This window comes from Pleurodeles waltl, chromosome 6 (genome assembly GCF_031143425.1).
Source record: "Pleurodeles waltl isolate 20211129_DDA chromosome 6, aPleWal1.hap1.20221129, whole genome shotgun sequence".
Lineage (NCBI taxonomy): Eukaryota > Metazoa > Chordata > Amphibia > Caudata > Salamandridae > Pleurodeles > Pleurodeles waltl.
In genome coordinates, this window is record NC_090445.1 from 1,571,614,188 (window position 1) to 1,571,902,545 (window position 288,358).

Sequence of the window (288,358 nt, forward strand, 5' to 3'; positions counted from 1 at the left end):
CACTCACAACATTATATATAGCACTTGTGTGCTTAAGAGCACTGTGGTGTGTGTGTGTGCACGCGTATGTCTATGAAAAAACAGTGATACTGCCATGTGAGAGATATTGTGTGTTTGCCATCAGTAATAAAAAAAACACAACTGTTGGCTTTGCTAAAGTTACTTGTCCATTCTTTTGGGCACCCCCCTAAACAAACGAGCTCTTGTAGTAAACATAGTATTTCCATATTACTCTGATTCTACTGCCTTGACAAGTACAGTAGGACCTGTGAATCGTGGTTGTACCCTCCAGGCAAGCAGAGCATGTCTCACCCCCCATCTAACCATTTCTATGTATACAAGATTTCATGGCAGTATACAGAGGCCAGTACTATGTATTTAATATAGTTTTATTTGTACAATATCAATATCTAAAAATGTACATAATTTCAAAAATATTTAATGGAAAAGTTGTTTAAAACTCCATATGTTGTAACGTTGCAAAAAGACTTCACATGCTGGTCTAACTCAAGTGTTATGCTGAATGTACAGTAAGGCACACAATTAGGTGTACAATAAATAGCCTAGTAAGAATAAAAATAAAGTAACAAGAAAGCAAAGTCAAAAACATTTTCCCTTAACCTGCAACAATTTGGTAAATTTGCCTAAGTTGAACCATTTCACATGATAATATTTAGAAACACTAATTTCAAGGAAGCTAATAAATAGTCTGATTTGATGTTAAAATTGTCCATTCACTAACCAATAAAATTAAATAGGCCATCAAGGCTGATGATTACACATTTTTGTATACATTTGTTTCCTCTCCAATACCCGACAATGTATTTAGAAAGGAGAATGTCAAAAACTGAATCACCGATATAGATTGGCATATGTTGGGCATCATCTTACAGGGGGCATCCTTACTAGGAGGAGGATCAGCAAGGACGCATATTTAAAGCATAACACCGACTATATATAGAAAAATAAATCTGCAGGCAAAACGAGCATTTAAAAATGTACATTACTGGACAATACAATACACATACATTGGTGAATAACAGTTTATGGGTTCATTTTAAATTACATGGCACTTCAACAATGTATTGGGCATTATAATAGACTTAAATGGGTAAAATAAAACCCAATATCTTGCATTCCCCAAGACACACAGCGGTCAATAATTACATTCTTATGAACGGATTCACAATCTTTACATCAGTAACAGGTATTTATTTCCAGCTATAACGAGCTCTATCTACGGTAGGAGTAACAGCTAAAATAGAGAAGCACCAGACCATACGTTCTGATAGGCAACGATATGGTTAATTAGAATTAGTAAACCAGGTGGCACCAAACCAATATATTAAGGGAAAACGAGGAATTGATATCAATGCTAAAACCTTGCTATCTCTTGAGAGAACATCTGAAAAAGTAGGCACTGCCATTTTTGGAAGAACAAAAACATAAACGTATGTACTTAAGGTAGGTAAAGCTGAGATTTGCATCTGGCAAAGAGCTTATGTAGTTGGTGCCAAGGTAGGGATAGCTTTACAGCTAGAGATATTAAGTAGGAAGTAATTTCCCATGCTCCTTAAATGATGAACACCTGTGTTGCTTTTGACTGAGTTCTTTAAATCGGCAGTTCCATTTCTTAGGTCAAGGGGCACGTAAATCTAAATCAACCAATAGCAACAGAAATTCACATTTAGTAACTTGTTTTTCCCAATGCCAAGAGGGAAAAGCCAAACACGCCTCTACATTCCATTGCCCTTTGTCAACATCCCACTTGATAATACAGAGCAAGTCTGGAGCTTAAAGACAAACATGTAAACCCACGAGTTCTGACGTCCAGAAATAAGACGAAAAAACTGATGCTGAAATAGCGATTGTGTGAAACACAAATACATAATGCACTTACTTGCAACACAAAGATATATGTCGTCAAAGCAAGGGCACAGAGAAGTAATCCTCCAAGGAAACTGTGAATGTAAAAGCCTGAACTGCTACAGGAGTAGTAGCGCTGTCTTAGTTTGGAGATATTTTGTGTCTTGATGGCCCAGATCAGTCAACACAATATGTTTTCCAGAATACTGAAGCCAACCAAAAGAGAACAGGCAACTCAAAAAGGAAATTGAAAAAAGGCTACGCGGGGACATCAGGTGACAACCTCTCACATTCTTCATAGTTACTTTATGATCTACATTACTACATAGCAACGACACTGATCCATAGTGCATCAAATTGAGCTCCCATCTGATAGTAATTAGGGCACTAATCACAGGAGAAAAGCATCAACAAAAAAGATTCCTAGAAATGGATCGATGGAGCCCGATGTCCCTGGTCATGTAAGATCACTTACACTAGCAATCATTCTAGGAGATTCTTCAGTGACCAAACTGGACTTAAACAGAAAAGGTATCCATTACGCTCTCAAGTGCAATAAAAATATTGTAATACATCTTTAAGAAGAAAAATGTATGCACGCAGTTTGGTACTATATTTACTGTATGCAGCACCACACACACACACATCTAGCAGATTTCCCCCCATCCGATGTGTTCGGTTGAAGTGAAATACATATTAAATGATTCATAAAACATACGTAATTCTCAGTAGGCTATAAAATGGCTCACTATTAAACAGGTTGGTGTTTAGTGTTTTAACCTCGTGCTGTAAATATAGTTAAGACTATGTTTAACGCTAAAGGGCCTTGGAAACAAATCAAAGCCTCTTTTGTACATAAACAGCTTTGAGGACGGATGTTCTCGGTAAACACCAGGACGTTCAATGTTTGTGTAGAAAGCAGTTTGTTGCTGCCAAAGTTGTCAATCTGTCGACTTTTCGCTCTGAGGACCAAGAACCCCATCTGTGAGAATAACCATACTTAGTTCTCCGGAAGAAGCAGTCCAGTCACGCACTTTGGCTTTTAATTTTTGAAGAAAAGTACTTCCATATTCCTTCACCACTCCATCCCTTCATGCTGAAAGTAAAGTTTTGGACTATTCTCGCTATAAAATTGAGAAAACCAGCGCCTGTGTCTCTGGATAGCAGAATCTTCTTTTACCAACAAAGGTTTTGAGACATACTTCTTATTATTCCAAATCATTACATCACGTTCAAACTGCAAGAAAGAGAAAAAAAGTTCAATTCATGTACAAATTTGAGAACATCTGCATTAACTTTGGTCTCAATTTTCACTTTTTATTTCTCAATTTTCTAGCGACCATAAGCATGTTTGACTGCAGTACGCTTTTAACAATGGCAGGCCAGAACGAGAAAAAAAAAATACTTTAATGCCCTAAACATCAACATGCAAGTAGATTAATCATGGAGTATTCTAAAGGTGCTGTCTTCTAGAAAATACAAATAAACTTCGAATTATTTTCTTTCGATAGCGTATAACATTTTAGTTTGTAGGGGCGCTGGAAAATCTGATTCCCTGTTTAAAGCGATGAAGCAATTTGCCTTTTAGAAAGGTTAGATTTGTTTTTATAGGTTTTAACTGAAAATTGGAAAAACCTAACTATATATCAGTTAGTGACAATAGTGCATTTGATAATGTCAGTTACACTCATTTTCTCTTGACCACTGCATTCATGTGTATGAACCATTCTGCCTCTTGAAATACCGATGAATCCACTGGCGTTAGTTATTTTTCTAGATCGATTTCTTCTTGAATGGCTTCCCTTGCCTGGTCCATCTACGTCTGAAAGGCATATAAGAGGGATGAATCTCCTAGACACATCCTGTAAAACTGCCCTGCACTATAGACCTCCTTAACCCCTCCCCCCCCCACCATAATCAATGGAAAGAGGCGGTGTAATGCAGATTAGTAATGTAATTTAGACAACCCCCCACTTCCCTTCATGTATCAATTGTGGATCTACACAAGATGTAACCAGACCATCAACCTGAAAAAGACAAGAAAGATAAATAATGAGCAGATGCAGACACCATGCAGCAGAGGCTAACAAGGTACATCAGACTCAAAACGGAGAAGCACCATACAAAGACTACCCATTACCAGCTCAGCCCGACCAGTGATGAAAGGAGAACCCTAAACCAGTGGTTCCCAACCTGTGGTCCGCGGACCCCAAGGGGTCCGTGACACATTTCCAGGGGGTCTGCAGGCCTGGGTTTGGGCCTCTGTTAGGAATTCGTGTGTGCTTTTATATTTAAGACTTAATTTGTGTAACAGTTTTAAAAGCACGGCACAGTTCCCTGTACAACCGTCAGCTTTCAGGCAATAATAAAAGCATCAAGATAACTGATGATTAATGTATCTGCTGGAGAGAGATAGTTTTGTATAGTAGCATTTTTGACTCATCTAAGGTAGCACAGATGGTTAATATGGTAGCTGCAATGAAGTGTATAATGCAAAGAACAGTATTTGATATGCATATTGCAGTGGGCTACTGCTTTTGTCACAGATTCTTTGGTTACTGTGCAGCTCATAAGTTAGAACTCTAATTTAGCACAGTGCTATGAACTGTCAAAGAGCTGCATGCAAACTGCATGGCAGAAATTGGAAAGACCAGCCCCCCCCCCCCCCCCCTCAACCCCCCCAGCCCCACCCCCTGCCCCCCAGCCCCCCCCAGCCCCCAGATCTTATGTATCTAAAAAATCAAAACAGAAATTGCTTAAATAATTATATCTTTAGTAATTTGAGTATTTGTTTTGTGCGTACTTATTGGTGTATTTTTTGTGAATTACTGTTTTAATGTGTGAAATTTTCAATTATACAAATTGCTTGGGGGTCCCCGGCTTCCAGTAGTGTTTCAGTGGGGGTCCTCAGAAATTAAAAGGTTAGGAACCACTGCCCCCAACGTTAGTTCAAAGAAGTTCAATTGATGAATCCAAGGTATCTAGGAACACCAGCTTTAAACTAATACATTTTTACATAATGCACGGAGCATACCTTACACCTGGATGTATGAATACATTTTTTCATGCGGCAGACCCAAAATGTCCACATCCTGGGGAAGTAGAGGCTGAGTTCTTTCATATGAGGCGGTCCTGCCTGGACCGGTTTACTTTTTGGACAGACGTCATAAGGACGCTTAAAGACATTGTAGACAAAGCAGCCCCCCACCCCCGCTTGAACCTGGCTATTACTTATTGAGCAACTTTCTTCACAGAATGAAAACGAAAATCACTAGTAGGTTCCAAGACCTAGGGCTCATACTAGTGCAGAGGAAAATCACTAGGAACTGGAAAATCAGTGGGAGGGCCCAGACCAACATGGAAGTGTGAATTTGAAAGATGGACAGACTATGAGGGAGGAGTGCTTTTTCGCAAGGCCTGCATGGCCAAGGTTTCCTTGAAATGGCTAGAGCATTGGTATAGCTAGTAGAAGAACTCAAACATCTGGAAACCCCCTGTTAGAAGTGGGGTTTCTGGTTGGCTAGGGTATGCACCTCAGCCAGGCAGAACTTACCCACTCTAGTCAGGGCAAGGGAGTTACACGTCCAAGATAACCCCTGCTCACCCCCCTGGAAGCTTGGCACGAGCAGTCAGGCTTAACCCGGAGGCAATGTGTAAAGCGTTTGCACAACACACACAACATATGTGACGCAGTATCCCCACCACAAAGGAAACACAACACCAGATTATATGAAAATATACTGTATTGTACACAACGCAATTATCAGACCAAACATCACATATTAGTACTATCCTGCTACCTTACCAGTTGTCAAAACGTTACACATTAGTTACTCTGCAGACTAGCAGTAGTCACACATAACACACAGGTTACTCAGTATTCTGCAACATAAGCAGTAGTCAGGAAACACGTTATCACATTAGAACACTTGTCATAAGAATATCATAAAACGCCCATAGTAGGAACATTAGAAAACCTATGGCAAGTTAGGGAAACATTAGCAAGTCATATCCATAAAAGGAACATTTGCACACATGTATAAAAACATCATAGAACAGGTAGCAATATATAATGCAATAAAGTCTCTAGTAAGAACTTGTGGTATATATATTGTCACTTAGAAGTACCTGACTTGATGAAGGCACCTCCAGTGCCTATTGAATGAAAAGAAATGGGGCCCCCTGCGCTCCTCTGCGCAAAGCGGGGGCCTCCTGGCAATTCTGGGTGAGAGGGGGGGTGGCATACCCCCTCTGTACTCTTAACGGGCCCCTCTTGGGGCCCACGATCCCTCGGGCCCCACCGACCTCCACCGGCCCTACTGAGGCAGGGGAGGGGGGGTCACCATCCAGGGAGAATGCCAAAAGGAGGGGGGTGCCATGCACCCCCTCAGTGTCAGGGGCGGGTCCCTCCTGGGCCACGCGACCGTTGTAGGCCCCCTGGGCCTTAACTGGCCCTCCACGATGGGGGGGGGGGGGGGGGACCCAAAGAAATCAATACTGGCCCACACAGGGCCAAGCCAGGGACTGGCGTCGCAGGGGGCCTCCGGCGAGGCTTCCGCCCTACTCGCGATCACCAAAGAGCAGGACGGCCTCGTTGGGGCCGGAGGGAACCTCCGATGAGGTTTCCTTCCCTCCGCCTGGCCTTCAATTGAATGCGGAGGCAGGCACCAAAGTCGGTGCCTGCCAGTGCCCCGGGGGCGCTCCACGGAGCGTGCTTCTCCCCGGGGGCACGCCAGGTGCACTCGTGCTCCACATTTGTTTTTAGATGCCCCAGGGGCACGGGGAGGGGTGCGCCAGCTCCTCCCTACTCGGCAACAGTCCCCAGAGGCTAAAATGTAGAACGATCCAACGCGCTTCAGGATTGCACGGGACCCGGCTGCGGCGGTGATTTGTAGCGTTGGGGAAAGCGCTCCCAAAGCGCTAAGTAAATAACTTCACAGCACTCCAAGCGCTACCCCATTCAAGGGAAGCGTTTGAAAACAGGTGGTTGCAGGGGTCAGGGGCACAGCACCCTGCCCCTGGGGGACTAAGTCAAAAGAAAAGGTCCACAGGTGGAGGGCTCAAACAGGCCAGCACAAGGGGCATGCAGTAAGAGAAAAGTCCCCTTCAGTGACCAAGCAGGTCACAGGTCAGCACAGCAGCAGCAGTCCATGGCAGTTCCTGGTGAGTCCTTTCAGCCTTTGGTGTCCAGTTCCAAGATGATTCCAAGAGTCTCCAAATTGTGGGGAAAATTCCCCTGTACTTATAGTCAGTTTTTACAGTGTTTCACAATGATAGGGAGAGGAGGTTCCAGCCAGTTACAACTGGTTCTGGGAGTGCCCCCTCTCTCCTTTCAGCACAGGCTCCAAACATCAGTGGGGGGTTAACGACCCCATTGTGTGAGGCCAGGGCACAGCCTTTACAAATGTAGGTGTGCCCCGCCTCTCCCTTCTCTCAGCCCAGGAAGAATATTCAGTATGCAGATGCACCTCTGTGACACCTCCACCCTCCCTGTGTACAGGCTGTCTGAAAAGTATGCACAAAGCCCCAACTGTCACTCTGCCCAGACGTGGATTGGAGTCAAGCTGCAAAACACCAGAGTCATAAGTACAGATAAATGCGCACTTTCTAGAAGTGGCATTTCTGTGATAGTAATAAAAAATACGCCCACACCAGTAAGCAGTATTTATTATCACCATCACAACCATACCAAACACGCCTACGCTACCCCTCATAAATCAGACAATACCCTTTACACATAAGGCATGGCATTTCTAATGCAATCCTATGAGAAGGCAGCACTCACAGCAGTGAGACACCAAGTTAGGCTGTTTGTCACTACCAGGTCAGGCCATGCAATATGGCACATGTCCTGCCTTTCTACATACATGGCACCCTGCCCATAGGGCTAGCTAGGGCGTACCTTAGGGGTAACTTACATGTAGTAAAAGGGGAGTTCTCTGCCTGGCAAGTAAGTTTAGATGCCAGGTCGCTGTGGCAGAAAACTGCGTACACAGGCCCTGCGCTAGCAGGCCTGCGACAGGTTTTGAAAGTCTACTTCAGTGGGTGGCGCAAGCAGCGCTGCAGGCCCACTAGTAGTATTTAATTTACAGGCCCTGGGTATAGAGATACCACTGTACAAGGGACTTATAGGTAAATTAAATATGCCAATTAGGTATAAGTGAATCATACCAACTTTAGATGGGAGAGCACCTGCACTTTAGCACTGGTCAGCAGTGATAAAGTGCTCAGAGTCCTAGAGCCAACAGCGAGAGGTCAGAAAAACCAGGAGGAAGGAGGCAAAAAGACTGGGGATGACCCTGCGTAAGGCAAAAAGTCCAACACCCCCCCTTGCCGATTCCCTATCCAATACTTCTTAATCACATAGAACTGAGGGAAGGCTCCTTTCAGGACAGAGACGATGAGAACCTGATGATCAAACAACCCTGCAATGGCACTGAGGGAAGAATTGCACAGTAACAGGCAGACGTTCACCCAATCCTAGAAAACTATGACACACTTGGTGCGCAATAGGGGGTGGTTAGCACGATCAGCATTGCTATGAGGGCACCCAAGGCTGGCATTCGTAGACTGGCCAACATGCAGGCAGCACAATGAGAAGCAACTGTCCCAACCGCACCATGGGTTGTTCCCCTGAAGTGGAGGCCCCAGTGGTCATTATGCAGTAAGGAAATCTATCTCCCTGTGCCCCTCCTTTCCAATTTGGACATTTTCAGGAGGCCACAACGTGGGACCAGATAAGTGGCAGACCATGTGGTGCAGCACTGTGGGTCTTTTAGACCCTTTAGGTCCCCAGAACAATGGCAGGCCCTGAGCTCACAAACACTGCTGCTGTGTGACAAAGACTTTTGGCCTAATAAAAAATAAACTGTGTTGGGACATAACCTCTCTGGATGCCTCAATCGTCCCCAAGCCCACTGGCATGTGTGTGATTGTTGGGGGGAGTGGTGGTGGTGGGGTAGGAGTTGTCACTGCCCGGTAAAGAGATTGCTGCTATTGGTCTGCACTCTGACTTGCAGAGACTTCCTTTTCTCTGGCTCAACCTGGGAGCTTGGGAGGGCAGCCAGGACTGCACATGCTGCATCAGGTAGTTAGAGAAGGCAAGCGGGTCCAGCCACTGCAAACCTGGACAACACAAAAATCACTGGGCTTAACATAATGGCTTTGGCAATGATGGACTGAGCGACCCCCTTCCCCCACCACCTTTCCCCCAAACTGTCGCCCTCCATCTCCCATCCGACTTCCGGTGGCCTGCCTTAGGATAGAGCACCTTGTGCCACAGGTGCTCATGTTGCCTCCCTTGGGTCCACTCCCTCCTCAAACTGTAGTTAGTAAGAGGGACTACTTCCCTAAACCGTTTTACTTCTCCTGCAACCCCCAACAAGGTAATCACAGCCCTTCTTGGACCGACGGTTTGGAGCAACATGGGGAAACAAACGAAAATAGGAACTATGTCGTTGCAGAATACATTTGATGTGGAACCAATGGGCTCTACAGTTACAGAGCCAGGCAACTGCCATGACTATAGAAGTTAAACTGCTAGGATATGACCACAGAAAATGAACAGACAGTGTCACATTCCGAGAAAGCACTTCTTGAATTGAAACCCCAAACCTTGGAACTTCACCAGCAAATGCCTGACCTAACGGAGCAGGGCCGCTTCTTCGACGGCAGGGCACAGGATGCTGAAGGGCATTCTAGAGGCAACAACATACGAGTGGTCGGAGTGCGGCTGGAGCAGAGGGTTATGATATGGTGGATTTCCTAGAAAATTGGATTGGAGTCTTCGCCCTGCCCCATTGTATCATCTTTCTTCTCAATTTAGAGGAGCCAGGGTGTCCCTGGCCCTTATCCCCCTCCGTGCACTTCATCATGGCCAACAATCACAAGGATTCTCCATTACCAAGACCACCATGACATCTGGAGGGCAGATCAGCTTGCACAACACCTTGGAAATGACAATCACTGACTACCTGACTTCCTAGACAACACTCCGGCAGTTCGGAACAAATAGGCAGCTTTTGGAAGTTACAAAAAGAAAGACAATATGCTTCAACCCATCTAGAAAAAGAAACTTAGGGAAATAGGTCTACAATACTCCTCACTGCAAGCCAAACTCAAGATAATGTCAAAACAGAACACCTGCTTCTTCACCAATGCCTGAGACTGGGCTAGAAAAAAATGGGTCTTTTCCCCAGACTGAAGACTGAACTAGATGGGATGATAAGAAGCAAAAAGGAAGCACTGATGACCCAGACAGAAACATGGGTGTCTGGTAACACCATTGCAGAACATGCATTAGAATGTCCGAGTTTTGCACTGATGGAGATCTCCTTCTGGGGTCTGGTCCAGGAAGTTGCAAACTCTTCCACAGAAAGTACAGAGGATTGTGATGATGCCATCCATACCATCAACCCTATTGCAGAGCCTAAAACCACCCTCCTCCCCTTACTAGTTGACTCCCCTGACAGCAGACAAACTTCTATAGGTTCGGTGGGGCGCCGATTTTCAGATACTGAGATTTGGTCACACTGTCAAGGTAAGACCAATAGACCTGGAACACTAAACCGCCCACGACTCTTCCAGTTATCCCTCGAGGGGAGGAGGAGAAACCCTCCCCACTGTATGCGAGTTAAGGACCACTTGCTCGACAGAATGCTGTAGCCCAGTACGTCATTTTACAATGCCACCCATCAAGCATTGTAAGCCCTTCAATAGCTAATGAACTAACTTCCCAGACAGTTTGCTGAACTCTGGACACTCAGTTTCTAGCTGAGGAAGCCTGGCATACATCTGCACTCACAGCTCTAGTCCTCTCTGTGTTCACACCGCAAAGACAGTTCTTTGATTACCCAATGCAATTTGGGCAGTCAGACATTTGCGGTGTGCCCCTTACAGTTTGCTGGTCAGTTTTTACCTTTTCATTCTATCACTCCCTGTACAGTAAGGGTTGGGGACCTAGGCCAACAGTTACTTCACTTGTAGAGATGTGAATTTGTAGGAAGAGGGAGAACACAGAGGGTCCAGTCATGATGCACTTTAACCCAAAGATAAATAAGATCCCCATTGCCCAATCACACAATTTTACAGTTTCAATGCAGAACATTAAGGTAATGGGTAACCCAGCAAAACGTTACATGTTTGTTTGCTGCTTCAACGCAGAGGCATCCAGGTAGCCTTAATATAAGAATCCCACACAACTTCACAGGAAGGGGTGAGGTTCCAGAAACGTTGGTGAGGCCAAATCTTCAACGCTTATTTGTTAGCATATGCCAGGGGTGCCTTAATCTGACTTCAAGCTGTAGTCCCTTTTGTGGCGAATATAGCAATAAAGGACAGAGGGCAGATTTATTCTTCTTTAGGGTAGGCAAGATGGAGACCCATTGCTTGAGCATACCATCTATAAATCACACAGCGCAACAGACCTTTTTAAATCAATTATATACTTACTTGGACACACATCCCTTGGAGACTGGGTGGTGACGTTAATAGCACCCTTGATATGATGCTGAATATCTCACCCCCTGCTCCCAGGGGGTCAAGAATGAAGACTCCAGCGCAGCTTCTCAGACTCTAGACAATGACATGTTTGGACGCTCCAAATCCCTACTCTCCGACTGTAATCATTCTACTTTCTGTGCATGACATAGGTTTGATTGGAAAGAATAGACTGCACTACAACGCTCTGCCTGCAAGTCTTATCCTTAGACTACTTAGGAAAGGACATTTCTGGACACAACCCACTGTTAAAAGACCACGACCTGGGAAAGACACTTTCAAATCAGATACTAGACTATTTCCCCGCCAAGGACTGAACGGTTTACTCATTTGCAATAGAATGGGAAGCTTCAAGGCGATACTCTGTTGTACAAAAGCAGTCAGCTGCAATTCCTCCGCTATAGCGGAACACTGTCGCCACCCCTCCAACCCCCTCTCCCCCTCTCCTGCCAGCAGTTGCAAACCTTTTACAATAAAACTATAATAAATTATGTTTATTATTGTTTCAGTTTCATTGTAAAAGGGGTGGGCCATGGGGCGTAACAGGGACAGAGGGGGAATGCACAGCACTCCCCTCAGTGCCCATGTATGTTTGACCGGCCAAACACACATGCACACTTGGTTGGAGACAGCAGGTAGAGGCTCCCATTTTGCCTCTGAGCGCCAAGGAAGAGCACTCTGGCCAATCCCAACGCTGCTTTCATGCTGCCAGCACCATGAAAGCAGCATTAGGATTGGCTGCAGGGCAGGCTGGGAGCCTGTGCCTGCTGCGAGGACCAAGGAGCAGTGCGGCGGAGGTGGTGAGGAAGGTGCAACACCCCTCTCACCCCAACAACACCACCACCACGAGCTGCAGCTGCAAAGTGGGTGGATAATCTGAAAACCGTGGAAATCAATCTAGTTAACTGGAAGGGGCATACATTCAAACAGAGTGCTAGAGACGCAGCGGTCCAAGAATTTCCATGCACGCTTACTAAAGAGGAAAGAGTCCTTGTTTAGACCTTCAGACCATGCAGCATACACAGCCCACTCCCACTCGGAAGGCAACAATCTAGTCACATCGTAGCCTGGATCCTAAACACAAACTATTCAGACAAAGCACGGACAGCAATGAGGTACTCTTCGGTATTGGGTAATTAAATAGTTGATGGAAAATAGATGGGAAGTTCTCCCAACAGCTCAATGACTAAACTGAATCCTTTTTCAGTTGAAATTTGATACTACCCACACCACTGACATGCCCTTGGAAGACTAAGACAGACATTCAGGGAGAGAGCATATTGCTGGAAGCAGAAGAGGCAGATGGAAGATGTGGTCACTAGTCTTGACAAAGCACCACTGACACTATAAAAAGGTTGAGTATCCACGTGAGAAGACTCCTGGATTCTTCAGCTTGAGATTGTAAGCTTGCAGTAAATGAGCTGGCAGAGGCACTGACATCCATTAAAAGTCAAAGGACACAGGTACCAAATCACCTCCTAGCAAAGTTAAGAGCTTATTTCCAGCCATACTACTGCACATACGTCCAGGCACCAGACTTGGGCAACAGCAAGGACAACCGTGCTTCTACATAAACTAATGGCCTACTGTTTAAAGGGCAGGCCAGAGCCTCACGAAGAGTCTTGGAATGTCAGGAGAGGCTTCCGATTTGGTGGTAAACTGGGATGAATCAATATTCTACCTGGTCCAGCATGGCAACTAAGCTACGAAACGGCAAACCAAGATCACTGTAGTTATGGACAGTTGAAGCATCTAGGGGTGTATGTCACTGCGGATCAGCTGAGGCTTTAGAGACTACTCTGACGTCTGTAATGGTCTCTCTCAGTGAGTAACTCCTTTGGAATTTACTGCTATGTTCTCTGGTGGATATGATGTCCCTTTTGAAGAGAGTCACCCTTCAAAGTCTATTATCCATCTTGCAAATTCCCATTTAAAATAAGTCTGAAGTTTTTTCCAAACCATTTGCAAATACTCCAGAGCATTCCACTGGGCACATACGCTGCCCAGAGTGGCAGATTAAATGTATGTTCCAAACATGGTAAACCAAAGGGCTTGTTATGGCGTATATACAGCTTTACTTGTGGGTGGTTAAATTGCCTGTTCCCAGAGACGGTTCGAGCAAGCAGGATGATCCAGTCAATTGAGTCAACCTGGCTAGCTTGGTAGGGACATACCTGCTCCACATGTTGTATGGCAGGCCAATACCCTCTACTACAACTCCATCACCCCACACCGCACCATGCCTCCCAGTCAGGCCTACTCCTTACTATTTGGTTTTCAATTGCTGATGTGACGGTCTTTGCTCAACAGGCTGAGATTGCAGAGTCAACCTAGAAACTCCACTCTAGTGTAAAAATTGGCTACTTCAGGCAAACATTCTCCATGCTTTTAAGCAATGGGGTGCCATCAGTATATCAAAGTTTGGTGGGGGTGTGTGTGGGATCATGGTTACAGGAAATATTTGAGTTTGGAATAAGAAGTATGAAATACACAAGTCTCAATTCTTTAAGTGTCTTCCATTGAGACATACTCTACAGATGCACAAGCTGAAGTTGGTTGACAGGGGTGTGGAATTAAAAAAAATATCTACCTGTCCATGGGACAGGTTGCTTCTTGAATCTAGTTGTCCTGTAAAAAAACAAATCTACTTGTCCCTTTGGCGCCATGTAGTGCGACAACAAATTATGGCAGCAATCGCATTATGTAAGAGCTCTGGTACTAGCCTCTCTGATTATGCCAGGGCTATTACTATGGTAGGACTTGAACACTAGAAATTTCAAGCCCTGCTACAGCAATTTTCTTATTTTGCTAACTTTCCTCATATCTACCTACTGGGGTTGAAGGAAGCAGTGAGCAATAGTTCCGGGGCTGGAATGCCCCAGTCTGCAAACCTACTAGCTTGCACGTTTTAAGGATTTTTACTAGCTCTCCTTTATTCTTTTCCCATAATGAGAAAGGTTGGAAATGTTCCTGACAATGGCAGAAGTTCTTCCAGGGTTGAGAAAAGTGGTTGGAGGGAAAGCGAACTTGTAAACGCTCAACAGATTTTCACATGAGCATATTTGCTTGTGCTAAAATCCACTTCACAAATACTTTTTAGGAGTACAATTTCATGGTCTACTCTTTGAATTAGTGGCTTTCATGAATTCACAAAAACTAAGTCATAAACCATGGGTGCACTTTTGTGACTTTCTTTTAGAATTGGGCACCTAATTAGGTCTGGTGTTAAAGACACTTTGTTATTATTAAACTTCTATTCCTCCATCTATCGGCTGGCTTTACTGTGAGTGATCGCATTCTGCTCTTCCACAAGGAACATACTAACATACAAAGTAGTTTTGTACAGTGTCAGGAACTACTGTGGCAATCAGCGGTGTAATGAAAGTGGATGCCCCCCCCTGCAAAGAACATGTGCTCAGTGCAGGTGAGGTGCCAAGGGGGTCCCCTGGAGGGGGACTGCAGGGCCTTTGTTATGCCACTGGTGGCAATGTGTGTGTTTTGAGACCCAAAACTTTTTTCTTTTCTTTTTGCCAGTGTTTGTTACAATGGTGAGGGCCTTGCAGCTCCCACAACAATAAAGTTTTATGAATGCCATGTCAATACAAGACATGCATTGATGAAACCAAAAAAACTCAAAAAAAATGTTAGTTTTGCCAGTGCTGTTTTTTTTTCTTGCTTCCCATGATCTTGTTGAAAATGGTTACAATGATTTTCCATTAGGAATATTTTTTGGAAATACTAGCATGCATCAACACATTTTACTAAGTGACTCTTCAAAGTCAAAGAAATAGCACCTTAAGTTTCAGTGGCTAAACGTTTTTTTTCCTAATTGCATTTTTGTCTGAACATTTTGAAAGCAAAGAATCATCACTCTTGTTTACAAACTTCTGTAAACATTTTCATCTAATCAGGGAGCATTCTGGGAGCAATATACTTAGCCTCATATTGTTAGAGTTTTCAAAAGTGTACTTTATTTTTTTTTACTGGAACCACTGTCAGTAGTGCAGTGTGATCTTAACATGTTTATTTACAACGCTCACCCTAATAATGAAGGTTTTCATTAATGAACCATAAATATAAGTTCGAACAGCTTTAACATACGGACACACGTTATCTCAACTGCAGACAGTTTCCTTCTCTGTAAACTGGTAGTCAAAGAGTTTGTGCTGCAGGGGGCTGGCCTACCTGACCCAAGGCCAAAATAATCAGGAAAACTTGTTGCCCTTGACCCCAAACAATATGGCCCGGGCGTTGGGCGCTATCCCTGGTTGATCTCATGCAGTACAGCCCTCTAAGAAAGATTTGGACTCAGCCTGACCGGGAGGATGAAAAATTCAAAGTTTTTTTTTCTTTAGTCTGTAATGTCCCTGATAAATGCAGTACATTTTGGTCAGTTGCCAAAGAGGTAAATTTGGGTCCGTTAGAAGAGATTCACTAGTGTGAGGCAAACACAGCAGCCAGGGAACTTGGCATGCCTGCCAAACCTAACCAGATTTCATTCAAAAACAGTGTACTTAAAGCAAGAACACCTTTGGAAAAAGGACAACATGCCTTACCTTAACTCTACTGGATGCCAGACGTAGATCAGGTAACTTTTTGTGAGATGGGGTTGACGGGTGATTAAAGCCTACTCAAAATCAATTATCTGTACATTACCTGAAGCACCTCTTTTGCCCATTGAATAGTCTCTCAGACTGCTCCAGCTGGAACTCATGAGTGAGGTGGTATTTAAACACAGCACCCATATACTTATTGATCTAGTGTTTCCCCTTACCAAGAGGTGCACTGCTGAGTATGGTACATTGAACTCTGCCTATTCTTTTGTAAATAGATGTGTGCAATGCTGAGGAAATATTTTTATTGGCATCCTGCTGCCCGATAAATGTAGGTCTAGATGATGGAGGGGGTGTGGGGTCATGAATGGATCACTTAATGATTTTCATGATATGATAATCCATGAGGCTTTATTGATGCATCTCATAATGTTGTTACACTTATCAGCCTCTAATGTGGTGTCAGATTAAGTGTTATTGTGAGCCTGTATAATTAAACTAATATGAATAAAAATGTACTTTAAAAAAAAAATCTGCAAAACCTAGAGAACAACCAAGTAAGATTACTTGGGAAGAATTCAGGTCTATTGGAGTGCACTTTTACTTGTAGTTTTGGGTTCCATGGCAGACCAGAAGAAAGCATCTTAGAAGCCAACATATGCCACCCAATCCCTAGTTCCATTGACTCCAGATCCTGAAAGGGAGTGAACATGTACACAATTAGAAAGTGGCTCAAACGTAAAAGTCTAAAATGGTTCTTGTGATCTCAGATTCAGTATGAGGCATAAAACCCTAGGTGCTGTCAGGGTTCAAATCCATACCCTTGCTGAATAAATATGCCCATCTCTGGAGTAATTTTGGAAATGTCAGGACATGTAGCATAGTAAGAGGAAATTCAGGACATGATTTTTCTCTGGTATATTTTTTAATCCACTGATCAAGAGTGATTGAGGATCACTAGGAAAGAAAAAAATAAATGTTTCTTCTGACTGGGGATGCATGCTCATTGATGACTAGGGATGAATTGTATAAATGGATTTTGGAAGGATCATAAATGGAAGGCAGCTGTGAAGACTTCTATTTTGGTTGAAACCCAGACTGTTTTACCGGCAGAAAATAACTTTACTTACCTTTAGATGCTTCAGACACCTTATGAGCTTTCAAAGCTTGCAAAGACTGCAATGGTGAGCACAGCGCTAAGAGATGTTACTGTTAACACGCCACACATACATTTTTCACCCCCTCACCTGTTAAGGTGTGAAAATAATATTGTACTGTCAAGACAAATTCATAACTTTATCCTAGATATCACTGTTTAAGATGTCGTCCATCCAGGTACGTCTGCAAATAAGTCTCTGAGTAGCTCTTCCTGCAAATAAATACCTGAGTAGCTCTTCCTGTGTCTACCAAGGGTTCTGTAACATGAAGCTGTAGAATAGCAACTCTTCGCTTTTAAAGGCCACACTGTAAAATGTTTGCCAGTATTTCGTGAAAAAGTACTTAAACCTTATCTAGGTTGCACCAGGAATGGTAGCAGGAAAGAACTGTGGAACTGTTAAGCTACTTGAGGGAAGGCATTGCATTATGCCTTTTAGATTTGACATTCTCAGGCACTGGCGTTGTCCCTTCTAAAAGGTGACCTAGGAGCTGAACCTTAACCTGCCAGGAGCTGTAGTACCACCTAGAGAGATGGGACAGAAAGACTACCTCATTAACACCACAGTTTTTTCCTTTGAGGCTGGATATAGATTTCATAAGATGGTAGAGGTTGTAGCCTCTGAATAAGGCCTTGTTCTGTCAGAAAGAGGAGCCTGACAATTACGGCAGCTCCTTCTGACCAACGTGGGTCATGAGGCACAAAAACCTATTAAAAAAAACATCAGCGTCTGAAGGTCTAAATGGAGGAATGAAAGCTAAAGCCTGCACAAAACATGTAGAATGGTATGAATCGGTTTCTCGCCAACACATGGTTATGAAGTGGCTTACCTGCATGCATTCCGCCCTCAGAATAAATTTGGGTACAAGTGTTGGCATAGTCTTCTGGTAATAAATACTATGAGAAACTTTCTGCAAAAGAGGTTCCACTGGTGTAACACAATGAAGAATGACACCACCTCCTAAGAAGGCATGTTTGAAGGTCAGAAAAACAATGCCAGGTCCCACCTTCAAAGAAAAGAACAAAAGTGTTTTCCGTCAATACACTGTTGAGTCATTTTAACCTTTACAAACAACGGGTAAAGTGCTTATGATTTACAATAAGTTTTCAAATTCATTGCTAGTCTTTACTCTAGCCCCTCCTTGTTTACCATCCATAAATTTACTTACAAGGTAATGCCTGTAGGAAGTTGGCTCTGTATGTGCTATTTCAAAGTAAGGAATAGCATGCACAGAGTCCAAGGGTTCCCCTTAGAGGTAAAATAGTGGTAAAAATAGATAATACTAATGCTCTATTTTGTGGTAGTGTGGTCGAGCAGTAGGCTTATCCAAGGAGTAGTGTTAAGCATTTGTTGTACATACACATAGACAATAAATGAGGTACACACACTCAGAGACAAATCCAGCCAATAGGTTTTTATATAGAAAAATATCTTTTCTTAGTTTATTTTAAGAACCACAGGTTCAAATTTAACATGTAATATCTTGTTCGAAAGGTATTGCAGGTAAGTACTTTAGGAACTTCAAATCATCAAAATTGCATGTATACTTTTCAAGTTACTGTCAAATAGCTGTTTCAAAAGTGGACACTTAGTGCAATTTTCACAGTTCCTGGGGGAGGTAAGTTTTTGTTAGTTTTACCAGGTAAGTAAGACACTTACAGGGTTCAGTTCTTGGTCCAAGGTAGCCCACCGTTGGGGGTTCAGAGCAACCCCAAAGTCACCACACCAGCAGCTCAGGGCCGGTCAGGTGCAGAGTTCAAAGTGGTGCCCAAAACACATAGGCTAGAATGGAGAGAAGGGGGTGCCCCGGTTCCGGTCTGCTTGCAGGTAAGTACCCGCGTCTTCGGATGGCAGACCAGGGGGGTTTTGTAGGGCACCGGGGGGGACACAAGTCCACACAGAAATTTCACCCTCAGCAGCGCGGGGGCGGCCGGGTGCAGTGTAGGAACAGGCGTCGGGTTCGCAATGTTAGTCTATGAGAGATCTCGGGATCTCTTCAGCGCTGCAGGCAGGCAAGGGGGGGATTCCTCGGGGAAACCTCCACTTGGGCAAGGGAGAGGGACTCCTGGGGGTCACTTCTCCAGTGAAAGTCCGGTCCTTCAGGTCCTGGGGGCTGCGGGTGCAGGGTCTCTCCCAGGCGTCGGGACTTTAGGTTCAAAGAGTCGCGGTCAGGGGAAGCCTCGGGATTCCCTCTGCAGGCGGCGCTGTGGGGGCTCAGGGGGGACAGGTTTTGGTACTCACAGTATCAGAGTAGTCCTGGGGTCCCTCCTGAGGCGTCGGATCTCCACCAGTCGAGTCGGGGTCGCCGGGTGCAGTGTTGCAAGTCTCACGCTTCTTGCGGGGAGCTTGCAGGGTTCTTTAAAGCTGCTGGAAACAAAGTTGCAGCTTTTCGTGGAGCAGGTCCGCTGTCCTCGGGAGTTTCTTGTCTTTTCGAAGCAGGGGCAGTCCTCAGAGGATGTCGAGGTCGCTGGTCCCTTCGGAAGGCGTCGCTGGAGCAGGATCTTTGGAAGGCAGGAGACAGGCCGGTGAGTTTCTGGAGCCAAGGCAGTTGTCGTCTTCTGGTCTTCCGCTGCAGGGGTTTTCAGCTGGGCAGTCCTTCTTCTTGTTGCAGGAATCTAATTTTCTAGGGTTCAGGGTAGCCCTTAAATACTAAATTTAAGGGCGTGTTTAGGTCTGGGGGGTTAGTAGCCAATGGCTACTAGCCCTGAGGGTGGGTACACCCTCTTTGTGCCTCCTCCCAAGGGGAGGGGGTCACAATCCTAACCCTATTGGGGGAATCCTCCATCTGCAAGATGGAGGATTTCTAAAAGTTAGAGTCACCTCAGCTCAGGACACCTTAGGGGCTGTCCTGACTGGCCAGTGACTCCTCCTTGTTATTCTCATTATTTTCTCCGGCCTTGCCGCCAAAAGTGGGGCCTGGCCGGAGGGGGCGGGCAACTCCACTAGCTGGAGTGTCCTGCTGGGTTGGCACAAAGGAGGTGAGCCTTTGAGGCTCACCGCCAGGTGTGACAATTCCTGCCTGGGGGAGGTGTTAGCATCTCCACCCAGTGCAGGCTTTGTTACTGGCCTCAGAGTGACAAAGGCACTCTCCCCATGGGGCCAGCAACATGTCTCGGTTTGTGGCAGGCTGCTAAAACTAGTCAGCCTACACAGATAGTCGGTTAAGTTTCAGGGGGCACCTCTAAGGTGCCCTCTGTGGTGTATTTTACAATAAAATGTACACTGGCATCAGTGTGCATTTATTGTGCTGAGAAGTTTGATACCAAACTCCCCAGTTTTCAGTGTAGCCATTATGGTGCTGTGGAGTTCGTGTTTGACAGACTCCCAGACCATATACTCTTATGGCTACCCTGCACTTACAATGTCTAAGGTTTTGTTTAGACACTGTAGGGGTACCATGCTCATGCACTGGTACCCTCACCTATGGTATAGTGCACCCTGCCTTAGGGCTGTAAGGCCTGCTAGAGGGGTGTCTTACCTATACTGCATAGGCAGTGAGAGGCTGGCATGGCACCCTGAGGGGAGTGCCATGTCGACTTACTCATTTTGTTCTCACTAGCACACACAAGCTGGCAAGCAGGGTGTCTGTGCTGAGTGAGAGGTCTCCAGGGTGGCATAAGACATGCTGCAGCCCTTAGAGACCTTCCTTGGCATCAGGGCCCTTGGTACTAGAAGTACCAGTTACAAGGGACTTATCTGAATGCCAGGGTGTGCCAATTGTGGATACAATGGTACATTTTAGGTGAAGGAACACTGGTGCTGGGGCCTGGTTAGCAGGGTCCCAGCACACTTCTCAGTCAAGTCAGCATCAGTATCAGGCAAAAAGTGGGGGGTAACTGCAACAGGGAGCCATTTCTTTACACAAGCCCCCCCCAGCCCACAGGCCAGGAGACTCAGCCAACGCTGGAAGAGTCTTCCTAGTCTGTCAGGCGAGGAAGAGTAGAGGAAATGGCTGGTTTGTTGCAGGGCCTACTCTGCCTTACATCCTCCTGTTCAGGTCATTCCCTCTGGGGAACTGACCCACTTCCACAGTGATAGGACCTAGTCTGAACTGCCTCTTGTCTGTGCTTTTTATGTCTTCACCCATTCTCTCTATTTTGAGGTCAGAGGTATCCACCTCTGCTAATCTTATCTTAGCCAGGGTCACCCCTAGCTTACCCAAAGAGGTTACCCAGAGCTGGAGTAACCCCACCATGACCAACAGGGTCAGGGGGCCTAACTTGTTATTTGGCATGGGGTCAGACCACCATGCCAAGGATAGTGCAGCCATAAAGGCTAACACCCAGCAGAGGCCACTGACAGCTGTCAGTGCCCAGAACCACACCTTTAGCTCTTCGCCTAAAAGGGAAGGGGCTAAGTTACAGGCTTCTTTGGGTTCAGGTTGCCTGTCTGCTGTATTAGAGTGGGGGGTTACCACATCTTGTAGTAAACACCCTTCTTCCACTCTTTCTTCTGTTAGCTGAGGAGCCACCCACTCAGGTTTAACAGTTGCCTGACTAGCCAGGACTTCTTGTGGGTCAGGTTGGACTTTATCAGGGCCATTTTTGGAGTTCTCCCCTACTGGAGCAGAATCTCCTTGGCTTGCTGTAACCTTGGCTAAAGGTTGTCCACCCTTCCTACTCTGTTTTCTTTTCTTCTTCTTCTGGGGTCTGCTTGCATTTACTGCAGAGGCAGGACTTCCAGAATACTTGGGAGAGGACTGGCACTGGACCAGTTCCTCTCTTGGGCTCTGACTAACCTCTGGGTAGTCATTTCCAAGGAGACAATCAAGGGGGAGGTCTGTACTGACTACTACCCTTCTCCAGTTAAGAGTGCCACCCACTTCTATGGGCACTAAAGCCACAGGCCTCTTAGTGACCCTGTCTAGGCTAACTCTTACCCTGGCAGTCTCACCTGGGATGTACTGGTTTGAGAGCACCAGCCTGTCATGCACAATAGTGTGACTGGCACAAGTGTCTCTCAGGGCAGTGGTTGGGATTCCATTCACCAGTAGGTGGTGGAAGTGTCTACTTCCCTCTGGGATCTCCAACTCACCTGTTGGGCCCTGTTTCCAGTTGAAGGCTATGAAGACCTCCTCATCTGAGGAGTCATCTCCCATGGCTACACTGGTTACCCCTGGAATCTTGTTCTGGGGTTTGTTTTTGGGACAAGAAGTGTCCTTGGTGTGGTGCCCAGACTGTTTACAGTTGTGGCACCATGCCTTAGTGGCATCCCAGTTCTTACCCTGGTACCCACCTTTGTTTTGGGTTGTGTCTTGGGGCCCACCCACCTGTTCTGGTTTTTGGGGGCCTACAGAGGACTCTTTTTCTTTGTTTCTAGTGTCACCCACTTTCTCCTGGGGAGTTTTTGTAACCCCTTTCTTTTGGTCACCCCCAGTGGAAGTTTTGGTTACCCTAGTCTTGACCCAGTGGTCTGCCTTCTTTCCCAATTCTTGGGGAGAAATTGGACCTAGGTCTACCAGATACTGATGCAACTTTTCATTGAAGCAGTTACTTAAAATGTGTTCTTTCATAAACAAATTATAAAGCCCAACATAGTCACACACTTCATTTCCAGTTAACCAACCATCTAGTGTTTTTACTGAGTAGTCTACAAAATCAACCCAGGTCTGGCTCGAGGATTTTTGAGCCCCCCTGAACCTAATTCTATACTCCTCAGTGGAGAATCCAAAGCCCTCAATCAGGGTACCCTTCATGAGGTCATAAGATTCTGCATCTTTTCCAGAGAGTGTGAGGAGTCTATCCCTACACTTTCCAGTGAACATTTCCCAAAGGAGAGCACCCCAGTGAGATCTGTTTACTTTTCTGGTTACACAAGCCCTCTCAAAAGCTGTGAACCATTTGGTGATGTCATCACCATCTTCATATTTTGTTACAATCCCTTTGGGGATTTTTAGGATGTCAGGAGAATCTCTGACCCTATTTAAGTTGCTGCCACCATTGATGGGACCTAGGCCCATCTCTTTTCTTTCCCTTTCTATGGCTAGGAGCTGCTTTTCCAAAGCCAATCTTTTGGCCATCCTGGCTAACTGGATGTCCTCTTCACTGGGGTTATCCTCAGTGATTTCAGAGGTGTTGGTCTCTCCTGTGAGGGAACCAGCATCTCTGACTATTATTTTTGGAGTCAGGGTTTGAGGGACCCTGTTCTCCCTAGATAGGACTGGTAGGGGGGAATTGTCCTCCAAGTCACTATCCTCTTCCTCTGAGTTGCCACCCTCAGAGGGGTTGGCCTTTTCAAACTCTGCCAAAAGCTCCTGGAGCTGTATTTTGGTAGGTTTGGGGCCCATTGTTATTTTCTTTAGTTTACAGAGTGACCTTAGCTCTCTCATCTGTAGATGGAGGTAAGGTGTGGTGTCGAGTTCCACCACATTCACATCTGTGCTAGACATTTTGCTTCTAAAAGTTGGAATACTTTTTAAGAATCTATAACTGGTTCTAGAATCTAATTCAAACTTTTACAAACTTTTAAACTCTAAAAGAAATGCTAAACAGGATCTAACACAAGGCCCTAGCAGGTCTTTTAAGAATTTAGAAAACTTTTCAAATTGCAAAAATCAATTTCTAATGACAATTTTGGAATTTGTCGTGTGATCAGGTATTGGCTGAGTAGTCCAGCAAATGCAAAGTCTTGTACCCCACCGCTGATCCACCAATGTAGGAAGTTGGCTCTGTATGTGCTATTTCAAAGTAAGGAATAGCATGCACAGAGTCCAAGGGTTCCCCTTAGAGGTAAAATAGTGGTAAAAATAGATAATACTAATGCTCTATTTTGTGGTAGTGTGGTCGAGCAGTAGGCTTATCCAAGGAGTAGTGTTAAGCATTTGTTGTACATACACATAGACAATAAATGAGGTACACACACTCAGAGACAAATCCAGCCAATAGGTTTTTATATAGAAAAATATCTTTTCTTAGTTTATTTTAAGAACCACAGGTTCAAATTTAACATGTAATATCTTGTTCGAAAGGTATTGCAGGTAAGTACTTTAGGAACTTCAAATCATCAAAATTGCATGTATACTTTTCAAGTTACTGTCAAATAGCTGTTTCAAAAGTGGACACTTAGTGCAATTTTCACAGTTCCTGGGGGAGGTAAGTTTTTGTTAGTTTTACCAGGTAAGTAAGACACTTACAGGGTTCAGTTCTTGGTCCAAGGTAGCCCACCGTTGGGGGTTCAGAGCAACCCCAAAGTCACCACACCAGCAGCTCAGGGCCGGTCAGGTGCAGAGTTCAAAGTGGTGCCCAAAACACATAGGCTAGAATGGAGAGAAGGGGGTGCCCCGGTTCCGGTCTGCTTGCAGGTAAGTACCCGCGTCTTCGGATGGCAGACCAGGGGGGTTTTGTAGGGCACCGGGGGGGACACAAGTCCACACAGAAATTTCACCCTCAGCAGCGCGGGGGCGGCCGGGTGCAGTGTAGGAACAGGCGTCGGGTTCGCAATGTTAGTCTATGAGAGATCTCGGGATCTCTTCAGCGCTGCAGGCAGGCAAGGGGGGGATTCCTCGGGGAAACCTCCACTTGGGCAAGGGAGAGGGACTCCTGGGGGTCACTTCTCCAGTGAAAGTCCGGTCCTTCAGGTCCTGGGGGCTGCGGGTGCAGGGTCTCTCCCAGGCGTCGGGACTTTAGGTTCAAAGAGTCGCGGTCAGGGGAAGCCTCGGGATTCCCTCTGCAGGCGGCGCTGTGGGGGCTCAGGGGGGACAGGTTTTGGTACTCACAGTATCAGAGTAGTCCTGGGGTCCCTCCTGAGGCGTCGGATCTCCACCAGTCGAGTCGGGGTCGCCGGGTGCAGTGTTGCAAGTCTCACGCTTCTTGCGGGGAGCTTGCAGGGTTCTTTAAAGCTGCTGGAAACAAAGTTGCAGCTTTTCGTGGAGCAGGTCCGCTGTCCTCGGGAGTTTCTTGTCTTTTCGAAGCAGGGGCAGTCCTCAGAGGATGTCGAGGTCGCTGGTCCCTTCGGAAGGCGTCGCTGGAGCAGGATCTTTGGAAGGCAGGAGACAGGCCGGTGAGTTTCTGGAGCCAAGGCAGTTGTCGTCTTCTGGTCTTCCGCTGCAGGGGTTTTCAGCTGGGCAGTCCTTCTTCTTGTTGCAGGAATCTAATTTTCTAGGGTTCAGGGTAGCCCTTAAATACTAAATTTAAGGGCGTGTTTAGGTCTGGGGGGTTAGTAGCCAATGGCTACTAGCCCTGAGGGTGGGTACACCCTCTTTGTGCCTCCTCCCAAGGGGAGGGGGTCACAATCCTAACCCTATTGGGGGAATCCTCCATCTGCAAGATGGAGGATTTCTAAAAGTTAGAGTCACCTCAGCTCAGGACACCTTAGGGGCTGTCCTGACTGGCCAGTGACTCCTCCTTGTTATTCTCATTATTTTCTCCGGCCTTGCCGCCAAAAGTGGGGCCTGGCCGGAGGGGGCGGGCAACTCCACTAGCTGGAGTGTCCTGCTGGGTTGGCACAAAGGAGGTGAGCCTTTGAGGCTCACCGCCAGGTGTGACAATTCCTGCCTGGGGGAGGTGTTAGCATCTCCACCCAGTGCAGGCTTTGTTACTGGCCTCAGAGTGACAAAGGCACTCTCCCCATGGGGCCAGCAACATGTCTCGGTTTGTGGCAGGCTGCTAAAACTAGTCAGCCTACACAGATAGTCGGTTAAGTTTCAGGGGGCACCTCTAAGGTGCCCTCTGTGGTGTATTTTACAATAAAATGTACACTGGCATCAGTGTGCATTTATTGTGCTGAGAAGTTTGATACCAAACTCCCCAGTTTTCAGTGTAGCCATTATGGTGCTGTGGAGTTCGTGTTTGACAGACTCCCAGACCATATACTCTTATGGCTACCCTGCACTTACAATGTCTAAGGTTTTGTTTAGACACTGTAGGGGTACCATGCTCATGCACTGGTACCCTCACCTATGGTATAGTGCACCCTGCCTTAGGGCTGTAAGGCCTGCTAGAGGGGTGTCTTACCTATACTGCATAGGCAGTGAGAGGCTGGCATGGCACCCTGAGGGGAGTGCCATGTCGACTTACTCATTTTGTTCTCACTAGCACACACAAGCTGGCAAGCAGGGTGTCTGTGCTGAGTGAGAGGTCTCCAGGGTGGCATAAGACATGCTGCAGCCCTTAGAGACCTTCCTTGGCATCAGGGCCCTTGGTACTAGAAGTACCAGTTACAAGGGACTTATCTGAATGCCAGGGTGTGCCAATTGTGGATACAATGGTACATTTTAGGTGAAGGAACACTGGTGCTGGGGCCTGGTTAGCAGGGTCCCAGCACACTTCTCAGTCAAGTCAGCATCAGTATCAGGCAAAAAGTGGGGGGTAACTGCAACAGGGAGCCATTTCTTTACAATGCCCAAACATGCAATCCAGGGTAAAACTAATATTTGAGAGGTCTTTATTTAGGTATCAACATGATTCCACTCTTACACATCATGTTATGATTTTAAAATGCAATTCAATCTTTTGGGGTTGCTGTTTTCCTTCAGTATTGTATCTCCATATCATTGTGACATTTATCTGATATGTAATATGTCTGGTTTGAGTCTTGGTACTCTAGTGAGATACCCACAGAACCAATGAAACAAATCCAAGAGTTTCTTACAGTTTGGGAGAAACACTTTTATAGAACACCTGCTGGCTTCCTGCCTTAAAAAGGCCAATTTTACAAACATGCTTTAATCTTTCGCATCTAAATTCAGTCTCTAAATTAAGTCACCAGAATTCGGTCTTCCTGATTTTTCAGAAAAATCTTTCCTCTTAAGATTCAGATCCACTGGTTGAAAACATTTCCACATTTGCATTCTATACTAATTTTTATTTGTTTTGCGTTTTGGGTAACTACTGCGAGACTCTTATTTGAAACAACCAGATAAAGGGAAACTGAGAAAATACTAGTCTCTCCTCCGGTAACGCTTCCTTCTTATGTACAAGTCATTTTAGAGCTAGAAAGGGAGTCAAGTATTTGCCAAAGTTTACAAACCTGGAAGCTGTTATAAGATACCTTGTTACATATACAGAAACTCAATGCTGGAGTGGAAATGATAGCAGAAGGTTGGGTCACAAACTTGGAGGTAGTGGACTACTAAAGAGAGTATAGGCTACAGGATGCAATAGTGGTAGTGGTACTTCTCTGCACAACTTAAACTCGTCATACTGTTGTCATTAATGTTTTAAGTCTTCAAAAGCGCCCATTATTCAGGAGCATAGGAGTGCTGTAAATCTGAATAAGCTCACAAGTAAGAGAATAATCATTATGTATTAATATTAAACAAGGCTGTGCTATGCTTAGTGTTCCACATATTAGGGAGAAATAACCTTCTAGACGAGTCTTTAATTGCCCACAGAAAGACAGAAGTTTTTTTTTTCCATTAGAAGAGAGCTGCGTTATGTGGTGGCTTCATTGACAGGATTGGTGGTGTGCATAGGATATTCTAAAAATGGGGCGTGCCACTGGAAATTCTGTGAGGTGTAAAGGTGTATTAAGATGTAGAGCCTTGTGTGTGAGACAACCCTGTTGGAACACTGAACGTGCCTAATAGGAAGGTAGGTGTAAAGCAGTTATTGAGGTATATGGTGATACTTTTTTTTTTTTTTTTTTTTTTAGACTGGTCTTGAGGTGGCGCAGATGGTGGACTCAGTGTGGATTGTGGTAAACAGCCAGAGTTGTCGCTCCAAAGTTTTGAACTGATGTCAAAAAAGGTTTAATTTTCTTTAGAGCCTATAGACAGACGTGTGCTGCTTCTGTGATTATTCGTGCGCGGTATCATGAATTAGGGCATCTAAATTATAGCACTCAGTGAGAACCTGTGGAGAAGAGAACAGGTAATACGTCTGTAGATGAGAGTTCCTTAAGCAGTGTTGGGTCAAAGACGTTTTTGTGATTTAGATGAGAACATTATAAATTTAGCCTTTTTTGGGGCTGAGGTTAAGATATTTTTCATTCACGTTTGAAGCTTGATGGGCACTGATCGCAGAGACACGATATTCAAGATTGAAAAGGTTTTATGAGAACAATACTGGTTTAAGGATAACTCTGTTCCGTATCTGCAATGTTCAATTTCAGCACCAGTGACGAAATATCAAGTGGGAGCAATGCCAAAGAGAATGGCCAGCGTTTAGCATCACCTCTGTGCTTTTCTTCTGGTGGCTATCCCAGCCACGACTACTGAAAAACAACATGAAATGACTGTTACCCCTTTCCTATATTAAGTTGCACATAGTCTGCTCTTTAAGGCTATATTGTGTACCCAAGCCTCCAACAAAGGGCAGTGTGAAAAGTGGTACAGATGTACCCAAATTATACGGCATAGCTCCTTATTATATATCTGCAAGCTCACACATAACTGCAGGTTTTATTTTTTATGTTAAGTGATACAAATCTACAGAACTGGTGAAGTGTGCCATTTTCAGGTCTCTCCTGAAGACTGATATAGCAGTTTGTCGAAAAAGGGATATCTTGACTGTACTCTAGACAGAGAAGGCTTTTTTTCCAACCATGCTCGCGATTGAAAGGCTTTCGAGTCCATTTCAGTTCCTGTCTCCTGGTTAGACGGCTTTCCTCCCTATTCTGGTTTGCCCCGCCCCTACAGCAAACTATGTTTTCATTGAATACGTGGTATCGCTCTCCACTGACCCGAGTGCACTATTTGTCTTTCAGTACTCCACAGGAGTGGATTGCTTTCTCACTTTCCTCCTGTGCTTTACTTGTAATTTTTTCACTTTTCGATGGCCTGGAAGCAGCACACTGATACTGGGCTGCTGATTTGCTCCCTGTGGAATGACCACTCCAACCGCACTTTTTGAAATTCTATTTGCAAGGACCAGCCACTATGGGGCAAAGATAGAGCGTCATATACGTTAACACGGTGGCTGTAGTTCAGTAATGTTTCTTTTGGTTAAAAAAAAAAAATAATAATAATAATCAAAGATTGCCATTACACTTGCACATGCACAGTGGGGGTGTGTACAAAAACATTCACAAAGTCAATACATTTCACAGTTCAGAGCTTCTAGCTTCGACTGTGCTTGTTTCGTTAAACTGAGGGGGAAGTGCAAGTTTCTACAGCTGATGCAAGTCCCTTCTATACTGCTCTCATGCAGCATCCGCCAATAAGCAGTGACCGAAGTGGGCAGGATCGGAGGGGCACGATGTGCCCCCAACTTTTTTTTTTTTTTTACATTTATGAAAAAAACTTTCCCCTACTTCTTATTAAAAGACCAACCTCCCTGCGTGGTAAACTCAGATGGTGCAAATGCTTCAGCTTAAGTTTCATTCATGGAGTCTCCTGTGCTGTGAGATCGAGGGAGGGGCAGGCAGCTAAACAATAAACAGGCCTTTATGCCAGGGTGCCTCCTCGCCTAAAGAAACGAAAATGTGCAAAACTAGCTAATCTGCGAATGTAAGGGGGCTTGGGAGCAGCTACTGATTTAATTGCTGGAATCACATTCTTTTTGACTGCTAGTGCAAGGGAGTAACCCACTGAGCTGTGCAGTGTGCGCTTTTCAGGGCAGTTAAATAAAAATAAATCATTACCCGAAGTCTGGGTATTACTAAAACCTATATCTTAGAAGCACCATTTTATCTGAAACCTTTTTTGCACATTTGGTAGCAGTCTGTCTTATGCTGTGTGTAATGCAAGTTTAACACAATGACATTTTCTCAGAGCTTCCTGTCACAGGCTGGGCCCTCGTAGCACTGTTAACACAAAAGCCAAAATTCTCCATTGTCTCAACCAATATTTTTCTTTGGCTTTCTGGTTACATACAGACCTCTCAGTGCATTAACTAACAGAGGTTTCATAATACACACTAGTGCACATACCACCGATCAACCTAACTTTATTTTTTTCATTTAATCCGTGAGTTATTATACATGTAGCTACCTTAAGGGGAATATTTTGTTTTTCTTAGCCACACCTTTGACCCCACCCCCGTTGCAGGCAGCATCACAGTCCCAATACTTTTTTATGCACTTCATACGATGCCAATAAGTATCCGAATGCAGTACATCACAGGTTACATATATGCAGCAGGAGGAGGAACAGAGTAGCATTCACCTGACACTTGTGCGAGAGAAACACTCAGTGAGTAGGGATGGGGAGAAAAGCAATGCTGAAGCATAAGGGGGGCTTAAGTTCCACGTGTCCGGCTGAAGCACCAACGTAGATATATGTGCATTTCACTTCCTCCCGATGGATAGCAGTAGCCTGCAGGATATGGTGACAAACTGCGCGGCGGATGCACTCGTTTAAACGATCTGGTGAGAGATGAGGCCGTGGAGACAGGCTCCACCAGTATTTAAAATGCAGAGCCGCCTTTATCTTACTGTTCTCCAGAATAAGCGTTGTCACGTCAAGCGTTGTCAAAAGGCGCATCATCCGTGTATTTTAACTTGATTGTGCTAAGCTTTTCTATTTGCTTCTTTTGTCAACCTGTCCTCTGTTGGGCTGGGTGTGGACGAACTTGGAACTGCAACCCCCGATATTCATTCATTTCCTTCTCAAAGTAATTTCCTTCTCAAAGTAGCCAGTAGCAGTTGACGTTTGAAACGTTCTTAGAGGTGATGGGTGAATGTTTTTTGAATGAACAAAACAAGCGGTTCGGTTCCACAACTTGGGAGTGGAAAGGGTGGAGCTTAAGAAAAAGATGGCGGATGGTGAATCAGGAAATGTGTTACATATACCACAGAGAACCCGAGAAGAACGTGTGGCCCAATATACATGTAGTTCAACATAGAAGATGGTGCCGGCTCAGAATCCCCATCTATTGGAAGTACTTCCAATCACTCAAGAGGCCGATCACGGGATTGCGTTAAAGAGATGAAAGTGGAACTTCACTGAAAAGTGTGCGTGTATGAGTGTGTATGCATATGTATTCACCTATGCTGCTGAGGACTGGTGGAAAAGGGGTGGAGTGACGTGAATGCTGTCAAACCAATTTGTACGAAATTAAATAACACAATAAGGTAAATGGGTCGTTTAATGTAAAAATGAAGTGTAGAAAACGTAATAAACAGCGCTGCATGAGATCTGGCCGAATTATCAGCAGAGAGGATAATACGTAGGGGTGTGTAGGTAGAAAGTGACGGAACGTGTGCAAGAGCTAGCAAAGTGTTGATTTTTCCCAACGAAGAGACTGAATACTGAAGATAGGGTTTAGAGTGGTATTGATACCATATTTTGATGTGATCATGGACAACCAGATGTTAGTGCTGGTGGATTTAAAGGGATATTACATTTTTTTTTGGGGGTGGGGTGGAGGAATTAGAGTCAGAATATTTTACTAAGCACTGCACTGCTGTACATGAACCTAGGTGAACCCAGGAGCTTAATGTAAAATTCTGAATTGGTCAGGATGGTTTCCAATGAACTGCTTTAATCCATATGACGTAAATACAGCATGTCTTACGAAGTATGGTTATCAATGTTAGATTGGAGACCTCAAAAGTACTTGGGTTTCACACTGGCTTCTTAACCAGTTCTAGAAGTTAACAATTTCACAGATGGAGGCTATATTTTTAACAGCTTGCCTAAGATTTTTGCTAAAAGGTGGGTTGCAAAATGGGAGGTGTTAGAAATGGGGTCTTTGGTTCGCAGTCAGGTTACCCCTCTGTCCAAGCAGGGACCCTCACTCTAGTCAGGGTAAGTCACAAACAATCCAAATTATTCTGTTCCCACCCTCTGGTAGCTTGGCACTGAGTAGTTAGGCTTAACTTAGAAGGCAATGTGTGAAGTATTTGTGCAATAAATCATACAATAACACAATATAGCACCACAAAGTGTTTAGAAAAATATATAATATTTATCTGGTTAAATGCAGGTCAAAATGATCAAAGATGCAATAAGTAAATGTAGAGATCACTGAAAAGTGATATAAAGTGTCTTAAGTCTTTTAAAAGCAAACACAGTCTCTTTCAAGCACAAAGTACCTGGTTTGCGTGAAAATCTCCGCAAAGGTCCGCAGAGGAGGAGAAACGTGGAAACAAAGGGGTGTGCGTCGATCCAGTGGGCCGTGTGCATCGAATTCCCGGTTGCTACACTGGCGCTGCGTCAATCCTCTCGTAGCGAAGTCGGACTGAGTCGTTCCGGTTCGGCGTGCAGTGAAATTTTCACTGCGGTGCAGGCTGTGCGTCAAATTTCCCCACACAAGGAGTCCTTCTTGAAGAGATGAAGTCTTTTTGGTCTTGAGACTTCAAAGAACAGGAGGCAAGCTCTATCCAAGCCCTTGGAGAGCACTTCTTCACCTTAGCCAGAGAGCAGCAAGGCAGCAGTCCTTCACAGAAAGCAGTCAGGTGAGTCCTTTGGGCAGCCAGGCAGTTCTTGGCAGGATGCAAGTTCTGGTTACAAGTTTCTTCTCCAAGAAGTGTCTGAGATGGAAGGGACAGAGGCCCTGTTTATATACCCAAATGTGCCTTTGAAGTGGGGGAGACTTCAGAGAGTGGCTTAGAAGGGCACCAGGTCCCCTTTAAGTTCAATCCTCTCTGCCAGGGTCCAAGTAGGGGGTGTGGCAGTCCTTTGTGTGAGAGCAGGCCATCCACACTCCCAGCCCAGGAAGTCCCATTCAAAATGCAGATATATGCAAGTGAGGCTAAGTATCCTGTGTTTGGGGTGTGTGAGTGAATGCACAAAGAGCTGTCAACTAAACCCAGCCAGATGTGGATTGTAAGGCCAGTGGCGTAGCGTGGGTTGTCAGCACCCGGGGCAAGGCAAGTAATTTGCACCCCCTAACCCGTGGATTTTAGCACTCGAGTCTCTTCCAAGATGTTGCGCCCGGTGCAGCCGCCCCCCCCTGTGCCCCCCCCGTGCTACGCCACTGTGTAAGGCACAGAAAGATTTAAGTGCAGAGAAATGCTCACTTTCTAAAAGTGGCATTTCTAAAATAGTAATATTAAATACAAACTTCACCAGTCAGCAGGATTTTGTATCACCATTCTGGCCATACTAAATATGACCTTCGTACTCCTTTCAGATCAGCAGCTACCACTCAAACAATGTAAGAGGGCAGCCCCAATGTTAGCCTATGAAGGGAGCAGGCCTCACAGCAGTGTAAAAACGAATTTAGGAGTTTTACACTACCAGGACATGTAAACTACATAGGTACATGTCCTGCCTCTTGCCTACATAGCACCCTGCCCTATGGGTGACATAGGGCATACTTTAGGGGTGTCTTATATGTCGAAAAAGGGGAGTTTTATGCTTGGCAAGTACTTTCAAATGCCAAGTCGAATTGGCAGTGAAACTGCACACACAGGCCTGGCAATGACAGGCCCGAGACAAGGGTAAGGAGCTACTTAAGTGGGTGGCACAATCAGTGCTGCAGGCCCACTAGTATCATTTAATCTACAGGCCCTGTGCACATATAGTGCACTCTACTATGGACTTATAAGTAAATTAAATAGCCCAATTAGGTAGGATCCAATGTTACCATGTTTAAAGTGAGAGAGCATATGCACTTTAGCACTCGTTAGCAGTGGTAAAGAGCGCAGAGTCTAAAAACCAGCACAAACAGTGTCCAAAAAGTGGAGGGAGGCAGGCAAAGATAGGGATGACCACCCTAAGGCTGTCAGGTCTAACAGGAGGTATGAGGTCAACTGTTTCTTTGGGTGGAAATGAAGGCCATGGCGTGTTGTCTTTGGTGTATGGAATTCTTGGCCATTATTGACAACTCTCAGTGCATGTGTTTACATGGCAAGCACATAGGAATGCCAGAGGACAGCAAGGCGCTTACTGGGGATGAGCAAATACAACTCTGATATTCACTACTTATCAGTGTTGCATTACGTACCAGTTGATTGTCCATGTGAAGTGAAAAAGAGAGAATTTGTTATTTCTGATATGGGCTCAGTGACAGCAAGTGACATTAAAAGCACAGAGTAATGTCGGGCTGGCCAGGTGAGGCTATGCTAGGCTTTTGGATTGTGAGGCAAGAACTTAGCTTAGAAGAACACAGAGTCCTGATATGGCTAGGCAAGGCTAGTTCATACAGAAGCCAAAAAGGAACACAAACTATAACCACTGACATGTTAAATGGCGGGCTGCAAGAACAAATATCTTAATTTGTACGGACAAGGAGGCAATACACATGCCTGATAAAACATTTCCAGCTTTATAATCAAAGTTCAGCTTGCATTAGTGAACACAAGGCGACAGATTTGTAACTGTGCTTAGTTCAGAACTGGAAACAGAGCACAGGTACAGATCTTTCACAATACTGTGTTTGTCATTCACAAACAATACTGGGACAGCTGTAAACTGTGTGGCATTTTCTTCTGTGGTAACATTTTGCAGGCCACACAGGAGTAGGGCAGGACAGCTATATATCTGGGTAATAGATAGACTATGTTTAAATAGGAAATTCGTTTCTGGTTTGTCAAATCTCCACAAAACCTTCCATAAAAGTCGCATCCACCTTCGCTCCTTCCTGGAAAAATTTGAGGTGGTACATCAAATAGGGGCAGGGATGAGGAGCAGGGGAGAGTGGGCTGGACTGGGCAAAATCTGCTTTCCCTACGTAATTTCAGATGAGAACTTTAGGCACAGCTACGGCTAAAACGGCTTAACGGAATGACACCAAATTTGGCGGAAAGCTAGATCTTTACCTAGTTATGTGTGCTTTTGTTATTTGGTGTAAATCTGCTGAGTACTTTTTGAGACATTTAGGGTCAAAATGTAAGCATATGTCAGGCCATGGAGGTTCACGGGCACAGCAGATCAAAAGCTTACATCTGGTGGGTTGCCATCAACAAAGAGGTAGCAGCATCTATCGTAAAAGCAGATTGGTTAAGGAAGAAGGCTTGCACTACCTCATTACCCCCAATTATGCAAGACAGGGTTTGGTTTAAAAACAAAAAGAAATAAAAAAGTACTCTCAGCCCATGGGCAAGGTGGGGAGGAAGCGGTCTACTATTCCTCTACTTAATTTGCCAAGATGGGGTGGGGTTGTGGCATTTAACGTTTTTCCTATGTCCACATAGCCACTGTTAAACTCTCGCATCATAATTCCACACAAAGGTAAAGAAATAATTAATTCCCTAAAAACTATAGTTGATGTGAAGGCTTACTAATAGTTTTTGAGGCAAAGCCTCTTTAAACCTAAGGAAACATGACATTGAGAAGATAAGGAAGGATACTCAAGATATTTGTGGGTTGTTAAAAGCTATGACAAAAATACACTCACCATGGAACACAATTCTAGCATAACACAGTAAAACGCATTCCCAAAATCGAACAGATTCAAGGAGGAATTTAACATTACAGAACAATTAAAAAAATGATAAAGCTAAACAGCTGGAACAGAGTACAGAAACTAAAGTAATAATTTAATATCGCAGCACCTGGAACAGTAAAGTACAACTATTAGATCAATGTAATTAAAATTGACATTTAATTAAAAGATACCGAGGTCAGCACATCTACCACAGGATCCTCGAGTACAGAGGGTAGAATGTTTGTGAAATTAGTACTAACCATTTGATAAAAATTCCTCGTCTGTTGACGTGTAATTTACATTTTCCATCTGCCGACTACAGCACTCAGCAGGAGGCTGTGGGTCAGTCTTCTCCAGCCAATGGCTAACTTCACTTTGAGAACATGCATTTGGCTCTTTCACAAGAGCACATCCACGCACAAAGTAGTTCTCTTGAGTGCCAGTCTGTTTTTACCTTATGCCTTTGTGTTTAGAGCATGATATGGTAGCATGACGCTTTTCTAACAGCACTTTTTTAGTGTGAGCACAGGGCACACTCCAGCTACATCAGTTCCTGTCTCTTGCTAATGCGGTTGTAAATTCCTTTTGTAGTGGCATTTGTTCATCTTGCTGATGCTTTTTCAAAGGATGCCCGGTTGTGGCCATTTGAAACTGCTCTTTTTAAAGTCATTTTTTTGTATGCACACAATGAAGTGCAAGAAATGCATGAAGCTGTTGTGAAAGGTGGAGGGCCCTGAAACCAAGGTAATGGCTTTTCTGTCTTTAGCAAGGAGTTTATACCATATCTGTCACTGTCCTCAAGCTTAGGGGAATCTCAGCAATATATTCTCGAAGTGCAGCAAGTGGGGACAATTCTAAATGATTTGTTGCGATACCAGACAGTATTTCGGAAATTGATTTCAAGCGATCAGGAATAAAGGGCCATTCCCAGGCCAGATCGAAAATGGTTGTAGGGTGTAAACATCAATAGCATGCCTGGTGAATGTTTGGGTCAGTTCTGTGTAGCCATGGAGGAGGGTAACATTATTATCTTAAAATGTATATGTATGCCTGTAACTCATAGATTAATTTATTTTGTCTGTAGCTATATGCTCAAGTCACATCGTTTATACTAAAGCCAAAATCCAATTCTTTACAGTTCTAGATCCAGGTGATGCTTTTACGAAGGCATCCATCTGTAGTCAGAACAGCTTACACTTGATCCCCTTGTGTTTGCGGAATCCATCAAATGTTGTATGCGTGAAGATTGGGGGCTAGTTGGGGGAATATGGCAGTCTATAAATGCAGTCTGCTGTTGTCTGTACTAAGCAAGCAAATGCACTGTGGAGCAGAGAGGTGTTAAACTGATCCAGTAATATAAACTCACAATTTATAAAGAGATCTCCCAGGAGCCATATATTCTTTTTCCAATCAGGATCCCTAGGGTGGTCTTATCTTAGAGACAGCGTGGGATTATTTAACAGCTCTATGTTGGTCGCGCAAGGCTGAGCTAGGCCCGATCTTCTGCTAGACTGCCAAATATCCAAAACATTACAGCAAAGTGTGTGGATCTGTAGAGTAGGTCTAGAAAGACATATGGAAAGGAAGGAAAATAGTGAAGCACTGTCTGTCGCCTACGTTCTCATTATGGTAACGAGGCTACTGGATTTGGGAGGGATAGAATTGCCTGCATTATGGGTACTGAGTACGATTCCTGTCGGCCTAATCCAGGTTTTTCGGCTAACTAGCAGCGCCACATCTCTAACCGAGATGTTTGTGGCAACTGGGCACATGGCAAGATGGACTCCTCAGGGAATTATGGTACACCAGATCTCATCCCTTTCTCTCAGTTACCAAGATCTCACTCAGGCAAAGACTACAAAGGCAGGATATATTTCAATAAGCATTTATTAAAATATCTGCATCTTAGATAGGAGCATGAGCATAGAAATAACGAGGATGATAAAGCACAAGCGGAGAAGGCAGTCTTACTATACTGTAAACAGAGGAGTGGATATATAACACCCGCTAAGTATGAGCCAAGCATACTAACCCTAATCTGCCCTTCTGGTCTCTCCCTGGGAGGACATCATCCCTCATACCTGGAGAAGAGGCCTGAAGTATAGAAGGACACCGTCCCCATCTGGATCAGGGGTCCGGCCGTCTAAGCATACAGCTGTAGCGAAGCATGCAGCAGTCAGCATACAGTCATGGTCATCTGGCTGGACTCTCCCTCTAACGTGTCTTGGACAAAGAGGTGTTCATATAATAAGATCACTAACATTCTAAGAAACGGTCCCCTCTTTTCGTGAATGTTAAAGACACAGCATACCACGTTTGTAGTCAATCCTATCTGCCTGTAGCCTTGGAGGGGGCACAGAGTTTCTGCTAGGAACGAAGTATTGTCCTAGGCAAAAGGACAATGTGATAGAAATAATAAAAACAGCACCGGTAAAGTAGCGATTGTTAGTAAAATAAAACCGTGCCGATGAAAATGTATCTGGGAGAAAAGCGCACACCAACAGGCCTAGTTAGCTAAAATAACGTGTATAAAATATGGCTAAAATAGCTATACAACAGTCCACTGGTCTCTCTAAACCAATAGGCGTGAGGCATGCCAGTCGGGCTGCTGCATATAAACAATGAAATTAAACTCAGCAGCATAATAGCATTCCACCACCAGAACTGTGAAGGCTTCTCTTCTTTTTGTGGTTTATTTCTTAGTTGAATTTTCAACAATGTAACACATTGGGTGCTCTCATTGAGATAAAAATGCAGTTTCAAACATGTTACATTTCAGAAAAGTTAAATTACAAGTTAGTGCAGTCAAGTTTCCATCTCTGCATTTCATCATGCACAAAGTTTGCAGTGCAGTACATCAGCCTACTGCCCCCCAATGGCACCTATATTAGAGTGTATGTATCAACCTTAAACAAATATAGCACGCTAATGAAACTAGGGGCCTGAAGGAGTCCTCATAAAGGAGGAAGGAATAGACACAAAATGAAGTAAAATAAGATTCAATTTTGATATAGCATCATTTAATCGAGCTATCCTGGTTTCCCCAACCCAACACACCTCCCAAGGAGCAACGGCCAGTCCCCAACTTTGGTGTATGATCTCCATCCTTCCTTGCCCTCCTACGTTTCTGGCAAGTAGTCCTTCATGCAGTACCACTGTGGTCCCCTATGGACCCGTGCTAGTACCCGCTCCCCAGTATCCTGCATGTTCGACTGTGTGAGCCTGTTCCCTTACCACGTAATGGCTAATGGCCAAATCATCATGTTTCAAAGAGGCGCATGAAGGGGCCCAAAACACTTTCAAACATAGGTAGGTGGTCTTGAATTTTATATATGCACCTCTTATACATGGCCTTTCAGAAAAGTTTAGTCATCCATTCTACATGCCTGGATGTGAGCAGAGTACACTAATTGTAGTAGTGTGCATGTTTTCACCACCATAAATGCTGCTCTTCCAGGAGGATGGGGAATTTTTCACTCCTAGTGCATCATGTAGTATTGAGAGTTGTGCTGATTCCTTAAATGATTAAGCTAGTGTTCTCCACATATCCCTCGCAATAGCCGTGAAGCGGGTGCATGACCACAAAATATGAAACAGGTCACTTGTTCAGCACACTTCCAGCAGCGATCGTTGTGCGCAAATCTGGCCTTTATAAGTTTATATGGAAAATAGTACCAGAAGTGGAACACTGAGGGAGATAAATTAAGGTACTACTATTTCAAAGTTTGATCATGATGCTCTAGGATGGTGGATCAGTTCTCATAAGTGTACTGCACCTCAAGTCTCACCTGGCTGTATTCTTTGGACTTCATTCTCAAGGAGACAGAGTAACAAGTGTCTATAAGTATCTGACAGACGTTGATTTCATGCCTCTAGATTTACCCTAGGTCTTTAAATATGTCTGTATCAAAGAATCTGGCAAAGGGGTTGTTCTGGGTCCTACCTTGCTCTTAAAACAATGTTGTAATTGGCAATATGCGCCCAAAGCTGGGAGTTCAGTAAAGAATGGTGAGCAAAGTGTCTCAAATGACCTAAAAGCTGTCACTGCTTCATAGGGGTCACTAATGTCCGAATACTGCGATTGTGCAATTTAACAGTCTTCGGCCCTATTTTCAGGGCTAAAGGAATTATGAGGCAGAATAGGGCCAAATTATGCACAAATTGAGTAAATTAATCGGCAAGAAAAGGCAAATTATGTGGCACAATGCGGCACATTTTAGTATAGTTTACCTCATTATTTGGTCATTTTAAATCTTGCTAACACTGTCTGGGCCTTGGTTGCATTTCATTAGCACTAATTTATTGCCCAAATGTACAATAAGCAACAGGAAGTTGACCAGTTCAGCTTTGCAAAGGGCCTTCCACCAATCAACAAGTGTCACTGAATATTTGGTAACTTTTAAATGGTTTGAGCTAGAAACAAATTGTTTGTTAAACTCTGCATATTACGCAGCAGATGAAGGATTGTGTGGCAAATGCGGCAAATCTTCAAGTATCCGAAAATCGCTGCAGCCGCACAATCACAGGCCCTGCTGCCTGCATTGGACCAGAAGGGGGTCCCTTTGTGCATATTCTCATCCACATCCAAAAAGTTTAGGGTGTCTCTCCTTGGTACCTTGGCACAGAGCAGGCAGGGTTAACTTAGAAGGCAATGTGTAAAGTATTTGTTCAATAACTCCTACAGTAACAGTGAAAACACCACAAAGAGTACTCTACACTACTTTAGGTAAATAGATAATATTAATCTGAATAAAATAAGACCCAAACGACAATTCAATATGCACAGGTCTCAAACCTTAAGTATCAGTAGTTGCATCCTTGTAACGAAGTACCTGGGATACGTCCAAAATAACGATGCACTGGGTCACAGAGGAAATGCGTTTAAAAAGAAGGGGCTGCGTCAGATTTTCTGACGCAGCACAGATGATGCATTGATTCTTTCCACGCTGCAAGGGGATGTGCCGATTTTCAGGAGTTGTCACTGTCAAGAGCCAGGCCCCAGTCCATCCTATCCAAAGTTGAGGCCCTAGGCGGGGTCTTTGGGTAAGCTTCTCCTCCAGCCTTGGGGCTGGCAGGGAGTTCCCTATGGGCTCCTGAGGTTTTTCTGAACTCTGTTGTGCCAGTTAAGATGTGGTATCCCAACACTGGTCAATCAACCCAGGGTCTGTACCCTGAGGGTGAACAGGGGCAAAGGATCGTCCTCCCCCTCCCCCCAACTTTGCCTCTGTATCTGGGTACAACTGAACTGCCATGATCTGTTTGGGCAGCAGAGTTGATATAAAGACAGCAGACTTTTTCTACGAAGTCCAGACTGATCCCTGCCCATTACAGAGTGCAAAAAAGGTAACCCACTTCACCCTGTCAAACTCCTTCTCTGCTTCTAGGGACAGTAAGATCTGGTCATCAATGCCCACTCCTACCTGCCAAAGGACACTGATTAGCATTAACAAGTTTGTGAGTCATGAACTAGACTCAGTAGGACATTCTTGAGCTGGGTTGCTAACACCTTAGCCAGTGTTTTCATAACAGTATTTAGTAATGATATGGGCAAGTAACTTCCTTCCTTCAGAATGAGCCTACTCATCACCCTATTATATTCTACACTTGAGGCAGCTTAGTCTTCCACTTCAAGAAGTTATACAGTAGGGGTGCAACCATATGCTTGTTGACTTTATAGAATTCCGTTGGGAATCCATCATCCTCTAATGCCTCGATGAACACTCCTCTTTCAAACAGGAGAGTTAGTATGTCATATTTGACTCCAGGCTATTTCACAGTCCAGACCAGTCTAGGAAGAAAATAATGCAGAGAAGAAAACAGTGCTTAACTATAATGGGGATCTTAGTAAATAAGTATAGTAGTTTGGGGAGGGAGCATAACCAATCAACTAACTGATTTTATGTCCACCTAAGGGGGTACGCAGAGTTTACACGCTTAGTCACTGTCATGTGGGAACATTTTGGTTTGTCCAAGATAACTTTTACTCATGAAACGGCACCAAATTATGTTATCTCCCTGTTTAGTTGGAGTCTGGATACTTAGGATGCTGTCTGCATAAAGGATCAGTATTATTTGCCTGGTGGGCAGTGAGATCCCTCTATTAGGATGGTGCAGTTAATGGGTTTTAAACCATGGTGAATAAAAGAGGGCAAGAATCTTGTCTCATGCCGATGTTTATCAGAAAAGGATCTGAAAGGCAGCCATTGCTATAGACTCTACCCATTGGCTTGGTGTATAATAGCTTAATTATAGTAGCTGGTTATCTGTAAATTCTCCACCATTCTAGTACCACTAGAAAGAATGAAAATTCCAGTGAATGAAAAGCCTTTTGGCATCAAGTAATTCCAGAATGGCTTGAATATCTGTAAATGTCAGAGGCATGAGGGGAAAAAAGCATTCTGAGGTCATGAGATGTGCACCTGCCAGGTATAATGTCTGACTGGTCTGACATAACAAGTTTGTTCATTAAGACTGCAAGTCGATTAGCTACCGTCTGGCAGGAACCTTGTTGTCCAAGTTAAGGTGTAAATGGACGAGAATAGTGAGAGTTAATCTTTGCGAGGCTACAACACTGCAGTGATGACTTCCCAGGTTCTGTGTGGCTGGGAATTAGCTTTTCATTATGGCTTCATTATACATTTATTATTGTTGCGGAGCAACTAGATCTTTGAATTTAACTGTCAGGAAATTGGATCTGTGGGCTGTAGACCCCGAGAGGTTGTCTACAGTCATTGTAACTTCTGTGACTGAAATCTCTTCTATTAGAGAGAACCAGCTATCGTTTATCCAAGTCAGTGCAATGTTGTCAAGATAAGATTTAGGTTGTTACAGTGATACTAACCATCTAGATGAATACAACAAGGTGTAGAAGTAGGCAAAGTTGGCCAGGATTTCTTCCTGTGGATGTTGGCAGGTATTCGGAGTAGAACAGATGGAGGTTATGTGTGGTTTTCTCTTGGAAACATAGTTATAACCAGCTGAAGGTCCTATTAGCTCTTTTGCCCTCCTCATATTTTCCAGTGAACTAAAAAATTGACAGTTCTCACTGCTCCCCTACCCAGCCAAAGTATTCAAGAAGGCCATCAACAAACAGCTTGCTGGAACAAAATCACATACTTTAAGCTTCCCAATTAGGATTCTAAGCCAACCACAGCCCTGAAACCTCCCTGATCGCTGCCACAGACGACATCAGAACCCTCCTCAACCGCAGCGAGACAGTGGCCAGATCGTGCTCGACCCATCTTCTGCTTTCAACATCCTTTCCCACCACACCCTCAACAGATTATGCAACATCGACATTCAGCAATCAAGTGGATCGCCTCCAGAGAGCATCCAGTTGCCTCCCTTCACCTCCGAACCCAAGGACATCGTATGCGGCGCACCCCAAGGATCTTTCCTCAGCCCCCTCCTTGTTCAACACATACATGTCCCCCTCACAGACATCATCAGATACCACAGACTCACCATAATTTCTTACGCAGACAACTCATCCTCTCGCTCACTGAAGACCCCTCCACCACCAGAATCAACTTCTGCAACGCCATGACCAACGTAGACAACTGGATGAGAGAACTGCCTTAAATTCAACCGCAACAAGCCAGAAGTTCTGATCTACAGGAAGAACACCTCCATATAAGACCACAGTTGGTGGTCAGCAGAAATCAGGCAAACACCCACAGGCCACGCACGCACGCAATCTAGACATCATCCTCAACAGTGAACGACCATGAAATGACAAAATTAACACAGTCGCCTTCTCCTGCTTCCATACCCTTCGCATGCTACGTAGAACTTTTGGACGGACCCCAGTCAACTCCAGAAAGACCATCACTCAGGCCCTTGTCTCCAGCCGCCTTGACTATGGCAATGTTCTCTAAGCTGGCATCCAGCTCCTCATAGGACTCTAGACCATAGAGAATGCCTCAGCCAGACACATACTGGACCTCCCCAAATGAACCCACACCACCGCCCCCCTCTACACACCTTAGAAACCTCTACTAGCTCCCCATCTGGAAAAGATGCCAACTCAAGATCCTCACACACGCCTACAAAGCTCTGCATGATCAAGGACCGGCCTACATCAATCACAAACTGAACTTCCACCTTTCTGCAAGACACCGGCATTCCGCCTCACTAGCCCATGCACCCCTGCCCCCAAACACATCCTTTGCACCTGTGTGGGGGGTGGGGTAGTCGGGCGAGGGGGAGGTGTCACTCCTCATCCTACATCACTGCCAGCACCTGAACGACCTACCCCTCTATCTGCATACAGCACCCTCCCTGGCAGATTTCAGGAAAAAACTCAAGACATGGCTTTTCGACAGACGTCGCACCCACAGTGCCCAGATACTCCTAGGGGTGACAGTGCTGCAAATTACCATAGTTTTAACTGAATTGAATAGTTTCAAAGGGGTTTGGCTTCTCAATCCACAGATCCTTATAGCTGGTTACATTTTTGTTGATCTCTGTAAGAGTTATGATCAGGGGATGATGCATGCAATTTCGAAAAGTTTCAAGAGTCTGACATCCAACTGCTGCAGTTGCATCCTGATGCAATCGAGTACTCATTGCATGTTTAAAGATAGTCTTTTCCTAATACAAACTGTGTATTGACTGGAGATAGCCATTTCTTGTGACAAAGACCTCTTCAAGTTTAGTATGGAGCTCTTCTATAAAGACTTAACATTAGTGCATTTGCGGGAAATCTCAGGTCATGTTATTGTGGTGTTTTAATGGGGGTGGGTTTTGGAAGAATGGTTGTGGAATGATCAAAGAGGGATTTCTGCGTATAATAGATGGAGGTCCAATAAGATCAGTGTCTAGAGAAGACACTAAAGTTAATGAGAGTATGAATTATACAGGGAGTGCAGAATTATTAGGCAAGTTGTATTTTTGAGGATTAATTTTATTATTGAACAACAACCATGTTCTCAATGAACCCAAAAAACTCATTAATATCAAAGCTGAATATTTTTGGAAGTAGTTTTTAGTTTGTTTTTAGTTTTAGGTATGTTAGGGGGATATCTGTGTGTGCAGGTGACTATTACTGTGCATAATTATTAGGCAACTTAACAAAAAAAAATATATACCCATTTCAATTATTTATTATTACCAGTGAAACCAATATAACATCTCAACATTCACAAATATACATTTCTGACATTCAAAAACAAAACAAAAACAAATCAGTGACCAATATAGCCACCTTTCTTTGCAAGGACACTCAAAAGCCTGCCATCCATGGATTCTGTCAGTGTTTTGATCTGTTCACCATCAACATTGCGTGCAGCAGCAACCACAGCCTCCCAGACACTGTTCAGAGAGGTGTACTGTTTTCCCTCCTTGTAAATCTCACATTTGATGATGGACCACAGGTTCTCAATGGGGTTCAGATCAGGTGAACAAGGAGGCCATGTCATTAGATTTCCTTCTTTTATACCCTTTCTTGCCAGCCACGCTGTGGAGTACTTGGACGCGTGTGATGGAGCATTGTCCTGCATGAAAACCATGTTTTTCTTGAAGGATGCAGACTTCTTCCTGTACCACTGCTTGAAGAAGGTGTCTTCCAGGAACTGGCAGTAGGACTGGGAGTTGAGCTTGACTCCATCCTCAACCCGAAAAGGCCCCACAAGCTCATCTTTGATGATACCAGCCCAAACCAGTACTCCACCTCCACCTTGCTGGCGTCTGAGTCGGACTGGAGCTCTCTGCCCTTTACCAATCCAGCCACGGGCCCATCCATCTGGCCCATCAAGACTCACTCTCATTTCATCAGTCCATAAAACCTTAGAAAAATCAGTCTTGAGATATTTCTTGGCCCAGTCTTGACGTTTCAGCTTGTGTGTCTTGTTCAGTGGTGGTCGTCTTTCAGCCTTTCTTACCTTGGCCATGTCTCTGAGTATTGCACACCTTGTGCTTTTGGGCACTCCAGTGATGTTGCAGCTCTGAAATATGGCCAAACTGGTGGCAAGTGGCATCGTGGCAGCTGCACGCTTGACTTTTCTCAGTTCATGGGCAGTTATTTTGCGCCTTGGTTTTTCCACACGCTTCTTGCGACCCTGTTGACTATTTTGAATGAAACGCTTGATTGTTCGATGATCACGCTTCAGAAGCTTTGCAATTTAAAGAGTGCTGCATCCCTCTGCAAGATATCTCACTATTTTTGACTTTTCTGAGCCTGTCAAGTCCTTCTTTTGACCCATTTTGCCAAAGGAAAGGAAGTTGCCTAATAATTATGCACACCTGATATAGGGTGTTGATGTCATTAGACCACACCCCTTCTCATTACAGAGATGCACATCACCTAATATGCTTAATTGGTAGTAGGCTTTCGAGCCTATACAGCTTGGAGTAAGACAACATGCATAAAGAGGATGATGTGGTCAAAATACTCCTTTGCCTAATAATTCTGCACTCCCTGTATGCAGAAGAGTAAAACAAGCAGGCGCTCTTGTGCTGTGTGGGTCCTCTGTACATCTACTAAGGCCATTCATTCAATCTAGAGAAGAGCGCCAATTGCTTTAGGGGGTTGTGTGGAGCTTAATTCAAGTCTGTCAATTTGGGGACTTAGAACCAAGTTGAAATCTCCACTCAGATCACATTTCTGGAGCAGTGTTTGCTGTCTGGTGACAGGATGTCAAAGAATTAGAGAATCTAAATAAGCGTCATAAATATTGTTGTAAATAGTAGTCTACCTCAGGATCAGTATGGATTAAAGCATGCCGTTTTACATATGACTGTTGTAACATCTCGGATGTACAAGCTTTAAAAGAAGCATTGTGAAGATGTGGACCCCATGCGATGGTGATTTGCAGTTATAGGCCTGGGGTTATGTGGGTTCTTGCAGAATGCTGCTGGGCCAGAAAAGTCCCCAGCATGGCAAGACACATCCAACCCTGCCCTGAATGCCCCAGCTGCAGTGATATCTGGATCCTTGGTACCAATTTTGTCATCATGGGTGACCACGATTATGCATGTGTGAAATTACTTAGGCCTGTGGTTTTGTTAGATCTGGAGGGGCGCACAAAGCCTTAACCTGGTGGTGGTTAAGGACTACTGCCCTTGCCCAGAGGAAAGTAGCACAATCATGGTGGTGGCTGCATACACTTTCAGTGGAAATCATCAGTAGTGGCAACTCTTTTTTGTTTTTTTTAAACGTATCTCACTAAATTTAGGCCTTTTGGCCAACTCAAGTAAACTTCTGCTGCTGTGTACCCAACTCGCAGTGGGTCTACATCATGTTAGTATGTAGTCCTCTGAGGCGCATACCTCACTGTGTGCGTGGAGATTGATCTGTGACTGTATATGATACAGTGTATAGAGGTCTGGAGGTTCCATATTGAAAGCTCAAAGCCTTAAAGAGGCATGTGAAGGGGCCATCCCAGACAGATGTGTCAATTGCCTGCATATCTGAGAGCTGGGTGGGACACACACAATAGAGGAAGAACAGAAAGACTCTTGTGCACTTCGAAAACGTTCTTTAATTCTGGAAACGTCAGTATGGTCTGGGCACATCTCCAGACGGAGATGGGGCTAATAAGGGAATTAAAGACTAGGGCTAGGTGCCTGGGTAACCTTAAGATAGGCATATATATAAGTGAGGATGAGAGCCAGGTGTGATCCTCCAGTCAGTCTCTAGGGCTGTGTGTGGATTATCAAGTTTGTGGATTATCAAGATGCTCCTCAGTTGACAGATTGTTTCCAGGATAAAGGACAGAGCCCTTCAAAGAGATCAGCTGCCACATCACAACGTCCAAAGACTTGCACAAAAAATAATTTCTGTGTCTGAAAATGGATTTTAAAAAGGGGAGACTCCCAAAATTGCCAAATTGGAGCTGTACATCAGTGTGGAGAAGCTCAGCCCAACTTCTATCTGATGTGCCATGACTGGAGACCGAGGCCTGGCAGTCTCCCAGCTGGGCGAGGGTCATCCCCCAGGGGAAATCAAGACCACTCGCTCTGGAGGATCAGCATCAGCCAAGACTAGGAGACACTGAGGAGAAGGAGGAGGAGAAGGAAGAAGAAGAGAGGCCCCGGAGAGAGCGACATTTAGCATGAATCCTGTTGTGTGAGTCACTGAAAAACAGTGCAAGATTCTGGGTACAAGTTGAAGACAGTTTCACCATTTGGGCCATCCGACCAGAGTACTGTGGTTTGTCACTTCCATTGCCAGGTTGGGGCTGTGGTGAAGATAAGAGTTGCTGCCCTGGTATAGCGCTGTGGCAAGAAGCAGGCAGTCAACCATAGTTATGTGGCCCAAAAGGCCCACCATCTTGTGTTTGCGCTGTGTGAAGATAAGGGCTGTAGCAAGAAATGGCTATGACAATGACTGTGGCACTGTTGGTGATGGTTAAATATGGTGCCAGGGTGTTGTGTGGCATTGGAAGTACAGTTTAGTAAATGGTTAGTGTTGTGCAGAGTAGTTAGAGGTGGTGGTAGGATATGATGTTAAACAAATGTGTAAGTTGAAAGAATATCAAGTTAAACATACTGGCCCTATTTAAATGGATAAAGTACCCCCTGCCAAATACTATAAGGGTAGTGCAAGTCACCAAGGAAGTGAGATCGAAGGCAGAGTTTGTACTTTTCGTTCTTGGAAAAAGAAAACCTAGTGATATAAGAAATAAACAGTCAGTTCACTGAACCAATATTGAATTGCTAGTCTTACAATGTTTTCAGATCACATGCAAACAATTTGCACATTATAACATAGTCAGAGTCCGAGTCATAATTCTTTTGAGCTTTTTGGATGTTCAGACCTTTGATTTAATCTACGCTTTGAACAGAGGTTGTTCTTTAAGGGAAAGTATGGCTTACGTGGAGCAGAAAACACCGCACCATGATTTGCAGTGAATAAGTATTTCAGTTAAAAAAATACAGAAGAGCCCTCTTCAGGTATTTTTGACTGTGAGCTGGTTAACATCGGCTCATAAGGCGGGTCTGAGTGAGGCCCCGCCTGTCACGGCGGCACAATACTGAAGAGCCTTTTCACAAGGCATGTTCTCAAGTCAGCCCCGTGGGATGTGGCTCTCTGATTCTGATGCGTCTGTGTTCCTTTGATATTCCGAGAGATCCGGAGGTTAGTTTTTTAAAATTTTATAAAGCCACGTTCGCTTTTACAGCCCCATTCTATTTTCTCCAGGTCAAGCCAAATCATATGGACGGCACCGTGTGTGAAAAATAACGTCATAAGTCGCCTGCAGAAAAAGTTACTTTGGGAATGACCATTCTGGTCAATACTCTGTCTACCAGCAGATTCCTCCCCTATGAATATCCTAAACTTCAGATTAAATCCAAAAACTTTTGACACATCTCTCCAACGCCGTTAAGGAGTGCTGGCTCCATCTCTACGCTGGAAGTACAAAATTGTGTGACTTTGTTGGACCAGTGAAGTGCCCACCCCAGCGCCCAGATGTCAGTTCTCATGTCTTAACAGTGCCCCTTGAGACGGGGACAGGAATAACACCTAGAACAAAACTGATGCAGTGCAGTAAACTAAACTGGCATCTTCTTATATGCCCTATGAAGTTCCATCACAGCTAGGAATCCCAGGAAGAGAGTTTGATAGAAATACCAATGAGGAAATCCTGTAGTACCGAGCAAGCAAAGTGTGCATCCCTCATAACCCCAGAATCCCAAAAGGTTTTTGCAAAGGTGTGGAGGGAAGCCTACATACCTCTATTACTGGCATTCTTCTAGCCAAAGCCTCAGCAAGACTGCCATGACACAGCAGGCTTTGATCCCCCTTCAGGCAGTTCCTTATTTGCTAATTCATAACAGTTCTGAATGAATAACATCTAATGAAAAGCATTCTCTTTTGAACCAGTTAGCCTTTTTTATTGCCTTTGTATCCAATTGTAAATCAATAATTGGTTGTCAGTTTTTAGCTCATTCATGTAGCTAGTCCAATAACTAACCGTACACATGGGTTCAGTCTATGCAAATGCTTTTCCTTCATGGTAGGGAGGGGCAACGCATAGAAGGTGGGGGATGATGGATTGTCCCAGATGGAATGTGGACACCACTTTTGGGAGGAAAGCCACCGTAGTTCACAGAACGATCTTATCTGGGAAGACGCACGTCTAACACTCGAGGCCTGCAGCTTGCTAACGTGATAAGCAGACTTCACCAAAACCCAAAATAAGTTTTAAAAGTGAATGATTGTAACTGACAACTGCGTAAGGGAAAAATGGAGCACCAGTCAACAACATCAAAACTAAATTCAAGCCCCATTATGGTATGACAAATGGAACTGCTGAAAAAAATGCTTTAAAATTCTGGCACCCACGGGTTGTAAACAAGGCTGGGATGGATGACATGAAAAGGCTGACAAAGCCACTATATATCCTTTAACTCTACCAATTTGTAAGAAATTGGGTTATTGATTGAAGGGGATGTAAATCCCACTCAAGCAACAACCATAAGCCTAGTCAAGGTGAACCACAAAAGTCACTATATTAACCTATGTTTAACCCTTTAGTAGCTTGGTACAAAAATGCCAAACCAATTTAGAAACACGATACATTTTAATAAATCAAATGATACCAGAATTTCAAAAATCCAATCAGTAGGACTGGAAATTTAAAGTCTTAGGTAAGTATAGCGTCTCAAAGCACGAAGCACCACGCGGTCATCTGGTCATGCTAGGCGTGGTGTGGGTTCAGTGGAGGGGGCGGTGGGGCGGGTTACAAGTTCAGGGGGGGGTGGTGGGGAGGGGAGATCGCAAGTTCAGGCAGACTAATGGAGCGTGGGCCCAGTACAGGGACTACATTGGACTAGCTGAAAAAAGTCACCTTCCCAAAGTATGGCATGAATAGTTTTGTTCTCGGTGGAGATAGCTGTGAAGGCATGTTGTTGTAGCGTGAGGAGCATTCCAAGCAGCGCAGGCTGTCTTCACTATGGCGTGAAGAGGCAATCGGGTGAAATGGACGGTCACTGTTGGTGCTTCTTGTTGGTTGTCACTGGGAGCTGTAGAGTCTCAGTGTGAATGGGCCTGTTCGCGGTTGCAAAGACCCCAAAACTTCAGGATTTCTCCCTTTCTTTAAGAGGAGTGCACTCTGATGCTATCGAGGAAACAGGAACTGTGGAGGCAACTCTTTGGGATCAGGCACTCAGTCTAGCAGAGGCCAAATGGGCTCAGGCAGGTCCAGTGATGGGTCAAGGCAGGCCCAGTTGCAGTAGGTCAGCGGGGCAGTTGCAGGGAGGCCACTGAAGCATGTTGTGTCCCTGTAGCGCAAAACAGGTCAGACACTTCAAGTCCCTCAGGTTTGCCTAGGATTAAGGATCACGTCCATTCTCCAGTCTCAGCAGGCTGCAAAAGCAGCAAGGAAGTCCTCTGAGGAACAAGTCTGTCTGTAGTGTTCACAGGCTTAGGAGTGAACATAACAGTTCTGGTGGTCCAATATTTATACCCGGTGCCAGCCTTTGAAGTGGTGTAATCTTCTTGGCTCTCCTCACATCTGGTTCTGAAAATTTCTTCCCTTCCCCTGTGAAAGCTCCAAGACATCTGGGGGGGACAAATACTAGTGTCAAGCTCTTTGGTGTGTGCTGGAGGCAAGCCTTTGAAGTGTAAGAGGAACAAGGAACAGCTTCTCCCCCAGCCATCCTGCCCACATCTGACCCCCTATTTTTTTCTGTCTGGGCCCGATAAACATTCTTAATAGGGGAGCCATTAACAGCCCCAGGCAGCTTGAAACTTCTAGAAGGCCTTAAACTTTTGGGCAGGAAAATACCAACTTTCTAAATGATGAATTTCCAAAATTGTTTTCTAAAAAACAACAATGGCATTAAAGAGGATTTAAAATTACAACTCATTTGATTCCAATCGGTATACCTCTACCTGCTCCCAATCCAAATTTAGCAATTATTAAATGTAATACGGTAATCCGTGTTAGCCAAAGGGAGAAATAGGCCTTACAGTAGTGAAAAATGACTTTATGAGTTTTTCACTACCAGGACTTGTAAAACGTAGTAACACATGTCCTACCTTTTAAATATAATATAGCCTGCCTTGTGGGCCTTTAGGGTGTACCATTGAGGTGTTGTATATGTATTCAAAAGGGAAGTTTAGGCCTGCAATAGATTTTGCTAGATAGAATTGCTAGTTTGTTTTAAAACTGCACTACAGGTTGCATTATCAGGCCTGAGACAAATTTTAAAGTGCTACTTTAGAGGGTTGCACAATGAGTGCTGCACGCCCACTAGTAGCATTTAATTTACAGGCCCTGTGTACAGGTAGTACCATATACTAGGGACTTGAAAGTAAATTAAATATGCCAATCAGTCATAGGCAGTTTTACCATGTTTTAGGGAGCGAGCACAAGCACATTAGCATTGGTTGGCAGTAGTAAAATGAACAGTGTTCGAACGCCAACAAAAACAAGTTCTAAAAACTGCAGCGATGAAGCAATAAAGTTTCAGGGTGACGCTACAGAGAGGGCCAACTCCAACCCAGCTCCACAGACTTGGAAGTCTGAGGACAACCGAACCAAAGAATGTTGGCTAAAGTTGCTTTTCAAGGATCAATTTGTCTGCCTGAACACCATGTCACACATATATTTATTCTACCCTGACCTCCCCAAACTGACCAACTTAGTCGAGGAGAGACAAGATGACAAGATCAAGTTGATTAATTACAGTGGCAACTGAAAAGCAATCTGAGTACCCATTTCAATCTACATGTATGAAGGTGTAATCCCTAGAGATTAGAGTGCAGGACCCGACCCCAGGATTGAAAGAGAACCCACTCTGAGAGGGAGGCAAAGTGAAGCACACAGAGAATAATCTAGAAGTTCTATGTACAAACACACTTCTCGGAGGCGATGAGAATGGCTCGGCCATGTCCTACTAAATAATCAACTGACCAGAGGAATCAAGTGTATAGGTGAAAACACAGAGAAACAAACTTCAACTAAACACATCCTTTAAGTCTCCCTGAGATGGATGCTAGAGAGCACAGAATGTCAGTGCTGGACCTGGCCCTTTCTACATGGTCACCCCAAACTGTTTGCCTTCCGCCTCTTTTTCTGACGTCGTTTTTGTTTCCTTTAGGATTCTGAGCACTTTACCACTCCTAACCAGTGCTAAAGTGCATATGCTCTGTACTCTAAACATGGTAACATTGGCGTATTCACAATTAGCTTATTTAATTTACTTGCAAGTAGTAAAATATGCACTATATGTGTCCAGGGTCTGTAAATTAAATGCTACTAGTGGGCTTGCAGCACTGATTGTGCCACTCACTACAGTAGCCCTTTAAACATGTCTCAGGCCTGCCACTGCAGAGCCTGTGTGTGCAGTTATTCACTGCCATTTTGACCTGGCCCAATATTTCCTCTTTATTACATAGAAGTCACCTCTAAGGTAGGCCTCCTGGAGCACCATGGGCAGGATGCAGTGTATTTAAACGGTAGGACATCCACTTTTGAGTTATACATGTGCAGGTATTGAAAAACTAAAATTCAGTTTCACTACCGAAAGGTCTCTCTCTCGCAAAGGCTAAAAAGGCTAACATTGGGGTTACCTTGAAGCAACCTTTAAAACATAACTTCCAATTGACAAGTAACACAAATATGGATTTTGGTATTTCTGGACTCATTTAAAAATCACTGCTTATGGTGAAGCTGGATTTTACATTTTTGGAAAGTTGGCATTTTCTTACTTTTTAACATTTCTGTGCCTCTGCCCATCTCTGAATACATCTGGGGTGGATGACTGCTGGGCTTTGTGCATTCCCTCTAGATAGTCACACAAAGGGAACTGGGGTGTGACATCTGCATGCTGATAACCAATCACCAGGCGGATATGTCTTCCTGGGCTAGACGGGAGGAGCTGACACTTAAATCTGAATAGGGCTGTGCCTCTCCTCACTGTGGTATAACCCCCTGTGGTATGACTGAAGCCAGGGAAGGAAGGGTGGGGACCTTGTAATCTTCAAAAGGCCTATTTGATATCTCCCTACTTCAAAGGCACATTTGGATATACACACTGCCCACCTGACACCCCCAAACTAGTTTACTTTTGGGATCCGAGGAGCCTCTACCAAGAAGAGGAGCTGCACTGCCAGGAGGGACTATCATGTTAACTGCTCTGCTGTGTTGGCCTGCTGCCTGATGTTTGCTATGCTGTCAGGAGGGACTACTACTTTGCAACTTATTCTGTTATGCTGGCCTACTGTCTCTTGCAGTGAGAAGGACTGAACCTGCTCTACAACTTCTTGCAAAATTAAGTAACTCCAAGGGCTTGTTGGCTTGCCCATTGTTCTGCTTAGCTTCAAACTAAGAGGAAACAAAGCTAAAGAATGCAAAAAATGCAGCACTCTTAGTAATGAATTTATTAGGGCACTTCCCAGATCTCAAATGAGGACATACAAAAATATTAACGTGAGCTCTTAACTTGAATGCAACAAAACACACACTGATACTAAAATAATCACAGCAGTTGAATAATAATAGGTAGTAAAAGTGCAATAGATTAACAATGTATATTTATAATGGGAATATATATACTTATGCATGCACACCACAAAGCTAGATAATTAAGAATTAAAATGCATCACCATGTGGATCGAATCCAACATCATCCTTGTCCTTACCAAATTCAAGCTGTGAAACCCTGGACAGCTGAGATGGGAGAAACATTCCCAAATGGGACTCTTTTTTTTTTTTTTTTTTTTTTGGAGCAGTGTGTCCACCCTCAAAAGTGAGTCCTTCTGCCTCAGCGCCAAGCTTTCCCACCTTACATACCTTAAACAAACCGAAGAGGAAGGTTCTAGTAACCTTACCCCTCCCTTCGAGCAAGCTGTGAAATTTAAGCGCTGGCTGTTCTTGGTCTGTGTTTAAAACACACAAAAGAACTGGTCAGGTCCCAATGTGCATTCCCAAGACAGAGACGTACCTATCTCTGCTATAAACACTCTCATCCTGGTACAGTGTTATCACCTCTGCACCCCCCACGATCTGTTCTGGTGAGAAGAGCGAAAACATTCAGTGTAGAAAACAAGCTGTGCATGGAAAAATAGCTGTGCCACTGATGTGATGGCATTTGAAGCTAAGCCAAGCACAAAATGGAGTCAGTGGTCAAGACGGAGTCGGTTGTTAAATACTGATCGCCTTGAGACTTCTAAAAACAGGGGTGTAATGCTATCAAAGACTTTGTTTTGCTGGTCTTTGTCATCCCACTTCTACCAGGGCTAGGTCTGTGGGAATTAGCGTATCACCAGTGCTCAGTTCTCCTAAAAAAATAGAACGACGTGAGGTGAAGAGTAACACTTCATTTGCTAACCAAGAAGCGCTCCGGGTGCTACCAGAGGACCCACATACTCTCCAATGTGCAGGTGGCGTTGGGACTGGCAGCAGCGGGACTGCTCAGACTGCCATATTCCTGAGGTCTGGGATGGCCGAGGTAACATCGGCACCCCCCCCCCCCTTCTCCAACTACGACTGCAGGAAGTCACCGCCCTGCATGCAACAGAACAACACCATATGGAGAAATTTCCACGGCCTCAGGAAGGAGATCACGACATGGTAGCCCTTCTGGTATGCACTGCTTCCAACAAAGAAAGGTACTGTGACCTCCAGGACCTGCGTGGTCCCGATAGCTGCACCGCGCTCACGCAGGTGGCTGAGCTTGCCAGCGTTCGGTCACAGAGGTCTAAGTAGGGATAGGAGCATTACTCTCCTGCTCAAATCCATTAACAGCCTGGTTCCTGGTCCCCAAAAACAATCGGTCAGTGTGAAAAGATTACTATAAAGCCAGAGTATGAGCGCATGTTATTTTTCCTGCATTTAAAGAAGAGCTCATATCTTGAATTTTAATGTAATGTTTGAATGTGCATAACTCAACAAGTATACATGTGATTTTTGTTGCTTTGTTCTTGCATTAATCAGATAAAACATTCTTTATTTTTCTAAACAGGTGTGGAGTCTTTTTATGGTGTTTTCACTGGGTTACTGTAATTACTGTGTTGCACAAGTAAGTTACACATTGCCTCTTAAGCCCAACTGCTCAGTGCCAAGCTACCAGAAGGTGACCACAGATTAATTTACTGGGGTGTATCTGTGTTCTATTATGGTGTATAGTGGTGGATCATGCCTGAATGGGGTATATACCTTGGTCAACCAGGAACCCCATTCCTAACAGTCAGGTAATGGATGTTGGTGCTTGTGGCAAACAGATCCACCTGAGGAGTGTCCCCCATCTTCCAAAGAGGTCTTGAATCACCTCTGGGTGGAGACACGACTCATTGAGGCTATCTGCTCTGACTATGCCTACTAGATGGTTAGCTACCAGCAACAGCCCCTGTTGATGTGCCAAAGTCTGGAGCCTCAGCACGCCCCAACAGAGAAAGTACAACTCCACCAATACATCCATATTGATGTACCACACTGCAGGCATATTTTCCATCATGATCTGGATGGACTTGACGGGAGGAAGTCCCTGAGACATGGCCAGACTGCCCAGAATTCTAGCTGACAGGTGTGCTCTCAGGACTGAATCTGAGATCCCATCTGAAACATCAAAATCATATCCTGGACGACCAGGTTCCTCTGAGCCTTTGCTCCTTCACAGAGTAAGGTTGTACCCAGCACCACCCCTGTGAACAGATGGGGCTGGGGAAGGCTTGGGTACATTGACCGAGAATACAGATTCCAAACAGCAGTAATGCTCTTGTCTGCAGGTGGAACAATACCTTTTGCAGTGAACTGGCTTTGGGTAGCCTGTCGTCCAGGTAGAGGAGTACCACAATCCAAGACATCCTGAGATGGGCACGACCACTGCCAAAACCTTAGTGAAGATCTGAGGTACCACAATTAATCAAACAGGAAGAACTGTGAATTGGGAGTGAGTGGAACAGACCACAAACCACAGGTACCCTTCTGTGCAACAAAATTTGTGGCTTATGCATGCCTCAGGTCAAGGGACACCCCATCCAGTCTTTAGCATCAGGCGCCACAATGACCTCAGATAGCATCTTGAACTTCTCCATGCACAGGTAAAAGTTTAGGAGAATGAGACCTAGAATCAGACAATAACTGCAGTCTTTCTTGGGAACCAGGAACTACAAAGTGTATCACCTCTGTCCGATATATGGCTTGGGCACAAATTCAGCTGCTCCTTTTTACAGCAGGAGTGCTACCTGCTGCACGATCTATAGATGATCCTTGTCTGAAAGGGAATGCTGAAGAGGCATATGGGGTGGATGTTACTCAAAGAGTGAGGTATCTCCCTTTTCGGATCCACTGGTCTAAAGATATGGCCTGGAAAAAAAAAGTGGACACCCGTCCTTCCACTGGCATTACCTGCTCCTTTCAAGAAGAACTACTGCAACTTCCATGGTGGTGTGAGGGGACAGGCAGAAGGAGGAGAAGTAAAGTTATGTCCTTTGCCTCCTTCATTGAATGCCAGAAAAGAAGGTCTTGCTGTTACTTGCCAGCCAGGGTGGACTGGCATTGCCCAATAGGGAAATCTCTGCAGAAGGTCTTGGGTCTATGAAAAGAAAAAACCCTTTACTGATGACGGCAGCCCTAAAAATCTTGCAGTAGCTCTACCTTCCTTGAGCTTTTCAGGCACTGCATCTGCTTTCTAACCGAAGAGCGACTTGCAGTCAAAGGGCATATCCATTAGCATATTCTGATCACCCACGAGGACTCTGTAGGCCACAACCAGGCATGTTGTCTTAACACCACTGATTAATTCTCAGCCCTGTCAATGCAGATAACTGTAGGCAGCCTCACATTGATTATACAATGGGAAGCATTTTGCTCATCACAGACCACTTCTGCAAAGTGGCCCTTAAGATGCTCAGATAAGTCAAAGACCATCATATCCAAAGGGACTTGGGAAGTGCCCCCAATAAGCAAGATACATTCAGGCAATGCAGTGCTAAGCTGCCTGCAGCCAACAGATTTTTTTAACTCCTTGTGTAGATGGTGGTGATCCTAAGAGTGCAAGGATCAGCTCCTGGGACAGACTCTACGTCAGCAACGGCAATTCAGCTGAGAGTCCCAGTATAGGATTGAAGCTAGTTGAGTCAGGAGGAACCTGTATAGCATCAGGGGACCATTCAGTGCCCAAGAAGGTACACTGAGTGGAATCCCACATGGTAACATGGGTTGAAAGGAGCACCAGAGGGGACTGCCACTCTCCGGAAAGGATGGATCCCCTGCTAGCCCTCCCTCCCCCAAGCATCTCCCCCCACAACAGCAGGAACTCTTGGTACGCTGGCAGTGTCTTTAGAGCAGGGAGAAACTGTCAATAGTGGTATTGGTGGCACGGACGATGTCCTGGGGAACAACATTACTAACTCTGGTTATGGAGAGAAGGGCACTATGGGCAAAGCAAGAGGTAGTGTTTATCCCTGGACCTAAACATTCTGGGAAAAGAGGAGTGTGTTTTTGTTTCCCTTGTTAAGGTGCCTCTTCCTTTTCCTCTGGAACTTTCAGGACAGAGAGGAATGAGATTGCGATTTGGACCTCATCTTTGTTCTGGACCATGACAGAAATCTTAGATGCCCCATACATTAATTAATTCCTGGCGCAGGCCATAAAGAACTTTGCCTCTCACTCCTTGATGGGCCTTTGGATTCATCTGGAGTCAGAGGTCACATGATGGAGAGTGGTGCCTTAAACACAATCATGTGGGTCTGTAATAGACATCTGCCCATCACATCTGCAACAGGGTCTAAACCCTGGTTTTTGGTGGGGATTTGTCCCCAGCACAACATCAAAATATTTTTGAAGAGAAGAAAATCTCTTCACCTCAGAAATGAGGAGAGAAGCTCTGGACCTTTGTCAATAGTCATGTAAAAAAAGGGTCTGATGTTGCGGTGCCGGATGTGGACTTTATGTCTATTGTGACAACACAACGCCTCCACATTTGGTGTAGTGTTGGAGCCGCAGTACATACTGGTGCTTGAGAATTAGGTCAGAAGTTCCATGATTTAGTCTGGTGCCTGTGATATTCAAAAGTGAGGAACCTGCAGGTAGAACCATCCATCAGAAATAACTTGGGCTGTTTTACCTTATGACATTCAGACATCATAACGTACCTATAGCAAGGAAATAACACATCTGTTTATAAGGATATGCCAGTATCCTTAGTACTATAAAAACAATATCAACAAATTACTTAATAAAGATAATTATCAATCAATTGAAGTAAAACAAATGCTTAAACATAACTCTGAAAACCAGCATCACATCAACTCATAACATCTACAGAGATGTACTCCTCTTCTTTCATTGATAGCACTAAACAACCAGGGGGTACCAGCGATCTGCATACAGCAGTATCAATGCCAGCACTTTGCACCTAATGGCACATCGGCATGATTCACTTTTAATGTAGGTATGACAGACCAACGGGGCGGCTCCTCCGCAATGGCGTAGGAGCATTCCCCCTCACCCTCGGCTAAGAGCCAGGAGCTGCAAAATAAAACAACATTTTATTTTTGTTTTATTCTACAGCTGCTGGCTCAGGCAGCAGCAAGTGCAGGGAAGGGTGGGGCCGCCTCAGTCAGGCCAAACACACGCACTCTTAGGTTTCTCCGACCCAGCTGTGTTACAAAGGGTTGGAGAAACTGCACGGGCTCCAGTGCGTTGTCTGAGTGGCAGAACAAACTGCTCAGACCAATCCGGATGCTGCTCTCATGCTAAGTTTAGCATGAGAGCAACGCCAGGATTGCTGGGGAGCCTGAGCTCGTGTCCCTTTCAATGCTGGGATACCAGCAGAGAAGAGGAGCAACACAGTAGGCGACATGAACATAAGTTTTATTTTATTTGTAATTTATTTCCCCTGTCCCTGCCCTCCTACCCCCTTGAGATTTGCGGCGGCACCCACTACACAAAGCCTACAGTAGCCAAGGTTTGCAGATACAAAAATGCGTATTTCTGCTTGTAAAAGATGTTCTTCCATGGGGCATATTTACATTTTCTAACAAATGTGGAAACTGCTGGTTAGCTAAAACAATTTGTGGTGCATTCTTCCTGTGCTAGGTACTGCAGAGTATGTTCCCACCTTGCTAGTTGTGATTAGCTGGTCTCGTCATGTCAAATGTAGAAATAAACTCAAACTACAAACCTTTCTTCATTGCCAAAAAACCTTTGCAGAGGTCTGCCTTCTACTCCTTTGACTTCAGCAACCTGCCACTTTGTCATAGTACATATACATACCTGTACTAATTTTATTCTTAAATCAGCAGGGAATCCTTTCTTTTTTGGTACTAAACCAGAGTGTTGTATAATATTGTTGTATTTTGTTTTAGAAAAAGTTTAGTTTCAGCTCATTTTATTCCGTAAATGATAAATACTGTGCTTCTCACAAAGTTGGCTACTACTGGGCTAAATACTTTGAAATTCAACTCCTCCCTTTTCCCTTCATTCCATCTTTCTCTTGTCTATTCCTGTCCGTCTTTCTTTTCATCACGCTCTTCTGCCTGAAACTTAAAACTCTTTCTACCAGTGTAGTCTGTGACTGCACCCTCCTACTTCTGGCCCATCTCTCCACTTATGTTCCTATCCAGCATATTCCGGTTCAATCCCCTCCCCTGCCCTGCCTAAGCCTACCCAATCCCCTCCCCTGCCTAAGCCTACCCAATCCCCTCCCCTGCCTAAGCCTACCCAATCCCCTCCCCTGCCAAAGCCTACCCAATCCCCTCCCCTGCCTAAGCCTACCCAATCCCCTCCCCTGCCAAAGCCTACCCAATCCCCTCCCCTGCCAAAGCCTACCCAATCCCCTCCCCTGCCAAAGCCTACCCAATCCCCTCCCCTGCCAAAGCCTACCCAATCCCCTCCCCTGCCAAAGCCTACCCAATCCCCTCCCCTGCCAAAGCCTACCCAATCCCCTCCCCTGCCAAAGCCTACCCAATCCCCTCCCCTGCCAAAGCCTACCCAATCCCCTCCCCTGCCTAATCCCCGCCCCAATCCCCTCCCCTGCCTAATTCCCTCCCCAATCCCCTCCCCTGCCTAAGCCTACCCAATCCCCTCCCCTGCCCAATCCCCTCCCCTGCCTAAGCCTACCCAATCCCCTCCCCAATCCCCTCCCCTGCCTAAGCCTACCCAATCCCCTCCCCTGCCTAAGCCTACCCAATCCCCTCCCCTGCCTAAGCCTACCCAATCCCCTCCCCTGCCTAAGCCTACCCAATCCCCTCCCCTGCCAAAGCCTACCCAATCCCCTCCCCTGCCTAAGCCTACCCAATCCCCTCCCCTGCCAAAGCCTACCCAATCCCCTCCCCTGCCAAAGCCTACCCAATCCCCTCCCCTGCCAAAGCCTACCCAATCCCCTCCCCTGCCAAAGCCTACCCAATCCCCTCCCCTGCCAAAGCCTACCCAATCCCCTCCCCTGCCAAAGCCTACCCAATCCCCTCCCCTGCCAAAGCCTACCCAATCCCCTCCCCTGCCAAAGCCTACCCAATCCCCTCCCCTGCCAAAGCCTACCCAATCCCCTCCCCTGCCAAAGCCTACCCAATCCCCTCCCCTGCCTAATCCCCGCCCCAATCCCCTCCCCTGCCTAATTCCCTCCCCAATCCCCTCCCCTGCCTAAGCCTACCCAATCCCCTCCCCTGCCCAATCCCCTCCCCTGCCTAAGCCTACCCAATCCCCTCCCCAATCCCCTCCCCTGCCTAAGCCTACCCAATCCCCTCCCCTGCCTAAGCCTACCCAATCCCCTCCCCTGCCTAAGCCTACCCAATCCCCTCCCCTGCCTAAGCCTACCCAATCCCCTCCCCTGCCTAAGCCTACCCAATCCCCTCCCCTGCCTAAGCCTACCCAATCCCCTCCCCTGCCTAAGCCTACCCAATCCCCTCCCCTGCCTAAGCCTACCCAATCCCCTCCCCTGCCTAAGCCTACCCAATCCCCTCCCCTGCCTTAGCCTACCCAATCCCCTCCCCTGCCTTAGCCTACCCAATCCCCTCCCCTGCCTTAGCCTACCCAATCCCCTCCCCTGCCTTAGCCTACCCAATCCCCTGCCTTAGCCTACTCAATCCCCTCCCTAAGCCTACTCAATCCCCTTCCCTGCCTAAGCCTACTCAATCCCCTTCCCTGCCTAAGCCTACTCAATCCCCTCCCCAAGCCTACTCAATCTCCTCCCCTGCCTAAACCTACTCAATCCCCTCCCCTGCCTAAACCTACTCAATCCCCTCCCCTGCCTAAGCCTACTCAATCCCCTCCCCTGCCTAAGCCTACTCAATCCCCTCCCCTGCCTAAGCCTACTCAATCCCCTCCCCTGCCTAAGCCTACTCAATCCCCTCCCCTGCCTAAGCCTACTCAATCCCCTCCCCTGCCTAAGCCTACTCAATCCCCTCCCCTGCCTAAGCCTACTCAATCCCCTCCCCTGCCTAAGCCTACTCAATCCTCTTCCCTACCTAAGCCTACTCAATCCTCTCCCCTACCTAAAACATTTTAATCCTCTCCCCTGCCTATGCCTATTTAATCCCTGCCTTCCATGGTATCCAGCCCGGTCTTCCAGTTGAAGTGAAAACTTCATGGGCTCTTCTCCTGAAGTTTCCCTGTTTCAGCCAATTACAGCCAGGGACAGAAATCCTAGCCTTTTCTCCTTCATACATCAACCTGAAAACCTCCAAATGCAGCCATGGATTAATGCCCTACATTATTAGTTTGGTGGTTTAACAGTGACTCCAATGGATTCTCCTCTGTTGCTGCTGGGCAGACAATATACAATATGCCTTAGTGTTCACCAATGGGTGGCTCCTTTTTGCGCCTCAGTGGCTCCAGAGTTACTTCAGCATTGATTGCCTTCTGCAGATTGCGCTCCAATGTTTGAGAACATCAAGGGACCAAGCACTGGTGCTTCCAACTCTGTCGTACATCTGCAAGACAACAACTGTATACCAGAGTCATGCACGACAGCTCAATCACTTCCACATGCCCTGTCGGAGCGAGCTTTTGCAAATCAGATGGCAGACCAAAGTGCCAGATACTGAAATCCGTTCCAGGGCCTGTCTGCTGTCAGTTCATACACTGCTGATGGAAGCCCAGACAAGGAGCTGGGCTTGTTGTCAGAATGTCAAATCAGCGCACCTCCAAACAGCTTTTCTATAGAGAACTCACTCTGGGAAAGCGCTCCCATGGAGGACAAAAAAAAACTGTTCACGGTCACGCTGAAGGGCACCCTGAAGATCAACACTGCCACCTGTGAAACCTTCGCACTAAACAGCTCAGCATAGCGTAGCCTCATTCACAAAGGCTGCCAAACCTCCGAGGCGAGACGTACTGCTAAGGCTAAAAGTAAGCGTGACCTGTGCAAGTCCAGAGCTCCCAGCACATGAGCGACAGGGTCATTACAAGTCTGCTGGACTTTTGACAGGGCATTCAACGTTTGAACCAGAACACTCAGTCATCTTCAGATGCAGAGAGCCTGGTCAACCAATCAATGAGTTATGGAGGTCTTCATCGACAATGATGGACAAACATAACAATCATCATCATGAGCAGCAGCAGCAGCTCCCGTGAAGATCCCAGATAGTACATTTTGGTGGTTTACCTGGTTCCTCTAATGGGCTTCCCCCTGTGTAGCACTCAGGTCGATTCCATATAATCTCTCTGATGCTTTAAGAGTACCTGCAATGGGTTGCGCTTCTGTCACTCCTGTGTATACTTCATTTAACACTCCATGATGACTTAGAGCTCCCAAAGGGTTGAGTCTTCTGCGTGAGCTCCATATACCAAAATGAATCCTAATGATGGATATCAGCAGTGCGTTCTGTGTATACTCCAAGTCCCCAAAAAAATACTACACGCATGGCCAGCTGAGTCTATTCTCACACTTACTGACACACAGCACCCTGTACACTCAGCACGTTAGACCTCACAAATATGTCTCCTATAGGCAAAGCCAGAAAACACCTTTTTTTTTTTTTTTTTTTTAACTGTCCATTCTTAAAGGTATCCAGGAAATAAGTAAATTTACAGCTCTTCATGACCCTCACCAAGGGCATGGAACTTTATTTAAATAATTGTATTTATATTGCGCTTACTAGCCCTGACGAGGTGTCTAAGCACCTTTCGGCGAGTAGCACGCTACTCCGGAACCCAAAAGGAATTACTGGTGGGTGAGTAGAGGGAAATATCAGTACAGTATGAGTTCATTTGAGCAGAAGATGTGTGAGTTTGTTAGTTGGATTGACTAAAGTAATGGAGGGCTAGAGGAGGTAAGAATCCAGAAGTGTTAATTGGGAGTTTAGAGTAATAGGATGAGGCTTGGGATGCGTAAGGAGAGATTGCGGAGGGAAGAGTCTGTGGAGAAGGGTTAGGGAGATCATAGTAGTGGAAGAGGTTTTGGCTGAGTCAAAGGTGAGATAAATGATGGAGAATTTAGTAGGGTTGCTTGGGAGATCTTAGTAGTAAACTGAGGTTTGGGATGAGCTAGATGAAACCAGACTACTGAGGAAAGCAATTTTGACCTCTCAAGGGATATGGAAAGTGCTACATAAATCCCAATATAATGAGTTTTAAAATTAATGGCGGTAGGAGGCTTTCAACAACAAGCTGGTAGCTAAAGAGGCAAATTCAAAGTCCACACTCTGTTATAGACCTCAAAGGTAAATTAGGTAACCCTTCAAGTGAGCTTATACTTACAGGATAACCACTTCAAAGACTAAACCAAAATTTGGATAAAACGATTAGGCTAGTAAGTCTTCTACATTGTTGAAGAACCTATGTTCAGAAGCTGAAATTTCGAAAAGACATATAGGACATCATGCAGGAACACATGTTGTCTAGCTAACCCAGTGATCTTTAAAGATGTTGGAGTGTTGTCACAAAACAAGTTTGGTTTGGAACAAATATTAAAATCGCTTGCATACCTGCCTGGCTTCAACATGGACATCCAACAGGTGGAACCGCTTTCCAAACAGAAGTAGTCCATGTTCCAGAAGCATTTGGGAACAGTGCTTGTTTGGCTCGGGTTCCGGTTGCCACTGAACCTAAAATATTTAAAACAAACAAAAAAAGAGAAACCTAGAGTTTTTTGTTAAAATCCAGACCTGTGGCTTTCTCACATGTACACAAACGATATACTAATAAAGTAATAGCACAGTATTATTTAATTTAAAATCCATCAATCAAATTACACCAAAGATCTTTTAGTAAATTAAATGGTCCATCATGCAGTAGTGGTAAACGTGGTCATCTTGCTTGTCCACGCAATCTAATATACAAATACAGAAGAGATTAGAGTCCTAGATGTGTGTATCTGAATGTAGGGTGAAGCATTAGCAATCTTAGAGGAAAAAAGGATCAGAGCAAGAACTTAACTATAATATTGTTCGGGATGCATGCTACAAATGGCACTTCCGGGGAAATCTAACAAATTATCTGTACATCATTCCGTACAGAAGTTTAACAGCTAATTTAATTAAATCCACCATTTCCAGACATCCCTCTTTGGTCTCGAGTGGCATATTATAGCGAATTTACTGATATGACTCAGTTAGCAAATTATTCCAAAGACCAACAAAATTACTTAAAATGGCCATGCAGTTTTAAAAAACACTACCAAAATCCCACTGTCAGCCGAGCCATGTTGTATATCACCTTGTTGGGTTTACACTACTGTGGCAGCTTATTATTACCTGCAAGATTATTCTAATGGATTAACATTCTCAGCTCACAATAGTACTACGTTCTGAAGTTGGCAGAAGAATGCACACAATTCCAGGAAATAAAACTTCATATAACTGTATTTTAGCCCATAACTTTTGCTGCACGCCTTCACTACATCACACAACATACAATTAACTTAGCTTGTCAAATTGCTTTCAGGCAATTCGCTTTATTAAGCGTCATTTTAACCAGATGACAAAGCACTCTAGGCTGCAACTATCATGGTCTGATAAGAAAACAACTACAACTGAATGCTATGCCTCTGCCTTTGGTAATGTAGTTTCCAAGGGATACTCTAACCCGAGATCCCTCACTTTGAGAACCTCTGCACATTGGATCTGGAAACTAATAAATAGCTCCTGAGCAGTAGACGATTGTTCCATTGCCCTTCATTGGGATTCCATGTATGTCCGGATGGGATAATACTATGAGGCATATAGGTGCCACCCTTGTGAGCGTAGGTTAGTCTAATCATTTGCTTTTCAGCACCGTCAGATGCAGGGCGTCTCCAACCAAATGGTAAAAATAAGTGTGTATGTGTGAAACTTTATTAATTCCTAAACGTTCACTACACAGAACGTGGAGGAGGGTGGGTGGTGAGGAATCTGCCTCATCACCCTGGTATCCACTAGAAAGAGCGTAACTGACGACACATCTTTACTTTTCTTATGCATACTTTTAACTCCAGAAACATCCCCTGGAGTTTCACAACCAAAGCAATACCTCATTGAAGGGAGTGTGTATTAGGAGTGGACTTTACAGCAGATGTCAGGGGGCAAAACTGAGTTATATTTAGGCTTCAGAAATGAATTAATAGTGCCTGGATGGACAGATGCCCACATGGCTGTCTAGAAGATGTCCAAACCGGACCTTTTGGAGCAAAATTAGGTACAGATATAACTCAAGTAGATCTAGCCTAAAGGAGGGTCCTTTTCTCTTTTTGTTGTTGTTTCGTCCAGCACAATTTGATGCAGACGACAATCCATCAGCTTATGGTTTACTTGAGGAGTGTTTTTTACCTTCTTCACACCAGAGAATCAATCAAGCAGTTTATCAACTTTACTCCTTGGTTCTAACAATATAAAAATAAGAAACGCGTGTAGGGCCCAACAGCTGAAGCTGCTCTTCCTCCTTTGATTTGAGTGGACTTAAAAGAACACCGTGAATGTGACTGACTTCCCGTATTTAACAGCGACACCACCACTGGAAGAAAGGATGCCCAGTTCGAAGTACAGTTCGTTTGTCTGGGGGACAAAGTGTTAAAGAGGCTGCGCTGAATAAGTCTGTGGCTTTCTGACAAGACGCACAAAAGTAACTGCATCAAGAAAAAACATCTTCAAAGTAAGGAGACCCACAATACAATTGTGAAGAGGCTCAAAAGAAAGCTCACAAAGTCAAGACCAAGCAATAAAGGGAACAGGAGGATACCTATACAGAAGCGCCTTTGAGGCATGCATTTTAACAGGTGAAAAATATAATGATATGAGGGCTGATCCAGTAAACAAAGGAAGAATAAAAGAGCATACCGATTGCCCTTAACTGCACACGCAGCATCCTGCGGGGCTAAAGACAATCAAACAACAAAAACAACCTCTTCTGCAAAGAGTTAATGTACCTTTCCTCACACTAGCCAAAACATTTCATCCACCAACCAAAGCGCATAGACTTGATGGAAGGATGGCGAGCAGTCACAGTGCCCTCCATCACCTAAGGTGGAAGATTAAAACCTCTCAAGTTGCTTCCACTCAAACTCCACACATAAAGGTGTAGATTGTAGATGAAGCCCTGCCCTGTTGATCAACAGCTGATCACCCTGAAGACTCAAGACTCAGTCAAAGTGGACAATAAATGCTCAGATTCAGGAGTGTGGAGTACCACAGCCTCAGAGCCCAGTCTGAGGCACCCAGAGTGAGATGTGCTTTGTCCCACTTGACTATAGCAGATGTGGGAAGGGAGAACCCTTCAGATGTAAATGTCGTCAGGTGCTGAAGACCAGAATGAGTATTTCTGGAGGTAGTGAACAGATCTACAGTCGTAAGGCCTGCAGTGGAAGATCTCCAAACCACCTCTGACTGCAGATGCTACTAGTGGTTGGCAAGATGACGCCATCTAAGCTAGTCCACTCCAATGTGGAGGGATCCTGCCAGGGGGACCGAAAGTTATGATGATCGGATAAACAGTGTGAAAGTGTAGATCTGCATTAGTGTAATTTGCTTCAGCCATCTTTCTGCTCATGCTACACTTATCTCAGCATTGTAGAAGGGAACTTCATTTGAGGAGTTTCCAACTCTACCCCCACTACTACTTGGGAGGTTGTTTCACCCATTATCACGAGCTCAGGCTAGACGTGTTTTTTTTTATTTTTAAAGAGTTAACTTCATGTTCCTGGTCAAAACCTATAAGCTCTAGTGTATGAAATTATGTATTACCTGGGCAGTTTGGTCCATTAACCAAAGCTGCTGGAGCTTTGGTTTTTTTACTTTGTGAGTCAGATAATTTTTCTTTTTGTTATTTATATCCATTTTTTTCAATTTTGACTGGATTATCTTTGGCAAAACCCAGCCACCGGCACATCCTCAGCACCTCCAGACAAAAAACACAAGACCCCACACAGCCCTGTCTGTTACAGTACCACATGGCAGTTCTGCTGTCAGTACATGGATCACCTTGCACTGGGTGGAACGCAGGAAGACATGAATAGTATTGCTCTGCTGGGGACCCAATCTCTACATCCAGATATGTTAAGTGAAACAGCCTGCCACAAGTTGGGTTGACATCAGACTTCCGTTACTGAAGGCTCTGAGCCACTTTATCTGAAATACAGTTGGTGTCCGAAAGGACCCTCTAGTGTTGGGCCAATTAGAGACAAAGGTTCCACAGGACATCCACCTATGCCAATGGATGTGCAGCATAAGCAGGGTGCAAAAAACCAGGAGCCCCAAAAGTTTCGGACCTACCAATGACAGAGCAAATGCTGAAAACATCAGGTTTATAGTGTAAGGTCCTCAACTAGTTGCAAGGGTGGCAAGGCCTACGAAGCGACTGTATCTAAAACGATCCCTTTAAGAGACTCCTTTGTAAACAACCCAATTTCCATGTGCAAAGAATTTCATCGAGGAAAGAGACAATAGCTTATTGAAGTGGTCCAAGAACCACAAGCTTGCCTTAAGCACCCAGTCATTGAGGAACTGGAATATTTGTACCCCTGACCTGCAAAGATGTTCTGCAACCACCAACATGGCCTCTTAGCACCAGAGGGGCCAAAGTAAGGCCAAATGCCATAATGGTCAATTGGTAGTGGTCTGGTCCCACTAGAAAGTAATGTACTACCTAGGAGACTGCAGGACCAGCACGGGAGGAAACATAATCCAAGGACATCAACCCATTCTCAGAGTACCAACAGGCCAACAAGACCCGGGCAAGTGTTAGGATCTTGAATTTTTCCTTGTTAAGGAACGGAATCAAACAGCCCGAGGTTAAAGTACCAGAAGTAACACCCTCGGACTGACTTCACGTCGTTGGCCAGTAATATCTGCACTTCAGGAGAGCATATCAGCTTGATTTGTAGTTGGAAGGGTAACAATTGGTGGAACTTGTGGAGGAGTATTCAGAATAGAAAGAGTGCCAAACTGAACAATTTGAAGAACCTACAAGTCCAAAAAAATGGAACAGCCATATAGGAAGGCAATATCGAATCCTGCCTCGTAATGGTCTCAATGAGTCACTGGAAGGAAACTGAAGTGATCTGGTGATGGCCGTAGCTCCAGCAGAAGGACTGTTCCATCTGCTAGTGACAAATGACCTCTGCCATTACCATGGCCCTTGCAGCTACAAAGAAAGATCCATGGACTGCTGAACAGGCTACAAGGGCTGCAACTGGGGATAGGCCAGAAACCTTCAAATATCATTAGAATTTCAGTACTGCCAACTGAATGGGCATGGAGGTGAAAGCAGCTCCAAAACGCAAGCTGTAGCTCTGCTGTCAAAGTGGTTATGTACTGAATTGGTCTTCTCACCAAATAGGCCGATTCCTTCAAAAGGCATGTTCAAAGCAAACACTGAACATCACTGAAAAACTCGCAGCCAGTTTTCCAGGAACATAGATGATGGATGACCAGGCCGGAGCCACAAAATCCATAGTGCCCAGGCCATATCTCAGCAGACATTTTGCAATAGACAGGCTATCTTGTATTGTCTAGGCAAAGACATTCTAAAACTCCTTGGCATGTACAGGCAAAATCTCACTGGCCATGTTCCAGAATGCCATTGTAGCAGCCCAAGAGTCAAACACCATTTAGTGAGCAGAGCGACAGGCTGACTGAAGAGAAAACTCTTCCACACTACTCCACCGAACATGGAGTCAAATAGGATTGATGCTATTGTCAAAAGTGTTCTAGTTGACCTTGCACATAGAGGCCTGCACAACAAAACTTCCCTAAGTAGGGTGCTGTGCCAGGAAGCTCAGATCATCTGGTGTGGGTCTGTGCCAGCACACAGTAAACTAGCTCACGGTGGGGCTGATCAAGGCTTGGACCAGGCTGCCACGAGTGAATCAGCTGAGCCTTTATTAAACAACAGCCAAGGTTGTAAAAATCTCAACAAATTCACAGGGGCCCACTGCAGGACAATCTTTCAGAGGATATGCACCAATTAACTCCCCTAGGGATACTCTCAGTAGGAGAGAAGAGTTTTACCACCCCAATCTCAACTATACACTACCTTGCAATCAGCCCTGTCGAAGTAAGGCCAGGTTATGTTTGGCCAGACGAGCATAATCAGTTTTATTAAATGTATTAGTTTGTGGGGTCAGTAGGACTTTACTTCCCAATATCCTTGACATTTCAAATCCCTTCTTGACCATTTGGGTGCCAGTATGTGCATAAATATCAAGGGTAAAGCTGCCCCTTGCTCTGCCATAACTTTGATAAACCTCAACAGAACAAGCCCAATGTGTGGAGTCTGGGCATGGTGTAATAAGCGCTGGAGATAATCTTCAGTTAGGTTAGTGGTAGGCTAGCATAAAAAGCCACTTCTATCATGTGAATGAATGGGAGCCAAAATCTAGGTAGAAACAAAGGCCAGTCTGTAGAGTTATTTGTAACAGTCGTGACCCTGTACCATGCTCCGCTGCCTTTTAGCTAGGTTTGCACTATAGAAATACCATATACATACAGTCCTGGAAAGTGAGATATCCCCTCTTCTGGTCAATTGCCCAGTCAAAACAGTCATCTCATTACAGGAACACATGGGTATCTAGGGCCACTCCACATACAGTACCAATGAGTGTTGGAACTGTAGGAATCTGAACACTGTCCCATCGTATAGCTTAAAGTCAGAGCTGAATTGATCAAATGATTTCATTTAATCTTTTCCCATTAAGTCCTTCACGCTAAAGTCAGCCAGATCCACCACCTTAAACCAGCAAAACCGGCTACCTGGTTCAGCACCCTTTCCAGCCCACACAGATATCATGTCAGCTTTCCCTTCCAAACCCCAACAACGTGTGAGGCAGCACTTGGGAGATGTGGCATGCCCCATGCCCCACACTTCCCATACAGATGGTGCAAATATGTGTTTTAAACCGCAGTGATTCTTCCTATTCAGACTGAGGGCTTCTCAAGAGCGGCATAGGGTCAGTCACTGTACAAAAAAATATATCTTATTACAAAATAATTTTATACACAACCAGGAAGTAAGGGACAGTGAAATATGTTTTTGTCAATGAGAGGCATGGTGGATCAAGAAACTGGATGCCATAAAGAAGGGCCTTAATACTTAAAACTGTGGCGCCTATTGTTTTTGAGCTTTACTGATGACCGCAAGGAATATTAACTTTGTGGCAGTTAACCCCTTATTCTATTCAAGGTTTATTTTGGGAGCATGTCCTCAGACATGGAGAGATCAGATACTGTAGCTGAAAGAAAAGTAACAAGCGATTACAAAAACTGAAAGTCTGCTCTGTTGAGTGTCTAATCTTTCTATTGGATTTTCTAAAAGTGACACTAGCTTACCTTTAAAAAGTACTGCAATTTGATTTTTCTTTTGAAACGTTTGTGGTAAAGCTTCAGGGTAAAATGCACTGCAAGCCCAGGTTGACTGTAGGAGACTATACATTAATTGCTGCCCATATTGACCATTTGGTCTACACTGTGGACCGCATTTGTGGATCATTGACCATGTGCATGTGAAGACCCTTCGTACCTCTTTGGGATAGAGAACTGTTCAACTTTCAACAAAAAAACAAGATGATTTTTGTTCTTCTTAGCATATATTTGTCCTCTACTTTAAGGATTAGTTCCTTCTATCATAAATGTAAATAAACCAAGCCATCTACCCCAATGGAAACTTTACTGCGAGATCCTAGGCGCAATACTCTTCTTTGCAGAGAGTTGGATTCTGCCACAAATCATTTTGAGAAAATAACGTCTAATAGAAATGGAGTATTTTAGAGTGGTTTTTTTTACCGAACGAGCATTAGTGGTAAAATTAGTTTGGGGGTCGTAAACAGAGTGCCTCCTGACATTCTGTTATGGCTATGTTTTTATAGGCTCTGAGAACAATATAAGTTGTGTAAATATTCGGCCGGTTTTATTTTGTAGTGTTACAAGTTCATTAAAAAAACCTGGCTGTTGCTTGTACTTCCAACCTTGTGGACAAACTAGCTTTAGATTGTACAGGTGTGTGGTATTTTACCCAACAAGCATCTATCTACTTAACTACAGTAACAGCCCGAAATGCTCCACACTTTATGTTAGTCTAAGCACAATGCCAACACCCCTGAAGGAGCTCAGTGTTTAAGTAATGAAGTAAAGCAATGAGTCAATTTCTGCATAGATGGTCTTAGTGGTAGACATTTACGCTGTGGCATGTTAAAGTTAGAACTGTACTATGAGACTATTTTGGATTTATGTTTTTACGATTATAGATTCGGATTGATAGCTGGTGAAGAAATGTTCATGGTGTCAATACACCAAAATGCCAGGGCTAGCGGAAGGACATCACCTACCCTTTGACCTTAATGACAGAGGAAGTGACATTAGATGACCAGTGACCCAGATTTTTTCCAGGAAGGCATGTCACATGATTCTAACAACACACTCTCTTACCCTCATTCTTATTGATTTTCACTCACCTTCATTTGCTCTTAATCTCATTCATACGCGCACATGCTTACGAACTCTCAGGCCCAGTTTTACTAACTTCTTGCACAGAGTTTGTGTGACTTTTGTTCTGCAAATATGGTGCAAAGTATTAGAGTGAGGTTTGTAATCCAACTCAAATCCTGATTTGCGTTGTACAGTATTAGAAAGTAATGCAAAGTTGTGCTATGCACTGCTTTTTGCTTTTTTTTTTTTGTCCACTGGGCGTTCCATGGGTGGTGCAGGAGTGTTTCAATGAAACCACCCATAAGTTTTGATGCATATCCCTATCTACAAACTTCAAGGCAGGCATAATGAGGAGAACATTTTTCATTTCACCTTGTTTTTCCAACTTGGCATGCGTGCTACACTGTACAGCACACATATAACGGGAGAAAAGACTAAAGACATATTTTTTGTGTCTATGTCAAAAGTGGATAGGGAGAGAACGAATCTCCTAAGATGTGGGGCATTTTTACACTCTCCTTTGATGCAAGGCAGCACAGCACCTTTGGTGCACCGTTGCCTTGCATCAAAGAATAGTAAATGTGGGTCTCAATCTCACTCACTATACGTCAATGACTCACTCATTTACACACACACACGCCAAGACATACACATGCTCCTGTCGAACATAAACACTCCCTCATCTACAAGAATGTCCAAAACATATTTACTTACTAGGCTGCCACCAAAGGTCCCGTTCCAGATAAGGATGCTTTATTTTTTATTACACTAATAATGAATAATATTCACTATTAGTATAAAAAAAAAAAAAAAAAAAACGTGCTGAAAGAAGGAATGAGGATCAGCCCATGTGTTCCTGGCACTGATTTATGTCACCTCAGAGGCCAGGGGTTACATAGGCACTGCCAGAGGTCGCAGCTACAACCACTAAATTACGTCCACTGATATGATGTGTTGATGTCTGCAGTACAAACTATTTACCTGACTTGTGTGTTGAGGATGTTACTTTTTGTGAGACAGTGTCGCGGTTTATAGATTGCAGGTGAGGCAAAGGCCACTTTTATATAATCAGGTAAAATCAAAGAGGCAGCACACTGTTTATACAGTGGATAGGTTTTTGGGTAGTGAGACATCCAATACAATCCACGTGTCACATATGTAGCCATATGTTCGGATTCAATGTTGTGATATGATGCGATGGCTGGTTGTTCACAAATTCTTAAAATGAGCTGTCTGTCCATAAGGATGGGGAATTATAATGTCTTTCCCTTGAGGCAAGGATAAAAAATAACAGATTAGTAATTTAACTGGTCGCAATCTGTATTAAAAAGTGTACAATTTGGAAGTGATTATAAAGGTTGGGGAGGAGAAGATACTTACTGATGATCTAATTACCTCTGGGGATTCGCAGAAGCTCCAAAATATTTATTAGGAGCTGGAGAGGGATGAGGAAGAGATTAAATAGATTTCTGTTATAATTGCTCTCAAATGCATCTTGCCCTATTGTTGGTAAGTGGCAATTAGAATATCTAGTTGAGGTGTTTCAATCAATACGTGTATTGAGATAAAAAGAACATTCACCTTACGTGCTGTGTTGCAGCAGATTAATAAAAATGCGCACTGATGCATTACGAAGCAGAAATTGTTAAAACACGGGCAATGAGCATTACTGAGGAAGACCTTCACGAACCCCTTTGAGTTTGAAGAAAAAATACAGGTAAGAAGTAATGTCTTGTAACAAAATTGAGTTGAACAATATTAGACCAAAATAGTTTGATAAAACTGTCCCTTATAACACTATGTCCACTCTGGTATCGTACCTAGGATGATTATTTTTTTGAAATGGCATTTTATCTCTATTAGGACATTTGTTAAAGTTTGTGTTTAAAAAGATTTTATGATAAAAATGTTTTTAATACTGGGATAGAGTAATATGTGTTATTGACTGCCCCGAAGAATAATCCCTTTTTGGGGTTGTTTCTAATGGAAAGATTATCTAAATTTAAGTTGTGCTTCTTTTGGCAAAACACAACCAGGAGAGTTGAGCCCAAGCAGAGCCACAGGTGAGCACTAGTTCCCCACCAGAATCCCCACGATATTAATTATAGAGGACCAATCGCTGTTTACCGCCAGTCAGAAGGCTGAATAATAATTCATAATAGCCCGGAGGAATATACACTGTACACAAGCTAATGTAAACTAGCCAGAAAAAGTAGGGCTGTTATTCCATTCTATATTAAAACTCTAACAGCATACTTCACTGCTGGAAAAAAGTACCTGGAAACCCTGAATGTGGCATTCTGCAGAATACAAACGTTGGGAGAGATTTTCAAGAAGGTCGCTCTCCCTAGAAGGGAGAGTGTAGTAAGTCTGCATGGTCAGTTGGGATTTTCAAGCCAAAAAAAAGAGTACACGGTTCCTAAACAATAGAAATCAGAAAAGTAGGCACAGGTTAAATAACAGCACTTCTAATTAGAAGCACAAGCCCTCACACATCCAATGGATGTCATGCTTCATCATAGGGCCTGCTCATCGTCAGACCAGCGCCGCAATGTCTAACGGGCCCCACACTGGGGCACTTTGCAGGAGCTCTTCAAAGAAAGTGTGTGCCATAGTATGAGTTGGGATGGATTCAAACCTCCCCTCAGAAGAAAAAAAAAAAAGAATAAAAGTGGCTCAAGGGCCTCCAAATAGTACGTTTTAATTGATGTGGAGGGCCTTGGTCAATATTAAAAACACATAGGGAGTGGGCAGGGAATAAGGTTCCCCCACTCTCCAAACAAAAAATGCTAACAGAGACGGTTTCCCTTTAGCTAATCTCTACAGTCAACATGTTTCGTGCCCTCAATGTCCTTACAGATCGTTTGGTGCTTCGTCAGGACAATCTCCTCCGCTGCACTGCATTCCCAAAATGGGTTATTAAAGCGAAGAAACTACTTACATAAACATTACACTGTTAATAGCCTAAGTAGGCGAACCCTCCCCTCCTAGGGAACGAGTTCCTTGGGACTCGCACGGTGGTCGCTGTCTTGACTTGTTCAGTATTTAGGGAGGCTGTACACTGGACTTCGGTTAATGTCCCTGTCCCCTTCTTTTTTTGGTAAACCAGTTGGGATTTTCACCTTTTGCCTCACTCACTATTTTTGCTGGCTTTACTAGTCATTAGCAGGAGTAAGGTCCACATAGTTTTAAAGTGCCTCTGCTTCCCCTTCAAACATGGTCAAACTGCCAATTGGTATATTTAACTTGCCAACAAGTCCTTAGTAAATGGTACAAAACGGTCCTAGAACTTGAAAGTTAAATGCCACTTGTGCATTGCAGCATTTATTGGGCCATCCTCTATAGAAGGAGCGCATACAAGGATTCAGGCCTACCCTGTGTAGTATTACTATTGAATTCTAAACATGCATTGAGACCCGACAAAAGTTGTGATGAGTAAAAATGTCCCTTTTAAATGTTAGTAAAGCACCCATATGTAAGCCTTGTAGCCCACAAAGTAGGGTGCATGGAATTTAAAAGTGGGACATATAGAAAGTTAATGTCACCATGTTCCTACAGTAACAAGGCCCTAAAGCTATTTTTACTGCAGTAAGGCTAGCTACCCTCTGTAGAAAACCAGAGTAGATTAAAACACAAATTGTATCTTGGGAAGGGTACCAACTAGAAAAATAATCAAACCACTATTTTCAATAGTTATTAAAAATTAAACTGTGAAGCCATTTTTTATTAATAAATATTAATGTAAAGTAACTTTCAGAAAGTTATACTTTACCTTCCTGAACGTCAGAAGGCTAATTAGCTTAGGTCTCTGCCTGTGCTCAGCCTTGAACAGGTGTGAAATTCAAACAATGGACTGACATGAATGGGCAGAAAAGACTCGGCTGAACTTCACAGAACATGCAGGATGGGGGATGTGGGCATTATTTGACACTACAGTGTCAAATTCTGCTTGACAGGTCTGTTGAGCAACATTTAGTTACCAGAAGGGCAGACAAGTTGGTGCCACAACATTGTTAGCGTTTTCATTGCCTGGCTGCTTGAGGACCCTACTTTTGTCATACCAGATTTCTGTTTCTGGGTTTGCTGTGAGTAAAGTGCCTGCTTCAAACTGGATTTTCATGTTAGATGTAGAAAGGCACAAAGATTACCACATTGCACTCCGCACGCACACACCCCTAGCCTTCTGAGCTCAACCTGAGTGTTCAAACTTTTCATATCTTGAAGTGCTCTGAAACATTGCATATTTTTGGCCTGTTTACAGTAAGGCAAACAGGAACTACTGAGAAAATGGGTAGGAGTGGCCTCAGGAAATTATACCTCATTGGTTATGGAGTGTCAAGGAGTCACCCCACTCCCCTAGCTGGTTCCAGGCAGAAGTGTGGCACCTCCTGGTACCCACCACGGAATACTCTTTAGACCTGCAGAGGATCAAAGGAGGACTGGACCTGCTCTCACTTGTGCTGTGCCCAGGACAAAGAAGTGGACTCCAAGGGTCAGTTGACTGACCTGCTGTGTGGCTAAAGAGACATCAAGCTTCAAGAACCCTTCTCCTGGAACTACCCAGCTCCACAGTGGCAACTGGACAAGGACTGGCCCTGCTGCTGGTCTCTGCCTGACATCCCATGAATCTTTAAGTGTCTCAAACAAGGTCTTGAGGGCCTTCAAAGTATACTCCTGTGGTGGAACGGGACTCAAAGTACTAAGAAAGTAAAATATTTGACCAGGACCAACTTGGGAGGTGTATCCGGCCGGTGCACCATCACAGTCTGTCTCTAATTGCGCCTAGGTCCCAGTCTACTACAGCCAATGACCATAATTGGCGCTTTTGTGCTTTCTGGCGCCATTTCTACTTAACACTTCAAAAACGTCATATCGCTGGTTCCCCTTATCACATTTTTGTCATTTTGGCGTTTTGTTTACTAAATGTTTCTCTTTTAATTTTGTTTGGTATTTGTATCATTTAGCATGTTCACTTTATTACGGTTTTAGTACTGCAGAAAAACTTTACACATTGCCCTAAGTTAAGTATGTCTGCTCTCTGCCATGGTTAGCTAGTGCTGAAGCTTAGGATAATTTAGTGATTTAATGGGTTTACCCTGTCAAAGGTCATGATTATTCTTTGACATGGGTAGTCACCCACCCAAAAGTAAGAATTCATTTTCTTACAGTGACGGGCAATATAAGCCAATGTTGGATACCACGCAGAAAGTTGTCTAGCATGCCTTGCAAGTTAAGCTCCAGAAACAAGGACCGGTCTCCAGCGATCTTACCGATCTATTGGAATTCCTCATGTTCCACTCAAAAGGTGCCATTCACAAGTTTCATGCAAAATTGACTTCAACCAGTTAATCCAGTATTAAAAATCTAAAACACATCTGAGGATATTTGTATATGAACCCGGGAATAGTATACCTGGGGTCTGGTACATACAACAATATGAAGTCAGGGTAAAACAAGATCTTGGCCTTCCACCCCTCAAAAGCTTCTGACAACAGAACGTCCACTCTGTCGCAACCAAGTGGTCCTTGGCAGCAACATGTATCAGTCTCTTCTATATGTAAGCTTTCACAGCTCCTCTGTGGAGAGATGTTCCACAAGGGTTTCTACTTTTTTTTAAATTATTTATTTTATTATAATTACTAGTCGAAGTTGCTGAACATTTCAGTAAGCAGTTGCCTTTAATAATGAACCAGAGACCGTGCAAGCTCCTCAGAATTCGGTATACATCTCGCAAAGGGCATTATCTGAGATAAATGAACTCTTGTTTTCAATAAAATCTTAATTTGTAGCAATCTGTAAATCTTTGGCGTGGTCTTTTAATTCCCATACATTCAGGCCCTCATTATGAGTTTGGCAGTCTTTTAGCAGACCGTCGCAGTTGTGGGTGCCACAAGACCACCTGTGCTGGTGGTATCCTGCCCACCGTATCAAGAGCTCACAAAGTATTTCGCACAAAAACAGCCACAAATCCGACTCCCTCAAGACGACCAAAGGCAGGATAGAGGCGGTCCCACCACCAGCACCGCCATGCCGGACAAATACCACCCTCCATATTACGACAGCACTGTACGGCCAAAAACACACCTCTATCAGGACACAGCACCACATTAGACAAATCGAATACCCCACACCTGACACACAGACACACCACTATAAAACACACACCTACACAACCCACAACCCTTTGCAACCAAAATGAAATATACCGACAGCGAGGACCACACAAACCAGAGACACTGCACACGTCAACCATACACTCAATCACACATAACTGCACCATTGACACAATACACACAAACACCACAATCAACCAGCACACACAACCAAGCACCCCCCCACCAAGCACCCTATACGGCACCCTTGCACCCCCCCCCAACTCACAACACAACCATGTCCCGTCAAAAACACCCACAATTTACAGACGATGAGTTGAGGGTCATGGCTGAGGAAATAGTCAGGGAGGAGCCACAACTGCTCAGAGCACAGGTCCAGCAAACATCCATAGGCAGGAAAATTGAGATATGGCAAAGAATTGTCAACAGGGTCAAGTCAGCTGGCAACCATCCACGCACAAGGGAGGACATCTGGAAGAGGTGTAACAACCTCAGGGGGAAGGTGGGTTCCATGGCATCCAGGCACCAAATTGCCATGATTAAGACTGGCGGTGGGCCCCCACCTCTTCCTCCAGAGTTCGCATCGTGGGAGGAGAAGGTCTTAGACATCCTGAGGGCCTGACTGGAATACTTGGAGGACTGGACACTGGTAATGTACCCACATGCCCCTAGCACTAATTTCGCCCACCAGCATGCTTCGCCACCACCCTATCACTCCCCCAAGTCAACCAATCTTCCACTACACCTCCCCCACCATCACCCAAAGCCCCTCCCCTGCCTGCCACCCCACCACAATGGCCAGACAGTCCCTGCCCACTGCACGGATAGTCCTGCCAAACACTATCACTATGAATCCCACAATGCACCTGCACATCCACATGAAAAGCTGATCTGTCCCAGTCACAGCACAACACCTGCATGTACAACTATTGCATCTGCTACACCAAAAGGATGCTACGACTGAGGACCTATACATGGCAATGACTGAAATGCAACCTAATACAGGAACCCTCAAAGGAACATGCTACCCATGACACTGTACATTACCTACAAACAATGTCTGTAGCGCTGCATCTGTAATTGCCATAACTTTGAATTGCGTTAAGCCACTGTATGCATCAGACACAGAGACAAACATTCACATATCTACCATGTGATACTCTCCCACTTAATTCACTGCCACTGCGGAGAGGATGCCAGAGACAGCCAGCCCTCCCAGGATGATGGCCCCAGTGACGACAACACCAAAGGATGTCTGGACATAGACGACTTACCTAGCCCATCAGGGACACCCGGTCAGTTCACCACTCCTAGACTCACCCTGCCCACGTCCAACCCACTCTAGCATCTACATCCGAGCCAAATCCTGCTCCCCCCGTGTCCCAAGGACTGGGCAATCAGCAGTGTGCCCTCCCCAGTACAGGGACCTGAAAAACCCAAGACACTGACGGTCCTGGGGTAACTGGGAGTGGGCACCATGGTTCAGGAGCCATGGGAGGGCACCCGCGGGTCAGGGGAGGGGTCCCCAAGGGACTCGACTGCCTGGGAAACCATCTCCCAAGTCCTGGGAGAATACCAGCAATCTCAGGGCAAGATGGGCCAAATACTCACCATTCTGGAGGAAAACCAAAGGCTGCAGAGGCAATACCACCAGGAGGCCATGCAGCAGTGGCAGGCCCACAATGCCACCATGGCCTCCATTGTAGGGGTGCTCAAGGAGCACAGAAGCATCCTGAGTGTTACCTCCACCCACCAGCTGGCCCCTACCACTAGCCAGATACCAAGAGAGCCATCAACATCAGCTAGTGGAATGGAAGCCCTGCCAGAGTAACTGCAGCCCACTGACACCCCCACCTTCTGCAGCTGAGCCCCCCCCCACCCCCCATCCAGACATCCTGCTGGAGCAGATTCCAAGACCAAACCCACTGCCAGGAAGTAACCCACTTCTGGACATTCTCCCTTGTGTGCCACTGAGATACCCCATTGGCTGTTCAACATAATTACTCAATTTTTTGCATGGCCCTCGGATACTGGACCTGTACTGGCTACAACTAGGCCACCTACTCTGATGATTACTCCAACCATGATCCCACTCATCAACTCTTCCACACTTTGTGCACAACAAACACCACAGAACAAAAGGAACTGTCTTCGTGTCTTTATTCTCACATGTACGAATGTCAACCTTAGTAAAATGTAATGTGTGGTAATGCCCCTTCACCAAAAGAATGTCACATGGACAGCAGAGGGAGCCATTCCCTGCAGCTGACACCCTTCACCAGACATGGTCCAAATTCCAGTAGCAAGGGAGTCACTAGCCCAGCCACACAGGAGTAGATCCATAAATTCAACCAGCAAATAGACAAAGAAAGGGACTCCCATCAGTATAAAAGGCATGGTGGGAGCCAATGCACATATACAGTACATTGTGGTCATGCACAGTGTGGATTTGCAACTACACAGGAGACAATGTCACAGCCACAAGATCAGGAATCACATGGTTGGGTGGGCGTGGACACCGTACACATGGTGTCAGACCAGCTTCTTCCATGTGCATCAATGTACCTGAGGCATAAGTGCTATCACATCAGTATGTGTCTCCCACTATGACTGACGATATCTCTATCTTGCGCAGTAGCTACCCTGGACTGATTATGGGGGTGGCATCAGGTGTCCTCAATATGGATAGCCTAAATGGGACAGTATTCAGGACATGACTTCTTACCATGCTGAAATATGTTGACCTAAGAGCGTAGGATATGTATAGGAAAACAACCATGGCATTCTGCTACATGTGACTCTGGGCAAATAACACAGCAAAATCTATTGTAGCAGCTAGCATTCTGTGGTCTCACCTTTCAAACTACGGTATGGTAGTACATGTGGTAAGTCCCATGGGAGGTCCCTGGATTCTAACCCGATTGTTTAAATGTCATGCATGACATCTCCCTGGCAATCACAATGCGGTTATGTAATGTTACAGCCTTGCCAATTAAATAAGTCAAAATGTTCTCAGAATTGCGGATTATGATGCAGTGTCATTGTAATAGTATGGTATGCCATAAGGTAATTGGTGAGATGTACATGTTGATCTGTGTTCATGGTTGGTAGGGACTGATCCTTTTCAACCCTATTTTACTCTTTTTCCCCCTCCCTCTCCCCCTCTAGCTATGTGTGCATCACCATCATCAGGCGAAGGAGAAGGGGAACCGGTGAGTGGGGAAGCAGCAGCCCACGGGACCCAGGAGGCTGACAACAGCAAAATCAAAGGAACTAATGGGACAGAGGGCGAGGGGAGTACCACAGGGGAGACGGGATCATCTACATATTCCTCCTCCTATGGAAACTCCCTGTAGGTGGCGGACCCATCTGGGACCAGCCCAGCACCATCTTTCTCCGCCACCTCCCTTACCAGCACCGCCCTCCCTCATGCTCCCCACCCAGTTGCCCATACCCACTCACCCAAGAGGGTGGGCGTCTCCTTCGCCACAGGCACCTCTGCCCCAGCCCCAGTCAGCCCTGCTGCCCTCAGTGAGGAGGCTATTTACCTCCTGAGGTCCATCTCTGTGGGTCAGACAACCATCGTGAATGCCATCCAGGGACTGGCAGCTCAGGTACAGCAGATCAACGCGTTCCTGGAAGGCATTCACAGTGCCCGGTCTGGCCTGCAGAGATCCGTTCAGGCTCTGGCCTCCTCACTGATGGCAGCTAGTGTCCCTTTTTCTGCTGTCTCTCCTCCAGCTAACTCTGCTCAATCCCATACCCCCCCTCCCACACCCATTCAGAGCACACAGTTAGACCGCCATTCATCCACCTCAACAGACACGGTGACAAACCCAAACATCACAAGACACACCACTGGCATGCACACAGGCAACATCCACCTGCACACACAACAACATCCACTCCCTACACTCCTCCCCCACACCACCCTCTCCTTCACAGACAAAACACCACTCACACCTGCTGGCACAACACCAGAACTCCCTGATCCAGCCACTAGTACCATCATACCCAGACACCACAAATCCATACCCGCATACATGCGCACTCAACACAAGTAACAACACCCCCACAGGCAGCACATCCACCTTACCTGCAGGCATCACCCCAACAGACAGTCACCCCATCCACCATGGCATCTCCCTGCACCTCCTCCCAAGACACCTGCACGCCCGTAGTCACACACCCAAAAGACACCTAGCACACACATGCCTTCCATCCATGCCCCTGCACCCAAGACACCTACACAAACACACCTCACAACCACTCCCTCTACTCCCAAACTCTTTCCCCATGACCACCCTTGTGTCCCTAAGAAAAGATTCCCTCTTCCCTACCACTCTCCCACCCTGTGATTCCCCAAGGTGCACTGTGTCCCTCCCTAACCCCAGCCCTTCCACCTCCCAGTCCTCCCTTGCTCCCCCTGGTGTTGCCCATGCCCCTCCCCCGCCAAAAAAAAAATTTGAATCAAACCCAAGCCCCTCCCAAGGGAAAACCTAAGGAGTCACAGACTAAAGTGAAATACAAGCCCAACCCTCCCCCCGACCCCCCCCCCCCAATCAGACCACCACCCCATCACCCCTGAGGTTCCTGCCTGCCCCCTTGATGCGCCTACCATGTGGAAGCCACTTTTTAGTCAGGAGTCAAGTTGGGACATTCACAAGTGCCATCTGTGACTGGTGGCACTTGGACTATTTGGACTGGCCAGATGGCCTTTTTTGTACTTGTTGGATGATGTTCCATCTTAATTTATAATATATATATATGGGCCAACTGCCTGTTGGCACTGATGGAGACATACTTGCCCTGCCTTTCCTTCATGATGGATGTGTTGTATTGATTCAATTTGGTTTGTGATAGTTCTGTGTATGTGATGTGATTGTGTTGCAGCATGAGTTGTGTGGTTTCCTTGTGTGATGTGTTGTGATGGTGGTGTGGCATTGTGTGGTTGTGTGTGCTTGTGTATGGTGATGGATTTGTCATGTGTGGACGTGGTGTGACATCTGACACGTTGAGTGGCAATGTTTTGGTATGAGTTGGTTGTATGTGGTTGTTACGTGATGCTGGCAGTATGGGTTTTCATATAACAGATGTGTGTGTTTGGGTGTGTACTAATGCCTTTCTCTCCAGTGTGTGCTAGGTGGGTGTACTTATGGTTTCTGTCTTAGTAGCCGGTTCTGGAGTCTTAGGGCAATCAGGAGCAGTGGGAAGGCTTCAAGTTCAGGTTCCATGGTGGCTCCCGACGTGTTTGTGTTCCTGAAGGTGAGTATCTCCTTTTATACTGGTTGTTTCCGCCAGGGTTTTGGTGGCGGTCTGACCGCGCTGGAAATCCTGGTGGTGTGCAACCTCATAATATGCTCAGTGGTAACATGCTCCCTGCCGAACTGGAGATGCCTGCCGCGGCGGTCCGTCCACACTGGCAGTCTATTGACTGTGTCCCGTTGGGAACACCACCATGCTCATAATATGGCGGTCTTCTCTGCCGGGCATGCGGCGGTGCGACTGCCACCTCTATAGTGGTGGTCCTCAGACCACCAAACTTTTGATGAGGGCCTCAGTCTCTGCATTTCAGTGACTCCCTGTTTCTTAGTCACAGCAGTTGTACATATGGGGAATGGACGGAATACCAAACCTATGTATTGTACTTCAATAACAGGATGGTCCCTGGAGGAAGAAACTGAAAAGTAATGCAACCTGAAGACATGCTTATCTGATCTGGAAAAGTACAAATATTGTCCATCTTAGGTGATGCAAGCTTCGAAAAATCAAACATTTTACTAGACCTGCAGGTCGAGTAACTTGAATAATCTACTCGATCCAACTGTAATGTACTAGACCTGTCTATGGGTTTCAAATTGCGTAATCCTATGCAAATATTTTATTTTACAGTCTCCTCTTTTTCTTCATTCTCATATGAGTGCTCCTTCAAATAGGTGAGTTCAGCATTTCTGCTGTCCCAAAAAAACTCCTTAGTTTGAATGAATAGGATAGACGTTTGCTCCATGTATTATGTTTGGCCTATTCATGAGGCTCTTTTTAAATAGAAAGGGGATCAAGGTGATCAATACCGCACCTTCATCTTAAGTTCTATGTATATGGTTTATGGCACTTTAGGTGCACGGGTCTTGAGGACCAACCCCTAGACCTCAGATAACCAGAAGGTTCATAACATTGAAAGGAGGCCCTGGCACATCCAAGTATCCATTAATTTCCAAAGAAATATTATCCAATATCTTCACAAATCACATTATTCAGGAATAAGTCTTGTAAAATCACTGTTCTTTATTGTATGTAATCCACAGGCTATGGCTATGGATTAGTTATTGTCATTTTGGATGAATTAATTTTAATATTTTTTTTTGTTTCAGGTTTTCCGTTGATTCAAATTCGTAAACATGACAAAAGCAGGTGGTAGCAGAGGACCTTTAACTCCGGACAGTGTTGATAGCTACAAAATCAGAGGACTCCTTCAACAGAGAAAAATGTGTCATATTCCGAACTAATTTGAAGTAAAAGTTAACATCAACTGTGACTGAACAGAAGAGAGTTTGAGAAGCTGCAGAAATAAGGCAAGACCAAGTTCACAAAAGATTGAAACTGATGGGTGAAGAGAATCAAATATCAATCATTTTAACAAGTGCCACTAGTCATGTACAATGGAAACATAAAAAAAAAAGCAGAAGACAGTAAATCACAACAAGAATCCAAGTCTCCTGAGAAAGCAATGACAACCAAACCCACTTAGAAGATCGATAGCTACCCCTCATCCACCTCCAACAACTGATCAAAAAGAAGAGGATCTTCAATATGTTAACTGTGGTTTAGGCAGAACAAAGTACAAAGTATGTGAGTCCCAGAAGGCACACATGTTTTTATCTGCAGCTAGTTTCTTCCAAGATGAAGTTTCAGCAGAGTAGCTGATCTAAACAGCAAGGTGAATGTATTTGCAGTGGACTTGTATGCCCAACTGCACTGCATGCATGCATTCAAGAATATGAATGTACAATAAGCTCCCAGCAGCAACGTAACTGCCAGCATTCAGTAAATCTTCATTCTTTGAAAAAGCCAATGAAGGTTTAAAGCCACTTGAGTGTGAGCTATGGGTTCATACTTCGTGAGATCAGAGAAACAATGGTCAACATTTATGAAACTGTATTGTTCCAGAATAATGAAATTATGATTTATCTAGTGAGAATGTACGACAGAATTTGTTTTTGTCAGTCAAACAAAAAGAATGAGCCACTAATGGTGTTATCAGCCGATTTGGCTCCTGAAGTTCTTGCTGCCAAAATAAAATCACAGGATACATTGAAATCAGCAGGAACTATTTTTACAGTCCTGCTAAGTGACCTTTCAATGGCGTCATATTCTGTGCAGAGACCCATTATTAAGGGTGTGCTACTTGATAAGAAGATGTAAAGGTTTTGGATTACACAGATCTTTCTCCACATGTGCATGAACTTGTTGGGATGATATTGATTGGGTGCTAAAACCTACAAAATTTCCAAAGCCTCTACTTACAGAATGTACACATACATGTACTTGCAAAACCTGTGCTACCAAAAGATGCCCCTGTCAATATTCTCTAAATAAAGTGAACTGTGAAAATTTGTCTAATACAGAAGTGATAAACATTTTTTTCCTCATATTCAGATCATAAACATTGTTTGGTGTTTACATAAAAGGATTAAAATCATTTTTTGTTGCTTCAGTTCTGCATGCGTCTCTTCTTCCTCTATTATAGCCACCATTTTGGAAAAAGGTGGAAGGGTTGCTCTGAGGAGTTATTTTCTATCTCTAGAAGACTACCTGGCCCATAAAACCTATGTTTTGACACCATAATCAAGTATATAGGTCGCATGGTTCCTGAAATATTACATTATCACTGTAACATAGCCACCATTTTTAATAATGCCACCCAGAAAAATTCGGCCCGGCTCCGCGATGTCTATCCAAGCTAAATTGCTCCTCTAATGATCCAAAAACAAATCAAAAATGAAAATCTCAGGGTAACAATTATTTTTTTTGATGGAGGTATATCAGGGGGCAGGGATTATACTGCCTCGTAAGGAAGGCAGGTACGGAGGGGCAAATGCTGGCTGAGAGAAAACACACTTTCACAAGCCTCCTCCTATCTATGGCTCACCACCGAGTCAGTTATGGGCACTCACCTCCTTATTGACAGCTTCTTACTCTTCTGTTGTCATCTGGGAAGCAGATGGTCTGTACAATGGCAGATGATGGTCTGAGGTTGGTTAACTATACGGATTGTGTCAGAAGATTGTAAGCTAGAGGCATGGTCATGCGAGGGATACCAGAGTGAATCCACAAAGCATTTTTGCTACAAGAGTGGTAGGAATCAGAGAAGGACATAAAAGACCTGCAGAGAAAGAAGATGTGCAGATTCCCCCAGAGGAGCAAAGTTCATTGATTCCAACAGAACACTGAAACCAGATGTACTCTCTCCAAGGCAGTTTGTAGCACAAAGGTTAACAATGTACCCACCAATCTAAAGACCATGGTATCACATGTGATGCTTCAGTGTCTAAGGTGATCAAAACCTTTTTATCAAACAATGATCTTATGACTAAGAAACTTGGGTAGACCTACTGGGCCCACCTGCTCCACCTAAATAAAATGGTTTAAGACATTCAAATAAAACACTGGGTATTTTCTTTTTTAAACAGGCCAAAATTTAAGATTTGTATCCCCATTTTGCATTTTATTTAGCAAGGCCTCAGGTTGAGGCGTAGGATTAGAGGGCATTTGCTTCTTGGAGAAGTACAAGACCAACTAAAAACAGGGGAGAACAGGGCCAGTCTAAACAGACCAATATAATGGATAAAGATCTAGAAGACATTTCTAATGTAGTGCTGTATGAGAAAAGCAAAATTTACAGTACCCTCTAACTTACCTTCCAAGTATGTTTAACAAAGTCCCACAGCTTAGAATTGGTGTACCTCAGGTCAACTCCGCTCACAATCCCAGGAGCATGGAGGTGAGAAAGATGAGCTATATCTGCCGCATTCTCTGGAATTTCCTATAACAAATATGTAACTTAGTTAAAAATCTTTTGGAACAAGGATGTTCTACTTCTAGACAGACACCACAGTTCTTCATGCACTTGGCAGGAGGATCAGCCTACCACTGCAGGCTTCCTCAGCAACACCATTAGAAATCAATCTTACGGTAAGGCTACCAAACACTGCTAGACCACTATCGGGTAGTAAAAGGGATATACTCAACAGAAACACACTTTGCTTCAGTACTTTAAACCTATATTTTATAGAAGCCCTGGAAAGAACTTTGGGTTTAACTATTTGGAAAGTTGCTCCATTTCACCCAAAACGGATACACCTTGGCTTGAACATGAAGGTTTTAAGCACACAAATATTTTTGCTTTAAAATATCTACCTCTGTATAGTTACATACTGGTGCCAGATCCAATTTGTTTGGCTAAGGATTATAGGAAGCTCACGTGCCCTCAATTCTTGATAGAGGCAAGACTCATCCATCGGGAGTTATCCAAGATAATTTGGTCCTAGGGAATCAAATTGAAAGCTCCCCAGTGGGCTGTAACACTAGGACTTTATAATCAAGTACTAACGAGCATTTCTGTGCAATTAAGCATGGGGACTGAAAATAGCTTGAGGCGATGCACTACAGAGAACATCACAGTACCAAAATGGAAATATGGTTCCATGTCATTAATTTTCTAAAAACAAAATTGATGAGGTGGTGACAGAGATATTTATTTGAAACAAATGGATGAGAAATGGATATGTAAATGCTGTGCGACTACCAAAGGTATCCATATTGATAAAAAGCTACATTACTATTCATGAGGACATCCAAGTGTATATGATCACACATTTTTTGTTTTGGATGCAAGAGATATGCGAAAACATTTTGGAGACACATTTCCTATGATGGAGCATAGCATTAATATATGGTTCTTATGCCCTATATGTCTAATATGGCTGCTGCTGTGGTGAGAGAACAGCTTTAACTGTTTCCACCACACTACTAGATTTGTTTAGGAGTGCCATGTATTCATGTTTTAGCACCTTATAACATTCTAATAACCTTGGTACATCTAACATGGGGGCAATTATGGAATAGTGTAGTTTTGTCTATCACTTTACAAAAAATTACTTCATTAATATTCTAATCACCTTTTAGTATATCCAACATGATAGAGTAATTTCATAGTTTGATCATGTGATCTAGGCGCTGGAAAAATAAATAGTACCTCAAAATGGTGCTGCTGTAAAATGCCACAACTGCAGACGACCAGTGATTGTTTCAGAGCGTAGGTAAGGTCACACATTAAGAACCACTTTATGCAGCTTTTTTATTTCTCTTTCCCTGCTATCCATCCTATGATATTTTAAAACGCCAGGAGATCTCATTTGCTTACTACACTGGATGTTATGATCTAAATATTACATAAAATTATGTATTATGAGCGGTTCAGATTGACTGTCCTTTTTGTTAGTTCAACCTATACATTGTTGTGGATGTACTGGTGTTATCCACTGAAAATGTAAAACCTAGGGCTACACTATACCTTAATGATCAATGATATGCCCTGCACAGCAGTCTGGATTTTCCTTTTACATGACGTGATAATTTTCCACTCTTTCTGGCAGTATGTTCTTATAATCTAGACATGTTGGTTCGATTGCTTGGTGTATTCTCACCTCAAAAGATTGATGTATGAGCCTATTTTAGGCAACTACATGACTGTCACTCTGGATATTCTATCTGTTTGCGCTATAAAGGTGCACAGTGACTTCAGAATACCAAAGACAAGTCCTCATTAGCTGATTCCATTACAATATGGTGGGTATTCCCATCTTCTAGAACCAACAATTGCACAGTACTGTTGTGCTGCTTTATCTTTAAGGGGTGCTAGCTACTATGAAATCTCTGTAGCTCCACCACAGGATAGCAGCCATTTACATTTTTCACACTATGTTTGCACAGTATAATTAATTGGTTTAGTAGCTTCTGTAAGGCTGATGTTGGGCCAACTAAGCTTTTAGCTTAAACATAGAGCTTAATTATGAGACATTAAGATATATTGAATCTAGTTAGCCGTATGCTCAAATTATTGATCTTCACTACAAGATATATATATTTTTTTTTTACATGTAGTGTATGTACAGTAAACATGAATGGCTTATCAGTCTTGTGTGATCTGACAAGGGGCCAATGATTATGAAAAGTCATCAGTTTAAACTTGGACGTTAATTACAAGACAATTTAGATACACTCCACCTCAGCAACAATTATGTTCCTATCTATTAAGACCATCTTTACAAGGTGGCTTCTACAATTATTTTCTTGGGCATTAGTGTTTACATAGCATTACCTGTTCTTACTCATAGTACACTATATTTTGATGGGCTCATGTGCTACGACTGTTTCAGTAAGGAGGTATATTACATTTAAATCATGATGATGTATTTGTTCTTACAATTGTCTATCATCCAAGACTTATGCATGTATGTACACGTCATTGCAAGAAAATTAAAAACCGTTTCCGTGTATGATAAATACACATATGCACACTGTACAGACGCTTCCATGCAAAGCTACAGTTTGCGGCTATTATCCCCAATTCAATGTATATTTTTTCTTTTGATGCTTAGACTGGCTCACAATGTATGTACAGTCATAATAAATGGCAATTAAACCAAGGACTAAGTACTTCAATGTACTGAAGGCTGATTTTTCGACTTGTATGTCCTGACTAAAGGAGCTTTTGCTGGACTAACCATATGACAAATTGGCCTTTACTGGTCCCCAACACAAAACTGGAGCAATAATCAGTTAGGAATAAGTAATTACTTCAGTTGTAGATCAATTAATGTATGACTGGAGGTCCTTTACGCTTATTATCTTGTACAGAACGTCACTATGACAATATGGGATTCAGGTCTTCAAATATTATTTGTGTTTTTTTTTTTAGATTGTCCTACTGTTCTTCCTCAACAGATAACGCACCTTACAACCTCTTAATGTTGATCCACTACAGTTTTGACGATTCATTTAGTGGTTTGTTAGGCACTCCCTCAAAAAAACAGAAAGTGATATATTGACTTACCTATATAAAGTCCAACTACATGCCAATAATTGTGTGTTTCTTCTCCTATGGTTCATTAACAATTTTTTATTGTATTGAACAATTTAGGACTTATTATGATTTTTTTAAAATGTTTTTATGTTTTGTATATCAAAATATATTTAAACACCTATGTTATTTGCAGCCTTGAGGAGGTATCCTTAGGAACCAAAATGCGTTGAGTAGCAAAGCTATCGAATTAACAATTGTTGGTATGACTGACCTTCATATTTAAGTATTTCCATTAAGGGAATGGACCAGAAATCATCTCCAATTTTTAGAGTGCCTAAGTTCAACAACCTATTTGAGACTGTTAGACTTTTCATCCTCAGCGTGGTCTCCCTTAACTTTTTGCCTCTGTTCCCCAGGTTGTAGATGTGTGCTGGACTCTGATTTTACTGTTTTTGTTACTCTGGGCACTTTACCAATTGCTAACCAGTGCTAAGGTGCAAGTGCTCCTTTACAAAATGTGTATGTAATTGGCTTATCCATGATTGGCATATTTGATTCACTAGTAAGTCCCTAGTAAAGTGCACTAGAGGTGCAAGGGCCTGTAAATCAAATGCTACTAGTGGGCCTACAGCAATGGTTATGCCACCCACATACGTAGCTCTGTAATCATGTCTCAGACCTGCCATTGCAGTGTCTGTGTGTGCAGTTTTAACTGTAAATTCGACTTGGCAAGTGTACCCACTTGCCCGGCCTAAACCTTCCATTTTCTTACATGTCAGACACCCCAAAGGAAGGCCCTAGGTAGCCCCAAGGGCAGGGTGCAGTGTATGGTTAAGGTAGGACATATATTAGTGTGCTTTAGATGTCTGGACAGTGAAATATTGCTAAATTCGTTTGTCACTGTTGCAAGGCCTGTCCATCTCATAGGTTAACATGGGGGCTACCTTTAAATCTGATTAAAGTGTAGATTCCCTTTGGGGGCGGGTGGACATGTGGAGTTTGGGATCTCTGAGCTCACAATTTAAAAATACATCTTTTAGTAAGATTGATTTTAAGACTGTGTTTGAAAATGCCACTTTTAGAAAGTGAGTATTTTCTTGCTTATACCATTTCTGTGACTCTGCCTGTTTGTGGATTCCCTGTCTGGGTCAGTTTGACAGTTAGGCTGGTTGCACCTCACACTAGACAGTGCCACAAAGGGAGCTGGGGTGTAGCCTGCATATCCTGATGAGCCATCTGTGCTAGGAGGGAGGGGAGGATTGGTCACTCACACTTGAAAGGGCTGTGCCTGCCCTCACAATGCAGTCTCCAACCCCCTGGTGAGTGTCTGGGGCCTGGCCTGGGCAAGGCAGAATTTCAAATTCAAAAGAAACTTTACTTTGAAGTAGGCCTACTTCAAAGGAGAAATTAGGCATAAGAAGGGCACCCAAAACCACTGAATTTAGAAACACTTCTGGAAACCAAGAGGAACCTCTGTCTGGAGAAGAGCTGAAGAGCTGCCCTGCCTGTGACTGCTTTGTGGAGCTATCCTGCAGTTGCTGCTTCTGCCATAGTAAGAGGGCAAAGACTGGACTTTGTATGCCTTCCATCTTGTGAAGATCTCCAAGGGCTTGATTTAGAGCTTGCCTCCTGTTGTTTGAAGTCTTAGGGATAGCAAAGACGTCTCTCTGCCAGCACCTGGAGTCTCTGGAGAGACTCCTACTCCGCCAAGTGGTGCCCATCCAGTTCCTGGGACCCTGAAAGGAGAAGCTGACAGCCTAAGAGGAAGAAATCCACGCACAGAGCGCCGTGCGGGGAAAAGATAGAAGCAACTCCAATCTGCGGCTGAAGAAACGACGCGCCGCCAGCTCTGTGGCTGAAAATCGACACTTGCCAGAAATGCAACAGAAGAATCGATGCGCCTCGCCACTGGACTCAAGCTAGCCTGACTGAAGAAGGGCGATACCCTGAAACCGGTCCCAGGATGCTTGTTTCCGGTCCAGGGAGGACCTGGTCTGGCAGTTTGGGCTTGACTGTTCCCATGAGGAACAGGGTCAAGACTGATTTGCATATGGCTGGGTCCAAACTGGGGTGGCATGGGCAGCAAAAAAAAAAAAACGATGGATTTAGGCCCAGATCTCTGTACTGGGGGTGAATGTTTGACATTGTTCAGCATTCCATCCATCACTTTTTCTTTTTGCATCTGCTTAAAACAAAGGCAGGTTATCTGTATAGTGCTTCTTTTGGCAAGTGTCTGGTGCCCCCCGACCCCTCCCCCTGTGATCACTTGAGGCCCCCCTAGGGGGCCCACCCCCCAGTTACTCTGATCTACAGTGACTTATTGGTCAGGTCTTTGAATGCAGCAAGGTGCAGCACGGTCCCGTGACACTTTCCTCCTCCTGGTGCCCCTAAATACAGTACTGCATTATTTACACAGTGCTTAGAAACAACAAACCCAGCACTGGTAAACACCAAGTAAAGGTAATATCCTATTTTGAAAAAACGTACACTAAACAAAGCTAACCTAAAGCTATAATACACATGCATGTGCACAAGGAGATGGTTTTTATTTTTGTTTCCAAAACAGCAAGTAAAGCCACCCCTTTTACACATACAAGCAAGCAAACTTGTTGGAAATACTCATCCTCATATTCCCCAACACAAACTTCCCCCTCCCCCACACAGAGTCCTTCACACTACAAGAGGGCTCTGCCCATGCCCACACTTGCTGACTTTGCTTAATCCTCACTTTACTCACCAGCTTAGTTGCTTCGTCACTTCCATTACCACTTCCCTCCATCCATACATCCATTCAACCACTGACCCATTCTTACATTCACTCACACACCATCCACAAAAACATGCCTATTATCGAAGAAGCATTTTCACTTATCGAAATGCCAGACCAACTACCTTTGCATATACTGCCATTAAAAGCAATATGCCAGCCATCATGGAACGCCAAAGAATGATAAAGTGTTCCAAGATCCTTGAGAAGTTAATAGTTTATGCCATTTTCCTTCATAATAAATGATGGGTAACCCAGCTGTAAGATAGGCAGCCACACGTTTATCATATTGGTAAAGTGAACAGCTCCTTGGATTTATCAATCCTTGTTTTCTTTTGCTAGTGCAGGACGGGATTGACTTTCATGTATGCCACTAGATCAGCTTCTGGATGAGGACTGCTTTCAGAATAGGTTCCACCAGGTGTGTGGAATTCCTATAGCGGAACTTCCAAGACATGTTGTCTGGGATCAAGGACAACAAGTTTTCATGTTTACTTTGTCCTTGGGACAAGCAGGCCCAGCCCTCTGCAGAACTGACTGAGAGTTTGCAGTACCACATTACGAATCAGGGAACAACACTGACTGCAGATAAGGTAATATTTGTGTCCATTCATTAATGCTTTATGAACTTGTATTTATGGTTCATTAATGCATAGTCTTAATACAAAGCCTTTAATATTAGGGTGAGCGGCCTAAGGAAATGTTGTGAGCTCGGACTGCACTGCTGACAGTGGTCCCAGAATAAAAATGTGTACATACGTTGCAAAGTTTAACAGGGCTACATATAATGCTCCCAGAAAGCGTTCTGATTAGATGCAAATATTTGCAGAAGCTTGAAAGTAAGATTGACGCTTCTTTACTTTCAAATTAAATGTTCACAAAAATACAACTATGAAAAAAATGTTTTGCTGAACGACTGGGAAATTTTTAGATACCATTTCTTTGGAGCATCATCTACTAAAATGTGTTGATGCGTGCTAGTATTCCCCCCAAAATATATTAATTATGGAAAATCAGTGCAACCAATTTCAACAAGGCTATGGGAAACATAAAAATAAACAATCATTGGCAAAGTCAATAGGTCCAACATTGGTGCTTAGCCTTTTGAGTTTGTCAATTTGTGTCGTGTTTTGACTTTTTTTGTTGTAAAACTTTATGGTTGTGGGTGCTACCAGGACGTCACCATTATAACAAACATTGGCAAAAAGCAATAATATTTTATGGGCTCAAAAAATACACATTGCCACAGTAGCCTCTGACACTCAACCAAACTATTTTGTGTGCCGATATACTCCTTGTGGAAAAGCAGAATGCTGGTATTCACAGTAAAGAGAGTCTATAGAAAAAGAACAACTTTTTAATAAAAACAAAAGGTTTGGTTAATTCAAGACCTTATTAGGGGTCTAAGTCAAAGTGCACCCACGACATATGCCCTTGCATTAGTACGGATTTACGGCTATCATTAATTCACAAGAATTTACAGAAGTAGGCCAGAAGTCGTACTCTTAGACAAGGTTTGTGAAATGCATTTTAGCACAAGCAAATATGCAGGTGTACATTTGCTCTTGCGAAAATCTGAGCGCTTACAAATTCACTTTTCTTCCTACAATTTTTCTTCTCAACCATGTAAGAAGTTATATATCTGCCCTTGTCAGGAGTAAATTTCCAACATTTCTCAGTATGGGAAAAGATTAGAGAAGAGCTGGTGAAAACCCCTAAAACATGCAAGTTAGGTTCGCACAGATTCCAAAGCTCGTTCCAACCCTGGAACTATTCCTTAACACTAACTCCAGCCCCAGTATGCAGCCAACGCTGGCAAAATGTAGGATGTGTTAGAATTCCAACTCTATGATATTAGGAGCCCTGGCATAATCTGAGGTTAATATCAAAGGTCTTATTTAATGAGATTGCTGCCACAATCTATCAGCGCACTACGCACTAGAGACAAGTGGATTTTTTTTATTGATTTTTTTTTAATAGGACAAGTAGATTTATAAAGCAACCTGTCCCACGGACAAGTAGATATTTTATTAAATTCCACACCCCTGGTTCCAACCCTGTCAAACGTTACCCTTAATATGTAATGCTATGTCAATATGGCTAGTTTAATATTATAGCGGCCACTAGTCAAGCACTATCTCACCAACTGAGGTACAGGGAGAGCAAAAAAGTAAAGTAGTATTTGTTTGATTACAAGGATAGTAATAGGTTGCATCACTAGGATTCAGGAGACAAGAAATTATCCTTTAGAGTGAACTGTAGATGTAGTGTTGTCAGGAGGCCAGGATCTTAACATGGGTTGCAGTCTGAGACACTGCAGTGGCCCTATGAGGGGTGATAAATGGAAAAGTGATATTGGAATCCAGGTTGAGGGGTATGACTGTACAACAAATGATGTGGCTATGCATGAAGAGCTTTTTGAAACCAATGCATGCCCAATGAGATTTTATATTCCAGTTTATGTTTTTAAGGTCTGGCATTAGGAAAAATATTTTGTTTCACTAAATTTATGTGTACGGTATACTTAAAAGGGGCTTTCAGCCAGCACTCCTGGTCTTAATTGTGTCACTCAATCTTTTTCCCACTACAGCATAACTCATGGGGCAATGAGCCAGATGACGTTAGCCATTGGCACGCCTACACTGGGAGTGTGCATACTGGCTAGAAAAGACATCATATGCCTTAAACAATTTTAGACCTTAGCCTTCTCAATGGTGTTGTCAAATGACAATTACAGGTACTGGGATGATCTTGTGAATTCCACTGCTAGAAGGTCGCTCATAAATGGGTGTCTCAAAAAACAATGGGTCTGATTTTCACAGCGAAGCCAGTATCTTACCTGCAGAGAGGTAAGGGGCCACAGCAGGGTGAGGGCATTAAAGAGGCTGCAGGGAGTATAAGGGTGCAAGAGTTAGTTGTGCCATGAGTGGGAGCAGCGTTAACGAGGACGTGGTATGAAAGAGTTATTTTTCTTTCCCACTCAATTTGATTTGCGTTCATCTGGATCCTAACCTAAGACACACTCTTCCTTGGTTTTAAGAGGGGTTTTGATGGCAGAGTGAGGGTCGAACGAGGAGGGAGAGGGAGAAGTTGTGTTTACATGGAAAGACCCTGAGAAATGCCAGTTCTTTAAGAAAACTGAACTACAACTGAGGGTTGTGGGCATGTACAGTGTATAGTACGTGCTGTGATATTGTGCCTTAATCTCTGGGACAAGCCCACCCTTTGTCTCCTATCCCAGGCTCCTACAGAGTCATGGTACAGGCATAACTTGGGGGCATCTATGGTACTAACAGACCCCCTGCCTGGGTAGATTGGGGTCATATGGGATGGGTGCATCTTTATGGGATAATGGTACACAGTAAACCAATACAGAGTCCACAATGAAGAAGACATATTCAGCTACCTTTACAGTGCAGGTTTCCTGCAAACTGGGGAGCAGAGTTATAATCCTGGCAACCCTGCTTTAACAGGTGGTGTGATTCGGAGCAATTTACACAATCTCATGTCCGTCAGTCACCGTATTCCAAAACATCCCAGGGCTTAGGGAAATTTTGCTAATAACCTCTGTATAAGAGGTTATCGCTGTAAGGCTGATGCCAGGGGGTGCAATAAAAAAAATAAAAAAACACAACAAAAAAAAAACACACACACACACAACACCTTTCCTGCCGCCTCCATGCCCGCTGCCTCTCGTCTTCTTCCTCCCTCCCCACCCAATCATGACGCTCCTCTTGTGCGGTTACCAGCATGAGAGAAGCACCAGAATTGGCCTGTGCAGGCAGAAATGCCGCTCAGGGAGGGAGTAGGACACAACGCTTGGTCTCCACCTGGCTGTGCAATGCAACTGATTGGTGAGTTCTAAGTGCGCATGTCAGTTTGGCCAGCCTTGGATGGCCGGGCAAACTGACATGCATACTTAGAAGCACACCACCACGCCTCCTCCACCTGTTGACATGGAGGACGCTGGCCCCGCCCCACCCTATCAAAGCGGAAGAATGAAGAGATAATATAATACTTTCATTCTATTTATTTTTCTGCCGCTGTCTTGCAGCGCTACAACTGTAAAAGCTGCAGTGTTCCAATATTCAGACTTCAGTTATTTTCGTTTTTCTCTCATCAATGCATTTTGCCCACGTGTTTCTGCCGCAGAGAGCACACAGGGTTATGTTAGTAAGATTTGAATGGCCGCTGCAAGACAGGTTTAATTTCAGAGCTGTGGACTGGTTAATTTATCTCAAAGTTGCTGCATAAATAACTAAGGCTGTTGACATAAGTCCAATGAACAATTACCAGTGCGTTAAAGTACCACTCAAAATTGTTACCCTCACTGTTTCTTAGAATGACTAAAATTGCCTTTCTATCCTGTTCTGCAGACATGGCCTGGGGCATAGCTTCATCAGGTGTGTTACACCCACCTAATGTATTTTGTGTTAAATAGTTGGATACAGAAGCTTTCAGTCGGGTGTGGTGCTGTGTCTGTTGGATGTTACCAGGAATATTTACATACACAGGCAATAATGCGCACACCGGCAATAATGCACACACAGGCAATAATGCACACGCACACACACACACACACACACACACACACACACACACACACACACACCCCCCCCCCCCCCCCCCCTCTCTCTCTCTGTTTAAAAAGACTTCAAAACTGGTAGTTATTTCACAAAATAATATGCTTTCTCTCACTTAGTCCCCCTACCAATGAGTATTCCTCCTCCTTTCCGCTGCCCCTTAAGCCCCGCTTGTGCACCCTTCTTGTCTTATAATGCATTTTAACAATATGTGCCAGTGTGATTGTTAGGAAATCTGAAGCTTGCACCTCTCCAATCTTACTGACCAAGCCTCGTCCCTGGACAGAACCTTCAGGGTGGTGCTCCTCTCAGCGGGATGTTTACCCTGGCACACTCACAACAGAGGCACAAAGAGGTGCCTACACTTGGCATTGAACAGCCATAAAGATCGTGACCAGGAAAGAAACAAAGGGGTCGTTTTACCTAAAAGACCCTTCTCACTCTGCCCACTACACCCCCCTCATTCACAAAGTGGAAGTGCTTAAGGAAGCTGCCAGCAAACGGACCTACTCTAATTTTTACAGGAAACTCATCTGCTTTGTACTCCCTCCACTATCTAGGCCTCCTCCTTTCTGCATCTCTACTGATACACTTCCACTGTCTGGGAAAACAACATCACCCACTTCTTCTGCACAGGAACAGGCCAGGGGCTTTAAAAATTGAACCCACAAACCTCTATCATTCTGCTTAGCATCACTTATATTGCTGGTACAGTACATATACTACAATGTCCACAAACACGATTAACATGCAGTTGGATGGTATAAGGTGACAGTACAAACTCTGAATGCACACTGGTGAGACACTCCCAGCCAGTGCCAAGTCATCAGTTTTTGTGAGTGAGTGGAAAACCTTTAATAACAGAATAGTGAGAGTAGATGTTTAAATAAGACCTTCTCTTTTCAGTCACAAATCGCCCTTGGGCAGCGTACAGACCCTCTACCAAAGTTAAGGCACTGCACTAGGTCTGGCATAAAGCAGGTTTGGGCTTTTAATGATTTGTACACTTTAGGATTGCATGTTTAAGTTGTGCACTACAGATATGGAGACGTTTTTGTGTTTCTTTTTACAGCTTACATCCTCCAATTCCTTGCTATCTCAGAGGCCTTTTCCCACTATACTCCTAAAATCCTGCCTGAAAAATTGACCTTAATCTACCTCCGCTGGATTCCTCTCCTTAACTTCCATCTACTGCATACTTTCTATTTCTAAGTGAAGCCTCATCTCACGCTCATGCCTGTCTGACTTAATCCTTCTTATTGTAATTGAGCAATTAGCGGATACCTAATTTCATAGATCACAACCTCACCTCTTTAAAACCATATCCTGTAACCTAACGTTACCTAATCTCCACCAGCCTTTCTAGGTCACCAACCTTTCCACTGAAATCACAGATATTCCACTAATGATCACACCTAACTGGTATTAATATAATTAATTGGAATAAACACATGCAACGTTTCTTGAGAGCACGACTAATCACAATAACCACTAGATTAACCGCTAACCTTGGGTTTCAGCTTAGAGTGCCACTCACCATAGAGCGCTTCAACGCACTGTCGGGGGTAGTAAGTGTTATATAGATACAATTACAATCTGCCATTTCAAAGAAAGTTTTTGTCTGTAGTAAAACCGCTAAACGCCACACTCCTTTGGAGCAGAATTTAAACGTGTAATTGGGTCTTGCAACACACGGTATGCTTCTTTCTACAGGTATGTGCTATCTCAAAAAATCCTCACCCACTAGATTCCTAAAAACCTGCATGAAAAAATCTTCTTTGATAAACGTTCACTTTTTCCATCCTTTATTTCAGGCACCTCTCCATCTCATGCATGCCTGCCATGTACAGAGGCTGTTTTTGCCCACCTGAACAAGCCGCATCAATCATCCCACTTCATCCACTGGCTAACTTCACTGCGATCGACGGCATTGTGCTTGTGCGCAGCCAGCTAAACATGAGCTCTCCTCAGTGCCAGGTTTGATAGTCCAATCTTTATTTTTATGTAGGTGTCATTATGCAAGCTGCCCGAGGTCAGTTACTTGACAAACAGTCTCTGCATAAAGATTAACATCACGCCACTGCACATGACAGGGAGGAAGGCAAGAACGGAGCCTACTAGTGCGACTCTCAGCCCCCTTGGCAAAACCCGCTAGGCTTCTGAATCGGCTCTTCTCCTTCCGATTGGGGCTTCCATGGCCGCGTTTTCATCTTTGGCACTGCACTCTTTGTAACGTGAGCTCAGGCAGATTTCTGCTTTATGTGTAGGATGGATAATTCTGGAGACGAATATGGCTCAATTAAATACCTGCTTGAAAATGTGGCTTTGAATTAAGTTTTACATTTCTTCCTCTTTTATATGACCCTCACTTCCCCTTCCACCTTCTGCATGCCTCCCGAGTATATAGGCTACTCTAGGTTTCATGCCCTTCCGCCTTAATCGCTTTCTTTGAAACCATCACTGTGCAACATAATAATTAATCCATTTATTCTATCAGCTATTTGCTTCTCACAAAGCCTTCACTAATGATCACACCTAACTCACTACGGTGTGCCAAAAAAAGTGCAGTAAATGTATGGAATGGTTCTAATGAGAGCACAAGGCCAATCCCAATAACCAATATCCACTAGACTAACCACTAACACTGGTTTCCGGAGTAGAGTGTAACTCACTGAAAAGTGCTTAAATGTCTCATCAGGTGGTGTTAAGTATGAAGTGCAAATGCCATTTCAATTCACTACAATACAAAGCAAGCATGTCTGCCTAATGGCTGGCAGCCAACACCAAACTGACACACTTTGCTAATGCTCGTTTTGATGATGTAATTCCTGGACGGCACACAGGGCAATGGGAATTTAAGTAAAACCGGTGACATTATGTGAACAATAAAAGAATTACTTCAATATGGGAAACATTATATAATCCCTTTGAATCTGTGCACCCCCTTTGCTGTACCTGAAGCAGTTAAGATAGTCTAAGACAGACTCTACAGTAGAATTCATCCAATGAATTACTCTTAGACAAGATCTGGGATGTTACACAACATCACTCAGATGGTCTAAACTAAGTTATGTTGGTATTGCCAGAACCAGAATACTTCAATGAGTGAACAACCACATTTTGTATAGTACACTTCATGCTAAATCATCTCTAGGCACTACTGTACTGATGCAGTAATAGTTAACAATCAACTTAAGGTGGCAGGCTATTCATGCTAAAGGAGCCCAGGATAGATTTAGAAATTGGCCCCATGGCTGCATCGGTTGAATATTATGTAGAGAACGATCATTCCTAGGCAGAGAAAGGAAGAGCTGTGTAAATGCAGGTTTAAGTGAAACAATGCAGTTCCTCAAGACATACCTCAATATGTGCGTTGACATAGTGTTCTGTGCGTCCACGAAAAACCCATTCTTTTGAAGTGATCCCTTCTATTTCCGGGATGGACCACGTAGGATCAATGCCATCACAATGATACCAAACATAAATCATTCCATTTTGTTCACAGTGGGGCCATGTTTTAATCTTGGCGAAGTCTGGCACTGCAACAGACAGAGTATTAAGAAAGTCATTAACAACAGCAGGGATGACTTGTATGTAAAGCCACATATTTTAAAAAGTAGAGCTATTAGCATTCAACAATGGATCAAGTCCTGCTCCCAGTTACATGAGCAGCAGACCATTGCGGTCTCTCGTCATTAATTCTTTTGGTACCCTAAATCACAACGTAAATTCTTAACTCCTGCTTCACCTCCTGAAATGGCTATTGTACAACAAAGGGTAACTCAAGGAAAGTAAAAGGTGTTCTTTAATTGATATAAAGGAACAGTGGCAAGGCAGTGAAATGAACACCACTGGAAAAAAAAAAAAAACACAACACAACCTCACGGAATTCTTTGACTTTTACATTTAATTTTTTGGGGAAACATTTTTTTTTTTAAAAACTGTTGAAATCAGGGGGAATGTATTTTAAGGGAATGGGGATGCAGAGGAAGCAGCCTGTCTGCTGGTACACCTGTGCACGCACCTTTTTGCCATGCACAAGCACGTATAGGAAGACACTGGAGTGGCTAACTGAAAGCATGTCTCCAGGTACTCTGGGTGCTCTTTGCAGCCATGACTGACGCGGTCTTCCCTGAAGGTGGTGGACTGGGGATAGAAGACAGGTGTTCACTGTTAAACTAGATTTACAATTGACCGGGTCATTTTCAGCCTGCCGACAGGAAGGTCTTATTAAATCTCGCCAGCACTAGTGCATGTGCTCTCGCTTGTGGGAGATATTATGTTCTACAAGGAGGTTGGAGCCCTCCACTGCTCACCATTCCTTGGTTTCACTGTCGCTATTATTTGCTGCTCAGCGCATTCTGGCTTCACTTCCTCTTCTTTTGTGTAGTGCATGGACAACTACTGATTGCTTTATCTCAATTAGGATCCTTCCACTGATGCAGCTGAAGGAGGTACTAGGTTTTTTTCCCCTTCCGACTCTTGTGTTGGTTCTTTCCTCCCACTCACCATCCTCAAATTGTCTTTCATTTCCCACCAACCCTAAGGAAATAGTGCTATGACGTGGCCAGCACTGGTCGCATCGTAGCGCTTCCTCCCCCAGTCTAACTGCCCCTTCCACTTGTTGTCAGTGTGCCACTTACCTTCCACCCTGTCTTTTATCACCCTCCCAAGTTGGGGGAGCGTGTGTGTGTCGGGGGGGGAGAGGGGTGGAGAGGGGGCTCATGACCATGGCATACTGCTTGTTTTGTAACATTTAGTCATGCTGCACAGCAGCCAGGATGCTATACAACATGGCTAAAAGGTACTGGTAGAGCCAGTAACTCTGTCAAAGCTAATAGTTCTTGCCGATGCAAAAGTACGGTTTTTAACTGGAGCTCATACAGGTGTATGAGGAGTGTTGCTGGAGGCCCAACTATCACGTGGATTGATACGTAGAGGAGCGGAGTAAATTGGCATTGGTAATATTGTTGCTTGACCACCGACTTTTCCTGCGTTTATGTGTGTACTTCTCTGTCCTCAGCAAGGGGTGGTCATGCCTCACTGGTTTGTTTCTCTGCCAAAAGCATTAACGTAATTCACTCCTGGCGAATACCACATGTTCAACTGTAACATGCTGTATCATACTACTACATAAGCAGTTGGCTATTGGCTCCTGATGGAGCATGTCAAATCCAGGAAATTTGTAATTGATTGGTCTAGCAACTGTGCCTCCTGCTTGGTAAGAGATGAAGCCCTGATTCTGCTAGACTGATCGGTGACGTTCAACAAAGTCAACCGTAGGCTGGCGGAGTGTGGAGTAAAAGGCACCACTCTGACTTGGTTTGTTATGCCTATCTGAGAGAACTTAAGCTGCTAAAACAGGATTCTTTCTAAACATCCTCATTAATCCCACAACCTTCAATTCTGGCTTCCTTTCTGGCGCTCTCCCACCCATTCTCACTATCTCCACATCCATTCTTATCCCCTGATTCAGTCAGACCACCCACCCCCAAACTTCCTAGTTTCTGTAAATGAAACCTTGTATAATTTGAATATAGACACGAAAGGGGAAATTAAATTCCAGTTTAAAGGGTAAGAAAAATGGGGCATTAGAACGAGAAGATGTCTGGAACAAGAATAGTACATTTGACTTTTTTGGTCAGTTTTATAACATTCATATAGTGCTCTGGGCTTGAACATCCAAATACCCATCAAATGTAACAGAATCTGCACTACGTCTACTGACTCTTCAATTTTCCACTGCACGATAAATTATTATTTTTGTTTTAAGTTTGATCATGTTTTCTCTTTTTGGGAACATTCATACCGTGGTATTATACCCTTTTGCCACTGATACAAGCATTTATTCACAGCATAGCAGAATACTTACCAGTTTGAGTGTATATGCGAGGTAAAGCACCAGAGACCAAGATTTATTTTCTTTATCATCAAGTATGATTTCATATGGGGTCCTTAACAACTACCTCCAGGCACAACATCACACATTGTGATTTGCACAACTAGAAGTCGTTAACAAATATTTCCAACAGATCATTATGAAATCGTTCTGCTTTCTCGGACACTCGAGGTCTAAAAAGGTCAAAGAAACAGTCCGTAGACCAAGAGTTTTATGGTCCTTAATGTGACTTGAATAGGTCAGATTAGCAAACAACCTAAGTGCCAGCTGCTACACGTTCCTTGGTTTCTAGGTGGCTTGATTTATTCTTGCTTGACAATACACGGCGGGATATCGGGTACGGACAGATCTTGTGACTATTAGTATACACAGCCCATCAATAGGGACAGATACCTCCGGTAGTGGCTATTGTGAGTGTCCCTGTATTGACTGTACTAGACAGATGACCAAGGTACTGATAACACTAGACAACTAATTTCGGTTCGAAACGTAGACACCCTCTACTCCTGGTTGTTTTGCGTTATAAATCATGCGGAGATATTCTTTACAAATGGATACTATCTCCCTAGGATATCCGTTCAAATATTGTTTTCCTACAGTGTACGAGTACACTTTTGCATGTATCTTCACTAGACGCTTATATTATCAATGCCTTGTTTGCACCGCTGTTATACGGTATATACTGCACCTGCTTTTAACAAATAACTAAATCCGATACAAAGAGAGAAATGTTATGAATTGATTTTGTGTCAATCCTGCAATATGTGATATGGATTTGATATTGCATAAGGCACAAACATAATTAATTTAAATACCTCAGATTCACTTAAGGGGTATTCCTGAGAATGAGTGTCACGGAATGATTACGTTTGGTTAAGAATGAGGATAGGTCAATTACGTTTTTGAACACAACGTTCTTCATTTAACAGCTGCGTCAGATAGTCGATTTTATCCCACACTGGAATGGACATTTGCCTACTTAATACTCAGTAAGCCTGGGAAGTGGAAGGCTACTCAGAAGGACAGCAAAAAGAAAGAATCATAGGTGGGAGGGTAATGGGAGACCTTTGCTTCCGCACAATCCTATCCCAAAGTCGTCGCGGAGTTCCAGGTAGTGGATCTGGGAGGCACTGAAGCCATTCCTCAGATCACATGAAATCTTTACGTTGTGTTCCGAGATGAATGCTACGGCAGTTCCATATCATTACAGGGACAGTTAGAATCGCGGGCAGCTGGTGGCTGTTCATGGTTCACTCTGACTTCGGAAGCTGTATTAAAATAAAAATTGGAAAGCTTGCATCCCCTTACATTTATGAGCTTTAAATAAATAAATGGTAAACGCTGGTGATCAAAGGTGCAACTTTTGCTTTCTCAATCCCCCCCACCCCCAACACCAAGATCACCTGTAAGTTACCTAGTTTCCATAGGAAAACTGTTTGACTTGCCTAAATCTTTGGCATCCTTTGATGAATCTTCACAAAATTTCCCCAAAAAAGTGCCCCACGGATTCTACGGGCCTCGAAAAATGTACTTGCCTTCTCACTGTGGTGAGTCATTTTTTCAGGTGGAGCTATTTTTAGGACCTACTCGCCTTGAGTTGACAAAGAACAGGTGTTCTGCACAAAGTGGAGGAGCAATGAAGATGTCTTTAAATCTTGTTCTTGTCACATTTGCTCTGTGTTCAGAGACAGAGGTCAAAAGTGTGTTTGTCTTGCAATTAATTCTCCTTCTTGCTGCAAAGATCCAGGATTTTGTCTGGTTTTTCCTAACGCACAACATTTACATAGCAAAGTTAACTGTACAAACATTTCCAAAATATATTTCAGTAGTTGTGAAAGCCCACTGCTTGTACTCTTGATTTGTTTTCATCCTATTAATATATTTTTTTCAATCACACAGAACACTTTACTTGGTTATGTGAAAAGAATAAATAAATGTCTTCTGAAACCCGATTTTCAAAGATTGTTAATACATAATATCATTTTATATGGAAAGCTGCTATTGGGAAGGTTTTTTTGACATTTCTTGGAAATGTACTGTCTGTAAATGACATTGTGCAACCACACCATGTTTAGAAATATATTTATTAAAAGTGAGTGTTCAAACAAACCGAGAAACACTCCTGCCCTGATGGCAATGCTATTACTATACTAAGAGGCAAGTAATGGCTCATGTATTCCCTATATGTGGGCTAGATTCTTTTTATACATGGAGCAAACATTTAGTCTATTTAATAAAACAAAGAAGTTCTTTTGTACAGCTGAACATATTTGAAGGTACACTATGTGTGACAATGAAGAAAAAGGAGACTCTCTCTAAACTAAAATATTGGACTAGGATTGCACAAATTGAGACCAGTTTTAGGGTCAAGTACATTACAGATATGGTCGAGTAGATTATTCAAATTACTGAACCTGCAGGTCTAGTAACACTTTTATGATTTTTCAAGGCCAGCTCTAGCTGTGCAAGGAAGAATTTGGAGTATCCATCAAGTGGGGTCCGAGAAAAAAAGGGGAAGGGATATAAAAAAATAAATAAAGGGAATTTCCCAGGTTAATTCCCATAGGAATTTTGAACACGACTACAGCCCAAACAGCTGGATGGAATTACACCAAATTTGGCAGAAAGGTAGTTCTGGTCCAGAAAGCACCCTTTTTGTTATTGGGCGTAAATCCATTCAGTAGTTTTTGAGCAATTAAAGGAAATCCAATTTTGTATATTTAGGTCCACAAATAATTTGCAAATCCCCCCGATGTGTTGCAGAGATCAGATTGGCTACCAGTACTTCAACCATGAAAAGTTGCTGAGTCATAAATAAAATTATTATTAAAAGAAAAAAATGGACACAAATTTGTGACAGATTCACGGCAAAATGAAAAAATAAATAAAAATAAAATACATATACATATATATATATATATCCATATCCATATCCATACACACACACACACACACACACACACACACACAAATACATATACACACACAAACACCCCCCCCCCCCCGAAGTGCATTCTCCTGCACTTGTTTTCTACAAAGCCCCAGGGTGGGCAAGGTCCAAGGGGCACGCCCTTTGTACAAAAAAAAAAAAAAAAAAAAAGAAACCATGGAAGGGGGCTGCGCAGACCCCTCTCCATTGGGCTCCGAGAGGCCCTGAGACCACCACCTTCCCAGATCTAATTAAATACATATTAGAAAATGTAAGGGCGGGGCGGGACACCTCCATCCTGGGCCATATACGCCCCCAGGACCCACCACTTCCCTGGGGCCGGCCCAGGCTAATTAAAGGAGGGTGGCCGTGTGGCCTCCCTCCTGGAGCCATTACTGGCCCTGGGGACCACCACTGCCATGTCCAGCTCCTGCTACCTTCTGAGGTGCTCACCCTTGGGAGATAGTGGTTTGCTTCAGCTGGACAGGGGCTGAAAGTTTTCACCATGTGAAAGCAAATACTAACTCTACTTTCAGCAAGCAGGAGTTGTCAAACAACTCCTGCTTTCTAAAAGCAGAGTTTATCAGTTTTCCTGTGCAAAGCCATGTGGGGGCGGAGAAGCAGATCAAACTATTGCTCCGCATGCAGGAAGCTGCACTCTGCGTGCAGGAGCAATGCCGGCTCCCACAGTGGGCTAGTTGCGACTGCATGGGCCTTGCTCCCCCATCTCCTGGTCCCAAACGATGCACACTGGGTGCCCTGGGTGGGGCTATGACACCCAGGCACTAGTGGACAAGGGATGGTGTCCCCGGGGCCATATGTGGCTAGGGAGGGGGGGCCCTCCCACTTGAAAGAATGTGTTTGGCTCCAGGGAGGTGGTGGTCCCTGGGGTTCATGGGGGTCCGCACGGCTCCCCACAATTTAGTAAGTTAGCCCTGGGGAGGTGGTAGTCCCCGGGTCATATATAGGCCCAAGAAGAGGGGGGGGGGGGGGGGGGGCAGTGCGCCCCACCCTCCTTTATTTTACATAAACCCCCAGGGAGGTGGCAGTCCCTGTGGCCCCTCGTTAAGATCAGTAACGTTCCAGAGAGTTTATAGTCACAGGGCCTCAGGAGGGGTAAACTGTGTGCACCACCTTTATTTATTTTTTGTAGATGTGCTTGAACCCGGGACCTGGCCCACCCAGTGGCTTTTTTTAAAACAAAAACATTTTTCCTGCGAATATGCGGCAAAAATGTAAAAAAAAAAAAAAAAAAAAAAAAAAAAAAAGTTCAAAAGAGCTTTCTTGCCTTGACGTCGAGGCTAGGGGTCAGGTTATTTCTACCCTGCACCCTTTACTTTAGCAAGGCTGTGCACAAAAACTTTAAGTGAAGTGAAGATTACCTATGGAAATCCGTAATAGAAATTTATTAACAAATGGTTTGTTCTTCTGACCTTGTAAAAAAACAGTATGTGGGCAGTACCTTCCATCCCCTTAACACATGAGGGCCATTACTAACAGGGACCCTACCTACCCAGTAGTGAGGCACTCAAGGGATAGACGCAACGCTGCAATTGCAGTTCTTCGGGATACATAAGACACTTCCAAATGAGAGAGGGTGCTAGGGACAGGTCCCAGGAAAATCTAGACTCTAGATACATAATCGATTTACAAACTAAGGTGTCTGAAGGACTACTCAGATGAAGAGTTAGCAACATACATTAACTAATTGCTGATGTCTTTTACTCCAACTATCAGAATAGGACTCATTGAGAATCTTGTTGGATCATATAATAGTAATGCCTCTGATTCACCATTTTGGGCAGGATGATCTAGGATTATCAAATAAGTGACACAAATACTAGTAATTAAATTTGGGATTGGGGTGAAATACAGGAACATATGGATTTTATGACTAAAGAAATGAATGACAAGAATATGAGATAATCAAGGATGACAGGATTAATCAACATGATGGACATTTAACTGATTTTGCTGACTGCTAAAACATACTTTTAAAAGATATATAAAATAATCTTTATAACCCTCTAGGACCGGATGATGTACAATGATCGAAGACCGCTACCCAAGTGAAGATTATTTTATTTGATTCTGTAGAATACTTTTTCCTTTGTAAGTTTTCACTAAATTTCCTTAGTTTATGTATCACGATTTAAGAGATCGTCATGGGGAGGTAATTCCTTTTCAGTTAAGGCACTCGCCTCTGGAACTCCCTACCTCTAGAACTTCGGCAAGAACCCTTGGAACTACCATTCCGAAAAAAATTAAAGACCTTCTTATACTCAACATAGCTTTTCGGAGTTTCCTGCTTCTGGGTTGTTACCTCTTAGCGCTGGGAGGCCTCCGGGTAGCCATGCGCTTTACAAATATTTTAAACTAAATAACAACTATTCATTGCATGTTTACCAGCAGCATTCAATCCAGGGACACCAATGAATGAATGTTTACAGCATTAGTAATAAAGTTTATTTATGTTTAACTTCCATATGTATTACAAGATAGCAAACTAGGCTTGGTGCGTTGTTTGTTTTTAATACACTTCACAAACACTTGAAAATGTTTCACTCTACAAGATACCAAGGTTCACAAAACGCTAAAATGCATATTCTCTCCCCAGCTGGAACAACTGCTAAACACAGTAATAGTTTGGAGACCGGTGCTGTCCCATTGCGTTGTTTAGGACATCTGTCCATCAGCAGGAGTCAGAGCTATTTTGTACTCAAATAAGTGCTGCTGGTATCAATGATGAAAAGAGCCAATAAACATCCCATAAAAGTTATAAGATTTGAGGGTGTACCATTTACCTCTCTCAGCATAGGGGATCCTTTTACACTTTCCATCTTCTCCATTGAACTGCCACCCATGAAATGGGCATTCAATGCAATCTCCCACAACCTTGCCTCCAACAGCCAGATTAGCACCAAGATGAGGGCAATAGGCATCTACTACGTATACCTGTCCCTCCTGGGTTCGATACACTGCAACTTGTTCACCTACACAAAGCAGAAGTGGTTAAAATTGAAAGGACAACATATACATGTCCTACAGCCAAGAAACTCTAGGAAATAAACATTTAACCACTGTTACAAAATGATAAAATGCATCAAAAAGGAACAGTCACTAGCATAATCTACAACAAGGAAGTTTTCCCCACACTTACCAGCCCATAGCAAAACCTGCTCGGCCAACCTCCTTCCGGTTATCGCGTGTACCGGATGAACTACTTTAACAGCTAATAAGAGCTGAGCCTGAAAGGTGGACATAGAGGTCTCAAACCAGGGTCAAATGAGGATGTAAGGCACAATGTGGTTCTGTTCTCACTGATCTTGAATCACTAAGACACATGTGAGCTGTAATGTAGTTGCTGAAAATGGCTCAAATTGTGTTCCAACTGAGTTCAGGTGGGAATGGCTTCACTATTACTAGATGTATATGAAGGGCACTGATATCCAGAAACAAGATAATTATATTGATAAGTCTCCAAACAAAGCATTTTTGTTTTGTTAACAAGGCAAAACAAGTTAAAAAAAAATATTTCAAAAGCTAATGTGTTCTAAACATCCACGCTTCCTAGTCTGTAGTTGTCTTGCAAAAGTGCTTGCATTTCTACATTTCCCCAAGAAGCTCAAAACATGAGAACGTGTTTAAGTCTTACCGTACTTTTGGCAAAAAAGGAGGGTACAATCATCCAGTGTGCATGCATTAAATGTGTTTGCGTGTGCATCAGAAACAGAGAGGCACTAATTATGGGGTACCGGACACTACGTAAGGACTTCAAATTACACATGATCTGTAAATCAGCATAACATGTAGGGGCCTATTAAGTGATGGCCATATTCCTGATGTCCTTCAAAGCTTTTAGGTATTTGAAATAATTAAACATAAAATGCAAGGTTACTGTAATAGAATTCTGTTAATGCAGGCATTTCTGTCTGTAGGGACAAACCCAAACATTAGACATTTGTATATGCATGTATGAATTAGTCACAAAGGTAGCCATCTGTAAAATCAGAGCTGTAAGAATTTGGCTTATTATTTGGGGTGGGTGACTATTCACTTCACAAAATAATCGAAACCTTGTCAGGTTAAAGTCATTTAATTAACCTGACCTCAACACTTTAGCAACTGTGGTACAGAGAGCTAATTTAGGGAAATGGGTACAGTATTTATGCAGTACCAAAACAATAATGTCAATACAAAATAATAACAATAACAAACCGAATTAGGAAAATAGAGCAAGATTTAGTACAGAAAATTACAAAAATCCAATAAAATTTAAAGTATGCAAATAGAAATAGTATCAAAAAGCACAAATACCAATGTCAGTCAAAGACTTTCCCTTCTGACTTGGGCCCCGATTTAGAGTTTGGCAGAGGGGGTTACTCAGTCACAAACGTCACGGATATCCCGTCCAACGTATTACGATTCCATTAAAGCCCATGGAAATTGTAATACCGCAGACATGGGATCGGTGATCTAGAAGAACTAAAGTTGAGAACCCACTTAAATCATTTTGAGGATTGTAGTATAATTTCTGGTTGCATGCAGACAATAATCCATCTAGTCCACGTTTTTTGATTCAGGTGCATTTATTGAATTCCGGCATAGGAAAATATTCAGAAGGTTGCGAGAAGAGACAGCCGACACATGTTTCGCCCCTTGTGGTGTGTTCACCTAGGGCTTTCTCAAGGCATTAGGATATTCATCAGAATAAGATCATTTTTAAATGCAGATGATCCGTATTGATGATACCGATATCCCAGGAATAATCCTGCGTATGGCGCCCAACTAGAACGCCACGTTTAACAGCGCTAGACCACCACTCCATTCCAGCATGTACTCTGCAAATGAAGAACTTCAGTTACAACTAAGCCTTCTCTTTCTACGACTACACAGTGAATAAACCAGCATTCCTAAAAATCCAGCACATTATATAAAAATCGAAAGACCAAGGTGGTATCAGAAAGAGAAAAAAAAAAGGCCATGGGGAGGAAAAAAACGCTACTTTCCAGTGTTTATTCAAAAACATAGTTTGCCTTTGGAAAAGGGGTGTGAGTGACAGCCCGAGGTCCCAAAAAGAGAATTCATCAGTGCATGTCTAAGTATTTATATGCACATAAATCTCAGTGTACAGCTGTAGGATATATGGTCACAGCCGAGCCTGTCCCTGTCCTCTAAGAACTTCAAGAAAAGACAGAGCGTCTGTGTGGGACACAAGAGGGAGTCCGTGCGGTACAGAAAAGAGTGAGGCACAGAAAGTGGGAGTTTGCACAGAAAACAGCGAGAGCGTAACTAAAAAGAGGAACACTGGCAAAGAAAAGAAGAAGGAGAGAGAAAAGCAGAAAAAGAGCATACACCCGAGAAAGCGTTAGCTCTACGTACCAAAAAAAAAAAAAAAAAAAACACACACCACTAAACTAAGCATACAGGAAGTAACAGAAAGAAGACAGAATGAGAGAGGATGCTTACGAAAAGACAGTACTGTCAGTGGATACAAAGGAGACACGAGAGAGGGTGTGTAAGAAAAACACCAACAATAGTGGTGATGGTTGCGTACACCGATTTTTATTTCACAGAAGTGAAACAAGTCAATGTTAGCAAGTCCAAACACGCAGACAGTCAGACTTTTATCATTGGTATTGAAGGAAATCCATCCTCATCCTGGTATCAAACATTTAGGAGTGTATTTTATTTCCTTGAGAAGAACTCCCCTTAAAAAGCTTTTTGCTACTTTTTTTTTTTTTTTTAATCTTTGTTTATTGGTTTTGCAATGTATACATCATATCCTCATAACGAGGTAAGCAACAATTCAATGCGAGTAATTAAAACAGTTAAAACAATGAACATATAACCACTCGTCTGAGCTCCACTCCATCCAAGTTAAACAGTCATACAGCAACTGCGCTTCCAAATGCGACAAGGTTCAGCTGTCATTAACCCACCTCACGTAGTAGAAATGCACCGAGGTCTGGCGGCATGAGCGCCTCGCTTCCATATCTTAGGCTCCTCCAACACCTGCCCAGTGTCCCTGTATTTAACGGCCCACCTTCAGACTCCGAGCCTCTATGACACAGTTGGTCACACATCTCTCAAAGGGTATCTCACTGGGGTTGCATCGTCATTGGATTCTGATTGTCTGAGCAAGTACACGTCCAGTGGAGCCCAGATATCTCTAGGGCGGGGTGAGGGCGGCAGCAGCTCAGCATATGTCTCAAGTTGCATCCTGCCGTACACCAGATTGGACAGCCAGTACTTAAACTTCGGGACCCTTCCCCTGCCCCAGCAACACGCCACTCTACGCTTAGCTAATAAGAGTGCAAAGTCAACATATCTACGACAATCTGGGGCAATTCTCTCAGTGTGTCCTAAGAGTGCAACCAGCGGCGGGTCAGTGGCGTAGAGACCATAATAGATATCGCTCCCTCCACCTCATACTCCAGTACCCTCGGACAAGACCAGCCTAGGTGGAGGAAGTCTGCCCCCTCGGCCCCACATCTATCAATTGTCAGTGGCTCAAAGGTTGTGTCGATGGAGCTTCGCCGGAGTGTAATAGAGACGGTGCAGGTATTTATAGTGTATGATCCGTAGCCTGCTGCTAGCGGTAATTTTACCGGTTTGCTGGCAACAGTATGTCCACTGAGCCTCAGTAATCTGAAATCGCAGCTCCTCCCCCATCTACTACACGCTGCGCCCTCAATACCGGGCTGGTCCCGCTGTACCGAGCGATACAGAGTTGTCACTAAGTGGCGCGGGGAGCTGCATTGCAGCAAATCATGAAATGCTTGCAGGCATGGCAGCTCCCTAGGAAAGGAGGGCGAGAGGGCCCTTATAGAGCGTCGGAGGCAGATATACAAAAAGACCTCCAAGGGGGAGAGGCTGCCATCTGATTTGATTTCGTCCTGTTCTCTAAAGCGGGAGTTCACATACAAGTCACCCCATGTGTGAGTCTGCAATGCAGCGAGCAGCCGCATCCCAGCCGGCTCACAAGTCATCGAGATCATTTTGTGGCCCACGAGCGGCATCAGCGGCGAGTATAGTAATTAACTACCCACCCTAGCAGCTCATTTCTTCCAAGCCAGCTGCGTACACCCCACGGTTAAATCCCTGGGGCCATCCACCACCTGGTCAGGCCTAAAGTAGGCAGTGCTGGGCACCAGCGTCATATATCCCTGCTCCACCGCAAGATGCGCCATATGCGGGGTACCAAAAAAATACACAAATTGCGCCTGCACGCAGTCATAATATAGCTCAAATTCCGGGGCTTCAAAGCCCCCACGTTCATAGGGTTACGTCATAATTTCCCATTTAAGGCGTGGTTGTTTACCAGCCCAAGCCAGCCTAATCATTTGTGTTCTTAGTTCTTTGAAGAAGGGACGGGCAGGGGGATGCAGTATGTTGAGAAACAGATAAAGAAGCTTAGGGAGCACAATCATCTTCATCAGTGGTATGCGTCCTGCCTGAGACCTGTATGCTATCAAGTAACACCCCATAGTTCAAGCGCATCAATTCATGCTTGTCACAAGTGATCACAATGCCAAGATATTTAAGGGAGTTGTCTGCCCACCCGAGGGGGAAATCAGGGGAGCATTGCGCTGTGCGATCCGTCAATGGGTAGATCAAGGACTTTTCCCAGGTCACCCGTATCCCAGAGATGTGGCCAAATTTGACAAATTTCCATAGGACAGAATTTAGGCTGTCTTCTGGGTTTCTTAGATATAATGTGACGTCATCCGAGTATAGCGAGATTAGGATGTGCCTGGAGGGGGTGCGAACTGCAGAGGTGGCATGATTCTGTCACAGCACCGCCGCCAGTGGCTCCATCCCCAGGGCGAAGAGCAGTGGCGAAAGCGGATACCCCTGCCTCGTGCCTCTCTCAATGTGGACCGGGGTGGACCGATGACCATTAATCTGTACAGGGGCCACTGGATCAGCGTATAAAATGGCGATCCATGTCATATACAAGCGGGGGAAGCCCATGCGCCCCAAAATAGCCATCAAGTAGTCCCATTCTAGGGTATCGAAGGCCTTAGCGGCATCTAAGAATACCGCCGCCGCCGAGATCCCGGGATCTATACTCTGCGGTATAGTAAAGAAAGTGTGCAGATTATGTGAGGTGGATCTGCCCGGAATAAATCCAGATTGATCGGGCCTAACCAAAAAGGACATCAAGAGACAATTCGCCAACACTTTCGCTAGTATCTTGGTATCGCAATTAATAAGGGACAATGGGTGATAGGAATCGCAGCGTGTTGCAGGTTTACCTGTTTTCAATATAGTAGTCAACAGGGCCTCTCTCATAGAGGGCGGAAGAGAGTTCCACTGTCTCGCCTCTCGGTAAACCAGTCCCTGCCATGGGGCAAGTATGTCCACATAGGTTTTATAGAGCTCGGCTGGGATGCAGTCAGGGTCCGGGGCTTTACTCGATTGGAGTTGCATCACAGCCTCTCGGATCTCGTCCTGTTCAAGCTCAGCTGCGGAGTTCTCGCAGTATACCCACACCTTTAGCCAAACAGTACCCTCTAAGAGTAACCTTAAACGCCTCCCAGATTGTGACAACGCGGTCTACAGTATTCTTATTGCGGTCAAAGAAATCTGCTATTTCAGCACGTAATTCGCCGCAAAAGACGTCGTCCAACAAAGTGTGAGGGGACAGGCGCCAGGACAAGAGAGGCGGCAATGCAAGGGGGATCCTCAGCTCGAGCACAACCAGGGAATGGTCAGAGTATGTTCGCGCCAGATGCGTGATATCTACCACCCAGGGTATCAGGGGGTGCGATATAAGCCAGTAGTCTAGCCTGGGCCAGCTTGTGTGCACCGCCGAGTAGAAGGTGCCCTCTTCAGCACAGGGATGCAGCCAGCGCCATCCGTCTACCACATCCTGCGCCACCATGTCAGCCCCCAGCCTGTCCGCCGCTCTACGTCTAAGTCATGGCCTCCGTCCCCCTGTCCCTGTGAGAATCTAGCGTTAGATTGAGGTCCCCTCCCAACAGTATATATCTTGAGCCTATTTCCGCAATACTGCCCCAGAGAGCGTCAAAGTAAGAGGGGTCATCAGTATTAGGTGCATAGCAATTAACTATGGTCACAGAATATTGCGACAGTCGGCCCCAGATAATGGTATACCTCCCCTGTGTATCATTTTTAAATCTGAGTGGTGTATAGGGGGTACGCCTACGGACAAGGCTAGAGGTGCCTCGAGTAGGAGGAGTAGGCAGAATGTTGGCTGTATGCAGACCATCGGTCTCCGAACATGGTGCGCCTCCCAGATGTAAAATGTGTCTCCTGTAGGAGTACAATGTGTATCTTGTGCCGTTCTAAATATGCCATTAGATGTCGTCTTTTGCGGGGATCTCCCAGCCCCCTAACATTCCATGTCAAGCAACGCAGTGTATGTCCATCTGGTAGGCCCTGTACCCTACTCCCTGACATCATCGTGTACAGTCCCTAATATAGGCAGTCATGGTCGTGAAAATTTACAATCTAAGAGTGGGGGTTCAGTAGAGAGCCCAATGCCCTACAGATATGTAACTGTGCAGCCCAGAACGAGTAAAATATTTCCTCACCCAGAGGCGGCCCAATCCCACCCGGAATGCCCCCCCCTTTAACTCCCAAACATACATCAAACCATAAACAGGTTGACATTTCAAAGAAGAAAATGGATAACAAAAGTTAAGTGGGGATTTCCCAATAAAAGGACCTCCAGAGGGCTGCCTCAGAAAACCCCCTGTTGTCTATGGGGGTGCCCGGAGTAGAATGTTAGTCCAGGTGTGCCGGTAGCCACCAGTCCGCAGAGGGGGGGCGCACACCAGGACCAGGCACCGAACATCTATGACATATGAACGCTACTGAGAGCGCATGTGGGTCTCATCTGCAGAGAGAAGATCACAGTACCTCAAGGAGCAACCTCATTCTTGATCCGATAGGGTGGAGGGAGAGTCCGACGCCCCCTCCCGGGATGTTTTTGGATCCTCTTTTCCTTGAATCCGCTTTAGGTAGTCATGTACCTGCTGGGGTGTTGTGAATATCATACTCTTGTCATTAGGGGTAACCCTCAACCTCGCCGGATATAACATAGCATACTGTATATTATGTTGTTGCAGTTTCTTCTTTACAATGGCAAATTGTTTCCGAGCTTCCTGAACAGTTGTAGTGAAATCAGGGTATGTTGATAGTGCACTACCCTCAAATTGTAAGGGTTGCTTTTCTCTGCTCAACCGCAATGTAGTGTCTCTGTCCCTGTAATTTAAAAGGCGCGTGATGATCAGTCTAGCCGGGGCGCAGGGTGGCGGTCTAGCCATCAGAGTCCTGTGTGCTCCTTCTACTATCAGCAGGTGCGAAAAAGCATCTTCTCCAAACAACGTAAAGAGTAGCCACTCCACAAATTGTTCCATCCGGACAGTATCCGTCGATTCTGGTATACCCACTATGCGTATGTTATTCCGCCTAGACCTAGCTTCTAAGTCTTCGTTCTTTAGCGCTATGACTTTGAGGAGTTTACCCATCTGCAAGAGTTGTTCTGGTCTTCTCTGCATTACATCCTCTACATGGGAGATTCGTTGTCAGTTATCGGCCCGGACCGTTTCTCTAGCCCAGCGGTGAGTAGGTCCAGTCTTGTGGTCATAGTGTCCAATTTGCCATCTATTGAGGACAGACTAGACTGCATAGTAAGCAAGAGGGCCTTCATTTCACCGAGGCCAGACTGTTCGTCCTGTGGGGTCAGTGAAGCGTCTCCCTCCACATGTTCGGGGGGGGGGGGGGGGGGGGGGGTCTTTTGGCCCCAAATTGCAGCCTCTGCTGCTTTGCATCAGTTTTGCCCATGGTGGTCATGGTAGGGAAATTCCGCGAGTCTACCTCCAGCGTCCCCCCCTCGTATTCCGGACAACAGGGTAGTATACTATACAGTATGCTATGTTATATCCGGCGAGGTTGAAGGTTACCCCTAATGACAAGAGTATGATATTCACAACACCCCAGCAGGTACATGACTACCTAAAGCGGATTCAAGGAAAAGAGGATCAAAAACATCCCGGGAGGGGTAGTCTAAGCGCCGTGCGAAATGGGTGCACTGGTGTAAATAGATCGGTAGAAGGCCTAGGGCGGGACGGGACACCGCCAGCCTTGCACTCTTCCCAGCGCCGTAAACAAGTGTCACTGTGATGTCCTTACCTTTCCGGGCTTGAGCACTCCCCACCTTGAAAGTCCTATCTAATTTTGCCCAGTTTACCCCCTCAGGCCCAAAAGCCTTGGTATCTCGTAGTGTGTCACCCTCTCGCAGGTCAATCTGCGCCCTCCTTCACAGTGGCCTAGGCCCCACAACGCTTTACATGCATCGTCCTCCGGGGATGGCCCAGCTTTCCTGTGTTCTCGGGTGCGGTCTAGTGCTTCTCACCTCCAGCATCGCACCGGGTCCACCGTCGTCCGGCTTGTCGGGCCCGCTAGGCCCCGGCCCTCCGTTGCGTGTTATTGTCCCGTCTCCCTGGTCGCACGTCTCCGTGCCGCAGTTCAGGCCGTGCCTCACCGCCTGTCTGGTGCACTGAGCGAGTGTACCCTTCTCCACAACGCCGCACACGTTTCACTTAGGGCGTCCGCTTCTCCCGCAGCCGCGTTCCAGAAGTGGTACCATCACAGTATTACGAAATAGATTCAATGCGAAGCTCTGGATTCAAACCGTGAGTTACATTAGAGCTACCCTGCAATGCAAACACAAATCTTTCCCTGAAATTCCAATAGCCATGTTATTCTGCAGTACTGGAAATAGTATGTGGCGGGGTAGGTGTAACTATATCAATATGTAACCAGGTAGTAGCAAAGCAATGGCCCATGATATATGCAAATAGGAAAAGAATCGGATGTAACACAAATACATGTATTCCTGCCCTGTTACAACAGAAATGTCTACAAACGTGCATGGTGGCGGCTATTCACTCACAAGGTTTGAGGTATACCTACCAGTCACCAGAAGGTCGCTCTATGGTGAGCAAGTGACGAATTGGAGAGCTAAATAAAGGGGACAGCACAATCGTGGGTGCCATTTCTTGGCAATATTGGATTTGTTTAATATTCGGACATTCGTTCTATTTTGTGTCAATTATTGGCGTAAACATGATGATTCCTGGCACTTTATAGACATCCATTATAGAATGGAATCAATTTCTGGAATAGCGCTGGTTCGGATAGATAGATAGATAGATAGATAGATAGATAAAGTTGGTTATCAAACGACAAGTGTTGAGCAGTTTCCCAAAATATGGCTGACGTACATATCTGTACCTGCCACAGTGTGAGTGCCTCAACGCGCTTAGGGCTGAACGTATGTAATGATGTAACATGATGCTGGACGCGCTTAAGGCTATGTAGCGCAGAGGGGACCGTTGTGGAGCGGAAGTAACGATCACATATAAAGTTGTAAAATTTAAGCGAAATGAACATACATGATGGGTCTCCGACACTGAGCCTGCCAAAACTTCACAACAAAAACAAACAACTGGCCTAAAATAGTGTAGCACAGTCCACAACCTTGTCGTCCTCAATGAAAGAGAATTCTTGAGGTCTCAACAAACAGGAAGTGGGTTCTTGACTGTGGCCAGCTCGTCTTCAGATTTTGTGGTGATAAAAATGGGAATGAACACAGATGATCCGTTCAATGAAGTTGGATCTTTATTGGCCACAGTCATTGACAAGTCTCTACAACTGTCCCCTCTGGAATCCCCCCCAAAGATCTCTCATTCCACACACTCTCTTTTCAAAATTGTAGGCACACAATGACCAACTTCCTGCTGTGCATGAAGTGCATCCAGTTTAACTTACCACAAAAAGTGAGCGAGACTGGCCCTTCATCCTTAGACGAGCAACCTTAAAAACAGAGCCCCTATTTACATGCCTCTAAAAGGGGAATTAAAATTACTTTGTTTATAACTGCATCACAAAGAGGCTTTTCCTGCACGATGAGGCAGTAAAATATTGCACCTTGCAGTCCAGAAATTCCAGCTAACAGAGCACGAATGTGTGCTAAATGCACAGCAACGTCACAAAAGTAGGCCTTAATCAGGGGCAGTCCCTCTGCTATGGCGGAGGAGCATCGCCCCGCTGCTGAAAGCAGAAAAATAAAGGGATAATAAAAGTATTTTATTATCCCTTTATTCTTCTGCTTTTGTATGGAAGGGAGGGCCAGCTTCTTCCATGTTAACAAGTAGAGCAGTAGTGGTGCACTGATATGCGCACTTAGAAAATCTCCACCCGGATGTATTTTACAGCTGGGTGGAGATCAAAAACAGTGCCCCACTTACTCTGGCCTTTCTGCCCGCTCAGGCCAATCATGGCACTTCTTTCATGCTTTATAACAGCATGAGAGATGCGTCAGGATTGGTTGGGGAGGGAAGATGACGAGGCGACAGGAGCAGTGGCGGCAGATCACGGAGGGGCAGGGAAGGATTTTTAATTTTTTTTTGCTGCCCCCCTCTCCGCACGCTGCCCCCCCGTCGCCACCCCTTCATGGTAGCAGCCGCTACTAGTCTTAATTGATTCTCCGAAGAAGCGCAACAAGGAGACATGAAAAAACAATGTTTAGGCAGATGCCTAGAGTATAATATTACATTTTTTTACCACTATTGAGGCAGTGGAGTAGTGGCATGATTCATTTGAAGCTTCATCTCTAACGACTCATAGCAATCTCTACCATCAACTTTAGTCATAAATAGCATATCACAGTGTATGTCAATAAATATTTATTTCTCCCCCAATACAATTTTGCATAGGAACTTTAGCAAATACTACAGCCAAAACGGCTGAACACAATTGCACCAAATTTGGAATCTAGATCTTGATCTGGAAAGTGTGCCTTTTGTGATCTGGTATAAACCAATACAGTAGTTTGAGAAATTGGGGCTCAAAATTATGTATATTCCATGCGGCTGGCACCACCATAGTGAGCATAGCTTACTGGCTGCAACCTGAAAAAGGCTGCTGGAGCCATCTCAGGACTCCGGGACTCTGACCCCAGAGTCCTAAAATTTAAACATAAAAGATAAGGGGTCAGTACATGACTTTCATAACAAAGTGTTAACCCTGGTGAATTCACAATTTTTGCTTTCAAAAAGCTAGAGAAATAGTGTGAACCTTAAAGCTCTTTGGTGGGGTGTGAGTTGGGATGGGTATAGGAGAAGTACCTCCTGCTGTAAAGTTCATACCTTTGCACTACAAAACAATTACCTAAAGACATCTAGGAGTCATATTATAGATATTAAAATGCCCCGATTTGGTGGAATCTGCCATAAAAGGTAAATGACAAGCAACTATCTTGGAGGATTTGGATCTGTTGAAATGATGCCAGGAGGTTGGCCACATAAGTTTGTACTTAACTGAAAAAATAGTTAACACCACAAGGCAATTATTTCAATGTATGTTGAACACTAGATGCCATAATTTCCGGGGCAAATGTTGGTGTACCAAGATATTTCTTTCCCTTGACAAGGACTGAGAAGATGATATGTTGATCTTGACAAATATGTAGCAGACATGGTCAGCAGAACTGTCAGAGAATAAACCCACTCTAGTCAATCACAAAACTGGATTTAAATTTACATGTTTTTGAACATAGTTTATCAAGCTTCACATAAAAAGAAAACATTGGAATTGACCACTTCTAATCTGCTCTGTCAAAATTACTGCAGAATGTGTAATGAGACGGACGCTATATAAATAAGCATTATCTTTATTGCACCCACCATAGAAACACAGCCTCCTCAGAGCCAGCTACAATCCAACTGCCTCAGTTGTTGCCAGGTCACCCTTTGTATTCCTACAATGCCCCCAACACTCCATTAGATGCATCATCATTTATAGGGCAAGTTAAAACACATCTTCCCCTTTAGCACATTTAAAAATAAAGTACAAGCAAATGTATCAATAATATCCTGGAAGAAAGGGGGAGGGGGACCAAAGGAAAAATGAAGACAACATGCATAAATCACTAAGGGTATTACAATATAGTAACTATTGTAACTTAGTTAATTAGTATCTGAGAACATCTTGCAAATAGTGAATATGAAGGCTGAAGAGAAAAGCACAATGTTTGTGAATTTCACTTCAATATGTAATCTTGGAGATATGCAAGTAGTTTCCTAAATCTAGTATTATCTTTGGCTTCACATCAAGTATTTTCACCCATCTTACTCTCATGCTCCATGACTTGACTTCTCCATAACCTTCTGGGTTGGTTGCTCATTCCTAGCCTGCAAATACATTGATAATCTAGACATACTCCACTACTCGCCCCCACTTAACACACCCACTTTTTTCTTGATTTCTATTATGTGTTTGGGACCTATGAACTTTGTTTCACCTTTAGTCGACCAGACAGGTTTCTTCATATATACATATACCATGTCTCCAATTTCCCATCTCTTTTGTTTCATTCCATGCTTTGCATCAAACCTCTTATATTTTTCCTGACATCCTCTGAATTTGTGAGAATGGCAATTACTTTTTCCTTTGCTGCCACTCAACCAATTTGGATAAAGTTTAGTTTCAGCCACTCTGCCTTTGAGCTTCTGAAAAGGCAAGATATCCGTGACACTACTGAGTGTGTTACGATGTGCCCTTAAATGTTCTCGTTCAATTCCTTTCAAAGGCATTTTGGTTTCTACTGCCGTTTGAGCACATGCTCCCACAAAGCGGTCCATGCCCTCCACTAAGCCATTGACTTTCGGCACATAAAGAGTTGTGCAATGGTGTGAAAGAGACAGACCTTTAAGAAACTACAATTACTTGAGAGGTGAACTGTACTCCATTGTCTGTCACAACAGTTCTAGGAATTCTTTCACAGACAAAACAGCTCTTAAAAATTCTAAAACATTTTTTGACAATGGAGTTTACACAACATGCTGATACCCATTTGGAGGTGTAATCGACCAGACCAAATCTCACAATGCATTATAGTAAATAGAAAGGTCCAACAATGTCCAGAGCTACTTTTGACCATGGTTCTTCGGTATGTCCTCTACTTGTTTTGTCTATTCTTGGCCAAGAGTAAAATTCTCTCATTCTGGCCTTAGTCAGGCTTCATCCTAAATGGCCCTCATGCTCTAAAATGATATCATTTGTCGGGGGAAAACAAGCCTCTTTACTCTGTATAAATTTTCACCAACAATGTTCAGTTCGTCACGCACGCTGCAGAATGCCCTTGGACCATCTGATACTTTACGGATGGTGGGCCAACCTTCAATCACAAAGTTCATAACTTGTTTCTGAGCACTTAGCAAGTCTGAGTAAGATGCTGGAGTTGCTAAGTGCTGGTTCCTTTACCCATTATATGGATGACTCAGCCTTAGAACCCATTTCTTTTTTCAGAGGCATTCTAGACAACAACAAAAAAAAAATATCTATCTATATCAACTAGTACATTCATCATACCTGGTAAGCATTCTACCTTGAAATTGTAATCCTAGAGTCCTTCAACCCATCCCTTCATTCTAGGGGTGGTACTTGCAATGTTTCTACAAGCAAATACTTGAACTAGAGGTCTACGGTCTTTTCTCACCAAAAATGGTAAGAACAACAAGAAAAACCTGAATTAAATGATGGCCCACAACATGCCAATGGCCCTCTCTCTATCACGGAATAATGGTCCTCTGCCCCTTTGAGAGATCGTGAAGCAAAAGCTATGACACGTTCTTTCCCCTTCAACAACTTGCTAGATTACCACCACCAGTGCTTTCAAGCTTGCATCTGTAGTTAAAATTGTTTTCCTAGTGACGTTAAAGTGTCCTAGAGTTGGCATCTGAGCAACGCCATCTTTGATGGAGTGTGAAGAGCATTCATCAGAGGACCACAGAAAGTCTGCATCCTTTGTTATTTATAAAAAAAAAAAAATCTCAATAGTTGTACTGCACCAGCAAAATTGTACACAGAGAGGTATTAAGAAAGACCAACAACCACCTTACTTGGTCTTTCTCATAGGTGCTGGTGCTTGTAGGATTACCTCAGTAAGATCAATGTTGGCACTAACACCGTCCCCAATAGGATACAGTTCCTACTCTTAATCTGCATTTGTCTCTTTTTAGTGCGAGTCCATGATCATGTAGCCTAGACAGGATATTTACAAGGACTTCATTATGACTGGCTATGTCTTTACCATGCACCAATATGTCATCCTGAAAATACATAAAACCTATTCCTGCCAAAACTTATTTAATCAACCACTGGAAGCATGCAGCTGCAGAAGCCAGACCAAATGGCATCCTGATAAATCTGAATGCTTCCAGAGGTGTGCCAAAAGAGGTTAATGCCCTAGAATTCTCATGCAGTAAAACTTGATGATAAGCGGCTGACAAATCCATAACTATGAACACACACGCTTCCCCTCACGCTAATGCTTCATTTTTTGCGTTTGGCAGAAGTTGCTGGGTCAACACATATTCTTATCTTCCCAAGTCCACACACATTCTTATCTTACTACCATGGTCTCTGGGGGCCAAAACAATTGGGGCCAACCATTCTGATGATTCTATTTCCTCTACCACTCCCTGTTGTGGTAATCTGTTAAGTTCTTCTTGCAAAGATTTCAACAGGAGGTTCTGTAACTTTCTCACCCTTTGTACAATAGGTTGCGCTGTGGCTTTCAGAATAATTTTGTGTTAAAACCCTTTTAGTAGGCCCAGCGCATCTCTAAATACTTCAGAAAATGTACCCGCAATGTCTGCGTTATTACTATGTTGCGTGACTAGCATCACTTGCTCAGGTGAATTAGGATTTAGTGTGATCCCTAGATCTCTTTGGTAACAACATCCTAGAAGACTGTCACCTCGCCTGGCCACATTTACTTTGCAATGGTCTCCCTCCTCTTGAACATGATAGTCAAAACAGTTTAACCCAATAAATCAAATCTTTGCCCCTCCCCCTATTTCCTATTGGATTGATGTCTGGTGGCTGTAATGTAATGTTCTCCTTTCCAGATATGTTGCCCAAGTTTTTGTCACCTACTTGTGGTAAAGGGGAGCCAAAGTCTGCCAAAACTGGAACTGTTTTTCCACCTATTAAAAAGGTCACACTTTGGCATTAGAAAAAGTATAATTGTCAACATCCTGCTTCTGTTTGACTCTACCATCATCCACCTAGGTTACATGCAAGATAACTTATTGATCACCAGCCTCCATGTAGTTTACTTTAGAGTTTCTGCACACACATGTATAGTGCCCCTCCACCCCCACAGTTCCTGCAATCTCCTTGTGGGCATAGCAATTAGGATAATTTGAGATATGGTTTGGGCTTCCACATTTAAAACATTCTGTTTACAATCTTTCAAACTATTCACATTCAACTGTTATCATTCAAAATGGGGTCTCTAGTTGACAGAGGTATTCACCCTTGTCCAAGTAGGGACCACAATCCTAATAAGTCACACACAATGCAAATTATCCTGCCCCCACCCCTCTGGTAGCTTGGCACTGAGCAGTCAGGCATAACTTAGAAGGCAATGTATAAAGTATTTGTGCAGTAAGTTATACAGTAACACAGGGAAAAAACACCACACAGGTCTAAAAAAATGTTTATTATATATATATATATATATATATATATATATATATATATATATATATATATATATATATATATATATATACACACATACACACATATATACACACACACACACACGTTTATCTGAATAAAATATGGTAAAAATGACAAACACCCAATAAGCACAAGTTGAAATATCACTTTTAAAAGGTTAAAAAGAGTCTTAATCCTTAGAAGTAACCAGTTTTCTCCTTGTTATACACAGTACCTGGTATGCGTCAAAAACAGAAACGCACGGAGACCGCAGAGGAGGAGATGCATGGAATAATAAGATGTGCGTTGGATTTTCTGACACGGCACAGACAATGCTTTGTTTCTTTCCACGCAGCAAGGGGCTTGCATCGTTTTTTGGCATGCAGTTTTGGTTCCTCACTGTGATGTGGGGATATTTTGATGCCCAGGGACGATACAGGGAAAATCCTTGAAGTGCTGGAGAAGGCACGGGTGCTGCGTCAATCCGGTAGGTGATGCATCAAATTTTTCAGCGCACGGCAGGTGCTGCATCAAACTTCCACTCAGGACTGCGTAGTTCCGGTCTGCTGTGCGTCGATTTCTCGGTCGCAGTGCAGGCTTAGCGTCGATTTCGGCAGGCGGTGCGTCGATTTTCAACGCACAAGGAGTTTCCTGAAGAGATGAAGTCTTTTTGCCCCTGAGACTTCAGGAAACAGGAGGCAAGCTCAATCCAAGCCCTTGGACAGCACTTTTGGGGAAGGCAGACTCCTTCTCAGCAAAGCAGTCCAGATGAGCTCTTTGGGCAGCCAGGCAGTTCCTTTGACAGAATGCAGGAGTAGGTTTAGAAGTGTCTGAGTTGCCGGGGTTAGAGACCCACTTTATATACCCAAAAACGCCTTTGAAGTGGAGGAAATGATTAAGAGTGGCTTTGAAGTGCACAGGCTCCCCTTTCAGTTCAGCCCTGTCTGCCAGGGTCCAGGTAGGGAGTTTAGCAGTCCTTTGTGTGAGGGCAGGCCACTGGCCTTTGAAATGTGTCAGGCCCTCCACCCTTCCAGCCCAGGAAGACCCATTCAATATGCAGATGAATGTAGGTGTGACTGAGTGTCCTGTTTGTGGGTGTCTGGGTGAAATGCACAAACAAGCTGTCAACCAGCACAGACCAGACATTGATTGGCGACAGGCAGTAAGGCACAGATGGTTTTATGTGCAGAGAAATGCTTACTTTCTAAAAGTAGCATTTCTCAAAAAGTAATATAAAAATCCAACCTCATCAATAAGCAGGGTTTATATTACCATTCTGGTCACTTTAAACATGACCTGGTTACCCCTTTGAGATCAGAATCTACCATTCAAAACGTATAGAAGGACAGTCCTAATGCTAGTCTATGAAAGGAGCAGGCCTTACAGTAGTGGAAAGCGAATTTAGGAGTTTTCCATAACATATAAAACATATGTACATGTCCTGCCTTTTACCTAATTAGCACTCTTCCCTTTGGGTTACCTAGCGCCTACCTTGGGGGTGACTTCTATGTAGGAAAAAGGGGGAGTTTAAAGCTTGGCAAGTACTTTTAAATGCCAAATCAAAGTGACAGTGAAACTGCACACACAGGTCTTGCAGTGGCAAGCCTGAGACATGGTTAAGGGGCTATGTACGTGGGTGACACAATCAGTGCTGCAGGCCCATTAGTAGCACTTAGGTTTACAGGCTCTGGGCACACGTAGTGCACTTTACTAGGGACTTATAAGTAAATCAAACATGCCAACGGGGAATGAACCAATGTTACCATGTTTAAGGGAGAGAAAGCATATGGCCTTCAGCACTGGTTAGCAGTGGTAACGTGCGCAGAGTCCTAAAACCAGCTAAAACAGTGTCAGAAAAGTGGAGAGAGGCAGGCAAAAGTTGGAGGATAACCACACTAAGGCTGTCAGGTCTAAATCATTTTGTCTGCATTTATTTAATGATTTTTCAGATACTTTTGAATCTTTTTTGAACAAGCAATATGATCTGTGTGCTCTAAATCCTTCCCTTACACTTCTGAAACTCCACTGGAAGGAAGTGAGGTCCTTTTTTTTTTTTTTTTTTTTACCCAGACAGGTGTGTTTTAATACTCGACAATACTTATAGACTCTTTCAAAGTTGAATTTTTTGCTAATAACTTCTCCTGTACTTTTGGATCATTAATACAACAAACATGTTGGCCACGTATTACAGAATCTGCAAAGTCACAAGTCTGTGCAAGGGACTTTAAGGCTGCCACATAGTTTCCTGCTTTTTCTCCTTTAGCCTAAACTTGCATAAAGAATTTGTGTTTCTCCATCACTATATTTATGTGGGGCCCAAAATGAGTTTGTAGTAGTAATACTGCTTCTCATAAATGTCTCCTGGTTCTCCTGTACAATTTCCTATTGGCACAAAGTCAAGGCTCTCATCTGTTCCGACATTCAATATCAAGTTGTGAAATAAAACAGCTTGCTTCCTCGCCACTGAAAATTGTTCTCGCCCAAACAAAAAGCAGTTTCCATTTTTTCCATGGAATAAAGGTTCTCCATGTTCTGATGATTGTGAGGGGTGACTCCTGCTGTTCGCTGCCATCCCTGTAAAGTAAAATAACTTAACAAGCTAACAAAATAATCTAAAATAATAATCTAATACAACAAATTAAAATAAGGAGTTAAAACAACTAAATAATGTCCACTGCTCAGCTTGTAGCTTCTCTACTGTTCCTTTCTGCCTTTTTCTGGAGTATATAAACTCCAGAGGTGTGATTGTGTTCATAATATAGCTGTAATTGATAAATATGGAAGTATTTACTTAGTCTCACTCCTTTCGATAAACACGTCCCTCTTTTTTTTTTTGGTAAACTTGATATTGGTGTGCTCCTTAACTTCCCTTTCTTAAATAAACTTTCCTTCCTTATATAAAGCTCAGATGAGCGCTCTCTTGCTTTCTTTGAAGATTTTGCAGCATTGGCAACACCGCTCAGCGAAATTCGTGCATCGTGAGTTTTTGAGGCGTTCCGCAACACACATGCTTGTGTGTCTTATGTCCAGCTGACGCGTTCAGCTTGCTGACAAGTGAACGCCTGACGTTATAGTGCTCTACGTGGTTATGCAGGAGTCCTACTTAGGGAATACACTGAACGTGAGAAGCGCGCGCCAGAAACCGCTTCTATCCAGGTTAGTCCTAGTTAATGAACGCTTCAGATTGTGATGCTTCACGTTATGACGTTGCAAGGGTTCCACATACTTTTCCTCAAATGTGAACACAGTGCAACAGAGATGCACACCACACAAATGTCTCAGTCGAAGGTACTGGGCAAACTCAACAAAAACTATTTGCTGCTGCCAATATTTTTCATGTCACGCAGACAACTCTCAGCAAATGTTATTCAAATCGCGCAGACGATTCCTTGCCCATCACTAACCTTCAGTTAATGCATTTCTCATTCATTGCAAATTCTCCTCCCAGTTTAAACCACATAAATTCCGTTCAATGCACGTGGATGCTCACTCAACTCGTCGCCAGTGTTCTAATGAGATGGACGTTTTATAAATAAGAATTATCTTTATTGCATCCACGATAGAAACACAGCCTCCTCTGAGCCAGCTACAATCCAACCGCCTCAATCGTTGCCAGGTCACCCTTAGTGTTTCAATAATGTCCCCAACACTCCATTATGGTATGTTATGAAAATTTATAGAGCGCATAGCTACCCGAATGCCTCCCAGCGCTTTACAGAAAAAAACTTAAAATATACAGCTTCACAAACTAAAATAACCAACTTTTTAACAGCCGCTGGAACGACAGTTCATGGCTGGTTTGACAGTGCTAATGAATTCCAGTCTAGCTCTAAGATACGATATTGATCTTCCTCCCCATTTGGCCTTTTTTATTGAGGGAATGACAGCTAGGGCCCTGGAGGATGATCTAAATGTCTGGTCGGTTTGTTAAAAAAAGCCATGGTTCGCAATATTGGTGGGCCCTTGTCATATAGCGCTCTATGAATTTAACATAAAGATTTAAATTGTATCCATCGCTCCAAAGGAAGCCAGTGCAACTTTGATAAAGCTGATCTGGGAGATTCATGCCTAGGTAGATTGAAGAGAAGGCGGGCAGCAGTGTTCTGCACCACCTGCAATTTCTTCATAACCTATTTTGGCAGGGCTTTCCCATAATCCAGCCGAGAGATTACTGAGGCCTGTATGATGAGCCTCTTTGCAATGAAAGGAAGTATTTTGAAAATCTTTCTAAGAAGTCTGAGTATGCCAAAACAGGAGGAGGATATTTTTTTTCGCTTGATAATCCATTGTCAACCATGGATCAAACCATACTCCCAGACTCTTAATTCTTTCTTTGGGCAATGGAAGATCTTCGAATGGTTGTAAGACTGGGGAGATTAAGTTTGGTTTTGCCTGGTGACCCAGAAACATAACCTCGGTCTTGTTTCAGTTCAACTTAAGCCTACGGCTGGACATCCATTTGGAGACTGCCTGTAGACAAGGAACGAGCCGAGAATTGGTTGAGGTCTGATCGGTAGAAAAGGATACCACAAGCTGGGGGTCATCTGCATATGACACTACAAAGAGTCCATTGGGCTCCACTACTTTTGCAAGAGGGGCCATATAGATATTAAATAACACAGGGCTCAAAGAAGAGCCCTGCGGCACCCCCCACTTACTCTAAAAACAGCTTGAATAAAAGGAACGGTCCAAAACTTGAAATGATCTTGCTTCCAAGAATGAGGCAAACCAACTCAGGGCATTGCCGGAGACTCCACTTTCCCTCATTCTCTGGAGTAAAATATTGTGCTCCACCGTGTCAAAGGCGGCACTAAGATCGAGAAGCACGATTGCAGAGACCAAGCCCTGATCTACACGTTTCCTAACTTCTTCAGTGACTGCGATTAATGCAGATTCCATAGTATGTAATGGTCTAAAGCCCATCTGCGACGGATGAAGAATGTTATTTTCCTCCAAAAAACTCGTAAGATGAGCATTGACATGTTTTTGAAGTACTTTGGCAAGGGCTGGCAGCATAGAGATTGGTCTATAGTTGCCAGGGATTAGTTGATCCAGGCTGGGCTTCTTAAGCAATGGCTTCACAATTGCATGTTTCCATTGTGGAGGCATGGTGCAGACTGATAGTGACATGTTCATCAGCTCAGTTACCACAGGGACTATTTTTGAAGCCCCTTGTCCTAAGACTGAAGGCGGGGCCGGATCCTGGGGAGACCCTGATTTAAGGGTGGTCAATAGTATAGAGACTGCTTCAGGAGAGAGGGGAGGAATATATGTATGCCTTGCTGAGCCCTTGGAACACTCCTCATCTACTGCTTGGGGACTATGGGTATCTATTGGAAAGGTTGAATAGATCTCTGTAATTTTTTCCTGAAAAAATCCAATTAAGTCATTACTATGTTTATGCGAGTCTTCTACAGTGTCTGTGTATGCCTGAGGAGAGGTAAATTCTTTTAACAGGAGAAAGATTTGCTTCAGGGAGTTAGAGCTCGGTTTGATTTTATCTGCATAATTTGTGCTGCTTTAATTTCAGCATGAAACCTTCCGATAGCCGTCCTGTACTCATCTTTAGAGGAAGTCTCATAGGATTTTTTCCATTTTCGCTCCAGCCGCCTACATTCCCTCTTTATTAGGCTAAGAATTTTGGAGAACCAGAGGGAGGGAGGGAGGGAGGGAGGGAGAAAGAAAGAAAGAAAGAAAGAAAGAGAAAGAAAGAAAGAAAGAAAGAAAGAAAGAAAGAAAGAAAGAAAGAAAGAAAGAAAGAAAGAAAGAAAGAAAGAAAGAAAGAAAGAAAGAAAGAAAGAAAGAAAGAAAGAAAGAAAGAAAGAAAAGAAAGAAAGAAAGAAAGAAAGAAAGAAAAGAAAGAAAGAAAGAAAGAAAGAAAGAAAGAAAGAAAGAAAGAAAGAAAGAAAGAAAGAAAGAAAGAAAGAAAGAAAGAAAGAGATCAGCTGTATTGCTGAAAACTAAGTCAATGGTATGACCCTTGATGTGTGTAGGGCCCCTGATCAGTTGTGTGAGATCTAAGGCCTCCATATCTAACAGAAGTCTCTTAGCAGCTGCATTCTCCAAATTCTCTGCGTGAATATTAAAATCCCCAAGAATTGTGAAATTTGGCTTGTTACAAATTAAGTCTGCCACTTGCTCTGGAAAGGCTTGAAGAAAATGCAATGAAGAGCCGGGGGGGGGGGGGGGGCGGGGGGGGATGCACTAAGGCCCCGGAGAAACTATATTGAGGATTTAAAGAGAAGGAAAAATACATACTCTCAAATATAATAACTTACGGGGATGTGTGGTGACCTTAACTGAATCCTTAACAATAATGTCAATACCCCCTCCTTTCCCAGAGACTCTGTCATTAAGTAAAAGATTGATATCCAGTTTGTGGGCAGCTAAAGATCTACAATTTGCCAGGGGAAACAAGCTATGTGGCGCTTTATGCGATACAGGTATGTTTTGTATCAGAGGTTGGAGGGGGTCTATCACCTCTACTATAGGGCCAGGTAACTTCCCTGGCAACCGTCTGTTCATTACCTTTAGCTCCTATATTAAATCTAAGTAAATGGAGAAATTCATAATCATATGTAAGCCTACCTACGTTAGGATGACCATAGTTGCTGGTCCGTGGGTCCGGTCTGGCATGGACGGGCACAGATGGGCTCGTCTTCAGCGCGGCCGCAGCACTGAAGGTTTTTTAAGTCCTCAGATAACCGGAGGATCAGACGGCTAGACTGCTGACCTCCTCAAGATGGCTTAAGTGTGCTTCTGAAGAGGTTGGAAAATGGCTGCCGTCTCAGTACACCAAGACCGGCAGGCACAATCCTTCCGCAGAGTGTAAAAGGGCCTCATTTAAAACACTGATAGGTCTAGGTGTGAAAGTTGTAATCCCAGAGTAAAAGCGAATAAAAACACTGTTCCTTAAATTTAAAACACCATCAGCCTCTGAACACGGACCATGGTTTGTAAAATCAATAACCCTCCAACAAATAGTAAAAAGAGCGCCAAAAAAACCTGAATATTGACTGTTGAAAACTAAATAAATGAAAAGGCAGTCATCTGCAGCTCCAAGTTCAAAGATATTCCCATTAGATGCATCATCAGTTAAAGGGCAAGTTACAATTGAATGCTTTACAGACTGCTGGTGTGGAGGGGCCTAAACCACAAGGCCCATTCTGCCCCTTGCCTTATTGCCTCCTGGAGGAGTAGGGGCTCGCCAGCAGCACTACTTAAGGTGCCTCCTGATCCGGCCACGTGGGAGATGCCCAGGCACATGCCCGGGCGCAGATCAGGCCAAGAGCAGGCTCATCTGCTTCAGACCACAGCCAACAGTGGCTGGGCTGGGGCACCATCTTTAGCTCTTTGCTTTTGGTGTCCTGAAGCACTTTGAAGTAACCCAAAGGAAAAAATGTTGCAGTCCTATACAGCTGAACAGGATTTGGTAAGCAAAAAGCTGTGGTCACTGCTAGTCCAGTAACTGGTCCTAGTACTGTAAATGTATAGTTAGAGTTGCAGACATGTTGAGCAAATAAAGGAAGCTCACTGAGCATCGCCTTTAACCAAAACATTGCAGTCCCTATTGATGCTGATTTAGGTAACAAATTATTACAGTAAACTGGAAGTTGTACTGAAGGAGCTGGTTAAGTCCTTGGTTCGTAGGCTTGTGCAGAGTGATCTACTGGTAGTGGGCGGGAAGGATAAACCTCAGGACCGCCATATCATTCAGCCCCCCTAGTTGAATATTTATGATTAAACTGCAGCATGGGCAGGATGGTCCAAATCAGGTACCCTATGATAAGGATATGATGCAGTCCACCCCCCCCCCCCACCCGCACATAGAACTGCATTACGTCCAATAATAATGTTTTTTTTCGCGTACCCAGCCACTACGACATCATCTGCTCTACCAGTGCCCAGTCTGACTCCTGATCCACTGGTTTTACATGTGAAAGGCCCTACACAAAAGCTACCCCTTACCACGCTTCCAACTGAAGCCTGTGTCCCCACGTGGGTACTCTGAGGAATGTTCTCCACTAGAAGAAGATGTACCAGGGAGCTTTAATCAACTCAAAAATAAGGTGAGTCACTGGCTAAGTAGATTTTGCCTTGAAAAATTTGATTAAATCCTGTTTGCGAGAAGACTGCATGGATAGTAATCTACCCAATTACTGGGTGTCCCTATTGGAATCTGTTTCAAAACCCTAAAACTGGTTAATTTCCTTCTTTTGAGGGTAACTTATTTGGGGTTCTCAGTACCATTAAAGTATACCCCCAGGTTACTTCTATGAACAGTGTTCTTGTCTCTCTGTTTTGGTGGATAAAGCTGCCCTAACAGCTATTCCAGTAAAAAAAAAAAAAACTCCACCTGCAAAACCGCTTTTTTCAGTTGAAAGCCTAGAGGATACTGACTGACAGAAATCGACCAAATCTAGTTGCAGCACCACTGCAACAGTGGTTCACTTAATCCACCCCACCAACTCTTCTATGCACAAGGCTGGCTTTTTAAGCATAATGAGCTGGTATGTCGTAGGGTATGCCTCTAGGTCACAATCTAGCTCATGGCAAAACTTTCCTACAATATTATCGTGCTGCATTAGACAATCTTGCATAACAGTTACAGCTATCATTTTATTGGAGCCAAACCTTTGAGCATAGGAAGAGACAATTAAGGGGGTTGGATCTGCTTGGGTAAATCTTTCCCTTAATGCCTAGATTACCCAGCTCAATACTGCTAGTCATGTGATACAGACTTAGATAATCGAATGGCATCACAATTTTACTGTTTGCATGTTTAATTTTTATAATGATTATTTTAGCAAAGCAGATATTCGAAAATTATTCAAAGTTGTAAAAAAATGTGCTTTCCTCAGATAGATACTCGCAGAGGGAGATACAAGTTCTAATTTGTGGGGATTTTAATACTGTGTTAACTGTAGGAAGCTTTGATTTAGATGTCAGAGTAAATTGTGTTTTATTCAATCCTCCATTAGTATCCAAGAAGGGGGGGTATGAGTTGGGTAATTTCATTACGGAAAGGAACTTGCTAAGTACTTGTGAATTAAGCACATTGGATAACTGTATTGTACTGACTTTCTTTGGCCATGGCTGCTTGTGTTATTGACTATATTGTGTTCTCGAGATCCCTGAATTAACATGGATAAAAAAATACAAGTCTATTGGACCGGGGTGGGGGTGCCTATCTGTGCACTGTTCTGGAAGTCGCACAAAAAATAAATAAATACATTTTTTAAAAATCAAAAAAAAAAAAAAACATTCCCTAGCAGAATTAATCAGAAATAACTCAGGTGATTGAGCTCTAACCTGCTGAGACAAAGGATACAGAGCTACGTTTGCTCCATGTATAAGAATCTAGCCCACATACAGGGTACACATGATCCATGACTTGCCTCAGTTTACTCGTAGCATTGCCATAAGGGCACGTGCAGAAGGAATGTTTCTCAGTTCATGTTTTAACACTCCCTTTTAATAAATACATTTCTAAAGCATGATGTGGCAGCACACTTTCATTTATAGACAGTGCATTGCCAAAAACTTTTCCACAAACTTGCAGCTTCACTGAATAGACTATATAGTGTGTTAAAAATAATCTGTGAAAAGTGGGTTTAAAAAAAAAACATTTATCATCTGCACATCACCGAATAGTGTTCTGGTTTGCTTTTGTCCTATTAAAATATGTTTTAGATCCTACAGAAGTACAAAAAAAAAAAAAGGCCTTTCATAACTACTAAAATATATATTTTGAAATGTTTGTACAGTTCACTTTTTAGCTATTGAAATATGTGTTAGATAAAATCACTTTTCATTTCACACACTACAGCAGGACAGACAGATCACTTTACAAAATCCTGGAACTCTGCAGTCAAATAAGTAAACGGACTTCTGACCTATTTCTCTGAACACAGAGCTTTTGCGACAACTTAAAAAGATTTAAAGGCGTGATAAAGTTTGATTTGGCTAGAAGATTTCTCAAGACCCGTTAGAGAGGGCTATTATAGTGATTCTCATATTATGGTTTGTGGTGGCAATAAATTTGAGTCCCATCAACATTGATTGCGAAGGTTTTTTTCAGTGAAACAGTTTCACGTACCTAGGGGTAAAGTTCGACACATTTGGAGCCTGGGATAGTAATATGACAACTAAATGGCATAAATATATACAGACGGTTGGTGCTTGCTTTAACCTAAACCTTTTGGTAGGGTGGGGAAACCAACAGCACCCCTCTTGGTAACTTATAACACACAGTGCGTTCCAGTGGCAACTTATGTCACTGGCATGTGGGGGTATTCCAAGGCAGCCTGGCTTACCTTCAGACAGATGAAAATTGCTTCTGCCACAGTTTATCTGAACCGCCCTGATGTCTGTACTTTGTGTGTCACAATGAGCTTGAGTTGATTGAATTGAGGATGTCAGGCTTGCCCCCCCTATAACTTTGGCTGTTGATTTGGAATTATCCTAAAGCGACTGTAAACCAGCTAATAATTTCGGACTGCGATAAAGGGAAGATTTATATTTATCTCATGGCTTCCGTATGTAAAATGTAGTTTTTCAAAGCTGGGAAGCCTACCATTTTCAAGAATCTAAATCACAAAATCTGTGGTGTCCTGGTTGAAATTAGCTTTTTATGGGGAAAGCAGCAGGATGAGATAAAAGAAAGAAACCTACAAAACTACACTATTCGCCAATATCCTTTAGTATCCCCCACTATGGCATTGAACCATATTTATTGTCACAGAAGAGGGACACAAGTACCTGACCTAGGAGGGTCTCCACAATCAGAAGTTTATGATTCCAACATAAGATTTCAGTTATTTCTTACATAGGCAATAGGAGTAGAGGTTTGTTTACTCTCTAAGTGAGGGTTAGGCACAACAAACAAGTCCGGAGGAATCGCCACTTGATCTGTGTGAGTGCATTAGGTGAGAAACACGTTGACCATGACTAACAGTTCTGTAATGTAGGAATACCCACACACAGTTCCATAATATTCTAATCTCTATTTAGAGCGGTAGACATACATTTAATTGTTGGAAGGGAACCGGATCATTGTTTTCTGTACTTGCCCCTTTTTTGCTTTTAACCTCGGCAGGGGTGCCATGTTGTATTAAAAATAGTTTTTTGGGCACCCTCAGCCAATGTTAGCAGTTTTCTCAGCCCCTTCTCACATCCACTCACTACCAGCATTATTTCTTAAAAAGATCTCCGGCAGAGAGCCCTCTAGTAGGGCCCATAATTTATTGCAGTGGTATTGCATGTGGTGACTGAAAAGACCCCCTATACTAATCGGTGGAATGGAGTCCTTTCTTTTGGAACAGTGCATCTTATTTCAGTTATAGGTCCAAATTTGTTGTCTACATCAAGTCACCGAAAACGAGGGTTGTTAAGATTCAGACTAAGTACAATCAGAAACCTCCCCTGTTTCATGTTAGCCCAGTATGGGGAGACAAGCGCATCTGTGCGTTCTTGTGACAATATGTCCCCCCAAATACTTCAGCACTTTTTGATTTTTTGTGACTACTATATCAATTATACTATGTGGTTTCTTTTATCAGTATTAAAAATTTATAATTTTAGACAATGCAGGCCTGCTTTATTATACCTATAGAACCTATTTGATCCACACATCTGCATAGCTGTTGGCTCCTTTTTTTAAATGTGCTGTTCAGTGGAATAGGTATGCAATTTGGTCATTCTATGTTGAATTGAATTACTGCAGGAACATTAGCGCTTACATTTTGAAGGAGTTTGATATTAACCTCATATCGAGCAAACGGCTTTCATAGGCTGGAATTGGTGCTTGAAATCCAAACACAGCAATCACCAATGTTGTTTTTCGTTATTATTAATACCTTGCCGTTGTCAACAGCACTGAGTTGGTAGCTGTACAATCCACTTATGGTTGCCTGAAAGTTAATTTACAGAAAACGGTAAGGTTATTTATCGCGAACGATTAATGGCTGGACTACAGGTATAATTTGCTGTTCAAGATTAAAAAACAAGTCTGCACTCATGATGGTCATTTATATAATAGTTTCAGAAAGAAAGATGACCAGCCCGGACAAGCTTCCCAGGTCCATGCATGAAGAGCTGCTCTAGTCCAGGGTTTTTCTTTGTATTCTGGGACTTGTGGCTTGTTTATTCCATTATAAAAAGAAGACTACAAGTTCCAGAATTTAGAGGAAAAAACTTGGACTGGAGCAGCACATCACGCTTGAACTTTGGAAACCCTGAATACTAAAGTACAGTAGCATCTGAAAGGCCAGGCTATTTGGGCTTGGTACTTACAGTTTTAAGAAGGTTACAATACTTTTCATTCTTCTGGCTCTCATAACTTGTGGTTTATGTAATGCAAGTGATTTATTTAGGTGTCAATGTTTAACCAGACTTCTGCTACATACAGCACACTGGGTGTCGCTAGACTGCAAATACAAGGCCAAGGAGAGAGAAAAGGCATTATAATAATTATTCTTTCCATGTGAAGCCCTTTGCAGATGTATCATGGAGGTACTTTTTGGAAAGAGTAGTCTGAATTCGATAAAAAAAAAAAAAAAAAAAAAAAAAATGATCATTGCATACAATATATTCTGATTTCCATACAAGTACTTTAGTCAGCGTCACCTGGTGTACTAGATATGCATCCTGCTAAGTATTCTCATGAGATTCAAACTAGGAGTGTCCACCAATATACAAAAAAAACGTTGTATTTTGTAATTCTTTTTGTGAAAGTCACAAGTTTTACTTTTTTCTAGGTGGAGGAATACTGAAATGGCACACTTTGAAGAAAATCAGGCCCGTCATTTAAGACGGCCATACCAAATGCCAAATCCAGTAGTTAACAATAATTTCAGAGTACGAACATCAGAAGAAAAAAATAAGTTTGCATTTTTAGTTCCTACCTTTCAGAGCCCTCTAGCTATCTTGCCAAACTACTGTTTTCACTAGCAATTCAGACACAGTAGACTTACATGGAGGGGTTTTTGGGCAGTGATTCATCCATTAGCCTAATTCTCATTCACCTTTTGCTCCAGCCCAACACAGCATACAGCGTGGGACACATTGCCATCCCACTTTATCCATTGGCTCCCTTCACTCTGAATGGCTGTACACAGCATGGGCACTGTTAACATCCACTTAGAAGTAGTTATTTTCTCAGTGACAAAGTTGGTTCAAAGTGTGTGTTTTTTAACAACTTGGAAATGCTGTTTATTTATTTTGCCTCTACTCTGGGTGCCTAGATAGGTGACAATTTATTTCCCACATCATTTTAAACTTCGGTGTTAGCCAAGACCTTTTGATTTTAGTAAAGCTATATTTATAATAATATACTTATAAGGGCGTTTAACTATCCATTTTCATCCACTAGTGTGCTGATGAGTCTTTAAGGTTTCTTCTGTCCACTTAAGTATTTTGCATAGAGCAAAGGGTCAGCCTACTTCAGCCATTGACTAACTTCACTGTTACGGCATTCTGCTGTCCCACAATGCTTGCATACATAGAAAATGTCAGCGTCACTATGATTTCCCTTTTCTGTTACTACTTTTTGAGTCCTCGTATATATCTCCAACTTTTCTTTGTCTAAGACATAACTACACAGACCAAGGAAGTCTAATTTCTCTTCATTTAGATCACGAGGACTACAAAATGATATAAGCATCTCATTCCTTTTTCCAGCAATAAGATGTATTGTAAAATCTTTGTTTTCACCTTTTCTACTGATTGAAACAAGTGTCCCACTGGAACAGAAAACCGGGTGTCAAAATAAAAATGCCTTCCATTAGCGAATCAGAGCTTTGCCGTGCGAATGTATTTCCTCTGTGGCGAACTAGCGACATTCTCAGTGAGTGCCCCAAAGAGATGTAACCAGTGCTTAATTTGTAAATACAAAGATGCCGGTGCTCAAAGCTCTCCTCTTAAACACGCGGCTGCTGCAATTAAAAGTGCGAGCAGATAAAACTGATGCGGCGTAATCCTGAAGCCACCTAGGGCCTCTTCAGTCCATTTACAGCCACTCCCTGCCCCTTCAGCTCACTCTTGCAGCTTCCTGCTTTTCCCTTTCTGAGGCTTTTTCGTTTTTCTCTTCCTCCGTCTTTCCCACGTGTCTTTTGCTCGCAGTAAATGCTTGAGACAGAAAACTAAGCGCCGGCCATCAGAAATAAGTGCGGTGCTCCGCACCGGAAGCAACAAGCACAAATTAAGCACTGCAATGTAACCTTAATGCACTGGCTCAATACCCTGACTTAACACCCACAGCAGTCAATGAAATGGCCCTAGGGGTGTACATCGACACGCAAGCCCTCATTTAAATCAATCAATTGGGTAAACGTAAGAGACGCTATTTTGAATACACCTCCAGCTCCGTGACAGAAATGTACCATTGCATAACCAATTTATGAGTTCTCGGAAGGCCTAGGTGCCACGATAGACCTGCCCAGGTCGATATCGACAGTGTTTCGCAGCATTTACGTCAAATCTTTCATTCAAACCCTGGAAACTATGGTACGCAAGGTGTCTGGTGCGAGTTCTTAATTATGTCCGCTGCGTTTCCACTGACGAATTAAGAAGTTTGACACTGTGCAGATTAGGGGGGTCGGACAGCGAGGAAAAAAAGCGGTCTGGACACCAAAATGAAAGTATCACCCAATATCGAGTTAGATAGCTAAAACGAAAGCTCAGGTTTGGAAATCAGAAAATTCCATACCTTGTAAAGAATGACACACTGTACAAGTATTTTGTCAGGTATGGAACAGTGCATGGATAGTGCTTGCTGGAGACAGTTTATTTTAACATCAAGGAAATCAACAGTAAAAACTGTCCCAGAAGACTTCAAAACAGGCCCTCAGACAGCCATAAACGACCCACACACACCTGTGAGGGCAGCTCTTCTGATACTGCCTGGTTTGCCCTAGTATGGGCCAGTGCAACCTTTCAGATTAACAAGGGGGATTTAAGCGCTTTATAGGCACGTTGCTTAACGCACAACCACGCTTCGCCAACCAGCATTCGCACCCAAAAACGTAAAACTCCAAGTTTACAAACAAACGCAACACTGCAGGACACCATGCTTGCCTGGCAGCTCTATTCACTCACCCAGTACGGTCACGTTGCGCACCTCTCCCCGCTGCAGCAGGTGTGAATCCACAACCTGGTACCACCCGTTGGGGTAGACCGGAGGCAGGTCGCCCTTCTTGCGGCGCCGCCTCACCTCGCTGGCCGTCTCTGCGCGGCTCCTACCCTGTTCTGTTATATAGCCAATCTGGTCAGGCCCCCGCAGGAGCTCCAAGGGCCCGCAGCAGAAGCGATGTAGCCAGAGCCCCGCCATCAGTAGTAGCGCTGCGCACGGGAGCAGAAAGGCTAGGCGGGGCGGCGACGAAACAGGCGACTCTGGCATCAGCTGCCCGCCGAGGACGAGCCCGGCCGCCGTGCCGACTAGCAAGGCGCCTGCACAGCACCAAACGCTGAGGCTCAAGAAGCTGCGAGGAACCGACTCCATGGGGACTGCCTGGGAGTTGTCCAGAGATTGGGCTCCGCGGGTCAAACCACACCACTTCTTTGTGAGAACCTGGCCGTCAATGTGCGCCCGAGATGATACAGGTAGTTGCCAAGAACGCGGCCCGTCCCCACCTTTATCACTCCGCCCTTTTTCAGGACATCCCACCCCTTCCAGCGAATACATTTGCTGTAACTCCACCCGCCATTTACTAGAAAGTGTCCTTGGTGTAGTCACTTTGCGAACTTCCCTGTTCTCGGCAGTGACCCCGCCTATTTTTACGTGTGCTGCATTAATACACGCAATTAACGCCCTCCGTCATTTGCATCACTCTTCGTTCGCTTGCGTTGCTAGGTTAGAGTGAAGCTTCACCCGTTGCCTGGCCTGTGTCGGAGGTAGGAGCCACACAGCGCTGTTGGAAACGCGCGCAGGTCTGGAAGAACTGTCCCTGAGCAGTCGAGCGACTCGGCACGTCACCCATGTCTCTGCAGTATCCGACGGCCTTGGAATGCCGCTGGGCCCGTCCAGCGTGCCAGACACCCCGGCAACAAATCAGCTGCTGTCACCCCACGGAATAGAATTCAAGCCGCATCTATAGCCAGTTTCCTTTTTTGATGATTTTTCGAAGCGCTGCCTATATACAGAGAACGATCACTACCGTAAAAGTTTTTGCTTAACTGCCAAGTTCCCCTTTAGCACGGGTGTGGAATGTTCATGTTTTCAGTGCAGCTGCGTGTGACTCTGACTTAGCGCTGCTACCCCTAGCTCTTTCAGGTAAGTACCATTAGTGTTTATCACAATACCATGCATGCACGTAATAATGCCAGGACAAAGTTTGTGGGTATAATATGTCGCAATTTATTGGTTTCACAGGTAGGGTTAGCTTACGGGCGATCCCGGTGTCGGAGATGAGTTTATTAATATTGGCCGACACCCATCCTGAGAAAGCTAGAGCTGTTACGTCTGGTGTTCTCTGCACCAACATGTTTAGCATCTTACAGCTCGTTCCTTTATCGTGGTTTTTACCACTTTATTAGTTTGTCATGCTCCTGACAAGTCAGAGCGAGACCCAGGCCAGTCTCCACAGTTGCTCAGGATTCCAACTGTCCCTTGCGGGATTAAGGAGCGCCGTCGCGTCATCCCAGGACCCCGCCGTCAAGGCTCCCAGGGCCCTGAGGAATACCTTTGGCTCCAGGAATCACCATCTGGAGGTCTTTTAACCAATTTTTAAGCTTTAGGATCGCCCTGTAACTCCGCATTGCGACGGTTTGTAATTTCCTGTAAAGAAAGGCATGTTATCCTCCTGTTCCACTATCCCAACCTTTCTTTCCACTATGCACGCCTCCCTGCCTTCTATTCTCCTTCTGTAGGGTGGGTGGGTAGGACTTCGCCGCCGTGACCCCAAAGAGGCCCAGCCTTGCCAGGTCTCCCCTTAAGAGACCTCCCGGCCTTACTCCTCCCTTCTAACACCTAGGCGGCCATAAACCAGCTGGGGAGCACCCTCTCCACTACGGAGGCCTCTCCGGACCACCTTTTGGGCAGGCAGGGGAGCGACGCTAGAAAGCTGTCCCCCTTATCGTCGCCCTGCGTGCGACGGGGCCAGCCACATAGCGCTGCTACCCCTAGCTCTTTCAGGTAAGTACCATTAGTGTTTATCACAATACCATGCATGCACGTAATAATGCCAGGACAAAGTTTGTGGGTATAATATGTCGCAATTTATTGGTTTCACAGGTAGGGTTAGCTTACGGGCGATCCCGGTGTCGGAGATGAGTTTATTAATATTGGCCGACACCCATCCTGAGAAAGCTAGAGCTGTTACGTCTGGTGTTCTCTGCACCAACATGTTTAGCATCTTACAGCTCGTTCCTTTATCGTGGTTTTTACCACTTTATTAGTTTGTCATGCTCCTGACAAGTCAGAGCGAGACCCAGGCCAGTCTCCACAGTTGCTCAGGATTCCAACTGTCCCTTGCGGGATTAAGGAGCGCCGTCGCGTCATCCCAGGACCCCGCCGTCAAGGCTCCCAGGGCCCTGAGGAATACCTTTGGCTCCAGGAATCACCATCTGGAGGTCTTTTAACCAATTTTTAAGCTTTAGGATCGCCCTGTAACTCCGCCAAGCCCCGGGGATGGCATCTCGCGATACCCGGGGCCCCCCCACCTGTGCTCCTCCCTTACTTACTATCCGTGCCCGCCGCAGACCGGTGTACCCATCTGCTGAATACAATCCGTGCTGATTCGCACTTGCGCGGGTTGATTTTCTGCCTGGATGTCCCACTTGTGGCCGTATACCCGGCTCCCTGATTCACCTCCCTTGGGATCGTCTTGGCCCAATTATTTCCCCAGTCTTCCCTCGGGGCGACAGTTCTGGCAAGACCCTGTGTTAAGCAGGCCTGCCACTGTGGACCTCTCCCCCCAGTTGTTTAGCTAGTTTCCCCCGGGTGGATTACCGGAAAGCCTGGCTTAACCCTCTCTTGGCCCACCAGCTGGCCAACTCTAGCTCACACATGGCACATCAAGTTCTAGGGGGTTCCCATCCAGGCGAGTCTGCTGTCGCTGAAACCAGAGCTCCAGCCACCCCCTCTGGGCTGGTGCTCTGCTCTGGCCACCAGGAGTGTGGCCATCACCATACTGTCGCAGTCCCTAGATGGACGAGAAGGAAAGCATTACCTCACAATTTCTTGTGATGTGTTACAGCACATGTTATGGCTCGACAATGCTACAACATATACACGCATTTGTTAGCACCTTAGCCAGGCCCTTAACTTCTTCGGATGTGTCCGCCGCTACCGCCGTCAGTACCCTGCTTTTGCTATAACCCACCACAAGCCCCCCCTGTAATGGGCATGCTTTAAGGTTGGCCGTCTAGGTGAAGCCTATGTGCCTTGTCCCGTCCCATGTTGAGCTCACCCCATCTTTGGGCCTAACTGAAGTGCATCTCCTCGCCTGTGCCACAACTTCCTTTGTTTGAAATCTTGCACAACCTATGGGCCTGGAATTGTCTCTGAGTGTGTGTTCCTAATTTCTTGCCTGTGTGTGTACCCTCTGATAAGCCTACTGCTCGACCACACTACCACCCAATAGACCATTAGAATTTTCTCTTTTTGCCCTTATCTTCCCTCTAAGGGGAACCCTTGGACTCTGTGCATGCTCTCTCTTTACTTAGAATAATACCTACAGAGCCAACTTCCTACCGCCGGGTTACCGTTCGGCCTGGCTGAAATTCATATAACATTCCTACACATATGGCGCTACTTTCGTTTATCTGTTTATTCATTATTATTTATATATTTCTTTATTTATTTATTTTTAAACACACTTACGAGCGGCCTCCAAGCCCCCAACGCTGCTGCCCACATATTGGTCACCACCCTTCTCTTCGGGGCAGCTGGGGCCCAGCATTATTACCTGCATAAACTCTTGCCACACGGCCCTGCCTCATCAGATTGATAACAACACGTCTCATCACGGTAGCTAGGCCGCAGTTTCCTTACCTGCATATGACTCCTGCGACAGGCCTTTTTGCTTCATAACTCACTTCGTCCCCTCATACCTCAAATGACCAGTCCATAGATTATTCAACATCATAATAAGTTTGAGTGCCATGCATTGCTCTCTTATGACTGTAAGACAGACTATTGAGGCAGGTTATAAATCACAGTTGGTAGGTCCCACATTGCTAGTTCCATCCTGTAAAATTCACCGGAGTCCTTCTATTTGGCCGCCAAGCTTCTGCTTCGCATATTTAATGCTATAATTACTTATGTATGTTAATTATATACCATTATTATATATATAGATATATGTATATATATATATTATTATTATTTTTTGTATTGTTCCCGCTATGTCGTCCGGAAATGCACCTGCGCCTGGAATCGTTCTCCTGACTCGACCCTCCGACAAGTCCCTATCTTATGTATGCTGCCAACAACGTTCTTGCATGTCCGATCTGGTGGTGCTGTCCTACTCTCCACCGCTGCCCACCTACGCTAAGTCCTGTGATGCCGCAGTGAGCCAGGTGTGGTGGGGCAGCCGGGTTACCAATGTCACAAATAACATACTGTTGATAATGGGGCAGCCGTGTTGCCCATGTTGCCAATAACAAATGTTGATAATGGTGCCCTAGGGTAAACATGCCCTTCGAGCAGGATCCGAACCCGCGACCTAAGGACCCCTGACTTCGAATTACAGTCCTCCGCACATGTTTCCCAATCCCCCTCAAGCGGCATCTCTAGTTGTTCCGCAGCCTCCCCCGTGCATGTGAACTTCCATATATTTATAAATTTTTTTTTTTTTTGCTGTATCCACCTTTAGTGTCCCAATAACTCACCCACTTTTTTTTAAAACCTTTGCATGAACCTTGTATGTCATAATGCCTCAAGACTGTTGCGTGTCCCTGTGTTATAACTGAACGTGGGGGCTTTCTGCTCCTGAACCTTGTATGTCATCATGCCTCAAGACTGTTGCGTGTCCCTGTGTTATAAATGAACGTGGGACTTTCTGCTCCCTAGGTGGGCCCCCCAAGGAATTCTTAGTAATGCTACAATGAACCACGCCATTCTTAGTTTCGCCAGGTAATCGGTTTCCTGACGCGGGGTTGCCTCATGGGTACACATATCTTTGCCTATATAACTTAACCTCATGCTGTGGGTACTCACTGAGATACTTTTAGCATATTGTCATAAAATAAAGTACCTTTATGTCTTGTACTTCTGTGTATTGTGTTTCTTATAGTATTGTGCATATGACGCCATCGGTATAATAGGAAACTTTACCTCTTGTACTTCTGTGTATTGTGCTTCTTGTAGTATTGTGCATATGACACCAGTGGTAATTAGGAGCTTTCCCTGTCTCCTATTTTCGCCTAAGCCGCTTTGCCATGGCTACCTTCTGTCAGCCGCAGCTGCTAGCAGCCCTCTTCTATACTGAGAGGGATAACCGGACATGGCACCATGTGTAAGCACCTCTGATACACACTACAGACCAGGCCAGCCTTCATGTTAAGCCGCCATTCCCTCGATAGTCAGGGACAACTAAAAGATATACTAGTGACAGGTTCAAGCACTGCAGTTAAAAGATTCCCCTTTTGCGTGGTAAACGGTACTTATAGTCGCCTCATGCGATGCTCTTTTGTGGCATGCTGTTGTCCCTCGGCTCGGCTTAGGCTGCTTTGTAGCAGCACCACTGAAAAGGCTCTAGGTATTATTCGGCTTTTGTTGGTTAGATTTTTTTTTTTTTTTTTTTTTTGTTTGTTGCTATAGATATGCATTGCAGGTGCCAATGCTGTCGCTGAATTTTCTTTGCAGGCTGATAGCAAGAGTTATATCAATTATAGTAATGAAATATGAAACACCCAGTGAAGACTGTTATTACGCGTCATTATAGGTTGCGCACCGGCAGTGCTTAGCCCACCACCACCGCTTGTTACTCGTTCCTTAGTTTGCCCTTTAAATCCTTGCTTTTCCGGTGGCAGTTGCTAACTGACGTCCCTTCTTTTGGTGTGCTGTTCGCTCCCATTGGTCTGTCCCTGTTACTAGCAGGCTTTCACTTCTGGGCTAATTGTCTTACATTCATGCCCTATTTTAGCTTCTAGAGCTCGGCTCAGCCTCGGGGAGCAGCCGCCTTAAGTGCTGTACAACCATGAGGCGGGGCTGCTTCGTGCGTCTACCTCTCTTGTGGATATGTACTTATCCTCATACTGTGGGTGATCACTGAGCTACTTTTGGCATATGACAAAATTTAACGTAACTTGTGTGTATCGAGTGTTCTTTCAATACTGTGCATATGACACCAGTGGTATCGTAGGAGCTTACATGTCCCTATTTCAGCCTAAGCCGCGTTGCCATTGCTACCTTCTATCCACCTAAGCTGCTCTAAAGTCTTCTACACTAATAAGGGTTAACTGGACCTGGCACACAGTGTAAGTACCCCCTGGTACCCACTACAAGCCAGGCACGCCTTCAAGTTAAGCTGCCGTCCCCCATCTAGCCTGAGACCTAAAAGATATAGTGGTGATAGGTTAAAGCACCGCAGTCCCAAAAGATTCCACCTACGCGTGGTCGCGGTACCTATAGCCGCCTACCTGCGAAGCTCACTTTGCGGCATGCTGTTTCCCTTCAGCTTGGCTTAATCAGCGTAACCGTATTCATACTTGCTTTTTGAGGACAACAGCCCTCCTCGCGGTTATCCTTCTTATGGCATCAGATGGTGCTCTCCCAGCGCTGACTGATAAAGTGCATGCTGGCATCCATGGCTACAAGTTCAAACATATGCATGTGGGGTTTGTAGGCAGCTAGCATCTGGCGCTCTTGACTGGGCAGGTATGTACAGATCGAACACAGCGACAAACGAACCCTAAATGTCTCTATGCAGCTTACTTCGTATGCTCTAATGAATGTCCCCTGACCCCAGGCACGCTTCCTGATTTGCTGGGTGGACCATTACCGAAGCAACACGAATGCACAAATTTGAAGGGATGAAGCTGAGGCTGCTTCATTTATCGTGTGAAAAGCTGGCCACCCATGGAAAGTGCCGTGGGGGATGAGGTTATTAACTGAGTGTCTGCTGCGGGACGTGCGCGCCACGCACAAGTGTAGCGTGCGCCCCCAGCCACTGTGCCCTTGCGTCGCCGCGCCCCACTTAGCCCGATAAAGGCGTTGCTGCCCAAGCACCTCTAAATTTTATTATTTTTTTTTTTTGGGGGGGGGGATATACATATATGCAAACATTTTTTTTTTTTTTTTTTTAAACGAGCCTGCTTTATCAGAGTCCTCTCTCAGGCCGCAGTTCAAAGAGATTAGAAAAGAAAACCTGGCAGGACTCTTCCCGACCGAAGAATACCATTAAATAACTATTGGCAGCTTGTGTCAGAAAAGCTTTGCTAAAGCTCTTGCTGGGTCATTCATAGTTTTGAAGAATAACGTTTCTTTCACAGGTCCATTCAGAAGTGGATTGCATATTCCCTGCTTCAAGTAAGATCCGGTCCTCTCTAGTCCTGACCACAAACTGTCAAAGTGGAGACGAAACTCGCCTCCGTATTTTAAAAGTCAGCACATCCCAAGAAGGCAAGCTCCAAAGAAAGCAAGCTAACGACAGATAATAGCTGTTCTCGTTACACATTTCCGTCGCCAGAGCATAAGACAGCAGGAGTTAATTAGTGAGAGTGACTAAATAGGCTTTATAGGTCCCACGGCTGCTATTTAGGCTTTTCCACGGCCAAAGCCCTAAATGTTTATCAGTTATCACGTGCTACAAATGCTGGGCACTAAATGGAAGGCTGGCTGCCACTTTTTCACCGAGCACCGCTCGGCCCTGTGTAGGCACCGGCCCGCCCCTAGTAACCGCTCCTATTCGCCTCGTGTTACCCGGTTGCTTTTTTTTTTTTTTTTTTTGGGGTATGATTGAACCCGCGACCACGAGTTCCCAGCGATTGCTACGTTCAGGGGCACCTCGTTGACCCTTGCAGCCTGCCGGCTAGGGCGCCCATGCCACCACTTCCAACATACTTTTTCCTAGCCCCTCTGTGCCCGCCCTGGATCTACGAGGATGGCAGTGATTCCGTGCAGCTGTGTGAATGACGCTGCGGGCAGGGCGGGGGGATCTTTGGGGGGGTGGGGGGGGGGGGCACCAATGGGTTTCATGGTTACGGAGGCAAATGCAATCGTTCGCAAAGAGCCTACGTGCTCTGTAACCTCGGTGGACGGAAAGCAATTGAATGCCTGTTTAGTTTCAATGCTCGCGCAAGGTTGCATTTTGCGCGATTTCCACGCGGAATTTATCTTCTTTGAAGTATGCCCGGATTTAGCTTTGCGGGGAGGGGAAACCCAGAAATCGAGCTAGTCATAGCGAGTGCAGGAGAACGCCTGCACTCGCGCGCCCGTGTCCAGAGCCGTACCAGCCATGCGCGTACCTCCGGGAGCAGTCACCGCTTACGAACTAAACATCGGGCCGATTTATGCGGGCGGGTGCCGCACGCCTGAACTCGCGCCCCATGCCCAGTGCCCTACCAATGATGCGTGCTCAGTGTGCAACTGGTGAGTAACATTTTTTTTTTTTTTTTTTGAATCGCTCCTTAGGTTTCCTCCGCGCCTAAAACAGCTGACGCTTCATGAGCGCCCCCGAGACCCGGGGACGCCCGCACTTGGCCGAGACACGTGCACCCGGAGGCGCCGCCTGCCCGTGTCCAGCGGCTTTGCTCCGGTGACGGAACCGAAGTCTGTGAAGGGCAGGACAGAGGTGCTCAGCTTCGGAGCCCGAACCGAAGCTGAGAGAAAGAGTGCTCTAAGGTGAGAGGAAGGGTTTGCGGTGGCAGTGGCTGAAGGGAGTGGGTGGCATTGGATGTCTGAACTCGCGTCTTTCCCGCTTTCTCTGACCCATATCACCATTCTAAATGCAGGGATTCGCCACTGCCTCCAACCCTTGACACCCCCCTTCCTCTGACTCACCTCAGATTTTCCCTGCCAGATGTCCGTATCAGGACTCGGCCTCTCTCCTGTCTATTGCTCTCCTTTCCACTACGCCGCCGTGACCCCAAAGAGGCCCAGCCTTGCCAGGTCTCCCCTTAAGAGACCTCCCGGCCTTACTCCTCCCTTCTAACACCTAGGCGGCCATAAACCAGCTGGGGACCACCCTCTCCACTACGGAGGCCTCTCCGGACCACCTTTTGGGCAGGCAGGGGAGCGACGCTAGAAAGCTGTCCCCCTTATCGTCGCCCTGCGTGCGACGGGGCCAGCCACAGACACTTTGGCCTTTATTACCAATTGGACGGTTAATTCCGACCACTGCTCCAATCCCTATTTGTGCAGGGATAAAAAAAATTCTAGCATTAACCTCAAGAATTTGTAATTCTAATGAGGACAGTGAGGTGTGGATTATGCTTCTCTTTCTGTGCTTTAATTTTTCCAGCAGCCAACCAAAACAAAAGTTTAAAACACACTTCCCATGAACAGTAATATCACATGATCAATCATTGTTAGAGGATGGTTCTGACCATCCGGTCTGCCCTGATTTTTTGCTTTTTGACCACCTGGTTTTTGACGTTTTACTTTGAGGGAGCCTCCTATGCGGGGACTCACACCCAGTAAACTCATGGTAAAATGGTCTGCTCGTGTTTACTGCTGGTGTTGCAGTGCTAAGGAAAGGCTGCTGTGGCGCAGCCAGGGCAGGAGGCCCCGGGCGGTTTACATGTGATCATGTGTGCATATGGATGTGCATCCATGTGAGGGCTGTGGGAGGAGGATTCCTGGTGTGTGCAGCCCAAGAACCACACTTAGGTAAGCCTGGTGCAAGAGGAACCATGCAGAGTGGGTGGTAACCTGGAGTAGGTCTCATGAGAGGGGTATACACATGTGAGGGAGAGTCAGTCTGCTTACTGTCTTTTCACTGTAGGGACACTCAGTTCAATGCCAATGTCAGTGTGCTTAAGGTATTTGCATGTGGATACTCCATTAAATGTCAATGGGAAAAGAGGGCCTAGGGTGCAACCCCAGTTCTCTGGGGTCCACCGAGACCAGAGTCACACCAAAGTACACTGTAACCTGTAAGAAAAGAATGATGCAGTAGGGTACAAGAGCATAGTTGTACAAGTTATGGGTCATCCATGGATGTCATCTTTCTCTGACTTAGTTCAGGTTTAGGGTCAATTACTGCTCTGTCCAGTTGCTTAAGCAGGGCCTTGCATCAATCAGCCAGCTATCATTCCATGCCAGGAGAAGGCTGGAGAGGCCCTGTGAGGAATGTCAGTGAGGAGGGGCTGAGACTTTCAGAGCACATGTGGCAACTAACTCCTGGAGGATGCCATTTTGAGCTATCCCAGAAGACTGTGCAAGAAGGAGGGGACGGGGGCAAGGAAGTGATGTGGCACATCTGGATAGGCCAGAGGTGCAGACCTGCTGGACACTTCCGCCCCCACTTAAAAGGTCCTGCACAGAGGAGAGCTCTCTCTCTTGGCTGTGCTTCACTGCTGGACACTGGGACTGCAGACGAGAGTAATGGACAACTGGAAGGAAGAACCTCCTGATTGCCCTTGGGGCAGGGACTCTGCCCCGGAAGGACTCCAGGCCAGCGAGGCGAATGCCAGGGCTAGGCAAGCTTGCCCCATTACGCCCTCAGAGGACTAGTTGGGGGAAGGACTGGGCTAGCGCAAGGAGAACACGCTGCCCAGAAGGAAAAGAGGGAACCCAGACGAAAGGCTGGCGCAGGGAATTAGTGGGACTAGCTCCCTATGATCTGGGACCCTTCGAGGCCAGGAGGCCTAAGGGGAGTGCTCGTGGTGGCAAGGGCTTGTCACCAGGAGCGAAATGACACCAGAATGATGAAAATCGGCCCTTGAGGGCCCGAGATATCCAGGGAAGAAGGATGGCGACCTTTGACCTCTGGAGAAGCAGCTACAAAGCACGTGGGGCTCAGCAGCTGCTCAAGACTGTGCCCCCAGGGTGGGCCAGGGCCGGGGGCTGCCCCAGAAGGAAGAAGAGCGAGGGGAGTGCTGTCGCACTCCCCCTCTGGAAAAGGAAGGGGCCCCGGACCCCATCCCGGGGCCCCGTGAAGCCTGGCCTGATTCAATGGGAGGGTGCCGTCGCACAACCCCTGCCGCGGTGGGTAGGGACCCCATCCCAGGGCCCCTTGCGGCTGAAGTAAAATCGGGGAGCGCCGTCGTGCTCCCCGTGAAGATTGGATGCGAGGGGCCCCGTGAAGAAGGAGGAACGCACCCCCGCCAGATGGCCGCCTGCTGTGGAGGAGCCGGCGGCGAAGAAGAAGCCAGGGAGCGCCGTTGCGCTCCCCGTAAAGAATTGCCGGGGGGGACCCAGACCTCATCCTGGGGCCCCCAGCAGAAGTCAAGTCGGGGGCGCCGTTGCGCCCCACATGAAAATCCCCAGGAGGGCCCCGGACCCCATCCCGGGGCCCCAAGAAAAAGGTGGCATCGGGGAGCCCCGTCACGCTCCCTGTGGAGACGAGGAGGGGTCCTGGACCCCATCCCGGGGCCCCAAGAGGAAGGTGGTGTCGTTGCGCTCCCTGTGGAGACGAGGAGGGGCCCCAGACCCCATCCCGGGGCCCCAAAACTGCAGGGAGGAAGGGGGGAGTGCCGTTGCACTCCCCCAAGCGGCCCGTCCGGCTGTGAGCCTGCACGCGTCTGCCCGCTGGAGCAGGCAGACAGCACAGATAAGGCTGGCTCCCGTGGCAGCACACGGAGGTGCTGGCCATGCAGGGAGCCGGCGGGGCAGCCAGGGTTGGGCTCCCTGCGCTGCCCTCTAATGAGGGAGTATTTACCTTGTGTGGGGGTGTCGGGTGGGACCGGCACCCCCCAGGAAGACGCATCCGCTTTCGCCAGCACAGCAGCTCTCCCAGCGCAGCGGGAGAGACGCACATCGCATATGCGGCTGCCCCAGCATGCTTTGCGGGGCAGAAGCAGGGGTCTAGGCCCCTAAACCAGCTTGTGGTGGTCCCAGAGAGCTGGGGCCACCACCAAACCCATGCCCATAGACAGGGGGAGCTGCAGGAGCAGCGCAGCCTCCCCCCAACGCAGTTTGTGTCCCCACCCTAGGTAGGGTGGGGCAAAGGAATGATACCCCCCCCCCAGGGTTCGACCATTTGGTACAGCACAAGGTTATGTGGACTTTTGTTCTGGCTTGTAGGACTATGCCTACTAGAGGTGTATGCTGGTACTACCCAATGTATTGAACTGTTATTTGATGGTTAATTAAGAGTAATTTGAAAGTAATCTAAAAGTAATTCTAATGGTTAAATTGCTTGAATATGGTCCTTTATGTTCCCTGTTGATACTAATTTGAATAATGTAACTGACAGCCATCTCTTGGCAAGATAGATGTACTTAATAGCAGATGTAGATGTGTTCATTCCACATTACTGTCAAATGTTCAAATGTTGCAGGGGGACACCACAGATTGTTTTGCCATGTGGTTTGTTGGATTATATCCTCCCTTAGAGGAGACATGAGAGATTACACAATGTTTTCCCAGAGTGATTCCATCACTTTGTGCATATTTGTAGATTGTTGCATAGTATTAAGTAGTGTGTGTGAGTAATAAATGTACTTTTACTTTATCAAAAGAAAAAGCACAGACTGGACAATCATTTATTGAGAATCATGCTTGTGTGCTCGTGAATGGGGATTACTAGCCCACACCACCTCCCTTGAGTAAGCCTTGGACTGCTCTGCAACGCTACCCTATGAGAGTCAAGCGCTACAATGGGGTGTTTGGTTCCCAGTGGAGGTCGTGTGCGGACTCATTACTTGTGCAGGCCACACAACTAATGACCCACCTTCCAAAAATCATATATAACCATAATGAGACATATAACCCCCTTTTCTTTACGTAAATCCCAAACAGTTAAACAGTCTCAAAATCCTGCAACAAGAGGATCAAACCAGATAACAATAACTCGAACTCCAATGGAAGACTCTAACGGAGCAGAAACATGTTCCTGTAGACTTCAGATCACTGCCTTAAACTGACGAACTCCACGACTGGACGAAAGAAACTGAAGAACCTCCGGCAAACGCAGGAATAAGAGCCTGGCTCATTTATCCACATTACCTATAACAGAATAATGCCAAGGCGCAAACACTGAAGTGATAGGGCCTTCAATACCCTAGTCAAATGTACATCAGGGATGGAAAGCAGGGAAACATTCAAAAAAGATTTGGAAGTGAAAAATATCACAGAAAATACATTACTACCAATAATACTGAATTCAGAAACATCAACAATTAAACAAAAAAGTTGGATGAGATAATCCTCACCGCATGTCCTTAAAAGAGTTGAAAAATTCTTGACACAAATGCTAGAATTTGTTTTTAGTCTATGTCAGGATCGGAGGCTCCAATTAATGTAGTTTAAAGCTGAGACCAGTGCTTGAAATGGAAAAATAGAAGTGCAGGGTCTCTGTATCAGAGCCCCTGCTTGTTTCAGAGAAGGGCTATTACTCTCTGATTAAAAGTAGTTCGTTTTTCCTGACTAGTGCAGGTACTCTCCCTCTCAAAATAAAAAAATTGCCGTTACTCAGTACCGGACAGTACCAGCCCATTTAAAGCACTAGCTAAGACACCACCACTGAGGCAATATCCGCAATAGGTTTCTAGAAAAATGACTTAAACGTGGACTCAGATGACAAATCAGCTGCCTTGAGAATGTCTTCAGGGCGTGAACCCAATGAAAAAGACTTGGAAGACATGGCACCCTGGCAGAATGAGCACCAAATCTGGAGGTGTCTACACCTGCTTCAGACAGAAGCCACTGCATCTATCTAGCCAAAGTAGCTGAGGATACTGGGTGAAAAGTTTTCAGTAACAAGATCAATAACTGGTCCCCCATGTCAGTATGAAATTCACCAGTATTCACCTCGTAATCCTTTAAATACTGGAACACACACAATTTAGAATTATCAGGGAAACTATGGTAAGAAACCATTCTAGTGTTACATTTGGTACGACGTGTAATAGAAAAAGTAACTCCTTCTGGGAAAAACACTGTATCTGCCAAAGCCCTTACATCAGAAACCCGTTTACAAGAAACCTAGCGCAAGAACATGGTAAGCTTAGCAGGAAGTTGTTTTCTGGACAGATATCTATTCGCAGGCCAAGAGTAAGAAAAGCAAAACAATAGTCACATCCCATAGACAGGAATATCTTGGTTGAGGAGGACAACTGAACTTAATGCCCTGGAAGAGTTTGCATACAGTGGGGAGCTTACCTACTGGCTTACCGTCAATAGGTAAATGACCTGCAGAAATGGCTGACCTATAGTTATTCACTGATCTATGGGTCATACCCAAGGCAGCTAGTGAGGACAACATTTTTTAAATCAAAGAGCAATCTGCTGAAGCAGGATCTACACCCTGCTCAGTGCACCAATTACACTAGCGCTTCCAAGCTGAGTTGTAGCATTTGTGAGTGCCCGAGGGCCAGGCCTGAGAGATCACTAGATTCTCGTGAAAGTCCTGGGAGACTCCCATCTCTGCCTGAAACTTTCCACGCCACCAGAGAGAGGTGTTCGGACTGAATGGGAGGATGAGGAAGGCCAAAGGAATCTAGAAGGAGATTCCATCTCAATGCAGAAGGATTGGAGGGGGGCAACTTAGTTCCAGAACCACAGGAAACCAGGCCTGCGCTTTCCACAGTGGAGTCACTAGAATCAGATCCCCCCTCTGATGACAAGCCTGAGCTGAAACTCTGGGGATCATCATGAAGGGAGGAAATGAACACCCCAGGAAAGGACACCAATCCAACAGAAACGCATCGGTCGCTAGGGCCTCCGGATCCGGGCACCAACTGAAAAACAGAGTCAGTTGACTATTGAGCCTGGATGCAAAGAGGCCGATTGAAAAAGGTCCCCAATGGTGATGAAGAGACCAAAAGACTCTCAGATGAAGTCTCCAATTACTGAAGTCTCAAAGGTGACAAGACTACCAATTTGTCACCGAATTGTGGCAGAGAAATTGAGTTATTTTAATTCATATGTACAAATTCCATCATCAGACTTGTTAGAACCTTATTTTGTTTGGTTCCGGATCCCTTCTCTATATTCTTTACTCGTTCTTTTTAGATTTAACATGATCCATTTTAGAGTGGCGTTTCCGACAAAATGCGTGTGGGAAAAAACATTACCGCCATGCCCTTGTGACAACTTTTCAAAACAAAGTACTTGTCATTTTATTTTATTTTGTACACTTTACTCAGTTCCTAGGGAAACCTTTTTACTACCTATTTTGCGTAATTTGCCCACTTTTTCCTATAAAGAAGGATTGATTGGCAATCAAAGCCTTTCATCCAAACAAATGTGCAGTTCTATTCTTAGTTTTATTAAATCCGCTATCACCATTAGGAACCGATATGAATTAGTAATGTGACTATTTATTAAGGGAAACCAGATATTGTTTTACTGTTGTATACAATTTTATAAGTATTTATTATTTTATACTGATTTAGTAAGCTTAGGTGGTAAGCTTAGATTTTATAGATTTGTAGATTAAAGAGACTTGCCTTCGAATTATGTAATAAGTACTGTATTTTATGATGATTTTTATGTATGTGTACTTTTATGGCAACACGCCGAATAAAGTTATTTTGACTGACTGACTGACTGACACAGGAAACCAGGCCTGTGCTTTCCACAGTGGAGTCACTAGAATCAGATCCGCCCTCTGACGACAAGCCTGAGCTGAAACTCTGGGGATCATCATGAAGGGAGGGAATGAACACCCCAGGAAAGGACACCAATCCAACAGAAACGCATCGGTCGCTAGGGCCTCCGGATCCGGGCACCAACTGAAAAACAGAGTCAGTTGACTATTGAGCCTGGATGCAAAGAGGTCGATCGAAAAAGGTCCCCAGTGGTGATGAAGAGACCAAAAGACTCTCAGGTGAAGTCTCCAATTACTGAAGTCTCAAAGGTGACAAGACTACCAATTTGTCCCCGAATTGTTGTGACCCGCAAGATATTCTGCTACTACCGATATCCGGTATTGAAGGCAAAAGTGGCAGAAAAATTCTTGGCAATCTCCCCAGGATGTGAGTCCCGCCTAATCAGTTGACATACCTCACTGCAGAGATATTGTCCATCCACAGGAGGATGCAGCAGTTCAACTTCTCTGGGTAGAGGCTGTGGATCGCATAGGAACCCACTAACAGTTCCAAGCAACTGATATGGAGGTCCTGCACCGCCCTGGACCAACAACCTCTCATGGAAATTGGGCCACAGTGGGCTCCCCAAACCCAATGACTGGCATTGGACTCGATCACTATCTCCAGAGATTATCCAAAGTTCGCTCCGCCATTCCAGGCATCCATTTGCCCCAGCCAGCAAGGAATCTCCGTCATGGCCTGGGGACAGGGGAATCATGGCGGAGTAACTGGGACCCTTTTGGAGGTGAGAAATTTTGAGGCAATCAAGGGCCCAATAATGAAGAGGACCAGGAAAGATTTCATGAATCAAAGAGGACAGAAGACCAATCCATCCGAGTTATGCATCGCAACAACACCATCTGCTTGCTCAATAAGGATCTCAGTTCCTTCTTGATGTTGCGGGTCTTAATAGGGGGAAGAATTCATTGTGTTAGAACTGAGTCTACCTGAATCCCAAGGAATTCCATCCAGTGTTAGGGGGTCAGGATGGACTTCTGACTGTTGATAATGAACCCCAAGTCCTGGAGGAGGGATATAGCCCACTCCAGGTGAGTAATTATCAGAAGAGAGCATTGAGCCATGATGATGAAATTGTCTAGATAAATTATCAGACAAACTCCTCTGGCTCGAAGAGATTCCACAATTGGTCGCGTCACTTTTGTGAAACATTAAGGGGCCGCCGACAGACCAAAGGGAAAAACCTTGTATTCGCAGCAATGTCCCAGCCAGAGAAACTGAAGGAACTGATGATGGGGTGGAAAACTAGGACTGATCAGATAAGCTTCCTTTAAATCTATTCTGACCATCCAATCTCCTTGTAGGATATCTCAACAAATAAATGCCCTCCATATTGAATTGGCAATAAATAATCCACCCTTTGAAGTCCTTCAAATTTAAGGCCAGACTGGAACCACCACCCTTCTTTTCCACCAGAAAAATGGGACTGAGGAAACAGTGAGGATGAGGAAATGCCTCCACTATGGCTTTCTTGGCCATGAGGTCTGAGACCTCTGAGGAAATGAACTCCTGATCTTGTATGGAAAAATACATCTCGGAAGGAGGGATTTGTTGAATGGGAGAGTCGTAAAACTCCAATTTGTAACCCTGTTTCGTTTCCAGAATCCTGGGGTCTTGTGTAATTTTTTTTGCCAGTTGTGAAGAAAAAAGCTAATTCTGCCCCTTCAAAATGACATCCGATATCAGAATCAGGCTAACCTGTAGCATCGGAGTCCTGGTAAGAGGCCTCAGAGCCTCTGGATTTCCCCCCTTTGGAAGTGGTTGTGACCTGCTCAAGGACAGAGGGGATAGTAGGTGGAGGAGGAGTGGGCATCTTGATAACCTCCTCTGTATTGCTGGTAATATCTTCTCTGAGGACCTTGGTGGAAATTGCGGTCGAAGGCTTGCCCGCTAAAGCGTCCGGCCCTGGTACAAAGTGGACAAAGGACCTTCTTGATGGAGCCTTGCGCTTTGTCCAGGTTGGCATAGGTCGCTGCAAATTTAGATAGTTCCTTAACGAAAAGGGTCCCAAAAAGAAGTCCCTGTGCCAAAGGATCAGCCTCAGATGTGGCAAGATCAGGCAACTTTGGGTCCATCTTAATAAGAATAGAACAATGTAATTTGCTAGAAATGGCGCAATTGGCGTTTACTAGACAACACATAGCCCAAGAAGCCCAGCCCAGAAGCACTTTGGGATCAATGGGATTCCAGATTCCTGGGCGAAGAAACCCATTTCGAGTATCTTTGTCAGGGGTCCAGTATGTTGAGAAGTTTGTCCTGACATCCGCTGCACGCACGATCAATGCCCTTCTTAGGTTCTTCTGGAATTTTTTCAAAATAGGTCACTAAAGTAGTAATTACAGGTGTTTCGGTAAACTTGGAAGGAAGGTCAGGTCTAGGGCACTCAAACCGCAGCCAAGATCTGACCTCTTTGTCAAACCTCTGACGTCTGTAGGCCTGAATGTAATCCGCCACCTCAGACGGAGGGGTCCATGATGGTGCTTGAGGTTGAATAATATCTTCCGGTTCAAACGTGAGGACATCAGCATTCAAGACCACTTGAGAGTGGCAAGACTTTTTTGTGCGTTTGCGGGGAGGAGGCACATCCTCTTGGTCAGGGCTGTGGGAGGAAGAGGAAGACCCCAACTCTTCTTGAGTACGTACTTTGGGGGCAGAAGAGGAAGAACTATAGTCATGATTCTTGGTGAAGGACCTCAAAAACTGTTTAAAATCGGCCAAATGAGGATTATCAGATGTCGAACCTGCAGGAACTGAGAGATCGTCGCCAGAAACATTGCCAACGATCCATCTCTTCTGCTCGGCGAAATCAAACAAGTGCTGCTTAATTGGCTGAATAGCCTTAGCCAGGGCTACACTAATCATGTGACGCACACCAGAATCAAGTGCATAGACCAAGACATGTTCGAAAGATCCCACAGATTCATCATAGTAGAGACCTTCTCCTGATTCATCATCATATGTGGCAATGGTAAATTATATAATGGCGTAAGCTGTCAAAATCAGGACAAACCTGATTTTAATCAAAGCTTCAGAGTAGAAGTGGGGAGGTCACCACACAAAAAATCCCCCAATGCAGGTAAAGTTCAAATCAGGACATAGAACATGTAGGGATACCTGCCAAAACAATTAGGCAATGCCCATTAGGATTATTGCAGCCCAGAAGAAGAAGCTCAAACTGGGCGTTGATGGGGAGGTATAACAGATTAGGACAAAAGACAATGTTCGCATTTCCCCTGTGTTCAATACAACAAAGACAAAGGCCAGAGAAAAGCTGTCAAGACGCGCATGCATGCAAAGCCGCAAGCAGAAGAAATAAAAAGAGGACAGCGCGACGCGAGTCGCGCATCCTTCCTCCTTTTATCTACCTCTCTACACATAAATAAAAGCGAGGCGATGCATGCTTTGCCAGGAGGATGAAACGCCCCCAATTAATTAGCTTGTTGCAGCCACACCCTTAAACGATGATCGGCATAGAGCGCGCTCACAGGATAACATGCAGATGAAACCTTAATAAAGAATAGAAAACAAGAGCACTCAATGGACTGCGGAGCAGCAAAGAAAGAAGGGGCTTATATGTCTCATTACGGTTCTGTAGGGCCGGTGGCTCTATGATTGGTCATGTTATATTACTGTGTTTATAGGCTGTGTAGTGTTTTCTGGCCTTATGTTTTCAAGCATCTCTAGACACGTGTTTCTGGGTTCATCCCTTCCTCAGCAGAGAACAAACAATTCCTTCCTTTTTCTAACGCTGGCTGCTCAGCAGATTTAATAATTGCAGGCCTGAAATAATGAAAATGACGAAGAATTCTCTGTAAGTTGCTGACTTTGCTACATTCCATAATGACCTGTTGTGAGTGCGCTTTCGTTCAGGGCAACTCTTTTTGGTACAAATTAAAAGGCCTGTCCAGCCGTGAAGGCAGCACCACTGCATAAATGAGCAGATCTGTGTGACTTTATGGATGGTCACTTTCAGAGCAGCAGGTTAGAACATTGGCAGCAAAAACGATTTTCTTACTTTGAATTTGCCCACTGGGGTAATGAAGTGTGTTTTATTGTTTTGTTTGGCCTCAGCAACCCACTTGGGATATAATTTTTAAATATGCAGGCCTACCCTTACCTGGATGCACTTTGCAGCTCACTTGCGGTCCACTGGGACAGAACTGGTATTCAACTGATATCAGGTGCCTGCAATTAAATCTGCTGAGCAGCCAGGCAGTTGGCCTTTGAAAAAGGAAGGAATTCTTTGTTCTCTGCTGATTAAGGGATGAACCCAGAAACACGTGTCCAGAGATGCTTGAAAACATAAGGCCTAAAATAATGAAACTGCCAAAGAATTCTCTGTAAGTTGCTGACTTTGCTACATTTCATAATGACCTGTTATGAATGTGCTTTCGTTCAGGACAACTCCTTTTGTTTTATATATATAACAAAACTCACATAAAGTAATGATTATCACACTAAGTACATACAGAACCCCGTGCCAAAAGGCTTTATTGAGGTCCATGATTATATACAACCCCTTTCTCCTCTGCCAGACGATGCTGATGCACACAATGAGAGGAAGGGAGGGAGGGAGAGAGAGATATAGGGAGCAAATGAAATGGTAAACATACACCTACCATTGACAAAGCTAAATAAGTACATCTGTCGCTGTACATATCTACCTACATCATGTCATTACATTTCACTGCTTTCCACACCTGACTGCCAACCCTCATACCCTACAGCAATACCTAAGTAGGACAGCACTACTAGACTCATCCTCATGATGCCAGCCTATGCCCTCTTAAGCTGGTACAGCATGCCCTGGGTGCGCCATCAATACCATGCCTGATTGCACACCTTACCTCAGCATACCCCTATCACGCATTGGATTTACAGTTTATACAACAACACACTGCAGTCCCCTACAGTGACAAACCTGAATAGTCCACTGTCAAATGTCCATTACAGTAAAGACAGCTCCAAACACTGAACACTCTACACGTACCTGTCCTTACACATGGCTGCCCACTCAGTATAGTGAAGCTATCATGGTGGACAGCTCAGATTTGGCCAATACCAGTCAGACACTGAAACACTCCACATCAGATGTGTCATGGAGTACCCAAACCATACCCAATCTATCACAACCTAATTGCCAAGCCAAGCTGTAGGTCTCACAGGCCATCTGAAGTGCCCCCAACTAGCAATGTCGACATGATGTAGGCAGTTAGTCAGCAATGCAGCAGAGGACAAGCTAGGACTTTGTAATACATGCCATATACACACCATGGTGACACATCCTAGATCTACCAGAGCGCATACCACCACCAGTACAAACCCATACTTTGGAAGGACATCGCCCCCAGGAATGTTAGAACTGTGCAATCAGACCTCATCAAATTGACATGTATCAGTGTCCCAGGTTGCCTACCTACACATATCGTATAGTCAGCACATCACCTATATATGCCTAGTCAGCTTTCAGCCCCAGACTCCTGTCCCATGAAGGGCAGTGCAGTGTTGCAACTGTGATGCCAGCCCCACAATCTATCTATACCAGTTACAGTACATGATCCACATAGTCCCAGGGATGGAAGGAGAGTCGCACAGTCGCATATACAATCTGGCTACACAGATGGGAGTGGACCGACACCTCAGAGCCACTGATGCAGATGGCTTGAGCTGGTCATACACTATGCTTAGGATACTACTGACATTCACATCCATCGTAGGGCCAGGATGAAGGCACACATGTGCCCATGTCATTTGCGTATCTTCACATTACTGACATTGTGAGGTATGGAACAGGAAGATGAAAATACACTGACAGTAGATCATGGGGACTCAACTACAAAAGATAGTCAGCAAGGGTGGCTATTGTCCATTTCCAAATGCTAATGCACATGTAGCAGTAACTGCAATGCCACTTTGGCAGCACTTAGGCACCCAGTCACAAATATGGCCAGCCGAGTCCCAGGATACAGTGAGTACTCACCCCCTTGTGGCTGTTGTGCTGCCCTCAAACATCCTTTTACCTCAGGGTAGGCTACCCCCAAAATGCGGGCCATTAGGGAAGTCAGGGTCCAACAGGCACCCCTCCCTTGTTGGGAGGACATCCCCAGTTGGGCCTCCGCGGTATTCCAGGCCCAGAATCTCAGGTCCTCCCACTGCTTCCTACAGTGGGTGCTCCGCCAGGCATGGATCCCCAGGGTCCGCACTTGCTTGGCGATGGCAGCAAAATCCCCTTCTTTTGATGGGCGTTGACCTGCATGGGTGACACAGACAGGAGAAAGTAATGCAGACTGGCACCATACCAACAGCAGTGGACTAACAACATCGGACCCATCAAATGCCCACACATAACCATCCTCACGGTCCACACGCCTAAACTCAATGCCTCCTGCATGCATGTGCTCCATAACTGGCACACATACGCCATTCACCCTCACACACACCACCATAACACATGATTATGGCATTGGGCTCACCTGTTCCTCTGGTGCCCCATAAAGCTGCCCATAGGACCTCATCCACCAGCCTCCCAAGTTCTTCCGGGGTGAAGGCGGTGGCCCTATCACCTACAGGACGTGGCATGATGGCTCCCAGAGACAGTACACAGCAGCTCAGCACATGGAGGTCTTGCTTGCTCGAGTGTGAGGAATCAAGTGAGCTAGGCTGCAGAAAATGGCAGTCATGGCCACCGCATACATGACGGTCACTGCCGGCGGTGAGCGCCATTGGCCCCAGTCTCCAATAGGCAGCAATGTAAGCCAATGAGAAGTTGCACGGTGGTTGCAACCACTTACCGCCATGACGACATATGCCGGCGGATTTAGTTCACTATCACCTGTCCAGTGCTGCAGGTCAGATGGCTGCCATTTTAGGCACATATCATGCCATTATGCTGAAAAATAGGTGCGCCATACACATTATAGAGCAGATAGCGGGGTAGGCCTAAGTTGTTCCGTCATGTTTTGGCACATACATATGACATTCATGACGGTGACCCTATTGCGGGGGGGGGGGGTACTCCAGCTACAGAGGGAGGGGTGCCTGAGGCCTGTGCCTCCTCTGGCAGGGCCTCCATTCCATTAGCAGCCGCAGATATTGAGGGCTGTGATGTGATGTGGCTAGTGGATGAAAGGGGCCTGCTGGTAGGTGGAGGAAGCAGAAAGGGTGGTGGTGAAGTCCCTGAGCACCCCTGCAATGGAGGCCATGGTGGCACTGTGGGCCTGCCTCTGCTGCATGACTTCCTGGTGGTATTCCCTCTGCAGCCTCTGGTTGCCCCCCTTTATGGATATGAATTGGCCCATACTGTCCTGGGATAGTTGATATACTTCCAGGACTTGGGTGATGGTTTCCTTGTCAGGTGAGTTCTTTGGCTGTCCCGTCCTTTGGCCCACATGTACACTCCCACACTCCCTAGCCCCAGTTGTCTGGGCCCCTGGCATGGTGTGCCCACTCCCAGTTTCACCAGGACCTTCATTAGTCGACTCAGGTCCCTGTACTGAAGGCCTCACTATTGATTGATCAGGCCATAGGGCACAGGTTTGAGGACAGAGGGTTGGCGAGTTGTTGTTGCAACAAGGTGGGGGAGGGTTTGGTGTGGGCAGGGTGAGGCAGGGAGTGGTAGTCTGACCAGGGGTCCCAGATGGGCCAGGTAGGTCTTCTCTGTCCAGACATTCAGTGGTGTTGTCCTCAATGGAGCCTTCATCCTGAGGAGGGCTGCCAGTCTCTGGTAACGTGTACGTTGTTGCTGTGGCAGGGGAACCTGTGGATGGAGTGAGAGAGAGTTGCATGTTGTAGGTGTGTATTCTTGTCTGCTAGTCTGATAGATAGAGTGGCTTGACTTGATTCCCAGCAATGGCATTGACAGGTGCAGCACTGCTAACACTGTGGATGGTGGATTGAGACATGTACCATGCTCCTTGGGTTTGTTTGTATCAAGCTTGGTCACTTTAGCTCAGTGGGTTGGTTGTGTTCCTGTGTGATGTGTCACATGACAGGTTTGCCATGTTAGCTGATGGGCATCCTGACTTGCTAAGTATGTGATTGGGAATGGCTGTACATTGCAGCATATGGGAGGACTATATGGGAGGTGGGTATGTGTATATGCAAGGTTGTTTCTCCTGTCTCTGTCTGTTGTGCATGGAGGATACCTCCTTACTGTAATGGCCAGAATTGGTCCATTTCAGGGTAGTGTGCCTGGATTAGAGGCCCTTTGGATTGGTGAAAGTGATATGTCTGGGCTAGTTTTCCATTGTGTAGTGCCATTGCATTGCTATCATTGCCATATAGTGGTCCTCAGTCGAAGCATCCAGTTAATGTAGCTATTGCAATAGTGAAACATGCAAGAGGTGTGATGTGACGTTCACAAAGCAGGTTCTGTGGTGGGGTTAGTGATTTGTGGGAGTTGTCCCCATCCTTCCGTGGAAGTGATTGGCAGTGCTATCCGTGCACTTGACAGGGAGTGTGTGGGCATTGGGGGTGGGTGGCAGAGTGGCATTCAGGAGAGAGGCGGGAGGTGAGTAGGTGGGAGGTGTAGGGGGAGATGGAGTGACTTGGGGAGTGAATGGGTGGTGAGGAAGCATGCTGGTCAGGACAACTTACCGGTAGGGGAGTGTTAGTTACTCACCAGAGTTCAGTCTTCAAGGTATTCCGGTCAGGCCCTCAGGATGCAGGATGTCCAAGACCCTCTCCTCCGAAGATGTGAACACTGGGGCAGGAGGTGGGGGTAGAGAGCTGGTCTTCATTACCACCAGGTGGTGCCTGGACGCCATGGAACGCACCTTCCCCCTAAGATCGTTTCACCTCTTCCTGATGTCCTCCCTTGTGCATGAATGGCTGCCCACTGAATTGACCCTGTTGACTATTCTCTGCCATAACTCAATTTTCCTGGCTATGGAGGTCTGCTCAAAAGATTTGTGGCTTTATCCTGAGGATTTCATCGACCATGACCCGCAGCTCCTCAACGGTGAAGCGTGGGTGCTTTTGCCGTGACATGGTGGATGTGTTGAGGGGGGGTGTGGTGTGTGTGGGGTGCAGTGGTAAGTGCTTGGTGGGGTGGGGGGTTGGCAGTTAGTGTTGGTATGTGGTAGTGTTTGTGTTTAGTTGTGATGTGATGTGTGTATGGTGTTGGTGGTGCTGTGGTGCGGTGTGTGGTGAGTGTGAAGTGTATGCTTGTGGTGTATATGTGCTATATGTTTGAATTGTGGCTTCTCCGGTCTATGCAATTGGTTAGATGCGCAAAGGATTGAGGGTTGTGTGGGGGTGTGTTATATAGTGCTGTGAGTAGGTGTGTGCCTGGTGTGTGGATGTGTGTCAGGTGTGGGTTATTCAAGCAGTCCAATGTGGTGTTGTGTTCTGACAGGAGTCAGTTCTGAGCACGGCTGTTCAGACAGCCAATTGTTTTCCGCCATGGAAGGACCACTGTGCTGATTTGTGGGACATAATCTGGTGGGTGGAAAGTTGTCAGCATGGTGGTGCAGGTGGTGCAACCGCCTTATTCCCGCCCTCCTTTGTCCTGGTGGTGTCGGATTTTTGGCTGTTTTTTGCCAGAATACTTTGTGCACTCCTAATATGGAGGGCGGGATACCGCCAACACTGGTAGTCTTTTGGCAGCTGCCCCCCGACTGTCTTGCCTAAAGATCACCAAAGTCGTAATGTGGGCCCTAGTCTTTTTTGAAAATCTCCAGCGGGATGAAGCTGTATACTCTAGCCAACAAGGGCCAGATGCCAATTCTGAAGGCCGCTGTTGAGTAGGATTTGCTGCTGCAGAAAGTTAGGCCGCCCGGCAATGCACCTTTGGCAGATCAGTGAGCAAGTTCCCAGAGTACTTTTTGGCAGAAAATTTTCTAAGTCCCGAGTTTTGGACTTCGGCTAACTATAGCACCACTTACAACATCCAGAACCGAAGGTGCCCTACTCAGGACTCACTCAGGCTAGGACCAGGTGCGGGGTCAATATGATTGGAGCCTTTTCTGTACTTGAGGCTCTGATCAGGAAGCTAACTAACTAGCTCTTGGAGTCACTCTGGAAGTCTTGGGTTCAAGCAGGAAAGCAGGTCTCAAGCAGCATGTCATTCCTCTGAGGGCACAGGGCAGGCTTCAGGTAGCAAGGCAGTCCTCTAAAGTATATGCAGCAAGGAAGTCGTCTGAGAGTGTTTCCGCAGTTCCAGAAGTGAACTGAAGAGTGGGTCTGAGGGTCTTATTATTATACCTGGAGCCAGCTTGGAAGTGGGAGAAATAGCTGGAGTCTCCCCCCTCCCACACAGAAGTATCCGGAATTTCCTGCCTCCCTGTCCTGGACCCAGTCCGCAGTTACAGTAGGCTGGTGTAAATTTATTTGTGTGTGAGCTGAGGAAGTGTCTTTGAGGTGCCAGTAGGGGTGTCTATAGCTCCACCTCCCCATCCTTCCGTGGATGGCCCACCCTGCCAAACCCCAGTCTCTATATGGTGTGGCTGACTTGGAGGAATACTCAAACGCCAACTACACTTAGTCATGTGACCCTGAAATAGACCGCAGGCACCAAATGATTAGGACAAGCAAATGCTAACTTTCTAAAGGAGACATCTTCAGAATTGTGACATATAGGCCCTCATTACAACCTTGAACCGCCTCCTGCGGGGTCCATTATGAGATCCCCGTTGGGCTGGCGGGTGGAAACCAGGTTTCCTTGTTTCTTTAAAATATGATTAGTGGCTAGTGTTCTTGAACACATACATCGACATTTATTCCTTCTTTTTTCTTATTAGGCTTACTATACGCCTTTGTGCATTTGCACATTGTAAATAGCTTTCATTTCAATTGGACACTACTCTTGTATGTTTTTTTTACCTTATTTTTCTGCTTATAATATTTTGTGATCCCTTATGGGAGCTTTGACACTTGGTAGAGGGATTTTCGTTTTGATCTTTCAATATTTCATGTGCACTTGTTCTCTATGAGGAATCTGCTCCATCACGTCCTTTTCACGTCTTTTGATTCATACTTTCGTCACGCCGTATTTTTGGACCTTTTTTCTGATCCTTCGCATTGACCTTTTCTCCTTGCCGGTTCTTTTGATCACTTATGACTTTACATTGGCTTAGAATAATATATTATTCATATACTTTTTATTGTATTATTGATGTACCTCTACGTTATTCTTTACAAAGCAATCTTGTTTTGTAACAAGTATGTAAAATAGCATTTTGTATGTCAATATGTTGTGCTTTTGGTGCTTCGTTTGTGTTACCATATTATTCTTTTTTGTGGCTAAATGTTTCTTTGCAGCCCTGAAGAAGCCCATTGGTGTAAGGCGAAATGCGTTGGCTGTTTCTTTGGCTGTTTCTTTTTCATGAACTTCATGTCGTAACAAGTTCTCTACGTCAATAAAAGTCTCTGTAAAGAAACTGACAGAAGTCTTGCACCATTATTAATTTAACAGTATTGGACTCTTTCTGTTTACTGTGTTCTACTTGGTGTTTTTGGAGTGGTGCACCCCCTGAATGTTTTGTATTGTTGGGGCCTCATTTGCCCCTTAGGCTCTTTTTTGCGGCAGGGGCCTTGGTGGAGTTGCACACCACAAATATTAACAGCTTCTATTTTCTATATTGTGATCTACTGGGCACTCATAGGGATTGATGCGTTGTGTCTGGGCCTGCTGCATCTTTTCTTTTTAGTTTAATGTTAAGGCTCTTACGCACTCCCTACCTAAATAGAACGTCACGTTTTAAGGACAATCGTGCAGAACTAGCAAAGGGATTTATTCACACACCAAACTAGCTCAGTTTCAACCAGTACACTAACACGACAGACTGATAGTTTAAAAGTGAAGTTTCAAAAATTGGAAAAATTGAAAAAACAAGAGTTAGCAAGATGGTGGAACGGGATTACTTTACAAAAATATTTAGACAATAGCAAGATACCTAGAGGTCTTAGAATTTAGATTTTTCCAACCTATGAGTACTTGGATGACAAATCACTTAAAGACTGGGAGGACAATCTGCAAAACGCATCGTTCAACGTGATACGTATTTTAAAAAAGCACACTGACAAAAAGGTTACTAAACTGCAGGGGGACATAGAGACAATTAGAAAAAGAGACTGATGAAGTCCCCCAGAAAGACCTGATAAAGAAGAACTACGAGATTTTGGACAGGATAGTGGAAGACTATCAAATCTACCTTCGTGACAAAAAATGACGCAAAGTCAAACGTGATGACCTTGACTACAAATTGGGTAGAATCTATACTTTTGCTCGAAAATATGATAATGTGAAGGTTTCTCAACCTGTGAAAAGTAGGGGTGGACATTCCAGTGACATTGATCTCTCTAGTGGAAGCTCTATGTCCTCCTTAGACAGTAGCACTTCAAAAGAAAGTTGTCCTTCCAAGCAAACTCCTTACAGTGCCTTCAATTTTTTTGTTGAAATGGACTGACTACGCCTTGGAACAAAAACAAATCGGAGAGAAATAAGACCAGAAGGAGTGGCAAACAATGGAGAAAAAGGTTCAGAAAAACAGGGGGTCCGTACTCGTTCCAAGAAGGACTAGGACCTACTCCCCCTAAGGCAACCGAACCAGGGGGTGATCTGATTATAGTTAATTTATCTGATCGTCCTTTGAGTGAAATAGAATGTAATCTACTGAGTAAAGGTTTGGGATTTTGTCCCATACAGACTAATGATCAGGTTGAAACTTTTGTAGACTTATTTAAATGCACCCGTCATCTTAAATTGAAGAACCATTTCTCTTCCCATCATGAGGGGCTTCTAAGTAGTGAAATCTCCACACCTTAGCCTGTGGATCAAACAGGTGAAGACACCCATATAGCAACTGAATCAATGTCGGACTTGTATGGTATACAACTCCTGATGTCTTTACAAGATGGTGGTGAAGTTGGTATTGAGGACATCAGAACTGATTTAGGAATTAAGGAGGATCTCAATATCACTACTGGCCTTAAATTACGGTCCAAATTAATACCTACCAACACACATAGCAATATTGATTTGTTTGCAAATAAGGTCTCATCGGACTTATTCAAATATCTAAGCACGTGTAAAATCAACTGGCGGCAAAAAGACAATCTGTCAACATTAGAGCGTAAGGCCCTCACTAGCCTTAAAAATGACCAGTCAATTGTAATTTGCGAGGCAGACAAAGCCGGAAACGTAGTTATTATGAATAAGTGTGATTATATGCAAGAAATAGATAGACAGTTGGCAGACATCGCTTGTTATAAACACCTCACCAGTAATCCAATTGGTGGCCTGACAGAATATATCAACAATAAACTCTTGGTGTGGCATGGATTGGGTATACTCTCTGACCACGAATATAAATACTTACTTGTAAAATATCCACGATATCCTTGAATATATATTCTCCCAATACATAAAGAAGGCAACTTCCCTCCAGGGAGACCTATTATATCAGGTATTGACTCTCCCACTGAGAGGTTATCGTTATTGTGGATTTCTTCTTACAAAAGTTTGTCTGCAATTTACCTTCATTTATACAAGATAGTAAAGACATCCTCAATAAATTTGAGGATTTTCCTTGGTCAGATGACCTCTTGTTCGTCACGATGGATGTGAATAGTCTTTATACTTGTATCCAAAAATCTTTTGGCATATTGGCAGTCACTTCTTATCTTAACACCCGCACTGCTGACCATTATGCCCATAATCAGGTGCTTTTAGAAATGATTTATATTATTCTATCCAGGAATTATTTTCTACACAACACCAAGTGGTTCCAACAAATTCAAGGGACCGCAATGGGTTCAAAATTTGCCCCGTCCTATGCCTGTCTGTTTATGGGCTGGTTTGAGAAAATACATGCTTGTATTTTTGGACCTTTTTTCTTATCCTTCGCATTTACTTTTTCTCCTTGCCGGTACTTTTGATCACTTATGACTTTATATTGGCTTAGAATAATATATTATTCATATACGTTTTATTGTTTTATTGATGTACCTCTACGTTATTCTTTACAAAGCAATCTTGTTTTGTCACAAGTATGTAAAATAGCATTTTGTATGTCAATATGTTGTGCTTTTGGTGGTTCGTTTGTGTTACCATATTATTCTTTTTTATGGCTATATGTTAGTCTGCAGCCCTGAAGAAGCCCATTGATGTAGGGTGAAACGCGTTGGCTGTTTCTTTGGCTGTTTCTTTTTCATGAACTTCATGTCGTAACAAGTTCTCTACATCAATAAAAGTCTCCGGAAAGAAACTGACAGAAGTCTTGCACCATTATTAATTTAACAGTATTGGACTCTTTCTGTTTACTGTGTTCTACTTGGTGTTTTTGGAGTGGTGCACTCCCTGAATGTTTTGTATTGTTGGGGTCTCATTTGCCCCTTAGGCTCTTTTTTGCGGCAGGGGCCTTGGTGGAGTTGCACACCACAAATACTAACAGCTACTATTTTCTATATTGTGATCTACTGGGCACTCATAGGGATTGATGTGTTGTCTCTGGGCCTGCTGCATCTTTTCTTTTTAGGTTTCGGGAGAATGATTTATAGTCTGAATAGGGCTCCATCTGTAGTTACGGTGTCAACTTTAACCTAGGAAAGCTGGGCTGCCTTTCTATCAGAACATTTTAATCAATCTCCGGTGGTGATACCATCCTCTAGTCAAAATTTAGATGGGAATATGCCAAGTGTGCAGACACACTCAGCTTCTCTGCGGATCAAGTATATAAAGCTTTTAACGCAGGTAGACAAGATAGTGCACCAGGACCAAATGGAATACCACAAGCTTTATATAAAGTAAATCCGACCTTTTTGGCAGAAAGCCTATATTTAGAACCCCATTACGAAGCCGCTGCAGCCAGCATACCGTCAATACTGGCGGTAAGCTTGCCGCCCTATTAGGAGTTTCCAGCTGGGATTACAACCGCTGAGACTGCCAGGCTGCCAACAGGCAGTCATAATAGGGTGGTCGGACCACCCTGTCTGTGGTGGTCCGACTGCCATCGCGAGTGTGGTGGTCTTGAGACCGTCACACTCGTAATGAGGGCCGTAGTCTTTAATAATGCATTCTGATCGGAAATCATGGAGGGGTTCTATAATAACACCCATTTTTAATGGGGTAGACCGACAGAGACTGTAAAATTACCTTTGTATTACCATACAAGACACCAAGGCAAAACTCTTTGCAGGGCTACTGCTTTCAGAACTGTCGCTGTGGGCTGAAGAAAAACAAATTATCCCTCCTACTCAGTTGGGGTTCATCCATTGGCTTGGTACGGAGGCAAATATATTAGCGCTTCCAGTAATTACTGACAAATATAAGCTAAGTAAGTATCCAATTTATTTGTGCTTTTTGGATTTCAAGTCGGCGTTCGACTGTGTACAGCGCCGTCTTCTGTGGCAAAAAATAGTTCATATGGGTATTACCAACTACCTCTTCAAGGCGATTCAATTGGTGTACTCAGACACCTGGGTTAAGGTGAAAATTAGTAATGGGTTGTTTATTTCTAGGAAAGTTGAATCTTCCCAGGGGCTAAAGCACGGATGCGTTCTTGCGCCATGCTTGTTTAACCTGATTTTGGCCTATTTATGATAAGCGCTAAAGAAGGTAATTTCTATCCTTCCAAATTAAGCCAAAGGTATATTTCAAACCTTTTATAAGCCGACGACGTGATTCTTATAAGTCAAACAAAAGAGGTCTACTACGACTTATCGATAAAATATCAAGCTATTAGGCACTCAGTGGCATGGTAATTAATTAAAAGAAAACCAAGGCCATGGAGATGACCAACAGGATGAAGAAAAGGCATAAATGTTACCTACCAGGCCACCAATTGGATCAGGTCATGGCATGTAGATATCTGGGACTGCTATTTGATGATAAGTGCTCCTTCCACCAACATCAACAGGATTTACAGAGGAAGGGGAAAATGTTACTCCTCGCATTTCATACATTACAGAGATCACTAGGCGGTCCAAGCTATCTGCCTTTGCTAAAAATAATATCAGCAAAATGATTGCAGAGCATTGCCTACGTAAGCTGGGCACCACATAGAGATGCAGTAAGTTTAAATGAAATCCTCTCTAGGATATTTAGAGCTCTCTTCCACCTCCTGTACAATGCCTCTCCAGCTCGGATACGACTTGAATTCGGCCAAGTAAATCAAATTATTGCACGGAAAGGACTTATATCATAGTGTGGAAAAGAATAAAGTTAAATAATTTGAACCAGCTTTGAGAAGCCCTTTGGCAAGAAATGTAAATGAATATAAATGCCCCATCACAGCAGTACTTGGAGTACTTGGAGGCAGCAACTGATGACCTGGCTGTTCATCCACTATGGGAAATTTCTCTGCCTTTAGAGTCCTTCAAAAAACTATTAATGGGTGTGTGAAAAAAACTGTCATTGCTAAAAGATAAAGAAGACCTCTCACACAGATCACATGCCTGGATGATCATACATGAAAATAAGGTTCTTAAACAGTTGCCTTATCTAGAGACTGGTTGGTCTAGATATTTAAAAGTTGGTTTTATTAGGTTCTGGTTTGGTCTCCTTCCTGGGCATATCCACACGGTGCCTTGGGCCCAGGACATGGAAATTACTTGCTGCAGATTGTGCAGAATGAGGGATGAAAACATTGTATAGAAATTTAGTAATTAATTTTGAAAGGCTTTGGTTGGTGTCTGCAAAATTCGACGTTTGATTTTTAAAAAATGTTTTAAACTTTGAAAATGTTAGATTGCAGTATCTGATATGGTATGCTTTTAATTAATCAAACAATAATTTACCTCATTATCCTGTTGTCCTTCCACCTTGACCTCTTCTCAGCCTCCCACCCCCTTCACCTTAGTCCTTGCTGTGCTAGTCCTTTGTGTGCTCTTGTTTGTCCTGCTTATCTTGGTCGTTCTGGCTGTGGCACTCTTGGCCTTTCTGCTTCTAGTCCTCCTGGTCTTGATCCCCTTAGGCCTCCCAATACTAGTCCTGGGCCATGATCACGGTTTTGCTGTTAGTGCCTCTCTGCCTGTGATTTTCACTCCTTCTCGTTGTTCTTGGTTCTCCTTCACTCCTATTCCTCTTTGTTTTTGTTTTCTTGGTGTGCTGGGTAGTCATGGTTTTGGTCTCCTGGGAGGCCTGGATCAGGTGTTCCTTGTCCTCCTGGAGGTCCTGGTTCTTGTGAAGGCCCTGGTTCTCCCATTTCTCCCCATTCTCCTCCCACTCATTAGGATAATTCTGGTTCTTCTTCTCCTCTTTGTCTCTTTCCTCTTCCTAGTCCTCTTTGAACCTCCCCTCCTGCCTTTTTACCATTTCACTGGTCGTACTTCTCTGCTTCCTTCACCCCTCCTAGTCATCCTCCTTGTCTCCCGGTCCTCCTTGTTCTGAATCTCTTGGTAATGTTGATACTCCTGATCCTCTTGATCTGTGTAACACCTAAACACCAGCCTATGTTTTTTCTTTAGGTCAGGGGATCTTGTAGAAAGGAGTTATGATCACAGAAGCTTTTTCCCAATGCCACCCAAAACTGTCTCCACCTGATTACACACCTGGTCCAGATTGAGCCAGTCTCTGGGAGGAAGGGGAAGTGGATTGACAAAGAAACATGAACATCCTCTGTACAGTCTGATTTACTTATGCATAGGTATGTCTAGTCCTCCTTCAAATGGACCTCCCTCCAGGTGCTAGTGTGTACGCATCTGTCTAAAAACAAAAAGGACAATGTGTAAACTTCAGGCAAAAGAAAATCTCACATCATTTTTCCCAACGATCTGACATTCTCTCATTGTGCCCATTTTACCTTAAACTTCCCTCTTTCCCACTGGGGATTCATTAAATGATGGTGAAACAAAATGATCTTTAAGTATTACTGAAGAGGAAAACAGTTTGATTGACTCAAATGCACTTTTACTAAACTATGGTGTCGTCTAAAATATAACTCTCATTTAACATTCCTTAGATTATCTAATATAACATTCAAAGTGAGAAAAGGGCAATTAGTAGGGGAAATTAGTTAATAAACCTATCTTCTTGTCTGACATGTAGTTTATAGGTACTGATTACGGTTTGAGGACAAATCAAATGAAAGTCTCATAAGTCCAAACTTAAAGAGAATTCTTTAAGAAATCAGAAGTGTACTTTTCCCATTAAATTAATGCCTTTTGTCATTATTTGCAGAAACAACAAATCCTGATTTAGGTGATACCCAGTATGGTAATACTAATCCCAGCAAAACGTAATATTCGCCTTACCATCTTTTATGTAACTGTCCTCTTGGTGGCAACTCTTTTCTTTTTATTTCCACAGGTTTCCAGGGCGAGAACAGTAGTAGAGAGATGCAGGCAGCAGAGTTAAGAACAGGAGCTGCAGGTATTTATCTCCAGAATGTGTTGGAGTAAACAATGTGCAGCATTGAGCCTCAGATAAGTCAACTTTAAAAAAAAAACTAATAGCAGGAAACTGAATGGCTTTTAGCTGTGTCTTATGTATTCTACCATGTCTGAGGATCATGACCTCGACGTGCGCCTCTTCCTGGTGAAGCGTGCCGACGCACAGGACCCAATCGAAGACTCCTTCTATGCACCAACACCCACATTAGAGTCACTGCTAAATCAGTGACGCAGCTTGTGTGCCACGCCGGGTGCAACAGTCTTACTGTTGTTGTCCTCCTCGTGCTTATTCTCCGAGTAGTGTTTTTTCTAGTGGTTTGTATTCTCAAACTCCTGGTCCATTTCACTGTACTTGCTCCTGTTGGTTCTCCTGATTCCTGGGTTACTGGTTGTCCCTGTCCTAATTCTCAAAGTCTTCTGCTTGGAATTCCTACTCTTTACTGCTCTCCTGCTGGTGTCACTGGTTATCACCCTCATAGTCCTCCTCACCTCGTCCTTGCTCATCCTGGGCCTCCTCCTCCTGGTCACACCCGGGTCCTCAACTGCCTTGCCTTCCTGGTTTTCATACTCCTGACAGGCCTGGTCCTCAGGATAGTATCAGCTGTGGTGGCACTGGTACTCCTGGCTCTCCACCTCTCATTTTTGGTTCACCTGGTCTTGTTAGTCCTGCTGGTCCTGGGCGTTCTAGCCTTGGTGCTGATAGTCCAGGCCCTAGGGGGGTCACCATTACCTTCATGGTGTTCTGACTCTTTGGGTTTACCTGGTTTTTGTGCTCATATTTCTAGAGGCTGTAGCCCTCCTGTTCTTCCCGATTTGCCTGGTCTGTCTCCCCTGGTCCTCTGGCTCTGGCTTGTCTTCTGGCTCTCCTGTACCTCTTCTTCCTGTCCTAGCTGATTCTGCTGCTCTAACTGCCCCCTTTATCCTGCCCATCCTTTCAATCCTAGTGTTCTCCTCCTCTCTTTCGTTATCCACTTCACCTTCCTTGACCTTTTCAGGCCCCGCTCTCCCACAAATGAAGTCTGTCAGGTACACCTTCCAAAAAACGGCAGATTCGGAAGCTAGGTTGCCCAGCTAGATGTTCCTGTGGTTGAATTACACCATTATGGTGTGGGGCTAGCTGAGAACTATGGTTTGCCAGGTATGTGTGGATGTAGAACAATTTTAGAGATATATGTCATGATTCTGGTTGTATTTTTTGTATTTGTTTATTTATTTCTTGAGTGCATTGCTCACATTGCTTTGCATTCCAGTAGTTGGAAGTTTAGCTTTTGCATTACTAATGCAGAATGTACCAGGATGTAAAGCGACGTTCGCTAAAATCCATGACTAACTGGACGTCTTACTTCTGCCATCAGAAAACTTGAGGAGGTGGCTGCTCTTGATTCTTCCCTTTAAAGAATCAGACTTTTCACTCTTTGGCATTTGATACACAGGTCTGCAGAACTGATCGGTAGGATAGTGCTGTGTAGACGACTTAGAGATTGTAGTTGCAACACAGATGGTGTGCTGCCAAATGCCACTTGAGAAGCATCGTTCCACATTTACAGATGCTTATGGAGAGGAATGTGAACTCCTGTGCTGAAGAAGAGGTTGTCAATAGGACAGTGAAACCAAGGGTGCATTAGGCAGGATGTCTGCCTATGCCTTTAATCCGGTCAATTAGTTTTAGTTTTTTAGTTTTTATATCTTCTCTGGGATTTTTATGCGTAAAAGAGGTATGACCAGCATGACACACTTCCAGCTGTGCACAGAATGAAGTGCATCTATTCATTCACAGAAGATTGTGGAATGGATTGTTACCACCTGTTCCAACAGAGGAGAAATAGCGTAGATGTGCAAATTGGACCTACTGATTCCAGAAGCTGAGAAATGTTACAAAAACGAAAATGAAAGTGATTTGACCTTGAAGAAGGGAAGAGCGTGGCTAGCTGAGAAACTGGTTGCCTGTAGCTCCCTCTGTGAGGGTTGGCACCTAATAGTGAGTCAAAGCAATGTAAGTCCAGTTTAAGAAGATTGCCACCAGGATACATCATGCTCCTATTGGAATGAACTATCTGGCAATCTAGGGGAGCCAGGGACAGTACATGTATTAGCTCTTACATCTTGGCCAAACTGAAACAAACACTGCCCTCTGCCAGCACCACCCTGCTGATATTTGCCCATCTTAAGCAAGGTGGGAAGAATAGCAAACCACCCTGTTACCTGGTAGAGCACCATCAACAGACAAGTTCTTCCAATGATCATCATTAGGGTAAGGCTGTCCCCCGCTAGGAACATTCACTAATGAGTAGAAAGTGTTAGTTTACAGGCTGTAAATAAGCGTGGACCTGAAACCTTCGCAAGAAATCAAGTAAGGGAGCGCATAAACATTTCATTCCCATATGAAACTTAGTTTTTTCTTAAAATCAAGTTTTGCCATGTCTTTCACGGTAATAACTTTTCTTTTGCCAACTTCACCAGGTTGTGAGTAAGTGTAAGCAAAAGATCTAGGAATATTGACATTACTTTTCTTATACCCCATACCCATGCATAATTGTAGTGGTAGCCTTGCTATGCTTCTAAATGGAAAGGATGAAGTGTCAATGGGTAAGGGAAAGAGTAGAGAATCCATTATGGAGATAGGTAGTGTGCCTGCACTGAGGAAATCCTCTGCACTGAAAAGGGCATCCCATGCCTAGGAGAGAACTTGCCATCCCCTCTTGGACTGTCTGTGGAGTATGGGCCAGGTATGGAATGTAACTACAAGTATTGTGAGCTTGTTGGTGATATAGGTGGTCATTACAACTCTGGCGGTCGGTGTTAAAGCGGCGGTAAGACCACCAACAGGCCGGTGGTAAAAAATTTGGAATCACGACCGTGGCGGAAACCGCCAACAAAGACAGCCACTTTAACACTCCGACCGCCACAGCGGTACAAACAAACAGCACGCCGGTCACCGCCAACAGACAGGCAGGAGACAGTGTACCGCCCACACTATTATGACAGGCCAATCCGTCACCTTTTCCGGGGCGGATTCACCGCAGATAAAAACACGGCGGAAACAGGAATCCCGAAGGAAAAATGCTCACCTCTACACACTCCACGAGGAACGAGGACGCCATGGAACCAGAGCTTCACATTTTCCCAGCCTTCATCTTCTTGTTCCTCTACCAGGAGCACGGACGCCGGCAGCGAAGACCACGGTGAGTACTGCACCTACGACACATGGGAGGGGGGAGGAAAAAAACAGGGACACACACACCCCCACCCACACCCTCACCCACTACAACACACACACTAATACAGCATGACACATTAAAGTTACACCCGCAACCCCCCCCGGAAGAATGCAAAGACAATAGAAAATAAGTGTAACCATTGTAATATATTAAAAGCAAGTAGGCAGAAATAGATATATACACCATGTGCATAATATATACCAAGCATAGTAGTCCAGGTAGTGTTCTAAGAAAGTCCGTGGAACACCAGGACCACACGGTATGGGCGAGGCCCACACAAGATCCCCGACCATGACGGAGAGAACACTGCAGAGGCATCAGACAGCAACTAAATAGGCACCTCAGGGGGAGGGAAAGGGGGGCACCTGAGCCGCTTGAGTGCACGACGACAAATCCACGAAGGGGCCACATGCCCACTGTTCAATCCTGGGGAGTGCAAAGCCACAGTTTCTCAAGTCTCTACAGTGGGTGGGCTGCCCACTGTTCAATCCTGGGGAGTGCAAAGCCACAGTCTCTCAAGTCTCTACAGTGGGTGGTTTGCCCACTGTTCAATTCTGGGGAATGCAAAGCCACAGTCTCTCAAGTCTCTACAGTGGGTGGGTTGCCCACTGTTCAATCCTGGGGAGTGCAAAGCCACAGTCTCTCAAGTCTCTACAGTGGGTGGGCAGCCCACTGTTCAATCCTAGGGAGTGCAAAGCCACAGTCTCTCAAGTGGATGCCTTCTCCACTGGTTCTGGAGGGGGCATGGTGCCCAAAGTGCTTCATCCTGCTAAGGACAGAGGGAGTGGATGTATCTCTCCACTGTTTCTGGAGGGGGCATGGTGCCCAGAGTGCTTCATCCTGCTAAGGACAGAGGGAGTGGATGTATCTCTCCACTGGTTCTGGAGGGGGCATGGTGCCCAGAGTGCATCATTCACCCCGTGATGGACTCAGTTGCGTCAGTGTCATTGTCGCTCATGGTCCAGCGGTGCTTGAGACGGCGGTGCCCTGTTCAGCGGTGCTTGACATGTCGGTGCCCTGTGCAGCGGTGCTTGAGACGGCGGTGCCCTGTGCAGCGGTGCTTGAGACGGCGGTGCCCTGTTCAGCCGTGTTTGAGATGGCGGTACCCTGTGCAGCGGTGCTTGAGACGGCGGTGCCCTGTACTGCGGTGCTTGAGACGGCGGTGCCCTGTTCAGCGGTGCTTGAGACGGCGGTGCCCTGTACTGCGGTGCTTGAGACGGCGGTGCCCTGTTCAGCGGTGCTTGAGATGGTCTCCATTGCAGGGTCTCAGCTGCTTGCGGTCCTTCATGGCCCAACAGGGATTTTGCTTGCGGTCCTTCATGGCCCAACGGGGCTTTTGCTGGCGGTCCTTCATGGCCCAACGGGGCTTTTGCTTGCGGTCCTTCATGGCCCAACAGGGATTTTGCTTGCGGTCCTTCATGGCCCAACGGGGCTTTTGCTTGCGGTCCTTCATGGCCCAACGGGGCTTTTGCTTGCGGCCCTTCATGGCCCAACGGGGCTTTTGCTGGTGGTCCTTCATGGCCCAACAGGGCTTTTGCTGGCGGCCCTTCATGGCCCAACGGGGCTTTTGCTTGCGGTCCTTCATGGCCCACTGAGCTTTTGCTGGCGGGCCTTCATGGCCCAACGGGCTTTTGCTTGCGGTCCTTCATGGCACAACGGGGCTTTTGCTGGCGGTCCTTCATGGCCCAACAGGGCTTTTGCTGGCGGTGGCCTCCTGGGCAGCTGGGCTGGTGCTGGCGGTGGCCTCCTGGGCAGCAGGGCTGGTGCTGGCGGTGGCCTCCTGGGCAGCTGGGCTGGTGGTGGCCTCCTGGGCAGCAGGGCTGGTGCTGGCGGTTGCCTCCTGGGCAGCGGGGATGATGGCGGTCTTCTCCGCCATGCTGTTCTTCACAGATTTGCCAGGTTTCTTGTGGCTCTTGCCCACCTTGGAAGGTGTCACAGCTGACTCCACACTCCCACCGGGACCCCTGGGAGCGGCTTTGGTGGCTGGAGTCTTCCCCCTCTCCTGCCGGGCACTGGCCAACTTCTGATGCTTCACAGGTGGGGGACTGTCTGTGCTGTGGCTCCGTGCCAGACTGGCTGCCCTGGTGGCTGGTGCACTCCAGATTCCGGTGACTACAGGCACCACTGGTCCCGGAGATGTTGTGGCTGAGGTGCTAGTTCTGGACCTGTGAGATGGACGGGGTGGGGAAGGTGTGGGAAAGAGGTCAAGGGTGGACAGGAAAAGTTTTTTGGATACACTGGGACTGGTAGCTGGAGGGGGTTTTGGAGTGGAGGAAGAGGTGGTGGTTGTAGGAGGTGTACGTTTGGTGACTTTGGGTGAAGGTGCATGCGCTGGAGGCTGTCGTGAGTGGATGGCTGGTGGGTGGGTGTGTGCCTGCGTTTGTGTACCTTGGGAGGGGGCATCACAGACACACTGGGAGAGGACACAGGGGACATGTGAATGGTAGTGGGGGTGGTGACTGCACGTGAGCGGGGTGTGGTGGTGGGTGTGCTGGAGAGTGACGTAGTGGCTGTAGAGGTAGTGCATGCAGGTGTGAGTGTAGACGTCACTGGTAGGGAGGAGGGAGACAAGCAGGAGGGGGACACAGTGGCGGCAGTGGATGTTGGTGTGTCTGCATGTGTGTGATGCTTGCGTGAATGCCTGTGGGATGTGTGGTGCTTATGTTTGCCTGAACTACCCTTGGGTGTTGACGTGTGTGCAAGTTGGTCTGTAGGTGTGCTTGGGATGGGCTGAGGGGATTGGGTCTGGGTGGAGGAAGTTGGAGGGGGAAGGCTAGAGACGGGGACAATGGCTGACATCAGTGCTGAGGCCAGAGTCTGAAAAGCTAGCTGAAGGGCCGCCTGACCAGAATGAATGCCCTCCAGGAATGCATTAGTTTGTTGCAACTGCCTCTCTACATGACACACATATATATGACACAGGGGCATGACTAGGTCTACTTGGCACTCTACAGAGGTGGGCTGGGGTGCCACATGGCCTGCCTTACGGAGGGGCCTTGCCTACAGAACTCGCCCTGGCCTAGGGAAACCCACAGCCAACCTCTCCCACCCAGACAACTCCACTGCACGCAAAGTCAGCAGAATGAGAGTGTACTCACCCCCCTTGTGTCTGTTGTGATGCCCTCAAGCGCCCATCCAACTCCAGGTACGCCACCGCCAGAATCCGGAGCATCAGGGGGGTCATGGTGCGACGGGCACCCCTCCCACGTTGGGAGGCCACCCCCAGCTGAGCCTCCGCCGTCTTCTTGCTCCAGCGGCGAATGTCCTCCCATCTTTTACGGCAGTGGGTGCTCCGTCTGTGGTAGACCCCCAGGGTCCGTACGTCCTTGGCGATGGCACGCCAAATATCTTTTTTCTGGTGGACGCTGACCTACATGAAATGTACAGGGGAAAAAGAGTAGTTATTACCAACTGCACCGTCAAAGTGATTGGCCCCCATCCCTACCCTTGCCATGATTCACATGCACTCACCGTTGTTTCATGCACGCCTCAATCTCCCCCCCATCTTTCATCCACCCCACTCCACACAGTCATAGCCCATACAGCATGCTCCCAGTGTATTTACCTGTTTGTCTGGAGGACCGTAGATTAGCGTGTACTGGGGCAGGACCCCATCCACAAGCTTCTCCAACTCCTCTGATGTGAAGGCAGGGGCCCTTTCCCCAGACACTCGAGCCATTGCCTCTTCCATACCGAGGTCACAGCAGCACTTGCGGTGTAGGTCCTCTCCTGTCGAAGATCAGGTATCGAGTGATTGAACAGATAGAAAATGGCGCTCACATCCGCGGCGGTGCGTACCGTCACCGCCAGCGCACATCGTCATTGGCTCCTGGGACCCATAGGGTCCAATGTTAACCAATGCAGCATTGCGCCGTGGTCTTCGACCGCCTACTACGGCGGTGTACAACGCCAGCACAGTTACCTCACATCCCATTGTCCCACTTTAGAGGTCAGACAGCCGCCATTTCAGGGGCCCACATGGCTTCCAACTGCGTCACACATACCTAGGCCTAGACTCAACATACATACAGGCCACCTTTTGTGTATGATTGCTGTTCTGTGTAAACTGTGGGTACGTACCTCTGAGTTGATTGACTCTGTGCTCGCTGTTGTCCTTCATAGGCACCGTCCGCTGGGACATGTGAGGAGATGGCGGCATCCTCCGGTGTACCGACCGTTGGTGGACCTGTCGACAATGGAGGAGCGACATGTCATAATCACATACAGGCTTGACCGTGCCACAATCCAGGAACTGTGTACCCAGTTGGAGCCAGACCTGATGTCAGCAATCTGCCATCCCACAGGAATCCCCCTTCAAGTGCAGGTGCTGTCAGTGCTCCATTTCCTAGCAAGTGGGTCATTTCAAACAACAGTGGCCATAGCATCAGGGATGTCCCAGTCTATGTTTTCCAACGTATTGTCCAGAGTGTTGTCTGCCCTTCTGAAACACATGCAGAGCTAAATTGTGTTCCCTCAGGTGGAGGATTTGCCTACAGTGAAAAGTGATTTCTATGCCCTGGGACATATCCCCAACATTATAGGTGCCATTGATGGGACACATGTGGCTTTGGTCCCCCCCAAAGGAGTGAACAGGTGTACAGAAACCGGAAGAGTTATCATTCTATGAATGTACAGATGGTATGTTTGGCAGACCAGTACATCTCCCATGTGAATGCCAAGTTCCCTGGCTCAGTGCATGACGCCTACATCCTGTGGAATAGCAGCATCCCTTATGTGATGGGTCAACTCCAGAGGCACCGTGTGTGGCTATTAGGTAAGCACCTGGAAGCAAGACAGTGGGAATGGTTGTCTGGGTCTGGGGTTACCATACAGGTTAGTGTGTGTCTAATACTTGTCCCTCGCCATTTGCAGGTGACTCTGGTTACCCCAACCTGTCATGGCTACTGACCCCAGTGAGGAATCCCAGGACAAGGGCAGAGGAACGCTACAATGAGGCCCATGGGCGAACTAGGAGGGTGATCGAGCGGACCTTCGGCCTCCTGAAGGCCAGGTTCCGGTGTCTCCATATGACAGGTGGATCCCTATCCTACTCACCAAAGAAGGTGTGCCAGATCATCGTGGCCTGCTGTATGCTTCATAACTTGGCATTGCGACGACAGGTGCCTTTTCTGCAGGAGGATGGTCCAGATGGTGGTGTTGTTGCAGCTGTGGAGCCTGTGGATAGTGAAGACGAGGAAGCAGAGGAAGAAGACATGAACAACAGGGACTCAGTGATCCAGCAATATTTCCAGTGAGACACAGGTAAGAGTGCATGCTCTACATGTACTTAAAAACTACTACCTCTCTACTGTTTGTCGTTTTCACCCAGTGTATGGTCACTGAGTTGTCACTTTCCCTTACGATTTCACAGATGTGGGTCCCACTGTGTGACATATGCTTTGATTCCTCATGGACTTGAGCTGTGTGACATAGGTATGTTGACAATTGAAAGAGCATGCCACTGTAATTGCTAATACACTATTTCGAAATAACAGCCAGACTGCAGATTGTTTTGTGTTTTAAGTGTATTTATTTAAGTGTTCAATATTGGAGGGGGTAGTGAAATGGTGAGGTGTGATGGCGGAGGAATGTCCATGGCAGAGTCCAGTCTATTAGTCTCACAGGTGCATTGCCCAAATGGGCATAGGAAGTGGAGGTTGGGCAGTTTAAGTATGGACAGGGTGACAAAGTGGGACAGTAGGATGACAATCAGGGTGGTCTCATTTCTTGGCGGGGGTCTTGGCATTGTGCTCTGTCTTTGTCCTGGATCTCAGGGACCGTTTGTGGGGTGGTTCTCCCTCTGCAGGGGGTGGGGTGCTGGTGAGGTGGTCCTGTGGTGGGGCGTCCTGTCCACTAGCCCCGGCGCAGGTGGTGGGCAGTTCATCGTCCATGCTAGTGTCAGGGGCCCCTTGTACTGCCACAGTGTCCCTTCTGGTGTTCACAAGTTCCTTCAGCACCCCTACGATGGTGCCCAGGGTGGAGCTGATGGTTCTGAGTTCCTCCCTGAAGCCCATATACTTGTTCCTCGTGCAGGCGCTGGGTCTCCTGAAACTTGGCCAGTACCGTTGCCATCGTCTCCTGGGAGTGGTGGTAGGCTCCCATGATGGAGGAGAGGGCATCGTGGAGAGTGGGTTCCCTTGGCCTGTCCGCCCCCCTGTCGCACAGCAGCCCTCCCAGTTCCCCTGTGTTCCTGGGCCTCCGTCACCTGGACCGTGTGCCCACTACCACTGCCCCCAGGTCCCTGTTGTTGTTGGGGTGGTGGGTTAGCCTGGGTTCCCTGTAGTGGTGGACACACAGCTGATTGACGTGTCCTGGGGATGGAGGTATGGGCCCGCTGGGTGGGTGCTGTGCTGGTGTTTCCAGAGGGGGGAAGGTCTGTGATGGCCTGTGCCAGTGTGAGGGGAACCGACTGTCCAGAGGTCCCCGACGGGCCGGGCTCGTCATCTAGATCCAGTTGGACAGAGGTGCTGTCATCACTGTGGGCCTCTTCTGTTGGTGGTGTGGACATGTGTGGACCCTCCTGTCCGGTGACATTGGGTAGGGGTCCTGCAGGGGTATTACATCTGTATGTGTCATGGTGTGCAATGGGTGGGTGAGCGTGTACCCCAGTGCTTGCATTCCTGTGTGGGAGCTTGTGTGATGGTGGTTTAGGGGGTTGTATGGGTATGTGCAGTGTGCATGCTTTAGTGATGGGTGTCCGTGCTCTGTTGTTGCATGCAGGGCTTGGTGTTGGGATGGGTGGTTTGTGATGTTGGGACATATGTGAGGAGTTGGGGTGCTGGGGGTGAGGGTGGGGGTATGTGATAGCGTGCAGGTAGGGTGGGGGATGTAATAGTTAAGATTCGACTTACCACAGTCCATTCCTCCGCCTACTCCTGCGAGGCCCTCAGGATGCAGAATCGCCAAGACCAGCTCCTCCCATGCTGTTAGTTGTGGGTGAGGAGGTGGGGGTCCGCCGCCAGTCTGCTGAACCGCCTGGTGGTGTCTGGAGACCACGGAACGCTCCTTCCCCCTTAGGTCGTTCCACCTCTTCCTGATGTCCTCCCGATTTCTTGGGTGCTGTCCCACTGCGTTGACCCAGTCCACTATTCTGCACCACAGCTCCATCTTCCTTGCAATGGAGGTGTACTGCACCTGTGATCCGAATAGCTGTGACTCTACCTGGACGATTTCCTCCACCATGACCCTGAGCTCCTCCTCCGAGAACATGGGGTGTCTTTGCCGTGCCATGGGGTGGTGTAGGTGATGTGTGGGGTGGATTGTGTGGTGATAAGTGTGCTGATATGTAGTCGTGTGTTGTGTGAGGTGCGTGGAAGTTCTGTGGGTGATGGTATTGTGTGCCTGTGGATGCTGTTGTTCTTGCTGGTGGTGTCTCTCTCTGGCCTTCTTTCGGATTTTTTTGTCGTAGGGGTTTGTGGGTCATGTGGGTGTGTGTTTTATATTGTAATGGGTGTGTGGGAGTGGTGTGTGTATGTGTATCAGGTGTGTGTATATGTAATTGTCCAATGTGGTTGTGTTTTGTAAAGGTGTGTGTATTTTGAGCGCAGCGGTGTGTACCGCCAATTGGAATATCGCGGTTGAAAGACCGCCGCGTGGATTCGTGTGTCGTGATAATGTGGGCGTATTTCTGTTGGCGTGACGGTGTCGGTTTTGTTTTCGCCAGTTTATCACTGACCTTTGGTGTGGCGGACTTGTGTGGGTGTCTGTATTTTGGCGGATTCTGAAATGTGGGTCATAATAGCTGTGGTGGTTTTCCACGGCCGCGGCGGCGTGTTGGCGGTCTTCTGCACAGCGGTAAGCGGCTTTTACCGCCAATGTTGTAATGAGGGCCTTAATGCACTTAATGTCTTGCGTTTGTCTCTCAACAGTTCCAAGTGAATGTTAATGACGGTTGGAGCCAAAATAGAACTTTGTGCTACTCTTTACTGCAAGTGAACAGAACTAGAAATGGAGTCTCCAGATGTGCTGAAACTGATCAGTAAGATTCCATACAAACTAGGCAAGAATTAAGCCATCAATGCTCATTCGCTTTTTAAAGCATTTGATAAGAATAATTATTAATTGTGTCAAGATCTTGGCGGAGGGGGTTACTCTGTCACAAACATGACGGATATCCTTTCCACCATATTATGATTCCATTCTATCCTATGGAAATTGTAATATGGCGGATGGAATAACTGTCACGTTTGTGGCAGAGCAACCCATCCGCCAAGATCTAAATCAGGCCTCTAGTCTGAAACCCTGTTGTAATTCTTCTACAAGTTTACTGTCATATATATGTTGTTTAAGTTGTGTGACTGTTCAACTTTCAAATACCTTTGTGAGGAAGGACGTTCTACTGTAGAGACTAAAGTTAATATGATCACTGGATCTGCAGAGGGTTTCTTCAGCAGGAGAGAGGGTTCACAACTTTTTTGGCAGTCCGGGAAATCACTTTGTCTAAGAGATGAGTTGGCTAGACTGGTCCAAAAGAGAGAGTGCAGCTTAGACAGTTCTTTAGTGATGTTCGAAGGAATTAGATCAGTGAAATCATTAAATAGGTTACTTTAATAACAGTTTTCAGCATATCACTCTATGTAGTTTCATTAAAGTGAACGCTGAGAGCCTTGTGTTTGTTTATGACATATAGGTATTGACCACATGTAGCATCCGAGTCTTTGACTATGAAAGAGGAAGAAGGGTTATTACCCATTTTTTTAAACATCAAACATTTGTCTCGGACTAGTAATAGCAGTGCAAATTAGGTATTAGGTGTGTGAGCCTCAAAGATATGATTCTTGTACCCTTCTATGGCTGTCTCTGAGTTTATGAGTTTGGCGAAGGAGGAGAATTCCCTCCAAGTATTGTCCATCGCTCTCACAAACTTTCATGAAGAACTATGACACAGCCAGTTTGGATGTTTTCCTTATTTTGAGAGCTGCTAATTCATCAATAATTTAATTGATACATTCAGTATATTTAGAACTTGCAGCACTAACGTCTTGATTGGGTGAGTTAGGTGGAAGATTTTTAAAGGTCTTCAGTGCACTTGTGTGATCTCTGTGTACCACTATTTTGTTTTTCCCGTCCTATAAGTGATTGGCTAAAGAAAGCCAGATTTAGCTTGAACATCCCTCGCTGAGAACACATCATAGGACACCTGAGAGATCTCCACTGGCTCCCTGTTGAGAAAAGGATTAACTTCAAGCTCCTTGTACATGCTTACAGGGCCCTCCACAACCTTAGACCCAGCTTCCTCAGCCACTGCATCACCTTTTACTGCCCTCCCATACCTCCCCGCTCCTCCCAGCAGTTGCTCGCCACCGTACCCCGCATCAGGAAGTCCATGGCTGGAGGAAGATCTTTCACCCACCTTGCGGCACAATGTTGGAACACCTTGCCTCTCCACCTCAGGCAGTCGGCATCGCTCCCTCAATTCAGGAAGGACCTTAAGACCTGGCTCTCCGACTGAATCTTGAGGACCTAGTGACTTGAGACTCTACAGGTGAGTTGGGCACTTTAAAAATGTTGATTTATTGAAAGAAAAGATATCACAAAAGTCTTGATCGTTCCTTGACGGATTGCAACACCAGCATTTTCTGTGTAGTACTTCCACTATGGATCAAGGAATGGCTTTGGCAGCTGCCATGCAACAACCTAATCAGAATATTGATATAATGGCCGTAATCCATCAACAGAATTGAGTTTTCAGCAGTTAGGTCCTGAGATTGCAGCTCTTTGAAGATCTCTGACAACCAGATCTGATAATTGTCCAGTGGTAACTCAAGGCGCTCCTTGCATTTCGGTGATCACACAAAATTGAAAGAGTTCTTGGATACTTTATCAGTACACTTTGCCTTTGAGGGGAGAGGGGTGGGGAAGAGGGCATGGCCAACAAGAAGTTTTGACAAAAGAGCAATGAGGGAAAGCGTCAACATGTTCCACAAAATCCTGAAGCATGAGTGCTAACTTACGCCAGAGTCAAACACAAATCACAGTGCCCTTGTGTAGACTGCTCTTGTGACAGATTGAGGTTTGAAAGTTTGCTTAGAGCCGAGTGTTGACTGATACCTGAAATATTTGATACCCTATGCCCCCATGCAGGTAAGCTGAGAACATTGATGCCTACTGCACCCTCTGACTCTGCTCTCATTGGTGAGCCAGGGGGCATCAGAGTTCCCATGATATGTGCTGACTGCCAGAGATGTGGTGAGCGTCAATCTTGAGATCATGGGGCTCCACCAGGAATTTCCTGACCAGAGGTGAGGAGATTCAATTTTATCTTGACTCACGTAGTAGCAGGTGAGCCCTGGTGGTCCGAGAGAGTGACCGAAGATGAACCTGAGTGAGAAGAAGAGTGGTGCCCCTCAACAACTCAAAACTCAAACTCAAAGAATTTTGGAAAGTGTCTGCAGTGATTGAAGTTATGACTAAAGTATGCTTCTTAGATATTTGGAGGACTTTGCATCCATCTGCAAGCAATTTTACATGCTTCTCAGATACACATACTACTTACAGTAGGCAAGGTTGCATACTGGTGCTACAGGAAATACACTATGAATTAAAGCGGCCCAATATGTAGCCAGTTTTATTTCGGTTCACTTGCCCTTCTTGCTATGCGCAAGGGTGTGTCTGTGCGCTTCTGCATCTCCATGTGCAGATTAACTGTTGAGGTTCTGAACGAATCAAGTTGCCAGGAAAACAGACAACTGAAGTTAGCACCTATTTAGAGTGTAATTGATGGTCAGCGGGCTGCAGATCCAAATGCAAATGGGAGCCCATAAAGATTTTTCCTCAGGGCGAATGCATGAATAAAATATGCAGCTCTAAACACCGGCTAGAGGAAACTCTTACAACTCAGGAAGAAAATATGATCCAGGTATACAGGTAGGGGCAGCAGACCCCAGAGCTTGTCAACCTGTCAGGCTATTACCTTTTTACAGGAGTGAAATGGACACAAAGTAATTCCCTGTGAACCAAGCAGGCCACTAAAATCATTCAGCCTGACCCACCGGGGCGAAGAGACGAAGCTTGATCAAGGCAGATACCAGCCTCCCACCTTACAATGTTGAGGTTGTCTTTCCATCTTCTAGAAAATAGATACCATGACTTTAGAGCATAGAACATTTACATATATGGTTTTCCATAAGAATGTGAGCCACTTATGCATTACCTAATGTCCCTTCCTCCTTAGTTAATAGGTGGTTCCTTTTTGGCTGAAATTCGCTATACCTATGAAACAGAACTGTTTATTCATGAGAACTCTTACAAGTAAACATACACAAAATATACAGGAGTAAGGATCATTAACCACCTATCACCTACCCATATTGTCAAGACTCTGGGTTTCTAGGTAGATAAATACTAACGTAAACAACAGTCCTTCTAACAAAGGTATCACAAAATCATAATTCAGCATTAATACCATTCATAGTTTTAACTCAATGCTCATCTCCTGGTATTATCAGTGTTCATCAAATTTAATACCATTCAGAGTTTTAAATCAATGTTCATCTCCTAGTATTATAAGACTTCAACAGTTCATCAGGCTTAATACCATTCATAGTTTTAAATCAATGTTCATCTCCTGATATTATCAGTATTCATCAATCTTGTGAAACAATATGTGTTGCTCTTCATATGATCAATGTTTAGCAATTCATCAGACCTTATGCAAAAAATATATATATTTTTTTCCTTTTATAGAAAAACAAAAAAGACAGTTGAATTCAGCAGTTCCTTCAACTAGAATCGATCAGAAATGTATTCTTTATACTCTATCCAAAATCTGAATTGTGTTACCCAGTGTGAAGAGATTGTAGCTTACTGTGATTTTCCTTTTGTGTTTTCAGGTCACCTTGAGGTCGAAAACGAGCACCACAAGGGTAAAGGAAACCTGATGAACCCAACGCCAGAGGAGGAACCCGCTGCAAACCTGGAGGGACGGAGAATGCTAAGCGCTCAGGACGAAGGCTGAAGAGGAATGGAGGAGGATGCTGATGGGAGCAGCAAAGAAACACCAACAGGGACGCCAACAGGTAAGCAAGAGCAGGTGAGCACGTGGGGGAGTATGCACAGACGATGAGCAGGCGTCCTGGAGATGCGTGCAGCCTTAAAGGATACGTGCTACATTCCTTAAAGGGCCCGCACAGTCGGGACGCCGTGCAGGCGGCACGCCCGACAGAGCTGTATTAAAGTTGATTAGAATCAAAAAGAAAATTAGGGAAAATCTGGAACGCCCTGCACAAGTTTACCCACGAAGTCTACAGGCAGAGGATGTACAAGTATGGTGACAAATTAGAAAAGCTTTGAGCTTGGTTACTAAATAGAGAAAAACCCAGATTCCCATACCAGAAATGGTCCGGCCAGATGGACCTATGGCTGTAACACCGGCTAGCTTTATTGAATCAATGTCAGCACCTGATGCTGCTTTGTAACCATGGTCACTAATTTCCAGGCACCAATTCAAGCCTGTCTGAGTGGTATTTCCCCCAAAGACTGCCTAAGGTGCAGTGGGTAGAATTCAAGGCTATCCTGCAGAAAGACAAACCTATTCGGCCATTCCGTAAATATCAGTGGGTAAACCCCCAGGTTGCAAAGGACATTTAGACATTTAGACAGCTTCTAACACAAATTTATTGGGTAACTCTGAGAAAAAGCTCATAGAAGTATATTGGAGGCCCAATCTTCAGGTGAACTTCCAAGTATAATAAGGGAGACCACTATCATTATGATGTTGAAACCAAATAGAGGACCCATGTGACTCCACGTCTTACAGGTGTGTGTTGATTGATGAGCAACAAAGATACTAAAATACTGAGTAAAGCTCTGGCTTACTTAAAGTTATAGGGACCCTTGTGCATGGGAATGAGTGTGGGTTTATCCCCAGACTAAGGGCCTGATTATGACCTTGGCAGATGCGAATACTCTGTCTCAAACATGACAGATATCCCGTCCGTCATATGACAAGTCCCTGCGCCAAGCTCGTAATCAGGCCCACAGTACTTTCCAAAATTTTAGTTGCTTCAATCACATTGCAGAACAGGATTATGCTCTTGCACCATTAAATATTGGAAATGCAATTGACACACGGTACTGGATGTATATGCTTTGGGCCTGATTCACAAATATAAACTTACACCTTTGTGTAAGTTTACAGTTGTTTGCTATTCACAAAGGTATTTTACTAGTAGTATGTTTAAGTCTGCGGAGCTCCCATGCATAAAAAGAAAGGACAGGCCTATCTTTTTATGTGCGCAGTTGTACATAGACTGCTAGTAAAATACCTTTGTGAATGGCAAATTACTGTAAACTTACACAAAAGTGCAAGTTTACCTTTGTGAATCAGGCCCTTTGTGTCATATAGAGTATTGTATTTGGTCCTAACATCCTGGGCTGGAGTAGGCTGCTGTGCACTACTCCCATGGCACAGGTCAAATTAGGCAGGTTGGTATCTGTCAGCTGGGAAGTTGAACATGGTGCCAGGTTGGGGTGCGCACTGCCTTCCTTGGTGTTTGCTCTGCAGTTAAACCACTCAGAATAAAGCTGAGGACAGTATTGTAGAACTTCAGAATTACTGTGTGTTCACCACACACATAATAATGATGTAAATTGATAACACTCTGGTCTACTTCAACCAGACCCAGGGATCAATATCAATCTTGCTTCGGAAGCTGGACAGGTTTGGTTTGGTCTCTGATATACAAACTAACTGAGAGAAGTTCTGACTACTCCTCTAGGGGAATTTGCCCAAATGACAACAGAGCTCCACCATGAGTTGGTCCTGCAACAGGGAGTCAGAAAGATTTAGATCCCTAGGGATACATGGGGCACATACGTCTGACAACCCACATACAACGTGGGGAGAATCATTAAGGTGTTAAAGATTCTGTTGCAATTCTCCGGCACAAATTAGGAACATTTTGCTAACTGATACAAAACTGATTTATTCAGATCCTTTTGTTTCCCGGCTCGCAGTTGAAGGTTACGAATACTGGAAGAGCACTATTGATTTGAAAAGTGTATGGGGGACACAAGATTGGCAGATACAGGGTAGGGAGGATTTATTCCAAGCATGCCTGATTCCTGTACAAATCTTAACTGGCACAATTCAGCAGACATCCTGTCTGGGGTTAGCAAAAATTAAAGACTTGAATACGCCCACCCCGGAAAAAGTTTAAAGATTGGCAATACTTCCTAAATACCACAGAGGACAAGCTAGATGCAATGGTTAAGGCTGGTACTTATAATTCTTCACTTTCCAGTCCCGGCGGGTGGTTAATATGGCCCACTAACACAAATGAGTGTCAAGCGCGTTTTTTTAACTCTTCAGGGTTTTTGTTAATTAACAGGCCAGACCCTCGCTTTGTATCAGGTCAACATACAGGTATAGTTACGACATACAGTGTGGGGGAGCTGTGCCAGCAATGGGTACAGACCAACACATTAGCCGCAGTTAAAAAACATCTGAACACTCTTTCTGAAGATATAGACCTGCAGGATTTTCTGCTGGGTCCTAGGAAACAGCGCTCAAAAAGGTTTCTAAATGCTATGTACAATGAAATTTGGAAACTTTCCCAGATTGAGGCTGCTGCACGTTTAAGGCAATTGGATAAAGAAAATTTAGAAAAAGCATTAGCTGTTGTCGACAACGGCATGAATACACTGTCCAACAGGATATATTCATTATCAAATATAGTGTTGTCTGCTATTGATATCACTCAGACAGACTTGTCCCGGTTATATCATGGGCAAACACAGCTACGTTCCATCATGCAGCTGGGTTGGACACTACAGACACTGAAAAATGGCCGCATTCTATGGAAGTATATTAACGGAGTGAATTCTTCGCTGCTTTTAATTTTTCCAAGGAACAACAGACAATGGCTAAAAGGGAGGCTAGTTTCACCATGCTTTGTGTAGAAAAGTTAGATAAATTGCCCTTCACTGTAGCAGAGAGTCCTTCAACTATCTGGCTCCTACATGGCATAATTAATTTGCCGATTTCGACCTTTCGTTTCTCGAGCTGCCTGAAACATCTTGCAGTGGGACGGTACGAGCAACTAGGAGATAGCTATATTAAGGAAGAGTGGGAGTTGCCCTTTGACTACAGATGTCTGAACGGCGAAACAGAGGTCTTTCTTAGCGGAAGCAAATGTGAGACTGCTGTTCGGCATTCGATGATATGCAAGCAGGTGTCTCTTCACGGTCTTTGCAATGCGGGGGTCACGAATTTGGCCTGCTTGTTGAGAGGTACTCCCGTCTCTTTGATTAGCTCGGTATTTCATGTACTTTCCAATGGAAGTTATGTGGTACTGAACGATCAAAGTTGTTGCGGCATGCAACCAGGAATTGCATACGCAATCTCGGTCTCGAAGGTCGTTACATGTTGGGGACATGTTTTGTTTCCCCCCACACGAGAGATAAAAGTATCTGACATGTGGCCCCACATAGATACCAATAATGTGAACTATGACAAGCTGAGCAGGCTAAAGGTGCTATTGTTTCAAAAACAGGTCGCCTTGATATCCGCAAAAGAGACGTATGCTCTCCAGATTGCGAGATCATCAGCCAAGATACAATCCCTATTAAATACCAACTTCCCCAAGCACTTTGGAGAACTAGTATCCAGAATATTCAATGCTTCAAGCACTACTGGGATTGTTCACTTCTTTAAGGCTGTCGGGTCTGGTTTCGTATCCATCTTCCAGACTATCTTCGGAGTCATTCCGTCAGCCATCCACTCGCTCTTTTCAAGTGTGTTTGGTGGCTTTCCAATTATTTTGGCTTTGATTGGCGGACTACTACTGCTATTTCTTCTGATTCGCAGTGATTGTTTCTTTCCAGCCACGCAGAGCAATGGAGCCGCTCCCACCAACTCCACTGTGCCGTGAGCGCATGGTTCGGATCTTCGGTGCACCCTTGCTGTGGAATTGGAGCATGACTGGTCGTTGTCATTTCGGCCCCTTCTCTGGTGGGTACAACCAGTCTTCCGCTGCATATGGTATCTCTTTGAACATCTGCCTATGGTCTGCCTTGCTGTTGCACTGACATCTCCTGTGGACCACGCACTGCTGATGTCCCCGATGAGGGTTCATACATTGTCATGCCCCTTGAGACTGAGGTTGCTTCACGAGGCCACCTATGAGCCTTCCGTTTTGAGATCTTCCACGGATGAGGACACTGCAACGGATAACATTACACCAGGAAATACTGCTCACTACTGCTCTGTGGATCCGTTTGTCCGCCCAGCACTCGATTTTACATCAGATGATGTTGACTCTTTTTTTAGGTCCTTGGTTGGTGACTTCGATGACACTCTTCAAGATCATGCGTACAGCACGTAATTTGATGATTTGATTTGTCATTCCCGTGTAAAATTGTACACTTCAATTAACTTGATTTGGCACGCTGTGCTTGTCATGGTTGACATTAACATCTCTGTATGTGTATTAGTGACACTGTTTTTATTATCTTTTTTTAACACATTTTAAAGAATTTTTAGCTGATTTTTATGCTATTAACTTTTAGTCCAGAGCAATTTTAGCATTTGGGTTCCTGTATCTTCGTCATACCTGTTACGGCAATGGGGAGGGTGTAGTGAAACCTACTTCATTTTAATGGGATAACAGGAGTTAGCTTAGCCTTTGGCTTGCAGACTCGTGCCCCAGTCACATAGTGACTTTTAACCTACTTAGCTTGCTCTGTCTTAGCACATTTAATTCTTTATTTCTTCTAAAATGGCTGCCTTGTTTAGAGTTCGGCCACTTGTGATGAGTTACATGATCCGTGTCACCGCGCTAAGGCGTCAAGAACAAGCACCAAAGACAAACAAACAGTAGGTATTCACACTTAGGGATTTTCCCTCTCTATACTTTCGAGGGATTGTTTATATTAATTGCAGTCCCAAGCATGTCTGTAATCTATTGTTTGGGAACACACCTACGTCAGGGGTCCTTGAAGATCTGTATAAATATATCGCACTTTAGACAGATAATCAGAGGGGTTCCGACCAGAGGGCATCACCACCATCGCTGATATCGATGCTGCAGTCGTCTTGATGCTGACCCAGTCTGCGTGTCCCTGCGGAGTCTGAGATAGAGACCTCATTCCAAGGTAATGAGGGTTGGGGGCTTCTCTCATGGACATGGCATTGGCAGATTAGGTTTAACAAACCCAGCTCTCCTTTAGGTAGGAGGTTAGGCCTTTCACATTAGGGTATTAGGGCATATTACATCTCGTATGTCTTTTCTATGCATTGCAAGATGGTGGGGGTCTTTGTAATAATCGTCTTCACAATTCTGTTACTTGCATTATTCATTATCCTAATCATTGCAGCCCATACAACTTATCGCAAATTGCAGTTATGTTGAATAAAAACTATTGAAACTTTGCTGCATCTTTGTAATTGCCTGTATTTGTATGAGCCATGATATATCTGTGAGAAAGGGGTAATCTCCGTTTAACCACGACATTCCCTGAGATGTCTTACTATCGAGTCCATGCGTAAAGGCTGCCACAAATCACCTTTTACTATTGTTTTTCTGGTGAGGTGCTGCCAGTGAGCTGCTAAGGTTGGGACAACAGTTGCGACTTGTTGTAGGAAAGACGTAGTTGACTACAAACAAAAGTACTGTCACCCTTTAACCAGCAGTCTTGCCTAGAGCAAGAGTCCAAACTACGACAAGCTTGCTACTTTTGGGCAGCATTACAAACGCTAGACTGGTTTTCCTCTTGCAATGCTTATGTCTATTCTCAAACTTTATGTGCCCCATTAAATGAGACACCTTTAAAGAACTGAGAAAGTTGATGGTTTCCCTAGTTTGTGCTGGGAAAAAGAGAAGAGTCTGGTTAGAGTCTGGGTCTCCCAGACATGGATCTCTATTACATATCTGTACTATTGCAAAACACCGCAAGGTGGTTCTCAGAGGGTCCCAAGTGGGAAAAATGAATGCTAGATAGGACACTCTACAGAATTCTTAAATGCCCCTCATTCATCATAAACATAGATATTTGGACCCCGCAGCTGTTTAAAAGCCTGAGCCTGAATATATGTCAGTGGAACGGTGGAAGGAGGCTGGATTTAATTCATAGGAGATTTATACCCATGAGAGACATGTATCTCATTCACAGTCACACAAGAGAAATATAAGGTCAGCCCCTGGCAATTCATCCAATACAGTGGACTACCTAGAACAACATGACAAATATGTACAAAGTTCCCAAACACACTTCAGATGTCAAATACGTGTGATACAATCTGAGAACTTAGGGAGGGACGGAGGCTAGCCTCTCACCTGTATAGGTCTCTGAAAGCAGACAAATAAGGGATTACTTCAAGTAATACAGTAGTGGGAAAATGGTATTCCGGAACTGCTCACAGACAAGAAGTGTGAGGCCGCCTGCTCCCAGATTTTACATGTATCAAATAACGCAAAGTTTAAATTAATACACTTTAACTACCAACACAGAACGTATCTGACCCCACTGAAACTGAATATGATTTAGCAAGAAACACTCTCTGACTGTCTGAGGTGCAGCGAGACAGAAAACACATTCATCCAAATGAACTGGACTTGTAGGGTGATGGGGAACTATTCAGATGAGGTCACAGATAGTTTGTGCTCCATTACAGGCATCATACCAGAGAGATCTATTAAGTTGGGGTGGGTCAAGCTTGCAGAGTCCCTCTATGCAGAATTTTGTGAAGTGGTTAAAAAACTCAGTGAAATTCCACCAGTATGTGGAATTGCTTCACGCTCCCGATTTGTGTTCTTGCTTTGCAAATATGGTGGGAATGGCACCACGTGGTCTGCGTTAGCACAGCCATTTATTTTCTCCGTCTCTCTATGCATGGGGCTGGGCCTTAACATTTTCTGTCTCCCCCTAAATTATACACCCCTCATTTTCCTTTGTTTCATTAGTGTGTCTTTGTGTTTGTGTATTTAACATTTCTGTCATTTTTTGTGTGTTTTTGAATACTTTATTTTTTTTGCTTTTCTCTTTACTTTTTAATATTTTTTTCTTTCTTCCTTCCTTTTATTTCTTCTACTTTCTTATTTCCACCCAGCGCCATGGCAGAGGGCAGCAGAAGGAGGTGCAGTGTGATGAGCCTGCTAGCCTCTTACCTTCTGGGTGTCGGTGCCGCCCTGCCCCATTTTCACTGAGGCAGAAGTGGCAGCACTTGTCTTTTTTGTGCACCGCCACCTCCCCTCCATGCTGGCAGCAGGCGGCAGGCCTGGGAGCAGTTACGTCCTTCAGGAGCATCAACTGCTGTGGGGGAGGGTGCATCGGTTGGTTCGACAGCACTCTGGGCTTTAGCAAACCCAGCAGCAGTTGATGCGCCATTGAGCAGACTAATCGACCTTGAATAGGACCTGCTCGACCTGCTGGACGTCGAGGTGTCGGGGCTCGTGAATAATAGGTATTTATTTGTTGTGTGTTCCACAATGCAAATTTTTTTCTAATAGCAGTGCTGACTCTCGGAGGTAAGTTAAGTTTACATTACGATGAATATTTATTATGTGATCCAGTTTGAGCTACCCAGGAGCTCAGGCGGCGCTTCCTAATTGTACTCATCGGCGCACGTTTGGGCTGATTTTTTAAGAAGCTATGCAGACAGAGCCTCCTCCTTTCACCAAGAATAAGATAGTGGTAGTAGTAATAAGTAATATCAGTGATTTTTTTTTTATAAAGATATTTTTATTGTTTTTATAGAGAGAGAATGCATAGAAAATACCAAATACAAAAGAAAAAGGAAAAGCCAAAATACGAACATAAGAATAACGTAAATTAAATAATTATTATGTCAACAAATATTATAAAATTGGGATGACCGAAACTTGACCAGAGGCCTGTGCATTTCAGGATTAAAAGCTATGTGCACACAATAAGCATGAGATTAATCAACTAGGTGGTGTTTGGATAACAATGTCGTATCGTGTCCTGAAGGCTCTGGACATTTATGGTGGGGGGCTAGGTGGACCCCAACCAAGAGGCGACCCCCCCCATACCTATACGCCATGGAAGGGGCCCACTCCGTGGCCGGTCAGGCACTTTACAAGCTCCCCCATTTCCCCATATCTTGTTGTATTTGTTTGGGCATCCTCTGGCCTCATACACAGGCTTTTCACATAGCGCGCACCAATCAACACTCTGCCTCCATTTGGTCAACGTGGGAGCTGCTCCCACCTTCCAATCTATCATGATGTCCCTTTTTGCCACCAGGCATGCCACTCCTAAAAAGATACGGTCTGCTCTTCCTAGTCCCATCCCCCCATTGCCCCCAGGAGGAGGGGAAGGGGGGCCACTTCCACCTCTGATTGTAGGACCCTCGAGATCTCTCCTATAATCGCACTCCAGTAAGTGGTTATGATAGGGCATGCTCAGACCATGTGGAAAAAATCAGCGTGTGGGCTGGAGCATCGAGGACAGTCGGGTGTCTGCCGCAGGCCTGCCTTAAAGAGTCTTTCAGGGGTGAGGTATGCTGTGTGGAGGTAGAATGTCTGGAGTACTCAAAATCGTCATGGGACATCATGGATAGGGTCCTAGGGGCCATCAACACATCTCTCCAGTCTGTCTCCTCAATGGGGCCCTCCCAACCCTCCCATTTCTGGCGAAGACTCTCAAAGGAGGGTGCGGTATTGGAGAGCAGGGAGCGGTAAAGCTGGGAGATTCCTCCCCTGCCCATGCTTCCCATCAAGGTCCTTGCCTCCATAGGGCTGCAGTCAGGGACACTTTCCCCTGGTCGGACATGTACCAGAAGTGCGTGTCTGAGCTGTAAATACTTGTGGAATTGGGTTTTATTTAGAGAGTAGCTTTCTTGGATTTCCTCAAAGGACCGTATGTGTGACTCTCCCCAGACGTCTCCTAGGGTGGATATTCCAATGTTATCCCATTTCCGGAATCCCTCTAATGCTGAGACCTCTCGCAGGTGACTCCCCTGCCACAAGGGGGTCTGCCGGGTGAGACGTTCCCACCAACCTGTCGCTTTCTGGGCCGTGTGCCAACCCAGTAGCACTACCCGTGTGACTTCCGGAGTGTCTCGGGGGATCCGGCCCCCATATAGGGCATCAAAGACTCCGGAATGGCCAAGTGTCTGAAGCTCGCGCCTATAAGCAGGATCCGACCAACCTCCCCCAATCAGTCGTTGATCACTAGTAGGTGGGTTGCAAGTTAATAGAAGTAGATGTTAGATATGCCCAGTCCTCCATCATAGGTGTCTCTCTGGCATGTGGCAAGGGCCAATTTAGGACAAGAGCCGTGCCACAAAAACTGACGCGCCACTGTTTCCATTTCAGCGAACCACTTTCGGGGGACTGGGTGTGGAAAATTCTGCAGGAGGTATAGGAATCTGGGGAGTATCATCATTTTGTAGAGTGCTATTCTGCCCAGCAGGTTGAGGGGTAAGTTCCTCCATTTTTGGAGGTCTTCTTTGATTCTTTTAGTAAGTGGTGAGACATCTAACTCCCATGCTAGCTCGGGTAACAAGGCTACGTGTATGCCTAGGCATTTAAAATTATTTCGTCTGATCGGAATGTTTCGCTGCCAGTCAATGCACTCTCTGGAAAGGTGTAGGGGGACCAGGAGGGATTTGCCAGGGTTTAGAGTTAGACCAAAGGCCTGGGAGAAGAGGTCCAAGAGCTGCAAGATCCGTGGGCCACTTGTGGCTGGATTGGATAAGTAAACGAGAACATCGTCTGCGTATATGCCACTCTATCCTCAGGACCTTCTGGCCATGTCCAACCTTCTATTAGGGGGTCTTCTCTCAGTAGTTTTGCCAAGGGTTCTATCACAAGTGCGAACAGCAACGGGGATAGAGGGCATCCTTGACATGTACCGCGGCGAATGGGAACGGATCCAAGACCACCCCGTTTATTTGGACACGTGCCGTCGGGTTGGAGTAAAGTAATTTTACAAGGCCCTGGAACTTCGGCCCAATCCCATTGCTCTGGAGGACTTGTTCCAAGTAGGACCAGTCCACGGTGTCGAAGGCTTTTTCAAAGTCTAGGAGAAGAAGAGCCAGGGGTGACCGGGACAAGACCTCACGGTGTGCTGAAGCAATGTGCAGCCGCCGAATGCAGTGCCTGATACTGCATGAGGGCATAGTGGTCTGAGTGTACCAGTGTGGGGAGCACAGGTTTCAACCTGGTGGTTAGTACGGTTGACAGCACCTTGATTTCAGTGTTCAAAAGGGAGATGGGTCGGTATGCTGAGCAGCTGCGTGACGGGGGCTGGGTCTTGGGGATTACTACAATAGTGGCCCGGTCGATCCCGGACGGAAAGTGGCCCTCCCTCTCAGCCTCTTCGTACATTTTAAGGAGGTGGGGGCTCAGGATGCTATTACATCGGTGATAGAGTAATATCAGTGATTTAGCATTCCCTTCTGTGTGTCTTTCTTTATGTAGCTTATGCAGTCCCTCGCAATCGCAATCTCCCAGTGATGTGTTGTATGATATCATCATAGTATGTATGCATCTATGCACTGAAAAAAATGGAGGCCCCTTTAAGGGCGGTTGAGAAGAAAAGGTAATTCATTGCAATATGAATGCATTGTTAGTGGTAAGTAGTTGTAAATGTAGGGCCATGTTTACAAGGCCCTTTGCGCCGCCCGAACATCACGTTTTGTGACGGTCCAGTGGCTCACACTGCAGGACCATATTTACAAGGCCACATAAAGCTAACCTGTGTGGCTTTCCATGGCCCTGTATATATATATATATATTGACTGAGTCAACGCAGCAGGATAAGAATGCGTGCCATGGGTATTACGATGTGTGTTCCCATGTACCACCCACGGCATTTGTCACATTCCCAGATTTACAAGGTTTTGTAATCCTTGGAATGTGTCAAAAGTCTATGCCTCCCCTGGGAGACGCAACAAGGAGAAATACTTTATTCTGCAGCACACATAGAAAAAGTAAAATTCCTCTTGTTTTTTTGCAGACAGGTGTCCCTTCCTGCACAAAAACAATCATCCCCGCAATGCAGGCATCCTTGCACCGTGGTGCAGGGGTGCCTACTTTGAGGCATAGAAGCCCATTGGGCACCAACACAGGGAACAAGGACAGGAATGTGCCATATCTTGTAGGTACGGCACATTCCTGCCCTTTTCTTTTGACATAGGGCAGCACAGCAAAAAGGCTTGCTGTGCTGCCCTGCGTCAAAAGTTTGTAAATATGCCCTGTAGTTAGGAAATCTGGAGTAGGGTTTAGATGTGGGAATTAGGAAAGTAAAAGTAATAGGTCAACTCGAGTAGAGTCGATCGATATTAGGCAATCAGATTTAGAAAACTACAATGTTACTGTGTTTGCTCCTGCCTGTCAAAATATTTTTGGGGAGATTAACTGTACCGCTAATCTTTTTTTAATCTTCTTTATTTTTTACCTCAGCACCCAAGGGGAAGAAGAGGGCAACATCCAAGGAGGGTCAAGCACTTGGGATGCTGGTGGATCTACTGGCCCCAGTAAGTCTTCCTGTTATATTATTATTAGTATTTCACTAATTATCACCACTCCTCATTTCAATTTTTTTTTTCATTTTTATTGTGTATGTCTGCCTTTTTTATACTTATTTTTGTTCTGTGTAAGCTTTGTTAAATTCTTGTTATCCCTGCATTTATCTGTTTATTATGTTTCTGTACCTGACTTCCTCTTGTTTGTTCCAGCTTTCTGCTGCTTTGTTACTAAGCTTAGATTTCCCTTCACCCATTATATATCTTGCGGACTGCTACTTTAATACCAACAGGACAGATACTCTACCGACAAGATTGCATGCCCAACTCTGCATTTCTACTCATGTTTGTGACTGTTTTTTTTGTCTTGCTCATGCCCATTGCATTTGCCAACCAAGACCTCGCCATAGGTTCTCCTGGATTGACCAAAGTATTCCACCCCTCTATTGCGCTTTAGTGACTAAGCTCTACCCCTCCATTACCAAACGTTTACAGTTCATTTGTTTATTTTCTAACAACTGACAAAATTCCTAAAGTGAATGATGGAAGAAGATAGAACTGTAGTGATTTATTGTGGTTGTATTTTGTTGAAATCTAAAACGTGTAACAAGATTTCTAGCTGCTCTGACCACTACTCCAGGGGCCAGTGGCAGCACCAGTGCGCCAGGCGCAGCAACCGTCGGAAGGGGAGAACTGGCGGCAGCAGGGACGGGCATTGGTAAGTCATATTGTTCTTCCTCATTGACAAATACTTGTATACTCACTGCAAGGGCGTTGCTTGTGAAGCCCCTGGTTTAGCAGCCACACCAGGAGTTGAGTTCTTCATGCGAATAAAGGATGAATGGCTTAAAGAAAGAATGCGTGAAATGGTATATGAGTGAAAGAATGTATCGGTGAAAGGAAAGGATGTGTAGGTGAGGGATAGGAGATGCATGGATGGGTGAAAGGATAGGTGAAATATGCCTCAGTGAGTGAAGGGTGGATGGGTAAAAGGATGCTCAGGTGCGGAATGGGTGGATGGTAAGGAACAATAGTAATGAACAATGTGTGGGTAAATAGATGGATAGGTGAAAGCAGCACGTTTGAAAGGGAGGCTGTTGGATAGGGTTTGTTTATGGATGGACATTTATATATATGGATGGCTGGATTGGAATGATGAAAGACTGGACGAGAGAGTGTAAAGCTTAAATGGTGGGTATCAAAGGGTGCATAGAATAGATGAATGGAGAGATGAATGTGTAATTGCTTGGATCAAGAAATAACTGAGCTCTTCTGTAGAGGGATGTGTCTATTCTTCTTAACTTGGTTCGCATGGTTATCAAAGCTTTGGTTCAAAGTGGGTTTTTTGTAATTTTCTGTCTACTCCCTTCGTTCACTGTAGTTGAAGAAGTCAGATATGAATCCTCCTACCCATTATCATACTTCCCTCCCCTTTAGTAACTCGTGTTATTATGACGTAACTGCAGCCTAGTTCAGATCGGCAGTACAATAGTGTTGTCTGTGAAATGTGCATCTGCTTCAGTTAATGCAGCATTTACAAAGTTGTCAATGCTTTGCAAACTTAAAAGGTGTATTCCACTTCCTTCCCAGTGCCCAGTCTGTCACCTCCTAGTACTTCAGTCATTTATTTTATAGTTCTGTCCCAGCCACCCCAAAAAATTAAAAAATCTATTTTGGCATGTGCCACATTTATGTACAACTCATTCGTATTTCATGGCTTCTATAACTGATTCATGCCAGTTCAAATTTTACCCTTTTGACATTTGTCAACTGCAGTGAGGCATGTGTAGATAAATAAATGTCCCTGTGACTTGTCATAATCTGCCACATCAAATTCCAATGGCCCTAGGGGACCAGCAATTTACTGCTACTTTGCCCCTCTACTTTTCAAAAAATTGTTTGCACAGAGCACTGTTTATAACTTGTCATTTTCCTTTTTCTTTCCTGCTATAGCTACTTCTGGTGGACATTCAACTCGCCAGGAGATAGCAGTATGGCTGCAGTGGCAGAGACTGGAGGGCATCTGCATTTAATATTTGCAGCCCTTCAGGAGGAGGAGGAGGACTAGGCCCAGGCACCAACCAACATGCCCGGCAGTACCAGCTCCTCCAACCGTCCGCAAGTGCCTCAAGCTTCTCAGCAACACTGTCGTCGCAGCCATCAGTGGCATCAGCCTGTCCCTGTTCCACCACTGCCGCCCCCCTCACGCTCAGACTACAACTTCCAATGCCGCGTCCTGCAACACTTTGCATGCCTGAACTGCTAAGTAGCACGCACTGAGGCAACCCTGGACAATCTCCAGTCCTGTGTGGAGAATGCCCTCTTTTGACTCTTTTTTAAATTGTTTGTTTTGGTGGGAGGGATACTTGTTGTGGGTGGAGATGGTGGGAAAGGGAGTTGTGAGCAGGTTTTGCACTTTGGACTTTCGTTGTGGACTTTTGTTTATTTTGTTGTGGACTTTCATGGACTTTTGGGGATGGGGACATTTGTTTGGGTAGAGGGGTGGGCCTTTCGTGAGTGGAAAGGGTGGATTTTCTATTTATAAAAAATAACAGGGGATAATTAATTTTACTTAATTTATGTCTCAAATCTTTATTTGGGTGTTTTAGTTTGCACTGCTATCTTTTAGTGTAACTTGTTTTTTAAATCTGCTTAAAAAGTCTGTCATTTACTTATACCTTGCTCTGCTGCCCTCTGTAACTATATTGACCACTAGGGGATGATTGCATTGCCTATTTTGCCTACCAACCCCTAGAAACAAACGAACAACATCTTCAGTAGAAGTTAATTAGTAAGTAAACAAGCTCACTTCAGTCCATAGTTCTTATCTTACCTGAATAGGTGAAGTGAGGGCTGATACCTAATTTTTCTTACTGTAGAGTTTTCCCAAGGTGGCATCTTATCTTTACTTAAGGGGTAGTATAGGTAGTAGCAGGGTAGTGTGTTTACAGGGATGACACAAGGTGGCAGTCCACCTATGCAAACTCCAACTGCACGATAAACAAAGGGGTCAACTACAGTGAAAGAAAACAGAGAGTGGGTTGTATGTTATATCAAAACTTTAGAAACACTGAGACGAGACGACAACGATGACAGTATTTGACACACAAACAAGAAGATCTTATATGATAATACAAACTAGCAATATCAACTTTGTTTGAGCAATGGGGAGCTAGTACTTAAAGAAAACTAAATTTAGGAAATGCAATCCTTGAGTCAGGAGAAGTGGGCTCAGAGTCAGGAGTGGTTGGACAAGGTTAAGCCTTTACACAACACAGAACACAAGGCCTGAATGATGATGTTGATGGGGCTGGTGTGGAATATTGGTCAGGTAATAGAAGGTCAAGCAGTGAGATGGTGTCACTTTCACCATATCCACCCCAGCAAGTTTGTGATCCATTTAGGGTGTAAATTAAGTCAAACCTCAATAAATCACACCGCCTTGATGAATGGATCAGAAAGGGTATTTGGGGAAAAAGGTGTGAAAAAGACAAATATTACACAAAAGAAACAATGACAATATTCATCAGGGCACCAAACTGCACACCATCATCAATCTGTTGTAGAAGGAAATGATGAAAGGATACATATGACACAGTTAAGTTAAACACATTGCAAACAGTCTTTCAGCCCCAGAGAGAGACCCAAGATAATATATCTCTAAATGTTCTGCCGTCCAGGTTTGAAAAATAAAAATTATAGAGGATTGAAGTTCAGAAAATTATGATTGTTAAAAAAAGAAAATTATACTGTATTGCCAAATTGGGTGGTGCATATCCATTCTTCTTGGAATGTCTATCAGTCATCGGTGTCTGACTGACACTGTCCGGTAGGTAAGCTGGAGTGTTGAGCTTTCACCAATTTTTGCTCATGGTGGAAACAACAAGAAGGCCTGCGTATTGAAAAACAGTATCTGTATTACAGATTAAAGGAAAAGGACAGAAGAAAGCAAGGTAAGCTTCTTGAGGAGTCAGGAGTGTACCAAGAAGAATCAGAGGGAGAGCAAGAACATAAAAAGGAGTTCCCTTTGAGTCAGCAATGCAGCAAACACATAAACAGCAGCACTTCCCAAAGCAACGCACCTCTCGCCAGTCCTCAGAGCTGAGTGAGTACTAGGCCTCAGAGTCTTCTCCATTATCATGGTTTCTCTTTGAAGTCAATAACTTTCTCCTTCTAGCTGTTGAGGTATTCCCGCCCTGAGCCTTTCCATCCTCCTCCTCCTGAGTACTCTGTACCAGTCCCAAATCGAGCAAGGTAGACCTGTGTAGTGCGCTGCTGAACAACGAATAGAGAAATAGAATTGGAGTATTTTGTCTAGATTTGGATTTGGTAACTAAAGTCCCTGGTGTGTTCTCTGAGGAACCAGAAAAAAAGGAGTGGACCCTGCAGGTGAACTTCACTAAGTTTGAAAGACCAATCACTTTCAGAAAAAAAATTATCACCCATCAGGCCCCAAACATTGGAAATCATCAAAATCAAGTTGACAAATTTGTTGAACTCTCTCCCTCACTGTCAGCCACCACATACATCATCAATCATCACTCACAGTCACTCAGTATATCACCACTCATTGGTGCTATAGTAGTTACCTCTTCCAATCGAAGCACGGTTGTAGATTCTAAATAGTATCTCCTCTTTGATGGTAGTAACACATTGGAATTTGACATTGGCACTGACAGTCTTTTAATCAATGATCTTCTGGGGCAGCCCTGGTAGGTGATGTTAAAAAAAAGGATAGGTAATGTCATGAGAGGGAGGCAGGCATTGTCTCCAATGTCCTGGAGGGTATGTTGGGGCTTCTTAACTGCACACAGGTCCAACTCCACTCCAGCCATATATGTGACTAAAAAATAGTGGGTCAGCATAAATCTGATACAAACAATGTTCCACTAGCTTTTTTTTTGCAAAGAAAGAAAGAAGGTCAATGAGAAATAATTAAAATGCTCTATGGTGACACAGGCATACTCAATCGAGGACGTAAAGTTTGTCCTCAAGCTCAGATGGTTCACCAAGACATTGGTCAGAAAACACGATTTTGACCAACTGTTAGAAATGGGGTTTCTGGTTGGCTAGGGTATGTACCTCAGCCAGGCAGAACCCACCCACTGTAGTCAGGGCAAGGGAGTTACATGTCCAAGATAACCCCTGCTCACCCCCTTGGTAGGTTGGCTCGAGCAGTCAGGCCTATCCCAGAGGCAATGTGTAAAGCATTTGCACAACACACACAACACACGTGACAAACTACCCCCACCACAAAGGAAACGCAACACCAGATTTTATGAAAATATACTGTATTGTACACAACGCAATTATTAGACCAAACATCACATATCAGTAGTATCCTGCTACCTTAGCAGTTGTCAGAACTTTACACATTAGTTACTCTGCAAACTAGCAGTATTCACATATAACACACAGGTTACTCAGTATTCTGCAACATAAGCAGTAGTCAGGAAACGCGTTACTACACCAAAACACTTGTCATAAGAATATCATAAATGCATATATTAGGAACATTATAAACCATATGGCAAGTCATAACACATATCAGTATGGTATGCCCATAATAGGAACATTTGCATACATATATAGCACATCATAACCAGCTAGGCAATATATGTATTCACAAAGTCTGTAGCAAGAACTTAGAATATATATTATCCCTTTAGGGAATACCTGTTTTAATGATGGAGGCACCTCCAGTGCCTTGAAGATGAAAAATGGAGGCCCCTGGCGCTCCTCTGTGCCAAATGGGGGGCCTCTACTACTTTGAGGCCAAGGAGGGCGGCACACACCTCCTTTATGCTGTTGACAGGCCCCTCCATGGGCCCGCGATTAATGGGGCCCCCAGGCCTCAACCGGCCCTCCTTATGAGGGGCCAAAGTCATTCAAAGTAGCATAGGGGAAGGGGGGTGCCACACACCCCCTCCTCTGTTCTGTGACGGGCCCCTCCTGGGGCCTGCGATTGCTTGGGGTCCCCCCCGGGCCTGTACCAGCCCTCTGAGTCGGCAGGGGGGCCACACGCTTGCACATGCCCACGAAGGGCCAACAAAGGGTCTGTGGCACGGGCGAGGCTTACGCCCCGCCCGCAGATAAAGCAGGAGCCCTCTGGGGCTCGGCAGGCGGAGGAGAGGCGTCCTCCTCTCCTTCCTGCCTTCGTCGACGTTCTGGCCCAGAGCATGGCCTTCCCGGGCCCGGGGGGGGGGGGGGTGCTCTATAGAGCGGACCTCGCCCCAGGAGCACCCATACCCATAGGAACACGGTTGCTCCGGCTTGTGCAAAAGAAGGTTTTCTTTGTGCCCCGGGGGCACCAGGAAGCGCACTCCACTCGTGCTTCGGTGAAACAGCCTCCCCGGGCTGCGGCAGTGATTTCCAGCACCAGGACACGCCTTTTCAAAAGTGCTTGGACAACAAATTAAGCCCGGGTCGCAGCGGTGATTTTCCCCTGCCACAAATCGGAGGGAGCGATCTCCAAGGCGCTAGCAGCAGCACTCTCCAAAGCACCACTTTCAGAAATCGGGAGAAGCACTCCTGATGTCTGCCGTTCGTCGCAGGGGTCAGGGACCACAGCACCCTGCCCTGGGGGGACAGAAGTCTTAGGAAAAAGGCCCACAAGGGGAGGGGCCCAGCAACAGGCCAGCACAGAGGATGTGAGCAGGGGGCAAGTCCCTTACAGTGACCAGGAAGGTCACAGGTCAGCACAACTGCAGCAGTCCTTGGCGGTCCCTAGTGAGTCCTTCCAGTCCTTTGTGTCCAGTTCCATGATGATTCCAAGAGTCTCCAAATTGTGGGTAAAATTCCCCTGTACTTATACTCAGTCCTTACAGTGTTTTACAATGGTAGGGAAAGGAGGTTCCAACCAGTTACAATTGGTTCTGGGAGTGCCCCCTCTCTCCTTCAGCACAAGCTGAAACATCAGTAGGGGTAAACAACCCTATTGTGTGAGGCCAGGGCACAGCCTTTACAAATGTAGGTGTGACCCGCCTCTCCCTTCTCTCAGCCCAGGAAGACTATTCAATATGCAGATGCACCTCTGTGACACCTCCACCCTCCCTGTGTACAGGCTGTCTGAAAAGTATGCAAAAAGCCCCAACTGTCACTCTGCCCAGACGTGGATTGGAGTCAAGCTGCAAAAAGCCAGAGTCATAAGCACAGAGAAATGCGCACTTTCTAGAAGTGGCATTTCTGTCATAGTACTAAGAAATACACCTACACCAGTAAGCAGCATTTATTATCACCATCACAACCATACCAAACACGCCTACGCTACCCCTCATAAATCAGACAATACCCCTTACACATAAGGCAGGGCATTTCTAATGCAATCCTATGAGAAGGCAGCACTCACAGCAGTGAGACACCAAGTTAGGCTGTTTGTCACTACCATGACAGGCCACGCAACCTGACACATGTCCTGCCTTCTACATACATGGCACCCTGCCCATAGGGCTAGCTAGGGCGTACCTTAGGGGTGACTTACGTGTAGTAAAAGGGGAGTTCTGGGCCTGGAAAGTAAATTTAGATGCCAGATCCCTGTGGCAGAAAACTGCGCACACAGGCCCTGTGCTAGCAGGCCTGAGACAGGTTTGAAAGTCTACTTCAGTAGTGGCGCAAGCAGTGCTGCAGGCCCACTAGTAGTATTTAATTTACAGGCCCTGGGTATAGAGATACCACTGTACAAGAGACTTATAGGTAAATTAAATATGCCAATTAGCTACAAGCCAATCATACCAATTTTAGATGGGAGAGCACCCGCACTTTAGCACTGGTCAGCAGTGATAAAGTGCTCAGAGTCCTAGAGCCAACAGTGAGAGGTCAGAAAAAATAGGAGGAAGGAGGCAAAAAGACTGGGGATGATCCTGCATAAGGAAAAAAGTCCAACACCAACCATCCTATTCCTTTTACTGTGATGTTTCGGGAACATTGTAAAAGGTGGTATAAAATGCTAGTTCATTTTGCTCATGGTCAATCTTTCCAAGTTTTGAGGCGAGAGACTGGTCCTTCTCATTGTAACAACTGTGCCAGCTGCACTGGACACATGTTCAGCAGACACCCTGGCTACAGGCCAATCCAGATACCTTATTGCCAGCCTGCTGAGCTCTGAGCCTTGGCCCATCTTCACATGCAAATGGGTTTTGATCCACATACACCTTTTTTGGATCATCCAGATACTCCTGGAACATCTTCTGAAGTGTCATTGGTGCTTCCACTTTTTCAACCTCTTTGCCTTCGCCTCTGCACTAAACTTAAGCCCTGTCACTTGAAACCAAGCTAATACAGAGGTTGGGTCTGATTCTTCTGATGCTGTTGTTGCAGGTGTTCTTGTTGCTGATGTTGGCTGCAGTGAAACAAGAGTGCCCTCTCTGTAAGTTGAAGGTAGCACCCTAGAACTGCAGAGTGGGACTCTAAGTTCCAGCAGTTCTTCTTCCAGTTCTACGGCTTGCTCAACAATCCACCTCTTGTATTTTGTAGCATTCCCTTCAGAAAAAGAAATGCAAGTGGGAAGAATTTTTTGTAGTGTGGATCAAGTAAGGAGGCACAGATGTATTCTTTGGATGAGATACAAGTCAAGCGATAGCTTAGGCTCTCAACCAAGGCATGTGCTTCTGAGTTTTCGTTCACACCTCCAAGTGCGAACCTTTCAGACACCTTCTTTAGCTGCTGCTGTAGCAGATGCAACAGATGGCTAGCCTGGCCCATCGTGCTGTCCTCCTTCCCGTTTGAAAACCGCAAAAGGGAGCAGCATCTACGTCAGGTATTTGACTAGGACCCATTTGTTCGCATCCATGGTCATAGCTTTCCCAATTGCATTCCCTCCTCTTAGAATGACATAGTCATTGATTTATCTGTACTACTCAAACAGACATTGCAACATATAGGTTCCTACATGTTGGCACCTCCTGTATCAGGACTTTAACTGGTACTTTTTTACCATACCGAATAATCTGCAGCTGCTATCGGGCTTTAAAAGAATGGCTGAAATGAGTGCAGATTCATCTGCAGGTGGTCAGTATGTTGCTATGCCTTCTTTTTTTTAGAAAGTCTTGCACAACCAGGTTGATGTAGTGCACCAAACACAGGACCCTTAAATAGCCACCCTCTCCCATGGCCTTGACTATGTGACTGCCAATGTCCATGGAAACAAAAGCAATTTGGAGACCTCTGGGTCACAGCCATTCAGACACCATGCTATTAAATTTGTTCAAGATGTTTGCAGCTGTATGTGGTTCCTCCATAATGAGCATGGCTACTGCTGCATGCCACAAAATGCTCTTAATAATTTCTTCAGGACCAAGACCTATAAATAGCTTTTGCCTTACCCCCGCAAAAGAGATCCAGTGTGCAGTGATGCACATGTACTCATTAGCCTGACAACTCGTCCGCATGTCTGTTGTCAGGTGGATCATGTGTACAACACTTTGCTGCAAAGCTTTTTCCAACCAATTGCAGCATGTCATGATGCATCTCTGGAACAGTAACTCTGGCAAAATAGGTCTGACTTGGAACCTTCCATTTCGGGCAAATGGCTGCCACAAACTCTAACAATCCCACTCCTTCCACAAAAGAAAAAGAGTGTAAGTCCAGCGCTTAGATTTTTGCCAGCTTCCTATTGTAAAAATGTGCCATTGGGTGGTTGCGGTCATAGGGCCCCTCTTGCTTAAACATGCCCGTAATAGTAGCCTGGATTTTCTTCTTTTGTGGGGCCACTGACGGGGACAACTTTTGAGATGCCGGTGGTAGTAGAATTTATGAGCATCATGGTAAAGTCACTGTATGCCTTGGTGTCTCTGTCTGACTCTGAGTCTTCCTCTGCCATTCTGAGGACACTGAAGCGGGTGATTGTGGCACACTGCTGGGGTCAAGGCTACTTTGCATGAGGATGTCACCCTCTTCTTCCTCACCATCCACCGTGATTTGACCAGTTGTAGCTGATGTGTCCTGGAACTCCTCACCTTCACCACTGCAAAAACGTTTAGCAATTTTGTTTAGGTGCTCTTCTCCTGGCATCGCCCAGACTCTGCTGGGGTCCACTCCATGTCCCAATCATCATCATCAGAAGTGGTACTTGGAGAAGATGGAGTAGTACCCTTCCTTTTTCTTGCTGGAGAGCGGGGAGCCATTAATTGTAAAAGAGGACCAACTTCGGGGAAGTCTACTTTGCTGGCTGCGGCTGCTGTCCACTTTGCTCTGGTTCTTGAAACAATTGGGTACTACTTTCTGAAAGGGACGAATCAAATTCAGCATAACTGCTCATCGGCTTTGCTATGATTGCAGTGGCCTGCTCACTGACAGACACGGTCTTGGGCTTAGGTTGGGGTGGTGCTGTTGATGCGGGAGTGCTGCAGCTAGGTTTCTTCCCAGAAGCCTGTGTGGCAGGCACATGTCTCCCAAAAAAGGATGCGGTCGGCACGCCACTGGTGGAAAGCTGCTTCTTCTCACTGACCACTTTCTTGGGAGCAACTTTCTTTGGAGCTATCTTAAAGCTCTCAGTTGGCAGTGGCACTAAGCTGCACAAGCGGAAGAGACTGGCAGACTAACTGTACAGGCCTTCTCTTTGACAGTATTGCAGGTGATGTGACGTCTCTTGTGCACCTAAAAGCAACCAAGTAAGAAAAAAAAGTAGTTAGTGAAATGTAGCATTGTTGCAGGTTGAAGTAGTACAGACAAATGCAATATTAGTGCATTTGGTTACTTATGAAATAAATACCAATTTAATCAAACACTGTACACTCAAACCACGTTTTATTTTAAATCAGGCAGCACCACATGAATCTATAGCCCTTTGCTTTATCTACATCTGTAAAGGAGACACCTGTGGTAGTCAGAGAGAGACGCATGGCTAAATGGAATAATCCTTAAAAAACCTATGGCGGCAAGGTGGTTCAGGGCAAATAGAATAATCATTAAAAAAAATATTTATGCTGCTGATGTGTCTACAGTGCACTGCAGCCAGGGTGTTCAGGAGAAAATGGAGTTATAATACAACTAAAGAAACCAAATGCTGTAGAGCAGCTATGCACCTTTTGGTGGATGGATGGAGGAATGAACAAAAGAAAGCAAAATGATAGTTAAATAAAATGAAATAAAAAAAAATCAAATTAAGTAGAATAAAAATAAATAAAAAACAAATTTTTTTTAAAATAAATAAAAACTAAAAATTAAGTTAAAAACTAAAATGAAAACAAAATTAAAATATAATCCTAAAATAAACAAATGTTTGTATGCAAGCCTATGGCAAAGGCTCACTGGCTCTATGTACAAAATGGCTGCCAGCCACATGGTGAAACAACAAGGAGCAAGGAGGACTGGCAAACAAAGTACACATGCAAGCCTATAGCAAAGGGACACTGGCTGGATGCACAAAATGGCAGCCAGCCACATGGTCAAACAGCCAACAGCCCCACTTGCGGACTGCGGTCAGATCAGCGGTCTGTGTCTTGGTTGGCCGTTTCTGCCGCGTGCCGCGTTTTGAGCCGCGTTTCGGGCCGCTGCCTATTTTTCAGTACACAGCGCAACCGGTACATCTTTCTTTGGGTGCTGCTTCGCTCGGCGCCCACCTTTTGCCCTCATAATTTCTCTTACCAATTTTTTCTGTCTTTTTTCTTTTTTCTTGTTTTCTCTTTCTTTGTAGTTTCCCTCTTAGCCATCTTTTCTTCTTCCCAGGAGCCTGTGTTTCCTACACTGCATGCCTTGCTTCCTCTTCTACACCATGGCTATTTTTCCGTTCTCTCTAATGTGGCTTTTCAAAATTCAAGATGGTGTCTTTGGAACTTCCTGCGTGTCACTTCCTGTTTGCCAATATATAAGCACAGTTGGTCTTCTGTCCCTTGTGTTGCAAACACTTCGTTCTGGTGGTGCTCCTCGCTCCTTTATCCTGTGAGTTTTTTGACTTCTCCTGTTTTTCTTGTCTGCAGTTTTTGCTGTTTCCAGTTCATATTACATTTCTCTTTTTTCTTACCTCTTTTTCAGAAGTTCATTGCTTCTGAGGTTTTCCCCATGATTGTTTTTTTTTCCTCTGGGACTCCTTCTGGAGGTCACGGTCTGCCTGGTGTTACTCTATCAGCAGCACCGTGGCTACTGGAAAGGGTCGCCCTTACCTTGGTCAGTCCAGAACCAGCAAGAGACAAAGTGGTGCCTCGAGACTGACAGATAACCGTGGTAAGAAGCATTCAGATCATGACACAAGGAGCAAGGAGGCATGGGGAGCAAAGAACACATGCAAGCCTATGGCAAAGAGACACCGGCTGGATGCTCCAAATGGGCACCAGCCACATGGTCAAACAGCAACAGCAAGGAGGCATGGGGAACAAAGAACACATGCAAGTCTATTGCAAAGACACTCTGCCTGGATGTACAAAATGGCTGCCAGCCACATGGTCAAACAACAACAAGGGCAAGGAGGCATGGGGAACAATGAGCACATGTAAGCCGACAGCAAAGTGATGCTGGCTGGATTCACAAAATTGCCACCAGTCACATGGTCAAACAACAAGAAGGAGGCTTGGGGAACAAAGAACACGTGCAAGCCTATGTCAAAGTCACACTGGCTAGATGCACGAAAAGGCTGCAAGCCACATGGTCAAACAACAACAAGGAGCAAGGAGGCATAGGAGACAAAGAGCACATGCAAGCCTATGTCAAAGAGACACTGACTGGATGCACAAAATTGCCACCAACCACATGGTTAAACAAGAACAACAAGGAGGCATGGGGAACAAGAAACCCTTGCAAGCCTATGGCAAAGACACAATGGCTGGATGCAAAAAATTGCCACCAGCCACATGGTCAAACAACAAGGCAAAAAGGAGGCATGGAGAACAAAGAACACATGCAAGCCTATGGCAAAGTGACACTGGCTGGATGCACAAAATGGCCAACAGCCACATTGTCAAACAACAAGAAGGAGGCTTGGGGAACAAAGAACACATGCAAGCCTATGTCAAAGTCACACTGGCTAGATGCACGAAAAGGCTGCCAGCCACATGGTCAAACAACGACAAGGAGCAAGGAGGCATAGGAGACAAAGAGCACATGCAAGCCTATGGCAAAGAGACTCTGACTGGATGCACAACATTGCCACCAACCACATGGTTAAACAACAACAAAGAGGCATGGGGAACAAAGAACACTTGCAAGCCTATGGCAAAGAGACACTGGACAGATGTACAAAACTGCCACCAGCCACGTGGTGAAACAACAAGGAGCAAGGAGGCATGGAACAATGAACACATGCAAACCTATGTCAAAGACACACTGGCTGGATGCAAAAAATGGCTGCCAGCCGCATGGTCAAACAACAAGGTACAAGAAGGCCTGGCAAACAAAGAACACATGTAAACTTATAGCAAAGGGACACTGGCCGGATGCTCAGAATGGCTGCCAGCAACATGGTCAAACAACAACAACTAGGAGCAAGGAGACATAGGGAAGAAAGAGCACATGCACGCCTCCAATCACATGGCAAACAACAACAACAAGGAGGCATGGGGAACAAAGAAGCTGTGCAAGCCTATGGCAAAAACACACTGGCTGGATGCACAAAATTGCCACCAGCCACATGGTCAAACAACAATAAGAAGGAGGCATGGGGAACAAAGAACACATTCAAACTATGGCAAAGAGACACTGTCTGGATCCACAAAATGGCCACTAGCCACATGGTCAACCAACAACAAGGAAAAAAAGAGGCATAGAGAACAAAGAACACATGCAAGCCTATGGCAAAGAGACTCTGACTGGATGCACAAAATTGCCACCAACCACATGGTTAAACAACAACAACAAGGAGGCATGGGGAACAAAGAACACTTGCAAGCCTATGGCAAAGAGTCACTGGACAGATGTACAAAACTGCCACCAGCCACGTGGTGAAACAACAAGGAGCAAGGAGGCATGGAACAATGAACACATGCAAACCTATGGCAAAGACACACTGGCTGGATGCGAAAAATAGCTGCCAGCCGCGTGGTCAAACAACAAGGTGCAAGGAGGCCTGGCAAACAAAGAACACTTGTAAGCCTATAGCAAAAGGACACTGGCTGGATGCCCAGAATGGCTGCCAGCAACATGGTCAAACAACAACAGCTAGGAGCAAGGAGACATAGGGAACAAAGAGCACATGAACGCCTCCAATCACATGGCAAACAACAACAACAAGGAGGCATGGGGAACAACAAAGCTGTGCAAGCCTTTGGCAAAACCACACTGGCTGGATGCACAAAATTGCCACCAGCCACATGGTCAAACAACAATAAGAAGGAGGCATGGGGAACAAAGAACACATTCAAACTATGGCAAAGAGACACTGGCTGGATCCACAAAATGGGCACTAGCCACATGGTCAAACAACAACAAGGAAAAAAGAGGCATGGAGAACAAAGAACACATGCAAGTCTATGGCAAAGAGGCACTGACTGGATGCACATAATTGCCACCAGCCACATGATCAAACAACAAGGAGCAAGGAGGCACGGGGAACAAAGAAGACATACAAGCCTATGGCAAAGAGACACTGGCTGAATGCACAAAATGACCAACAGCCACATGGGCAAACAACAACAAGGAGCAAGGAGGCATGGAGAACAAAGAACACATGCAAGCCTATGGCAAAGAGACAATGGATGGATGTACAAAATTGCCACCAGCCACGTGGTCAAAAAACAGGGAGCAAGAAGGCATGGGGAACAAAGAACACATGCAAGCCTATGGCAAAGAGACACTCGCTGGATGCACAAAATGGCCAATAGCGACATTGTCAAACAACAAGGAGCAGGGAGGCATGGGGAACAAAGAACACATGCAAGCCTGTGACAAAGACACACTGGCTGGATATGCAAAATGGCTGCCAGCCACATGGTGAAACAACAAGGTGCAAGGAGGCCTGGCAAACAAAGTACACAGGCAAAGTTTTAGCAAAGGGACACTGGTTGGATGCACAAAATGGCTGTCAGCCACATGGTCAAACAACAACAAGGAGCAAGGAGGCTTTTTTCCTTCCTCCTTCTCTATTTCTGACCCCATTTTTGCTGTTTATAGGACTCTGCACACTTTACCACTGCTAATCAGTGTTAAAGTGCATATTTTCCCTCCTTAAAATATGGTGACATTGGGTCATACCCAATTGGGCAATTTAATTTACTTGTAAGTCCCTAGTCAAGTGCACTACATGTGCCCTGGGCCTGTAAATTAAATGCTGCTAGTGGGCTGCAGCACTGGTTGAGCCATCCACATAAGTAGCCCCCTAACCATGTCACAGGCCTGCCTCTGCAGTGCCTGTGTGTGCAGTTTCACTGCCACTTCGACTTGGCATTTAAAAGTACTTGCCAAGTCTCAAACTCCCCTTTTTCTACATATAAGTCACCTCTAAGGTAGGCCCTAGGTAGCCCATCGGGCAGGGAGCTATGTAGGTTAAAGGCAGGACATGAACATATGTGTTCTATATGTCCAGGTAGTGAAAACTCCTAAATTCGTTTTACACTGCTGTGAGGCCTGCTCCTCTCATAGGATAGCATTAGGGCTACCCTCATATTATGTGTGAGTGGTAGATCCTGATCTGAAAGGAGTAGCCAGGTTATATGTAGTATGGCCAGAATGGTGATACAAAATCCTGCTTAATGGTGAAGATGGATTTTATATTACTATTTTAGAAATGCCACCTTTAGAAAGTGAGCATTTCTCTACACTTAAATCCTTCTGTGCCTTCCAATCCATGTCTGGCTAGGTTTAGTTGACAGCTCCCTTGTGCATTCATTCAGACAACCCCAAACACAGGATGCTCATCACACTTGTACACATCTGCATATTGAATGGGGCTTCCTGGGCTGGGAGGGTGGAGGGTCTGACACTTACATGTCAAAGGACAGTAGCCTGCCCTCACACAAAGGACTGCCACACCCCCTACTGGGACCCTGGCAGGCAGGATTGAACTGAAAGGGGACCTTGTGCACTTCTAAGCCACTCTTTGAAGTCTCCCCCACTTCAAAGGCACATTTGTTTTTCTAAGCAGGGTCTCTGACCCTACCAACTTAGACACATATTGACAAGACACTCTTGTCACAGACACTTCCTGGAGAAGACAACCTGAACCAGAACCTGCAACCTGCCAAGAAGAACTGCCTGGCTGCCCAAAGGACTCACCTGACTGCTTTCTGTGAAGGACTGCTGCCTTGCTGACTTGCTGCCTTGCAGCTGCTTTGCTGCTCCCTGGCTGTGCTGAGAAGTGCTCTCCAAGGGCTTGGATAGAGCTTGCCTCCTGTTCCCTGAAGTCTCAAGACCAAAAAGACTTCATCTCTGCAAGAAGAACTCCTTGTGCAGCAAAAATCGACGCACAGCCTGCCAGAAACAACACACAGCCTGCACTGCGGTGAAAAATTCACAGCACGCCGAACCGGAACGATGCAGCCTGACTTCGCAAGGAGAAGATTGACGCAGCGTAGTGATTGGAAATTCGGTGCACGGCCCACTGGATCGACGCACAGCCGAGCAGGAAGGGCGCAGCTCGACTTCCAGAGAGGAATCGACTCAGCGCCTGCTGTGCGATAGAAATTTCAACGCAACGCCCACTGGATCGATGCATCCTCTGTGAGTTTGTCCTGCCAGTGCCAGATTTCAACACATCATCCCCAGGGCATCTGAAAACCCCGCAACCTGAAGAGGTTCACAGACCCAGCGCCGGAAATCAACGCAAAGCCTTCCCTGTGTGAAAAATAAACGACGCAACGCTGTGTCCGGCCCAAGAAATTGACGCCTCCCTGTTTTCCACGCATCTCCTCCTCTGCGGTTCCTTGCGAAGATTTTGCACACTAAACAGGTACTTTGTGCTTGTAAGAGACATATGTTGCTTTTAAGAGACTAAAGACACTTTATATCATTTTTACAGTGATATCTCAACATATACTTATTGCATCTTAAATCGTTTTTGACCTGTATTTTATCAGATAAATGTTATATATTTTTCTGAACACTGTGTGGTATATTTTTGTGGTGTTATACTGTGTTATTGCATGCCATGTGAAATAGACTTTGACAGCATGATCTTTATTTTAAGGGTGAAAAGGGTGAAGATGAGACCTGTCATATTGAATAGCTATTGTCATTTTCTTAAAACATTAGCGCATAAAACTTGCCTTACATCACGCCTACCAAAGAAAGAACATCTGCAACATGGCTTTCATTGGCGCAAAACTGCTGGAGATGCCTTTTCGGTTTTTAAAAAGGTTTTAACTGAAGTTCCAATATTAAGGTTTCTTAATTCCCCAAGCATATCTTTGTGAAAATTGGTGAGAGTGATGCCTCAGGTAAGGCGGTGGATTCAGTTTTATTAAAGGAGCAATCCGGTGATGGGTTTGATCTTCCAGTGTTGTATCCATCACATGTCCTGGGTGTTGTGATCTACAGTAAATGCATTGGATTGCGTGCAGCAAAGAAAACAAACACTCACACTGGATTCTGGGCCGCACCGGAGTCGCAAGCAACACAGCTCAACTCCCGCGCTCCGAACTTTAATAATCTACGACCTCACCCCGGAAGTCCTTTTTCCTTCTGGGTCGGTGTTCTGTGGCCGGTCTAAAAACAACTGGACCATCACGGAACATTACATCCCTCCTCCAAGTTGAATCACAAGTTGTTCTGCACACAAAGGGGGTCATTACAACCCTGGCGTTACAAGACCGCCAGGGCTGTAATAACGGAAGCACCGCCAACAGGCTGGCGGTGCTTCCCTGGTCATTACGACCGCGGTGGAAGCGCCACGGTCGCACCGCCGGGGCCGGCGGTTTCCCGCCACAATGGCCCCGGCGGTAGTAATCCGCCAGGGCAGGGCTGCTAGCAGCGCTGCCCATGGGATTACGAGTCCCCCTACCGCCAGCCTTTTCCTGGCGGTTTGAACCACCAGGAAAAGGCTGGCGGTACGGGGAGTCGCGGGCCCCTGGGGGCCCCTGCACTGCCCATGCCAGTGGTATGGGCAGTGCAGGGCCCCCCTGACAGGGCCCCATGCAGCTTTTCACTGTCTGCATAGCAGACAGTGAAAAGCGCGACGGGTGCAACTGCACCCGTCACACGGCCGCCACACCGCCGGCTCCATTTGGAGCCGGCTCCTGTGTTGCGGCCGAGAAACTAGGTTTCCGCACGCCGGCCCAGCGGCGATCTCCAAATGGCCGCGGCAGGGGTGCGGCTGCATTGGCGGCCCCGCCCGCCAAGGTCGTAATGAGGGCCAAAGTCTTTTAGCTTCTGGCTGGGTGGCGGATTGGGTCTCCCCATCTGGGATCTGGCCTTCACTCTCTGGGTCGCTGGGGTGGCACTCACTTGTTGTCTCAAACCGCTTGGTCCAGCCGCCAGGGATGGTATCTCACCTTGGCCTGGCAAGCATCAGCGACCACGGAGTCTGGCCAGTTGTACAGTGAGGGGTCCCTCTGTATTCTCGTAAAAACTGATGAAGGCTGAGTTCTGGGTCAGTGATTTCTAATACGGCAATTCTAAGGGCCTTGTTAAGTGTGCGCATGAACTGCTCAACCTCTCTGTTAGCTTGAGGCCATAGCGGCGTGACTCTTCTGTGCCTGATGCCCAAACGCCTCATCATGTCCTGAAATTAATTCCAGTGAAAGGGTGGCCAATTGTCCGTCTTAATTTCCTCCGGGGGAGACCGAACATGGCAAAAATCCTTTCAAGAGCTGGACCCACCTGTGTGAAAGCAGTGGACGCGATGACCTCAACGATGGGCTACTTGGAATACCCATCTATGAGCACTAGAGTGGTCCTGCTGTCCGGAAAACTTCCGAAGTCCAGACTGGCCTGAGCCCAGGGTTTTGTACAGGCTTCTTCTGTCAGGATTGGGGCTGGTGCTTCTGAGCTAGCGGTTAACTGACATGCTGGGCATTGCCGCACGCATTGGTAAACTCCCTCTTCGAGTCCAGGGAACCACACCTTCTCTCGCATACGCGCCTTCATCTTTGTCATTCCTTGATGTCCCCCATGGGCTAATAGGATCACACGATGTTGCAGTTGGCTGGGTATTACGAGTCGGTGACCCCGAAGTAGAAGACCATCTGCTGTTGAGCTTAACTCATTCTGTTACACGCTCACGCTCAGCTGGGGTCCACTGATCCGTGTTCCGGAGGAACTGGTGCCATGATCCGCCTTCCAGCGCCTCCTTCACGTGTAGCAGCACCGCATCTTCAAGGATCGCTTCTGAGATCTCCTTCGTGTTGAGGGTTTTGGGACAACTCCTCTAGGCGAGCACATGCACATGCGCCTCAGTGTCTGCCTCGTCTTGATTGGGGACTTGAGCCTGATCTGGAGGGTGCCGAGACAGAAAGTCCGCGGGGTTCTTGGCCTCTGGTTGGTACACCACCTCTATGCCATAGTGTTGCAGCTGGATGGCCCATTTTTCAATCCGTGGAGGCGGATGTGGTGCACTCCCCTTGAACAGGGGGACAAGTGGTTGATGGCCTGTGACCACTCGGAAATGTCTTCCTTGGAGGTATAGGTGGAAATGCCCACACGCCCACTTGATTGCCAGGGCTTCCCGCTCGGTCTGGGAGTAACGTTGCTCTGTTGGCGTCAAGGCTTTACTGGCGTACGCTAAGGGAGCCCACCGACCTGGTTCACTTTCTTGGGACAGCACTGCCCGAGGCCTTCTGGGCTCGCATCAACAGTCAGTTCGGTCTTCTTCACCGGGTCAAAATATGCCATCGTAGTGTCACACAGGAGAACCTTTTTGAGTTCTTGGAACGCTTCTTCTTCTCGGTTCCCCCATGCCCACGGTGCATCCGCTTTCGCGAGGGCTCGGAGTGGCTCTGACAGCGTGGCCAGTCTTGGGATGAATCTGCCACAATATGTTACCATTCCCGAGAAACTCCTCACTTCAGTCACAGTTTTTGGGGCGGGGGCATTTCTGATGGTGCTGGATTATCGGGGACCTACTTGGATGCCTTCCTGGTTGAAGACATATCCGAAAAATGCTATTTCTGTCTGGAAGAAAATGCACTTGTCTCGATGGAGAGTAAGACCATGTTCCGAAAATCTTTTGAGGGTGTCTCTCACCTGCCGATGATGGTCTTCGACCGTTGCGGAGAATATCAGTATATCGTCGCTTACGTTCATTATGCCTTGTAAGCCTGACAAGGTTTGTCGAATGGCATCTTGGAATACCTCCACCGCCGATGATACGCTGAAACTCAGGCGCTTGTACCTCCTCAGCCCAAGGTGTGTTGAAAACGTGGTGATGTACCTGCTTTCCTCCGCCAATGGGAGTTGGTGATATCCGGCGTTTAGGTCTAATTTGGGAAAACACCAAGATCCGTTTAAATCAGCTATTATATCGTCTATAGTTGGTGTAATATGCCTTTCACGCCTAATGGCCTGGTTGGGCAACCTCATGTCGATGCAGAGGCAAATTTTTCCTGATTGCTTCGGCTTCTCCGTGGTCACCATGGGCGATACCCAGGGATTTGGGCCTGATACCTTTTCGAGGACTCCCTGTTCTTCAAGGTTGGCCAGTTCTTGTTCCACGCAATGCAACCGGTTTCACAGCCTTGTCAATGTGTAACTTAATCGGGGCAGCTTTAAGGCAGCCAATGCCTGCAAATAGTTCTGGGAATTCTCTTAGCATGTCGTCGATTTTGCAAGACCGTATACATCTTGCAAACGTCACCAGACCCAGCTCCTCTGCCGCTTGACTGAAAAGCAGAGTGTCTGCCTTTTGTGGAGACCACATGGAATGTAGTGTCTATCGTCCTTCCCTCCGCCTGCACTGTTACTGCCATGCGTCCTTTTAGCAGTAGAGGTGTGCGACTTCCATAGGTGAATATTTTGGCGCTCGATGGAGCCAATGGTAGACGGGGTTGGAGGCAGCGATATTGTTGCACTCCCATTACATTGACTGAGGCTCCTGTGTCTATGAGGGCTTTGACCGGGGAACCTGCTACTTCAATCATACACGTGGGCTGAGGTCGCCGGTGCCTCTTTAAATCATTTGTAAATGATATTAGAAATACTTCTTTCTCTTCATCTTCTCCTGGGGATGAATCCTCTAATGTGTGGCGCGACGATGGGTAATTTGCTCCCCGTGCCATATGGTTATAGAGTGATAGTTGTTTGACCTCTCTGGTAGGTGGACGCCTCCCTCTTGATCCTCTTCCTCTCACTCCTCCTTTGCAGGCGGCTGCGAAGTGATTCAATTTTCCGCAATTGAAGCATGTCCTCCCTTGCGCCGGACAGTCTTTTGGGTTGTGTTCATCTCTCCCTCAGTATTCACATTGTCCCCCTGACTTGGTGGGGGCATATTGCCTAGTTTTCCTCCTTGTTTGTGATGATTGGACTGCATTGGCATGTTCTGTTTTGACCACCGGGGTCCTCTCTGGCATGTGTGATATTGCCATATCCATCTCCGCTGCTCTCGCCGCCGAGAGATCATGGGACCGTGCCATGATCAATATCTCATCTAGGGTGATGTTTGGTTGTCTCAGTATTAGCCCTCTTAGTGTCTTGTTTCTGCATCCTTGTATTATTTGTGCCCGTACATCTTTCTGTTGATCATCGTCGGTGCACGTACATGCCAGTTCCCGGAGGCGAGCGTAAAACTGGTCGATGGACTCTCCTTCTCTCTGTCTTGCTTGCCATAGTTTGAATCTTTTGAAATCTGGGTTCAGTTGTGGATCGAAATGTGCATTCAAGGCCCTCACCGCCACCTCGTAGTCATCATGGGCACCTGTGTTTGGTAGATGTCTGGCGAGTTTGTATATTTCAACACCCACAAAGTGTAGGAGCAACGACCTCTTGACTTCTCCGTCCTTCTCACGGGTGGCCACAAAAGAGTTCTCCAGGCGCCCAACCCACACCTTCCATCTAGGTGATGCTGTGGCGGGATCCGCAACCTCACTGAACGGCGGTAGTGCGCCTGTCATTGTGTGTTGTGGCAGTTGATGGGTGGCGGGCGCTGGTTCATCGGCCATAATGCATGCGCTATGCGTGCTCGTTGTCTCAGGCTCACCTCTCTCAGTCTAAGGTGTTGTGGTTTGTCACAAGCTGCTGACGTCTTGGTTGGCGCTATGTCACTTTGTGATGTGCTGGATTGTGACGTTTTCCTTACTTCTCCCTCCTGGGTTTGATGTCCGTGTATCCCCCTGGTGTGAGTCTTGACACGCTCATCTGCCTCTTCCTAGCAGATATTCATGCGCAGCACGTGGTCCCGAATCTGGGTGTCCTGCATCTTATCTGGACACTTGTGTGGGCATCTGGCTCACAGTCTCACTATCCGTAGCTCAAATAGCAGCAGCAGGTGTCCTCGTGGGTGGTCTGGTCTTCTCCCCTATATATGCCACAGCGCACGTCCAGCATGTGTCAACAGTTGTGCCAAAGACCACCCTCGTCGCCAGTGTTGTGATCTACAGCAAATGCCTTGGATTGCGTGCAGTAAAGAAAACAAAGACTCACGCTGGATGCTGGGCTGCACCGGAGGCGCGAGCAACACAGCTCAACTCCCATGCTCCGAACTTTAATAATCTCCGACCTCGCCCTGGAAGTCCTTTTTCCTTCCGGGTCGGTGTTCCATGGCTGGTCTACAAACAACTGGACCGTCACAGAACATTACACTGGGCTCCTTGTGAACAAAACATGCAGTTTTAGAAAAGGAACATCCAGCAATGAAATATGGCTGTCAAGACTGGAGATATGTTTTGATGGGATTGTGACAACCAAAGTCATATATCGTATATTCCAACCAAGCTTTTTAGGACGAGGTCCTCTCAGGCTCCCCAGATGTAGACCCACTGAAAGCCCCTCCCATCTTACACCTGCAAGCAGAGGGAGGTGGGCGTGCTGCAGGTGGGGAGAGACAGGGAAAAAGAGAGAGAGAGAGAGAGAAAGAGAGAGCGAGAGAAGGAGCAACACCGTACTGGAGCTCCCAGAGAGATTGAATAGTCTCAGTCAAGGGACAACACGGTGTAAACATCATGTTACAGAAATAGTTTACTCTCATCAGCTAGAAAATAAAGAACGACAGTCAGATATACCCAACCCTCAAGAGAGAAGTCGTAATCACATATAAAAATACAAGCTAACGGGTTTTGGGAATGGAGGTTGCCATGTTGAACCTTGGGCCAAACAGGAGTCCATTCTGAACCCCCGGGGTGCTACCACAAACACTGGTAATATCAAACTAGTGGAAAATACACCAACAATAGGTAGCAGGACTATAGGAACTAGATAACCAAGACAGGAAATGGACGAGGGAACTGAAAAGAGAAAACACAACAAACATGAGAAAATGATATATATGTGACCTGATCTGCAGAGAGCAATGAACTAGCGACAAATTGCCAGGCGGAAACTCTGAGCCTTGAATTATATATATCTTTTAAGATATTTACTGAGAAGGAAAAATTATACAAAAAAGGAAAATAAGCATATTAGTGCAACCATTTTTCTTATAGCCATTAAGATCCATACATTACATTCACTTTAATTGCGCACAGTCATTTGGTCCCAACCCATGCCACTAGCTGGTGTAATTTTTGCACTGCTAGTTGTTCTCATGTCAGCATCATCATTACACTGCAGTACATAATGGCAAAATGTCACCCAAATTTCGGGATTAGTTCGGTATAGTGGTCAAGTTGCTCGCTGCAATATGTCATCTCTGTCAGGCGTTACTATAGTGTTGGTGATTTGCCACACTCCCAGGGCTGCGCCACCAGACTTTTGGCCAAAAGCAGTGCCAGGGCAGTAAGTTTAGGTATGAGGGGGTTTTTCTACACACACCCTAATAGTGAGATATGTGGCAATGTCTGTAGAGGGTTTTCAATTATTTTCTGTATGGTGTCTAATGTCTATTAGCTGTGCTCAGAATTGTAGGATTTTGGTGCAGCCCCAAGTCAAATGAATAAAGCCAGCAGTCTCCATTTTACAGCATTCGCATCTTGAATCATCTCTTAGCCCCCACTATATAGCGCATCTGGAGTGCAATACACACGGGTGATATATCTGTAGTGTTCTAGGCGCCTTGTACTGCTGAGTGGGAGCTCGCATGTTTGTGCATAGCAATATTCACACATTTATTTTCTACAGGTGGGATCTAGATCTGCGTCTCATCTCATTCTGGCCTTTCTAGATTGTCCTTAATGGACATGTCTCCCTGGGCATCCCAATATAGTATTGTAATGAAATTGTTGGGGGTTTTGGCTATAAGGACTCCCTCAGGTTGTTTAACTCTCTCTGGTTCTCCAGGGAAATCGTGTGTCACCTTTTTGCCAGTTGATTTGAGTCTGCTATGCAAGAAGGTGCTTATGTGGGTCGTTATGATGTGCATGTGCAGAGTATCTATTCTGATAAATGGACCTTTGCTGTAAAGATCTTGCTAGATTTTGATGTTTAGTTTCTGGAGCTGGGATTGTGCCTTTTGTTCAAAGTCCATGGAAAATAGTTTGTGTGCCTGCAGAGGAATATTTGGTGCATATGATAGTTTGAGTTGTGTTTTTCGTGTGTTTGTCCATGCAGCACTCTTTCCTTATACTGTGTTAATTTCTGAGTTTGTGGAGCTACCTTTCGACCATAAAACTACCCTGTGGAGGACAGGTCCAGTAACTCCTTTCTCCAAAGCCAAAAGTGCAGAATCCCACCAGGGTGGAACCAAAAGTGGGCAAACTGTACTTGTGTGCAGAGATAGTATAGTTCCATACTGGGAGCATCAAATCCCAATATGTGGTTGTAGTCAAAATAGATGTGTTTGACCACTGACTTTGTGTTGCACCACTGTGCATATTAGTTGTTCAGTGTTCACCAGTGGCAGATTACATTTTGTATTCAGTTTAGCTGCCTATTGGCTTTATCGTGGCGTTAGACATTGCAGTTGAGACACTGCAGTTGAGCTGTGTTTTTCCACATGGTAAACTAAGCTTGTTTCTTTGTATTTTCTCTCACCGAACACGAACAGTTCATAAGAGAGCACATATTTTTTGTTTTCTTCAGTGCAGGGAAAGGTGCGGCCTTGGAGGGAGAGCCTTGAAATGCTGCCCAGTTTTCAATGTTTTTCTTCCAACTCTGACCTACAGTAGCCAGCATGTTTGAATATTTCCATTCGGAGAGGGGAGGGCCTTTCAGAAGGCTCTTTCCATGGTTGTTTAAACTATAAAAGAGGTGGCCCTGCTCAGTAGCGAGGGAATTTCCGAGACCTCAGTCAGGATTGGACGTCAAATGCCTGACATTTTCCCGTGAGGGTGAGGATCTCTTTCTCGCAGTTGAACAGGGGTCATCTTCTTGCTGACATGAGAAAGATGAAGAGCTTGGCAGGCCCTACGGTGATGAATTTTTACTTTATCCTTTGCTTTGCTATAATATAATCACACATATTTGCTGTGTAGGTTGCAGTTGAGAATCATTTTGATATATTTTCCTTTCATTGCTGTGACTATTTTAAACGTGTGCCTTCGACCTACTAATCTCCTTCATTTTTTATGAACCTCGTGATGAAGTAATTATAAATGTCTTCTTTAAACTGAAAAGTGCATTCCAGAGAAGTGTTTCATCTTGGTCATTAGTGGAAGCAAAACATTTTGGCTTAGTCATCAGTCTAAAAAAAAAAAAAAAAAAAAAGGAGTTGGAGGTTGGAAGTGCACGATTTAAAACTGTAAATATTTTTTTGTTTAGAGAATTAAAGGAGGCACCGCAAACCATGTTTGAAAATGCATGTGAAATTAAACTGCCTTATGGTGTTGTGACAAACATGTTTTCTTGTTTATCAGGACTTTCTAAGTTTTGGGATGGGTGCTTGGATAAAACAAAAGTGTTTCCATATTTAGAAAAGGTGCTTTTTGAAAGGAATGATGTCCCTTTTGCTCTTGACAGGAGGTTTTGGATACTTTTGTCTGTCTACAGAAAAATGCATGAGAGATGTAAAAAGTTAGAATGTGAAAATAAGAATTTATGTGAGCAAATTAGCCAGAACAAATTATTGCAAGATAAAGCTGAAATCTACCAAGCTGTTACAGGAGAATCTGGCTTTTCACATTCCAGTAATGAGGAGGTTAAAAAAGGTTGGGCCAGTGTGAGCCTCATGAGAAGAGCGTAGTTCTCCGTGAGCAGAGCAATCCACAGTTTTTGGCAGGAGTTAAAATGCATTCTTTAAAAGATTACACTGAGCAAGAAGTTGACGATGTTACTGGTATATTCAGACCATGTTTGCAAAGTACGATGTGTACAATTAATTGAGACAAGACACAGGTTCTGTCGCAAAACTTGCAGTTTCTGGGAATTCAGTGAAATCCAGAACATAGAGAGATGTTGTTACAGGTAAAAAAAAAGATTTTAGAGTTTGCTACTATTGGCACTAAGCAAGAAACACAGAGTTTCATGAAATTGTTTGATTTTTGGAAACAGTATGACCTTCAGCTAAGTAAAGTCTTAACGCTCTGGTATAAAGTAACTAGAAAAAACATGAGTTTGAATGGAGTGAGGAGCAGCTGTGTGCTTTTGATTTGGCAAATGAAATAATCCAACAGACTTTAGATTTGTGTACAGTGGAAGAGGGAAACATTAAGTTACATATAAGTGTTCAGGAACAAAATGCAAACTGGAGTATGTGGCAGAAACAGAGGAGGGCACGGGTGCCCCTGGGGCTTTGGACTGGAAAACTACTTGACTTTGTGGAGCGCTATACTCCTTTTGAAAAACAGCTTTTGACTTGTTATTGGGCTCTAGTGGATACTGAGCTAATCACACTAAATTATAATGTAATTCTGAAATCTGAACTACCAATCATGCAGTGGGTAATGAATTCACCTAAATCTCACCGTATAGGACATGCACAAGAGGCTAGTATCATACACTGGATCTAGTACATACAAGACAGGGCTTGAGTAGGACTGCAGGCGCTCCAGCACTACATGAACAGGTGTCACAAGCCCCTGTACAGGATGAGGAGAGGGTGCAGGAGGTACCACAGGTAAAAGAGTCACCAGTGAAAAGGGGTGCGCCATTTGAATTCTTGTCCATTGAGCTCGGTCATTAGTGAAAGCAAAACATAGTTGGGTCGTGGATTCACAGGCAATTCTTGTGTTTTTCCCCACCCAAGCTAGTTTGATAAACAGAGAGTTCAATGATTGGAAAATGTTTTTCTTTAGCTGGATGGGAATTCTCACAGAGTAATACAAACATTTACGGAGGACAACCATATTCATAAGTCCCAGTCTATATATGAGCAGCAGTTTTAATCATCTGCTTATCTGGTCCCCCAGGTTGCCATTTGCCTTATCATAATTAAGGGTCTTGATTTTGTCTACATTAATGCCCTCATTATGACACTGGCGGCAAATCCCACTTACTGCCACTCTGATGGCCACCAACTTACCGCCGCAGAGGCTGATATCCGTTCCCCATATTATGACACACACACACCTGTCTGACAGAATACAGTCACATACACAAATCCACCAGACCAAAGGTCAGTGATAAACTGGCGGTCTCAAAACCCACACCGTTACGCCAACAGAACAACGCCCATCACATTATGACCCATGAATCATCACGGCAGACATTCAACTGCGGCAAACCATTGGCGGTACATACCGCCGCACACAGAATGGAAAAAACACCACCACATTGGACAATTCAAACAACACACACCTGGCACCCATACACACACCACACCCACACCACTACAAAACACCCACCCACATTACCCACAACCCTTTACCAACAACAATTACTGCCAGGAGATTGAAACGAACAGCACAGAGACAACCAGACACACACACAACTCACACCATACACCCTTAACGCACTCCACATCACACACCCCAACCCCCTCCTCCTCCCCCAACTCACAGCATGGGAGGAGCAAGTCTTGGCAATACTGCATCCTGAGGGCCTGGCTGGAGTTAGAGGAGGACTGGACTTTAGTAAGTCAACTTACAACCATTATCAGCCCCCATACCCGCATGCCATCACACACCCTCACCCTCACTCCCATCACTCCACTCCATCCCACACTCTCAACCATCACATCACACTAATCCACATGCCAAGCCCAGCATGCTGTACCAATACATGGACACCCCTCACAGCCCTGCATGGACACTCATCAGTAAAGCATGCACAGCATAGGGCAACTAACAATCTCACCATACACCATACAGCAAAGGCTGGCAGGGCAACACCAATTATAGAGGGGAAGCTAGGGATGTACAAATGTCATGCACATGAAGCATAATACATCATTTACATCCCCACAGGTACTCCAGCCAATGTCAGTGGAGAGGCGGTGCCATCACTATCCAGTCCCCCAACAGAAGAGGCCCACAGTGAAGACAGTAACTCTAGACTTCAGGATCTGGACGATCTACCTGGCCGATCAGGGACCTCTGGACATTCGGTCACCCAAGCCCAGTCACAGACCCCCACAGAGCCTCCCCCATCAGGAACCAACACCACAGCACCCACCCAGCATCCCCAAACCTCTGTCCCCAGGACACGTCAATCAGCAGTGTGCCCACCTGTACAGAGACCTCAGGCCACACCTTGCACACAAGACAATCAGGGACCTGGTGTCAGTGGGCACACCGTTCAAGGGGCAGAGGCACAGGTCATCTGGGATACTGGGAGGACTGCTGTGCACCAGTGGGAGGACAGGACCAGGGAACCAACTCTCCAGGAGGCACTCTCTGAGATCCTGGAAGCCTACCAACATTCCCAGGACAGATCCTAGATAACGTGCAGGAGAACAGGCGGCTGCAGGAGGGACAGTATCAGGGTATCAGGGAGGACTTGCAGGCCATCAACCACACCCTGATCTCCATAGCAGGGGAGCTGGCAGACATGGCCAACATTATGAGGGAAGCAGTGTTAAACCAGCGTGCCCCTACCACTAGCCAGTCATCTGAACAGCCCTCCACTTCCGCTAGTGGCCAGGAGGCCCCACCACAGGACCAACAGACCACCAGCACCCCTCCCCCTGCAGAAGGTGAACCACCCTGGAAACGTTCCCTGCGAACCAGACAGAAGCCAGAGACACTTGCCAAGACCACCACCAGGAAATGAGACTCTCCTGATTGTCCACCCTGTGTCCCACTCAGTCACCTTGTCCACATTGAACTGCCATTGCTCCCCTTCCTATATCCCCATGGACAATGCACCTGTGCTACAAACAGACTGGAACAATACCCTGGACTTTCCTCCATCATCACCCTATTCCATTGCACTTTCCCCTCTATATTTTAGCACTACAATAAACACCCTTGGATAAAAATTGTCTACGAGTATTGCATGCATGTAAAATATGTATTGATTGAAACAGCAACAACCATTGCAAATGAATTGTACATAGAATGAGCATAGATTTAATGACCTGTAGCTGGCTGTTGTGATCACACCAGTAGAATTTGTCAAATCACCAACATCTGCAAAATGAATATCCAGAGGTAACAGTAAGTGGGAATAGAAATGGGAAATGCCATCATGCCAATGCCACACAGAATACAACCAAAGTCATAGAAATGTAAAGGTGTCCTGTCTCACTTGTGTGTCATTGGAAGTACTGACGTATCACAGATGTTCTGTTGTCCACATCCTCATCCTCCGCCTCCTCATTCTCACTGTCCTCAGGGTCCACTGCTGCCACAGGGGCATCTCCAGTCTCCTCCTCCTGCAGAAAAGGCACATGTCATCTGAGGGCCAGGTTGTGCAACACGCAGCATGCCACTACTATCTGTCAGACCTTCTTGGGTGAGTAGCACAAAGATCCACCTGTTAGATGGAGGCACCGGAACCTGTCCTTCAGGAGGACAAAGGTCCTTTCTATGATCCTTCTGGTACACCCATGTGCCTCATTATAACGTTCTTCTGCCCTTGTCCTGGCATTCCTCACAGGGGTAAGCAGCCATGATAGGCTTGGGTAACCAGAGTCACCTGCAAATATTGAGGAACAACATTTAGCCACACATGACCCTATATGGCCCACGCCATAGGCATACACCAACATATACTGGGTGGGAACCAGGGCTCACCTATTAGCCACACCCTGTGCCTCTGTAGTTGGGCCATCACATATGGGATGCTGCTATTCTTCAGGACAAAGGCATCATGCACCGACCCTGGATACTTAGCAGTGACGTGGGACATGTACTGGTCCGTCAAGCACGCGATCTGCACATTCATGGAGTGGAAACTCTTACGATTCCTGAACACCTGTACATTCTAGCGTGGGGGCACAAATGCTGTATGTGTACCATCAATTGCACCAATTATATTGGGGATATGTCCCATTGCATAGAATCCGGTCTTTACAGTGGCCAAATCCTCAACCTGGGGGAATGCAATATAGCTGTACGTGTTTTATCAGGGCAGACAACACTGTTGTTAGCACATTTGAGAACATTGGCTGTGACATTCTTGCTGCCAAGCCCACTATCACTTGGAAAGAACCAGTTGCCAGAAAATGGAGAACCTATAGCACTTGCACAAGAGGGGGGATCCCAGTGGGGTGACGGATATGAGGTAAGGCTCCAATTGGGCACATAGCTCTGTGATTGTGACCCTGTCCAGTCTATAGGTGAGTATTATGTGCCTGTCCTCCAGTGTAGCCAAGTCCACCAGGGGTCTGTACATGGGGGGTATGTCTCCATCTCCTATTCATCTGCAGCAATAGGTATCTAAGGGACAAAAGAGTGAGTAGGCTGTCACAAACTGAACAATGGAGCCACAAACATGTTATGGGACAGTGTAATTTGTGAAGTATGTGCCTATTTATCCTATGACGCAGCATTAATCCATAGGCCTGTTCACCCCCCCTGAAATGGTGTCCACCTGTCCTGTGTGGAAGGACAGGTGTAAGTGAGGTAATGCCGCTGACTTTGTGCTCCGTGGCGGTAGGCGGTCGTGAACCGCCGTGCAATTCCTCATTGGTTATAATTGGGCCCTCTGGGGTACAGTGGCCAATGGTGATCTACGTCGGCGGTGGCTGTATGCACCGTCGCGGATGTGACCACCATTTTCTATCAGATTCCTCACTTTTTTCCTGACCTTCCACAGGAGAGGACCTACACTGCATGTGCTGCTGTGACCTGTGGCTGGAACCTACCATGGCCCGTGTGACTGGGAAAAGGGCCCCAGCCTTCACTTCTGAGGAGTTGGAGCCACTGGTGGATGGGGTCCTACCTCAGTACGGACTGCTGTATGGGCCTCCAGACCAATAGGTGAGTACACTATGGGCACAACGCATGTGGCATGTATGCATGGAGTTGTGTGTGAAGGCCTCATGTAAGGGGTTGGGTGGATGTCCTCTTGTTGGTGTACACATTGGCCCTCATTCGGACCTTGGCGGGCGGCGGAGGCCGCCCGCCAAAGTCCCGCCGTCAAAATACCGTACCGCGGTCGCAAGACCGCGGCGGGTATTTTGACTTTTCCCCTGGGCTGGCGGGCGGCCGCCGAAAGGCCGCCCGCCAGCCCAGGGGAAAACGACCTTCCCACCATGAAGCCGGCTCGTAATCGAGCCGGCGGAGTGGGAAGGTGCGACGGGTGCTACTGCACCCGTCGCGTATTTCACTGTCTGCTATGCAGACAGTGAAATACTAGCGGGGCCCTCTTACGGGGGCCCCGCGACACCCCCTACCGCCATCCTGTTCCTGGCGGGCGAACCGCCAGGAACAGGATGGCGGTAGGGGGTGTCAGAATCCCCCATGGCGGCGCAGCGAGCTGCGCCGCCATGGGGGATTCAAATGGGCAACGGAAAACCGGCGGGAGTCCGCCGGTTTTCCATTTCTGACCGCGGCCAAAGCGCTGCGGTCAGAATGCCCAAGGGAGCACCGCCGGCCTGTCGGCGGTACTCCCGCCCCCGTTGGCCCTGGCGGTACAACACCGCCAGGGTCATAATGAGGGCCATTGTGTGCTGGGCTATATGTGTGCCAGTGGTGATGGAAACGGGTATGGTGGGCCACTTGTGCGACTGGCTGGACTGTTTGTCTAATGGTGTTCTCTTGTGTGTAATGTCTGTGCAGGTCAGCGCCCATCAAAAAAAGGGAATCTGGCATGCCATCGCCAAGGACATGCGGACCCGGGGGGTCTATGGCAGGCAGAGCACACACTGTCGCAAACAGTGGGAGGACCTGAGACGCTGGGCACAAAAGACCACGGAGGCCCAGCTGGGGATGGCCTCCCAACGAGGAAGGAATGCCCGTCGGACCCTGACCCCCTGATGGCCCGCATACTGGCGGTGGCCTACCTTGAGCTGGATGGGCACTTGAGGGCATCACAGCAGCCCCAAGGGGGGGAGTATAGTGGCTATCATTGAAACTCACAGCTGGAGGTTTGGTATCCCAGTGGTGGTTGTGTGTCAGTGGGTGCACCTAAGTCAGGCCAGACACAGCAGTGTAGGTCCCTGGTGGCTAAAGGTTTGATTGTGAAATACTGCTTACCTAGCTTGTTAGTATTCACTACTGTTCAGGGCTGCATGGGTCCCAGGTGTGCTGCAGCTGGCGGTGTGTACCCCTCCGCATTCCTTGTTGAGTAGCCATTTCACTGGTAGTGCCATGCATAGTGTGTAGGCCTGTTCCCTGTGTGTGAGGGTGTTGTGTACACTAACGGTGGTGTTGGTGCAGTCATTGATCCAGTGTATCCTTTGTCTCTCTCCCACCCTTTCTTGTTTTGTCATCCTGTCCTTATGTGCATTAGCATCATCTGACGGAGGAGCAGAGGCACCGGCGACAGAGGGAGCTGCATCCCACAGGACCCTTGAGGCAGAGTCCACCGAAGCTGAGGGCACCAGTGCGACGGAGGGCGAGGGGAGCACCACGGCAGAGACTGGAGGTGACAATACAGACACTGATACCTCCTCTGATGGGAGCTCCCTGGTGGTAGCAGACACCTCTGTGACCCACCCCCCAGCTGCAGGTATAGCTGCTATCCCCCGTACCAGCACCACACTCCCAAAAGCCCCTCAGCAAGTTGCCCGTTCCCACTCACCCAGGAGGGTGGGCATCTCCTTCGCCCCAGACACCTCAGGTCCTGCCCCAGTGATCCCTGCTGCCCTGAATGAGGAGGCTATTGACCTCCTGAGATCCATCTCTGTAGGGAAAACAACCATTGTGAATGCCATCCAGGGGCTGGCAGCCCAGATGCAGCAATCTAATGCATTGCTGGAGAGCATTCACAGTGGATTGGCGGCCCAATAGAGATTGATTCAGGTTCTGGCCTCCTCTCCTATGGCAGCCATTGTCCCTGTTTCAATCGTCCCCCTCCAACTTCCACTTCCCAGTCTCATTCTCCTGAACCCCAACCCATCCCAAGCACACAGCCAGACGAGCATGCACACAACACAACACCCAAGAGTGTCACAGGCAAACAGAAGCACCACACTTCATCCACAGGCACTCACACAAACACCATTCAGTTGCAGGCACAACAACATCCACAATCTCCACTGTCTCCCTCTCCTCCTCCTCCTCCACCTCCCACTAAGTTATGTCCACACTCACACCTGCAAGCACTACATCAATATCCACTACCAGCATCATCACCACACCAAGGAGAACACACGCCTCACTGGCAGACACCGCCACAACATCCATGCACATGTTCCCTGTGTCCTCTCCCACCGTCTCTGTCCCTCCCTCCTAAAGTACACAAATGCAAGCACTCAGACACCCAACAGCCATCCACCTCACAACAGCATACAGCCCATGCACCTGCAGCCAAATCCAGCAGACAAACACCCCAAACAACCACTCCCTCATCCTCCACTCCCAATACTTCTCCCTCTTCCCACCCCAACGTCCCTAAAAAGCTTTTCCTTTCCCAGATTGACATCTTCCCTACCCCTCCATCCCCCTGTCCTGCATATATGGGCAGGGTAACAAGGACCCAGCCAAGCACCTCAGCTAAACATTCCACGGGCCCAGTGGTAGCACCACCTACTCGTGGTGGAAAGGATTCCAGGCCAACAATACTGGGAAGGAGCCTGCACCAGCTGCAAAGAAGGGGAAGGAGCCTGCACCAGCTGGAAAGAAGGGGAAGGAGCCTGCACCAGCTGGAAAAGAAGGTGAAGGAGCCTGCACCAGCTGCAAAGAAAGGGAAGGAGCCTGCACCAGCTGCAGAGAAGGGGAAGGAACCTGCACCAGCAGACAGAGGAGGGAAGAGCCCATCCACCAGTGCCAGGAAGGGTAAGGGACCCCCAACCTATAAGCAGGAGGAGGGGATGCAATCTACACCAGCGGATTCTGCCAGCCAAACACCGCCACCACCACCAGCTGTCACAGAGCCCCCACCGCCACCCGTGGTTGTGCAGCCATCAGTGAGTAGGAGCCTCCCACAACCACCACCATAGTGTAGTCATCAGAGAGTGCAGGGGCTGAGCAGGCGCCTTCCACAACCACCACCACAGTGCAGCCATCGGAGGATGCAGGGGCTGAGCAGGAGCCTCCACAACCACCACCATAGTGAAGCCATTGGAGGTTGCAGGGGTTGAGCAGGAGCCTCCCACACCCACCACCACAGTGCAGCCATCAGAGGGTGCAGGGGCTGAGTAGGAGCCTCCCACAACCACCACCACAGTGCACCCGTCACCGCAGGCAGATGCCATATGGTCCAGCCTCCAAGGGCTGCTGTGCGGCCTGATCCCTCCAGAACTAGTGGGCAAGTCACCCACTCCTGAGACTGTGGCCTTGCACTCCCCAGGACTAAGCACAGGGCATGCTGCCCCGTCCAGAACCAGTGGGCAAGTCACCCACTCCTGAAACTGTGGCCTTGCACTCCCCAGAACCAAGCACAGGGCATGTTGCCCCCTCTGGAACCAGTGGGCAAGTCACCCACTCCAGAGACTGTGGCCTTGCACTCCCTAGGACCAAGCACAGGGCCTGCTGCCCCTTCCAGAACCAGTGGGCTTGTTTCCTCATCTGGCTGAGGCTGGGCCTGCCCATTTGCCAACTGGAGCCCCTGCAGTGTTCTCTCGTGATTCAAGTGGGGCCTTGGACTTTGCCCTGTGGCCATGTTGGCCCTGTGAACTATGGACTGGGCAGTGTCCCTTTTTTATACACGTGTACAGATCTGTTTAATGTGTACATCGGATTGTTGATTTTATTGTTGGACTGATTACAATCTTTTTGGTGAATTCGTGTTGCCTTTGTATTATTCTGCAGATTTTTGTGGTCAAATTGTTTTTGTAATGCAGATGGTTGTGTGTATGGTGTGTGTCGGGTGTGTGTTGTGCGTGTGTGTGTCACTCTCGTTTTCCTCCCACCCTCCATTGTGTGCTAGGCGGCTGCACTCACCGCTGTTGTCTTTGCCGCCGTTGGTGTTCCAAGGGGAGCATAACGTAGAAAATCATCGGGAAAACTTGTAGTTCGGGTTCCATGGTGGTGTGGTTCTTCCCTGTGTCTCCGAAGGTGAGTCCTTTCACTTCTGAGCTCTGTTTCTGCCAGGCTTTTGATGGCGTTGGTACCGCCCCAGAAAAGGTGGTGGAGTGATGTGTCTTAATATGGTGGGCAGTACATTGTCTTCCGCCTGGCTGTAGGTGGCTACCGCCGTGGTGACTGTTGTTTCCGCCATGGCGGTCGGTGTGGTACATTGGCTGACTATTGGAGATATCACTGCCATGGTCATAATTTGGCGGTACTTACCGCCAGCCTGTTGTTGGTATTACCGCCACATTATCACCCACCGCCAGGGTCGTAATGAGGGCAAAGTCCTATCCAGATTTTAGATCAATCTAGTGGGTAATCAATTTCAATTCTATGTGTATTGCTCGTGATTTATCCTATCAATGACCAGTCCAGACAGTCCCCAAATCTAATGAACTCTCTGAGAATCAGGCCAAGGCTATTTTGCAAGTTTCTCAACTAAAGACTTATGTCATCTGAATATATTAATGTTAACAGTGGTCTATCCCTGAACTTCAGTTCTTACCGGGCATGGTGCAGTCTCGGTTTATCCCTTAGTATTTCCAGCACCATCGCGAATAGCGCCAGAGACAGGGGTCAGCCCTGTCTTGTGCCTTGTGCAATTGATATTGGAAATGTGAATCGACATTCATGTAGAGCCTGGACACCCGATGTGTACAGCAAATTAACCCATTCGCTGCTAGGCCTTCCTCAGCCACCCCCCCATGCTGAGCCTTTTTTTGGCTATTTGGGGTAGTTCGCTGTTAGGCCCCCATAATTTTTTGTCCACATAAACTATCCACGTCAAGTTTGCTTCTTTTGTTTCCAACATCTGGGGGATTCTAAAGGGTTTATGGACTCCCCTGGAGAGGACCGAAGAATTTGTCAAAATACAGCTGCATTTTGTTTTAGTGGGGAAACATGAGAAAAATGTGCTGCAGAAGAAAGTGTACAGTATGTTTTCTTCCCTGCAAATAGCATCAATGAAGGTTTCACAGCTTTCAGGAACATGCAAACTTGAATCAGAAAACCAACATTTTCAGCACAGTTTTGGCATTTTACTTGGACACAGCCCATTGTTCCTGTTTTTGTGCTTTCAACCCCCTTCCAGTTAGTGGTAGAAATAGGTGTGAAACCAATGATGGATCCCAGAAAGCTGTATATTTTTGAACAGTAAACAAAATTAGGAGTCAGCAAGGGGTCATTTGTGTAGATCCTTCACGATTTTCCTATAGAAAGTAACAGTTGAAGTAAAGAAAATGAAACTGAGTTGAAAAAAAAATAGCCATCTGTGTCTACATTTTCATCTGTAACTTCTTCTAACTATGGCAGATTCTCAAAAGCAATATACTGTTACGTCCACTGGACCTTTCTGGTTGCAGGGATAAATAGGGCTTTTAGGTTTACCAAGAACCCTAGGTACCCAGAGCCAATAACTGAGCTGCACCTTGCAATGATTTTTCATTGTGTAATGAATATACAGTAATGCATTTGGTAAAATATAAACAGAGAAAAATAAGTATCAAGGAAACATATATATTACCGAAATGGGCACAAGATATGGATTTTAGAAGCAGTGGTTTTTTGCACATCTCTGAACTTGCTAGCATATGAATTAGAGGGCATTTCTCAAAATCACTTCTTTGTTACACATTATCTTACATCTGGAAGGGGCAAATGCAGAGAAAGACAATTGGTAATAAAACTTCTTCTACTATTATGTGTTCCCCCAAATCTTCTGATAAGAATGGCACCTCACTTATGTGGGAAGGCCTATTGCCCGCAGCAGGAAACAGTCCAAAACGCAACGTGGCCACAACACATTTTTCCGCTAGAAAGGACCCTTTTTCTGCAGTGTGCCAAGCTGTGGATTTTGGGCTCTAGCACAGCTGCCACCTAGGGAAACCTAGCAACCCTGTACTTTTTTGAAAAATAGACACCTAGGGGAATCCAGAATGAATCTGTTGCTTGTATATCTTTCAGCAGGTTCTGTTATCCAGAATCCCTTCCAAACCTCAAAATTTGTCTAAAAAGCACATTTTCCTCATATTTATGTGATGGACAGTTCCGAAAACTGTCGGGAGTCTCAAACATCCTTCCACCTGGCATTCCCCTAAGTCTTCCGATAAAAATGGTACCTCACTTGTATGGGTAGACTTAGTTCCTGCAACAGAAAATGGCCCAAAACAAAACATGTGTGCAGTGAATTTTTCCGGCAAAAACTGACCCTATTTTTCTGATGTGGGTAGCTCTAGATTTTGTACCCTAGCTCAACCGACAACTAGAGAAACCTATCCAACCTGTACATTTTAAAAAAACTAGACACCTAGGAGAATCGAGGACGGTGTGACTTGTGTGGAACCCATTAGGTTTTCTCACCCACAATGCCTTGCAAACCTCAAACGTTTCCTGAAATTACCCATTTTTCTTATATTTCTGTGATGGAAACTTCGTGAGTCTGCAGGAATCCACAAAGTACCTACCAACCAGCTTTGTCCCACCTATGCCAATAAAAACGTGCCACACTTGTGCTGCGACAGGAACGGAGCAAACCATGGACAATGGGAGCGCTTGCATGGAAACTCCTGTAGACCTCGGTTGGCCCAGCCACGTAAGTGGGGCAGAGTTTTTATCAGCATTGGTGGGGCAATGCTCAATGGTAGAAATTGCGTGGATCCCTGTAGGTTCCTAATGTTTCCATCACAGAAGAGTAGGGAAAATGCATGACTTCAGGCAAAGTTGGAGGTTTGCAGGGTACTGTGGGTAAGAAAATGGTGTGGGGTACATTTGAAGCATACCACCCTGGACTTCCCCAGATGTCTACATTCAGTAGTGACAAAAAACAGCATTGGGAGTTGGGGAATCTCTCCCTCCGCTCCTAGGCTGTTTCCATGTGCGCAGATGGACAGGAGCCTTCTGACACACATAAGGACTGCAACATCAGACTGCTCCCGGCTGTCTGACGCACCCAATTTCATTAGGTACTAAAATGGCGAGGCATTCCCAGTTGGTCCAACACCGCCCTAAGATAACTCCACTCAAATGAGTCAAAAGCCTTTGTTGCATCCAAAAAGACTCCCTCTGCCTGCTTAGCTGGGTTTATATAGGGTAATATCACAAATATATTATGCATATTGCGTATGTCGATCACTCAGGAACAAAAGTTATGATTTTTACATACAATTGATTAATGGTGAGGTCTATATAACTCACAGCTATCTGCACGTTTATTGGGTGTGAGAAGAATTATAATGATGGCTTTGAACATAAAGGGCGATAGGCTGCTGGTCACCATCAGAGCAGAGCCGGAGTTAATAGATCTTGGTATGTCTTATACACCTTAGCATGAAGTCCATCTAACCTGGGAACCTTGCCATTAGGCTTGGTTCAGATTGCATCTTTGATTTCTTAGCTCGTGAGAGGTTGCACTAAGAATTCTCTGTGCACTATACTCAGCCAGGACATTGCTGTGTCTTCAGGATATTCATGAGTGCGTTTGCGTTGGTTTTCATACTTAGAAGCATGGAGTTTGTTATAGTATTTGTGAACAACTTCCACTAATTCTCTAGCTTCATATTTAAGGTCACCCTTGTCATCTGTTATTTGGGTCACGTATTAGCTGCCCATGGTCTCGTTGTAATAGTGGCCAAAGTCTCTCTCACCCTTGCCAAAAGCCCACACTCCGGTTTATTTGACTAGGTAGTTTGCTTCATGCTCAATAACTTCATTGCATTCGGTGATTTTGTCTCTAACTTCTTCTCTAACTTTGCAGTTATCCTGTGTGAGTAGGCATGCCTTGTGTTATTGAATGTCCCTCTCTAATGATGTTAGGTGTGATGTAGTGTTTTGAGTACTCCACGTTGTTTAGCTATGGAGTGACCCCTGAGCACTATCTAAAAGGCTTCCTACAAGGTGGCTGCTGTTCTGACCGATTCTTCATTCTGCTCAAAGTTATTATTAATTTCTGTTTGACTAACATCTTGAAATGTCTCTCTCCTAGGGATTTGCCTGGCATTGACATTTTAGTTTCACAGGGGAGTGATCAGATAGCATGAAGCCTAAATGGCCTATTTTCTTTATCCATGTGCATACATCATGTGTTATGAGCATATAGTTAGGGGCCACATGTATGAAGCTAAAGAATTGAGAGTCGGAAATAGCGTATCATTGCGAATCGCTATTTCCGACTTGCAAAACAGGATGTAGGTAGAAATCGCAATACCATTTTGCGATTCGGTGCGGAGTCGCACCGCAATTTGCAAAATCGCAAATTGCACAAGGGTGTGGTCCGAAATAGGAGAAACACACACTTCCTGGTTCTGAGTGATGACATCAGAACCAGGAAGTACCCCCCATGGAATAGGGAGGAGTCTACCCAGCACAGACAGCAGAGGCACACCCAGCTGAGAAGAGCAACTACAGCTATGTCAGCTCAGGACAAGGAGACACCCACTGCAGGGAGGAAGAGGAAACTAAAGTTTTCAGAAAAGGAGCTGGAGAGGTCCTGACTGAGGAGTGCTGGCTGCACCATGAGGTCTTGTTTGGCAAGGCATCAATAAGTGTCCCTGACACACAAAAGGAAGAAGATCTGGCAGGACATCCTGAGTAAAATCAATGCGATTGGAGTCAGCCATCGCACCATTGATGAGGTCCGCAAAAGGTGGTACGACCTCAGGTCCAGGACCAAAGAAAGAGTGGCAGAGCGGATGAGGGAGGTGCACGGAACTGGAGGAGGACCATCCACAGTACCACCTCGTACAGCCATTGAGAGCATGGTTGACACCACTCTGGAGCCGGAGGCTGTGGTAGGAATTGGAGACCTGGACAGTTCTGCACTGGGAACATCCAAAAGTAAGTAGCAAAAATCACTTATTTACACCATTCAATGCACCATGCACACAACCACAGTACACAAAAGCATGCATCCTCCAGATTTGCTCCATGCCTATATTGCAACCTACAGAACAATGCATTATGGGCAATGTATGACAGTAGTCCAACTTTTGAGGAATATTTATTTTGATACACCACACATATGAGAGGCACTGACTGTGTATCCCGTGTCCCACAGGTCTGCCACAAGTACCCACCAATGACCCTACTGTGCAGGGAGAAGTATCTGCCACCATCACAGCAGACGAGGCAGCCAGTGTAACAGCAGGGGAGTGCATGACCACACCTCTTGTCCACCATGCATGTGAGACCACCGAGGAGACAGATATGGACACTGAGACAGGCAACCTAACACCGGGGCCACAGATGACTGTGAGTCGGCCACATAGGTCAGCTGGGTCTGGGCGGAGACGGCAACGTCAAACACAGTCAGCAGGAGAGGAGGATGTCACATGTGAACAATTTCTAGTACTGGAGGCATCCTTACTGAGCAGTCACCACCTGCAAAATAAACATATGCGGTTAATGAACAGGAACCTGCACAGACCCTCTCAAAGGGTTTTGCTAATGTTGACACACAATTCACCACCATGCACAACAATTTGGCAAACCTCACCACCGCCTGGTCAGGGAAATGGTGGCAGATAGGGCCCATGCAAGGCGCAGAGAGCGCAACACTGCTGCCCCTTTGGACCAGCTGAGTCAGTCTATTGGCCGCCTTGCAACCACTACTACCTGCCTGTTAAGGCGCACCGTAAAGCTACAGGTGGAACTTGGGCATTTTGACGGTGATGTAGCAAGGGGACTAGGGTGCATCAGTCATGAAGTGGACCTAATAGAGACCACCCAGGCAGCAAGGGGCATTGGCGATACCCCTCAGGATAGTGATGACATCTCCAGCGTGAGCAGCATTTCTGCCTCAGATGCACGCATCCTGCGGAGTAGCAGTGCCCGCCAAGGATCAGGGTACCAACAAGGATCGGGCCATGGTGGTCGTAGTTGCAGGAGGGTGTGATTTTGCTAATCTGGGATTTGCCTGAGGCACATGATGTAAATGTGTCAGACATTACATTTTACTTTTTTCTTGCTGTTTAGACGTCAACAGTACATTATTACACTCCTGACATTAAAGGGATTATTTTTTGTACTGCACAACCTGGCTATGTGTGTCTTACATTTGTGAGTGTTGTAACGGTTGCCACGTACTTGCCAAAGTAGTGAGTTGCAATGTGGTCCCGTCTCTGTCTGCCCTCCAATGCGATGCTACCATCCCCAGGCTGTCGGTGTGGTAGCTCTTGCTCCTCATCCTCCAAATCTGTGTCGTCAAGGGTGAGATGTAGCCCATGTCTGGTGGCGATGTTGTGGAGGTTGGCACATGTTGCCACGATCTTTCATGCAGTCTCTGGGGCATACTGGAGTGCCCCTCCACTTTTGTGCAGGCATCGGAAACGTGACTTCAACAAGCCAAAGGTCCTCTCAATGATAGTTCTGGTTCGCCAATGTCCTATGTTGTAGCGCCTCTCATTCAGATTGGCAGGTGTTAGGTATGGGGTGAGTAACCATGGCCTCACAGGATATGCACTGTCACCTGTGTGACAAAAGAGCAGATATGAGCATGGCTTCACATGGTTATGCAGTGACATGTATTTAAGACATCGGAGTGTACTACACAGTACCTAATAAATATCCTTCCCCAAACTCCCCACGTTCTAGGCGTCGGTGTATCCCACTGTGCCTGAATATGTATGCATCATGTGTACTCCCTGGAAATTTAGCCACTATGTCAGTAATGACATTATGGGCATCACATACCACCTGGATGTTTAGTAAGTGGGTACATTTCCTATTGTGGAACACATATTCCAGATTTGCTGGTGGGCAAATTGGTATATGTGTCCCGTCCACACACCCTATTACATGGGGGAAGTTGGGAAATCTGTAGAAGTCCAACTTGGTGCTGTTAATTTCCTCCTCATTCCTGGGAAGGTATATGTATCTGGACATGTGTGCGAGTATGGCATCTAAGAACCGTCTAAAGAATCGTGACCGGGCACTTTGGGACACCCCACCAGCAACAGCAATCACCCCCTGGTAGTTACCCGAGGCCAAGAGGTGCAGTGAGCAGAGCACTTACATATGTGTGGGGATAGAGCAGCTGCGCATTGTCTGGCGTTCTAGCTGAGGTTTCAGCAGTTCAATAATCTTTAAGTTAACTGCGCTGCTCAGTCTGTATTTATCATAAATCTCGTTCTCAGTTTGTTGAAATAGGGTCTGCGTGGTTCGGCATATCCTCTCCTGTCTCTGCCTCCTCCTCCTCTGTTGGGCAGCCTGGACTCGCAATCTCCATGCAATCACGTATAGTGCAGCCATTTTGAGAAACCCTGATGACTTCTGGGTCTCCTTTTATACTTTGGTTCTGGTTACCACCTGTTTGGAATCAGTGCTAATCTGGGTGTGCAAAATGGGCTTTTAGCGACTACTTGCAATTTGCGACTGCCTTGTACATTCGGTTTGCGAGTCGCAATTTGTGATTTCTTAATTGCGAGTCGCAATTTCAAGTCGCAATTTTTTCAAGTCGGTAATTGGTCGAATCGCTATTTGGGACTCCGAAATGGCATTGGAACATTCCAATTTCACTTTTTGCATGGTCGCAAATTGCGCTGCGACCGATTTGCGACTCGCAAAACTTTTGTACATGTGGCCCTTGGCCTAGACCACACATTGTGTGTGGCTGAGTAGTGTGTACCTTTGCTTACCCCTGGATGCTGATGTCACCAAAGATCCAGGAATTCACCATCCGCCATAATACCACTGAGAGTTTTGCGTGCAGCAGTGGGTCCCTTGGATAGCACCTGTGATCTGTTTGTGTTAGCTTCCAAGGTGGTGTTATATTCCCTGCTTTATTTCAGTGTCCCAGCAATCTTGAATCTTTGCCCACAGGGTGTTAAAGTGCTCAGGGCTATCTATGTTGGGACCCTGTGTATTAACTAGGGTTATATGCATGTCTTGCGCCATGCTGTATCTTTCCGTGGTGTCAAGTTCTGAGCAGATTAGTCTGAAAGGTGTGGGGCATTGAATGGGGGTGCTCCTCTTGGTATAGGTTGAGTGGTGCGTTGAATGAGAGTGGTCCTCTCTTGGTATAGGTTGAGTATGAGGTTATAATGCTAACCTCCAGCCCATTTCTTAAGTAACTGCTTATCAATTATTGGTGTAAGGTGTGTCTCGTGCAGGAAGGCTATGTCCTTCTTTTGTCTCTGTATATCTTTCTGAGTTTGTTTAATTCCTGTTAAGGAACTTACAGTCCTTGCTGACGTGTATGTTAAACACCATTTCAGTGTGCATGGATTATCAGATAGAGAATTTGAGCCGCAGATTCCTTAACTTAGTGTGTTGGTGATGCATGGACCACAACTCCATGGCCTGTGTGGAGTGCAAGACCATGAGCCCCAAGGCAATTTGTGAGCAGGCCCCTCATCACACGACTCCACCCTGCTCCAGGGAGGTCTCAGGACCGCTTTCAGAGTTGCTTGCAGTGATCTTTGTCACGATCTCAGACTTCTTCAGTTAAGTCCCACAATTAAAAGCCCAAGAAGTCCTAGTGATCTTGGACTTCTCCCTTTTGCACCCATTTTTTGGATGATGTGAGGGAACAATGCCAGAGGACCAGGTGCCACTCCCAGGTTGTTCCTGTGACACTGTGACAGTTAGTACACTCTGCATGCACTTCCAGAGTTTCCCAGGGCAACCCCACCCAACTATGAGAGTTTTATGATGCCACAAACCTGATTTTTGGGTGAGTGAACCTGTCTGGAGTGCCTTTGGGCCCATGGGATCAGAACGGTCTCGCAACGGGTCGCCAGTCCTACCCTTAGGAGTCATTGGTGAATACAGATCGGCTGTGGCGGTGACTTCACAACCTCCTTTGGGGATTGTTTCAGTGGTGTTGTTCCCGGTGCCCAAAACTGGCTCTGGTGCGGCCAGACCCATACAGCTTGATTTAGAGGTGGAGCCCTCTAAGGAACATGAATGGAAGAATCTGAGGATCCCTGTGGTTACTCAGACCCCCTTGCAGAGTCTATAGCAGATGACACCTGTCATGAAGTGATTCATAACCATTGTTCCCCTTTAATGAAGCCCTCACATATGTTCTGCTCAGGGCCCAGGCCAAGCCCTGTGCAGTCACTCCCGTGCACAGGACCATCTCCTGCCACTATTGTCAAGCCTTCCTTTCCTATCACCCCACCCTGAGAGCCTAGTTGGGCGACCTCAACCTCCAGGATACATTTTTTGGCACATTGCGTACCACACTACAGTACAGGGAATCCAAGAAGCTCGAAACCTCCGGCAAGATAATTTTCTGTTCCACTAGCCGGGCCCTGTGGTCTGTGAACACTGCATGCTTATTGGGCTGTTACTCCAACACTGTATGTGGGATACAGTTGCAAAAGTGCTGCCCATGGTCCTGGAGGAGGCCAGGGCCATACTTTCTGAAGATTCTGCTTCAGATGTGGATTGGATATGACCAACTCGCTGGGCAGAGTCATTGCTTCTTCTGTGGTGCTTTAATGTCATACTGGCTGAGAACAACTGACTTTTCGGGGGATGTCCAGGCATCCTTTATGAACATGTCCTTAAATGGAACTTGCCTTTTGGGTGACAAGGAGGATTCCGGTCTTGAATGATTTAAAGATAGTAGTGCCACTGCTAAATCATAGGGGCTGACCATGACCCCATGACAGCCACAATCCACCTTCTGCCCTTTCCCTGACAATGGCAGAGGCTGTCAGCCATGTCCCTTTCCCCAAGCCACCAAGGCCAGCAGGCATCACAGTGCTTTTCATGACCGTGGCTCCCACAAGCCTCTTGAACCCGAGCCAGAGGTTGACCCAATCCATCCCTCCCTGGGGAGCTGCAACTCCAAAGCCTCTTTAATTCGCTCTCCTACCATCATGAGTACCTGGTTGGTAGCAGGATCTGGCACTACATGCCCCAAGGAAATCACTTCTGATAAGTGGGTGCTTCAGGCTGCCCAGCGGGGCAAGGCTGTACCATTCCAAAAGGCCCTCCTCTCTTGCCTCCATTCACTGATCAGCTGGTGTATGACCACCTCTCCGTCTTGCAAAAGGAAGTATTGTCTCTTCTGGCCAAAGGAGCTGCCTAGACGGTGCCACCATCAGAAGTAGGTAGGGTTGCTATTCCCTCTTATTTTTGGTGCCAAAAAAGGATGGAAGCCTCCATCCTATCCTAGATCTACACCCTATAAACTACTTCCAGAGAAAGGAAAAATTAAAGATGCTCACTTTGACTCAAGTTCCGTCTACCCTCGTCCCTGGAGAATGGTTGATAGCGCTGGACTTGCAGGATGCCTACTTCCATACGCCTTTCCTACCTGCCCACAGGAATTATCTACAGTTCATGGTAGGCCAAGAGAATTATCAGTTCACTGTGCTTCCCTTTGACTTACCACCACCACTCAGGTATTCACATAAGTAATGGCGGTCATTGCTGCTGATTTGTGGAGGTCGAGGGTCTCAGTCTTCCCCTGCCTCAATAACTGGTTGTTGAAGGCTGCTCGCTCTAAGCAGGCGTCTCCCATCTTCAGACTATGGCAGACTTTCTGCATTCCCTAGGGTCCACTGTCAATGCGCTAAAGTCACGCCTGACTTCTCCTCAGATACCCCCTTTCAACTGAGCTATTCTGGATACCGTGCAGTTTTAAGCTTATCCTCTGGAACAGCAAGTCCAGGATATTCGGGCTATGATACTGATGTTTCAATCTCTATCTTGTTTCCAATGAGATAGACCCAGAGGCTGCTGGGTCTCATGGCCTGCACCCTTCTGGTAAAACATGCCCGTAGGCATATGCGGGCTCTGCAGCGGGATTTGAAGTCCCAGTGGGACCAGCATCAGGGGAATCTCTCTGACCTGGTCGAGATGTCAGAGGGAACAGCAAAAGATATACAGAGCTGGCTCACAGACCATGATTGGGTCAACAGCAGTTAAAGCCACCATCCGGGAGAAGTGAAAATCAGCAGACTCTGGTCTCCGGCAGAGTCTCAGGTCCACATCAAGTAATTGGAACTGAAAGCTATTATATTGGCATTGAAAACCTTTCTTTCTTCCATTAAGGTAAGGCTGTTCCAGGTGTTCACTCACAACACCACTGTCATGTGGTATTGAAACAAGCAGGGCAGAGTGAGGTCATGGACTCTGCTTTAAGAGGCTGAGCATCTCTGGACCTGGCTGGAACATCAGTTCACATTCCTGGTGTTTTAACATCTGGCGGGCTTGCTGAACACCAGAGCAGACAAACGCAGCTGGTAATACCTTGCGGATCATGACTGGCCTCTTCATCCAGAGGTAGGTAGTGCAAGGTCTCTTCAAAGATTGAGGAGAACCTTGGTTAGATTTGTTCACTAACACTAAGAATGAGCAATGTCTGTGCGCTGGAGTTTCCAAGGCGGCTCTCACTCGGTGACGCATTCCATCTTGAGTGAAGCTATGGACTCCTACTGTATATGCCTTTCTGTCTGTACCACTCCTGCCCAGATTTCTGAATATCAAGAACAACAGGGTGCAAGTCAATTTAGTGGCCCAGGCCTGGGCAACGATTGTCTGGTATCCCAAACTCCTGAGCATGACCATATGTCACCCAATCACACTCTTCCTTCCGGAGGATCTTCTGTCACAATAGGGCAGGGTTCTGCACCACAACCTTCCTACTCTTCACCTACATGCGTGGAGATTGAGCAGCAACAGTTAAGGGTATTAGATCTCCCTTCCAAAGTATGTGATGTCATCTGGGCAGCCAAGCGTCCCTCCATGAAAATTATTACGCCTGATGATAGGACAAATTTGTGGCTTGGTGTGGTACCAAAATCATTGATCCTCTGTCTGCACCCTTGTCTGAAGTCTTGTTTGCCTTACCTCTTCCCCGGAAAAGCCTTGCTTTGGGCACATTTAAAAATATATATTTCTGCCATTTCAGCCTTCCTGAGGTTGCAGGACCAAACTTCCCTGTTCAAATTACATGTTGTGACTCGTTTCCTAAAAGGTGTAGAGCATGTTTCTTCCTACGCCCTTCATTCGATTCCTCCCCTGTACATGGCCCCTTTCTCAAGCTAATTGGTCCTCAGAATCCATTCCTCCTTTTTACAAAATGTGGTCACATCCTTTCATGTCAGGCCAACCAACAGATTGCCAACTTTTTTTGTCCCTGCCTCCTACCAAGGAGGAGGAAAGACTCTAATGTCTGGGCCCAAAAAGGGTGCTATCATTTTACACTGATTGTATCAAGGACTTCTGGGTGGACAATCAAATCTTTGTTTGGCAGGTGTGAAGAAAGGCAAGGCAGTACACAAATGAACCATCTCTCGATGGATCATTCCCTGTATTAAAATATGCTACACATTCAACAAGATCATCCCAGTTCTGGACATCTGTCAAGCAACCACGTGAGCATCGCTGCCCGCATTTATCAAATATTACTACTTAGACAGCCAGGTGCAGCGTGATGGGCATTTCGCCCATTAAGTCCTCCATGACTTTTTAGTATAATAGTCCTCAGACCTATCTCTGGGGAAAGATTGCTTTGGTACCTATACTAAGGTAAGGAATCTGTGGCTAGAAATCTGAAGCAGATGAACAAGCTCAGAAATCAGCGTTTCTAGCTAATTCATTACCGACGCTTCCATCCTCCTCATCCTGCAGCTGTGTATCTAACATTCAAGAAATCCTTCTGGATCGCACCCTGGCATACTAGTCATTTCTGCTCAGCTTGACCCCGTGCTTCTGGAGCAGGAAAACAGTTAGGAACGGAAGTTAGTGCACTGGGGTGGTGCCTTTATATGCACCATGCATGTCCCTTTGGGTGCGGATGATGCTTACGACTCCACACAGTGTCAAATGATGCCACCTACTGGCACACATGGGGATTCCTTAAACAGTTCTGGATCCAGTCTGATGCCTAGGGAATGTTCTAAGGTAGGAATATGTGACTAGATAGAGTCTCTACCAGATAAGGTGTTACCAAGGGTAAGTAACTTGTTCATTGAGCAGTGACCGTGACCTATACTAGGGCATGATATATGTGGGTATGTAGCATCAGACCTTTACAGTGTTGAAGAGACATGGTCACATGAATTGTTTCAGTGATGATTTCCACCCATCACCCTCCTCTTACACCAGTACCTCCCATAAGTTGGCAATTATAACCTCCCACCTGAAAGCCTTCCCCCTCCATTTCAACCAGGAACTGTTTTTACAGCAAAATTGTGAATTGTGATATCAAGGAAACCTTTAAAAATTGCCTTGGGGTTTATCATACAGGGGGATAGTGTCAGCAGGACCATCTCCCATCTCCTTATAGGTCCATTACCTGGGGAAGAAAATGGTTATTTGTATCTCTCTAAAAGGGAAGTGTTGCTTCTCCCCTTTGTCAGGGAGGTGAACACCTATCTCTGAGTTTTTTTTTTTGGGCTCAGAACAATTTGATATAATAGCATGGAATGAATAAAGGAATGTTTCTTTCATAGTATAAACCATAGGGTTGAGTAGATTTGGATGTGCGAAGAGTGCCCAGTCATCTTCAGATTGTGTCCATTTTTGTGTTTGTCCTTCAGGTTTTCCAGAAAAGGTGCCACCTGCTGTGGTTCTTTAAAATCTTTGGTTTGGCCCAGTGAATGATTTTTAATCATGCAGGGTATGACACGCTGTAGGGAATGTCCACCTATTTTGTTCTTCACCAGCATGAATGTGGTCCGAAACTCTTGAACCACCATAATTAAAGTCATAGGGGGTCATTCCGACCCTGGCAGTCCATGACCGCCAGGGCCGGGGACCGCGGAAGCACCGCCAACAGGCTGGCGGTGCTTCCTGGGCTATTCTGACCGCGGCGGTAAAGCCGCGGTCAGAAAAGGGGAACCGGCGGTTTCCCGCCGGTTTTCCCCTGGCCCAGGGAATCCGCCATGGCGGCGCTGCTTGCAGCGCCGCCATGGGGATTCCGACCCCCTTCCCGCCACCCTGTTTCTGGCGGTTCTTACCGCCAGGAACAGGATGGCGGGAACCGGTGTCGTGGGGCCCCCTAACAGGGCCCCACAAAGATTTTCACTGTCTGCTTAGCAGACAGTGAAAATCGCGACGGGTACCACTGCACCCGTCGCACCCCTGCAACTCCGCCGGCTCCATTCGGAGCCGGCATCCTTGTTGCAGGGGCTTTCCCGCTGGGCCGGCGGGCGGGCTTTTGGCGGTCGCCCACCGGCCCAGCGGGAAAGCCAGAATGGCCGCCACGGTCTCCTGACCGCGGAGCGGTCATTCGGCGGTAACCGCATGGCGGGCGGTGACCGCCGCCCGCCGCGGTCAGAATGACCGCCATAGTATTATGAGATACTACATCACCAGTATTCTAAATCCATTTTCTTTCGCTAGCTGGAGCTCAGTGTCCCTATCCCTAATGTTTAGCTGTCTGGCCGGCGTGCCAGGAGGAGGGGCGAGAAGCCAGTGAGCAATGAGCTCTTTCTACCATTAGAAGTTTGGAGAGGTTATCTGCCCCATATAGTGACACTAGCATTTCCTGCACTAATGTTTCCATCTACCAAGTTTCTTTGGATTCTGCAGATACTTCTCTTAAATTACTTCTGTGTGATCTTGCTTACAAGTCTTCATTTTTAGCCTTTCTTATGGAAAGCACTTTGTCAATTTGGAGAAATTCTTATTTATCACTATGTTGTGTGTCTTCCAAAGTGGACATGAGGTCAGCATGTCAATCTTTTGGTCTGTGGATGTGAGACTTAGTAGCATATATTAGAGCAGCGCATTCATAGCAATCTCTGCTTCCCCGTTTTGCTGTCCTCTTGCTTCCAGAGTGTCCTTTACCTGTACCTCTAGTTCCAAAGGCTTTCCCATGTTTACCTGCATGTACTGACACCTGTGGCTTGTCCGCGCAGCACACTCCTGTATAATTCAAGGGGGTGGACAGTTGTTGTCAACTAGAGATCTGAGTAATTCCAGTAGCAGCTGCAAGGTGAGGGTCTTGTTTTGTGATTGATGATAATGAGTACTGACCATGAGACGTGCCACACCCCAGCACCATAGGGGCACGAGCAGTCCCATTTTCCAGCAACACTTTATGAGTATAATGTTCAATGATGAGGGAGGATATTCTTGGCATGAACTTCCTCCCTGTTTAGATCGAGTCTTTCATCTTGCAATAATTCATGATATAGGAATGTAATAAAGTGTGTTTCAGTTATGACTTCTGACTCACTTTAATTTCTTGTTAGGCTTAGGTGCCAGTCCTTCGCAGTGTCAGACACAAGAACGCATAGCCCCAGATGCTAAATCAGTCTTCAATGTCTTCTGTGTCCTGATGATATTGGCGCAGCTCACCTTTTGCCACTAGCCACATGTATTATAAATATGAGATCAGATGATGCAGCTACACCGCCTCCTGTGCCAGTCCACGCCAAGCTCAGAGAACGCTTTTCAGAGAATAGGACTTCTCACCCCACCTTCTGGTATTTTTTTGCCCCCAGCTAGTGCGATCCATCAATGTGCCTTACTGCCTCAGCACCTCAGGTTCTCTGCTGAGTGGTGACCTGTTCTATTCGTCAATGTGATGAACTGCCCTCCATAATCCCCTCCTTACCTGGCACCTCTTTCCTACAGGAGTCCGCTCCTGCTTCCCAAGTGAGACATCTAGAGAAAGAAATAGAAAATGCTGATCATAACAAGCATAATCCTCAGTTGACAACAACAATAATGAAGGACTTTCGATTTTAGCCACGAGAACCCAGAAGCAGTGTCCCGTGCAAGGAGGCTGATAGTTGAAGAGAAGCAATGTACCGGAAGGGTGAAGAAGGGAGACGAATCCAGGAAGACAAGGAGAAGGGGAAGCAAAGAATTCTATGTCAGGACCGGAGGCTCAGAATATGTTTCTCTTTCTAAGCTTTATTTTCACAACAGCCAATAAAAATACTTTATTAAATAAATGACATTTCCCAGTAAAACATACTGACCACATGACCACCCATAGAGTATCCCCCCTTTAAAACCTGTCAAAATGATTACTTGTCCTCTTTTGTTGCTGCTCCGCAACCAGTAAGTCACGATTCTTCTTTGGTCTAATTATTTTGATGATATTTGTTTTGACCCTTTCGGGTTGCGCTGTCAATCGTGCTGTGTTTGCGATCGCATTGCTAATTTATTGCTTTTCAGGTGGATCGCTACGGCCTCCTGGGTCGCAAGGCTCTTGCATACCTTCTTTTAATGTGGAGCGGTAGAGGAGCCGATCGCGGCCGATCCAAATGTACTAGTCCTTCAGGACTTTCAACAACGCTTGCACATGCGCGTTAATGCCACATGTGTTTTAAAACGGCAAGGAGGCTTGGGAGAGCGTCGGGCGGTGGGCTTCACCGCTTTTTCTGCATTTAACTTCAGCCCAAGTGTGTCTGTTACCTCTTCTGTGCAGATTTTTGTCTCCAGACGCCCTGAGACATCTGAGTGTGTCCAGGGGTAGTACAATTTGGCATAGGCTCTGCTTAGAGTGTTAGCAGGCGTCTCCCTCCACTTTTTAAAGTATATCTCGCCTGCAGGGACCACACTCCACCTGGATCATAGCTTTTGTCTATTTTTTGGATCAAATTGCTAGGTGATACTACCTGTTGATCTAGCATTATGGCCCAATATGATCCTTATGAGTAGCATGGAGGAGAAGGTCAAGAGTTTGGCCCTTGGTTTGAGGACAGCCTCGTCGAGGCACTAGATTCTAATGTGCAGCTCTCAGTCAATAAAGCCTTGGCTAAGGCTTTAGGCCCTCTGACATCACATCTCAAAGGATTTGCACACCAGTAATGCTGGCTTCCCCCTCTTTCTGCCTCATCAGAGTCCATTCCTCAAACTGCCAATCCATCTGGGGGCAAAGCTAAAGGGAAGTCAAAGGGAGAACGTTGGCACTCTGATAGCTTCAAACAATTTTCAGCTTTTATCATGGAAACAGCCCCAGGCTTCAACATCAGATGATTCTTTCAAATTTATATGTATATACCACTGGAAGTGTGGGGTGATAAAGTGAGGGTAAACTGGATTAGTGAACCCTAGACTAGAGGCGCTGGCTCAGCGCATAATTGCTGGATAAAGGGATGTGTATCAAATGTCTATGATAGTGGCTGCATCTACAAGAGGGAGTTCCTTTTACAGACTAGGTGGTCTCACACACATAATAGTTTTATGCTTCATCCTTTGACCACCTAGCCCCACCCAGGTAAGATAGTACTACCTTGGTGGACTCAACCTCGTTGTTAAAGGAACTACTGAGGGAGTGCTGAAATAAATCTAACTTTATATTTTACAAGGATCCAGATGGGGTGTGAATAAAATTACCTTACACGTCACCTATGACGGTTAGTAGGGTACTTTAATAGAGGTATATGTAGGTAAGGTTAAAATTAATGTTTGGGACTCAGTTGAGATTAATGACTCACGGAGTCTAAAAAACAAGGACCAACATGTTTCTGCCCTCTCTACGTGCTGGAAGGTCAGGGGCATTCGTCAGGGTCCTGGATCCCCTAGGGATGAATGCTTTGTAACATGCTAATTGGGTGGTAAAAAGTAGAATAATAAGCCTACCTGAACTGTTTGTTCATATTGAGGTAGGTCCCAAGGATAAGGTGGTTTGCCTCTGGTCTGGGAGTTGCCGGAGGGAGGGTATCCTTTGTAGTCACACTCACACCAAAGGGAATACTGTGGGTGTACCTACTGTCCGAAACCCAGTCGACCTTTGTATTGCCACCTTCTAAGATTTATTGAGTATGTCTGGTAATGGTTGATTACTTCTCTAAGTTGGCTTAAAGATTCCTTTAACTGTAGAAATGGGTAACTTAATTTTTTTAATTATTTGCTTGCATGGCTTAACTGAAAACATAATATCTGACATTATCCCAATTTATCTCTTAATTTTGGAAGGTTGCTTGGGTGTTCAGGGGCCCATGCCTTTTGTTTACCTCCACGATCCAGTGGTCTACTGGAAGCACCAAATCAGAGTTTCAAGCAATATTTATGATACTACTGTATAGCTACAGTAATGCTAATCCATGCAACTCTGCTGAGACTCTGCCTCTTGTGGATTTTGCTTAAAATGCTACTTATTCTGCATCTAAAACTTCACTATTTTTCCATCTTCAAGGATTTCATTTGTGTATCCTTCCTACCCCTTCTCGCATATTTCCTTTGGTGTCAGCAAAAAAAGATTCCTTCGGTCATTTAAATAAAAAAGAGAATTCATAGCCAAGAACCTACTGCATTCTAAACCTACCATTGAAAAGCAATGGCAAAGCGGCAGTAACATTTGGTTTTATCATCTTGATTCTTGCCTAATCATTTAACATTAAAGTTTAAACCAAGATATTATGGCCCTTTTATCATTTTTAAGCAAATAAATCTAGTAGCATTTCGTTTGAGACTGCCTTTTTGGTGGCAGAGTCATCCAACTTTCCATGTGTCACAGTTGTGTGGCGTTGGCTCTCATTATCCTAAATGAGACTACTGGATTTCTAGGTAGCAGGGTCGTTGCTGGTGTGGGGGACTGAGTCTGACCCACTAAGAAGGACCTCTGTCACCTTCAATCCGGTTTTGCTCTGGCTAACTAGCAGTGCCTCATCTCTCCCAAGGGGAAGGGATGATTGGGCAGCCGAGCGCATGACATCTTTAGAACTTCTCAGGGAAGTCGTGGTCGCTCAGATCCCAACCAGCTCTCTCATTTACGGTATGATCTCATAAACAAATGACAAAGGCAGTTTAAGTTTTATAGATTGGTTTTAATAAAACAACTGTATTTTAGATAATAAGGCGTGAGCCCCAATAACCAGAACCATACAACACAGTAGGATTGAAATAGTCACGAGGAGAGTGAAACATAAGAATAACGCTATCATAGTGTTAATAGATTACATTCTCTCTAAGTAAGTTCTATTTCGAGCACAGCATGTTAAGCTCTAAGCTTGCCTTTCAGATTCCCTGGGAAGACATCAACCCTCATACCTGAGCAAAGGCCTGTGATCTGGATCAGTATCTGCAACAGGGCAGTCAGCTTCTAGTTGTGGTTCACTGGTCGGAATCTCCCTCTTGCGTGTATTAGGACAAGGAAGTGTTTTTATAACTGACATGTCGATGTGGTAACAAAATGTCCATACGCAAGAATGTAAATCTACAACCCAAAGACTAAACTCCTACCACGTCTATCGGCAATGTACCAGACTGTATCCTTGACTGAAGTACAGAGTGAGCAAGAATGTGTTATTGAGAACTCCAGTGCTGAAGTAGGCTAAACAGTGTGATATAAAAAATAAAACAAGACCGTAGAACTGGCTATTTGAAAAATAACAGTACGAAGCTGGATAAAATGCATTAAGAGCAAAGTGCACAGAGGCCCGATGCTGCGAGCAAAGGAATAAAATGCATCCAGGTAAAAGTGCACAAAAGCCTAACGCATGAAGCAAACGCACAAAGGGTGCATAAAAATGACTACACTACACCCTCCCCTTGTCGGTAGAAAGTGGTTCTAATCAAACGTAGATAAAAATATGCCCCAGATATAAAAATCAACAAAACACATTTCGACAAGTCCAGAGGACACCAAAGCACAAAAAAAATGTTTTACATTTGTAAGCATGTGACTTAAGAGCCAAATTCATACAATGGCAATTTTGAATAAATCCAATTTCAAATGGAAGTCACGGAAAGCAGGATATTCTCCACTTCGGCAGATGTCAATACCGGAAAAGCCACACCAAACACTATCATGGAGCAGGTGTGTTCCAAAGCCCCAGAACCATCCAAGGCGGCATCCCGTGCAGGGCCCATGAACGAGACAATACCATCTTCCTCTAGGAAGGGAATCTCGTAGACTGCCTCACGAAGCAAACGCAACCGCAGGGCACATGTCTGGGAATGAGCCCTAACCGGGAACATCAACAGATCAGCATCAACCAATGGGGGGCGCTGCAGTGAGAGACAGAGAGCCAGTGTATGTTGAAAGGAGCACCAAAGGCACCGAAACACGGGTTGCACACAATCCAAAACTGGTCTGAATGACAGAGACCAGTCACACTCCAAATGTCCCAGGAGTGTTTCTCCAAAATGCTGCACCATGCGCTCATAACACAGCATAATATTGCAATTCCGTCAACATAGAATCAACTGTCTTCACATCCCAATTATCAGATACAATGCCTGGTATAACTATATCATTCATTGATAACTTTAGAACATACAGTATTTGAATTATCTCAGTGGGACCATATATATCAAACATTACTCTATCCCACACAATCCCATCCGGAATAGGTACAGCGGAAATGTTCACAAAGGACAAGTCTCTTCGAACCTTATGTGATGAAAAATGTGGCTTCAACACCTCCTCCACCTGCTCAACCTCTGATCTTTTAGGAAGAAAATGACCATGTCTTACTAGAAAAAAGGTAACAACAAACCCTATCCACAGAAAAAAAAAGCCATCAGAGTCATGAAAAGCCACAGATAGTTCCAAGGAAAAACAAAATACGTATCTTTAAGCCAATACATCAGCTTACGTGGACCCAGGTCTGGTGTTGAAGAGGACAAAGAGTCCGATAGACCATCATCGTTGGTATTAAAGCATCCAGGGGCAGTTCTCGCAAAAGGTGCCACCGTAAACAAAGGAGTAGCAAGTGTCTCTCGCCGTGGTACACTGTAGATAACACCCTCAGCAACATCAGTAGTCACAGCAACCTGATCAAAAGATTCCAAACTATTTGCCATCAGTGGAACAACCGTAAGATCAGCTTCCACCCTCCCCAAGCTCGGAGAGGAAACAGCGTCGGTTCAAATCACCTGCAGCGGAACATCTTCCCCAGTAGTGAGAGGGATTCGGGAACTACTGGGCGTTCCTCTTGGTCTGCTGTGCAGAATCGGCCACATGTTGTAACTTGACATTGTCGATGGAGACAAAGCGGTTTCCCTTGGCACCTTGCAACGGCGACAAAATCACAGTTCTTGTTCCGTGGATTCCCAGTACAGGGACTGGTGCTCAATACGAAGGGCCAAATTCTTTTTTCACTGCGACCTTTTCATGCACAAGATCCCCAACTCTGGGAATCTAAACAGTAGGCGTTACTGGCTCATCCTTAATTCCTGTGCAGGCAGCACTGGCAGAAGAGTTATCTTCACGGAATTGTTGTAAATCCTGCAAAACAGTGACACAATCATTTATGTCAAAAGGCGTTTCCGCCGCCTCCACACCAGGACCATCTAGATCAGGAACAAACATTCGTGTTCTGAACAGGCACTCATATGAAGTACGGCCCCCCAGGGACCTTCTAGGCAAGTTATTCCGTGCTCTCTGTACTCCATACAGGTGGGTTAGCCAACTACGACCCGTACCTATAACTCTAGCCATTAAGGATTGCTTTAAATCGCGATTTAAACGCTCCACGACAGAATTTCCCTCAGGATGAGATGGAGACGAGAACTGGAGCTGGACCCCCAACGAAGCCATGGCGTCCCTGAATGCCTTAGAGGCAAAAGCAGGGCCCTGGTCCGAATGGAAAGCCGCAACTGCATATGTACCGACAAAGATGTGCAAATCTTTAATAACAGTTCGAGCGTCAGCCGAGCGCTGTGGCCACACCCACACAAATCTGGAGCACGAATCTACAGCTACCAAAATATACTTGTATGCACTATCTGGTGTCAGCGGACCACAATGGTCCAAGTACACACACTGTAATGGTTTATTTGATATTAGAAGGGGCGTCTGCTGCGGGCGTTTAGCCGTTGAAACTTTAATTTGTTGACAGATGTCACAACAAAGGACATACTGCTTCGTCTCTTTATAGAGACCAGGCCACCAGTAACGGGCCTCCAACAGTGAAATTGTGGCAGCCACGCCAGCATGTGCAGATGCCGCCCCCTCATGTGCTGCAGTAATTAATTGAGGTCGCACAATTTTATTGGGCATGTCGCGTACACCAACTCCTGGAATCTTAACTTCAGCGTTCAGCATACCACCCATTGAGTAATGATATTTAGACGGAAATCCTCTAGGATATGGCGTGCCATCAGCCGTAGCTTTTATGGCTGCCAAAATCTCTGTGTCTGGTTTGGAACTTGAACGAGTTACTGCGGCCACAGTGGCAACTGCCACTGCCGATTTGACGGCTTCATCATCCAAAGTATTTCCAGCAACGTGTATTCCAACGCGCTGGTGTCCAAGTGTATGCACAACATGGACCTTAGGAAGCGTCTCCTTCAGATCCGCTACCTTCCCCCACAGTAACCTGTGTTTTATGGTGTTACCCTTGGAATCTCTGAACCCATTTAACCTCCAGTAATGCAAATATTCATTGAAAGACTGAACACAGTAATAGGAATCACAAACAAGCAGTGTAAACTGTGCCGGATCCGTATGTTCCAAGGCTAATAATAGAGCTTTCAGCTCCGCCAACTGTGCCGTACAGTCTCCCAATGTCTGTGTATAAGTATGTTGGGGGCAGAACTTCTCCCCCTCCATATAGCCGCTCACCACCGCAAATGCAGCAGAATATTGATGTTTAGTTCCCACCGCAGGTTGCGCAGAGCCATCGGTGTACATGACCACCTGATATTGATCAATAGGCAACGTGCCAGCGGGAACCGGGTATTCTATTTCATATTGGAGAAATTCCTGTGTCTGCAGTTTGGGGTCAAAAATGTAATCTACATCAGTAGCTGTTAAAGACGTAGCCCATTGTATCCATCGCGGGTGTAATGCTTTCGCATTAGGAACACTCGCCTTTGTAACAGCCTCTAGCGCTGGAATCAGGGAAACAACAATGATGCGTTTGCCCTGGGCAAGAGGTCGTTCTTTAATCACAGCCATCTGTACAGCAGTGAGAAGTTTCTCTGTTTGTGCAAAACGCTGTTCTGCAGTAGAATACAAGTGAGACTTGTATCCTATCGGGACTGTCTCACCTTCATTAAAGGTGACATATGTAAACCCAATGGCCCCAGCTATAACCCTGATGACCAGATGTGTCTTATTGTCCCGTGTGTGTAAATGCTTTGCAGCTAGGAGATCATTTTGCAAGTCTCGAAGAATATGTATATGCTCAATCGTCTAAAAACTACTCGAAAAATCTGGGCGAATCAACTCGTACTATGGTTTTATACGCGTAGCATAATCAGGAATGTAAGTTCGGCCAAAATTTAGAAATCCCAACAACGATTATAGTTTCTTAATCATATTAGGAGTTTGGAATTGTGCACATTTTTCTAAAAAGTGTGGCGCCAAGCTCTTACCCTCGTTCGACAGCTCATATCCCAGGAAAATGACGCTGAGGAAGGCAATTTTTGATTTTTTGAAGTTAAATTTGTAGCCAATTTCGGCAAATCCCACAACAATGCGGGCTACCCGCCTTAAATGTTGTAGTAACTCGTCATCTGTGAGATATATATCATCAACATATGACAATGCTTCAGGGTCCAGTTCGTGCAATATTTCAGTCACACGAGCCGAAAACAGTCGTGGGCTACCCCTGAGGCAAACAACCACATTTTTTCTGAAAGCCAAACGCACTAAAGCTCGTAAAATCCCTGCTTTCGGGCGCTATATTCTGGCAGAAGAAACCATTGGAGATATCTAAAGTGGTTTTGTATTTTTTACGCACAATATTATTCATGAGTGCTGCGCTATGTGAATTTTGTATAGCATATGTGCGTGCATGTCCGTTCAAATGTCTGTAGTCCACCACTATTCTATAAGAATGGTCCGGTTTAGCTACAGGTAATAAGGGATTATTCATCAGCGAGACACAGGGTTCAATAACTCCCTGGTACTCCAATTGTGTAAGTATGTTTCTTACCGATGCCCTTGCTTCAAATTTTATCGGATATTGCGGTTGTGGCTTAGGTTCGCCCTTAATCGGAATTACATGATAAGGAGAATCCCTATCCCAGCCCACATGATTTCTCTATAAGGCGGGTGCTTGTGCCAGAGCCCATTTAATGCTATAGGACTCTGCGAGTTCTCCGGGAACAAGTGGTGAGAACCTCCGATGAGCGTTGTGAATCCTGTCTTGGCTTCACGTACTCTGTTCTCCGCTCTAATAGCCCACCTCTCTCATTTCTCTTTTCCGATGAGTCCTGAAAGGAACGAGATTGGCGTGTATCAGTATGTTGATATCTATCAGGCATCTTCAAATTATCCCTATTTCTGAGATTATACCTTGTCTGCGGGGTCTCCGGTCTCGGAGATTCTCCCCTTTCTTTTTTAGGTGTTTTGTTGTTTTTTCTCCTAGCGCTTTTTATTACCCTCAGGTTGCTGTTGTTTAGTAGTATCTTTACTACCCTTTCCCTGAAACTGTGGTTTCTGTGGTTTAGCCCCAAGGCTATCACGACCGATACTGGAATATGTTTCCGCTATTATTCTCGGCAGCTCCCGCTCCTGATCTAGTTGCGAGACGTCACAAAGACGCATACGCACCGCTAGTGCCACTGCCTCCCCTTTTAGATTACTCAATATGATGGAAGAAACCGTGGCAAAATTGCCTATCAGTTGCATCCCTAAATCTAAGGCCGGGGCCGCCCCATATTCATCTTGAATTTGTTTGAGCACTTCCGATAAGTTAGCCAATGTCGGTGTACCGTGTGCTGTAGTGTAGAGCGCGGCAAACACCATGCCCCATGTATTACAATGGTCCACTGTAGGAACCATACCAAACGGTAAACACATCGTCAATATTCTATGTTTATCCTGAGGTCCCGTATGGGGAAATACTGCCTCCAGCGTATTCATTTTTTGCGCCAGCCAAAATGGAGTTTCCTCTCGTTTAGCAGGTACTTTGCCCATTACAGAGTGCACAGTTGCCGGATTGATACCCGGAACATGTGGTTGAGCTGGAGCAGCACGTACTGGGTTTGTGTTTAGTGTCTGCATCACAAATTGTACTAAGCGTCTATATGTAGCCGTTAATTCTGTATATAAACGACGAACTTCAGCCACCGTCAACTGAGCAACCGCTGGATGTGGTGTATATGTAGCCAATAAAGGCCAGGTAGGACCATCGTTACTTAGTGGACCTAGCCTAACAGGTGCTATGGTGTGGGGTAGGGCGCCATCAAGCCAATTATTATGTTCTTGATAAGATAGAGGTATTTCTAAATAGGCATATGCCCTGTATTGTCCAGGGACATTCGCAAAAGTGTAATCGTGAAATGTGTTTGAATTCCTATCAACTGCTGGAAATATGACCAAAGAATAAAAAAGTTCTGTTCTATAGGCTGCATGGGCGTCCACCACAAACGTGACTGGACCCCCCTGGTTTGTTAGACCATGTGCTAACAAATGAACCGTGAGCGGTTGTCGCATATTAATTGCTGTTTGCATTACTTGGGGATTCGCCATTTTGAAAACAGCTCTAGTTCAGAGAAGGCACACCAATATCGGGGTTTTCCTTTCAGAGTTCAAGCTTGAACAACCAACCGATATAAATAGGTTCTACCTATATCGCGGTGGCGGAAGTCCTCAGTGCCACAGACGTCTCCGTTAACGGAACCGAGGAGTCAATATATATATGAGACCGAGAGAGTCAGCCGGACCCGAAAATTAGAGCCAGACCAAACGTTGGCGGCGCCGTGTCGCGTTGGCTCTCATTATCCTAAAGGAGACTACTGGATTTCTAGGTACCAGACTATCCTTGACTGAAGTACAGAGTGAGCAAGAATGTGTTATTGAGAACTCCAGTGCTGAAGTAGGCTAAACAGTGTGATATAAAAAATAAAACAGTGCACAAAGGCCCGATGCTGCGAGCAAAGGAATAAAATGCATCCAGGTCAAAGTGCACAAAGGCCTAATGCCTGAAGCAAACGTGCAAAGGGTACATAAAAATGACTACACTACAGTTGAAACAACATTGTGTTGATCCATAGCATCACACCTGTGCTTCTAATTCTAGTTGAGGGAAACCAGGCGTTAGATATTGGTAACATATCCTTTCCAGAGGTTGCTTACAATATCTGGTACAGTTTGTAAATTTGCACCGCTTGTGGTAAAAAAATGATGCAAATGCGGCGCTAAAAAAGTATAAATCAGGCCCCTGATTTCCTACTTCTTATGTGTTTGCCTCAGTGCTAGTTTGCCATTTTTATCATGCTAATCAAGATAAAATTGGGTCTTTGAGGAAGAGGTGTACTCTTTTTAGTGTGTCACAGATGCTCACATGCCTACATGGGCTACTTGGCCACTGGGATTTCCTTCAGGCTTCATGCCCCTCCAGTCATTGGCTGCCTTGCATGCCCGGGAGCAATCTTTAGCTTGTTGCTTTCTGGGCTGGAAATCCTTGTCTTGAGGCAGCAGTGTTGTATATCTTGGCTGGCTGCCAGCATTCCTTAATAGGGCAGCTTTCTGGGATGTTCTGTGTGACAGCCAGAGCCAAGTGGTATGTCAGAATGCATTAATTCCCACAAGAATATTGCAAGCGAGAATTTTTACATTATGCTAAGGACCCAATCCAAGATGGCTCTCCAGGAATTTACTAAAAGATTTTCCCATTCTAAAATTAAACAAAATCACTTCCTGTTCCTTTGAGTCAATCCCTGTCTTCACAGGTTTTATAGCTGCTGAAGACATGCTTCACAACGCAGTCAGAATTTCTGTGTCAGTTCACACCTGCTTCTTGCTCCATTAGATCAAATACTTCAGCTCAGTTTTGTCTCTTATGCTAGTCCTACTTGAGTCTTCTTCACTGTTGATCTGCCTTCAGAAAAATGTTGCATAAGAGGTGTAAGAAATTGGGTTGTTGGTTGACTGGGTTGTGAGCTCTGGACAAACAGCAATCACAAGCCTTGTCAGGGTAAGGCACAAGCAAACCCCAAATTAACCTGTGCCCAGAGCAGTCAGGCTTAACTTAGACCCAATGTATAAAGTATTTGTGCAACACTTCAAACAGTAATACAGTGAAAGCAACACACAAAATATCCCACAACAGGTTAGAAAATAGCACAAAGATGAATAACTAAAATCACACCAAAATGACATAAAAAATCAATCAGTGGAAGCGGAATTATACATTTTTAAAGGATAAAGTGTAAAATAGTGGCTAAAAGCAGGAAGCTCCAACTGTAGCCATCTGGTCGCACTGAATGGGTCAAAATCAAAAGTTCAGGCCAACTAAGATGGAGTGCAGGTCGGATGCAGTCTCAGATTAGACCCACTGAAATTTTACCTTCTCAAGTGTTGTGCCCAGTGCCCCTTTCACATTGGAGAGGGTCACAGGGAGCAAGAAGAGCATCACAAGCAGTGACCAGCGTGGAGAGGAGAGCAGGCCGGGCATAGTGGATGGACGGGCTGGTGCTTCGTGTTGGCAATCCAACGTGGGCTGTCGATGCTGCTCTGTGTAGAGATGGGCTGATGGCGGCTCACGCTGGATTTTGGTGTAAGTGGCATGGTATCAGTGCGCACTGGCCCGTTCATGCTCACGAAGAGCCCTAACGATTTAATTAGGAGCCCTTGAGCCACACATAGGGTCAGGGACCTGGGAGGCACCACTCAGGGGTCAGGAACCCACTGCAGCTGGGCCCAGGGGCTAGTTGGGGAGCATTTTATGTCCCTGAGGCTCTGACTGGGTGGCCTGCAAACTAGCCCTTGGAGGCATTCTGAGGACCTGGGTTCATGATGAAGTTGCAAGCCGAGCGCCTCTTCCCTGTGCAAGAGGGCAGCAGATCAGCACAGCAGTTTCTTTCAGTGCAGCAGTCCAGAAGAGCGGCAGAGTATTCACAGGTCCAGAAGTGAAGGGTTGATGTTTGAGGTCCAATATTTATTCCCAGTTATGCCTTTGAAGTGGGGTAGAAGTTTCTAGAGATTTCCATTCAAAGTCCCCAGGCATCTTGCCTTTCTTGCAGGAGGAGCTCCTCCATGAGAGCGGAGGAGCGTTGCCCTGCTATAAAAAATGCCCCAGAGCAGCTGAAAAATAGAATGGTAATAATGTTTATTTATTTCCATGTTATTTTTCAGCAACCCGTCCTTAACCGAGTGCTGAGTGGCAGCAGAGAACTCTTATATTTAAAGTGTGCATGTCCCTTTGGCCGGCTAGCTTGTGACAGCCAGCCAGACTTGCGCATTTTAAACTTCTCTAACCCAGCTGCCTGATACAAACATTATCTTTTGTTTCTCTTCAAAGAAGTGTAGTCTTGTAAGCATGTTTGATGCACTTTCCCAAATGTTTTCAGTGGCAATTCTGCAAGGCTCACTCATTAGCACATAACACCCATTTAATGTTCATTGATGATCCATCATACTGTCTTCATCCATCTCATGGAAACAGTGTAACACAGGGGTAAAACCAGTAGCACCATGTTTGATCCAATTTCTTAGACCATAGAACCCAGATGTACTAGGCCTGCTTCCACAAAGTCTGTGTTGGGTCCACTGATTGATACTGTACACTGCCTTCAATAATTCCCGCGTTGCAATCGTACATTGTCAAATACATCTTTGAGAATTTGTGACCTATTTAAGTTTTAAGTACTTCACTGATTTAGTCTTGAAACCAGAAGTGAAGTATCAAGGTTGTGGGCATCCTATAGAAGTGTAGTCTCGTAAGCATGTTTGATGCACTTTCCCAAATGTTTTCAGTGAGTTTGGCCAGTCTAACTTAAATTTGCCTGGTTAGGGTGTTGAGGGCGCATCCTGGGTGGGAAAGCGGTCGGGAAACTTCAGGTCAATGCAAGCGGCTCAGCCTTTTTTATAAAATGCCTAAGTCTGTGGAAACAACAACAGAGCCAATGAAAATACACGTTGGAACGCATGAAAGGACAAAATAAAAAATTATAGCATCACCTTAGAATAAATACTAGATTTGAGTCAACATTCACATTTTCATATACACCCTGTCAGATTGCCACGAACCTGCGATTAGAGCGTCCTCTGTGTGCTGTAGACTTTGGTGCCCATTGTGCCAATTCTGCAAGGCTCACTCATTAGCACATAACACCCATTTAATGTTCATTGATGATCCATCATACTGTCTTCATGCATCACATGGAAACAGTGTAACACGGGGTAAAACCAGTAGCACCATGTTTGATCCAATTTCTTAGACCATAGAACCCAGATGTACTACGCCTGCTTCCACGACATCTGTGTTGGGTCCACTGATTGATGCCGTACACTGCTTTCAATAATTCCCGCGTTGCAATCGTACATTGTCAAATACATCTTTGAGAATTTGTGACCTATTTAAGTTTTAAGTACTTCACTGATTTATGGGATGCTATCTTGAAACCAGAAGTGAAGTTTCAAGGTTGTGGGCATCCTATAGAAGTTACAATTGTTGCCACCTTTTAGTGGAGTGTATCTTGTAATCTAGAATGTTAGTATTTACTATTATGACGTGTGTGAAGGTTGTGGTGCAAAGAAAACTCATGTGGTAAAGGACTGACATTTGTAGCAAGTGTGTGGCGGATTTCATAAGCATATCCTGGGCTGGGTAAATAGAATTGTGGTATTAAATGGAACCCTGCCAGTCAGACTGCCAATCCATAAAATGAGGTGATCTGAGAATCTGAAAACCCGAGTTGTAAATAAGTAATTCAGAGATGGGTGGAGTACTACCATGACGATTTATATCACTAATGATATATGTCTGTATTTCCTGTCATTTGCATGAGTATAACAGGTGGAGGAACTGTTAAACTCATAGTTGAGTTTCAAAGATTTGAACATCATTATAGCCTATGGAACTTGTTATTCAGCAGACAGGAGATCTGTCATGTTTTGAAGGAGTATCCTGTCCTACAAAATCTAAATATGTCCCTTAATTCAATTTTGTCATTCTTCTGCTTATGAAATACTTAAGTAAGTTTATTAATCCGGAATACTTCTCTTTAAAATAGTCCGATGGTCTGCAGACCTCCAAATTCATATGTGATATTATTTTAAAAAATTGGAATCTGCTTTGGACTTTACAGTGTTTTTCCCATGCAATGGATAGCCACTCGTGATTTGGGATTTTTGTTTCTTATGCTAATTTTGAGTTCCAATATTAGTATTTTCCTTTCTGGTTTTCTCTCATATCCCAATATGCAGGAACATTTCATTAGGTATTCACAGCATGTAATAGAACATGTAGTTTTCTTTTCAGTTTAATTTTAGCTCCGGTAAAACAGTGATGTACCATTGAATCCTTAATAATGTTGTTGCAGTTATTGCATTTATAGCTCGACTAATTGTCCCTTGTGGTTTCTTTGTATGTGTTTTGCCCATAACTTTTCCATTGGGAAGTGAACATTTCTTTGATGTTCTTACTTCTGATATATGAAAACATTGCACGCAATTTCGTTTTCATTTGCTGATCTTTTTCAATTACTTTCCAGTGCTTTAGGGTGATCTTTCAAATGCTTCCACTTTCTTGTGAAACGTTTGCAACTAAGCCAAACCTGTTGCTTGGTTTTATAAATTTATTGTCAAGAAGTGCTTTTCTTTCCATTCTAGTGATTCGTGAATATACTTTTTGTTGTATCCTACCAATGTAGCTGAGCTGCTGGAGTTCTAGAATGGATTTAGCAGAGAAGGCAGTTGCGGGAAGAGAAGACACAGTGAGGACGTGAATGGGGTTTGTTGCTTGGACTTAATAAATCTTATGTATATATAAATCGACCGTGCCCAGAGCAGTTCTTAAAAAATAGCGACAAGGATGGGATCAGCATATCCAATGTGTTCAAGAGACTGATCTTGAGAAAAAAAAGGAGAAGCAACTTGCAACTGTCAACCCCTGTCTTTGTACGATTACGTGGTACAACCTTTGTGAGCTGTGTCATCCAAATCATTATTTGCAGAGCGGATCGTGTCTGGTGATGATGGCTGTGCTGCTGGAATTTGTCCCCTTTTAAACTATTGGAAGCTGTGTGTGCACTGAGGTGGCAGCATCAAGGTAGTGCCCTGCATTGTTTTGTGTTGGCGGCGTGCCGGAAAGATATTTCACATTGCCGAACAATGGAAGAAAGGGAATTTGGCAAGTGCTACGTCGAGGGATTGTTGGGGCATATTGGTAAACATTGTGGAGGATAGTGGTAAAGTTAGAACACACGCGAGCGTGTGTGTTTACATTTAAAAACACACACGTGCATGTGTGTTCATTCAAACTGACCCTTCCGACCGGAGCCGCGTGCTGGTCGTCAACATCCAGCGCCACTATAGTGTTTCCAGGGTAACGCGACGTAGACAACATGACACGTTAAAAAAGGAAGATATATCTGGACATCGTGTGGAGCAAGCGTATTGTTTCCAGGGCAGATCGACAAGGGAAATCGAGTTCGAAGAGGAGTGTCGGACGGAAGACTACACTGGATCGTATAACTTAAAACTGTTTTGCAGATCGGATTAGATACTGAAACTAGTGTGACTCAGTTTGCAGTGACAGTGGTGACTACTTTTGTTATTTTAGTCTGTTTTCTGTGGGGACTACATTTATTATTTTAGTCTGTTTTGTGTGGGGATTTGAATAGTAGTGTGCATAAAGAGCATACAGTATAATTGTTGAGCATGTTAATATTATCGATTGGTCTAGTTGTAAAAAACGCATATTGATTAATATTATTAATTAATCCATATTATAAAAAACATTTGTTTAGGTTAAAATACACTTTGTTATGGATTTGTCAATTTTAGCTCCCCCAACTTTTTTTTACAAAGTCCAGGGACTCCAGTGATGGTTTGGGAAGATTGGCGTGAGTCTTTTGAGACTTACTTAGTGCCTGTTGGTGGGATAACTTTCGAAGCATCGTGAAATCTTGCGCTTTTAAAGCACTGCTTAGGCATAGAAGGGAGCAAGGTTTTAAAAACCTTACCGAAAGCTACTGGTAGTGTTACAGCCAACCCTGAATGGGATGGGGAGGAAGTGTCGGAAGCTGAGGACATTTCATCTGATGTGTATGTGAATGCTATGAAAGATAACTATGGAAAGAAAACTAGTCTTGTGGTGGAGAGGCATACGTTCTTCTCAATTACCGGGTGAATCTGTGGAACAGTATGTATCTGCATTAAGAACATTAGCTGTTACTTGTAAAATCAAGGATCTACATGAGGAAACCGTGCATGATTCATTCGTAGTAGCGTTAAGATTCAAGAAAAATTGTTAGAGTTAAAAGATCCTTATTTACAGAAAACTATCAATATAGCCAGACGCATAGAGAAAACGTCCAGATATGTTAAAGAACTGAATGATCAACGTAGTCAAGAAAGAATTGGCAATGGGAAAGTAAATGTAATACACAAAGGATGAAGAGATTCTACTACTACGCAGAATAGTGTAGTTACAAGGGAGAAGCGTATGTGTTATAGATGTGGTGGTTCAAAAAATATGGCTGTTGCAGCGACATGCCCAGCATCTAATTCGAAATGCTTTAAGTGCAAAAAGGTTAGGACATTTTTCTCGTATGTGTAAAGAAGAGCATCTAAGAGAAAACAGACATAAGGTGAATTTAGTGAATAGAAATGCTAGTGATGTTTCTGATGATGAAAGTGGAGAAAGCGCAATTGAGGTACTAGTGATATCTGATAGTGCAACTGAAGTATCAAATGTTGTGGGTGTGGTGAAGGATGGGTATCATCCTTCCAAATGTACTATGGAAATCAATGGTGTCAGAGTTATTTTGTGGGAAGATTCATGTTCTCCCTACACTATAATTGATAGGCAAGTGTGGAAACATTTGGGTGAGTGTAAATTGTTACCACCTGATGTGGAACCAGAAGGCTATTGTGGTGTGAAATTGCCCATAGTGGGTTATTTCAATTGTCAATTAAAGTGTAGGGATAGACTAACTAGAGGAAAAGTATATGTGGTTGACAATGGAAATGCACTTTTGGGATGGAAAGAACAAAAAGCACTATGCATAATACTAGACCCTAATCACCCTGAACAGGTGTTGTTAACTGAAGTCGGAAAATTTAATATTTGGCAAGAAAAGTATCCCAAAATATTTGCAAAAGAATTAGGGGGTCATTCTGACTTTGGCGGGCGGCGGAGGCCGCCCGCCAAAGTCCCGCCGTCAGAATACCGTTGCGCGGTCAAAAGACCGCTGCGGTAATTCTGAGTTTCCCGCTGGGCGGGCGACCGCCAGAAGGCCGCCCGCCCGCCGAGCGGGAAACCCCCTTCCACGAGGATGCCGGCTCCGAATGGAGCCGGCGGAGTGGAAAGGGTGCGACGGGTGCAGTTGCACCCGTCGCGATTTTCAGTGTCTGCTATAAAGACACTGAAAATCATGGTGGGGCCCTGTTAGGGGGCCCCTGCAGTGCCCATGAATTGGCCTGGATGCACCGCCAGCCTGTTGGCGGTGCATCCGCGGTCCCCGGCCCTCGGAATGACCCCCTTAGGGTGCCTCAAGAAATTTGAGCATTGTATAATCGTAAAGTCAGGGAGCGTGCCCAAAACTCTCAAGGTAAGAAATGTTCCTTTATCAGTGAGAACGCAACTTAAAGAGGAACTGGATCGATTGTGTGCTGCGGGCGTGATTGAACCATTAGAGTCTTTTGATTGGCTTAGTCCCATAGTCTTAGCTCGGAAACCTAATGGGAAGGTACGCATGTGTGTGGATTTGAGAGATCTTAATCAGACCATATGGGTAGACCGCCATTCCCTACCTCATATAAATGTCATGACTTTGAGTGTTAGGAATGCTAGGTATTTTTCGTCCATCGACCTATCGAGTGCATATCATCAGATAAAGTTACACCCTGAATCGAAACACCTTACCTCATTCATAACGTCAGAGGGTGCATTTCAGTTTTTACGCATGCCTTTCGGTTTGGCTTCAGCCTCCTTGGTATTCCAAAGGCTCATGAGTAAGATATTGGCAGAAGAATTGAACGTTCTTCTGTTTCAAGACATTTTAGTATGGGGGGGCCAGTAAGGAAGATCACGATCACAAATTGGAGACGGTATTGTTTAAATTACAAGAAGCAGGTCTAACTGTAGGAATTGACAAATGTAAGTTTGGCGTTTAACACATGGACTATTTGAGACATACGTTATGTGCAGAAGGTGTGAAACCTAAGATGAAACATTTGGATGCCATTGAATCGGCACCGGCTCCTGTGAACAAAGAGCAATTACGTTCATTCTTAGGATTAGCTGAGTATTATTCTAGATTTGTGCAAAATTATGCTGACAAGTTACATGTAAAGAGGGAACTAATGAAAAAAGGGACACAGTATGAGTGGACACAAAAATGTCAAGAAGCATTTATAAAAGTTAAGTCTGACATAGTAAAAGCAGTTGCATTGAGACCATTTGATCCACAGGATGAATCAATTGTGATGGTGGATGCTAGTGCAAATGGTCTGGGGGCAGTATAATTGCAAAAGAAAAAACAAGGTTATGAAAGAATCATTGCCTTTGTATCACATACTCCTAAAGGGGTGGAGGCAACCTATTCGGTAATTGAAAGGGATGTGCTAACTTGTTGGTGGGGTGAAGATAATTTTAAGACTCATAGTTGGGGGACCACATTCGAATTAAGGACTGATCACAAACCGTTAATTGATATTTTCACAACAAAAGGAGCAGATAAAGCAACACCTAGGATTGCTAAGTGTCTTTATCGTTTACAAGAATATAATTTCAGTTCAAAATATGTTCCAGGCAAGAAATATTGTAATGCAGATTGTCTATCTAGATTACCTCTAGAAAATGGAAATGAGAACGTTGAGGAGAATGGGGAAGAGTGGTTGGTAGCGAGTGTCAATGACTCGTGTTATGGAGCAGTTACTGAGGAGGAATGGAGACTAGCCACTTTGGAGGATAATATTTTGAAGCAGATTTCTGCATGTCTGACCAATACAGATAGTTCAATGGAATGTGTGAAGGAGAAATATGGAGATTATAAAATGATTTGGTCGGAAATGTCGGAATTAGATGGCATCTTAAGAAAGAACGGGAGATTGGGAGTTCCTATAAGTTTATGTGTTAGACTGCTCACTTTGTTACACGAAGGTCGTGGGGGAATGTCTAGCATGAAAAGAAGAGCACAATTGGACTTTTGGTGGCCAAGTATGGATAGGGACATAGAAAGATTTCTGCGAGTGTGTGTTGCGTGCATGTGTAGTGACAAAAGTCATAAATTAGGAGACAACCATTGTGTCTACTCAATTTCCGAGGAAGCCTTGGCATAAACTAGATATTGATATATGCAGTCCATTCAGTAGCAAAGTGTAGAAGGAAAATGGGCTATTGTTCTTGTGGATTATTTCTCTAAGTGGCCTGAGGTAGCATTTGTAAAGGACATTAGAGCTGGATGCGTGATAAGCTTCTGTGAAGAAATATTCAGGAGAGAGGGCTATCCTGAGTGCTTGGCCAGTGACAATGGCCCACAGTTTATTGCTGAAGACTTCCAACAATTGTTAAGGAGAATTGGAATTACACATCATAAGACAGCGGTTTACCATCCAAGGGAAAATGGTCTTGTGGAGAGATTTAACCGTGTATTAAAAGAGTGTATACAGTTAGCAGAGGAAAATGGCAAGAGTGTGGTGGAAGCTGTTAAAGAAATGTTGTGGAACTACCGCAATACACCTCATACAGCTACCGGAGAAACTCAATTTCCTTTATTGAAGGGTAGACAGGCAATTACGGTGGCAACACCTGCTTGGATGCATGAAGCTATTGACACAGTGTATAACATAGATGGCTTGCAGAAAAGTGTGGAACGTAAAGTTGCTAAATATCAAGAGAAGTATGTTCATAGACATAATGTCAAAGTTAAAAAGAACAGCCGCAGATTCATATTGGGAGATTGGGTAAGGACTGCTTTGGTAGGAGGTCAGAAACAAAATCTCAGCAGGTGGTCTAAATCTAAGGATGTTAAAAAGGTTTGGGGCAACTGTGTGTGGTTGAATGATTACAAGAAGTGGAATGTAAGGAAAGTTATGTTGTGCAATGAATTGGAATGAAAAATCAGGATGGATAAAGAAAACAAGGTAAAACCTCTATTGGAAGTTAAGCTGGAAAATGAAATGCGTTCCGATGAGGTAAAACTGCTATTGGTAGTTGAGTTGGAGCAAGAAATGCGATCCAGGACAAGACCAGTCTGGTGGAAGGATTATAATATTTAATTGTAGTTTCTTTATATGCATATAGGGAACAAATATTTAGGTCTGTAATGTTTTATTAGTAGAGAAGTTAATATGTTTCGATTTTTTTTGGAAGGATTATAATATTTCATTGTAGTTTCTTTATATGCATATTGGGAACAAATACTTAGGTGTGTAATGTTTTATTAGTAGAGGAGTTAATATGTTTAGTTTTTTTAATAAGAAATATGCGTATAAAAAATTTATGCTGGTAAGAAGTGTTATGTATTTTGAAGAAATTTCACATGTTTTGAATTGGATCTGTTGGAAAAGGGGAGATATGTTGTATCCTAGCAATGTAGCTGAGCTGCTGGAGTTCTAGAATGGATTCAGCAGAGAAGGCAGTTGCGGGAAGAGAAGACACAGTGAAGACGTGAATGGGGTTTGTTACTTGGACTTAATAAACCTTATGTGTATATAAATCTACCGTGCCCAGAGCAGTTCTTAAAACTTTCTCTGAGCATTCCTGTGGATAGCCATGTGTTTTGGGGTATGATGATTTTTTCCAAATTGTTCTGTTTTGAGATGGTGTGTTTGATTCTTTTTAACAGAGTGTAACATATTGTTTTTGTCTGTAGGTTTAAATTTTGTTAATCCATTCCTCATGCTCTCACTTCCAAGAAGTATAAATTCTCCTTGTGTATTTTGTGGATAAATATATTGTTGTGATTGACACGGTTCCAGTTAAGTGTTTCCATAAGTGTAAGTAGTGCCTCTTCAGTTTTTGTCCAATTTAAGGTGCAGTAGTTGTATACCTCAGGTACAGTTTGAGTTCTGTTAACCAATCTTTTTCTGACAAGATGTTCCCTTCTTTAAATTTGTACATGAAATATGTGCCTAAGCCAGGACATCCCCAAAACCCAATGCATTTTTAAAAGAAGTTCTCTCTCAGGGGATCTCCACTGATAATCATAAGCACTGAAGAGTTCTGCCCTCTTGTGGGGATCCCAGAGCACTTCTTTACCATATATCTTATTAAGTGTAGATGTTCGCCTTTCTCAATTATGCCTGGAGAAACACTAAAGACATTAATATTTTGCAGCCTATAAGGAAGGCTATATTGGCCAATTGCTTCATATTGCATTTAAAAAGGGTAATAAATATATAAAAATTCAGGCAAATTAACTGGAATTACCTGCTGAAATCTCTTTCACAAACCCTTTTTTAAAAGGAGAAAGATGAAGGAGAAGAGGACAGTGTAGTCTCATAGGATGCCACTATGGAGGTGTGAAAAGAGCTTCTGTGCCTTTAAGGGCCCAGAGCCCAACAGTATCCCATCATGCTCAGCAGGTGGCAGTCGCTTCATTCTTTTTCTCGGTTCCTGGAGGCAGGATCTTGGAACACTGAGCTCAGCTTTATTGGCTTTTTTCCACAAAAATCTCACTAGAAAAGTTTTGACCTCTGTTTCACTCGATGGATTTCATCTGTCCCAGAGTTTTTCCATCATTTTCTGAAATATTTTTTTTTGTTTGTCAATACAATGGCATCCTTATTCGGCAAGTGTCCTCCTGTGGAAGAAAGATGGCCAAGTCAGACTCTCATGATGTTTTGTATCGTCTGAGAGTCATTGTTCTTGACAGATGTCCACACTGCAAGACATTTTCCAGACGTACCCTGAGGGACAGGGAGAATCTTCACATTCATATAACGGAAGAGCGGTGCAGGCAGCAAGAGGCATAGCCTGATTGTGAGAAATTGAGATTAGAGTGTCAGTTCTCTACAGGGCTTTTCTACCTTCCTTTGAGGACTCCATGTAAAGTAGATTCAAAAAAAGGGACCATCATCAAAAACAATATAGTTCTAAGTCGAGGAAATCGACATTGAGACAAAGTACAGTGCCTCCATGCTCGCTGTTGAGAGCAGGGTCAATGCTGAAGAGGAGGTGACACTCGACATTGGGACGTAGGAGGTCGGTGTAGAAGGATACCCCGACATGGAGACACTGGAAAAGTTTGATGTTGAGGAGTCTCTTGAGGTCCAGTCATAGGAGAAAATTAACGTTGAGAAGTCTGTCGATGTTGAGACTCTCCAGACCTGTGGAAAAAGTCTGAAAATCAAGACCAAGACATCAGCCATGCACTTCTGACTCTGAATACACCAGGGTGTATTCTCCATCATCACCTGTATGGCTTCCAGACTCTCCTCCGCCTCTGTCTTCTCCTCTAGCGCTTCTTCCACCTACTTCAATGGAGGCTCTTCCACAAACACTGTGGAATCAAGATCTACCCATTCCAAATCTTATTATCATTCAAGACACTCACATTTGAGACATGACCATTGGTCTTGACATTTCTTTTCATGACAATCTTCTCATCGCACAATTTATCATCATGCATGGAGGTCCAAATCTAGAACACAATCAAAACATTGTTCTCCCTATACTACTTTTTCTTCCTCCAGGTCTGGGAGATATTCATCAACGCTAACTGATTCTACCCAACCATGGGTCTCTCCAGTGGATGACGTTAACATCTTTCAAGAGATGCTTGTGCAAGGGGCATCGAAGTTGAACATCCCAATGCCTGCTCCAATTACATCAGTCAGTAATTATTGAGACACTATTGTGAACGCTGAATTTATTACTAATGATTTTATATGTTATGAGTTAAGAATTTGCATAGAATTAGACTAATAGAGAAAGTAATGTTTGACTTGGAAAATGTGCCTACTTGATTGGTCATCATAAAATACGTAATGCTTTTAGACAATGCATATTAATCATTATTCAAAGTGTATGTGTAGAGAAATTGTAGTAGTATGTTACATTAATGAATTCATGTTATGTGTTTGCTTATTAATCATAGGCCTTAAGTTATCGAGGCTTGGGCCTCCTTGACTCAGGCCTACAGCCTCATATTAAACTGCAATGTCTGAATAAAACAGGGAATGTATGTTCAGAGAAATAGAGATTTATTGTTCACATTGTGTTGACGAAACGTTTAGCAGATTTCTTGAACTTTCTCATGAGAACTGTTGCTAGAATATCTTGTAGTAGCAGTCTCTACTTTGTAAAGTGTGATGCGTGAGACAGCAATGTTCCCAGGAACCAACAATGGATGCACTGACTGGAGCACAGATTGTTAAAAGAACGTTACCTGACAAGTCTGATGATCGGAACAGGAAAAGAGGAGCCAATCATCAACGTGTGAAAGATAGTTTAGCTATATCATAGATTTGGGGATTAATTCTTTATGAATTGACTGTAAACGTACTAGTTTCTGACCAATGGCACCGTGGGAAGGTCTTTAGGAGATTTTAACTTAGCCCGACTGCACAGAGAAGAAGCGTGCCTTTTTCTATTTCGATTTTCCCCATAGAGGTTCTGATTGAGGAGCTGAACAGCTCCTGAAGACATTATTTTCTAACTTTGACTTTAAAGCTTAGTAGCTAATAGTGGATACTGTCCCTTAGAGATTGTTCTTAAATGGTTCAGATTGCTTAGAGTTCCCTGTGTCTGAACCATTCCCTTTCTCTGTCTTTTGCTGAAGATGACAAGACGGATGTCCAAATGACAAAGATTATTGCAGCTTGCCGATCCATTTGCGGAGAGGTATTACAAAATGCTATTGTCTTGGTTGTAGATTTTATTAGTTGTTTCTATGTACCAACCGCTATTTTGTTAGTCCCATAGCTAGATGTTTTTCCAAATTAACTTTTGACTAAAAATTGTTTTGCATGAAGCCCAAACATGCAATTCAAATCAGAAGGTTAGTTATGGAATCACAGAAAACGTCGACAAATTATTACTAAAAGAGTTGATGTTGTTCATTTGCTGTATCTAGATGTATGCCATTTCTAATGTGCAGTTATTTTTGCTATTCATTTCTATCGTGATTCTTGAATGCCTAATAGTCAATGCTTTAGCTATATTGAGATTCTTTAGAAGATTTGGCCAACTAGTGTTGTTTGTGTATGTATACCATTTGATTTTGAGATTGATTTACGTGATATTAGCATTGTTAATCTAGGGAAATAAACATTTTAACTTTTAATAAGGGTGTGGTTATTCATGGCCGAATAGGTCATGGTGCATGACAAATATTGAATCCAGAGATAGTTGGTGATGATTATTGATTATGATGTTGTATTTGCATTGAAGAAGTACTTATGGTGGAATCACTCTAAGCCTCTAATGGGCCACCTTATAAGTTAACAATAAAAAGACCAATTAAGGACTGACGCGCTAACACTTTCCAACAGGCGGTGTCCAGACCCCTCCTACCACTTGGTTCTGGTCTATCGAACCAGCCGTGCATCTGCTCCTTACACTAGCTGCAGCAAAGTCAGCTCAATCAAGGCTCCAGAAAAAGTATAGGCCTCCAGAGCAAGACGAGATGTTTCTTTGTTCAGACCCGTCCCCTGATTCTGTGGGCATTCTAGCTGCAAAGAAACTACATTTTACTACTGTCATAGAAAGAGAGTAAGAAGCTAGATTCAGTGGGGCAGAGGATATGTAGTACAGCTGCCACCACCATGAATGCAGCAAATGCATCGGCCCTGCTGGGCAGATATGAGAGAGTCTTATGGGACGCCTTGCAACAGTTTGCAGAAGACCTCCTGAGGGCTCGATGAGAGGACTTCCTTGAGGTGGTAAATGAGGGCATGAAGGCCTCTAACCAACCAAGCTGCTGCTGATTCTTTTCTTCTGGCAACCCACGGATAATGTCAAGGGTTGGCCCTTAGATAGCACTCTTGGCTTCGTCTCACAGTCCTAAAACAAAAATTCCCAGCAGCGAATCCTTAACATTCCCTTTTCAGGTAGCACCTTATTTGGTAGTTGTACTGATGATCAGATGGCTCAGATGAAGTCCGAAATGGAGACCTTGAAGTCAGTGGGTCTAGAGAAACACAAAGAACAACGTAGACACATCTTCAAGCCTTATGAAAGACATTTCTACCTGCAGAGGGTTCAAGCCTATCAGTGGTACCAAGGTCACCACCAATACCAGCAACAAAGGCCTTTCCAGCAGCGTCAACATTGTCAACCCAAAGGAAGAGCCAGTCACCAGCCTGCTCAAGCAGAAAAGCCTCCAGCAGGTTCCAAGCAATGAATATCTGCTTCCCACTCTTCCATTACCTACTCTGGTAGTAGAAAGTATCTCTCATTTCTGGACATAGTGAAAATCCATCATGAAAGTTGCCTTGCTTCTGAATATTGTAAAGAATAGGTATTTTCTCAGGTTTAACAGTCCTCCACCAAATATCCAACCAAAACCATCCAATCAATATTTGCAGATGTTAATATCAGAGGTTAACATACTATGCAGAAACAAGTGGTGGAGATCGTTCTTCTCAAACAATGAGGCACAGGATTTATTCCCATTTTTTGGGGTGAAAAAGAAAGGCCTCAAACATGAATTCAGAACCATACTAGATCTGAAACTAGCCAACAAATGGATTCGGAGAGAAACACTCCAAATGCTTGCATTGCATCAGATTTCTCCTTAAATACATCAGGGAGACTGGCTGTGCTCGAAAGAAATTTAGACTGTGTATTTTCATGTTCCGATGGCCAAAAAAACACTGCTAATTCTTCAGATTTGTAGCGATCACTACCGGTACAAAGTATTTCTATTCGGCCTCAAATCAGCCCCCAGAAGGGCATAGCAGTGGTCGCTGCACCTCTTGGGAAACTCCAAATATCAGTCTATCACATATCCATATCTAGACAACTAGCTTGTCAAGGCTTCAATGCGGCATGAAGCCCACTCCATTTTCAATCAACAAGCAGTCATCTCCACTGATTAGGCCTGCACATCAATCACAACAAATCAATCTCTTCTCCAGTCTAGTCTCTGCATTATCTAGGTGCCACCATCAACACTATACAAGGAAGAGTGTATCCTTCGAAAGTCTGTTATCAATCCATCTGAAGTGTCACTCTCTCATGAACGTTTCTCATGCCACAGTGAGAAAAGTGTCATCTCTCCTGGGCTTCATGGCATTGTGCATTTTTCTCACTCAAAATGCTCATCTCCACATGAGACCATTTCAAGAATGTCTGGAAGATCAGTTCAATCAATAATCAGGCAATTGGGAGGACAAGATCACACTCTCTCCTAAAGTGAAACAGTCCCTGAAATGGTGGTGCTGCACCACAATCTTATTCAAGGGATGCCTTTTCATCAGGATGTTCCCTCCCAGACAAAAGTGAAGATGCCTTCTTAGAGGGTTTAAAAAAGTTTTCCCTCTAATATGGCATCCATCCCCTCCGTGTGAGTTGAACATAGTCCTTTCATGTCTCATGCAGGCCCCTTTTGAGCCCATTCAGAAATCCTCATTGCAACACCTCTCTTGGAAAGCTACTTTCTTACTAGCTACCACGTCAGCACGTAGGGTTAGTGAGATTCAGGTGTTATGTTCTCATGAACTATACACAGTGTTGCATAGTAGTAGGGTCGTTAGGAGGACTCATCCAAAATCCTTACCTAAAGTTATTTTGGATTTCCACATTAATCAGTCCATTTCTTTGCCTAATTTCATTCAGCATCCTTCTACACCAGCTAAAAGACATCAGGCAAGTCTTAAAATGTTATCTGCACAGAACAAAAAATATCCACAAGTCAGATCAATTGTTAGTAAACTGTGGACCAGTCCTTACAGATTTAGCCATGTCTAAACAGTGTATATCGCAATATATAGTGTCTTGCATTCTGTTATGCTACCAGAAGGCAAATAAAGTTCTCTCTGTTAGACCTAAAGCTCATTCCACCAGAGAGAAAGCAGCTACAGCTGCTTTAATGATGAGTATACCAACTGCTGAAATTTGTAAAGCAGCTATGTGGATATCTGTTCACACTTTTACCAAACACTGTGGTTTGGACTCAACTGGTAGAACAGATACTCACGCAGGCCAACACACCCTGAGAAATGTATTTGCTTAATCTGGACTATTGTTGTCTCTGTTTCCTTTCCACCTCAGTTTGTGGGGATGGGCTTGCTACTGTATTCAGTGCTTATGACTATCAATGGAGATCCCAGCAAAGGAAAGAATGTAATCCTAGCTCTCTATCAGGGGAATTTCCATTGAAGCCATAAACAACCCATCCTCCTCCCAGGTGGGTGTAACACATGTGATTATTAGACAATTTTCCTACCTAATGCTGCCACTGTCTCTGTAAAAACAATGGAGGCAACTGTCACCTGCTGGGCATGATGGGATACTGGTGGGCTCAAGACCCTAAAATGCACAGATGCTCTTTTCACAACTACATAATGGCATCCTATGAGGGTACATTGTCCTCTCCTCCTTCATCTTCCTCCTTTTAAAAAGGGTTTGTGAAAGAGATTTAAGAAGCCAAATATCACAATTTTAATTAATTTGCCTGATTTTTAAATATATTTATTACCCTTTTTAAAATGCAAACTGAAGCAATTAGCCAATGTAGCCTTACTTATAGGCTGCAAACCATTAATGTCTTAAGTGTTTCTCCAGGCCTTATTTAAGAAAGGCGAACATCTACACTGAAGAAGACATATTGTAAAGAAGCGCTCTGGGATCCCAACATCTGGGAAGGATTTTTCAGTGCTTATGACTTCAATGGAGATTCCCCGAGAGAGAACTAGGATTACAGGTAGGAAACCAGTCCTTATCATCATCACAGAAAACGTTGTGATTTAGGAAAAATGCAATAGTTCTAAAGGAAATATATATTAATAGTGCCCTTTTAACTGCTTCATTGCCTCCAGGGTGTGGAAGAGAGGTGTAAAGTGAGAAGGTCAGATGATGTCTATTGTGCTTAAGATATAGGCTGTTCACTTGATTGTAGTTTTCTTTACAAAATCCCTGTGCCTTTCACAGACCAGGGCGTAAATTTGACATTAAGTTGTAGTATACAATCAAGATCAGTGCCTGGATACCCTCACGGGTGACAAGCAGCGCTCTACAAATCTACCTTACATTACATTACATCACAAGATAATTCTCCAGTGGTCAATGCAAGAAAGTTTTGTTTTTGCTGATATTTTAGTGCCCATTGGTGGGTTGTACAAATCTATGTGCACCTTTGGCAATAAATAAATATAGGGTACCTTTGGGTGCTCTTTTTTAAGGAAGTTTGTGATTACTTTCTCTGTGGGTGTTTGTTCCAATTTTAGTAGGTGGGTGAGCAACTAAAAAGTTCTTGTTTCTCCTTGTAGAATTGAATATCCCTTATAATAATCTCCTTTATCAGCCATTTTGGTGACCACTTTCTCTTTTCTGTAAAGACATTTGTTTTTACCAGATAAATTGCTCTGCCTGTTGTTTTGCTTACAGACACTTCTAACAAATTATTGCTGACGGGTGATATGAACTTGGATTTTTATTTGAATTTTATATGTTTTACCTTTCTAATTATTGTGATGTTTCCTATCTGGAGAAAATGTGTTTGAGCTTTTTTTGTCTTTCATTCATATAACAATACAAATAACATACGTTGTGTGAGGAAATGGGGTGCAACTTCACCATGTAATATACTTACTAACCACTTCAGAACCAGTAGGTTTCAATTGTTAAACCTTAAGCTCAACTCTGAGTAGCTGTGACTTTGAGCAATCAGGCTTACACAAATCAACAAGTGTTAAGCATTTAAACAGCACCAAAGCAACTGAAGAAGAATTACACAAGACACTCTAATTTAACAGTTTTGTATTTTTAGACACCATAACAAAAAGGATCCACCAGAGGGTTCTGGAGATAAAGCAATTACAAGGTATAGTAAATGTGCACTTTTTCACTTAACCGTGACCAAGCATTGACAAATTAAAAAATTTGACACAGAGAAACATTTTCAGGAAAAACGTAGGTAAGTATCAGTGCGGTTACTTTTAGTTACTTTAGGTGACCAACTCTGGCAGGGAGCCAGTCGGGAGACCATCAGGGTCCTCAGAAACATTTACCTCTGAGGAAGAAAGAGTCTTCAGTAAGTTCCAGGCACTTCTATCCCTTTGCAATAGATACTGAAGATGCTCAAAGATGCTGCGTATGTGATGCAGTCAATGGGGGTCTTTCTGTGGCTACTCCTTGATCCACAAGGTTGATGAGGCAGTCCTGACCACAAGAGTCATTGTCCCTGAAGGCCTCTGTCCAGTTGCCCAGTGTTGCGGTTATAGCCAAATCCTTCCCTGGGCGATAACTCTGCTTCTGGGCAACCAAGCTGCACTCTGATGGCTCTTCTGAGCCCAGTAAACTTAGATGCAATTTTGAGCGACGGGTCCCGATCTCTGGTACTGCACAGCAGTGAATGGTGACAATAAGAAGACCTGGGCTACCAACTTGCTCCAGCAGGCTTCTTCAACTGTTGTACCCCGGTACTGCAAGCAGGAGGTGAGCCAACTGACCTTTGAAGTCCCTTGTTTCGACTAGGCTCCAGAGACAACTTCTTCATGAGTAGGACACAGTAGGCACAGTCCTTTCTCCTTTGCTAACTATTAGGTTCAGCAGGTGCAGTCTGCACTCGTGCAGCCTCTCTTTGCCAGTTCCTCAGAGCAGCAGGGAAGTCCCGCTTTGGTCCAGTTCTCCTGTTTATCGAGATCTGAGTTCTGAGTCCCAGTGAACACCCTTTTTATGCTCAGAAAATGCCCTCAGGGGAGAATGCAGGGGGTGGCAATTGGACTGCCAGGTCCCCTCCCTCCTGTTGTCCACTTCCTGCAAAGTATGGCATCTGGCTATCCCAGGTTGCACCATTCTGCCCACTTCCAACATGGCAGAACCCCTTTCTTGGCATCCAGAGCTGCCTAGTCCAACCCAGAGGTGTGACTACCAATCGGGCTACATGCCCCAGGGAAACCGGTTTGACAACTGGTTTCCCCTCTCCTTCCTGAGTGCCAGCCTGTGTACCAAAACAATAGGGCAGCTCCACTCCCAAATGTTCCCCATTTGCTTGTCAAAGGTGAGGCCAACTTTGAAGAGCAAAGGCGGCTTCACCTTTGAAACTTGCCTTTTAGGCCAACACCCAACTGCCTTCCTGCCAGGGAGAAGTAACACCTCTCTCCCGCACAGGTTGCTATTGTCTTTGTTCCTAGAAGTCATTTGCATGTCTTCCCATGAGGGCAGAAAGCTGTCTATGTGACAGACCCCCTGTGCCTGCAACTGTGGACAGGCACAGGGGATTTAGGGCAACAAAGTGGCAACTTTGTAAACATTTCACATTGCAACAGCTTACATTAATTTTGGATTTTGGCATCAAGTTGGGCTTAATGTAAACAGTTGTTTGATACCTTACAGTGTCAACTTTATTAGCCCTAGTCAGAAGTTAGTTGGACTGCTGCGGCTGCCTACCACTCTGCATTCAACAATGAGACTACTAGTCATTTTCACAGTAAAGTGTTGGAACATGCAAAACACATGTTACACTTTATAATATACAGTAACCTGTTTTAGGGCTTTCCATGCCTGCTTTCCTCGCTGTCTCTAGTCTCATCCTCTACTTCGACATCAGGGGAGGGCTGTAATGCCTAAGCTCAAGTTTTTTTCTGAAAAGGTGGCAATTATGCCTCCTTTCCTGCGAAGACCAGAAACCCTCCTTGTTTAAGTACCTGGTTCAATCCTTCTGATCACGGCTCTAGGCTGCTGAATTTTAAGTCCATCGAAACTGAGGAGTTGACTCTGCTTTATACTTCAGTTAATTCTGGCTCCCCATGTGACCCAGAGTCCCCTGCCATTTTAGAGCAGGGCCTGGAGGTTGTCCATCATGTACTTCGTGGGCTGCTTAACAGCTCCTTGGCCTCAGGCCGGGTTCCCAGTGGTGGAGGCAAGCCATGGTGGTCCAACTCCTTAAAAAGCCTTTGATGGACCCCACCAAGCCCAAATGCTATTGGCCTCTCTAGCTGCTTCCACTTTTCTTTAATGCCACTGAGAAGTATGTCAGTAAGCAGCTTTTTATCTATATTGAAGCCCATGATCTGCTTCATATTACTTAGTTGGGTTTTCACCCCACTTATGTCAGCCTTGCTGCTTGCTACAGAATCAATCCATCAAATTTTGAATGCTGGTGATTCTGCAGTGTTACTATTGCTGGATCTCAGTGCCACATTCAACACTGTTACATAACATCCTGATTGAAAGACTTTGGAACTGTGGCGTAGGCCCTAAAGCTTTGAGGTGGGTTGCTTCTTTCCTGCAGGAGCGCACCTTTCAGGTGCCTCAAAAACTTTTTCAGTCAAAAGTGATTCCTTTGCAGCAAGGAATGCTGCAGGGCTCTGTCTTGAGCCTAACCCTTTTTAATATTTACGTGTGCCCCTTAGCTGAGGTCAACGAATGCTGTGGGTTTACCATCATCTCATATGCCGATGACACTCAGCTCATCATTACTCTTTCACAAAACTCCTCCTATATGGCCTGCTCTCTATTTCTGTGCCTTGTGGAGGTTGCCAAGTGGATGGACTTGAACTGTCTCATGCTAAATGCTGGTAAGACTGAGGTAATGACCTTAGGCAATCAACTTGACATCGGGTCCACCGCTTGGTGGCCCAAATCATCACACTTGTAGGAAAATGTTTTGGGCTCCTCAAGACTCCAAAGAAAATCTTCAACTTCTTGCCAGAGTCAGCAAAAAAACAGTAGTTCAAGCCCTGATTATGTCCAGGCTTGATTACTGTAATGTTCTGAACTTCAGGGGTCTCAGTCTTGTACAAATAGACTTCAATGAATGCCGAAAGCTGTGGCATGCCTTCTGTTGAATCTTCCAAAATGTGCCTCTATCAGGGCCATGCTCGAGAAGCTGTATTGGCTACCACTGAAGCAGAGATTCTCTTTCAAAGCCCTATGTTACTGCAATATGCAATTGCCAACAAAGGCACATGGTACCTCCAATCTCTTATCAAACCCTACGTACCATCTAGGAACCTAAGATCTGGGGATGCCATGCTGGCTAGTATTCCCAAAGTGAAGAGAGCTTGCATTGGTGGCAGCTCCTTTAGGTACTTAGAGCCCAAACTGTGGAAATTTCTTCCCCTTTCAGTCCGTCAGGGAACGTGTGACTCTCTCTCTTTAGGAAAAAACAAAAACTTTGCTATTTAGATTCAGCTAACCTTGAGATACCTGATGTGTTCTTGACTTGTGGAGGTCTGGTCCTTGGCGCTAGAACACTTCTTTTGAAGTAGCTTTGTGCTTTATAAAATTCACTATTATTTTATTACTATTAGTTGTGGCCTATGTACATTAAAAATGGAGGACTTGACTTTGCCATGACTTGAAATGGCAAAGCTGTCCTTCCAGTCTGCAGTGGCAGACTCTGAACCATATTTTACTTTTGTCACACCCAGGGCAGTGCAAACAGTGCTGCAGTCCCACGGGTGTCTCTTCAATTTACAGGCCCTGATTACCATATTCTAGGGATTTACAAGTAAATTTGCTTATGTCAAATATACAGAGTGTAAGGTCAAGGCACAGGCAGTGAAGTGTGATTAGCAGAACTAAGTGCACTATCAGAATAAAAAAACGAGCAGCATCAGTCCAAACTGTGGGAGGTGACTAAATAAAAAGAGGCATTTCCTTACACATTTTATCAGCATAGATCTTGAAAAAGATAGCTGTACAGACTTCCCTGTAGTACATTCCAATAAAAAACTTTTTGTAGGTATTATCACTACACATTATTTTGGTAATTTTTAACGTCACTTGAAAAACGTCTGGAAGTATGCCATAGTGTTTACAGGCCTATCATTCCCTGTGTCAGTGTGGGATATTCTGATCGAGATAAACCCTATTTGGGGCCAATATATCATGTGGTCTGGATTTCAGTGGCTGCAATTATTCGAATATTTCTGCATTCACAGTGACAAGCCTTCAAAACCACTTCTGTATTGTTGGCCCCTACATCCAATGCGTTTCTGTCTTCCTCTTAATGAATAGTATCAATAGTGCAGTAATTTTCCACACTCACATAGGCACTTTCTTCATATATCCAGAGAACACCCACATCTGGGGATCTTCCAATCGGCACCCCTGCTATCTGCATAACTGTGTCGAATACTTCCTCCCAAAATTTCTGAATACGTGGACAGGTCGATGTCAGATACAGAAAACAGGCATGTGGTCTATGGCAACGAGAGCATTCATGTGGTCTGATGGGGTCCATTTTATGAGGCAGTGCATGGTATAATGTACCCTATGCAGAAAGTAAAAATGCACTAGTTTTTATCTATAGTTCATGGATATACATTGTAGTTGGGGTCATCAGTATGACCATTTGCGTATGCCCAGATCTTCTTCCCATAGAATCATGGCTGGGATATACATGATGGGCCTAGTGTCATTTGATATACAGTAGAGTTGGAAACTCCCCCTGAATTAATTGCAGATTGCTGGTTAGTGTGATTCTTGAGGAGTAGCGAAGTCGAAGCGTTCTTCTACTTTGTCATGACGGTCCAAGTCCTCGGACAAAGAGCAGGAGCGACGTCACCACTCTAGGCCCTGCTCCCACGCGGCAGGTGTGGGGTCTGCCCTTTACCGTGATGGGTGATAAGGAAGGCTTAGGTCCTGGACCTTACTATGCCATCCGCGGCAGTGAAGACAAACGTATTGACAAAGGCGCTTCTGCCAGGAGTTGCCCCCACAGAACCTCTCCTCCCTTTTAATGAAGCCTTCACAGATGTCCTGCTAGGGGCATGGGCCAAGCCCTGCACAGGCATTCCTATGCACAGGGAAATTGCCCGCCGCCCTCGTCCCAATCTTGGGACCCAGTTTCCCTCACCCAGTACACCACCCTGGAGAACCTCGTTGTACAGGCCTCAACACCCCACCCTGGAGAGCCTGGTTGTCCAGGTCCCCAACTCTGAATTCAACCTTTGCATGTTCTCTACAATACCACTGGATAGTGAATCCAAGATGCTGGATACCTTTGTCAAGAGGATGATCTTTTCTGCCAGCCTTGGACTGCGGCCAATGAACACCACGTACATATTGGGCTGATATACCCACAAGGTCAGATCCATACTGAACCAGGCTATTGCAACTAAGTTCACCATTCGCTGCAGGCTGAAGTCGAAGGACTCACTAGGCAGAATGATTGCGTCATCAGTGGTACTCAGGTGCCACACTTAGCTGAGATTTACTGGATTTTCAAGGGATGTCAAAGCATCCCTTATGGACATGCACTTAGATGCCTCCCGCTTTATTGGCGATATGCAAATGTGTGCTGGAGTGCTTTAAGGACAGCCAAGCCACTGCCTGGTCACAGGGTATCTCTATGGCACCACGCCAACTCGAATCTGCCTTTTGCCCTTTCTGTGGCTACAGTAGGGGCTACCAGCCTCGTCCATTCCTGCCCAGCTATTAAGGGCAACAGGCTTCCAGTCCTTTGTGGCTGCGGATGTGACGTGGCTCCCACATGCCTTATGGGAAATGCAGCCAGAGGCCTACCTAGTCCACCACTCCCCTGGCAGCCCCAGCCTCAAAACCCCTGATTGCCCTCTTACCATCACGGGCAACCAGTTGGTGGCAGAATCAGACATATCCTGCCCAGCTTGCAGCCTCATTGGGCAAGTGGGTTACTTCATCCTTTCTTAAAAATCCAGCAGCCAAAATCACAACATTCTCAGACAGGCTGATGGAGGACCACCTCTCCCTGTTTCATCTGGAAGTGTAGGCTCTTTTGGCCAGAGGAGCCATTGAGAGGGTGCAGAAATCAGAAGTAGGTTGTGGTTGCTATTCCTGCTACTTTCTGGTGCCCAAGAAGTACAGAGGCTTCAACCCTATTTTAGACTTGTGCCCCCTCAACTTCTTTCTGAAGACGGAGAAATTCAAGAAACTCACGTTGGATGAGGTTCTATTTACCCTAGACCCTAGAGAATGGGTGGTAGCACTGGACTTGCAGGATGCCTACTTTCATGTACCCGTCCTGCTGCCCACAAGCTTTATCTGTGGTTCATGGTGGGCCACAAGAATTTACAGTTTGCTCTGCTCCCTTTTGGCTTCACCATTGCCGCTTGGGTGTTTACTAAGGTGATGGCCGTGGCTGCAGCACATCTGCAGAGGTTGGGGGTTCCAGTCTTCCCCTGCCTTGACGGCTGATTGTTGAAGTTGGACTCACCACAGCCAGTTGTCTCCCCCTTCCAGACTATTGCAGACCATCCGTATTCACTGGGGTTTACTGTCAACATGCCAAAGTCACACCTGACTCCCTCTCAGATGCTTCCTTTCATCTGAGCTATTCTGGACACAGTGCAGTTTCAGGACTATCCTGTGGAGTGCAAGCCCAGTATATTTATGCTAAGATTCCAATTATTCAGCTTCTACACTGGATGTTGGTGAGACTGCTCTGAGGCTGCTGGGCCTCATGGCCTCCTTCTTCCTGCTGTTAACAAATGCCTGCTGACATATGCAGCCTCTGCAGTGGGACCTAAAACCTCAATTGGTGCAGCATCAGAGGAATCTTTCCAACTTGTTCTGGATATTGAAGGGAACTGCAAAAGATCTGCAGTGGTAGGTGATGAAAAGCAATTGGGTCAGCAGAAGACTCCTCTCCCTTCCCCGCCCAGAACTGACTTTGGTGACAGATGCATCACTCCTTGGTGGGGGTGGCCATCTCGGAGAGGTAGAGTTCAGAGGACTCTGAATTCTGGTGGAGTCTCGGCCCCCCATCAACCTGCCATTGAAAGCCTTTCTTCCTTCCATCAATGGACGGTTAGCTCAGATGTTCACGGATAAGACCACTGCAATGTGGTAATGCAACAAACAGGGTGGTGTGCAGTTGTGAACCTTGTGTCAAGAGTCCCTGCATCTCTGGACATGGCTGGAACATCAGGACATTTACTTGGTGGTTCAACATCAGGCGGGCCAGAGCGAATGAACTCAGCCATTGATGCCTAGCGGATCACGATTGGCATCTCCATACGGACATGGTGCAAGGTCTCTTCAGAGATTGGGGAAAACCTTGATTATATCTATGTGCCACAGAAGAGAATGTGCAATGTCAGATCTTCTGTGTGCTGAAGTTTCAAAGCTGACTCTCACTTGGAGATGCTTTTTGTCTCAAGTGGAGCTCAGGCCTCCTGTATGTCTTTCTGCTGATACTACTGCTGCCAAGAGTTCTCAAGAACATCAGGAACGACTGGACCTGAGTATAGTAACCCTAACTCCCAAGCATGAGCATCTGTCCTTTGATCAAGCTGCCCCTTTAAAAGGATATATTATCGCAGCAACATGGCAGGGTCCTGCACCTGAACCTGCATGTTTTCTGCCTTAATGCATGGAAATTGTGTTGCAGCAATTGATGGTTTTTGGGCTCCCTGTAGAAGTCTGCTGTGTCATTCTGGCAGCCAGGCTTCTCTTAACCAGGACAGTATGGGCCATATTCATAAGCCCCTAGCGCCACCTTGTACCACATTAGCGTCATTTTTTTTACACTAATGTGGCCCAATGAGGACAAAATCCTTGCGCAATATTTACAAATTGGCGCCATGCATGCATTGTGCAACTTTGTAACCCTTTGCGCTACATTAT

The 288,358-nt window shown here is 45.2% G+C and overlaps 1 protein-coding gene across 2 annotated transcripts; it reads right to left on the reverse strand.

The window, feature by feature from the left end:
• Positions 1-371: 371 nt before the first annotated feature.
• Positions 372-140,906, reverse strand: LOC138301144 (cholesterol 7-desaturase nvd-like). 2 transcript variants are annotated; one of them, XM_069241303.1, is made up of 7 exons: positions 140,011-140,906; positions 109,170-109,358; positions 100,898-101,076; positions 87,020-87,145; positions 64,085-64,204; positions 17,904-18,080; positions 372-3,103 (listed from the first exon to the last, which is right to left on the reverse strand). In XM_069241303.1, exons 1-7 carry the CDS (start codon positions 140,594-140,596, stop codon positions 2,942-2,944), a joined length of 1,539 nt encoding a protein of 512 aa, XP_069097404.1. In that variant the 5' UTR covers positions 140,597-140,906; the 3' UTR covers positions 372-2,941. The 2 variants fall into 2 exon arrangements, with proteins under 2 accessions (XP_069097404.1, XP_069097405.1); XM_069241304.1 differs by lacking the exon at positions 109,170-109,358 and having other exon boundaries at positions 140,011-140,598.
• Between the last annotated feature and the right edge of the window lie 147,452 nt (positions 140,907-288,358).

Bases quoted from the DNA above. Each gene is read 5' to 3' on its own strand.
- LOC138301144 (XM_069241303.1), bottom strand. From the start codon at position 140,596: ATGTATTCGCTGGAAGGGGTGGGATGTCCTGAAAAAGGGCGGAGTGAT. The intron at 109,359-140,010 runs GTGAGTGAATAG...TGCTTTGTGTAG, and splicing joins GCGCAACGTGACCGTACTGG to GTGAACAAGTTGCAGTGTAT. The intron at 101,077-109,169 runs GTAAATGGTACA...TGTCTGTTGCAG, and splicing joins GATCCCCTATGCTGAGAGAG to TGCCAGACTTCGCCAAGATT.